The 288,358-nt window shown below is 49.1% G+C and overlaps 1 protein-coding gene and 1 long non-coding RNA gene across 7 annotated transcripts; one reads left to right on the top strand and one right to left on the bottom strand.

Moving 5' to 3' along the window:
* Window positions 1–106,647: 106,647 nt before the first annotated feature.
* On the bottom strand, window positions 106,648–222,274 carry Adgrd1 (adhesion G protein-coupled receptor D1). 4 transcript variants are annotated; one of them, XM_076922995.1, is made up of 26 exons: window positions 221,738–222,274; window positions 221,617–221,653; window positions 210,373–210,447; window positions 207,890–207,985; window positions 205,884–206,006; window positions 198,535–198,714; window positions 193,615–193,869; window positions 191,089–191,144; window positions 189,757–189,912; window positions 184,435–184,494; window positions 181,643–181,760; window positions 180,440–180,550; window positions 178,947–179,022; window positions 177,411–177,552; window positions 148,064–148,137; window positions 139,099–139,222; window positions 132,771–132,874; window positions 131,640–131,751; window positions 131,190–131,343; window positions 122,540–122,606; window positions 121,175–121,241; window positions 112,317–112,408; window positions 110,499–110,625; window positions 110,126–110,167; window positions 109,657–109,749; window positions 106,648–108,817 (listed from the first exon to the last, which is right to left on the bottom strand). In XM_076922995.1, exons 1-26 carry the CDS (start codon window positions 221,801–221,803, stop codon window positions 108,722–108,724), a joined length of 2,703 nt encoding a protein of 900 aa, XP_076779110.1. In that variant the 5' UTR covers window positions 221,804–222,274; the 3' UTR covers window positions 106,648–108,721. The 4 variants fall into 4 exon arrangements, with proteins under 4 accessions (XP_076779110.1, XP_076779111.1, XP_076779113.1 ...); XM_076922996.1 differs by lacking the exon at window positions 207,890–207,985 and having other exon boundaries at window positions 221,738–222,273; XM_076922998.1 differs by lacking the exons at window positions 221,617–221,653; window positions 221,738–222,274 and adding an exon at window positions 215,058–215,255.
* On the top strand, window positions 215,455–218,818 carry LOC143437831 (uncharacterized). Of its 3 annotated transcripts, XR_013107072.1 has the most exons (4): window positions 215,455–216,171; window positions 217,066–217,172; window positions 218,031–218,105; window positions 218,475–218,818. It is a non-coding gene; the product is annotated as an uncharacterized LOC143437831 (long non-coding RNA). The 3 variants fall into 3 exon arrangements; XR_013107071.1 differs by having other exon boundaries at window positions 217,070–218,105; XR_013107070.1 differs by having other exon boundaries at window positions 217,066–218,105.
* Window positions 222,275–288,358: the final 66,084 nt, after the last annotated feature.

Genomic DNA, 288,358 nt, shown 5'->3' with positions numbered 1-288,358 from the left:
CCACGGGTACCCACTTACACACACATCCGTGCCCCTCCCCCACAAAGTGCCAGGTTATTCTGAGTGATCAAACACAGCACTCTGGAGCAAATGGGAAATTTAACAACGTGCTCCATGGCAGGGAGGGGCATTGGTGGTTTAAAAAAAAAAAAGTCAGGTTGGAAGCCCCAGAGAGCAAATGCCCAAATTCCAGTGGTGGTCTGGGGTACTTCTGAGTATAGAGCTTCATGGCCAGAAGGAAGATGCATCACACGGTGAACTGTCAGTCATTTCTGCAATCCTCCTGACATTCATCAATGGGAACCCCTCTGTTCCTGGAGTCAGACACTCTTAGAAGATTCCAGATGTCCATTAGAGGCGTCTATGCACAGTACCTGCTCGTAGGTCACGTGTACATAACCCATGTTCCCTCACAGATATGCACACACGCCCTGCAGTAAAGTTCTCCGATGAGTGAGTCCTGCCTCCTCTCTCCTAACCCCTTGCTTTTCCCACTGCTGTGACAAAATGCCCGACAAACGCAATGTAAGGAGAGGATGGTTTATTGTGGCTCAAAATCCATCATGGCGGGGCAGGTATGGCAGCAGGAGCTCAAGGCGGCTGCTCACATGGTATCCACAGTCAGGAAGCAGAGAGAGATGAACGCTGATGCCTACCCTACATTCTCCTTTTTATTCAGTTCAGGATCCCAGGCCATGGGATGGCACTGCTCACATTCAAAGTGGGTCTTCCCCACTCAGTTAAAACACTCTAAGAACACCCTCATAGACACACCCAAAGACGTGTCACCTAGGTGATTTCAAATCCAGTCAAATTGACAATGAGGATAAGCCATTGTACTGCTTCCTCTTCTTTCTGTTCTCTCTCCACTGTTACAGCATATATTGTTCACTCCCAAATGTATAGAAGACAGCTCAATCTCATTCTTCTTAAAGGCCTCATAATAGTCTATCATAAGGACACTGCCCTATACATAGAATTCAGAATAGTCTTCATCTGGTCGAAACAGGGAACAACAAACATCTACACATCTGTCCTTCTCTGTAAATTTGAGTAGCTACATCACCAGGATAAACTACTTAAAGCAAACCACTATCTAGATGAGTTACATGCATGCTGTATTTTTAAGACATTACTATCTCTCTAGGAAAAGCTTTTTTGTAAATAATATTAGTTATGGATTCAACCAACCGTGAGTGGGAATTTTTCAGAGAGGAAAACATTGTGTTGTCGCTACAACGTGTGTAGGCATTTCTCCTGTCATTATTACCTAGACGGTACAACATAGTAAGTCATTACATACTTTGTGGTGTTTGTTATTTTAGACATCTGGAGATGATTAGGGTCTATCCAGGCTGTCTGCGAGGGACAATGCCAGGCTACGCAAGGAAGCTGAGAATCAATACATCTGCTGTCACAGGAGGCCTGGCAGCAATCCTCCATGGATACTGAGAGGCGATACTGCTTTTCTGCCTCCTCTGAAACCCTCCTGAATTTGAGTGGACCAATATTGTATGGACAAAATGTTCTTCAAATAGCTTATCAAAACCTTGGCAGGTTGTTTTTGCAAAACCTGACATGCTGACTTTAAAATGCACATGGCTGTGTGAACAGGCAAGAATAACCAGGACGGCCGACCAGCAGGGTTCAAGGACTTTAATGTCAGACTCGACACCTATAATTAAGTCTTGATCTCCTGAACATGGACCTTTAACATCAAGCTGTGCAGTAGTAAAACAGTCTAAAATCCAACCCACAGGGAGACCACACGTATACAAGCACATACACATCACACGTAAGCACACAAATATCACACACGCAAACAGGCACACACACCACGTGCAAACACATACACACACACACACACACACACACACACACACACATATATATATCACATACCAACAGACATACACAGCATGCAATCGCACACTGAACCGCCCTGCAGATTAGGTTCTCGGCTCCTTTCCATGTCTATAGGAGAAAGAACAAATATTTAAATATGTCTTATCTCCTCCCCCCAAATATTTTAAGGTAAAGTTTTGGTTTAAACATGAAAGAGACTTTAGGGGATGGTTAGTTGGGCGGGCGGGTAACTTCATGACTTTGGAGCAAGGGAAGACTTGAAACGAAACAAATCTAAAGCATAAAAATGGGTTTATAAAAATAGGTCATAGCAAGGGGCTCGATTGGAAATACTTGCACTGAAGAAACACTGATCATTTGAAACAACTCAGTGGGAAGAATTCTTCATAACACAACTCGGACAAAGTACGCATAACCCAGAGAGACACAGACAACGCAATGGGACGAGCCAAGAGTAGTGTAAGGGATCTCCTCAAATTCTTACATCAGCACTGAGTCACTTTGAACAATCTCTCTCTCTCTCTCTCTCTCTCTCTCTCTCTCTCTCTCTCTCTCTCTCTCTCTCTCTCTCCTCTACACACACACACTTCCTTCTTTACCTGACCCAAGGGACCAATACCTCTGGCAATTATCTGTTTGCATCCTGAGACACAATGCATACAGGTGTAATTTTGTGACATCAACCACTGAGAAAGGTTGGAGGTGGAGAGGGGTTGTGGAGCCGAGTTCTTATGTGTTATTAAAGTTGAGCTGGTCTAAATCCAAATTAGAGTGTAATAGCCCTAGGCCGATACATGCAATCCCCATGGTAACCACAAAGAAAAGAGCTATAGACTACACACAAAAGGGAATGAGATAGGAATTTTCACATTTTATGACAAAATAAAATCAACGAAACACAAAGGAAGATGCTAACTCAGAAAATGAGCAGCACTGGAAGGCAGAGCCGATACAGCTCCAAAAATGACAGTAGGGGATTTCTTCCTATTAGTGGGCTTACAAGGGAGAGGAAGTTCGCCTTCTACCGCCTGCATGGCCCTGAGAGACTTTATGCTTAAACAACTCAGGTGCAAACACCCCAGTTGCACTCCTGTAGTCCCCAACCCCAGCCAGGCAATCAGTGTACCCTGGTTCTCTGGGAAGTGCTCATGTGACTGAAGTCCTGGTCCAGACCCCTGCCTCCTCCATCCCACCCGAGGAAACAGGAATGGTGGGTGATGCTTGTCTTGTGCCGGGTACCAGCCATCACCTGGACTGCAGTATTTCCACGTCCCTGCACCAGGTTTCTCCATACAAACTGGCTTGAGTCAGATTCGACTTTCCAGTAGACAGAGACTGGAATTTATCTCTGGGAGTCTCACAGCTAAGCCTAGGGCTCCGGGGCTTATAGGAAAAAAAAATACAGACAAGAGTCTCTACTAGACCTTTCTCGGAAACCAGTGGGATATTCTCTACCTGTTAGTGATGTCTTATTTCACAAACCCAGGTGGGCTTTGTACCAATGTGACTTAGCAGCCAAGGACCATGGGGTCACCACGGTCCACCCACCAACCTTGATGAGATGCACAGTTGTTACTCACAATGTATCATGTTTATTGCTTAGGATCGCCCCGCCCCTTCCTTCCCTTGGGGAGCCCCATGTTCCTCACTTAGAACACTCTGAGAACCTGGTATCCAGTTTTGTCATACCATTGGAGGACAGGCCATGAGAGCACAAAGTCACTGTATGAGACTTTGTATGCGTGGGGGGTGGGGAGGGAGACCTGTGTGGAGTGGTATGTGACATGTGAGATGACATTTGGCTGCAGACTGAAGGGTGCAGGCACTCCAAAATGATTTCTAGGGTCAGCCTGAGGCCCTGCAAGTTGACGCCCACTGAAACACTTTACGGAGTGTGCAGATATAAACTTTCCCTGCAAGCCGAGTCCCCCACAGTACTTAGCTGTGTAGACAAGAACCTGGCCCAAGGTTGGGAAGGCAGCTGAGGACAGCATCCCCCCCCACCCCCATGCTGTGGGTCAGGCTGTGTTGGTATGGTCAGGGGCAGTGCTGATTGCTGGTCAGATTTCAGTCAGTGTGGGAGTCCACAGTTTCCCTCTAGGAGGGAAAGCCACAAAGCAGTTCTTTCAAAACACCTTGCTTTGAGAAAACCACTGCCTCTGGGCACCTCTGGGGCTCTGAGTAGGATTGGAGCCTCCGGGAAAGTGACCGGCAGCAAGCAGAACTCTGGCCGAGAGTTGGAGACGGAAATCAGAACGTGCATCAGCTCTGCACATCCACACGGGGCCTGGGGCAGCTGAAAAGGACTCACTAGCCTAAGCAAACACCCTTTCCTGAGCTGCGAATTCGCGTGCAGGCTGTGTGTGCAGCCCACCTATTGTTCTGGTATATGTGGCCCTAAACACCATAAGAGTACTAGTCTGTAGGGTGACCTGTGACAGCCACCTATCCAGTGATCACCTGTCCCAACCAGAACAGCACCCCGCCCTACCTGAGGATTGTAGGTAGGGGTTGTTGGCTTCTGAGAACTCTTGTGAAGGTGATTTGTCCAAGAGCTCTTGGTGTGATCCCTGTCCCCCTCCCTGTCTGTTTCTGGGACTCCCATATAGTTTTGGTTGGAGCTATTTCTATTGGGTGTCTCCCAGGACCACCCTGGGCCTGTGCTCTGCTTGACCTCAATAATTGACTTTCAATGAGGACTAGGGGTGTCCCCCAGACCCCAGCTCTGTCCTCTCACATCCTGGTGATCCCTGGTCCTCCTCCTCATTCCCACCCTTTCATATGGAGTCCAAGGTGCTCCCCACACAGTGTGTCTCTGAGGGGACATCTTCCTCCATTCACCCCAATAGCATTGTGCAGGACACTGGAAGTTTGGCTTCTTGTCAGTGTTTTGCCTGCTGTCTTCAGGGCATGTGCCTGTCACAGGGATGGGGACTAGGCGCAAGGCGTTTGTCAGTCCTCCAGCGGAACATTAGCTTCTGGAACTCCATCAACCGCAAGCAGTTACTAGGCAAATGGCCGAGGGCAGGATTGCCTGTGGCCTCCTCTTTGAGGTTTGCAGCACCCAGCTGGGCTGTTTCACCATCCCCGCTCCACAACTGCCCTTCCTGATATTTGCGCTTGGAGCCTGTGACTGGATCTGTTCCCACACTTAACCCTGGGTAGGCCCACAGAGAACACATCTGGCTACCTGCAGGCTGAGTGTTCAGTTTGGACTCCGCTTCCTGTCCAGGTGGGGGTTGGGCGTGGAGAAAGCCAGGCAGCCAAGAATCTCGCCAGTGCTCCCCTGCCCGTTCTGTGTGGGCAGAGAATGACTACGTGGCCTGTCGGTTGTGCTGTTTGGTTTGACCTAGAGGTTTGGATAATTGAAGAGGTTGGGGAAGCTCAGCAGACAACGCTGAGGACCAGATCCTGGATATACAGTAGAAAGAATTTTCAGAGAGAGTAGTGGGTGAGAGAGGGAGTCACTTCGGGTCCAGCCTGACCCCAGGGAGCAAATAGATGAAATCCAACCAACCGAGGAGTCCTGGGGACCCACAGAGAGTGATGGGTTGTTTATGGATCATAGGAGGCTTCTGTAAGCTTGTAAGAAATATCTATGATTTCCTTTGGAGGCCGGCCCCTCTCAAGAGTCAGGTGAGAGAAAAGATGGGTACTCACTATTCACCTGGAGATCTAGGGGGCGAGGAGGATAGGCACCTGTCCCACTTGCCTTCATTTTCACAGTGAATCCACTTGCTAGTCTTGGAAGGACTCTGCCCAGATGCAAAGGCCCTGGCAAAATGAACGGAGCAGGGCTGAGATCTGGGGGATGGGGTGGGGGGCTCACCCATGTGCTTTGGAATTCCTTGGTGCCACTGTCATCTGCATTCAGCTGAGAAAAAGACTGGGCGGGTCCTAGATGTGGGAGGGATAGGTATCACTCAGGTCCCATGGAGCAGATGGCCACTGTCCCCAATGTGTTTCAAGGCAGGTGGGGACTGTTGCACTAGTCACGAAGTCCTGTGAGGTGAGACTATCCGTTATTCCTGTCTTCTGAAGGTTCATGAGTTCCAGGTTTCCCTGGGCTCACTGCTGCTGTGGAGAACAGGAAGAGACTCTCCTGGGAATGCTTTGTGGCTACCCTGTGGCTCTATGGAGCCTGGTGATGCAGGACCTCACAGTCAACCTTCGTCCACTATGGTGCCAGTGTCCAGCCTCGTCCCTGCCAGACATAAGTTGGTGTTTGCATTTCCTGGGTGCAGCAGGTCAGCCAGTGGCAGGTAACACAGGGCCAACACTTGTCCTTGGCAGTAGTCCTGGAAACCACTGCTTATACTGTGTCTAGACCTTCCTGTCCTTGTACAAAGATCCTGTATTACCTATATATCCTCTCTGTGTGCCCTGGGAGGCCACTGAGTGTCAGGTACTAGGGACCAATACTCTTATCTTTCTTCCCAGAAGGCCCCTTTGCCAGTGATGACTTTCCATGGTCTCCTTATCCTCTGAGGAGGTGTGTGTGTGTGTGTGTGTGTGTGGTGTTCATAAGCATGTGTGTGCTCTTGTCCATGCACATCCACATGTGTAGGTCACGTGTGCCTGAGGAGGCCGGATAACAACCTTGCTTGTATGTTAGGTACCCCGCTTCTCATCTTCTCTCCCCTCCCCCCTCTTCTCCCTCCCTTCCTTCCTCTCCTCTCTTCTCCTCTCCTGTACCTCCACACTCCACTCATTTCTGAAAGATTCATTCATTCATTCATTCATTCATTCATGCAGATGCATGCCTGAGTGGGTTTATGAGAACCATGTGTGTGCAGGTGTCCACGGAAGCCAGAAGACAGCACTGGAGCTGGAGTTAGAGGCAGCTTTGAACTGTCATACAGCTTCTGGGAACTTAACCTGGATCCTCAGTCAACAGTGTGTTGACTGAGCCATCTCCTCAGCTCCCAGGAGGACTTGAGGATCCTCAAGGGTCTGAGGATCATTGTCCAGGTCTGTGAGGGTGAGGCCAGAGTGGACTGTCAGATGTTAGGAGACATGAGAAAATTCTGTGTTTGACGAGCTCTTCCTTAGGCTTTTCCCGAGGCTCTGAAGACAGTGACAAGATTTCTGACCTTGTTTTCACCAGGTGCAGTGTGTCTCTGATGGGCTGACCTCCCCTTGAGATGATGCTCAGGTTCTGGTCTTGAGAGCTGCCACCTTGGTAAATTAAATTCTTGCACCAGAAGTCTTCCATTCAGACCGGTGGCAGTATCTCCTAATTGCTCATTTTGGGGTCTGATCAGGTATTTTCTCGGCAAGAGGTTGTGGATATGATGTTAATGGAAAAAAAATTATATTTGGCATTTCCCTTCTCTTCCCACCAAAGGCCCCGGGTCTTGTTTCTTATTAGATTTCTGCTGGCAGATTTACTTTTGCATTTCCTCTTTATTACAGGGCTTAGGGGAGCCAGAGGTGCTGCAGGGGTAGATATTGTGCTATTTGGGATACAGGGCTCTCAACAGAGGGCAGGCTGGGGACTCCTGCAGGAGCTTGGGGGCGGGGGAGCTGAGTGTGAGAAGCCTGTGAACTGTCTAATGGGTCTTCACCCCGTGTCCCTGGCTGTGGGGACACTGCTGGGGCTGGGGCTTGCAGAGTCCAGCCTGGCTAAAATTTTGGGTCATTAAAGAGCATGTGGGCACCTGCATTTCCAGAAGAGGGCTGCTGAACGGATGCTGACCTTTCGGGCCCGTATTCTCCGAACCCACTGGCTTTGCTGTGTGTACTTGTTAAGGAGAAAACCAAACCAAACCACAGGAAGATGAGTCCTGTAAAAAAACAAAAAACAAACAAACAAACAAACCAGGAAGTTGACAAAGTAGCCGTCAGTGTGCCCTTCCCCCACCCAGTCTTCCATTTGCTTTTCATGTATTAACAGCCTACAGGTATCAAGAAACAAAATTGCTTTTCAAGTGTGAAAAGGCTTGCTTGCTTTCTTCCTTCCAGTCTTCCTTCCTGTCTTTCTTTCTTTCTTTCTTTCTTTCTTTCTTTCTTTCTTTCTTTCTTTCTTTCTTTTTCTTTTCTTTCCTTAAATTTTACATTATGCCCTGGGTGTTTTCTCAAGGGATTTGAGTCCCTGGCAGTTTTTCAGAAGGCAATATTAAAAAACAAACAAAACCCTTTAGTTATTCTTTGACAATTTCATACTTGATCATGCCCACCTTTGCCGCCCCTCCCCCTCTCTCCCTGGGTCCCCTCTAACACACCCCCCTCTCCTTTCACACCCTCTCCTTGTGTTTTTGTTGTTGTTGTTGTTGTTTTTTTCTTTAACCCACTGAGTCCAATTAGTGCTGCCTGCTGGAATATTGACAGATCTTGTTGACATGACCGTGTGCAGGTGACCGAAACTGGAGTTAATGAGTACAGAGGCCATGTCATGTCTAGCGGACAGCATGTCTGCCCACCTCCCCCTCCCTGCCAACCCCCCCCCCCGTGTTCTCTGAGACTTGGGGGGGTTGATGTAGGTTCCCCATGCAGGAATGGGGAATTCAACAGTCACTTACTCAGTCAGTTAGCCCATTAGTTATGAGTCTCCACATTAACTGCCCATCGTAGAAGAGAATTTCTCCGACCCAAGGCTGAAAGTGGCACTAATTTATGAGTCTAGACATAAATATTTAGAAGACAGCTTGACAACATGTTTAGTCAAACAGCAGCAGTAGACTCCCTGCTAGGGCCTATGATTTCCTCAGCTATGGGCCTCTGAGGAATTTCACAGCACCAAACATGAATTCCTCCTTCCTGGGGAGCGGGCTTTTCAGATCCTGTCAGAGAAAATAGCTGGTTACTCCCATAACCTCTACGCCACTATTGCCACACGGGGCAGATCTAGAACTTGGCAGTTTTCACAGAAGGAGCACACCCACCCCATGAACTCATTCTCTCTCTCTCTCTCTCTCTCTCTCTCTCTCTCTCTCTCTCTCTCTCTCTCTGTCTCTCTCTGGGCCAATAGTAATTTTCAGAGCATCATACTATAGCTGTAGCTGACTGAGGACTGACCTGTAGGGTTATGATAGGAAAGGAGGACCTTGGGAAGGAAGAACAACATCACAGAGGGTAGACAGGGAGGCCCGAGGTTGGAGTGCACAGAGCAGGACTCCCCTGGGGGATGAGTAGGGAATGAGAGGCGGGGGGTGGGGGGGTGGGGGTGGGGGGGTGGGGGGAGTGGGAATGGGGGGATGGGGGGTGGAGTATTCTCTCCTGTCTCCTGCTCAGCCACCTCCACACTTATTCCATTTCAGAGAGACTGCCATGGTTGAAATTGAGTTTGTAGCCTAAAGCACTGAACACATTGATCAAGCATGGTGTTAATAAAAGAAATAGTGTATGTGGATGTGTGCATATAGTCGTGTCTGTTCTCAGAACAGGAAACCATTCTAAAGGTACACAAAGGTAGAAGGCAGGGAAGACCTTTATATACCCACCACTTGACATCAACTACCACAGACTTTGTGCCCTGCCCCCCGGGGGGAGGATAGACTCTGGAAGGTGATCAGCAATGATTGTAAAGGCCAGAGGAAGGCTAGCTCAGGCATGGTTCAGCTCAGGCATGGTTCGGGGTACAGGGAGTAGAGGAGGCCAGTAGCTAGGGGAGCAAGTTAGCAAGTGCTCTCGGAGCTAGTCTGAATAGGGACTGTATCCTGAATAGGATGGTGTCACCCAGCTGGTGGATACATGGCTGTCTCCCTAATAAAACAGACTGAAGGAGCTGTGGCTAGCCAAGAGGCTAAAGGCCCAGTGGTAACCTGCAGCATCTGAGGAGCAAAGATTAAGCACTTTGGATGTGCCTCACCTCTTAAGGAAGCTAACACATCAAAGGAACTCAGCACTGAGGTCTCCCTCCGGTAGACGGAACCAAGGGTACCTGGAGGAGGGAAACAGGAAGTAGTGGGGGGACCCTGAAGCACACTGCACATCTTGTGCTGCAAGCTGACAGGTCCCCGTGTGTTTTAACAAGGAGCCTGGAGGTCCCTCCGCACCAGTTGTGTGTGCGTCAGTGGCTCTTCCATGTAGCTTGACACTGTAGCTGGTGGCACGGTGGAGTCCCTAAGGTTGGAAACTGATTGCCAAGGGGGAGATGACTTTGGGAAGTATCAAGACCATGAGGATGGAGCCTTATCTTTGGGATACATGCTGTTCCAAAGGGGCTAGAGAGTCACCTTGCCCTCCCACGCTGAAGAAGATTCAACCAGGAGGTCTGTGAGCCAGGGAGCCTCCTCCCGTTACCTCATGCCAGATCCACAGGCACCTTACGCTCGCTCGGACTTCAGCTTTCAGTAACTTGGGGCAACACAGAGCTAACGTTCGTGAGATTCCAGGTTGGTTGGGGCTTTTCTATGGCAGCCTAACAGGACTGAGCCAAAGCCACCATATTCAAGTCCTTGAATATTAGTAGCTGGGTCATGCTGTGTTAGTAAACATCCCCCAAGTGTCTTCATATCCAGTGTCATTCTCACACTTGAAATGAATGTTCTGTCTCCCAAAGCCTTCTGAGGAAGTCAATCAGATGTCCTGCCATAGAGAGGACGGTGTTCTGATTTCAGCTGAGGGCTCCTGCAGGGCTGGTTAACATGGTTAACATCTCCCAAACACTGCAGCCTGGACATTTCGTGATAAGAGCCGAGATTCGACGGTGTGGATGATTGACAGGCAGGATGTGGCTTCTGTGTGTTACCACACTCCAGGTACAGACAGATGACTGCTCAGCCAGATCAAGGGTTCTTGTAGGAGCCTTTGTTTCCTAGACTCTGGTTGGTTTGAGGCTGTGATGCCAGATCCCAGTGGCATAGGTTTCTACATTGGTTTCCCATTGATGGCTTAGCATCACTTATGAAAGTAACAGTTAATTTAAAAAAAAAATAAAGTATGGAAACCCCTAATTTTCCCATTCCTCTTGAAATTGTTTGCATAAGACCTGTTTGGAATAGTTATACCTTATCCACCAGGGATCCACAGGAAACACAATCTAAATACAGAAGGATAGGTGATTTGGTTATATTTCTATTGCTGTTATTTAAAAAACAAACAAACAAACAAAACCTGAGAGCTGGAGAGACAGCACTGTCTGCTCTTCCAGAGGTCCTGAATTCAATTCCCAGCAACCACATGATGGCTCACGACCATCTTTAATGGGATCTGATGCCTTCTTCTGGTGTGTCTGAAGACAGCTACAGAGAACTCCTATGATTATGGGGCTGGAGAAATGGCTCAGCTGTTAAGAGCACTGCCTGCTCTTCCAGAGGTCCTGAGTTCAATTCTCAGTATCCACATGGTGGCTCATAACTCATTTATAGTGAGTTCTGACACCCTTTTCTGGCATGCAGGCATACATGCAGACAGAGCACTCATATGCATAAAAATTAATTAATTAATTTAAAAAACTGACCCAAAGCGAATTAGGGGAGAAAGGCGTTTATTTCATCTTACAATTCCAGGTAACATCATCTAACAGGTTATTTCATCTTACAATTCCATAGCCAATCATTGTGGGGAAGTCAAGGCAGGAACCAAAAAAGCTAGACCTATCACATCTGCAGTCAGAGGCAGAGAAAAATGATGCATACAATCTCACTTAATTGTTCTCAGCTCCATCTATCCACTCTTATACAGTCTGGGATCCCTTGCCTAAGGAATGGGGCTGCCCACGGTGGACTGGGTCTTCCTGCATCAATTAACTTGACTAGATTATATCCACAGACATATCTACCGGGTGACTCAATATAGACAGTCCTTCAGTGAGACCTTTTTTCCCAGGTGATTCTAGATTGTGTCAAGTTAACAATTAAAGCTGACATCCCAGCAGGATAAATGATACTCTCCAGGGGCTGGAGAGATGGCTCAGAGGTTAAGAACACCGACTGCTCTCCCAGAGGTCCTGAATTCAATTCCCAGCAACCATAGAGTGGCTCACAACCATCTGTAATGAGATCTGATGCTGTCTTCTGGTGTGTCTGAAGCTACAGTGCACTCACATACATGAAATAAATAGATCTTTTTAAAAAATGATGATCTTCTTATGTGTTCCACTAGCAGTGGTGAGTCAATATTGTAGCCCCATTAGGGTGTGTGTGTGTGTGTGTGTGTGTGTGTGTGCGTGTGATAATCCAAAGAGCTTTGCTTTTGTTTATGGAGCTGAATCTCATATAATATAGGAGTAAATATTTGAAGCACAGGACTTAATGGCATTTAGTGTGTGCCTTTCCCAGCTGCGTCAACCTCACGGGTGGCATCAGTCCCTTGGTATCTGTTTCGATGTTCCCTGACAGAGCAATACTCCACACTTGGGTCCATCCACACTGTGACCCAAGTCGGTGCTTTCTCTCTGGTTTTAGATGCGAGCTATTCTGTTGAATGGATGGCCACCCTTCATCTATCACAGATCACTGGATCACTGGATATCTGTGTGACTTATGGCTTTTATTTTGTTGTTGTTACCATGCCTGGCACGGGGAACATTCGAGTTTAAATCGGCTGTCAATTTGAGGGGTTTTGGACTTAGCAGCAATAGTCCTAGACTCTCTGGTGATTTCGTAACTAGTCAGAGAACTGCCAACCTGTTTTCCATGGGAGCCACGCCCCTTTTCAGCCGCCTTGCCCATGCAGTCACAAATGAGGCCACGATTGCTCTGTGTTCTGCCAAGTGCTTCTTCTACTCCAATAGCATCATTACCGTGTCTGGGACTTCTCCAGCTGTTGGGTTTTCTGTTTCTTCCTGAGTCAGCTCTGGCTCCAGGATGTATTTGTTTCTCGCACCTTCTGGTTCTATCTAGGTCGCTTAGTCACTGGCATCAGCTCTTCACGGTGCTGAGTCACTGAGCCGTCTAAGGTGGTGGTGCTCCACATCCATCCCTGGCTCTTACAGCTCCTCATGTGGTCAGTGTCTTCCCCTCTACTGCGTTGTCACTGTCCTCTTTGTAGCTATATTATCCCCTCCCTGTTAAGTGACAGATACATTTCATGGCTTTTGGGACCCATCACGCTAACCGTATCAGCTTCTGTAGCATCCTGCCGTAGCGGGCATGAAAAAGACCCTGAGTAATCAGGTCCATTGAAGCAACTGTTCTAAGTGAGGATCTTGGCAGGAGGGATCTGGGGATCTGGAAGGACAAGAATCCAAAGAGGAAGAACAGCCAGGCCAGACAGCAGGTTCTGTCCCAGCAGGCTGAGTTCAAATCCTTCTCCACTGCCATTCGAGGAGCAGTCGATGGAGTCTTCCTCTCTGGGCCTCAGTTTTCCCATCTGAAAAGTGGGAAAGTAGTGGAGAGATCCTGATAGGCAGTATAGGAACAGTGATATTCCTCTGTGATTGGAATGTTGGCTACTCGCCATGCCAATAGCTCTCTGCACAATCCACTGGGTTCAACTCAAGTTTCTCTCTCAGAACTGGGATTAAGCCTCTGTCTCTTTCTCTGTCTCTCCCTGCGCCTCTCTCTCTCTCTCTCTCTCTCTCTCTCTCTCTCTCTCTCTCTCTCTCTCTCTCTCTTCTCCTGCCCCCAGGGTTGAAGTCCACCATGACCAGATAGCCTCTGAGCTTGGCACAATATTGAGGACTCCCTTCATTGGTTCATTGGCAGGGCTTCTCTGACTTTGTCTGGGGCATTCTAAACCCCTACCTATGCCTCTACCAGAGGAATGTCCAGTAGCCTTAGTTAGATCATGGATGGACTTCAGCTAGCACCCGAGAGTCCTGCAATGCTTCCTCATGCTAAAGAATCATTTCAGTGCCTTAAGTCCTCAGCCAATGACTTTTGTCCATCCTGGATGTTCCTATCTTCAGACCCCCAAAACTTTATAAGCCTTGACTCACCCCCAAATAAAGTCGATCTGCCTCCTTATAGCCGGTCCCGGTGTACTCACTCATCGTAAGTACTCACAGGGCTTCTAAAAGACCCTCATCCCATCCCAGCCCCCAGCCTCCAGCCCCCATTGCTGCTCCCACTGCCCACGGGCACAGTAGAAGGCAGAGCAACGCCATGGAAAGACGACAGTCCAGCCTGGTAGCCACGGGAGCCCTTGGCTGTTGAGCCACTCACGTTCTAAGTATGGAACCATAAGAAAACTATTTTTACTAGCAAGAACCTGGCTTCAGCCACTTGCAACTCAAAATTTTGGCTCATCAAATATTTCCAAACGTTTAGAATGTGTTCCTGCTACCCATTACTAAGGCAATACACATGGTATGATGAACTAGTGACGGCAGAGAGAGGTAGGGTCGGTCCCTGATGCTTTATCCCCCTCTAGGGAGAGCATGCTGGTTCAGTATTAAAGTCTCAGCCACTGGGGACTCTGGATTTCAGCATCCTGGTGGGCCAGATGCCCGCGTCTCAGGGCTATTTTAAACTCCATATGTACAGCGTGTGGGGGTGGGATAGGGAAGCAGACAGGAAGTAGGGAGAGTCACTCTGAGCAAGGTTTGGACAGGTCAAGAGGAGAGAATGCACCACAGATGCCTCCTCAAGCAGGCGAGTGGCTCGCCATCCTCGCTGATCAATTCCTTCTCTGATTTTGGTGACTCATCCCTGCCTACAGCAGGGGTTTGGATGGGAAAGAACATTACAAACAAACCCGTGATAGAGGCTGGCAATCCCTGTGCCCCCTCTTGCTTGTCCAGAGAAGGGGGAGCCGGGGTCAGAGGACAGACCGTCCCCACAGCTGGACCATCTATCTAGGGGGAGGACAGAGATGTGAACAGCCTTCAGAGAGAGAGACACAAGCCACTTTGTGTGGGGTACAGCCTCCCCCCTAGCTGAGGGTTCCACCCAGCAAGGTTTGGGGGAAAAGGTCAACCAGCTGCAGCGTGAAGCTCTTCAGGGGTCACTGAAGGTCTAGTTCTAGCCCCGCCCGCAGAGTGGGAGGGGTCTCAGGTCTCGGGGACAAGAGGCGGGGCAGGGGACTGGGGCCGAAGCTCCCCACTGGCCAAGAATCTCCCGCTAAGAAGCCTGGGGGGGAGAATGACTTGGGGTAGAGGTTGGGGTGGGGGTGGTACCTTATTGCTTACCAGTGCTGGAGGGGAGGGTGGGGTGGTGGTAGGGGCGGGGTAGGGGCTGGTTTCGCCCTTGTCCTAAACACCCTCTTTCTCCTCCTCCTCCCTCTTCCCCCTCCCTCCTCAGGCCACAGCCTCTGGCTGGAATGCTGCCCTCTGAATGCTGGTTCTCAGAAGGGAACTAGATAGCTTTCACACTCCATAAAGACACCCAGTGAGTGCACAGAGCGATTGTGGTGATGACTCAGACCTCTGTTGAGGTGCTGTCTGTGAGGGACAGCGTGGTAAGGATTAGTCAAGGGCCTGGATCCGAAGAAGGAGCACAGCCAGGCCAAGCATCAGGTTTTGTCCTAGCAACCTGAGTTCAAATCCTTCTCCACTGAGGTTGGGGAACAGCTGATCCAGTCTTCCTCTCTCAGTCTCAGTTTTCCCACCTGAAAAGTGGGAGAATAGTGAGGAGATCCTGATAAGCAGTTACTGGGATAAGTATGGGACTGAATGTGCAAATTCTGAGGCTAGCCCTCCACCCAGGCATGAGTGAGCACTCAAGATATCACCCAGCTTTCAGTCCTGGGCAGTTTAGGGGGTCTCCAGGGAAGGCCAAGACAGCAAGCAGAGTGCAAGGAGCCTTCACGGGTGGCCTCAGGGGAAGAGAGCCAGCTGGGTCTCCATGCCTCTGCTCGGCTGGGATTTCATCCCCTTGAGATGCTCTCCCCATGGGCTCTCCCAGTGTGCCAGCCTATTTTCATCACCCAAGCCTCATTTTCTGAGTGACTGCCCCTCCTGCTGTGAGGCTGAGACACAGCCACAGGCCTCTCACTAATTAATGAGAGGCAGCAATTAGCCATTTACAGCAGAGCAAGCGCTGGTAATGGGATTTCTAATTCTGGAGGGAAGCGAAGTTAAACTGTGTTCAGAGAAAACGAAAGCTTGAAATCCAAGATTTTTTTTGATTCTGGGTTTCGTCCTAGTAATTAATAGGATGGAAGTTGTTAAACTTCCTGCAAGGGACCAGAGATAAGGCCAGTGTCACACAACATGTGGGAGAAGGACAGACAGAAAACCCTGTGGATGCTGTCTCAGAGGACAGACTGGAGTGGTCTTGAAAGCTTGCTTCGCTGCCCGACTCCAGCAATAGTGACCCGAGCTGCCGAGACACTAAAACAGAAGTTCTCAACATATGGGTCATGACCCCCTGAAGGTTTCTAGCTCTAAAATATTTATATTATGATTTGATTCAAGAAAATACAGTTACAACGTAGCAACAAAATAATTTTATGGTTTGGGTAAGGGGGTCACTAAAAAATAAAAGGGGATTCATGTTTGTATTTAAGAGTCACAACATTCGGAAGGTTGAGAACCACTCTCTTAGGAGGGTTTTAGACTAACTGGCGGGGGTCCCAGCTCCGTGCTGATCATGTCCCGGTCAGCTCCAAGCCTTGGCTTTGGTGGCTTTTTTTTTTTTTGTTTTACTTTTTATTGATTCTTTGTGAATTTCCCATCATGCCCCCAATCCCACACATCTCTCTCCATATCCACCCTCCATCCTTGCAACCTTCCCCCCAAAGAAAATAAAGTAACAAATGTCTTTGCCATGGAAACTGCATTGTGTCACAGTGTGTCACACAGTAACCCTTTTGCCTTTCTTGTAAGTGTTCATTGCGGTGAGTCACTGGTCTGGTTCTAGGCTTCTGGCTTCTGCTACACTATCAGGACTAGATCCCCACTGGGACTCCCCTCAGACAGCTTGCAGCGTTGGTTCTGGAGGACCCGCCCCTTCACATGCTTCAATACTTCATAGATGGGATAGACTTTAGGGTGGGCCTACTCAAAGCCCTGGATCTGGGCCTGAGTGGTAGCTGTGTTGGCCAGCCTGCCAGCTCTCTGGCATCCACACACCACCAGAGCCAGCTCTTCTGCATTGTCCAGGAGAGGGTCAAGGCCAATTCACTGTAGTGCTACAGTTTGTGAAGGGTAGGGTCGGCTCTCCCAAGCTGCCTAGCTAGGGGTGGAGCTAGCTCTGTACAGCCCTCAGATATCAACCAGGCCCCAGGCCACAGCCCAGACCAGGGATATCAACGTGGCCCCAGGTTGAAGCACAGACCAGGGACTTCTGCATGGCCTTTGGTGGTAACAGACAGTCCCCCCTACCCACACCTACCCCGAACTGATGCAGGGCCATGGATCTAGACATGACCCTCCCTGACAGCACAGGCCAAGACCTCACCAGGGGCTCCGGTGATGTCATTGGCAACAAACATCATGCTGTTCCTCACCACCCTCGAGTCTCCAGTTCCGACTCCTTTCAATGAGTGCATGTGGCTCTGTTTCTCCTTCTCTCTCATCTCTCCATCACTTACTTGCTCATCTTAGCAGTACCTGGGACCTCTGGGTGTCTGGGATCATCTCTGGCTTGCTCTGCTCATCAGGGCCACATGGTGCCAAAGACTCAGCTCTGTTTGTGAGGTTGAGATAAGGACCCAATCTGTGGAGTTTTGTGAGAGAGAACAAGGACACCATGTATACAGGACACACTGACTGCCACCCCTGGTGGGTCAATGACATCCATGAAAATGACCATGCTGGCCCATCAACACTTACCTATTCCTATAATCTTCAGGGCTTAATACCATGCTCCTGAAAGGGACAGATATTAAAGTGTTGAAGGGTCCCTGAAATGTGGGTGAGGAAGGATTGGAAACAGACCCTCAGTGGGAGGGAGAAAAGATAACAGGGGTCATGTTTGTTCTTGTTCAGGGTTCTAAAGTTCATATTGCTTATAGGTTTGTTTGTTTGTTTGTTTGTTAAATGCGTATTGCTGTTTTGCCTGCATGGAATCTGTGTAGCACATGTATGCCTGGTGCCTTTAGAAGTCAGCAAAGGGCGTTGATCCCCTGGAACTGGACTCACTGATAGTTGTATGTCTCCCTGTGGGTGCTGGGAATCTAACTCAGGTCCTCTGGAAGGGTGACCAGTGCTTTTAACTGCTAAGCCAGGTCTCCAGCCTCAAGGTTCAGAGTTTCTGAATGGGGTGGGAAGGTGTGTGTGTGTGTGGGGGATGCTCAAGGGAAAGTCTCAGGGACACATGGCTTCTTTACCTAACTTAAGGGCATGGATGGTGTTCAGTTTCAATTATTCACCAGGATCCTTAACCTGGGCAGACTCACTCCCTGGAATCCTGAACCATTCTAGCTGATAGCATCAGACCTGGAAGATACCTGTGGTGTACACACCTGTGTGTTCCTCCATCTGTGTTCCCCCCCCCCCCCCCGCATCTGAGTCTGAGCCCCTCCCCCATCTGTAGCTACCTCCCCTACCTCTGGGTCTGGTCAGAAGAGAACTGTCCTGCCCTCCCACAGACCCACCCTCCCTCCTTTCCCTCATCCTTGCTCAGGCTCTGGGAATCCCATCAGCTTAGCTAGGAGGCATGCTGGCCCAGTCTAGACTAGCAGGCTCCACTTCTGCTCTACAGAACCTCTCCCAGCATGTTGAGAGGTATCTTCGCTCCGACTTTTGAGCTGACATTTAATATCCTTGTTTTAAATCCGGAGACTGATTGCACAGGACACAAGCCCTCCGATTTGTCAACACTGACATTTCACACTCTACCTGGTGTCTCCTTCCCAAGAAGCAGTGCGCCGCCCACACTGCTTTTCCTGTGGACTCAAGTCTCAGCCTCACCTGTCAGGAAATCCAGAGGGAAAGTTCACAGGCCCCGCCTCAGACTCTCATGCTTCCCCGTGTAGCCCAGGCGGTGCTGAGAAGCTGACAGATGTGATTCATCTGTACAGCTAACTCCCCCCAGAGCAGGAGTTTGGCCTCCCTGCTGCTTTCTTCTCCTCCCTCCACACCTGCAGGGTTAAAGTCTAAATACAAAATAGTTATTGTGTCTGAAAAGCTCCAAGGGTTAGCATGTTCTTCTGGATCAGGCTTCCCTGTGTTGTTGGCAGATGCGTTATCAACACAGAATCAGCACTCTGTGTTTATCTAATTACATGAATAACCCGCTTCCACCATGTGACATGTAATTTATAACACACCCTGCAGAGTGAGCATTGTAGGCTCATGTATTTAACACTGGTGACAAACATGCCTTCCTTTAGGGAAGAGATTGCAGACTTTTCTCACTTGTGGGAATTTCCTATCACTTTGGTGTGTTTGGACTTCGTGACCCAAGAGAGTTGGACCACATGACTTAGGATAGGAGACCTCATCTCTGTGCCACGCCATTGTCCCTGCAGGTCTGCTCCCTGCCTGTCCCCATGCGGTGGGAGGTGGGTTCCCTCTCCTCTTATTCATGGCCTGACCTGCACCTGGGGAGGGACCTGCATGTGGCATTCATGCTATTCCACAGTGAGCGTGTTCATGGAAGGACATGTTGTGGAAATGTTTCCTCTAGACACACAGAGGCCAGCATCTTCTCCGCTCTGTGACAGGATGCTGCAGCCTTGCATGCTGCCTCGCTGGTCTGTTTCACAGGTGCCCGAGTTTTGGATTAGACACCATCATACATGGGCACCCCAGAGGAATCGCTTCTTGGTCCAGCTGGTGGAAGACGAAGCCCACTCTCACCTCCTAGAGCCGAGTCTCCCACAGCTCCACATCCCTCTACCTGCCCTGTGTCCCACATCCCCGCAGCCCAGGTACCTGCACTCTGTTCACTGTTCCTAGCTGTCCAGGGCATCAGGACCTGGAATGGAGCCTTGTGGAGTCTGAGCTCTCCTTCTCTTGGCCGCCCTAACTCAATGCAGACTTGTCCACACTGTCCTGCCTCCGCCATCAGCCCCACTCAGCGCTCAGCCTTGACTACTGAGTGGACGGGCCATGAGTCCACATGTAGCCACAATGCAAGGGACATTCAGATTGATTCCAGGGCCCGTGGCCATACAAGAAGCCAGGAGCCATTTCTCCATGTGGAGGTCTGTGTAGTTTCCCATCTTTATCCCTTCTGAGTGGGGCCTGAGGCTATAACTCATGGGAGGTGTTTAACCCATCAGAAACTGCCGGGCCAGCACCAAGTGACCGGATGTCATCTTATACACTTCCTACTGACACACATGGCATTGGTATTTCCTCTTCCTCTTCCTTCTTATTTATTAATTATTTAGTGGGGTGTGTGTGTGTGTGTGTGTGTGTGTGTGTTTTGAGACAGTTTCTCTATGTACTTCTGACTGTCGTAGAACTTGTTATGTAGACCAGGCTGGCCTGAAACTCACAGAGATCCACCTGTCTCTGCCTCCCAAGTGCTGAGATTAAAGGTGTGCACCACGAAGCCCAGGTATTCCTCTCCTTTCTTAAACATACAAACAAAGAGCCATCCCAATGGGTGCGTGCCGCGCCGCTGGCAGCTCTACCGTCAGTTTCTTCCTAACCTATGAATCTGAGCGTTTCTTCCCATGTGCATTTGCTACTTATACCCTGCGGAGGAAAATGTCTGTGTGAAACACTTGCCAGTTAAAGAACACTGGGGTCTTTGTTTGGTTGCTATCGCGTCTGGGGTTATTTTTATGTTCTGCACACAAGTGCATTGTCACATATGAATTGCAGATGCTTCCTGCCCAGCTGTGGCTGGTCTGTCACTCTCTTAATAGAGTCTTCTGCAGAGCGAAGGATTTTAACTTTGATGAAATCGACCAATTTTCCTCTACGGCTGGAGCCCTCAGCCTCCCCTCTGCCAAGGTCGCAGAAATGGCTCCCTTTCTCCTCTGAGAAATTACAATCTTGCATTCCACACAATGCCCTTGATGCATTTGGAGGCGGTTTTCACAGAAGGTCTGAGGTCATTTTTGCTCAAGTGCTAAGATGATGCTGGGTGGTAAGTCTCTTTCCTCTGGCCAATGGCCTGACAGGCAGACTCGTGATCAGTAATAATAGTTGATACAGAAATCATCTCAGTTGCTTGCACTTGATGAAAGGATGAAGGGTGACTGATGTAGGGGAGACATGACTGTTGTCCTTGACGCTGATCAGAATGGGCAATGGACTCTCTCAGTCTCAGTGTGATGCTGGCATCTTTGTTTCTGGTCCTAAGAAGGACCCACCAGCCCCAACAGTTTCCCCTGGAGTCCTGGACACTCCCGTGACCACATCTCAGATGGCCTTCAGTTTCTAGCACTTTCCAGGATCCTAGGGTCCCAGAGTGTTTTGGGATTGGTCTGGGATTGGCTGACTGTGCTAAGGTCAGATCCAAGTCCTCTGTGTTGATGGCCCCAGCTCCTCGCTCTTAGGCTCAAGGGCCCAGTGCTGTTCCATGCTGATGCCAGCTCCTGCTGGGGCTCTGGGGTCTGTCATACTCTGAAGCTCTCTGAGGAGCCATAATTAGGCTTTTCAGGCAAGGGTGGGGGCATTAAGAATGACATTCTCACACTAATGAAGCCCAGCTCTCTCTCTGCAGAGCCACAGAGTCGGTCTGAGGAGCAAATTGAGGTCAATGGAGCTCACTGTTCTGGGGCTGGAGAGATGGATCAGAGCAAGCAATCACACACACACACACACACACACACACACACACACATACACACACACATACACACACACACACATACACACACACGTGCACACACACATACACACATACATACACACATAGACACACATAGACACACATACACACACATACACACACGTGCACACACATACACACATACACACACATACACACATACACACACATACACACACATACACACACATACACACACATACACACACACATACACACACATACACACACACGTGCACACACACATACACACACACGTGCACACACATACACACACGGGCACACACACATACACACATACACACACACATACACACACATACACACACACATACACACACATACACACACATACACACACACATACACACATACACACACATACACACACATACACACACATACACACACACATACACACACACATACACACACATACGCGCACACACACACACACACATACACACACACATACACACACACACTGTTCTGGTTATTATTGTGTCAACTTGATACAAGCTAGAGTCACCAGAGAGGAGGGAACTTCAACTGAGAAAACATACCCTGTAAGATTGGGCTGTACGTGAGCCTGCAAGGCATTTTCTTGAGTGGTGATTGATGAGGAAGGGCCCAGCCCATTATGGGTGGTGCCATCCCCGGCTGGTGGTCTCGCTTCTATAAGCATGTTTGTGCTGGAGGAAACACTGGCTGTTCCTCTGGGTGAAGACCTTAACCTCACCCCTGTCTACTCTTCAGCATCACCCACTGCAGGTGAGGGGTCGGGGGGTGGGAGGGGGGAGCACCTGCATAGGGCTGAGGGAGGAGCCAGAGGAGCACATGGGTCAGTGTCCAGCATCCTGAGTCATCCAGGTGCCTGAGACGTGACTGTCCGCTGCTGGGAAAGCGAAGGAGAGCTGACGATTCTGCTGAGGTCAGATCACATGTGAACTTTATGCCCCTGGGCCACACACACGTCAAAGTTAGTTCTCACACCATCATGAATACACTTGGCTGACTCTGTCCAGCTCGTCTGGGATCTGTTTCAAGTGGAAACTCCTAGTTTCTTTGGAAAGTTAGTTATGTCAAATGATGCTTTGCTGGGGCACACAGGTAAAGGATGTCTTGCCAAAGCAGACGCGTGAAAGACTGTTTTTCTGAAGCAGACACAGGTGGAAGGATGTTTGGATATAGCAAACGCATGAAAGGACCTGGGAGGCAGGAGTATACATAAGACCCCACAGACAGTGCGAGACAAGCATTGAGTATCAGTTTGGTTTGCTCTGCCTCGAGATTCTTCTTCGCTAACGACACGCATGTATTGGCTCAACTTAGCGTCGTTGAAAGAAACTCGCCAAGAACTGCTCGTGAGGTTCCTGAGGCAGCTAGCCACTTCTGCGGCCTCACCTCAGGCTAGTTGGCGAGACTTGCAGTTCTTCAGGATTGAACTACAGCTGCCGGTTCGGGCCTGGTGTCTGCCAGCCTAGAGGACTGAACTGTAGCTGCCTGGTGTCTGCTTGCTGAAAAGACTGGTCTACAGCTGCTGAATCGTATTTGGTGTTTGCTATGGGACCAAACTGCTGAGAAAGAAGATCAAGCTCGCCCCCAGAGAACTACTGCTGAACAGGCCCACTTCCCCCATATCCTAATAACTTTTATCCTCCACAACCTATGCTGGGTGTTGCGCTAGAGGAAAGGTTGAACCCTTATTAAAAGTAGGTTGTAAAAAACATGTATGCCTATGTATGCATTGATGCTGGGTTTCTGTATCTTGAAGAGAATTGTTTTTCCAGTGACTAAAGTGACACCAGGTGACAGAAGCCGGCTCATTGCTGGTGCCTGTTCCCTGGTCACTGGATTCTTTTTCTTTCTTATAAACTATTTGTCTATGTGAATTTTATATCACGAACCACAATTCCACTCATGTCCTTGTCCCCTTGTATTCATCCTCTGCCATGGCAACCACCCCCTAAAAGAAAATAAAAAATAGATGATGATGATGGTGGTGGTGGTGGTGGTGATGATGATGATAAAAGAAAAAATGAAAAAGAAGGAAAGAACATCTCACTGTGAAAGCTGCAGTGTGTCATGGTGTGTCACACAACATACCCTTTCATCGAAACATCTTTACTTGCTAATGTTTGTTGCAATGTGTCATTGCTTTGGTTTGAGGCCTCTGGCTTCTGATATGCTATCAATACTGGATCCTCTCCACGACTCCTCTCAGATATCATGTTGTTGCCCTGTGTCGTGGAGACCCTGCAGCTTTGCATCTGCAGGACCGACTCCTTCACCTGCTCCAGCAGCTCATAGATGGGGTAGACGTTATGGTGGGCCAGCTCAACGCCTTGAATCTGGACCTGGGTGATAGCTGAGTTGGTCAGCCTGCCAGCTCTTCTCCACCCACGCCATCTGTGCTAGCTCTCTAGCACTGCCCAGGCTAGCTCATGCAATGCCACAGCTGGCAAGGGGCAGAGCCAACTCCCCTGCTTTCATGTGCCCAGCGCCAGCTTACCCACGCCCATGCCACCAGGACCAGCTCTACTATTGGCACATGATTCTAATCACTCTCTACGTGAGTCCCAGGACTGAGATACCATGCTCCCCACAGCACAGACACCATCAGCAGCTGCCTGTGTTACAGATAATGGAACCAAGCACCTCTGATACTGCTGGATCATGAGCCTGGGCTGCCTGGGAATCCTCCATGGTCGGTTCTTCTCTCTAAATGCTCACCCAGAGAACAGCTGCTGCTTTGGCGTTTTAGGCACCGTATAGCCAAAGCACACACACACATGACCTGTGGTCTCCTGCCTACCTCAGGCCATCTGAACAGCTGGGGTCTGAGAGGCACCCTGGTTCTCAGGGGAGGTTCCAGGAGGCTCCACATGGACTGGAGGCGATGGGGGCGGGGGCATTTCTGAGCTTCAGAAGACAGTCAGAGAGCATGCCCATCTGACTTTTATATCTCAAGTTTGAGATAAGATTCCAGGACTGCACAGTCTGTCCCTGGATGGCAACAGGAAGGAGTCATTCCTGGAACATAGTCCTGCCCTCAATGAAGGAGATGGCAGGCCATAGGCAGGACTGTGTCAGTGAAGGGAGCTTCAGGTTAGAAGAGAACATGAACTTCCCTCTCCGATCCCAGCCTGATCATCAGGAGCCCTTTCTCCCTGGAGAGAGTCAAAGAGCTCCCATGGACTTAAGGATGCCAGACTCCTGCTTTGCCTAGAGTTGCTCCTCTGGAGATATGCTGCAAAGAGGTGAGGGGTGGGTGGATTCCCAACTCCTTCTAGGTCCTGTGGGACATGCTGATTGGAGTAATACTCCTCAGGATGCTGGATTGTCAAGATACAACACTGACCAATCAGAATATAAGGAATGGGCAAGCAGGATGAACCTGGGCCAATCAAGATGGGTCATAGAGTGTACAGAATGGAGTGTGAGCCAATCAGAATGGAGCATGGTGAGATTGTCAGATGAGAGTCCGCATGAAGTATGGAATACACAGGTAGCATGTGATCGCATTACAGAAGACATGCACGCATAGCCAAGGCCAAAGGAGCTGCACACCTATCCTGGGGCCACAGATACCCAAGGCAGGAGGAGCTGCACACCTATCTTGGAGCCACACATACCAAAGACAGGAGGAGCTGCACACCTATCCTGGGACCACATTATACTTTCTTGTCCCTGTGCTCCAGACAATGGGTCTGTGACAGAAACCTGGAAGATCCAACTTCCCCATTGCCTGTACAGGGTTCACTCCTCTGAGAGAAGAATGCACTGGACAGAGAGGCAGGAGCCCTGGAAAGTGCTGGTTTGTCTGTATTAAACTCAGGGACCTCAACTGTGAAGGACAAATCCACCCTGTGTGGATCAGGGTGGAGTCTGAGATTAGCAGATCCTTACGGTTCAAATGATTTAGATGTGTCCCCGGGAGCTGACTGTAACTTGGTGAATTAATTTTTAATAGTCAGTTGACACTTATTGTAAAGGATGAATGTCCTCACCGATCCTCATCCATCCCATCTTTGAGACCAAATGCAGGACATCACTTTAATTGCTTTACTGTGTGTGCTTCCTGCAGACTTTACAGCTGCGCATTTCAGTTTATCATCGGGGACACTTTTACAGCACTGTCTGCTGCTCCATGGAGATCCTTGGCTCCTGGCAGGCTCTGGTAAGAAGGAAAGGGCCCTGGCAAGCATCCTTCACACCCCAGGTGTCTCCTTCCTCAGCTGACTTGTGACCCAGAGACTGGCATCTTCAAGGACAATGGATCTAGTGGCTACAGTTCAGGCCAAATGCAGGATCCCTCTGTCTGCATGTCCCCATGTCCTATGCTGTGTAGTCTGGAGGTCTCTCCTCTGCTAGGTTGTGCTCCTCCACAGCACAGCAAAGCAGTCAGCTTTGGGGGTGAATTCCACCCAAAATTCTTTACCCCAGTGCCTATTCCACCACTTAGAAATGTACCCTTCCTAGAGTTTGAGATCCTTTCCAGTCCAGGGGCAGATCACAGGGCCACTTCTCAGACAATCAGCAGCCTCCAATCTGATAAGGGTGGGATTTCACCAGGACCAAACACATGCTGGGAGCCTAAGGACTGGCCTTTCTTACTGTATGTGACCAGAGGTAGGTGTGAACACCAATGGGAAAACAGAGAGGAGGTGCCTGAGGGATGAGACCACAGGTGTGAGTTTATAGTCACATCCTTGTTTTCCTTGGGAAAACCAAGCCATTGCCTTGAGGTTGTTGAGTTAGGGTGTGTTATTGTCATTAATAAGTGAGGATGACCTGGTCCCCACTTCAGAAGATTACTGGAGGATGGTGAGACGTTCTTGGGGACCACCAGACAACACCCAGAGTTCAGGAAAGGGTTTACTAAGAGATGAGGGCCTGGTTAGTGGTGGCCACGCCCCCTGCTCTGTTAACTCCATGTCTGCAGGATGGAACAGGTGGTGTTCAGCAATCTATCACCGAGTTTCTGTCAGGCTGTCATCCCTGTCTTCCTCTTGGAGCATAGGTGACAAGGGCAGCTGCCACCCCAGCATGAATGACAACTCACAGAGCTCCCAGCACACAGTGATGGAGCCCCTAGAGTCCCCTGTCTCCAGCTGCTGTTTCTGCTTATTTTGCACTGGGGACCTGCTGGTGAATCTTGTAACTTTCTAAGCTTCCGAGTCTTGTAAGTTGCATGTGTTTCTCTCTTGCCTCAAGGAGGGAGTGTTTCAATACAGAGGAAAAGGTTACAGGGTTCTTTGCCAGAATGAGCAGCCGCCACACTCCTGGGGACTGTCCAAGGTACTGAAAGTATCAGTGATTTCCAGGACAGTGATGAACAGTGCTAGGAATACCAAGTACAGTTTCTGTCCACTACAATTCCAACAGGTTAACAATAAGAGTTTGTACAAGGGCTGTAGAGATGGCTCAGCAGTTAAGAGCACTGTCTGATCTTCCAGAGGTGCTGAGTTTGAAGACCCCCATACTCAGGAGACTCTTCCTCAAGTCTCAGGAGATCACGACCACCCAAAGATCACAAGAAACCATACCTGGATGCAATCAGCAGAGGTTTATTAGGAAAGAAGCCTGGCAGCCAGCGGTCTCACCACGCACTCCCGCAGGAGTGGGGTTCAACCCCAACATCCAGTCCATGGATCGTTTTAAAGAGAAAAATCACAAACCAGGGGAGTGGGGCGGGGGTGAGGGGGTTGCCAAGGACACATAACATAAGAATAGTGAAACATTCCAGAGAAACCCACCCTGAATGGTTTACCATGTCACTGTGTCCCACCCTGTCATTTATCAACTATTTCAGATGAATTATCTTTACTTCTTCCTGCTATAGCCCCACCTAAGTGGCTTGCATCTTTTATCTGTGGTCAGGAATGCCTTTCTGCCTTGGGCCTCTTCCACCCGGAATGTGCCCCAGGGAAAGTGAAGGCCTGAAATCTTATTTTCAGTTCCGCGTTCTGGAATCTACACTTCTCTGCTCAGGTCTAAGGCAAAAAAAAATCTACACATATTTCATAAAATGGCCTTTATAATTTTTCACTCTACAAGTTCAATTCTCAGCAACCACATAGTGTCTCGTAACCATTGATCCTGAGACCTGATGCCATCTTTATATACATTAAATAAGTAAATCTTGAAAAAAATAAAATGAAAGGGTGTGTCCAATGTCCCATGCCCCACATAGAAGACAATTCTGAGCACAAGTGGGAAATGCAACTTCACTATGATTACTCTGAGTCTCCATAATGTCAGGCTCCTGGTGTGCTCAGGTCTGTGTCACCGGGGGCAGTAAGGAGAGAGCATGCATCATCTCAGCACATGTCTATCAAACCTGTGTGAACACAACCCAGAGGGCTGGGCTCTCACCTTGGCCTGGAGTGTTAAAGGAAGAAGCAGACCTAAGTGCGTGCTTCAGAGGATCAAGGAGTTGGCCATTGCCTGGAAACCACTTTCCCCGGTACCAGCTGTGAGTGTATTTTTACAGCATTCTTTTTCGATCACCAGGAGTTGAGTGCCTTTTAAAACTTTTCATGACAGTAAGTGTAAATGAAATCCAGGGCATCGTTAATGTGTGATGTTCACAGAATCATGAGAGACAGCCATTCACATAGGAGGTCATCAGAGGCACCGCTGAAGTCGGGGGCACAGAGAAGGTGCCCAGTGTGATGGTCAGGGACATTTGGTGAAAGTTCTGGAAACTGCATAAGACAAGAAGTGAATAACAGAAACCCAACTGGAAGAAACACAATCATCAGTGTTTGCAGGAGACGGGGCTATCTACATAGGATAGCTCAGTTAGTCACAAACAAATGGGGGCTTAACGGGAAATTCAAGATGCAGAAGTAAGAAAGTATCTCATTAGAAACAGCCAATTTGAAAACTAGGATTTGACACAAAGGAGCAGCAAGACATGCGCGTGACTGAGAAAGCCGCATTGCTCCATGAGGTGTACCTGAAGATGACTTGCATCAGTAGTGCTCACTAGTTCCTTCTTGCTGAAGAAAGTGGAAAATTGAGGTTTCACCTCATGCCCCACCAAATACTTTCAGATGGATCTGAGCACCAAACACAAGGCAAAACTATACAGCTTTGGATAAGAACATCTGAAAAACCTAACCCAGGGGCTGCGTAAGACTGACAAAGCCAAAAGCAGTAGAAGACCGACACACACACACACACACACACACACACACACACACCCCACAAACTGAAATTTCAAATTACTGTAGGATGAGAGATCTTGCTAAGAGATTAGACAAGGAGTCAGAGGAAACACTCACACAATAAATAACAGAGAATTCCATACAGAATCAGTAAACACTGCAGGACCACAAGCAAGGTAAGTAGCAGCACATCCAGAGAGAGTGCAAACAGCAAGCAGGGAGAATGCCCCCGCTCTCCCCGCCCACCTGCTCCCCCTTCCTCCCCCCCCCCCACCAGAGCAAGGAGAAAGCAGGTAAAACAGGGTGCAGAGGATTGCAGTGTCATTAACACAGCAGAGGGAAAACAATACAATCAAGGGTTGGCAAAGAGGCTGAGAGAACCGCTCTCCCATATGGATGGGAGGTGGCTTAGCGTAATAATCGTGAGAATTGTCCTCAGCTGTGAAGTAGGGACAAGGAAATTGTTGGTGATGATGATGGTGATGATGATGTTGGTGATGATGATGGTGGTGGTGATGATGATAGTGATGGTGATGATGCTGGTGATGCTGGTGATGGTGGTTGATGATGCTGGCACTCATGCTTCATCTAAGGAATGAGACTTGATAACACCATGACAGGGGTCCAAAGCTGGGCAGGGCTGTTTGAAATGTACATATTATTGTGACTCCTGTCTTCAGACGTCTCTTAGTACTCAGAGCTAGCTACGCTTCCCGCACCCTTCCACGCCCACCAAGCCATATATCCCCCATTCTTTAGTTCCCTCTGTTCAAGAAACCTTGGCCAGAAATGGTTAATTTGGCTGCTTGGGGCCCCGCTGGAGAAGGCTGGTGTGATGATTAATTGCCACTGTCAACTTTCTGGGATCTAAAGTCACCTGGGAGATGCCTGTGGGGGATTATCTTGATTAAGTTAATTGAGATGGGAAGACCTGACCACTGTCGGGTGGCACCAGTATTTTATCACAGCCGCTGAAGAAAGTAGCGAAGAGTCCACATCCTAGGAACCTATTTGCCCTTATCCCACCCAAATGTTCTAACCACTGTGACTCCTGGTCTCCCGAGGTCTCCTGAGCTTTGATAAAGCCTCTGACTTTCCCCGCCTCCCGCCCCCAAGCCCCTCAGCCCTCCACGCCACCTCCCAGCTGCGTCTAAGCCCCCTAACTCCATTGTGCATTTGCGTGTTTGCTTATTTCTGTGTCGCCCCTGTGTGCGTAGCGTGTAAAAAGAAAATAGATGTGTGCTTCTTGTCTTGTTTACCTGTATTTGTCGCTAGATTCACACGTCTCCAGGTACCGAACCTGAGAGGGAGGAATAAATACTTTTCTTCCCACAGTGCTTATAAATGAATTTTCTCACCTGTGTCTCCATCTGCCCACCCACAACCGGTGGAGATTTCCAGGCTAACTCAGTGAGGGTTTGTTAGGGCGGATGCAGAGAGGCGGTCTGAGTAAGCCATGGTCTTCGCAATTTCCATTTTAATGCCTTGACCCCCAGAGTGCTTTGAGCTGGGCTTGTTTTGAGCCTTGCTGATCTGAAGTGGAGACTAGCCTTCTGGCTGGGACCCTTGTATGGTGAGGTCACAGGCGGGAGGTAGGACACTCACAGCCTGCAAGGCACACAAGGCAGGGCCAGAGGATCTGAAGTATATAATTTACAGGGGCCCCAGCTACGGCTGACTCTGGTAGGAACTTACATGCATTCTGCTTTGTGGCGACCTCTGTATCTTCTGGGTCTCTGGCAGGCACTGACTGCCCCTCCTCCTCCATGGCTCCTGCAAACCTGAGAGTTGAGCCTCCCATATTCCCTAGCCTGGACCACTGTCTCCTCTGCCGGATTAACATTCTGGTGATGTGTGTGATGTGTGTGATCTGTGTTGGGAACTGGCTATCACCCAGTCATTAGCTTCTATTGAATGACACTTCACAGCCAGAGTCCCTGTGGTGCTGGGGACTTGAGAGGCCTGAGCTGGGCATCTTCTCAACTACTCTGATGATCTGTCCATAGTCTTTGGCCCTGTGAGCTCCTGTTTTGCGTCCGGGTTCCTCTGGCTACCTCCAGCCACGCTTGAGGTGAGCCGAGTGTCATTTGGGTAATTTATCACATGAGGGAAATATTTGCATTTAAACCATTTCTGTCAAATATAAAAAAAAAAAAAACCAATGCAGAGACTCCCGCTCATGATTAAGTTTCAGTTCGCTTTATGAGAGCCTAACACAGTGAAAAAGTCAGATGCCTGTGGCAGAACACAGAGGGCAGACAGCTCCTCCTGCCTCTCCCTCAGCCTTACTCCTAGTGCAGGGTAGGCACTGCTGCGGGGGGGGGGGGGGGGTCACCTTTTGTGGTCACACTGTGAAAGGCAGGATCCTGGGGCTGGGGCATCTCTGGCCTTCTCCTGGGCCAGAGGAAGAGCCTGTAGGAGGATGGAGAGCCCCCCCCCCCCCACCAGCCCTGTGTCCTCAACAGCCTGCCTTCACCCTGCAGAGAACACCTCTTCTCCATGGCCATAATAGCCAAGGGCAGTGCAGGGCCCAGGTCTGAAGACTCAGGTGATCAGAGACACTGGTCCACCCTCCCTGCTGGCTCTGTGTGCTGGGTAGGGCCTCCCACCTGAGCGACAGAAGCACAAGGACCCAGAAGAATCCCCAGTGTCATCTCAGAAATGTCATCCTCTTTGTTCCCTGCCAATCACACATGTTCTGGAAACAAGTTCATGAATTAAAACTCTCCGACAAGGAGAGGAAGGATGTACAGGACGCCTGATGAATCAGAGCAGCCCCGTGGAAATGCCGCAGCCGATTTCATCCAGGCACAAAATGAGTGAGCTTCTCAGGCTTGTGGCTTCCGAGGGAGGGAGGGTGGTTTTAAAGAGATCAAACGCTTCAGAAACATCCTGTCTCACACCTGAGAAACAAAACACACTCTCTGTAAACCAAGACAAGGCCAGCCCTGCCTCCCCAGACCCTCTTGTCATCCACTGGGCAGTGAAGCCCTTGCTCACAGTCATTTCAGAGGCACCGCTGACCCCACTGTTGTGTGTGGTGTTGTAAATGAGTGCCCTGTGCTGTCCTCCTGTCTGTCCCCACAGTTCCATTTGATAGCTGAGGTCATTGGCTCAGGGGGAGGTGGTGTGTATCAGTCAGGGTGGGCTGTGCTGTGCTGTAGTAACAATCAAGCCTGTGGACTCAGGCGTGTCTCCTAAGCAAGGTCTCACTGACCCTTGCATAGCGACTCAGAACCCCAGGCCAGACCCTCTGCTGTCTACTCACACGGGACCCTGACAACAGCACCAGGGGAGGAGAGAGCCTGGGGTGACTCTGACTCTAACCCTAAAGTCTAACTCTCACCCCAACTGCAATGTCCAATCTGAAGCTCTTGATAGGATGTAGATGGTGTCCTCTCAGCCCCCTCAGAGCTGGTTATGACCTTCAGGGGACATGTAGGAGTGAGGAATGGTGTACTAGCTAGTTTTGTGTGTCAACTTGACACAAGCTAGAGTCATCACAGAAGACAGAAGAGCCTCAGTTGAGAAAATGGCTCCATGAGATACAGCTGTAAAGGAGGACCCAGCCCATGATGGGTGGAGCCATCCCTGGGCTGGTGGTCCTGGGTTCTATAAGAAAGCAGGCTGTCCAAATCATGAGCAAGCCAGTAAGCAGCACCCTCCATGCCCTCTGCATCAGCTCCTGCCTCCAGGTTCCAGCCCTGACTAAGACAGATGGGTAGAAATGGCTAGTCCCTTGCAGTGAGGATCAGGGGTCCTGTGGAGCCATGCAGGGTTGGGCCAGTCCTGCTAAAGAGAGACACAGGGAGAAGCAGCAGCATCCTCTCCTCCTCTGCTGTGGGAAAAGGTCCTCTCCCAGATGGCAGACCCAAGAGAGCAGGGACAGCCTTGGGGGAACATGGAACAGAGGACTCTGGGCCCGACACCCCATGAAAGATTCATTCCAGAGCCCCAGGGCCTCTGTGCCAGCTGTGCAGCCTCCTTGTTTCAGGGACAAGGAATGGAGAGGAACATGGGTTTGTTTCTCCCACACTGTCTTCAGTCCTGCAGAAGCATTGTACCAGAGTCAAGTGGGGGCACCTGAATCTCATGGCTGTATCTGAGAAGCTCTGAGCTGTGTGGCTTTCTTTTTTTCTTCTTCACTGCAGACAAACCTACTCCATGAAATCAACATTTGGGGTTAGTATAACCTACCTCCTCAAGCCAGCCCGAGCCTGGGCCAGGCAAGGTACCCAGACCCCTGCTTCAGAGACTCAGGACAAAGATGGGGGTGGACATCAGAGGCAGCAGAGTGATCCACATGGGTACCAATGCTCAGCATGTAGGTGACCTTGGTGACATTGGTCCCCACCACAGGGGAGGAGGAGTCACATAGACATGGGTCTCTGAGAATGCATTCTGGATGTGGGGACCCAGGAAATCAGGGTATGGACACCACACTGGCTCTGACCTCCTAGGTCAGATTGGTCCAGATGCCTGACCTGCCTGTACCTAATATTCCTCAATTGTAAAACAGGAGGGACTGTCCCACCCTGAGACATGTTCCTGACTGACCACCAAGAATGAAAGGGCTCAATTGACGCTTGATCCTCCATGGTGGTCAGCTCAGAAGGCTCCACCTGGAGCCCATAAACATCATCCTCCAATTGCCTATGACCTGGAGCCCTTTACCATGGTACTAAATCAACTCTAGCTGTGAGTGAGCCCCTCGCCATGGTGCTAAGTCAAGTCTAGCTGTGAGCGAGCAGATAAATGAGAAGATGATTGAATGAGCAACTAAATGAATAAGTGAATGAGTGAGTGAATGAGTTAATGAGAGAATGAATGAGGGAGTAAATGAATAAGTGAATGAGTGAATTACTGAGTGAATGAATGAATGAGTAAATGAGAGAATGAATGAATGAATGAGGGAGTAAATGAATAAGTGAATGAGTGAATTACTGAGTGAATGAATGAGTAAATGAGTGAATGAATGAGTAAATGAGAGAATGAATGATGAGGCAAATGAAGAATTGAATGAGTGAATTACTGAGTGAATGAATGAGTAAATGAATTACTGGGTGAATGAATGAATGAGCAAATGAGAGAATGAATGAATGAATGAATGAGGGAGTAAATAAATAAGTGAATGAATTACTGAGTGAATGAATGAGCAAATGAGAGAATGAATGAATGAATGAGGGAGTAAATAAATAAGTGAATGAATTACTGAGTGAATGAATGAGTAAATGAGAGAATGAATGATGGAGCAAATGAAGGATTGAATGAGTGAATTACTGAATGAGTAAATGAATAAGTGAATGAATGAATTACTGGGTGAATGAATGAGCAAATGAGAGAATGAATGAGTGAGTGGGTAACCAATTTAGTGAATGAATGAAGTTTGAGTGACTGCTCCCTTTACATTCCTTCTGCACTGTCCTGTGTCACCAGTGAAACCTGTGTCGGTGTCCTGGGCTTTGATGTGTACAGGTGGAACCCCAGGCCTGACTTCTGTCCCCTCTGTTGTGAGGAGTCACCTTGGGCACAGGTCAGGGTAGAGTAAAGCATCCAGGCACAGAACAAGTGAGTGCAAGTGAGTGAGGAGTCACAGGAATATCTAAGCAGCCCACTGGTGTGAGAATATCAGCTGGACACAAGCATTCACAAATTTTGACTTCTATGAAGTAAAGCACTTGGCATGGTTGTCTGGCCTTTCGCAGCAAGGAGTTGGTGACATCTCCTAAGGAGACCACCTGCTCCCCTCCCATCTCATAGTTCCCCATCACTGGTTGCCCATGACCTGGGGACCCTGTGATACTCCGCAAGAACAGCCACTGGTCCTGCCTTTGAGAGGCCACTGTGCTTCTGCATTAACGGACATGAAGAACAAAGAGTTGTAGCCTATGATGAGCTGATATAAAGCCCAGGGGACAGAGAGGGCAGAGTGACTGAAGTCGGGCTGCTAACGGTTTAAGACAGGATGTTACAACTCTAAAGCATTTTATGAGGTTCCCACAGTAAGTGTGAGAGGTGCTACTGAAGACACAGGGAAGGGATGCCATAGGAGGTCCTGTGAAATCAACCAGACAGCTAGGAAGGATGCAAGGGACAAAGGGACAAGGCAGAAGGTTAAGCAGCCAGTGACAGTGCACAGCTGGTGTGTTTCTGGCTGAATTTCTTTTGAGACATAAAAGGACCAAACTCCTTAGCTAAAGGCAGAGCAGTTGGACAGAAATCAAATAAGACCCAGGCATAGGCTGTCTGGAAGATAACTTATTCATTCATTCATTCATTTTTTTGTTGTTGTTGTTGTTTTTCAAGACAGGCTTTCTCTGTGCAGCCCTGGCTGTCTTAGAACTTACTCTGTAGCCCAGGCTGTCCTCAAACTCAGAGATCCAGCTGCCTCTGCCTCCCAAGTGCTGGGATTAAAGGCATGAGCTACAGCTGCTACAGCTGCCTAGCTTATTTATGTTTTAATTTTTATTTGCATTTAAATTTACCTATAATTATTGTGTTTTGTGTGTGTCTTGTGTGTGTGTGTGTCGTGTGTGTGTGTGTCCCAGTGCATGTGTGGAGGTCAGAGAACAACAACCTTGGGTGTAAGTCCTCACTATCCACCTGTTTGATTTTGTCAGCGTCTATTATTTGTTGCTGTGTGCACCAGGGTAGCTGGTCCATGAACTTCCAGGGATTCTGATTCCCATCATGCTCTAGGAGCACTGGGAATGCAGGTGTCCTACCATGTCTGGCTTTTATATGGGTTATGTGGATTCGAACTCAGATCCTTGTGCTTGCACAGCAAACACTTTACATACTGAGCTATATCTCATCTCTTGTTTTGTCTTTTAGAAAAGCCTTTGTGTGTATGCATGTGTGAAGACAGTCACTTTAGATACAAGAACGCACACAGATTTAAAAGGGAAAGACAGAAAGATGTATTCCATACAGATGGCAACCAAGAGGAGAGCAGAGATGGGTGTCAGACAAAACAGGCACCCAGGGGAAAGCCTGCTACAGGACACAGGAAGGACCTAGTGTGAGAGGATTCAGTGAGAGATGAAGTGTGTGACTATGTTGGCACCTGCCAGGTAAGCCCTGATGGATGAAGCATTCTTGGCATGAGTGAAGGCATCTCATGGCTGCTTAGCCCAGCAGCAGATTGAAGCAGCCACCTCCAGGATCAGGTGGTCAGCCAGAGAAGCCACAGGAAACAGAAGAACCGGAAGAACATGTTGTCCAGATGGACACAGTGCCCCGCACAGCCCAGGGACACACCTTCCTGAGACAACAGACCTTCCCCAGGACACATTCCATAATAACCCCCAGAACAAAGCCTTGCACCAGGGAGAGGTTTTGCCATGTTCCTTCTGCTACCAAAGCAGAGGAGGCTGAAAGTAAGATGCATCTGCCTATGACATGATTTTCCACAGGGAAACCCCCAAGTACCACCATAAATGTCAGGATGGGTGAACGAGGTCAGCAATGTAGCAGAACAAACAGAACATAAAAACCAGCCTTGTTTTGTGACAGCAACATGACCAATCCCCAAAGGAAATTAAGCAACAATCCCACTTTCAATAGCAGTGAAGACAATGACACACCTAGGACAGGACTTGGCTAGAGAGACTAGGTATTCAACCCTGAAGGCTGCAAACACTGCTGAGAGCAAATATAAACACGGGGAAAGATGTCTGATGTTGGGAGATTGGTGCTGATGAATGTTTGTAACACACAGCATGATCCACCATAGTCAGTGCCATCCCTGCCGGCATCACAGAGACCTTTGTTTCTTGGCAGAACTAAAGAATAAAATGAAATTCATAGGAATCTCTAGGGACCCCCAAAGTGCCAAAAGAGTCTTGGGAAAGGAAAAGATGCAGCCCCTGATTTTTAGAAAGGCAGCAAGACTCAGGAATCGCCCCAGGAGGCTGTGGGCAGGAAGGCAGATGGACAGACAGGCAACAGACAGACAGACCAATTAGAACAGAGAGGAAAAAAAAAAAACAACAAACAAACAACAACCAAAAAAAAAAAACCACATTATGGAGATGGTAGAGTGACCTGGGGAAGGTATCAAAGTCAGACCACTTCAACTCATGGTTCTGGAAAACTCAAAGTCTTAGATAGTTATCTATTGTTGTGCTAAGATACCATGATGAAAATAACTTTCAATAATGCATTTAATTTGGGGCTCATTGGTTCTAAAGCAGTGGTTCTCAGCCTTCCTAATGCTGAGACCCTTTAATACAGTTCCTCATTTTGTAGTGATTCCCTAATCATAACATTATTTTGTTGCAGCCGGGTGGTGGTGGCGCACGCCTTTAATCCCAGCACTTGGGAGGCAGAGGCAGGCAGATTTCTGAGTTCAAGGCCAGCCTGGTCTACAGAGTGAGTTCTAGGACAGCCAGAGCTATACAGAGAAACCCTGTCTCGGAAAAAACAAACAAACAAACAAAAACATTATTTTGTTTCTACTTCATAATTATAAATGTACAGACTCAGGGAATATGAGGGGACAATCCTGTGAGATTATGTCCCGGACCTGATGCTGTAAAGACAGCAACAGTGACAGCTGAGGAATTAGGCAACAATCTCAAAGCTTCTGTGTGTGTAAAGGGGGGTTTATCTGAGGGAATGCCCTCCCTTCAAGGATGATAAAAAATGCCTCCCCACCCTAAAAGTGATCAAGGTTAATTCCAAAATTTGTAATCAGCCCCTGCCACTCAATAGGGAAAAAAAAATCACCCCAGTGAAAGTGGGTCAATGCCTTAAGTAGACGCATCCCTGAAGTTACATGAATGGCCAGCAGACCAACTGAGAGACACTCAAGATCACCAGTCACTAGGGAAGGGAAAATCAGAACCATAGTGAGACATTCACTGTCTCACCCCATTGGAGCAGCCATTGTGGAAAAGTGAAACCAGAAAGTAACAAAAGTTGGCAAGGACTTGGAGAAACTTTGTACACCAACAATAGAGATGTAAATGAGTTCTGCTGCCTGGAGAAACAGTGTAGCTGTTCCTCGGACCCCTGTAAACAGACCTGCCTGTGATCCAGTCATCCAGAATCAATGACAGGATCTGGAGATTTCTTCTAAAACGCAGCCCAATTATCTTGAGGTCTGAATACGTAAAGACAAAGTGGTACATCTATTCAATGGAATATTACTCAGTCTTAAAGGAGAAGGAACTGAGCAATTATGCTTACACGACATGTCTAAAGTATCCCAGACCCAGAGAAACAAGAAACAATGAAGAAGGTATTATTGCCAAGGACGGGGAGGGGGGTTGGAGGGTTGGGGGGTTGGGGGGTGGGGGGGTAATCAGTTGCTCCATAGAGACAGAGATTGTTGGTGAGAGGAACATGTCCCAGTTAGATCTCACACTCCAGTGTACATATGGTTTTAACACTACCCTGCCTCACAGTAACATTTAATATAATCTATAGGTCTCAGATAACATGCATAGAGAGAAAGGTTAGGGAGGGGTCATGACAGAGAGGCTTCAGCCAGTGGCCTGGAAGGTCTCCAGGGTCACAGGTCCTCCTTCTGCTGTGTGGCTTGTATGTCCCTTATTCCCACTTATGGGAATCATAAGAAGGGGTTCTAGGAAGGGGTTTCAATCCCTGCATATCACTATCTTGAAGATGCACTCTGGCCCTCCAGATATCTTAAACGGTGGGGGCATCCAGACCTTCTACAAAGATTGATGGTTTCCCACCATCCAGGGGCCTCCATCTTTTTAAGACTTGACTCACCCTGAGTGACACAAGGATCTAGTGTCTGAGGTGATCAAGAATCAAGGCAGCTAGGAGTGGAAGGAAGTGAGATGATGCTCCCCCTCCATCCCTCCATCCCTCCATCCCTCCATCCCTCCATCCCTCCATCCCTCCATCCCTCCATCCCTCCATCCTTCCATCCCTGTATCCCTCCAACCCTCCTCCCCTCCGTTCCTCCATTCTTCCCCCTCCCTCTCTCCATCCCTCCCTCTGCTATCACAGTTCCCCTCTCATTGCTAATCAAGGCTGTGATTGCTGAGAGAAGAGACACAGCCTGTGGGTGCGTGGCAGAGTTCCCCACTGCCCTGCAGTGATTAGACCAGATTCAACCAGATCAGGACCAAAATAGCTCCCTGACCAGCATCCACTGAAGAAGGGAGAGGCCACTGCTCCTGCAGAAGGAGGGATTCTTATGATGTCCCAGTGAATGCACCGGTTGGTTCGTGAAGGGATGGGAGGTAGAGTAATTCTAGGATTGCAGACATGCCCCCTCTATCCTCAAAGCTCTTAGTGACTCTGAACCCCCTCCCCCAAAGACAAAGTCCAGGTCAGAGCCTGGTACTTCAAGTCTGCAAAGGTCTCTATGCTGTGTCCCTCTGATGCTACCATACTCACTTTCTGTCTCTTCCATACTCACTTCCTGTCTCTTCCTCTCTACCAGATGTTTCGTGTCTTTCTAGAACATGCCAGCTCCTTCACCCTCTGGACCTTTGCACATGCTGTTCCCTCTGCTAGGAAAATTCTCCCTAAAACCTCTGCTCCCTTCATCTGGGTTTTCCTGCCATGTCCTACCCACATCCTTGCAAGGGGTCATTTCACGGAGGAGTCCCGGGAGCTGGACAGTGAGTGTTGGCTCCTGTCCTCAGCCTCCCCATCTCAGGTCACAGACTAGGATTCTTCTGGTCATAGTTCAATGTCAGACTTTTGGGTGCTATACTGACTTTGAGGCTCATATTGGGAGAGAAAATACTTTTGAACCTTGAGGTGGGGTGGTCCATAAGGATCTGTACATACCAGGAGCACATCTGTGGCCGTCATCATGCTTGGCTGGTCCAGGGCTGGGGCTATAGGTTTGGGGATCATAGGTGCTAAGTCTAAACTATGAGTACTGGTGCCATACATACTAAGTCTGAGCGGTGGGTGCTAAGTTCTAGGTGATACATATGAATGTGGGTGCTGGGAGTCATAGGTGCTGTGTCTGAATTGTGAGGGCTGGCTATGAGCCATAGCTTTGAGGCTTTAGGTGATGGGGTCACAGGTACTGAGTTTGATCTGTGAGTACTAGGCTGAGGTACTGGGCTCGTGTACTAGGTAGAGATTTGGGGTTCTGGGTCAGTGGATGCTGGGGATAGGTGTGGGGGCTATTGGGGGCTGAGATTGTGGGTGCTAGAGCTGTTGGTGTTGGGCCCAAATCACACAGGCTCCTGTGAGCTGACTGCTCAAGCATCAGAAATTACACATGGATTATTAAACCCAATCATGACCATACATTAATTACATAAACCTACAGTGAAATAAGTTATGTGGGAGCCGAAGGTATCTCTGTCCTTGCTTTCTGCTTCATTCCCTGACCTCCACACATCACACCGACGGCTGGAGTCACAGTCTCGGAACCATGGCAACTTCTCACAATGTGATCCGGAGGGCTGGCTTTCCAGACTCAAGAAAGTACATAGCCAGCACGTTGCAGTTAGCACGAAGAACCAGGGCCTTTTGTCCAGTGTTCAAGAACTGCATCCCAACCTGGCAAATGCTTCCACATAGTGATAAACGAGCAGGCTTCTGTGACTAGTTTCGGCAAACCTCTGCTTTGAGCCTAGCTTCAAGTGACTGAAATCACCCATGAGGTTTCAGCGTAGTCGGCACACCTGCCCATTCTTTGCCTCCACACCGAAGGGCTGACATGGTTAAATTGCCAGCTTGACCCAGCCTAGGATTACCTGGGAAGGAAGACTCAAACAAAGGCTGCCTGGATCAGGTTGGCCCAAGGGCACATCTCTGGGACTTATCTTGGTTGCTTTAATTGATGCGAGAGGACCTGTCTTGAAAGTGGGTAGTACTATCCCTGTGGTTTTGGCCCTGGATTGCAAATGTAGAGAAGCTAGCTCAGCACTAACTGTGCAAACATTCACCCTCTCTCTGCTCTTGGATACGTTATGACTTGCTGTCCCGAGTTCCTGTTTGACTGACTGCCCTGCAGTGATTGACTGCAAGCTGGAACTGTAAGCCAAATAAATCCTTGACTCCGCCCCCGCCCCCCGCACTCCGCACTCCCCCCCCCCCCCCGCCGCATGGCATTTGGTCGGGAAATTTTGTTATAGCAACAGAAATGAAACCAGGACCCGGGTGGGTTGTAGTCTGCTGGATTCTCAATGTCCAGTGTTAGCCAGGATGGATTCCACTGCAGAGAGAGGAGTCTCGCAGTTATGTCAGTAGGGAAAACTAATTATCACAGAGGCGTAGATAATGAGAGGTTCACTGTGAAGAGGAAAGAATTCATCACGGGTGGGAGAGGCTGGTACATAGGCCAGGCCCTAAAAGACACCAACTCTGCAGGGATAGCTCCAGTAGCCAGGCCCTGACCCCTCCCGCCACGGTCTTCCACAGCCTCCGTGGGGTCAAGTTAGCAGAGTGGGGAGGAGGAAGAGGAAGTGGTTGGCATCTTCCTCCCTTTCTACCACTTCAGAGAGAAGAAGAAAGAATAGAGTACCTACTAGAATTTGGGAAGGTCCCCGAAGTGTCCCTGAGGGAAGTGACCCTGTATGTTGGTTAGCAAGTATCACTCTCCTTAGCCTTGGAGCACCTGATATATACACCGTGCTTCTTTCTCTGGATTCCAGGATGGCTGTGCTGGCACAGGAGCCCTGGGCCCCACTTCTCTCTCCTCAATTCCTTCCCACTCTTCAACTCCTTCCCAGGCTCACTAACACCTGCTGCAGTGGGTTTTCCTGTCCTGTTGTACCTCACTCGGAAAGACTTTCCCATGGTCTTGCAGAAGCTCCGGTCACGACAGCCCCACCCTGCCCTTCGTCTCTCCTAATTATCTTTCACAGCTATACTGTGGCAGGCTGGATTAAGCCATGAAAGGCAGAGCTAGGTGAGACCGAGGCCTGGATATGCCTTTTGGTTAGCAGCTGGCTCCATCCAGCAGCTCAGGATGCTGTTGCTACAATTCAGAGAGATGCTGTTTGCCCGCGTTCTCCCCACCATCCCCACAAGATGCACCCTTCCTTGAAGGCTCTGGTGCCTGGGGCTATGACAACGGGTGCCATAGCAACCCATCGGGTAGAGTCCTGAGCTGGGGCTAATTTAGTGACACACTTGCCCTGGTGAATGGAGCTGTAAGTCACCTTGAACACAAAGCCAGCCTGTCCAGGATTAGAACTAAGAGGCCAGTCCCCAAGGAATGCAGAGAGGCAGAAGTACTGTGTTCAATCTCTCCGTGAGTGTCTGTGGTCACGACCATGCACTCAGTGAAGATAAAGGAATCCAGATGTAGAGGAAAACAGGTGGGCTTGGCTTGTAGATTGTGTGGCTAAGACACAGGGCACATTGGCACCCAGAACCTCTCCCAAGGTCTCAGACAGTCCCCACCACATGACTCAGCTCAGAAAGTGTGCGTGGTAGGAATTAGCTGTCCTCCTACAACATGAGACCCAGTTGCTGGGGCTTCTGGTAAGGATGGTTGACCAGATGGCCGGCGCTCTGAGGGTCTTCATCTTGATTTGGGTCAAGTCAAGGGAAGCTGGTACCAAGGGATGTGACCAAGAAGGAGGCTTTTTGCACAGACGTGAGGAAAGAGGGAGGGGCTGGTGGCAGGAGCTGGGGCCTCAAGCAGTTCCCTCAAGTGACAAGTTCCAGGGACATGAACAGCCCCATTGATTTAAGGGTGAAGGGTGAAACTGGACCGGTCTTGGTGTGGACAGGGAGGGAGCCTGGATGGATAGAGAGACCTGGAAGATGGGCTGAACCCCAAGCAAGGTAGGCCAGTGAGGTATAAGATAGCTACCCCAGAGAAGAAGAAAGAATAGTGGGAAAGGCAGAGCCTAGACTTTGTGGGGGACAGTGGATGAGAAAAAGGGAGAGAGATATGTGTTTTAGACACTGTCCCATCAAGCTGGCTAGCTACAGAGCCACCATGTCCCCTTCTCAGCCTCCTGTTGCTCCCAGCCTGACTCTGTGTCTCTGGATATAGGGTGCTGGAAGCTCTCAGTTGGCCGGCCCCAGATCAGTGACAGGAACAACCACACTATCATGTCCTTGCCATGTTTCTAAATGGGATGTGTCCGTGCTAAAAGACACCCTCGACTCATAATATGGCAGGATCCATCCACTTCAGCCACCAGAACAGGGCCACCACATCCCCCTCTGAGAGGCTACTGTGAAATCATGACAATTGTCCACCCTTCAGAAAAGAAACTGAGTCTGAGCCTCACAGTGAGGCCCCTCTGTCCCTCTGAGCCCCAAGCCTCCTGCTGCTCTGGAGGCAGACTTCCCCCATATGCAGAAGCCTAGTGTCCCACCAGTCCCAGCCCAGCCATAGGGCCAGGAGTCTTGCAAACGCCCCCGGTCACCGAGGCAGCTTTGCCAGCTGTAAATCACAGAAGGAAACAGCACAGCATCAATCAGGGTGATAATTGCTGCAAACCCTCTGCGGGGAGAAATGCAGGCTCAGCAGAGCCTCCTGGAGACTCAGCCTGAAGGATAAAAGCCTTATGTGAATGGGAGGCCCAAGCCAGTGCCACATGCCCGGAGTCACCACAGCCAGAAATTCCATCTATTACTCAGTGAAACGGCCCAGGGATCCGGACTTCGTCTTCTCAGCTACATTTAAAATAGCATTCAGATGCCAGCCCTATGGAATTGGAGCCGAAAGGCCTGGAGGCCTTGCAAGAATAATCACACAGTGGCTGTTAACCACGGAGGATCAAGGATGGCTGAGGCCACCTGGGAGTCCCCAGCCCAGCATTGCCAATGGGTGTCCTTCTGCTGCCATTTGAGGTTGACCATCATGTGGGCCAGGTGAGCTTCAGTGTTCTCCCTGGGTGTGACTTGGGTGACCTGGGATCACACAGTAAACACAGCCCCCTTCAACCTGCTGAAGGCATGAAGGCATGGAGCTCGCCTGGGCTGGCCCAGCCTCTTTTCTGTTGCTATAACAGAATACCAGAGGCTGGAAAGTGACAAAGAAACTGGAAGTGTGCTGCTCTAGTGATTACATATCTACAAGCCCAGCATGCTACAGCAGAAATAGTAGGAAGTTTGAGGCCAGCCTGGTCTATATAGTGAGTTCCAACCTAGCAGAGGCTATGAAGCTAGAATGTCTCAAAAAGCTAAGAAATAAAACAAGGAAGAAAGGAAGGGAAGGAAGAGAGGGAGGAGAGAGGGAGGTATCTCTCACAAGTCTGGAGTCTGAGCTGTCCAAATAGGTAGGTACCATTTTTTTCAGAGCCTCCCTGATGGGGATGAGCGGGCAAGAGAGGCAGAGAGGGTGATCCTGCGATCTCCATCTCGCCCTTGCATGGTTAACCCACCTCTGGGCTGGCAGCGTTAATCTACTCACAAAGACAGAACCCTTGAGGCCCAATTTTACCTCTTAAGTGCCCCCCCCATTACTGTCACTGTAGCAATTAAAGTGCAATATGGGCTCCCAGGGATATTCAGACCATAGTGTGAGCAATACCAGGAGCCAGGAAGAAGCCAATGGGGGAAGTCCTGCCTCTTTCTGGAGAACGGGGATTGGAGGCTCGGCAGCCCTGCCTGAGGTCACAGCTGGAGTGCCCTGGAGCTGCAGGGAACCTGCAGGGGACCCTGAGATGAGGGCAGCTTAGAAGATGGTTGGACCTCAGAGATGGGGTGCTAGGAATGTCCTAGCAATGTCTTCAAAGGCCCTGTGGCTTTCACTGTGTGACTGTCACATCTGGGACGATAGCTGTGGATAGGGAGAGTCTAAAGAGATATGGGACACCAGTAAATGTCTCTATTGGAAGAGCTGACCTCCCTTTCCCCTCTCCCTCCCCCTCCCCATCCTCCTCCCTTCTGGTTACAACACTGATACCCAGGCAGCACCTGGGGTCCCTCAGATGGTCAGACTGACACCATGATTTGGGAGCAGTCTCAGGAAGTCCTAGGGGCTGGTCCTTTCCACATCAGGCTGGGATCGGCCTCTGCTGTTTTTCATTTGGTCTCCTGGTTCCTCCTCCTTAGATCTCACCCTTGGGATCTGTCACCCAGGAGACAGATACGGTTGACCACTGTTGGGCCCGGCTGAGCCCTTTGGTGATGGGCTCCAGGGCCAGCAGTGTTCAATCCCTATGGGTGGAATCAAACCCAGATTCATCATTTTATGAGGGTCCCGGCAGGAGGGGTTTCTCCTCTCTGGAAAGAATTATGGCTTGTGAACAGCCATTGATCCCACTGTCATACGCTGACTAGAAGCTGGGAGCTGTGTTCCCTGACTGTGTGTCAATGAAGCTTTAAATGAGTCTAAATTAGGAAGTACTTGTTCATGATCAAGAGCCTGGCATGCACCATCACAAAAAAACAAAAAAAAACAAAAAAAAAAAAAACAAAAAAAACAAAACAAAACAAAAAAAAAAAAACACTGTTTGCTTTTAATCCCAGAGGAAGCCAGTGAGCTGGCCACAACTGGCTCTGCCTACAGGACTGTGGATACCTGGATGGTTCACGTTGGGCGGCTTCCTCAGCCTGTAGGATGCAGGCAGCTATGAGTCTGGAAACAGGTACTCCATATTCTCGAGTCTGCCACTCTGGGCCGTCCCCGAAGTGCGAATGCTGGCAATAACAGCAGATGCCGCTATCCAGTGAACACTTTGTAAGTGTTCCTTGGGCTTTGGAGCTAGGGCGGAAGACAGCCGTGCAGTGAGAGTTTGGGGTTCTTTAAAAGCCCATTTATGTTATGTAAACAGGGTTTTGTTTTAATCCCAGGTGTGAGATATGGGGCTGCTTCAGATTGTCCACAGCAGCCAACTGTTTGCCTCGTGGGTGCTCTGGCAGGGCTGTGATTTTGCCAGCTGCAGATAGTATAATTCTGAGGACTTCGGAAGGGGGTAAAAATGCCAGAGCCTGGAGAGGGACGAGGGAGTGCTGAAGAAGAGACAGAGGCGGCATGAAGAAGGAGAAGGAGAAGGAGGGGAAGGGGGAGGAGGAGGGGGAGGGGGAGGGGGGAGGGGGAGGGGTAGGGGGAAGGGGAGGGGGAAGGGGAGGGGAAGAGGGAGAGGGAGGGGGAGGGGGAAGGGGAGGGGGAGGGGGAGGGGGAGGGGGAGGGGGAAGAGGGAGAGGAAGAGGAGGAGAAAAGAAGGGACTAGGAGGCAGGGATGAAGAGGAGGAGGCATGGATGTTTTCTTCTTCTGGTTCCTGCTCCTGCTGCTGCCGTTGCTGATGGGTGAGAGAAAAGAGATGGGAAGATGGAGACATCCCGACTAGATGACGATTGGACTTGCCCCCAAGGAACCGATGCCCCCATTTAGCAGGAAATAGCCTATAGAGGTCCATGCCCCATTTCCCCTCTAACTTTCTGTCTCTCCTACCTAGTGTTGGGGGTTTGGAAGGGATTGGGGTGGAGAAAGGTAGTAGGTATAAGAACCCAAATAAAATAGACTAAAACAATATGCCAACAATATGCCAACGACACTCTTCATTCAATGCTCAGCTCTGAGGCAGGAGGCTGAAGACCCCAGATGTCCCATTAAGTAGCACCTACAATTGCTGAGCCAACATTGGGTGGCTGGGTGAGCTCAGCAGAGCCCGGCCACTTTGTATGAGCCCCACTGCCACCTGCTTCCTGAGAGCCTTACCCTCTGAGCCTTAGATTATGTGTGGATGTTGGTGCTGCCTTAGTAAGAGTCATATTGCCAGGTACCCACAGTCCCAGCATCACCCTCATTCTCATATCCCAAGGGAGAAAGCCTGGGGATGTGTGTCACGTGGGCCAGCAGTTACCCCTATGCTCACAAGGCTGTGATTGTGTGTTAGAATCTGCACTGATGTCCTGTAGTTCTTGATAATTTTGCTTTGTGAGTGAGATCTGGTGGTATCTATGCTGGAGGCTCATGTCTCATCCTCTGTCCCCCACCCCCACCCCCTGCTGCCTTCCTTCATCCTGGACTGTTCTTTCTCATCCCTGGATGCTGAGTCCTGGTGTCCCAGCCCTATTCAGCCTTCCCTGCGGTCCCACGATGGCTGCTACCTCCACGTATCTAGTGATCAGACCGTGTCAAGGAAACCATATCTTACCCTGCAATCTTTGGCAGCAGCTTGGGTGGCAGGCTCCAGGAGTGCATCTAGTGTCAGCACGGGACATTCTCCTTGTAAAGAGCCTGCCTACTGACAACTTCCATCACACAATAGCACTTGATTGGACACAGGTACATCAGGAAATACTAGAGACTCCCATCTCATCCTGATTTGCCTGGGTCTCAAGTCTGTGTTCTATACGATCATAGGGATAGTACCTGCAGCCGCCCCAGACCCTGAGGACCCAACACTTGAAACCCTATGAGCTGTTTAGTTACTGGTCCCCTTTCCACTGTTTACCCCGATGTCAGGAGCGGGCACGTACCCTAGGAACTTAGCTGGTACCCGAGTATCCCCTAACCAGTCTGGGTCCAGGAAGGGAACGGGCTAGCTTAGTCAGGATATCCTCTTTAAGGACATACCCACTCCCCATCACACTGAAGGGCATCTGTTCCAAACCTATTTTCCATTCCACAGCAGCTTACTTTCAGCGCATGCGCAAGTGCGGCACAGACGAGAACACGGTACAGGCGTGAGGGGAGCAGGGACTTAAGGGGAGTGATAGAGAAGGCCAGGAGTTGAGGGAGACAGAGGGCAGCGGAGGGAACACCAGAGTACCAGGGGCCTCATGCCTCTGCCTAGCAGCTCGTAGCAGCATGCCGGGTAAAGATCCCTGGTTTGTGTTGCTGACAGATCTGCATGCGAAGTCTCCGTCTCTATCTCTAGGCCTGTGTGGTTGGCCTCTCTCGTTGAGCAGGGCAGTCCCCATGACTTTGGGCTCATTCTACAGGCAAGGGGCAGCAGATGGCTCCTTGCATGTGGTCCTGGGCAGGGACAGCATGGCACCCTGCACACTGTGACATTCTGCACCCACACGGTGCATTCCCTAGAGGGCCTACAGACACCAGGCAGCCAGGCCTCCTGGTGCCCAGTGGGTAGTTGCCTGGTCTGCCCCAGAACCAGAACCTGTGAGCCGCAGCCAGCTTCCCCCTCTGGTTTTCAGTAGAAACTAGAGCGACACCTATTTCATTTTAGAAATGAATATTCATTAAAGTCGTATAATACAGATTTATGGCTACGTTTTGAGGAGCAAATTAAAGAAATAAATAACCCGTAAGTCTCTGTGTGTTGTGCTTAGGAAGAAATGTCTCTATCCCCCTGGCCCCACCCCAAGCCTTTATGGTAACCTATTAAATTTATTTAAATTAGTTAAACTTAAATATTAGTGAATAGTCAAAACAGTATCCAGTCTGGCATCCTTACATTTTATTAAGGACGAATGCTTATGCAATGAGCCTTGGATTTATTGTTCTGAGGTGGACTCATTTTTTTTTTTTCAAAACAACAACAACAACAAAAAAAAAAACAGAATTAAGTAATAGTCTGCACATGACTGAAGTCCCCAGGCTCTTGGGGCAGATAGCCAGCACTTTAGGTCTTCCCGGGGGAAGAGCTGTAGTAGGGTGGGAGTTCCATGGGATGGCACCCAGGCACCAGGCTGAAAGGCATAAAGCACAGGGATTCAATGGCTATGCCAGGAAATGGGCTGAAGGCTGAATCCTGAGCTGCTGGTGGGTCAGAGCAATGTCATGGAGGCAGACATTTGAAGGTGCAGCCGGCCCTCCACTTTGCTGGGGCTGAGACTCCTGGGGCAGCGCTAGGCAACAGGCAGATAGGAAATAGCTTATTCTGGGAGACTGGATCCCCCAGGCACAAAGCTCCAGTGCTCCTGGGGGTCTGAGGTCCCTGCCTGGCTCACCGGAGAGCCTCACACCAGATAGATTGGTTCTTTCTTTGATGGCATAATGCCAAGCAAGAAGGTGCTGTCCTAACCAACAGAGCTGAACACCTGCCTCTCTGCAGACTATTCTGGCTCTAGAGACGCACTGCAACCTGTTCCACGGCTGCAGAGACATCAGTTTCTGAGGTGCCCCAGGGCAAGTCTGAGGGCTGGCTTCCCACAGCCTCTGTGGAACTGGAATGCAGCTCTAGAAACTTCCCCCTTTTTAGGGTAAATCCCATGATTCCTCATTTCCGAAGGCCAGCCTGTCTGCAGAATCTTTACTTTGTCTCTGTATAGCTGCTCTGGGACTCAGTTGGCCTACAGCAGTGGTTCTCAGCCTTCCTCACACTGTGACCCTTTAATACAGTTCCTCACATTGTGGTGACCCCCAACCATAACATTATTTTCATTGCTACTTCATAACTGTAACTTTGCTACTGTTATGAATCATAGTGTAAATATCTGATATGCAACCCCTGTGAGAGTCATGACCCAACGGTTGAGAACCGGTAGCCCAGAGGGTGTCTGTGATTCCCGATTTGGCAGAAAGCTACAATCAATATCTTGATGTTATAAGGTCACATCCAGCCTGCTGCTTAAGGGGGACTTTGCTCACTGGGTGTGGTGGAAAACAGAGAACCAGAAACCACTGTGACAGCTGGACCCTGCTGCAGAGACTAGGTGGGATTTCTGGACCTATGGGGTACACTCGTGTGTCACCAGGGGGTCAGGACAAGGGAAGTGCCAGGGAATAGAGAACAAGAAGGGTTGGTGGGTAAGGACATCCACACCAGTATGGCTTCCTCAGGGGTCAAGGGTCTTAGAAGAAGCTGGAACATCGCTTAAGAACAGAGGACAACGAGAAAGAACACAGGGCTCACCAGATTAATGTCTGGTTCCAGCAAGACTCTCTGGTCTCTCTTGACTACCTCTCCATCACAATTAACCTGGACATGGCCACTCAGGAGAGGGGACCACGAGGCCCAGGGCTTGAGTAGTATTGAGGGGCAGGCTCTCTGGACCCCAGTTGCTGTACCATTCCAGATTCTCTACTTAAGGAAGGGGGACCAAGCATACCTTTTCTCTATCTCAGGCATCCACTCTTTCCATAGTTTAGAGGGACCATCCTAGAGTGAAGGACCCTGTGGCTGTGTACACACTGATCATGCAAGACAAGGGCTGAGGGGGCTACCCTTGCACTTTGGAATCAAAGGCTCTGGGGCTGGCTCTGATTAAGGCTTTGCTGTTCCACCCTCAGGGTAAGCTGAGGCCTGAGGCATCTCAGCATCTCCACAGGGATTCTCCAGTGCTCGAACTTGGGAAAGCTCCACCTGTAATCATGGCTGCTGGGCCCAGGAAAGGCCGGGTGACCTTGAACTGAACTGGAGACAGCCTGGCTCAGTGGGTGCTGAGAGGCAGGGACTTAAGTTACACAAGTGTGGTGCTGGAGAGCTGCTAATAGGACAGTGGGAGCAGACACAGGAGACAGCACCAGGACCAGTGTTGTTCTAGCTGGATGTATAGGAAAGTCCCTACTGGGATCTTTCCCTGGACAGAAGAATCCCTCCCTAGGTGGGCATAGCCAGGGAACCACAACTAGTGGACCTATGGAGGCCCTGGTTCATGACAGTGGAAATACGCTGCCATCTCCTTCCTGGCTGTGGCCTGGGAGGAGAAGTGGGACTTCAGGCAGGGATCTGACTGTGTCATATTTCCAAATTCAGGTTTGGATGGAGCCCTTCCTGTTGAGAGCTAACTTCTAGCAGAAAGCGGCTATCATCTTTGCAACCATCTCAGGCCATATACCCTGACAAGAGGCTTGTTTTTCAACAGCCTACAACAGCTGTGGACACTCTGATAAACATCTTGTTTTTCCCACATATCTTGTTTTGCTGTTTAGTGCCCCCAGCTGCAAGGCACAGGGTGCACGTGGTAGCCACACCTCCAAGGTACATGTGGTATTCATGCCTACAAGGCACGTGGCAAAACATATAAATACCCCAGATTTCCTTTCAATAAAGGAGACTAGAGACTTGATCAGACCCTCTGTCTTGTCTCCATTCTTAGCGTCTCTTCCCCTCCATCCCCACTCTCTCTCTTGCTAGACCCTGTTGTCTGATCCCCTCTGACCAGAGCACTTAGCCCTAAAGTGTGGGGCAGTGCGGTCCTCAACACCTCCCTGCTTAGGCCTTCTTACAATGGAAAGATGGAATCCGTGTTTGGCTTTTCCCCACAGAACAGCTCCCTGCAAGCTCCTGACTTGTCTATGTGGACACCGGTGTCCTTGTGTTTATGGAGCATGAGGCTCCCAGGGATGGAATAGGTAGTACATGCAAAGCTGAACATTTAAGTCCAAAAGCCCAGCCTCCAGCTAATGCCCAAAGAGCACAGGGAGGCTGGACTTAGTGGAGAGCAGCCTGTAGGCCTGGCCATGATTCTTTAGGTCTTAGGTCCTTCTTTGAAGGAATTCCACGTTGATGCTTGTTTCTTCTGTCCTTGAAGTCTGGACCTATCGTACAGATCTAACCTGCAGATCCTGCCTTGATTGACTTCCACACCTGTCAGGTAGAGACCTAGGCACAGAGCAGCCATGGCAGTGGACAGAGGAAGACATGTGACCATGGACTCAGGACACAGAAATAGCACCGAGTGCTAGAGCCAAGTTAGTTTGTCTACATTGACCCTCAAAGTTACCAGCATCAGAGGCAGATCTCTCTGTGTCTCTTTCTGCTTTCCAAGTGTTTGGTACTTGGGTCTCTGTGGACCTCCCCCGTGCCTCTTTATCTCTGCCCAGCACTTCCTGTGACCTTTCCTGCAGCGAATTTACAGGAAGTTGCCTTCCTGGGGCCAGCGTGTCTTGACCTTTCTTCCAATGAATTTACAGGAAGTCAGCTTCCTGGGGCCGGCATGTCTGCATTTAATAACTCCATCCTGGAATCGCTGTCCAGCCAGGTAATTTAGTGGCCTGAGGGAACGCAGGCTGCAGGCTCTCTGCTCTGACTTCCAAAGCGCACTGCAGGTGAGGGCGCCATCCTGCTAATGGTGGCTGTGACTTTTACAAGGCCATTGAATGCTCGCAGCTAATACAATGGTGCCAGAGAAATTACTTGTAATGACAGCTCACCCCCATCATTGATAAATTGGCCAGTGGTCACCACATTAATATTACCAAAGGACACTGGCCTTCTCCTCACAGGAACCTAGAGGCATGGCACTCTGTGGGCAACATCGCTCTGAGCCATCCTGCACAGCTTCCCCTGCCTGGAAGGAGACCCAGTGTAGCCAAGGACATGTCTTCTTTGGTGTGGGTCAAAGCTTCCTGCTCTGAGGCAGTGAAGTGCATGAAAGGGAGGGGCTGAGAGTGTATGTTTGTCCTCTGATTTGCGTCCTTGGCTCCTGTCCAGAGAGGGACACTGAACACGTTCTTAAGCACCACCACATTCCACAGGGGTCTGCCTGTGTCTTGCTGTTCTGAAGCCTCAGACCCAGGGAAGATGCCAGGGGAAGACCCAAAGAACCCAGACAACCCTGTCTTGCATATCTTCCCCGTGAGAGCTTCACTCTTCACTGCCCCCGAGTCTGAACATCAAGTGATTACGAGTCCACATCCAGAATAATAGAAGGAGATAAGAGGCTTTGAGTAGGCAGGAGGTGAAGACTGGGTGCAGGTGGGCCCCTGGCACTCATCCAGCTCTAAGGGGAAGGACGGTGTGTGCTGGTGGGTGTTATTTCTCATTTGCATCCGTCATCACTGAGAGCCATCCAAAGGATTCCCTCCCAATTCCCACCTCCACTCCCAGGGACTCACACATGGATTCCCATACCCCAGTACTGGGGTGGCTGCCACGGCAGCAGTCCCCTAGACAGAGAGCAGCACATCGGAGTAGTCAGCACATGGAAACCGATGTGGAGTGTTCTATCATCGCATACCCCCATGCAGATTGACTGTGACAACAGAGGCAGACAGCACATGCACACCGGCCACAAACCGTAAGTAACTGCACACGCAGAGTGACTAATACAGAGACGGGCTACACACAAAGTCCTGTACTGCCAGTTATAAAGCCCGCTGTCTTCTACCCACAAGTCAGAGGTCTGTGTGGATCAGTGTCAGAGGGTTGAGTGTGGGATGTGATTCTCACATAGAGGAGATTATGAAGTGTGAGGTCTGGATTTGGGGCAAGGTGAGTCTCTTCTGACACTCCATCTTTAAGGAGAGCTTCTGATCTGAGGCTCCTCTATGGTTTGTTTCCTGGGGTCACCCTGCAGGATCCCCTCTAGCCTTCTTCACTAGCTCACTCATCCCACTGTCTGGATGGCCAGTTTTATCTCATTTAAATTATCTGACCGATCCCGCCAAAACTTCTCATGTACCCTTCAACACGATGCCACAGGTCGGGGGGTGGGGGTGGGGAACCTTGGCTGCCATTATCCATAACAGTGGCCTTTCTCTCAGTCTGGATACCCACACTCATGGATGCAAAAGGCAAGGGTTAGAGGGAAGAAACTGCCCAAGGCTGGAGCAGATGCCTTTAAATGGGGTTATTTCTGGGCACGCCCATCAGGATGATTGACAGCAAGGCAAGGGGAGGAGATACCGGAATTTGAAGCTACTGGGAAACCTCAGACAAGCTCCTTCTCTCTCTATGCTTGGAATGTTTATTGAAGAGTAAAGGAGTGGTACACTCTCACCAGGTAGACAAAGAGTTAAAATATGAGGAAATCAGGGATAACTCCAGCTGTGCCTCCGGACATTCAGAATGCCGTTTTGTGGTTAAGTATCCTTAAGGCTGCAGTTAGGTTGTTCCTGCAATATCAGAAGCCAGGGGGCACCAGGACCTGTCATCTATGTGCATTCACAAAAGGTCTGTCTGCATCCTCAGCGGACTCAAACTTCACCACAGTATCATCTGCATTGAGCTGAGCGTTCGATCCCCTGTGAGCTTCTAAAGAATTAAGAAGTAAGTTCTACCCTGTGAGCTTTCCAAAGAATCATAGGAAGAAACATCCTAAGTAGGAGACTGGGTCCTCAGTGATTTGGGGAGAGAGAAAAAGAAAAGGGCCACTTAACCTCATGAATATGCTACCGCCCTCATAAATATGCATAGAGCTCTCAGGCTGCTCTCCATTTCCTCGACAATGTAGTCCGTCCAGTCTCTCTGTTTGCTTTGCCAAATAAACTTCTGCTTAAACCACCCATGTCCCCGAAGAGAATTCTTTCCTCCAGCAGACAAGAACCAAGAGATCCCTATAGCAAGGATATATATAAACTACTGAAGGACTTTGGAAGTCAGGGTTCAGTGCAATCCTGTTGAAGGCTAGAACAGACAGGTCCTAAGCTGTCATTGCTTTTGTATCCAATAATACCCCAGGGTGTAACAGCCCAGGCGGTTCGGCAGGAAAAAGATGGACGCATTCGTTCAGAAGCACCCAGAATTCAGGTTCCAGAAGAAATGCAGACGATTAGGCACAGTATTAAAAAGTAAGTATCTTGAACACATTTCTGTGTGCTATGTTCAAGTGTCGTGATCTCTTTGCAAGCAGGAGCTAGCCATGATAATTCTTTCACATTCTTGCACTGGGGTGCCACCTCAAGTCTCCACTCTGCCCTATGTAGTGGGGCAGCTGTAAAATACTCATTTCTTCTCTTTGCCAGACACTGTTCTGGCGGGCAGTGGTGGCGCACGCCTTTAATCCCAGCACTTGGGAGGCAGAGGCCGGCGGATTTCTGAGTTCGAGGCCAGCCTGGTCTACAGAGAGAGAGTTCCATGACAGCCAGGGCTACACAGAGAAACCCTGTCTCAAAAAAACAAAACAAAAAACCAAAACAGACACTGCCCCATGTCTATCCCATGGGACCATCCATGAGGCAGGGATCACAGACTTGTCTCCTTGGATGGGTGCCTCAGCATCCTCACTGGATGCTACCTACAGCCTCTGCCCCCAAGTACAGGCAGTCTTCCAGTCAGGCTCACTTACCTCAGAGTCCAGTGCAACTGAGGTCTCTTACCTTCCTGCTCATCCCCTCTGGTCCCAGCTAATGAAGCCTTCTCACGTATCCCTTTCACCGGGTCAATCCATCATTAGATATCTTTATTTTGAGAACTTCCTGTCCAGGTATGTCCCCAGAGCAGTGTGGATACTAAATCTATTACTTAGTGGGCCTGAGCATTTACTCAATGAGGCTGCGTGAAGCCTTGTGAAGGGCTCTAGGGAAAGAGACCAGGCAAGAAGAACATCTAGAGCGGGTGGAAGGTAGCTTATATCTGTGGTCCTGTGGCATCCGGGCTCTAGCAGTGATGTATTTTGAATGAGAATCTCCCCCAACCCCCGAATAGGTTCATATATTTGAATGCTTAGTACCCAGGTGATGGGCTATTTGAAGAATTGAGAGGTGTGGCCTTGTTGGAGGAGGCGTGGCCTTGTTGGGGGAGGCGTGGCCTTTGGAGGGGCGTGGCCTTGTTGGAGGCGGTATATCATTGGGGGTGGGCTTTGACATTTCAAAAGCCCACAGCAGGTCTGTTGTTTCCCTAACTTCCTGCTGCCCGTGGGTCAGGATGTAAAGCTGTGTGGCTACTGACTGCCCCACAGCCACAACTGCCTGCATGCCGCCGTGATGATAAAGGACACTAACCCTCTGAAACCATAAGAAAGCCTCTGATTATAAGAGTTGGCTTGGTCATGGTGCCTCTTTCTAGCAATAGAACAGAGTAACAAAGTAGTGAGCTGTATATCCCTCTAAAGGCTCTAAGGTTGGCATCGCAGAAGTTCACTGGGTGCCTCCATGAAGTCTCTCACCAACTGTCATATACATCCAGGAGACACATGGACTGTGCCAGTCATGGCCTGAGAGGCTAGGCAGGAGGGACAAGCATGCAAATCTTGACTCCTACTGAGCTTATAGTCCCGTGATGGAATGAGAGATGATGGTGATGATGGTGATTGTGTTGGTGATGATAATGATGGTGGTGATGGTAAGGATGGTGATGGTGATAGTTACAGTGATGATGTCGTTAGCCAACACAGTGTTGGGCATAATTCTCAGTGGTCCATGGGCTGATGCTTGGACTCATCTCCGGTCAACATCCTCTTTCCCACTATGTCTCCATGTCAAATGCAAGTGCCCACACAGACAGATCTTCACGGGGCAAAGCCTGCGGCTCTCTGAAACTATAGATCAACAAGAGACGTTGTAAGTGGCGAATTGCCGTAAAAATTAAGAGCATTTGCTCCTTCCACTCCAGATACTGCACTGTCAATGGAGTGAGAGATTTCCTCTTATGTCGGCAGGATGGAAGGATCCAGCACACCGCCCTCTGCGCCGCCACTTGGCCTTGGATCAGACCTCAGGGGTGTTTCCGAGGCCAGTTCTTTTCTTCTTTTTAATGTCCCCTAATGGACATTCTGAACTCTGCCATTATTTTGCAGTACTTCCTGCCAAGATAAACGCTGCTTCAAAGCCATCTGCCACGCTGGCCATCCCAGGCTTGGCTGATGGGGTGCCCTGGAGCTCAGAATTGATCACAGGCACCAGGAGCTCTGACTCAGAACAAGTGGCGACTGGATGCTCACGGAGACTAAACATGGCCATCATTCCCACCTGCGCTCGGGCTGGACTGATGCCTGTACAGTGCTGGCCTCAGTGTGGACTGCCATCTGCAGGCTGTGCTGTGGACAACACTGTCCCCACTTTAAGCAGAGGTGACATGTGGGCTGCCATTCTTAGCCCCATTAGAGCCAGGACTGTGTTGAGGCTTTGCAGGGGAGGACCTGTGTTCTCAGGTTCTGTCAGGGAAGCCCTGGCTCCTAGCTCTCAGCATCCAAGGCCACTCATCACCTACTGGTTCAGGCACAACTTCCTAGTCCCCTGGCTACTGGTGCTAGTTTCCTGTGGTGCCTATGTGTGTACCTGAAACCCTGCTGCCCCTTGGTCTATTTGTCCTCTCCTCATCTGCTGTGTTTAGGGACGACATAGCTCTCTTGCTGTCCCCAAGACAGCCCCAGATACAGACTTTAACAAAGGACACAGAAATGTCACCCACATTTTATTTTCTCATTATGTTAATTCATTGTTCGCTGCTTGAAAAAATAGATAAAATTATAGAGGAAATAAAAATTAAAAACCTGTGCATACTTATATATGTAAAACAAAACGGCAGTGCCATTGGCATAGAGATAATGCCAATTTGTTCCTTTTTAAAATAAGCTCTAATTATGGTGAAATACAGATACATAAAACGAGTTACCCTTACTGAATAAACTGAGGACATGACCGCTCCAAGGGATGGTGAAGGGGGAAGGTTTTTATTGGAGATATGAGGGAGAGAACAGCCAGAGGCGGGGAGAGAAAATAGCAGAGTAAACATGGCCAATGGATCAGATGGGGTCCTGGGTAGGGGACAAGAGAGAAAGACAGAAGGGAGAGGGGGCTCAGAGAGCCCATGGCTAAAATGGCAGCATTATTCAAGAAACAGAGGCTGGAGGAAGGGAGCCTGTGGGCTAGGGAAGTTTTAGGGTAGGGAGTGAGGTGAGAGAAGCTACAGGTAGTTGTAATATTGAGAAAGCCGGGAGACCAGCATGAACTGTGGTATGCTAATAGATCCCACCCCCAACCCCCATCCCCAAGTTTCTCCTGGACCTGATACTCTCCCCACCTTGGTTCTCTAAGACAAGGTTTCTCTGTGTAGCACACATATATAGAAGCCAGGCTGGTCTCTAACTCAGAGACCTACCTGCCTCTGTCTCCTAGGTGCTGGGATGAAAGGCGGGCATCACTACCTTCCAGTCGATGCTTAGCATTTTAAAGCACTTGAGAAAAGGTCTAAGATGTGAGTAGCTGTGCGTATTTATCATGTGAACTTAGTGGGTTTGGAGATAAGTACACATTGAAGAAACCACCACTGTGATCAGTCCTTCCAGTACCATTACCAGCGTCAGAAACACTCAGAGCCACCACCACACTCAGAACATTCACTACAGTCAGAACCATCGATATCGTTACCATCACTATCATTAGAACCATCGCTACAGTCGGAGTCATCGTTACAGTCAGAACACTAACTACAGTCAGAACCGTCACACAGTCAGAATCATCACTACAGCCAGAACCATCATCACACAGTCAGAGCTACCACTACAGTCAGAACCACTATAGTCAGAACCATCACTACAGTCAGAACCATTGCTACAGTCAGATAATTAACTACAGTCAGAACCATTATACAGTCAGAAGTCAGAATCATCACTACAGTCAGAACCATCATCACAGTCAGAACCACCCCAACAGTCAGAACCACCACTACAGTCAGAACCACTACAGTCAGAATCATCACCACAGTCAGAACCACCACTATAGTCAGAACCATCACCACAGTCAGAACCATCACTACAGTCAGAACCACCACTATAGTCAGAACCATCACCACAGTCAGAACCATCACTACAGTCAGAACCATTGCTACAGTCAGAACCATCACTATGGTAAGAACCATCACCACAGTCAGAACCACCACCACAGTCTGTACTACCCAGACATCATCGTCAGAATCACCCAAGGACTATCACTGTGGTGAGAACCACCAGAAACAGTACCACAGTCGGCACCACCAGAGGACCAGCTGCTCCACCCTCTCTGATGGCTCAAGGTCCTCAGAGCTGCACATCTGCTGAGAATCCCTCTCAGGTACTGAGACCTGCGAAGGATGAGTTAGCTTGGTGGGAACCTTGGTCTTATCTTGTGTCTGGAAAGAAACTAGGTCTGGTGGATCTTGGACCTTGTTCCTGAGTTGCTAGGGAGACCAAAGAGATAGCAACAGGGTAACTTATCCTCGTAGCCCAGTCCTGTAGGGAGACCGGGACACCATGGATGTGACATGACATGGCAGCTTATGCCCTGCCCCCAGTACCTGTGTGGCATGGCCTTCTCTGCCCTTCCCTGTAGAGTCTTGTAGTGTATGCCAGCTAGCACTGGCTTTCTACAATGGGTTTTTTGTTGGTTTGCTTTGGCTTTTCTTCTCTTGATTGTTAAGTTGTTTTCACATTTCCCAAAGTCCAGAAATTTATTAAAAATGGATGATATCTCCAAAACCAGATCCCTCTCCACCCCTTTAAGATGCTCTGAGGTGTCACTCCTCTGTAGGGTCCATAGACAGGCTGCAAAGGCACTGCCTAGAGCTTGTTAGAGATATGGACTCCCAGCCTGATTATAACCCCTAGAACCAGAACCTGCTTCCAACGAGTCTTCAAGGATACAGATGACTCCAGGCTGTGGAGACTCAGGGCAAATTCTGGCTATATACTGGACTTTCTAGAACACTTGTGTCCAACCTCCAGGGATTTTGGGTGACATCTATTTTCTTAGAGGTCTGCCAGTCCCAATTAGAGGCCCAAGATCTCAAGGTAATCCAGAGCAAGCATATGGAAGGTGAAAGGGAGCCAGACACAGTCACCCTGCCTGCCTCATGGTGTCCTTAAACTAAGAAGTCAAGGGGGAGGGTGTTTGAGACGACAAACCTCTAATAAACACAGGTAGACCCCTCCCTCCAGCATATCTGCTTCCCCTCCATTGCCTGGGTCCTTCTACAAGACTCAGAATAGGCAAGCAGCTCCCGGGAACTGTCAGCCTTGGGTCCTGAGGCATTATGTACAGGGGTGTGGGTGCTCCAAAGACCAAACTGAAAGACTTTACCCAGCAAGGAAGAGAGATGGCTTTCCCAATGACTACATGAATGAAGCTCTCTTCCCCCTAGTATCAGGCTTCCTCCCCCACCCCATACAGTCTGATTCCTTCCTGAGGTCACTCGCAATTAAGGCAGAGTCATATCCAGCGGGAGTGGCAGGGTTTAGCCACCAACGCTTGGAACAGAGTATTATAAAGACCAACTCTCAGTAGTAGTAGAAGCAACAGGAGCTAGCACCACAGCTCCCAGACAGTTCTGTGGTGACAATGACAGCCTAGAGTGTCAGAGACCCTTGGCTCTTAAAGTGTGGCAGTTCATGGCAGTGCTTCTGTGACCTGGGCCCCAGTGTCTGGTCTTCAGTTCTCCCTAGCTCCACTGTCTTTACCACCTCTGCTCCCCCCCTTTTTTTTTCTGCACTAACTCCTCTCTGGAGATCTCCAGCTACCCTGTCAACAGAACTGTCACCTCTTATCACCGCTGTTGGATTCTCCACTGTCATAATTCTGCTTGCCAGCAAACCGGAAGGCCGGTTACCAACTTAGCCCATTCTACTAACGGCTGAAAGTCAAAAAATAGTTGAGGAAAGAACATAGAAGCTTTGTGTTGGGCCCTACAACTGCAACACTAGGAGCAGTGAGGGGATATGGGCGTGGGGCGTGGCACACTGGAAAGTAAGCCAACCATCCTGCTCTTGCCACACCCGGGGGGTGGCAAGGGTGATTGAGCCAATCATAGCGAACCTTCATGTAAATGAAGACTCGTTCTTGCACCAATCACAGGTCTTCTGCTTGGCGGGGGGGGGGGGGGGTGGGGGGGGGAAGGGAGGGGGTGTTAGAGCGCCCCATCTGGCCCGATTGAGAATAGCTGTAGGGTAAGCAAGGTCGTCTAGAATTCAGGGACTTGTATAGGCAGAAAGATTCCATGCAGGCTGCTTAAACAAGTTGTGACTGCAAGAGTGTATTTTGCAGCCAGACGTATCCACGTTGGCAGCAAGTAGCTGTAGTTGTAGTGTAGTTTCCTAGAGGCATCTGTGGGGTATACAAAGGAAAATGTTTCCCGGGAGTTGGGAAGGGGAAGGGGAGGGGGAGGTAGAGGGATTGAAGTCCCACATTCAGCCTTGACTTCCATGAGCAGAGATGGGTGCTCCTGGCCCACTTGTTATAGATGATCTACTTAAATGCAAGGACTAGCTTGAACAGGCAAAGCTGATTTTCATGGGCTTGTATGTATGACCCAGTCACTGGAACCGCTGAGAAAAGCACACACAGCTCCCAGGAGACATATGCCATGCCTATGCGATAGGCCTTGTGATGGGGGATAAAAGAAGATGATCCACTGAGGCCAGCCTAGCATTGGTCAGACTGCTAACTACGGTTAGATCATGACCTTTGTGTCTTCTTTTCTTTGGTTAGATCTCTTGGCCGGCACCTAAATTTCCCTGGGAGATGGCCACGGACAGGAGGAGCAACAGACAGGGGACCCGATGATCCTGGAGCATAATCTTAGAGAAACACCCTGACATCAATCCCTAGCTAGTCACTTAAGTGTGAGCACAGGCCCTATGTGTTTGTGCTTCTTGGGGGCCTTCAGTGACTCTATCAGGACACACCCAGGTGAAGGGGACAGTTCAAGAACTAGAAGTCACCTGAGTGGGAATGCTGATTCCTTACCTGTATGTAAGATGGTGCCCCTGTGACACCAGCTAGGTGGACAGTTGTTCCTGGGATAGAAAGGTGGGCTGTCAACAGCTCTGGCAGAAAAACAATCCCTTGTTAAAAAGTGGTGTTCACAGCTGTGGCATTGACTGTGACACAGACTCAGCCGTGTGCATTTTAATGCCTCTGCTGGAATACAAGGCAGACCAGCTGACCCTTCCTTCTCCCTTCTGCTATCGACTCTCTACTGTGTCTGGCCTGGGGTGTAGACTGAGGAGCTGTCTCCAGCCTCTGGTCACATCTCTATGGGTAAATGGATGGAACACCCCAACCCCTGTGCTCCCCATGTGGTGCCAGAAATCAAGGTAGGAAGGGCCATGCTCGTAGCTTACGTGACAAACGGGGGGTGGGGGAGGGCAGTGTCATAGGAGATGTTGTGCCAAGGCCTGTCACACGGACACTGTTTAAGAAGCCCAGCAGTAGAAACAAAGCTAAAAATGGCCCCGAGTCGCAGTGTGCCCTCACGCTGGGGCATAAACACTTAAGTGATCATTTCCAGCTCCATCCGCATGCAGCCAGATGCTGTTTTTTTTTTTTTCCTTTTTGAATTTGTGACCTCTAATCATTTCTAGGAAAATGAGTGCTGTGAATTAAAATCCCAGCTTGTTCGAACTCCCCTCCTTGATTCCCCTTCCACAGCTTGTCCGTGACCATCTGTGCAGGCTGCCGTCCATCTCTTGAGTGTTCTCACCTGCCTGGAACTGCTTACAGTCACAGATGGAAGTCCCTCAATGCAGTAGACACACCCCCCAGTGCTCCGGGCAGTGATGCTGCCCTGGTGTGCAACCCACGGAGGTAGCTTACAGCCTCCTGGATTTAGAAGGACACGTAGTATCATCCCAGAATAGAGACACATTTCAGCATCCCTTGCAAGAAGGCGTGGCCACATCCCAGCATCCCTTGCGGCAAGGCGTGGTCACATGACTGTTCTGTTCCTTGGATGCGAAGGGAGATGGCAGGTAGCACTTCCTGGTCACTGTAATGCAAGCTTTCTTTACCTTTCTGTGGAGGGAGCTGGATGTCTCCATGTGAGCTCTGTTGGATCATGAGCAGAGACAACTGGTCATTGCTGGTAAGACAAAGCAATAGAGAACCCAGGGTCTCAACATGGGGCAGTTGTCACACAACACTGGCCAGCACGTGTCTGGCTCTTGATGACAGAAGTGATCCCTAATTCAGTTGAAGCTGCTCTTGCCAAGGTCTCCGTTCCTGCGGTGACTCCATCTCCCGATGCTGTCCCCAACCCTCCCCTTAACCCCACCCCAATGAAGCTACAAATTCACTGTACCTAAATCCCCCACCCTGTCCCTCAGCCTAGATTCTTGTCACCTCGCAGTATTCTATCAGGTACAAAGTACTTCAAAATACTTCGGGAGCATTCAGTCCAGTGCATTCCACTGCACGTGCTGGGCGCTAACTCTGCAGCAGGCTTTAGGTCTTGCCACAAGGTTGCAGCCAGGGACCCCAAGCTCTTCTGTGTGGACTGTGCAGAGCAACTCTGTGCTGCCCCATGGCAGCCTGGGGAGCGAATGTGCAGCGCCGTCTGGGGAGGAACTCTTCCAGGAAGTTTCTATCAACCCCTGAACACCCACCAGGTTGTAGAGCAGGAGTTGCACTCCCTAACTCCCTAACTCCTAACTCCCTTGCAGGGTGGCCTGGTCATGTGACCATATTCTGGCCAATGGGTGGAGAGGAAGGTCCCCTGAGCGGTTAGGATGGATTGATAGGCCAGAAGAGACTGTCAGGATGATGGAAATGCTGCAGAGCTACAAGCCTCCTGTGCATAGCTGAGGGAGCTGCTCCTGAGCCTCTGCCTTTGCCCCGGGGCTGAGACTGCAGCGTTAAGCAGTTTTTTCCATGCATTGGAGATATCTCTTTCAACCCGTTCTTAAATACTCCCTACTGACTCCTCCCCTTCAGCTAAGATGAGACAAGATGCTCCACCACCATTTGGCAGCGAGCCCCAGGTGAACTCTGAACACCCAGCTCAGAACAAGAGAGAGTGTTTGTCAGACGTCCATGGGGAGAGTCTGGAGGGAAGACGGAAGACGCTATTGACCGCAAACAGCCACGCCCTCACGGTCCGGCCCTCCATTTCCCAGACACCATCAGCGCCAGAGTTCTTTTTGTTGTTTGTTTCATTTTGTTTCATGTGTGTGTTCTAGTGTATGTGGGCACACATGTGTGCAGGCGCACCCGCACATTTATGAACATGTGAATGGAGGTCCCAGATTAATGGTGGAGGCCTTCTCTGCTGCGGTCCACTGCATCTATTGAAGCAAGGTCTCTCATTGAACCCGGAGCCCACTGATTCAGATACTGTAGCCAGCCCACCCCTGGGATCTCTTATCTTCACCCCCTACACCAGTACTGGAATTATAGGCAGCTTGTCACATCCCTCTGGCTTTTTCTGTGGGTGCCGGGCATCCAAACTCTGATCCTCCCACTTGTTCAGTAAGGGCTTTATCCACTGATCCATGCCCTTATCCCCTGGGAATTGTTTACTGACACTGTCACGTTTGTGTACAAAAAGGAGCCCTGCCCAGTGTCAATGTCCTTGGGCAGATGAGTTTTCACAACACAGGGCCTTGCTTGCCCATGCTGGACCCTGATGCTTTGATGTCAAGGGACTGAGCAAAGAGAGGGTACCTTTCTGCAGAGCAGTGTTTCTGGTGGGAAAACAGGAAGGCGGAGGGGTAATCCGAAGGCTGTGGGCGTGGTCAAGATCATCATACGTTGTCTGGAGAACCCCTCTCCCCAGCTTGCACACACTCTGCCTCTTGGGTGTTTAGAATGCAGATCCACATTTACTACCGTTCTCTTTAGCTATGTGTGACCAATTTTTGACCAATAGCCCATGAAAGAAGCAATGTTCTTAAAGAAGAAGGCCACGTGTGGTCTCCACCAGGGCTGCAGAATGCCGCAAAGAACATCATTTCCATGCTAACAAGCGGGAACCAGACACTCCTCAGGATCGTAACAGAGAGAGCTGAAGTTTCAGGGACACTGGCTCCTATGGAGGACATGTAGCTTCCAGGAGAGGTAGTTGGGACACTGGCTTGCTAGGACAGAGTGGGGACCATCCAGGGCTTCTAAGGATATTTGTGACAAGATGCTTAACAGGATCTAAGGCTCAATGTGCCCTAGCAGGGTAACAGCTATTACAGACCTGCAGGCAGAAGGGAGCAATTTCTCATTGTAGGGTGGCAGGAGTTAGGGAGATGGGACCACTTTCCTCTGTGGTATCATTGGGAGGGGGGTGTCACATGTGTTCACAGAGGTGAAAGGAAACCCTTCCGGGTCCCTTTACTCTGTTTCACTCATGGGCAAAGCTTTGACCAACCAAAGCATTGAGCAGCAATAAGCCTGCCTCCTCTGGGAAACAGGTGAATGGTGATAGGTGACAAGCCACAGTGGCTGGCAGCAGAGAAGATGCCCTCCAGGGAGCCAGCACAGGGCCCTAGGTCCTGCAAGCAGCTCTCTGCTGCTGGGAAGTCAGAAGCATTAGTAGTGGAATCTTTTACATGATGAGGAAGATTTGGGGAGGGGTCAGTGGGCTTGTTGCTGGGGAGGAGGATACCCAGTACACACACTGCCCAGGATAGCTGAGGAAGCATGGAGACTCTGAGGAGATTATCCTGCCCCAACTATGAGGCCCATGGCACTGCCTATCCCCTGCTGAGAATCCAAAAGAGGAGAGATGTGGGCAGAAATATCTATGGGACTTGTAAAAAATGTGTATGTGTGTGTGTGTGTGTGTGTGTGTGTGTGTGTGTGTTTTCTAGTGTATGTGGGTACACATGCATTTACACTTATATAAGAATTTTAATAGGACAATGTCAGCACATGCCTTTAATCCCAGTACTTAGGAGGCAGAGGCAGATAGATCTCTGAGACCAGCTTGGTCTACAGAGTGATTTCCAGGACAGCCAGGGCTACACAGAGAAACTCTGTCTCAAAAAAAAACCAAAAAAACAAAAAACAAAAAACAAAAAACAAAAAACAAAAAACAAAAAACAAAAAAAACCAACCCCCCAAAGTTCTAGGATCCACAAATGAAAGAGAATGTAATAGTTATCTTTTTATGTCTTTCGTGTTTCACTTAATGTGGTAAAGTCCAGTTGCATCCATTCCCTGGTGTAATTTCACTCTTTTCATGGCCAAAAAGTCTGCAGAGTCTCTGTACATCACTGTTTTTTACTCATTCTTCTGTTGATGGGTATACAGCAGAACCACATCACAAAGCCAGCACACCACAAAGGTGCCTGCACATCCATGTTTATTAAACCACTAATCTCAGTAGCCAAGTGATGGGATCAGCTGTGACTTCACTTGCAGTCAAAGATTACAGTGCAGTGGAAGAGGCAGGGGGAGAATCCAGACACAAAGCAACAAGCACAGCCAGACCGGGTGTGATGCAGAGAACACACCATGGGCATGGAGTAACCGATCAGCATGTTGAAGCCTGGAGTGAGAACAGAGCCCACGTGGACACCGCAGATGTCAGCAGAGATGGAGGCTGTGAGGATGGATCAAAGGTTCACACGGATAGAGTTCCATGGATGCCTCTGAAATGCAGCCCAGATGTAAGGAGGAAGAGATGCCATAGGGTAGGCTAAGCAAAAAGATGCAAAAGGTTAAATTCTTTTGATCCAAGGGCTTAGCCAATGCCAAGTGGCCAAGAAGATGCCATGCTTTGTGCAGCAAGCTCCAGAGAACAGAGGGCTGGGTCTGACATGATTAGGAGTTAGCAGGAAAGAAATATCAAATACATAGAGGGTAAAGATTGAGTGACAGTTTGCCTTAACACGGATGCTGGCCCAGACATGTACTGGCTGGGCACTGGGCAGGCGATCTGATGTCTAGGGGCCTCACTGCCTCAGTCTGTAAAACAGAGACTCAGATCTGTCTCTAGCTGAGATACTGCAAGAGTCAGGGATCACAGGCGTTTCCAACAGAGTTTGGCAGAGCAGGGGCCTGTGCTGAGGTAACAATTATGCTTCAGTAGAGCCCCCCATCTCTGTCTCTACTTCAGTGAGATACAATTTATAAATACCCAGGGTCCTCTGTGAAACCTTCCTTGAGTCAGTGACTACCTGGGCACAAGACCCATCCAGGGAAGAGAAGACCACTCAACAGCTACATGAAGAGGAGCAATGACGGACATTTCCTGCACACTTGCCATGGACAAACAGACTTGGGATTACACCTTGCACACCCACACTCATCCCAATGGCTCTGTGATTGTCATGTAGGGTTTCCACATTCACAGAGCAGGAAACTGAGGCAGGAGAGGAAGAGGCTTTACAAAGGCCACATACAAGGCAAAATGGGAGATGGGAGTTGAACCTGCCTAAAGCACAGGCTGGGCAGAGCTGTCCTTGAGGTCATGGTGTCTCCTAGAGAAGTTGAAGTTCATGGCTGGGATGCTGAGGAGGATCAACCTGGCAGAGCTGCAGTAGGGAAAACCTGGGTTCATACTGGGCAGAGCACAAGAGAACACAGAGAAGGTCCTTGGCCCTGAGTGGGGGGGGTGTGTGCATTCCCGTGCCAGCTTCCTAGAGAGGGGGGATTCCTACGGGAAACAATCAAAGCTGAGTGACAGGCAAGTTGGAGGAGCAGCTGCGTGGTGACATTTCTCAGGAGCAGAGCTGTTCTGGGCGGTGGGGGGGTGGGGGAGGGGTAGTGGAGATGTGACAAGCATGGCAAGGATGCCTGTGCTGAGCTGAGTTCTTGTCCAGGCAGGGGCTCACATCCAGTGAGCTGATCACACTGAGGAGACAGAACAGGCCTGAATTAAGGGCTGTGGAGCTGCTGAGGTAAGGAAGTGATTGGGAAATAGCTTTGCTCATTACACCCTTGGCACTTGACCTCCTCATTGGAAAAGGATTTGCTTGAAGACAACAGGCATCCTGCTTGGTGTGGCTCTGGGGACACCCCAGGCCATGTCCCCCCACCCCTTGCCTCCTGAAGTTGCCTCTGAGTAGAGCTGGTATGTAACAGAAGCATCGAATGCAGGCACTGGCTGAGGACCAGACATGAGAATCAGTCTTCTACCTTGGTGGAGGAGACTCTTGCCTGTGGCAGCCCTTTCCCCTCCTTCACCACCTCCCTTTATTTTCTATCCCCCACTCTTTCTTCTTTTCCTCCAGAGGACACACAACCTTTAAGCAGGGTGCAGATGAGGATTTTATTCTCTTATCAATTCTGAGGAAAGGAGAAGGTGGAATCCATCAGTCTCCCTGTTAAGTTACTACTGGGGCTCTGCTGGTATCTGCTGGGAGGCTCAAGGGCCACTGAGGATGCAAAGCACCTGCAGGAGTGTAAGAAGTATCCTGAAAGTCACTGACATCCAGTGCACAGGGTCATGCCCACCTCTGTCTACCTGTAATGGGTAATATTTAAAATACAGACCCCGTTCCAGTTTGTTCTTAAGCAGCCACCATGTTCCCGCTGGTTCTTGGCTCAGACTGCGGCTCTGGCTAGCTAGAAGCACTGGCCCTGGCACCCGTGAGACGCCAGTGTGGTGGCTGGCTCTGCCAATCCACCATGCTGTCCACAATGCTTGGCTGAGCCCAGACCATTCCTGTTATGACCATGGTACCCGGTAGAAATGAGTCTCTTAATGCGTAAAGATTATCCAATATTTATATATTTGGAAATGCTCAATTAACAAGATGCCCATGCAATTAGAGTTGTTACCCAATACCTAACCTTAGATACAAATTGTTACCCAGGACTGCTCTCAACTCATGCATAGTTCTCCATGGCTGGTTGTCTCCCACCTTCCTTGCTAGCTCCTCCCCTTCCTCTCCTTCTCTCTTCGCTCCTCCCACGTTAGCTCCTCCCACATTAGCTCCTCCCACGTTAGCTCCTCCCATATTAGCTCCTCCCCAATTACTGAGCTTTATTGCAAGTAATGTAGCAGTAGCAGGAAATTATCCTGCTATAGTCCACCCATCCATTTCTACAGGCTTCCTCCTAGAGGAGTGTGGGACCATGCTGTTAAGTGAGAACAAACATCGGGGTTAAGGTGAACACTAGGGTTAAAGGGGCCAGGTCAGAAACACTGAGCAAGGTAGATAAAAGGGATTGCAGCTGGGTATGGTGATAGACATGTATTGAGTCTCAGGGCATCTGCTCAAGCTTCCAAGTGATTGTGTCCCCAGACAGAGAATTGCACCAGAGACATACGGCTGCACACAGCAATTGAGACGTTTTATTAAGAGAAGGCGGTTTCTGCAGAGCTCAGAGAGAGCATCTGGCTCAGGTGAAAAGAGCCCTTGGCAAGCAGTTGCAGCTCTGAGCTGGTGACAGAAACCAGGAGGGGCCCTCAAGATGTGCTCTTTATAGCTAAGGGGAGAGGAAGCACCCTCGAGGGACAGTGACATCACCCTCCTGGGGAAGTTTACATGCTGGGTACCAGGTCTACCTAATTTACTTGATCTGTTCTCAATTGGACCAACATGCTTGTTTACCTGGGCAGGCTGCTCAGATCTCAGAAGCGCATGCTCCAAACCTCTCTGTGTCCCACTTTCCTTTGAGGGGGAGGCTATGGCTACGTAACCCCGTGAACAAGGCGGGGTGGTAGCCGGTGATTGGATGGGGACAGCCAAGCTGCCCAAAGCAATATCAGGATTTTAGTGCAAGACTTGGAAAGAGCAAGATGCCAGGCAGGCAAAATCGCGTGGCATCCACAACAGGTCACAATGAAAGTGATGTAGGTGACCCCGGGGATGTCCCTCCTGGCCTGGGGCAGTAGTGGCTTTCTTCTGTGACTTGTGCTAGGTCGCCCTTTCATTAATGAGTCCCCTGGAGGGCTGATGTCTGACATTTCTAGGCTGGGCCTGGAATGTCACCTGCTTGCTCTTGCTTATTGACACACATGCTGAACTGCTTTGACTGCAATTTACAATTCTAGGATTCTTCACATTCTGTGGCCAAGGCTTCTTTCTATGTGGCTATGGCCTAGCTTACTTCCTTACCTATTACTAGACCAGCAGGTTTCTGAGATGAACTGGAAGATCCTAGAAGTGTTTGTGTATAAGGTGCATGTGCGTGTGCGTGTGCGTGTACGTGTACGTGCATGTGTGTACGTGCGTGTGCGTATACGTGCGTGTGTGTACGTGCGTGTGTGTATGTGCATGTGTGTGTACACATACAGGTTCATGTGTACATGTATGTTCATGTACAAGTAGATCTCAGACAACACCTCACCTGTCATTCCTCAGGTGTCATCCACATTGTTTGTTTGAGGCACTGTCTCTCATTGAGACCCTGGAGTTCATCAAGTAGGCTAGGCTGGATGGCTAAAGAGCCCAGGAGTCCACGTTTCTCTCCTCTCCTGTGCCAGGAGAGCAAGCACACACGCCACCGCAGCTGGCATTTCACATGGGCTCTGAGGATCAAACTCAGGTCCTTCACATGCAAGGCAAGCAAGCTCTTTACTGGCTGCGTTACCTCCCCAGTTGGTTCGGGGAGATTTTGAAGCATCTTGCCCCAGTTGTTTTCAGCCGCCATTGAGGTCCTGGGAGTCTCGTGGGGGAACATTTTATTACTAGAGGAAGAATCAAGGTTGTGTCTTTCACAGGAACAGCAAGTCAGTCCTGACTCCCAGGCTGTTTAAAGCAAGCTCTGATGTGAGGCCCTGGCTGCTTGTCCTTGAAGCAGTAGCAACCGGCACCATGGGAAGGGTCTCTGTGAGCTTGAACTTGAGGTTTTAAATGAAGCACTCCTTTCTGCAGCTCCTCGACCTCCAAGGAAGAGGGGACTGGAGACCCTGTGAAGCATCCCCTTTGATTTGCTAATTCCTGGGAAAGGGAGCCAAGAAACTGTCCTTTGGGGCTTAGAACACAGAAGCAAAGGCTCCAGGTAACACGGACAACACAGTAGCATCTGAGTGGCAGGTGGTCAGTGTTGGAGGTACTGAGGTTCGAGGTCACTGCTAGGTGACATCACAAGATCTGCATCTCCAGGAGACTCCTGAGAAGATCTAACCCCAGAGGCCAACAGAAGCCCAGGAGTCCGGCAGAGTGAGAGCCCGGACCCATGCTCGCAGCTTATCGGAGAATTCGGAGAATAAGAAAGCTGCAAAGACTGGGCTTCATGCGCCCCAGGGTGCTGAAGTTTCACCCTGCAGGGTCTTCAGGCTTGTCATGTTTCAAACACCTGGAGTACTTTGGCGAAGCCACCATTTCTATATCCTGCTGTGGCTTCCTCTGCTTCCAGCCAAGAGCGGTTTTTCATGCTAATGAAAAGTTTAGCTGGATTAGAAGTGAGGTTTAAAAGAGAAATATTGAGGAGGCCATTCTGGGAGTACGGAAGGTGTTGGCCGGGACGCTGAGACTGGGAGATTTGAAATCAGGTCAATTTCTTCATCCTACAGAAGGGGAAACCGAGGCCTGGGGGAGCGGTGGACCTCGCCTGGGTCACAGAGCTAGAGGCTAGCACAGAAGTGTCTGTCCCCACTCCATGTGTTGGGGAGGCACTGCCAGCTGCTCACTGGCAGGAGGCATCTGAGACAGGATCATATCCTTGACTCAATGGGAGCGCAGGCCACTTCTCTTCTCTGCCTAGTGTGAGGTTTCCAGATCCAAATTCTCAGAAGAGCACTCAGTTTAGAGCATGGATATGTACCCAGAATGCTGGCCTGAGGATACAGGCTTTGTCCTCAGTCTGTGGTACTGTGGAGGGAGGTAAGCTTTCAAAAGGTGAGGCCAGCAGAAATATTCTCAAACATGTGCTCTCTGTCTTTCTGTCTCTGTCTGTTTCTGTCTGTCTCTCTGTCTCTCTCTTTCTGTGTCTCTGTCTCCCCCTCACTGCTAAGTGGCATTCTCCAGATGCACAAGAGATGGGAACATGGGGACACTTGTGCCCCAAAAAAAGGACAGCCATGGATCCCCATCCTGCCACCCCAGAGACATTCTGACCCAGGCTACAGGGACAAGAGTTTCAGATACAGCAAGAGTGTGATGTGCTGAGAGAGGACCCCTCTTAAATGGAGAACAGGGCTAGAGGGGGGTTGTGGGGTTCATGAGACCCACTTAGCCATGAGACCCCAAGGAGGTGGTATGTGCTTAGCAAAGAGTGGGTGATCACAACACTGGCACTTGTAAAAAGAAATGTGCGATAGACGGAAATGAATAACAATGCCGTGGGTGTTCCTGCCCAGAGGATTGTAAAAGCACCATGCAAGGGCTGATTCACAGAGAAATGGTACCAAGCCCCGCCTATGACCAAGTAGGAAGGGAATCTCAAGAAAGGCCCTGGGCAGAAACATCCATCACCAGATACAGGAACAGAGGGAACACAGCAGGTACCTGACATACTTCATAATCCTCCAGGGTCAGAAGGAGGGGGGTGAGGAGTAAAGAAAGTAGCCATTGAGACAAAGCGCAGGCTTCCAGAACGAAGGGCAGATAACGTCTGGCTTAACAAGAGAGTGACTTCAACCCATGGTCCGGATGAACTACCAGGAGATGAAGGAGGGAGGGGGCTCAAGGACATCCAAGGACCCACGGCGAAGGCTGAGGCTGTGTGTCCTTCCTTTCCTATTCGGGGTCCCTGTGGGCCCCAGGCATGTATGCAATCCTGTCCCTCAGAGGCCCGAGTTCTGTAGGGAGCTCCCAGGAGCATCCTGATAGACACATTCTTTACACAGCTCCTCTGTGGGAACAGTGAGGATGATGGATGGAGCTGAAGCCAGGTCCTTGAAGTCAACGATTTTTTTTTTTTTCTGCATTCCCTATTTTCAATTTTATCTCAACCAGACGCATTTTTTTTTTTTGGAGTTGGAAATAAAAAGAAAAACATGGGTGCCGTCCACAGAGGCGACCTTGGGAAGAGACTGATTTGGGAAGGAGGAGACATATTTCAGACCCTATACTGGAGGTGGCTCTCTCTCTCTCTGTCACCTGAGGCCATAACCCATCTGTGGTGTCTGCATGGGGATCGGTGGGCTCACAATTCCTGAGCTCTCAGTGTGTCTTTGTCTTGGTGGCAGGAACGTGGGACAGCATTGTGTATATGCCGTGGATTAGGAAGCAGAGAGTGATGGCCCCTCCTGAGTCATCGTGGGTTGGAGAGTTCTAGAAGGGTCCAGAGTCCACTGAAACCCAGAAAGGCTGGGACAACCAAGGTCTAGCCTCCTTTGGGCAGAGACCCTTGACCTGGCTCAATCTGATCTTGACCTGACAACCTCTACTCTGGGGACAATGTGTCTTGTCACCCCAGGCCTGGTGTCTCCTGGTGACTTTGGAACTTCATTTCCTAGCCAATCAGAACCCAGTGCAGCTTGGCTCCTGCAGGCCAGGCTGAGTTCTCCAGAGGCACAACATGGAACTCAGTAGACCAGGGTTCTGCAGCCCAGAAGGTGGGGTTTCCCTCTCCCTTCTCCAGGGTGAGCTGCTCACAGCCCTCACTGCCTCTCAGGGCCTCACCCCATCACAAAGCTGGAACCCCAGGCCTGGATACAAATGTCCTCTCAACAGAAATTGATACACTACAAGACAGCAAGTACCACCTTTCCACATGAGAAAGTTCAAGTTCAGAGTTTATGTTCACAAACACTTGGTCATGGAAGTTGGATGGTGTAGGCCAGACCCCTGTTAACACACATCCTTCATCTCCAAAAGCTGACAAATCCAGCCACGGGTGAGGAGCTCCTGAGCCACACTTGGTCACCTCTCTCCTCTCAGCCAATCTGGGAGCCTGGGAGGTTGACTGTGCACCCACAGCCAAGTCATCAGCCCCTTAAGACAGCCAGCGTTGCTTTGGGGATCTGGAGAGGTTAACCTGGTCTCTGAGTCTCCAAGGATGAATGACAGGCTGCTGGACTCAGCCATGGACAGTGTGGACTTCAGTCCCAGAAAAGCAAATCTGCTCTAGGGTTATGGTGATCAACCCAACTAACAACAAATCTCTACAACAAACACCCACTTGTCAGCACAAGAAACTAACTGCAAATCAATGCTACAACCTACCTGTGCGTGGTGTCTGATTGGGGCTTATTTTGGCTCACCGTTTCAGAGGGTCTCAGTGTGTCCGGCGGAGATGATGGCAGAGCATCCTCTTGGTGACAGGAGCATGGGGCAGCATTGTGCATGTGGTGGGGACTAGGAAGAGGAAACTGAGGCTGTATCCAGGGGTGAATTCAATCTTCAAAGGCCTGCCCTTGGGGACCTTCTACTAAAGTCAGGCGCCTTCCTCCTAAAGATTCCACGCCTTCAAAATAGTGCCACCAGCTGGGGATACAGCGTTCAAACAAGCCTCTGGGGACATCCTACTGTTAACAGGGGGATTTGAAACTCAGCTGAACAGCAGCAGGCAAGAGATAGTTCCTGGGCCAGGACAGCGACAGGGGCATGTCCAGAGTGACCAGCAGGGTCTGGCTAAGTCTGTCTGGTTTAAATGGTTTAGAACAATAGTCATGGGCAGAGCCCTCCAGGACTTTCTGGTGATTCCCTGAGACACCTGCCTTCCACCCTTATTCAGTCAGGTACCAGGGAGATGGAGGAGTGATATTCTTCAACGTGTCCTTCTCGTGGTGTCTCAGGGTGTGGTAACAACAGAGCATGCTCACCTACCTAACTCTGTTCCCTCCAGGTGGGTGAAACTACCCAGGCCATGTGGATACCTGTCAAAGACCCCACCTTCTCTAGGCTCTGTCCAACTAAGACACATAGGTGGGCTGCTCAAAGATTGTAGCTTTGGGGGAGGGACTAAAGCTCTGTGGTGATGTTTGAAAGATGCTGTTTTCATTAGTTTCCTTGTTCCTTTCTGGGTCAGAGTGAGGAGCCTGGGCAACCTCAGCTCACGTGCCTGCAGGATACATCGGTGGAGACTCTGTGGCATGCCCTAAACCTCCTAAAGACAGGCTTGTTCTCCAGTGTTCTGTTTAGAAACACATCCTCTGGTTGAGACACCCTCCTGATGAGCTACTGCCACAATACGTCTCAACCTTAATCATGATGGTGACTCTGAAGTCTCCTGTCCCCGTCGCCCAGCAGCAAGTAGGACTGTAGCTGTGGGTGAGGGGTCACATAGTATGCTATCACTATCAGTCATGTGTCAGGGACCCTGGGACTTTGCTTGAAGACTCAAAGCCACGAACATCGAGGTAGCTCTACCTTTGAGGTGAAGACATCTGGAAGGGCCCAGTGTGTGGGCAGAGGTGGGCTCTATGGAGTTTGTGCTGTAGCCAAGACATGGCGGGGGATATGTTGGGGTTTATACAGTACTGCCTCATCCTCTTCAACCTCCTGTGGGGAGCCACAGCCACCTTTCTTCTGCATCCTCTTATCCAGATGTACACATAGCTGGCCATCACCTGAGAGAAATTTGGGGTGTCCACACCCAGCTATGGAGCCTGTAGAGCAGTGGTTCTCAACCTGTGGGCCGTGACCCCTTTTGGGGGTGAAATGTCTCTTTATAGGCCTATACATTAGGCCACTGGAAAACACAGATATTTACATTATGAATCATAACGGTAGCAAAATTACAGTTATGAAGTAGCAATAAATAATTTTATGGTGTGGGGGGGTCACCACAGCATGAGGGACCGAGTTAAGGGTCACGGCGCCAGGGAGGTTAAGAACCTCTGCTGTAGAGTCACTTGCCTTCAGGAGTGGGGGAAAGCATGTCATAATGAGGTTTGGGGGTCCCATAGTGGGCTGCTATGCTCCCCTATTGCTGCTTTCCCCCAAAACACCCCTGAGAGAAGCCCACAGGCCACCCTGGACCTGGGCAAGAGTGCCCTCTCAGATCTATGCCTTGACTGTACTGGCTTTTCTCGGAAGTCATGTGATCTCAGAGGTCAAGCTTTAGAATTGGGCTTCTAGGATAGGACAACTGACCTCAGGTACAGTGCAAAGGGAGAGAGAGAGGACACTCTCCAGGGGGACCCATCTCCTACAGAAAGGCTAGAAGCCTCCCTGGCCCCACTGCCTAGAGGCCCCGCCCCTCCCGTCCCCAGCAGAAGGGAACACACATAGATATTCTTTGACTATGGTCAATTCCCTCCACTTTCTTTCCGCAAATGGGCTTCACCAGCACCTTCTACCACATTACACGGAACTTGAATGACTTTCCCTAGGATTGACCAAATTATGTTTCCCACGTAGCCAGAATATTGGCGCACGGAGCCGGGTTATGCGAGAGTGATTGCATCTGGCACCGCTGATTTATGAGTTTCAAAATGAAAGGCTGTGCGAGGCGGGGTGGGGGAGGGGGAGCAAGCTATCTCTAGCCAGCCAGCCCTCCCCAGTTCTCCATCTCAGGATAGCTATAGTCTATGCGTGGGTTAACGTCAAGGCTAGGCAGTAGAGAGCCGCTGACAAGGACCCATGTGAAGGGAGCACTTACTGTGTCCACAGCACAGGCCCAGAATTTTGGAGACCACAGTCCCAATTTGCAATATCTCCCTAGGTCTGAGGTTGATCTCCACCCCCCAACCCCAATCTGTGATGACAGCAGGTGTCACCAACCCAAGCCAACAGTGCAAGGGATGTAAGAAGGGGACAGAGGAAGGTAAGCAGCTGGGATAGGTCCCTCAGAGGAGGGTGGAGTCACAGATCTGGTGGCTTCTCCTTTAGGAGGGGACAGAGCTAACATCTGCAGGACATGCAAACCTACCAGTGAGGGTTACCATTGCTTTCCCAGAGCTATGAGGGGTCAGCTGCCAGCTACTTACTGCCTGCCACAGTCAGTGACCCTCCATGTCTCTCTTCTAGGCTTCCACTGCAAACTCTTGTGCAAATTTGCAGGGACACCTGGACACCAGGATTTGGTAACCTAATTGTGTTAGAATCGCAGCTCGCATCCACACCAGACCAATGCATATGAGCGAGGAAGGGGGGGAAAAGGGGGTGACGGAGACGAAGGGAGAAAAGAGAAAAAAGAGAGCGAAGGTTAAGAGGGTCTGCCTTTTATTTAGGCTGTGACGTAACTGCTCGCAGGTAAAGACAGGAGGTAAACCAGATGGACTCTGGGAATGCATGGCGATTGCCATGACAACAGATGCGTGGGTCCCTGTCACCTATGGGTGACATCACCATCATCTCTGGATTCAGAAGTGGACTTGGAACCTTAAAGCCAGTTCCTGATACCAACAATAATGGTAAAGAAAAAATGTGAGGCTCTCTCAGAAGCAGTCAAAGTGGGTTCAGGTCCACAGGAAGGCCCAGCCTTCTAAGTCCCTCAGACCCAGACTGGTAGCTGCACCAGCCATGGATGCTCCCTAGGGTCAGCTAAGGACCCAGTCAGCAGGGGAGTGGTAGCATAGCACTCTTCCTTCTGCCACAAACACCAGACACTCAGATCACATGACTACTTGCAAGGCAGGCTGGGAAATAAAATCATAAAGTCCGGTCCTGTACCCTGGAGGAAAGATAAACACGGGCAGCCCCAGGCCTCAACCCCATCTCTGTTCAAATTCTGCCATGTGTTTCTCCTCAGGGAGCTTTGGGCCTCCAAGGCCTGCTCGGCACTCTGCGGGAGGTTGTGCCCTGATTATTTATCCCATGTCTCCGAATGTCCACAGCAAGGCAGAAATTCATGGATCTGCTCAGACTCCAGAACCAGGAGCCCAGGCATGTCTGCTTGAGATCAGAGCGGGCTCTGTGCTGAGAAGCTGGCGGCATAAAGACTTTGTGGGTAGGGAACCTGGTCTCAGACAGTATGGACAGAAGTTTCCTTGCCTTCTTGGCATTAGAGTCTGCACTGCCGCACACCAGTGTGAGGGTCCCGTCACAGAGCAGAAAGCTCAGACTCCAATCTGATTAAAAGTAAACACTCTGGTAAGAGGATACTTCTTCTTAGACATGGATCAGTCAGAGGGGCTCCTTGAAACCAGGACCAGAAAGATATTGTCACTCACAGAATCAATTGCATCGCCTTTTTCATGTGCCTTGGTCAGGGTGGCCCTCAGCAGGGAAGGATGGTGGCCTGAGGAGAGACTACCTCTCAGAGCTGTGACCGAGACAGCTCACCACAGGATGGCAGCCTGTGTAGGCAGGTGAGACAAGCCTGGCATGTGACCACTGATGCTGAGACCCCCTGTGGTGACAGGTGGCATTTTGCCTGAGCTTTGCAGCTCATCTCAGCATCAGCTAACACTGAGCCCTGGAGCTCAGACCGCTCAGAGGTCAAGGGCATCCTCCCCCGAAGGAGCCAGCCATTCCCGGGCCTGAGCTTAAGCTGGAGTTGCCAATCTTCTGTTAGAAAGGCATCCTGGCAGTCGGGAGCCACAGGGTCACACCGCACAGCAAGCCTCACACAAGAGACTTACTGGGGAAGACACAAAAGGGAGGGTGGTCCCTCTGCTCAGGAAGAGAAGCAGCAGAGACGGAAGGGAGGCAGGCTTTATATAGGGTTTCTTGAGGGGGCGGGGCAGAACTTTCCAGGGGAGCCTGGGATTGGAGGAATTTTGTAGCCTGATCTTGAGGCAAGCTTAGGGATTGGTGGGATTTTGTGCCCTGATCTAAGACATTTTTTTTCCTTGCAAGGTGGGGCCTGGCCACCCTCCTGCCTCGAGGGGCATTATGGTCATTAGAGAAGTCTGGGGGTTGGTGGTGGGGTGAGGGAGTGGCTAGCTGCTCAGGCCTCAAGGGGCTGATATCTGGACAGGCCTTGGATATGTTTATGAAGCTCGTTGTGTCTGGCCATCAGAGCTGAGCTGATGCCAGTGCATAGGGTAAGTCTCAAGGACAGTCTCCCCACCTCCCACCCCCTTCGGAGTCTCCTAAGATGTATTTCCATACTGTAGCCCTGAGACACTCAAGCAGAACTGAGCTCACTGAATGTGAATCATCCAAGGAGAGCCCTGGAACCTGCAGCCCCCAGCAGGTACCGCCCCAGGATACAGTTGAGAACAGTGCCCTCGGGATCTTCCTCAGGGAGTCTGGAGGAGCCAAGGACACACATGGGGACACTCTAAGACTTAATGTTCCCAACCATGTTTTATCCAGAACCACCACAGGCTCCACCCAGAGCCACAGGGGTTACGATGAAACAGGAGCTGATTTACACAGCTCCCCCAGCCCCAACACCCGGGTCATAGTACACAAGAATCAGGCCAGCCTCCCTAGAGGCCCAGGAGGACACAGGTTCTGGTAGGTGTGAGCATAGATTGCTTCTGGGCACCTGCAGATAGCTGAATAGATGTAACAGAAATGGAAAATAAAAGTGGGTGAAGCTCCTAGGAATGGCAAGGAGGATTGGGATACCTGGAAATCTAAAGGGTTTGGGGAAGTTAAGTTCAGATACCCATATCCCCAAGACAGACACCAAGGGGCAAGCTGAGTGAAGCTTGACCTCCATTGATATCCAGATGTAGCAGGTAACCTTTAAAGGGATGGTGTCCGGGGGTAGTGCCACACACCCACTGCTGAATTCATAATATCAACAAATAAGATGGAGGGACAGGACCATGAGTTAGCACCCCATCAGCCCAGGCGAAGATCTGAATTCATCACCGTAATCTAGAAGGGCGGTGGAGACATTAATTCATTTAAAGCTCGATCAACTAAACGCATTCGTTAAAAGGGTTATCGAGAGATAACCCTTCGAGCAGAGAGAGACAGAAGGTCTATCTTGCAAACAAGTAGGGGAGGAGAAGGCTCGAGAATGTTCTGGATAAGATGGGAGCACAGTGTGCTGTTTAAAGGGCATGTGACAGAGTTTGGGGTGTTCTTACAGTCTACCCAGATAGTCACAGGATGTAGAGGGGGCTCAAAGCCCCTCCCTACTGGGGACAATGTCACTTACTACAAGTTACAGCAACTTCTGAGTGGAAAAAAAAAAAACTCAATAAAAAAATTGCAAGATGCTCAAATTGCATCTGTGAATTAAGAGGGGGGCGTGTCTCTTCCTACAGGGAAGAATTGGAGGAATGAGAGGGTGGGGTTGAGGCTGGGGAATAGAAAAAAGTGATGTTCGGGTGAGGGATGATTTCGATGGTGGAAGCAGGACACAGGACCAGCCTGGATGCTGGGGGCTGCTCGGGTCTCAGCGGGGTTGGGGGCGGGTGTATGCCTGCCATAGGAGGTTAGTGAGGCAAGACAAAGGTGTCCTAGGCTTTGGAGAGACAGACCTAGAAGGCGGATCAGATAGAGTAAGAGGTGATTGAGGAAAGCTCGTGCCAGGGACATGGACCTGGTAAGCCTAGACACATACCAGTCTGAAAAGGCACTGTCCTGGGCAGGAATAAAAAGAGACAGATCTGACACATCCATCATCCAGGACCTCAGGAGATCCTATAGAGATATCTGCTTTGCAGGTGCTGCCGGGTCACTCACTCCATCCTTCCTCAAGCTGGGTTTTTCATCTTGTTACCAATATCACCTTCCTCCTATGGTTGTCAAGGGCCCAAGTGGTCCAGGTGACATCAGCAGACACCTGAGCCCTCAGCCGCAGGAGCCCAGTTAGATGTGGAGGCTGTCATACCAGCTAACTGTCCAGGAGTGTTGTGTGACACCCAGCACAGTTATATTAGAAAATCCAGCAGACATGCATAGGACCAGATGGGACCGGAATGTGACAGGCATGATTTATGGCTCAGTTAATTTAAATAAACAGAGTCAACCCTCAAAGCGGACCAGCACATTCCCTTCAGCAACAGCCATCTTTCCAGTCATCAGTTTCAAACGAGGCTTTTCCCCACTACACACTGTGTCCACATTACCAGTGTGTCCACAGGGAGCTGGATAAAGCCTCCTTAGAGCTGCCTTCTCTTCCAGGATAATCTATAGGTACCAAGGGAACTGTGTTCACTTGGTTTGATGGGTCAGCAGTGATACCAGATGCTAGAAACAGACACTATTGCAACCAGAGCTGGTGGGATCTGGGGGCCTCTGGTGGCTGGAGGCAGGGACCAGGAAATGGGACTCAAAGGGGTGTATAGGGGTGTATGTCATAGCCCAGGACCTTCTGCGCAGGCCCAGCTGATAATCTACCATCCACCCGGTCCTCCTGGCCTGGAGTTTCAGAATCCAAAGGATGAGCTTAGACTGGTCAGGCCCCCTATCACTTCTCCAACACTGCCTGGACCTAGAGACAGATAGAATCTGGGCCCCAGAAAGTCCAATGATGGACTGCATAGGATGATGGGAAATGAGCATGGCCTGTATCAGTCAGTTGGCTGATGACAACTCAAACATCTTCTGAGAAGGACATTTCCCAGGGAGGATGGATGGTTTTGGCTCACAGCCTCGGTCTTCAGTAGGCAGTGGGCTGGCTCACAGCTCTGGGGCTGTGGTGAGGAAGCATCATGGCGGGAGCATGTGACAGGGGACGTTGCTCAATCTCACAGAAGCCAGGAAGCAGAGAAACAAGAACAGGCAAGCCAGGGACATAATGTCCCCTTTCAGAATGTACTCCAGCAACCACGTTCCCAAGCAGGATCCACCTCCTGGTTTCTTATCAGGTCTGAAAGGCTGATAGATTAGGAACCCACCTATGGATCAGTCCACTGATCAGGTCAGAGTTCCTGTGACCCTCTCAATGACTAGATCTACCATGGGGACCAAACCTTCAACAAAGAGTCTTTGTTTCATCTCTAAGTCATAACATATCCCTAAGCCATCATGATATGACTCTAAAGAACAGGACAAGTGTCCCATGCACAGTGAAAGCAAGAGATGGGACAGACTGTGGCTGGCTGACCCTGAGAGATGAAGATAGCACCTCTGGATGTCTGAGGCTTCTGCACCAGGACAAGAATCTATGGACAGACACAAAGGCCTGAATGTATTCCCTTTATGCCTCCTACCCGTGACTGTCACTCACAAGCCTATGATCTTTGGTTCCCTCCACAAAGTCTCAGGCCTTAGTAGGAGAAGAGCAGGTAGAGGGACTGGAGGGGAAATGGAGCCCCTCTACCCTCAGAACCTTGGGGCACTCACTTGGTGAGTCTTCCCTTCAGCTGTCAACATTTAAACCAGGTCAGGTGTCAGTGACTGGTAATGGAGTAGAGTCATTGTCCTGGAGTGTCTGGGACCACATGTCTGTGGCTGAACAGGACAGAACAAGAGGCCTAGACATTCTAACCAGGGAACAGTGCAGCAGCCAGAGCGTGAACATTCTGTCAATTGGAGGAAAAGTGAATCTGAACAACAGTCTAAGAGATCTGCTTTTTCCTCCTGGGCTGCCTCGGGCTGGCTCTTCTCTCTGTCTCCTTTGTATAAGGCAGATAGATTTCTTGCATCCCACACCAGCCCAGAGGCTGAAAGGACCCATCAGTTCAGGTTAATGTCCGTGGCTCAGGGCAGGCACAGCCTGTCACCAGTCCTAACCAGCTGATTGTGATCTCTGGGGACAGGTAGTCAGGGGATTTACAGGAAATGGAGCCACGAGGGCCCAGATGGGCAAGGCAAGGAAGGACTGCCGGGCAGAGTGAGGCCTGCAGGCCGTGGGAACCCTCAGCCAGCAGGTGTTGAGCTGTGGCTTCCAGTGGTCCTGAGACAGGAAAGAAGCCAGGAATGAATGTAACATCCAATCCAAGCAAATGATGCTGTGTGTGTGTGTGTGTGTGTGTGTGTGTGTGTGTGAGAGAGAGAGAGAGAGAGAGAGAGAGAGAGAGAGAGAGAGAGAGAGCGCTAGTGTGGGGCCCTGCTGTGTAACAAATGATCCTTAGGTCTTAGTTCCCTGATTCATAGCCTGTGCTTTCTGTTTTTGGTCAAATGGCTGGAATACTGTTTCTCTTTTTAAATCTATCTATCTATCTATCTATCTATCTATCTATCTATCTATCTATCTATCTATCCATCCATCCATCCATCTATTTCTATTTGTGCACATGTGTGTGCACGTAGAAGCAAAAGATTATGCACAGGAATCATCCCACAGAAATCATCTACCTTATCTTTTGAGTTAGGGTCTTCCATTGACTTGCTGAGTGTGAGAGACTGGCTCGACAGCAAGCCCCAGAGGCCTCTCTCTCCTTCCTCAGTGCTAGGGTTACAACTGGGTACCACCAGGCCTGGCTCTTTATGTGGGTGCTGGGAATCAAACTCAGATCTTCATGCGTTCATTCAAAGAACACTATCTCCTTGGAGGTAGAGTGTACCATCTCCTTGTGCTCACGGATAGCATCAAGGAAACCTGAACTGTTTCTGCCGAGAAAGCTGGGAATGGACTTATTACTTACCTGGTGATCTTTGGTATAGGTAGAGCCGGTTCCAGCCGAATCCCCCAGACTATTCCGTTTATCCCAGACTCCTGAGCATTGTGTCTTCATCCATAGAGCCCATTCTTATGGAAGAGGTCCCAGGTACTTTGCAAAAGACACGCACTTTGCAAAGGAGTTTCCATGTAGTCATGCCTCAAACTTTGTTGTGATAATTGTCCCAAGGAAACTTTTTTCCCAAGTTGTACTGTGCTTAAAGATGTGAAAAGTAAACTGCCTGGTGTGATAGTCTAGAAGTTTAAGCCAACACCAGCTAAGTCGTATTGAACCGGACTTCCTTTTCACCTTATGGGACATGGTGTTTTCAAGGACCTCCACACTTAGGGGACCCCCTGTCTTGTTACCTTTTAAAAATATTCATTTATTATTATTTTTTTTATGTACGCATGTGTATGAGCAAGTGGCTGACTGCCGAGACCAAAAGGAGGCATTTTGGAGCTGGGAGTGCTGGGATTTGAACTTGGGTCCTCTGGAGTTGCAGGCAGTACTCTTAACCCCTGAATCATCTCTCCAGAACCTCTCCATGTCTTCTTCATGCTGCTTTCTGTGGCAGAGAGAAAATAGAATTCAATAAGGGACATCCTGAGTCCTAAGGTGTCTCCTGACGGCGAAGGTTGGTACAAGGATGGACATATGATCCAATCATACCCAGTGTTGTGAGGACAATTATTGGGAATGCTTGGAGCAAGCCAGGCAGGTTTCCACCGTACCAGAAGCTGAGTAGACATGAAGTCGGGCATGCTACAGCCCCTTGCATACAAAGAGAAGGTTGGTTGAGAATAGACCCAAGGAGCCAACTTGAAAGAAGACTGAGACCACAGTATCGAGAGGAACACTGAGGCCTGAAGAGCCTGCTGGGACCCAATCCAGCCCAAAGACGCTGCTTGGGCCTAGACACAGAGTAATCAGAATCAGAAAGCCACTGTGATGTCTAAGGCTGGTCACAGGGGCCTTTCTCTATCACCTGCCAGTCTCCTTGGGGCACAGGCAGGGGCATTGTGCAGGGTCTTGTGATTCAGCATGGCTGCCTTGCAGCTCAGCTCTAGATCATACGCTGGGGTGAAGACTGGAACCTCCATGGGCCTGATGATCTGCTATTTCAGGTAATTTGTGCCTCAATGGGGAACTGGACACACAACACCTACGAGCTGTGTGAGAATCCAGGCTGCTGACGAACCCCTGATCCCTGTAACTACTTAAATAGGCAGCTAGGATATCCTGAGTCCCCAGTACTAGGTCTGGATTCTGCACAGTCCTCAGAATGTGTGTGACAGGGATGTGACCGAGGCCATTTGCAGACTGTGAACAAGCACCCACATGAGGAGTCAGATCCCAGAGACCCTGACCTCTTGATCAGCGGTTCTCAACCTTCCTAATGCTGTGGCCCCTTTAACACAGTTCCTCATGTTGTCGCAACCCTCAACCATAAAATTATTTTGTTGCTACTTCATGACTGTAATCTTGCTACTGTTATGAGTCATAATGTAAATATCTGATATGCAGGATGTCTGACATGTGACCCCAAAGGGTCACGACCCATAGGTTAAGAACCACTTGCTCTCAGTGCTGCAGACTGCGGGCTAATTGAATGGCCCCCGAAAGAGTGGGATTCTTTTTTTTTTTTTTTCTTGATTTTTTCGAGACAGGTTTTCTCTGTGTATCCCTAGCTGTCCTGGAACTCACTCTGTAGACCAGGCTGGCCTCGAACTCAGAAATCCGCCTGTCTCTGCCTCCCAAGTGCTGGGATTAAAGGCATGTGCCACCACACCCGGCAAGGAGTGGGATTCAGACGGAGACCAAGACACAGGTTTGTCCCCTGACCAGCACAGACTGTGAGCAGAGGCCTCTGTCTGGGTCACGGTTGAACACTCTATGCCATGTGGCACATTTGGCACAGAGCCACAGGCAAGCCACGTAGGAACATGTAAAGGTATCTGTGAGTACAGAAATCACACGTGACAGCACTGGTTAGGAATTCTTCTGTGCTAGACTAGCCTGTGTTTGGGGGAAAACAGAGACATGATTTTATACAAAAATAACACTACAGAGAGCTGTCAAAATATTACTAGTGGGACCAAATGACCAACCCTTTGTTCTTCTCAGCCGAGTAATGATTCCATTTTAATTCTACAGTAATGAAGAGCATTGTCTCTGTAAGTATCTGAATAGTGTGTGTCTTTTGTAATGGGGAAATAAGACAAGCGAACCACAAAGGGAAATTATCCCACTCTTTCAAAGCGATCCATGGCACAGAAAGGAAAAACACTCCTTTCTAAAGAAAGAGAAGGAGTTGGATGTGCTGCTGTTGCTGCTGCCTCTGCTGCTGGGGGTGATGGTGATGGTGTCTGGTGATGATGCGGATGGATGATGATGATGATGGTGATAATGGTGATGATGGTGATGGTGATGATAATGGTGACGACTATGGTGGAGATATTATTTAATGCAAAGATGGTGCTGGCACTGTTGCTCACTATGGTGATGACTATGCATGAGATATTAACACTGGTGAGGATGAAGTTAGTCCATTACCCACTGGCTTGTGTCCTTAAACAAGGGAATGTATCACTTCTGTGACTCAGTTTCTTCATCCCCCAGACTGAGCCAAGACAACCTGATTTGCGGGTAGGGACCAGTGGGCAGGTCCTTTAATCAGAGCTCCTGTGGGCATGGCCAGCACTGTGAACCTTGCTTCTTCACACTGGTCTGGGGAGACCCCATGTCGTCCTCCACCAGGGCTGGCCTGTCACTCAAGCCGGAATGCCCTGGACTGGGCCGGGACTCCCAGGAGAACGGCTTCTCTCTCTCTCTCTCTCTCAGCTGTCACTACAGAAGCCCAGGCCGACTATTAAACAAGCTGTTCTGATTCCGTGCCCTGCCTCCTGTCAGCGGGAAAACTGCAGCTTCAGAGGACAGATCGTCTATGAGGAAAGACAAAGTGTTGCCAGCGGAGATCAAATCAAGAGCAAGTCCTCTGGTAGCAGGTGTCAGGCAGGCCCCCGGGAGGATGAGCTCGCTTGCTCCAATTTGCTTCATTTAAAGCCGGTGTCCCTCAGGTGTGCACAAGGCCCGTGCTCACAATCAGTACTGGGACTCTAGGGAGGAGCAGCAGGATGACGTCATGATCACGAGGTCACCGCGCTGTGACGTGAGGGCAGGATGACGTCACAGTCACGCGGTCACTGCATGTGCTGTGGTACAACGTCATAATCATGAGGTTACTGCGGGCTGTGAAGGGAGGGCAGGATATCACAGTCACGAGGTCACTGGGCGGTGCGACATGACTGCAGGATGGTGACTCGGTTACCAGGTTATTCCATGCGCTGTGATGTGACGTCATGGTCACGAGGTCACTGCACACTGTGATGTGAGAATCTGAGGTGTTCGAGATGACACATACCCCTTGCCCTGCGCTGTCCTTGCGGTCCTCTTTTAGAACCACAGCCAATCTAACGACAGGCAGTGTTCAGATTTCCAGGAAGACATTTTGGGATTCAGAGTGGATCATCCACTCTGTGTGAGAGGGAGGAGGCTCCTGGGTCTGCCATGTGTAGAGTCAGTGGCGGTAAGGACATCAGTGCTGGGAGCTGAGTCCTTCAGGATAACATCAGTACTGGGAGCTGAGTCCTCCAGGATAACATCAGTGCTGGGAGCTGAGTCCTCCAGGATAACATCAGTACTGGGAGCTGAGTCCTCCAGGATAACATCAGTACTGGGAGCTGAGTCCTCCAGGATAACATCAGTGCTGGGAGCTGAGTCCTCTGATGGGAGCAGTGGTGCCAGGGGTGGGGATATCCCACAGATGAGGGCTTGGCACTTGCTGATCAGGGGTGGCATCCTGGGCCGATGAGCCTAAGGTGAAGTGCCAGTGTTGATGAGCAGAACCCGTCCAAGCTGACCAAGAAGCTGTGGGCAGGACCAGCAACTGAGCATGATGGGTTCAGACACTGGATCTGAAACCTGGGCACCGTGGAGAGTCACTGACCCTTCTGTGACTCAGTGTCCTTAGCATGCAAGGGCGGTGGTGGTGACGCCCACCCTATAGGTGTGTGGTGTCAACAGAGAAGCGATGGATGGAAAGAACAGAGCAGGTGCTGGTGAATGTCAGATACCACTTCAGTGACAGAAATGGTGATGATGGGGATGATGGTGGTGGTGGTGGTGATGGTGATGATGGTGATGGTGATGATGATGGCAGATGCAGCAGTGATGCTGCCAATTATGCTGATAGAGGATTCTAGGTCAAAGGGAGGAGTTTAGAGACCTTTGTTCCCTCTTCAACCTCATTCCTGTCTTCACTGAGGTGACTATAGTTTTCCAAGACAGTAAAGTATGGAGCGAAGACTCTCTGGCAGTCTGTGAACACAGCCTAACTGCTCAGACACCCTAACCACAGTGATACCCAGGCCGTGTGGGCGTCTTGGATACAGACATGGTTTCACCTCCATCTGTGCTAAGCTCAACATCCACCTTTATAGAGTGATGATGACCATCCTGCCTTGCCATGGGGTTGCCATGACAACAGCATCAACGAAGGGCAGACACTTGAGCAGCGTCCGGCTTATGGTGAGCAATAGATCCTGAAGCCCGCGGATCCTCTGCTCCCTGAGGTCCTACCACGACCAACACATAAACAGGGATCCAGTGCAGGTCCCTGATCAGAGTCTCTCCCTGGAGTGCGTTGTCTGTTCTTTCTTCTCTCTACCCTGGAGAGGATTGAGGAGCAGGGTGTGTCTGCCCTCCCAGGACAGGCAGCAGCAACACTGTATCCTGGATTTCCAGGAAGTGGCTGCCTTCTGAGGACAGCACTGCCCTTCTAAGCCAAGGACCTGGCCTTGCCAGACACGCCAAGGGTGTTCTCTGATCCAGGCAGGGAGAGGATCTATTTATAGACTAATCTGTGTGCTGATCGTGCTGGTCCAGATCATCAGTAAATCACTGTTGTTACCCAAGGCTGGAGAGGAATTAGGCTCCTGCTGGACTCTCGTCTCCGAAGAGCTATCGAGGGGGCAACTTAAAATTATACAGTGAATGTCACACTAGGTGAGAGGCCTCACCCTTCCAGAAAGGGGACAATTGCCTTAATCTCTTCTGCTTTTATTTGAGGAACTATCTTTACTTACACGGAGACAGATGTGGAGGCCTCCATCAATGTATCTCTGTAGCACATTTCCCTTACAAAGCTGAAGGGGACCAAGTTGCTGTGACATCCTCCCTTTCCAGACATACCTCGGGTGTCCCTGTCACATGAACCTATGCATGGCGTGTCCCCAGGGCCTCCAGATAATCTAGCCAAGGGCTGTGTGGCATAGAATCTGTGAGAGCTCAGAACTGGGGAGGGTAGAGTCTAGGGACAACCAGTTGGAGACAGGCGAACCTTACAGCGGCCAAGAGGGCAGAGCCTCTGAAGACCCATGCTCCCCCTGGAGACAAACAGAGCAGGCCAGGAAGGCAGACCCCGGGGTCTCCAGGTTCTACACAAGTAATGGGATTTCATGGAATTATAATTTCAAGTGCAATTGCATGTGCTTACAGAGATACATGGACACATGACCAAACTGGAGTCACAGTGCTGCCTGCCTGCCCTGCTCTTAGGGAGCACAGGTGTTCACGGCTGGGGACATACTGCCAAACTTGTCACTAACAGCCCAGCTAAAAATCCATCAGCAATTGATCCTTACTGTTGTGCTGCTTTTGAGCCCCGAGACATTCCCTGACCCGAAAGGGGCTGAGACATAGCAGTCCATCTGACCTGGGATGGTAAGCCATCTCAGAATCCATTTTCCACAAGACCCTGCTGGCTCATCTAATAAGTGGCTGGCCTCTTCCAGCAACCCTGGAGACCTGAGACAGAAAACCTCTAGGGTGAGGTCTCTTTGCCCTTGCTGTGTAGGTAGGGTGCTTCTGGGTTTCTCCATCTGTTGTGCAGGAATGCATATCTGGGGCTTTTTCTCAGGAATGAGTGTGTAATTTTGTGGATACATCTGGTCCTATTCTTCATTCTTTTGGGCCCAACGTGATCCAGCATCAGGGAACATGTTCTAAGATACCCGCTTTGGAAAGGGGACAAGTGGGACCTATGGGGACACTTGCATACTCTATATTTTAAAGGTACATCTGCATTCCATATTATATAAAGAGGAATCCTCACATGCATAGCGTCACTAGCTTAGCGCGTGCGCACTGTAGTCAGGGTTGGTTTGACTTCATTAGCCCCTCCCGCCCAGATACCTCTGGAGGACGAGAAGGTTGGCACCAGCGTCAGCTAAGCCAGACTCAACATTTCAAGAGGTTCCAGGGCTGAACAACCATGGCATGAGGGAAGTTATGTATGGGTAATAACCAGTGGAGCACAGATAGAGGTCTTGGATATGTTGTAGACCACGTGACCCGAGAGGCTCCGGAATGGCCGCCTGGCTTTGCTTTCCTTCTTGCTTGTTTTTCCCATAGCCTATTGTCTGGGACTGATACGTAAGGCAGAACTTAGGATATTAATTCCATCTTCTCAGGTCACCAGCCATCTGAATAAAACACAATTTCAACAGACAATCCCTGTCTCTGTTAACTGGCCTCTGCTGTCTCGGGTGGAGTGAGCTCCGCTATTCTGGTTACGGTTTTGCTCTTTGCCCCCATCCACGTGGCTTCTGTGTCACCAGGATCTTCATGTCATCAGTAGAACCCCGATGGATTCTGCGGGAGGGCAGAGAAAGGGCACACTCCAATCCCCTTCTTGTCGCCTATTTTAATGTTCACCCAGATCTGGCTCCAGAGCTGCTCAGACTAAGCAGGTCTAGGCTGGAGACTCAGACTGTTCACGTCTGGGGACTGGATCTTTGGCAGCCCAGGTGAGCACACTGAAGCTCCCAGATCCCCTATGAGGCAAAAGAAGTTCCTATCAGCCCTTCAGGGGGCTGATTCTAAAAAGCCACCCAGCTTGTCTTTTTAGCCTTGGGGATCCCTTATGCCCAGCACCCCTCCATCCATATCACCCATCCAGAGGGGTCTCACCCAGATCTATCTTCTTCCTGGGCTCCTTATCTGGGCATAGGCTCAAGGCTGGTGCATGAATTGGACAAGAGCTCAGTCATGTGATAGATGTGGCCGCAAGGGAAACTGGGAAGTGGAAACATGGCTTCCTCTTCTGAGCAGTGAGATGCAGAAGGAGGGAAAGGCCTCCATAGAGTTCAGAAGGGCTACAGGACTTGAGCACAGGAGACATAACTCATGGGTCTTATCCTTACCTGGCCATTTCTCCTGCTCTGCAGCCTGACCATGTCTCTGTCCCCTCCACCGCCCCCCCCAACAAGCTCCACCCACCTCTAGCCTAAACAGTCTCCTCCCACATTGTCTTAGTTAGGGTGTTACTGCTGTGAACAGACACCATGACCAAGGCAACTCTTATAAGGACAACATTTAATTGGGGCTGGCTTACAGGTTCAGAGGTTCAGTCCATTATCATCAAGGCAAGAGCATGGCAGCATCCAGGCAGGCATGGTGTAGGAGGAGCTGAGAGTTCTACATCTTTATCTGAAGGCCACTAAGAAAAGACTGGCTTCCAGGCAGCTAGGACAAAGGTCTTAAAGCCCATACCCACAGTACCACGCCTACTCCAATAAGGCACACCCACTCCAACAAGGCCACACCCACTCCAACAAGGCCACACCTCCTAATAGTGCCACTCCCTGGGCCAAGCATATTCAAACCAGCAAAATTCTCCATTCTTTCTGCTCAGCTTCCCAGAGACAGGCCACAGATCCCAGGCACTGGGGCCTACAGGGTTCATCAAGACAGATATAGCTCCAGAAGGCATGTCTCAGGGACGGGGCTGAAGCTGAGACATTGCTACACAGTTGTGCCCATGTGCATCTGTTAGCAGGCTGGATGAAGAGTCTCCCTCAGCCGGCATAGCCAGCATCCCCTCAGCCCACATCCCAGGCCCCTGCTGCCAGGAAACAGCACTAACTTTTATAGCTTTGGGTCCGGACAGATCTATACCTGTACCAGCATAGATGCTCTGGGGATGCCAGTGCCTGAACAGAAGGCCAGACAGGCGTTGGCCATGTGTCTATGTCTGTCTGCCTGAGATAAGCAACAAACACGCTATCCTGTATCCTCCCGACAAATCCTCACCCCCATAGATCTGCATACCTGGGAAGATGGAAGAGGCACAGCTGGGCATGGACCTCTGTGTCTGTCACAGCCATAGTCATATAAGCTGAACACATATCCTTATGATACTTCCCCCATGATGTGGGTGTAGTCAGGGCTTGGAGTCCTCCACTCTGCTCATGGGCAGATCAGAGAATGAAGGGTGTGGACAGTGGATGGAAGAGACACAGGGGCTCTAGGGTCATTGTGAACATCTCCCCACACCAGATCCTCTCTTGGGCTCCCCCACTCACAACCACTGGTTAGGGCTGATCAAGAAGGAACATTCAAGTGATTTAAAAAATGGATTTACATTACAGTTGTCTGTGTCACATTGTTTGATGTTACTTCTGTCCTTTCTTCTTATGCTTCCAAGCTCTGAGCCATGGCCCTGGTATTTCAGGTCTACCTTGGGAAGAATGCAATTCATGTGTGAACCCTGGATTCGGCGTTCCTGCACATGCGGCCATATCGGGGGAGGCCACTTCTTGGCGCCTCAATTTAGTCCTGCTACATTGCTGATATTGGTACCCAGAGAACTGAGTGAAGGTCAAATAGAAGCGTCCTTCAGTGGCCCGCAGTGCAGGCCCACAGAGCAGAGACATCGTAAGTATTGCTAATCCTGTCGTCCCGTGCTGACGGACAGTCAAGGGTGAAGAGTCGGGAGTCCACTGAATTGTTGGTGAGGTGCTAGGATGCAAGGCTTTAATCAGACAATGCCCCCTCCCTCAGAAATAAGAGTTCTGGCCTCAGTAATTACTTATGTGAATATTCACACCTCTTCCCAAACCACCATTCCTTATCATTTCAGACCCAATATTTAAACGTCCGTTTTTTAGGATAATCACAGGCGCCAGCGAGAGTTGTTATTTTTTTTAAACATGGAAATTGATATTCGGGTTTCATAAATCCTGCCTTTCACGTGTCGCCTGTGGGTTATTAGCGTTCAGTCGGCGCATTCACTTTGCCTCTCATATCTCATTTCTCCGACTCACCTTCCCGAGGAAGGAGACAGGCTCATGAGGCTGCAGTCGGCTCACTTTGGGCTCTTTTTAATTTACACCTGACAGAAAACTAAAATTGCTCTAACTTCAGCTTCCTATTTCCCTCTGTCAGCCACTATTGTCCCCATTTCTCCATTTTTTTTCCTAAGATAAAACCTCACAAACGTAAAGTGAGTGATTTGGAAGTGGGCAGTTCAGCAGCGTATTCAGGACGTTTTCCAGGGGTTTGTAGCCTTCCCGGTGTAAATCTTCCCATTGGTATACATTGGTGTACATTGGTATACATTTTTACCCCTTTAGCTTCTGCAACAAATAGGATTGGTTCATAATTGCTCTTTGGGTTGTCTCATGCTGATTGTACATAAACAGCCGGGTTTGTGTTGATCTTGTTCCTTGGAACTTTGCTGAGGAGGGTAGGTGAGAGAGAGAAAGGGAGGGAGGGAGAGAGGAAGAGAGGGGAGGAGGGAGGGTGACTTATCATATTTTTAAAAATAATATTTTTATTTGTGTGCTTTTGTGAGTGCAGCATGAGTGCAGGTACCCAAGGAGTCCAGAAGAGGGCAGCAGATCCCTTGAAGCTGGAGTGACATATGATTGGGAGGTACCAGACCCCCATGCTAAGAACCAATTCAAGAGCAGTATGTAGTCTTAGTCACTAAACCCTCTGTCCAGCCCCCAGTTGTCTGAAAGGTTGGTTTTTTTTTTTTTTTTTTCGGTTTTGTCTTTTTTCCTTTTTTTTTTCTTTTTTTTAAAGCTATTGGTTTTGCTGAGTTAGCTGATATTTTTGTTTTATCTCTGCTGTGCCCTCCAGTCCCTTTCTCTCACTAGTTTTAGCTTTTATTTCGCTCATTTTTAGAGTATGAAGTCAGATCATAGATTTGCCCTTTTCTCTTTTAATGTTGCTGCGCACAGCAGTATATTACCCTGACGGAGCGGCTTCCCCTGCGGCCCAAAAGTTTGGTATCTTTCTTTTTTCTTTATTTCATTCTAAAAGTCTTTCCCCCAGGACTTCTTCTTCTAACAGCTCTTGAAAGTGTGTGGCTCAGTGTGTTCCCGTATCTGGGCTCTCTGTCTCTCGTGTAACTCTTGTGTTGTTAATCATTTGAAAGAAAAAAACAAATAACAACAAAAAAAACCCAAAGGTCTGTCCTGGGCAGTGCTCCACATGGTCATGTGTCTGTGGGTGTTGTCGGTGTGTCCCTGATCTATTGGGTCCAGTTGGATTGTGGCGTCCAAAGCCTCAGTTCTGTTTTCAACCTTGTTAAACAGCACTGTTACAGACAGCATCTCCTTGCCTAAAGATTACTACAATGAACTTCAGTTCATTGGAGAGCCCTTACAGCTTTGCCTCGCCCCCCCCCCATGCCAGGCACCACCCCTTTGTCTCCTGCCCCTATAACTCTGCTCACTATTATCTCAGGCACTGGGTGGGGGGGGGGGGCGGACACTGTGGCTTCATCTCCCAGGCATGGAGTTGGGGGCTGTGGCTTCCCCTCTGAGATGCAAGAAGATGCCAGTGGTGGGGCTGGACACCAAGGGACACAGCTGAGATTTGACACACGGATGAGAAAGCATTAATTATCTGGAAATGGAATTCAAAATATTTTAGATGGAGTCAAATTAGCCTCCAGCTGGGACTCCGGCCGAGCAGATGTCACCCTGTCATATCTCACTGCCTCTGCCTCCCCTGAATCTCTGCCACCTGAGTTTAATTCACAGAACTTAGCCTGATTCTTATACTCAAACTCCACACCAGAGAGGTCGGGCCCTGGTGCAGTCATAGATGCCAATGGTGAGGGAGATCAGGGTCAAAGTCCAAGGTCCAGCCAGCTAAGGTCTTGTCCTGGACACAGGCTCTCATCATAAAATCCATATGGGCTCCAGAAAGAACAGTGCCTCTTCTCACAGGATGCAGACAGTGTTCCGGGACTCACGCCTGCATCCACGATGACAAAGAGGAATTCCCCCGCTGCTCTGTAAGTGATGGTGTGTGGCTCAGACCTGCCAGCGAGAGGATAAATGGCCCTCGGGAGCCTGTGAATGTGTGAAAGCCCAGATCATAAAGAGCAGTTTTCTTAACAAAATCAATCTTTAGATGTATGGTTTTCACAGTCGGGATAGGAAAGCACAAAACATGGTAACCGTAACAGAAAATAAAACGAAAACACTCTAGCAGATCCAAGAGCTTTCTGTGCCAGAAGGTGACTGCTGGGCCTCCACCAAGTTTGTTTAGAAATGGCAGCATCGGTCCTACAGGGTGGGGACTCAATCACAAGGCCCTTGCTCATCCGATGTACCTGTCAGGACTCTGCAGAATGCAAGAGGCAGTGCTGGTTCCTACTGGACACACCCTTCTCACACCTGACTCTTGTCAATCTCAAGGTCAGCCCTGCCCCTGACAATGAAGGATCCAGGTTAGGAGCAGTTTTCCTGTACATTCAGAAGCAGGGCCTCCCATATCGGCTGTCCATTGCCAACTTCAAAAATCGCCACTCACTTCAAGGCTCAGAGAACGAATATGTGGTTTCTTCCTCTTTTATAGGTCAGAAATCGGCCACAGAGGTCATAGCTTGAGTCCAAGTGTCAGTGGGTTGCTCGCCTCTCTGGAGACCTGAGGGGAAGCCCTCAGTGTGTTGGAGAATTCGGTGCCTGTGGTTTTAACACTGAGATCCCTCTTCCCCTATGGCTGCCAGCTGAGGCTTTACTGACTTGCTGGGTCCTGTGTTCACTGTGGCTTACATCTCTGTCCTCAAAGCTGTCTCTTCCTTCTGGTTCATTGGGGTGGTCCATCTGGGAATGATTATCCTTCCAGAAGGACTCATGTGGTGATGCTGTCCCACCCTGGGTCCTCCAAGATCCTTCTCATAACCAGTTCCACAGTATCTTTCCCCCAGACTGGTGACATCTAAAGGACTGTTACTCTGCCAACCACTGCATCATGAGTGGAGTTGACATAGAGGTTGTCCTGACTCCACTTCCCCACACAAAGCGTCCTATGACCCAATGAGAGCTTCTCTGTCTACCATATCCGACTAAAAGGTCAATCTTCCTAAGGTCAACAGCTTCCAAAGGTTCACCACTGAACTTGAGTCTGTGAACAGTGAGCGCCTCAGGATGCCCTCAGATGTGGGGTCCTGGGGTGCAGTGAACAGATGTTGATGGAGCTGGTTCCCTTTGAAATGTGGAAGGGTCTTTTTTTCTATACCTCCCAATGATGGCCAGTGAGAGCAGGGCCCGACGTCCAAGAAAATTAGGAATAGGAATTCTAGGCCAAGACTCAGCTTTCAAGCACTGGAGATGACTTTAGCTTTCTAAGCACAGACAGACGAGGTTAAATGAACACCTGAGGCCCATTCTGGCATGTAACCTTGTGTGCAATCTATGTCCAGAAAAATGCCTTTGGAAAAAAAAAAGAAAAGAAAAGAAATCAAACAGCCAGAGTCTCTTTCATAGACCTCTCAATAAAACCTGATATTATCTTTATTCCATCTCCACAAAGGCTATCTCCTGGCAACACTGCTGCCCACCCCCATCTCCTACCCCTTTCCCTGCAGCAGCTCCACCCCCTCCCCCGTGTTCCCACCCTGAGCCTTGATTTCCTGATTTCTTCTCCTGGGATCTTCTCCCCTCCCGCATCACCATCCTGGAGCATCTCCCTTGGTGGAGAGCCAAGCACCACTGCAGAGCTTTGTCAATTTCTCCAGGGGTCTTCAAAGCAAGAATGAAATATACATGAAATTTTTCAAAGAATGATTGGTAAGGATCAGGAACGAACACAGTAGAACTAATGAATCGGGCACACCAGATGCAAATGGTAGATAAACTCTAATCCCCATGCAGAAGACGTCCAGCACTGAGCCCTGGGATGTTAGGATTCTGAGTGGCAGCTGAACCTGGCAACAGCAGTGCCAAAGGCACACAGGAGGACACATGTCACTTTCTCAATGGCCATGCTTCTTTTCCATCACAAGATATGCCTTCTTTGGTAACTGATACTAAAAAAGATAATGACCATAATGACTTCCAAATATCTATCCTTAAAAAGCAGTGTCCATCTCTGTCCTCATTAGCTTTGACAACTTGATACAACCTAGAATCATCAGAGAAAACCTCTATTGAAGAATTGCCTAGATCAGATTGGCCTGTAGGAATGTCTACGGAGGGTGTGTGTGTTCCTGATTATTAACTGATATAGAAGGGCCAGTCCACAGTGGGTAGTGGGTGGCGTCATTCCTCAGCCAGCCCACTGTAGGTAGTGTCATTTCCCCAGGCAGCCCACTGTGGGTGGTGTTATTCCTTGGCCAGCCCACAGTGGGGTGGTGTCATTCCCCAGGCAGCCCACTGTGGGTGGTGTCATTCCCCAGGCAGGAGGTCCTAGGTTGTACAAGAAGGCTAGATCAATATGAGTGAGTGATTGAGCCAATAAGCAGTGTTCCTTAATAGTTTCTGTTTAAGTTCCTGTTTAAGTTCCTGCTCCAACTTCCTTCAGTGATGGACTGTGACCTGGAAGTACAAGGCAAATAAACTCTTTTCCTTCCCTAAGTTGCTCTAGGGCACGGTGTTTTATCACAGCCACAGAAAAGAACTGAGAACAGCCTCCTTAGCCATGCCACCTGCTCATCTCCACCGATGAGAGGTTCTGTGTTCTGTGGTCAATGCAGGACGAGACCATCACAATCTCCGTTGCCAATAAGTGGAGCACACCCTGAAAGTTACCTGTAACCTCAAGTAGTACCAAAGTAGCTTCCATGAAGCCACCCCTTATTTCATGAGGGGTAGACTAACTGCAATATGAGATAAAAGAAAGTCTCCAATGTTGATACCCACTACTAAGGGGTTCAGAGATGGAAGCAGCTGCAGCAGATATCGGGGTGGGGAGCTTGGGGTTGCATATGGAGGAAGGTTGACACCTGGATGTTCTCAAAGCCTCACAGAGTCACTTACCCTTGCTTTTCAGTTGGACATGTTCTGGTCCTGCTGGCTAGCTGCTGGCGTGGTGGGCTAAGGGCCGCAGGGTCTGGGCTTTCTCCTTCTAAGGCCTCAGATATCTCCATGAAGCTTTCGTCCCCCTCCTCCCGGTAGGACTCTAGCTGCTTCAATCCCATTGGCTTCCTGGAGACTCCACTAAAAGACCACAGCTTTCAGCGAGTGTCTCAAAGCTTCCGATGTCATTAGGCTGTGTTTCTGGTTCCCGAGTGAAGCGGAAAATCCCGGGACTAGGGTTTCACACCAGTGCGCACGTACACAGTCTGCAGCTCTCTGATATCCTGGCTCAGTGGTGGATGATCTATGAGCTTCCGGAGCTGAATGCTAAGCATTTAGGATACAAACTCAAAATCCACTCAGGGCCTGGGGACCCACCAAAGCACAGCTTATTCCACGCGTAGTGGGTATGGGAAGCAAGATGAGGTACTTGGGACTCAGCACTCCCCCACAGAGGCATGACCCAGGTGGGTCCTGAGAGGATCGTGCCATCGATGGTCCTGAGGAAAACCAAAATCTCTGTAGAAGCAGGCAAGGGCCGGGTATGTGTGGATGACCTGAAGGCAAGTATCCCGGCTCTGATAAAATGGAGCTCGCTGAAAGTGAGCAGCAGGTGCCCAGGCTCTGTTTCCTCTTGATGCCCAGGATTCTGCCAACAGAACACACTGTCATTTTGTGAAGGGCCTCATTCTTTTCTAAGAAAATCTTTATTCTGGGTCCCTGGGAACCTAAGAGCCTGATGGGCATTTCTGTTGAAGAGAAGGGCCGGGACCCATGCCTGTACTTTGGCTCTGATTGGTGCGGGGATAGTCACATGGTTCCGGTCAGTCCAATCCCAGTAAACATCACGATTTGCACTAGGATTGGTGGGAAAGGCTCTCCCGCTTCCACCCGGTGTGCCCTGGCTCTAAAGATTGACTCACTGCCAGTCAGAGAGAGATTCAGACCTTCCCCAGGACTGACAGGAGATGGGTCTGGGAGGAAGCAAGGGTGGCCAGTGCCATCCTGACGCGGTGACCAAAGCCTGAGAAGCTACAGCAACAGTTGGAAGGTCTGAGATGGAAGGGTCTGATGATGTCACGATGCCCCCAGCCTAGTGGGAGCCAGGCTGGTGGAGTTTTGAAACTGGGAGCGAGCCGTTCTCCTCCTCCTTTGTTCCCTAAACAAACCTGAGGGATCCTCTTCTGTTTCTGCCACTCAGCTGTACTCAGCCGCACTGAGTCCCAGCTCTCAAGCCTCAGTTTCCCCTCTGGTGAGAGGAGACAAAGTGCCCCCAAATGAAGCTGTCATTGACAAGAGGATAAAGGGCAGTGGGTGTCCAGAAAGAACATTTTTTTTACCTCTGCATTTCTATGCCCACCCTGGGAATGAGACAGAGAAACACTGGCTATCCAGAAACCCCGATGTCCCCAAAGGATGTTGTTCTCTGAACCAGGAGCCAAGACTTCATAGCCTGCCTGTCCACTGTGCACCAATCCTGGTCAGACAGAGGAAAGGGAGCTGACTGGAGAGGGTCTTCCCAGTGGGCTGAAGTCCATGGAGGGTTCTGACAAAGAGGACTTTACTGCCCAGAACCTGTCCTCAGAGTGTCCCGCCACATTCAAGCAAGCTTCCAGCCTTTCCCCGTGGGAGGAGAGCAAGCTTAGAGCTTCAGAGCCCAGCTCCTGAAAGCTGAAGAGAGAACAGTCTAGATAATCAGGAGATGGGAAGTCAGCCATGGTAATGCTGTTAGCTTCCACGAGTTCACCAGAGATCTGAGGGAAGGCGTCGGAGAACCTGGGGTCCCCTGAAGCCTTCACCTCCGCTCACCCTACAGTGCATGGAGAAAGTGGGGTACTTTAAGGGAACCACTTATGGGCAGCATTCATGGGGCAGAGCGGGGGGGGGCTACATCTGAGTCACACCAAGAGAATATAAATGTGGTCATTGTAATTGACACGCTAGTCACCATGGGTGAGCTGCAGGGAACACACATGCTGGAGACATGGAGCATACACACACAGTGCGTGTAAGTGACCCACAGAGTCACTCCTGCCTGAGACAGTGAGAGAAAAACGTGCTGCAGCAGACACAGGGACCCCATAGTGGAGAGCAGACACAGGGAATGCACAAAAATCTTCCATCCCAGCCTCGTACTCAGCCAGGTGACACACAGGACCAGACAGAGAGAAACGGCATCCAAGACAAGGACCAACACATTGTCATGTGCAAGGGACCCAAGACACTCTGACAATGAGGCAGCTTAGACACAAGCAATGCGGACAACATGCACAAGGTGCTCACACCTCAACGTAACACGCGTGGGAAGTCCACCTGTCACCCAGGTGAGTGGGCACAGGCTCCACAAAGCCTGTGGTTAGTGGGCATGTATAATACATGGGAGTTGACTTATTTGCCAGCGTCAATAACTCAGTAAATGCTTTGCAGCGAAGCCTTCATTTCCTAGATTTAAAAATACGCTTATGCAGACAGTCCTGGTTGACGCCTACATAAATCTTTCTGTCGCGTTCTGTCGCCCAGGCTCGCCCCAGCTCCCCAGCTCTTCCTGGAAGGGTGACACAACTGGGGTGCGCAACTGCTGAGCCCAGATGTGAGAGAGCACAGGTCCCAGGAAGCTTCTGGGAGCTTCAACTTGGTTGGCACTGTGTGCGAAAACACCTGCTTCCTGCATTATTAAAAGACCCTCAGGATGCCTGTTGCTGAACCATGGGGGTGAGCCTCCTCCTGGCTGTCCATCTTGGTACTTTCCCAGTAAAGTGACACAGTTGTGCAATCTCCCAGCTCACACAGGGAGGCCAGGGAGGCCAAGGGCCATGGATAGTGAAGGACCCTGAGGGGAGGGAGCACTGGAAAGGGAGGATGTTGTGGATCAGACACTTCAATGTGGAGCTGTTTGATCTGAACCCGTACCATGTGGCATGTACGGGGGGGTATAGGAAGGCAGTTGACCTTGGTGGCTTTGACGTGTGTGTGTGTGTGTGTGTGTGTGTGTGTGTGTGTGTGTGTGTGTGATGCAAGTGGATTTGGACTCCTTAGCTTCCTAGGTGTATAACTAGCCAATTAATTTCCTTGTCTATGAAGCGGGATATAAAGGACAAATGAGCAGACGGGATCTAGTCATCAGGATTGTCCAGCATCCGCAGCCATCTGCAGCGTGAGACCCAGGAACCAGGAGCCAGTCTTAGCAGAAATGGTGCCCTGTGCCCACGGCACAGCCTAGGTTTTAGGCTCCCTGGCTGCAAACCCTAATGGCCAGTCTTTGGCATCCGGCTCTCGGCCTATGGATTCCAGACACCCCAATGGCCATGTTCTGTGGGACAGGCTTGGGAGCTGGACCATGCCTTATAATGACTCTGCCCACGCCATCCCTGGGCTCTCCTCCCAGTGTATCACCTGTCCCTGATGGGCTCTTTCTCTCTCTGAGGATGAGCACGGAGAGCTAAGGGGGTGGGTGGGTAGGAGGGTTCTGTGTGAATTAAAAATGCATTAAAGCTCTCAGAGGACATCAAAGTCAATTTTGGTTCTCTAGAACAATGAGCGTGTGTCAGAGCTGCACTGCAGTCCCCTCCCCAGCATTGAGTGTCTCCCTCCGGCGCCACCTCCAGCGCCCACCTCCTTGAGGTCTGTGCAGTGACGTTCGCCCATAAGTTTAATTACAAGCCCATAATGCACAAATGTAGTTAGGAGGGAAAGGGACACGGGGCCCCTGGACGGTAATTATGTGCTTGTTACAGCTCATTGGCTGTATAACTCATAGTGTGTGTAACTCAACATAGGAGCCCAGCAAGGACCTGGGTGGAGCAGTGCCCTGCGCCACTCAGCACATGTTCCTGTTTCTCCCTTAGACATGGGCTCTGTCCTTGTAAACACTGCAGGACAGAGCCACCCTGGCCTTTGGGGACTCTCCTGTCTACAAGGGATTTTGAAGGAGGCCTGAGACTTCCCATCTATGCAAAAGTCACACCAGTAGACAACAAAAAAAGAGCTTGGCAGGCTCTGAAGAGGAGGCACAGAGGTTCAGGGAAGACGTCCCCAAGAAGTGACATTTGAGAGGAGAACTTTGAGCCAGGTAGGTAAGATACTAGGAAAAATAGGAAAAATAAAATAAAACAACAACAACAACAACAAAACAACAATAACAAAACCAAACAACCACAGAGCCTCAAGTTCAAGAAGTTCAAGTTCAAGGACACAGAGTCCTGAATATTTAAAGCTGTGTCCCTATCCAGCTTCCTGCACCTGCTCCCAACTTCCCTGCAGCCCAGTCACTCTGCCTCCAGTCACTTTGCCTCCCAGCCTCTCAGCCTCCCTACCTCTCAGCCTCCCAGCCTCCCAGCCTCCCAGCCTCACTGCCTTCCTGCCTCTCAGCCTCCCAGCCTCTCAGCCTCCCTGCCTCCCAGCCTCCCAGCCTCCCTGCCTCTCAGCCTCCCAGCCTCCCAGCCTCCCTGCCTCTCAGCCTCCCAGCCTCCCTGCCTCTCAGCCTCCCAGCCTCTCAGCCTCCCAGCCTCCCAGCCTCTCAGCCTCCCAGCCTCCCAGCCTCCTAGCCTCTCAGCCTCCCTGCCTCCCAGCCTCCCTGCCTCTCAGCCTCCCAGCCTCCCAGCCTCCCTGCCTCTCAGCCTCCCAGCCTCCCTGCCTCTCAGCCTCACTGCCTCTCAGCCTCTCAGCCTCCCAGCCTCTCAGCCTCCCTACCTCTCAGCGTCCCAGCCTCACTGCCTTCCTGCCTCTCAGCCTCTCAGCCTCCCAGCCTCCCAGCCTCCCTGCCTCTCAGCCTCCCAGCCTCTCAGCCTCCCAGCCTCTCAGCCTCTCAGCCTCCCTGCCTCTCAGCCTCCCAGCCTCCCAGCCTCCCAGCCTCCTAGCCTCCCTGCCTCCCAGCCTCCCTGCCTCCTAGCCTCCCAGCCTCCCTGCCTCCCAGCCTCCCAGCCTCTCAGCCTCCCAGCCTCCCAGCCTCCCAGCCTCTCAGCCTCCCAGCCTCCCAGCCTCTCAGCCTCCAAGCCTTTCAGCCTCCCAGCCTCCCAGCCTCCAGCCTCTCAGCGTCCCAGCCTCCCAGCCTCTCAGCCTCCCAGCCTCCCAGCCTCCCAGCCTCTCAGCCTCCCAGCCTCTCAGCCTCCCAGCCTCCCAGCCTCTCAGCCTCCCAGCCTCCTAGCCTCTCAGCCTCTCAGCCTCCCAGCCTCCCAGCCTCTCAGCCTCCCTGCCTCTCAGCCTCCCAGCCTCCCAGCCTCCCAGCCTCCCAGCCTCCCAGCCTCCCAGCCTTCCAGCCTCCCAGCCTCCCAGCCTCCCAGCCTCCCAGCCTCCCTGCCTTCCAGCCTCCCAGCCTCCCAGCCTCCCAGCCTCCCAGCCTCCCTGCCTTCCAGCCTCCTAGCCTCCCAGCCTCTCAGCCTCCCAGCTTCCCAGCCTTTGCTTTGTTTTGTACCCCTTGCCATGAGGCCCAGTTTGGAAGCCTGCAGAGAATAGAACCAGAAATGGTTGGAAAAAGCCACGAAGGACCATGGCTCAGCAGGAAACCAGAACTGTGTCTCTGGGGACACTGGCGTGACACTTTTGTCACCAAGCTTTGGCGGAAGTGGACCACACCACCTCAAGTCAGCACCTTGACAGGTGGGCGAGGAAGAGCACAGGCAGACTTGCTGGCGGGCCTGCTGGCACATTCTGCCATCATCCACTGTGGGCTAACTGCCTCTGTCAGGCAGATACGCCCTGGGAGAAAGCTTCTGGGGCAGACAGATGACAGTAGGGGACTTGCTAACTCTCCCTTGAGGCTGAAGAGGGCTGGAGAAGCCCTTGTTCCCTAGAGGTTCTGATATCTACAACCCAGTGGCTAAGGGATGGATGGATGTTCTGGGTAAGCCTTCAACATACCTAATAGTTCCAGAGACAGGGGTACTCTGAGCCTTGCTACCCAAGAGTTGGGGCTATGGACCCTGGCGTACCCCACAGCCTTCAGAATTATAGAGGCCAAAGATGAGCGTGTGGCACTGGGACCCAGTGGGAACCACAGGAGAGTATGGGTGTACTGCATTATGAAGGGGTGGACACATGGGACCCTGGGTCCAGGCACACTGCACACTGAGGGGTGCAGCCCAACTGCAGGGAGCTACCCTCCGCAGTCTGCCTCCATAGGACCAGAAATCACTCAAGTGACAGGTGAATCGGAGTGAGAGCGAGCCTGCTGGGAGTGGCCTAAGAACTGCATGCCATAGGAGCTGAGACGGGGCAAAGGCTTGCTTCCCTAATCAAAACAAAGAGGACAGTCCATGGCTAGCCTTGTGTTTACCACTGCGGAGGAAGGGCCTGCTCTGTCCTGTCTCCAGGGTACCCTCGATGTTTGACTTCCCGGAAGTTCTACCACAGTTGCTGGAACTCACCTCTGTGCCAATATTCCAGCCTGAGACAGAAAGGCCATCATCCCATCTGACTCTAGTCTGACTGCCCCAGTCCCCTCCCAGCATGGACAACCAGCTTCACACCGAGTCACAGTAGCCATGGCTTGTACGCTGCGGTGCACTCCGAGAGAGGCAAAGATTTTCCCCCACTGTGGTCAGAGGAAAGGAAGGATATTGTGTGCACCAGCCCCGAGCCCACGTGGAAGGAGCCTGGTCAATGTCCATCTATGGCACACAGCAGGGCCATCCCCTTAGAATTAACCCAAGGAAGAATGCAGAGCCACAGAAGTGGGTGGAGGGCACACACAGCATAGTTGAGCTCATTGCTGCAAACCCAGGATGCGAAAGAGGCTCTGGAGCCAATTACAGAGCAGCTGAGCCGGGGCCCAAGGCACCAGGATCCTAATTCCCTGGACAGATTCCATTAAGCCCATCCTTCCTTCCTGATTAAATCGCCTCTAAGTGTAACCTTCCAGAGAGAGAGAGAGAGAGAGAGAGAGAGAGAGAGAGAGAGAGAGAGAGAGAGAGGATGCATCCTTACAGCTTGGAAGAGCCACAGGTAGCATCCCAGGAACCCTGCCTCAGCTCCAAGTCAGAGATTCCTGGTGCAGTCTTTCCTGCCATAGTGCTATCCTGGGGTTCCTGCAGTAACCGACCATGGGCCCTGTTCTCTCCTCCCAGTGGTACCCCCAACAGGGCTCCATGATACATCCAAGAGGAGCTGTGCCCTAGTCAGGAACCTGGTTTCTCTCTGCCATCTTGACCCACTACCTGTAGCTAGAAACTTCTCTGGACCACCCATGGATTCTGGCATTGACAACATGGTGTCCCTAGAAAGTAGAGACAGCCACCTTTGTAGGTCATAGGGACAGCTGAGGGGCTGCCATGCCGGTCCCTAGAAAGGATGAGATGACCAAAGACATTTTGTTTTTATTACTGTCATTTGTGTGAGAACACGGATACACACATGGTCAGAGATGTCTTTTAGAAATCAGTTCTCTTCTTCACCCTGGGTTCTTGGGAGGTCAAACTCAGGTCATCGAGGTTGCATGACAAATGAATTAACCAGGGATCCATCTCACCAAACAGACAAAGGACATTTTAGGCTAACCGGGATATTCTCCCAAACTTTGCCAGGTCTCCTGTCCTGAGTCCCATGGCAAGGGGGGAGGGACAGGTGTCATCCAGGGAAGCTCAGTGCTATCTGAGAGCTCCACAGTGTGACACTGGGGATGCAGTCGGCCGTGACCACTGTAGTGAGAATCCTGGAGTTTGGGTCTCTTTATAAAACATGGAAAAATTCTAAGACTGTGCTTCTGTCTTAATCCCAGGTGTAGCGATGTGGGGCTGCTTCAGACTCTCTGTAGAGGCGAACCATGGTTTGCCTCATGTACTTACAGATGCGTGGTTTTGCCAGCTGCTGATAGTCTCCGTGATTGTGACTGATGTGATTGTGACATCTGAAATTCTGGAAGCTTTTCAGAAGGTACATAAAGATGAGGGCCCTGAGAGGCGGGGTTGGTGCTTACAGGTCGTTTAGGGGGATTGGCTGCAGTTTGCAGTAGTCACGGTCAAAGAAGAAACAGAAGGAAAGAAATTAGATTCAGGGATTTTCCTAATCCCCCCTCCCTCTCTCCTTGTTTCTCTCCTATCTAGTGTTAGGGAGTGAGACAAGGGGTGCGGGGAAGATAAAGGGTGGAAAATAGGAGAACCCACCAAGTAGCAAAGACTGGCTCCAGACCACGGCTAACTCTCATTTATGAAATAAACCTTGGCAGAAGTTCAATTCGTGTTGATAGGAACCGGAAGCATTTCTGTGCCACTTGGGGAAACAAAATGTGGGGAGTTTGACTGCGTTTATCCCATGCTCCTCCCATCGGGTGTTGGCCTTCAGGGAAGCACTGAGACACCTGTTCCGGGGATGGGGGCGAAGTTGGGGTTCCCTGACTTCCAGGCCTCTAGTCGCCACTGAAGAACTACACACAGAAGTTGAGAACAAAGTGTTGGGGGTCCACAGGCCTGCAATGAGTCTGGGGCGGGGAGCTCCCAAACTTCTGGACAGCTAGGCTTCGCTGAGTGGAGTCAGGGGCACTTCAGGCTGATGCGTCTAGTCCAGGGCTGGAGGGGTGTCGGAGAGCAGGGGTGGCGAGGGTGGCAGGGGTGGGAGGGAATGGGAGCTCCGGTGAGCTCAGTGAGCTCCAATGTCAGCTGGTTCTATGTCTCTATCTCTGTCTCTCTCAGTGTAATTTTAAAAATAAAAATAGAAGCTAGACAGATGGCTCGGTGCTTAAGAGCACTTTCTGCTCTTGCAGAGAGGCCTGGGGTTGATTTCCCAGCATCCACATGGCTGCCCAAAACCATCTGTAATTCTAGTTCCAGGAGATTGGTGCCCTCTTCTGGCCTCCTTTGGCACTACACGCATATGGTGCATACAAACCAGCCAAAGACTCACATACATAAAGATTTTTAAATAATATAATGTTTTAAATTTAAATGAACAAAATAAATGATAATGACTGAGAACTTCCCAACACACCAACCACAGATGCAGGAAACTTGAATAAAGCAATTCACGCATGCGCAAGTGTACACACACACACATGCACGCACGCACATGCAAATGCACTCATGCACAAAAAGTCAAACAAGACATATCAGTAAAATTGTGCAAACCCCAAGTAAACTTTCCTTAAGTCATAGGGCAGGGGGAAGGGGAGAGCCCAGCTTACTCATAATGCATTAAGACTAGAGTCACCAGGGGCTTCCTTTCAACTCTGTTCAGAAAGATGGGGGAGGGTAATATTTGAGCACTTCAAAGAAATCACACCATTGTTGAATTGCAGGATTCTAGCAAAGTTGTCCTATGAAGAAAAGGAGAATAAAGTCTATCTCAGACAAGCTGACTGGGGAACCTGTATTCAGCATGCCCTCCTTGCAGGAAATGGTGAGTTTCTTCAGACAGAGGAAAACCATTAGATCTGATATAAACTCTAATTAACATGAGGAACAGAATCCCAGTAGTGGGATACCCAAGAAGAAACGAGGGAAGGTGAGATAAAGCATTGTTTGCTTCCTAATTGAAACAAAACAAACAAACAAACAAACAAACAAAAACCCACCGGGCATTGGTGGCGCACGCCTTTAATCCCAGCACTTGGGAGGCAGAGACAGGTGGATTTCTGAGTTCAAGGCCAGCCTGGTCTACAGAGTGAGTTCCAGGACAACCAGGGCTACACAGAGAAACCCTATCTCAAAAAACAAACAAACAAACAAACAAACAAACAAACACACAAACACAAACAAAAAAGAAAAAAAAAAAAAAAAGAAACCCAAAACCTAACCATTCAACCACAGCAACATTGTAGCATCTTACCTTATCCAGTTTTGTCTTACAGTTTCCCCTGCTTCTGGTCTACCACAGTTTAAAACTATGTAACAAACAAACAAAGGAACAAATCCCAGATAAATAATTGATTTTGTAAAACTGCATGCCGCTTGGAGGGATGGCCTAGACTCTCCCTCCATGATGTCCTATCTACCTAGAGTGTGAATTTCCTCTCTGTCCATGTCTTATATGTCTCCTGCCTGTTAGTCTGAAGCACCTGCATCCCATAGGCTTCCTGTCTATCAATCTAACACAGGCCCCTCTATATCTGCGGCAGACCCATTAGTGTATGGCATCCAGGCTGTTTGTATATGCTTCCTGCTCGTTACTCTTGCATCCACACTGTATAAGTCCCCTGCTTGCTGGTCTACCATATCCATGCTATAAATGCTTCCACCTGCCAATCACTTAGCAACCTTGGTCATGAGATTAACAATGATTGGTTCTAATAATGGTGGGATGAAACATCTGCTAGACTGCATGCACATCAGCCAAACTTTCAAGTATTAGCCCAAACCCTGCTCTACCACCAACAGCTAATTTTAGCGGCATAAAGAAGCAGTGTGTTGTAGCCAATGAAGAAATGCATTTAGAAGGACTGTCTATATCTTGTGCACCAATCAGCTTAGGAGGACCCAAGCCAGACAGTCCCCTGTGTTATCCCCTTCCTCCCCAAGCCTGTGTTTTGCCCTGGGGTGCTCACCCTGATCCCTGGGATACAGCCCCCCTGGGCTGGAATATACTGCACGTAGCGTAAGTGCTGAAACTCTGGAGATGCTATCCTGCTCGGGTACCACTAATCACAGATTGTGGAGCTCAAGACTCTAGTTAAGGACATTAAGAGTTTATTTCATCAAAATCACAACATGTCTTCAGTATAGCAGCGACTCATCATCGTCCCTCTGCTGTAAACGGCACGCACACACCATTCTTCCTAATTTATGTGGGGCCAAATTATACACAGATAACAAATGATTGCAGAAGCCAGAGTCGGGAGCCTATAAATAAACCACACGCTTTCACTCACTGGAGATGGGAAGCCGAGACACGTTTTGCTCTTGATTTCCCTTGATGTATCAGCTACATAAGAGCGAGTATTACAAAAAGCCAGAAACTGAGACTCCCACTGGGAATAGAGGACAGTCCTGGCCTGCCTTGCCTTAGTGGGAGCCCAGCGTGCATGGGGGGTGGGGGGTGGGGAATACAGTGTTCTCACTACTAGGAGCTCAGCAGGGCAGGTCGCGGACCCTGGGTCACCGGTGTTTGGTTTGAGGAGGGATGAGATGCTGAGCAGAGACCACACACATTCTATAGACAGGACTTGTCACCAGATAGAGTCTCAGCATGGCCTCAGTATACACTGGCCAAAGGGGCTGCAGGAGGGTAGGTCACAGGGGCCCATTTGGCCGATAGATTTAAGTCCTGGCTTAGCCAGAACAAAGTCTGGTCCTTCTAGCTTCTGGATGCCTATTAGGAGGTTGTCCCTCAGGGGCTGGGGTGTGGCTCAGTGTGGAGCACTTTCCTGGCTATGCCAGGCCTTGACTCTACTTCATTACAGTGGAGCAAAGAAAAGAGAAACTTTAAAGCTGAAAAGATCCATAGAACTGAGTGGAAACATATTCTAAAGCCAAGTAAGGTGTGGGTGTAAGAAGGGGGTCGGGGATGTCAGGGACGTCATGGGAAGTGAGAGTTTTCCAGTATTGGGGCCAGACTGGCTGTCTGAACTGTGCATGTCACAGACACTTAGGTTCCTGTCACACTGGTTGGCTCTTCACAGCCTGCTCCACAATTCTCTGGGATCCCCACCCCCATGAGGACCTTGTTCACAAGCCGTTGTCACAGTGACTGTACTTCCCAGGGCTGAGTCTGATTCTGTCCACTCACACCAATCCAAAAGCCTACGGTGGCCACCCTGGCCAGCAGTGGAGACTCGGTGTGGCCCCCTACTGGGAAGAAAGCAGCCTCTGCAGCGTGGCCGGTCTGGTGTGTCACATGAGGGACATCCAATGTCTAAGCTGTCTTAGGAAGATGCCTGTTGGCTCTTCCATGGAGGGGGGGGCATGTCTAAGGAATGAGAAAGCAGACCCTAGGGGTAGCTACACTCCCAGAAAGCCAGCAGATGCGGATGCAGGGGGAAACCCAGCAGCAGAGCTCAGCCCGGGTGGAGGTCGTGGAGAGTAAAGAGGCTCGTGTTTGAAATGGACGTTCTAAGGCTGACTTTGGGTCCACTGAGGAGCCACTTGCAGAGAACAGACTACATTGGTTCCCATGGAGTGGCTCCTTTAGACTGTCTTCACAAAGCTCCATACAAGGGACAGCGGGTGACTCCAAACAGGCAAAGGCGGAGAGCCCAGAACTGGCTGTACAGCTAGGGTGGGTGGCGGCTCAGTTAGTGTCCCCTTACGTGAAGATGTACATTCCAATTGGTGCTGGCCTCATTCCCCAACATGGCTTGGCTACCACCTCTGCCGACCCTCTGGAGAGCCATACGACGTTGAGTACCCGCTCAGGACTCTCAGTCTCCTTCAAGGCTGAGGCTATGTTCTCTTGTAGCCCCATCTTTACATGTCATTTAATGCAGCCTTGCTGGTACAATGCTCTGTGCGCACGGTAACAAGTGTGGTCTGGACATGGTGGTCACCACGGGCTACTCTGCGTTCTGGGGTCCCCAGAGGACAGAAGTGTCTACCACAGCAGGGGAGGAGGGCCACATCATCGCTGGCCACACACCCCCCTGAGTCCACTTGCAGTGCCAGGCAGGACATTCTGCTCAGTCATAGGTAGGGGCTGTTATCCCAGGCCAAGGCATCAAGGAGGAGAGGGACCCATGATGGCAGCAGGGTACACATTTTTTTTTCTCTGCTTCGGGAAAGGCACTTCTTTTGAATGGCGGCTGCCCTGTTCACACAGCAGATAGATCAACACGTTGGGCAGAATGGCTGCTCTTGTCCCAAGGGCTTAGCTTTGTAGATGCTGTACCTGTCCGTGTCCCGTTAACCTACAAATCACAGAAAGAGATGTGAAGATGGTTTTGAGAGGTAGAACTCACTCTGTGGAGTGCAAACAGGTTTGGGTCTGAGGTCGTGTGAGGATGAGGGGTTGAGGGGCGGCTCCTGAGACACAAGGCTCTGAATACCCAATGAGTCCAGACCAGAACACCCTGTGAAGGTTCCCGCCCCACCAAGACCACATTCTTGGCTCCCCACCAGTCAGGCAAGTTCTCATTGTGGAAGATGCCATGCACCATGAAGGGTCAGACATTGGCCATTAGGCAAATGACCAAGGTGGGAGCTTGGCCACGAGTCAGTGACATTTTGGCCTAGTGCCATTTGGGAAGGAAACAACACTAGACCGGTGGTTCTCAACCTGTGGGTCGCGACCCCTTGGGGGCTGCATATTAGATATCCTGTATATCAGATGCTTGCATTACGATTCATAACAGTAGCAAAATCACAGTTATGAAGTAGCAATGAAAATAATTTTATGGTTGGGGAGGGTCACCACAGCGTGAGGGTCGCAGCATCAGGAAGGTTGGGAACCACTGTTCTAGAGCAAGGTGTTAGTAGACTGTATGGAAGGCGAGGCCCTTCCAAGGGCCTAGAGAAGAGGGAATTGTGGGCAGCGCGCTGTATTTAAACACAGCTTGCAGACGCATGCATCCTCCATTATGCGGAGGCTGAGTCTACCTGCAAAGCAGGCTTGTCGACAGGTTGATGGCCAGCAGGGCTGGTCCTGGTAACAGGCACACTAACCAGAGCCCTGAAGATGCTGAGGGGAAGGAGGAAGGCATTTGGAAGAGGTTTAGTGAAGCAAAGGGAAGGGTCTGCTTTTACTCACAGTGTCTGAACTGAAAGGCTTCGTGTTCGCGGTACGGGCAGAGCTGCTCGTGAGGGACCAGACCTTGGTCTTGTGTTTAAAGGCAGCTCTCACCTTCAAAGGCAGAAGGGGAAGCCTTAGAGGGAACTCCAGAAGTTGACATAGCAAACTCTGATGGGTCATTGGCAATGGCCTCTGGAGGCTTGCTGTGACAGGAGCCCCAAGCAACCCCATGTCAGGGCAGGGCCATCAAAGTTGGTACCAATGTCAATATCAGAGCTGGTGATTCCTACGCAGAGCCTGACAAGGGTTATATTACCCTAGACAATGTCGCCCTTCTCTCTGTGCCCTTATGGAAGAGAAAACTACTTGGAGCTGTCAGAGGGGTAGGGGTTTACTTGGAGCTGTCAGAGGGGTAGGGGTTTACTTGGAGCTGTCAGTGGGGTAGGGGTTTACTTAGAGCTGTCAGTGGGGTAGAGGATGGACATACCTCTGAGTTCAGGAGACAGTGAAAGAGAAAGATGAAGAGGCCCTGGGAAGGAAAGGGAGAGGTAGCATCAGAACCGCACATGGACACAAGGTCCCTCCATCACAGAAGCCTGGGGGCCACAGCTCACCAGAAGGCGTGCTTGGTGTGATCTGGAGCCTGAGGTCAGCATCCCCAGGGAAGGGGAAGGGGAATTTCCAGATGACTCCATGTGGGGAAGGACAAAGAGCCTAATCACCTCCCCAGCTTCCAAGCAGAGGGCACCGGACTCCCTCTTAACCAGGCCTTGGTGTTCAAACCCAGCTGGGATGATGGGAGCCAACAGTGTCCCATGTCTACCTTGTCCCATGCCTGCTGGCCTGCAGGCTTTTCTTACCTGTAAAGAGTTGAGGATAGCAAACATGTATTGGAAGACCAGGGCCCGGTCACTGACGGCAAGCACCCCAAACACCCATGAGGTCCCCAGGATGGGTAGCAGCACAGCCACAGCCTTGGCTGTCAACCTGGAACAGACAGTGACCTTCATGTAGGCAGTAGGTAGGCAAACCAGGTCAGGAGGACCTAAGGGTACCAGGTCTGCTGTGAGATGAAATGGCTCAATGGGAAATGAGACTAGCTTGTCTGGGGACACCTGGGGGCACAGTGGGTAGTGACTTCCTCGGTGGATCTGCTGACACCAGCCTGCTATCCCAGGGTATGCTTATCTCTGAAGCCCCACAGAGCCCAAACAGGGCCAGCACTTGGTGGCTCTTCTGCAGAGGGAGCTAGGTGATGGAGACACCTCCCAGCTGGGCTCTGGGAGAGGTGGTGGGTAGAAGAGTGTGATAGAAGTATAAGTGTCCTGGGCATAGTAGCAACCTTGGTAGTGTAGCTACCAGGCTAAGGTAGGGACAAAGGCCCGGGCTGGGTATGAGAGCAGGTGACAGGCTGGCAACCCTGACTCTCCAAAGGCCGTAGGTCTGGGGACAGAGTGAAGAGGAACAGGCCCCATCCTGGTCAGGCTACAGTGGGCAGAGGACAAACCCAGGCTCTCCCACCCCTCAGACAGAAGATGAACAGAAATGCCTTTGGCCCTCAGGAGCTTACACTCTCATCCAGGCATATCCCAGAAGGCTCCAGGGGCAGAAAAAGCCTAAGAGAGCTGAGTCCATTTGTCAAGTTAATTTACGGTGTGTAGAATAATTATTTCATCGATTTGTTGTGGCTTGTGCATATATTTTTGCTCCATTTTTAAAGTCGCAGGATGCCAGCAGCCTGACATCCTAGCTGTCTCTCTAAGAGCTCCCAAGTCACCTGTGAGGGGGTCCTCGGCCTTGATCCTTAAGGTTCAGGGTGCTTGCTTACAGTTCTCTATGGTCAAGGAGGGCTATGAACCTTGGGTCTCATAAATGAATCCCATTTGCTTAGGCACAAGGCCTGGCCACTGTCACCACAGTCCCAAGCCCCACCCTCTAGAAGAAGGAAGACACTCTGGCCACTGCTGGTCTGCCTCTCGGAGGGCAGTGTGGATTTGGCCATGAAGCCCATACAGAAGAGGAGAAGCTCAAAATGGGAACAGAGCCTAGGAGACAGTATCTCTATGAATGGGGTCTCTACCTGGATGAGGACTTCATGGTTACCGTCGTCTCCTGCCACACCCAACTGGTGTAGGCTTTTCTGACGTTTGCCATTGGCAGGTCCCAGTGAATAAACACCAGGAACCCAGGCAGCCTAGAGTGGCGTGTCAGTCCCGTGGGGTATGGGGTACTTCCAAAGATCCTTCCTCCCTTCGTGGCAGCCCAGCGTGCATGGAATACTGCTTGCTGGGATTTTTCCTTACAAGGCATCTCTTGGGGGAGGGTCTTGTTACTCCCTTTCCACTGTGAAGGAAGCGAAGGGCAGAGGGACCCATTGCTGTAGGAGCTAGGAGTCAGATCTTCCTATCTGGAGTCTTCATCTCACCTCCTTCCAGCTGTCTCTGACTCTGGCTGAAGATGTCCCAGGAGGGCATCTATATATGGCCCTCACGGCTGCCCTGAGACCTTGCATCGCCAAGTAATAAAATGAGGACCCGAACCAAAGGCTGTCCATGTAGGCCTCAAGGATGCAGAGCCAGCTGAAGACTCAGGTGCTAGCCCTGGGGAGCAACATTGTCTGTCCCTCTTGAAGCCTTCAGTAGCCCCTCATGGTATATGAACAGTTGGAGTCAACTCACTTGAAGGCACTGGGGTCCCCGTGTATCTTGTAGCTGTCGGTGCTGATGTGGGAGATGACCCTTGTCACAGCAACCAGGATAACAATGTTGACCTGCAAGGGAGGAAATAGGGAGGCAGTAAGGAGTCAGACCTACCCACAGGATGCTGGAACCTGCCCCCACAGTAGCCGGTCCTTAGCCAGTAGGGATCACTGAGGGAACAAATTTTAGGCAAGCTTTGAGTAGGAAGGATAACTACATAAGCCTGCCCCTCTGTACGCTCCTGAGCAAAGACAGACAAGACAGGGACTCAGTTCTCATCCCACCAGCATCGGAACAAGGAGAATGACTGTGACTTCTGGGGTCAGATAAGTCAGCTCAAAGCTCATCTCATGCTTGCTCGCTCCCTTTGACCCTGGACACCTCTGGGAATCCTGGGAATCTCTGCTTCCCACTAAGTAAGAAAGACCAGCTGCTGCAAACCAACCAGACAAAGAGGAGATGCCCCGTTTGTCTGGTCCATATAAGGCAGCTGGCTCTCATCGCCCACACATGTGATGCTGTATTGGGTATTATCTATGCCCAGCCCTGCCCCTGCTCCTGGGTAGGGAGCTGCTGGGTGTTCCCCCATGCTAAATCGGCACTCCAGAGACTCAGGCTCTCACCCAGCTCCTCCCTCACCTAGCAGCTCTCCTGGATCCTAAATATTAAGGAACAAAGTGGGACTAGCAAGGGGAATGACTCCTCCCCCAAGTCTCTCTCTGCTGGAGGGGACCTGCGGCGGGATGGGGGGGGGGGAGGGGGGTAAGGGAGGTTTGTGAGAGCCATGTGTGGCCAGAGCCTATTCTCTTAAGTGTTAAAATCATCCTGATTCTCATGAAGCCAAGCTACAGACAGGCTCATGACCTTAGAACCGACAGAGTCTTCACCATCTGGCCTTCCAGAGAGGCTGTGGCCTGTCCAGCCTTGTAAACAGCAGGACCCGGTAATCCTAGAGAAGCTGACACTCAAGACCTCTAACCCCACAGCCCTGCAGCCAAAGTGCCTGCATTAGTAACCCAGGTGGATAAGTCCGGGGCCATTCTGAGGACCCCACCCCCACTCCAGCATAGAATGCCTGATTTAAGGGGAACGTGAGTTGCTATCCCCTCTCTGGTTCCAGCTGGTACTTTTCCACTCCAGCCCTTTCCCTCTGCCTCCTCCCAGCTTCCATCAGTCATCCAGAGCCTTTTGTTAAAGGTTTTCAGATGAGACAATTCTGGGTCTGTGTTATGCTGTTCCGGGGGTGGGGGGAGAAAAAAAAAAAAGAAAGAATTAAAAAAAAAAAAAAAAAAAAAAAAACCACGAGGCGCTGAGGCGCTGTGGGTACCTCGCCTGTCCTGTCTAGACTAGACTCTTGCTTATACTACCATCAGACATGAACAAAAGCTTAACCATCACCTTCCCTCTGTGCCTGTTGCCCTGGGTAACGACAGAGTCTCCCAAGGTCGGAGAAGATGGGAGAGGTTAATGCATAGCCAGCACAGTGTCACGCAGTGTCCAGTAATTCAGCTGCCCTCCAGCCTTCCTACAACACATGACAGTGACCAGAAAACTGCATTTGACAGGAGCAAGGAGAGACTGTGGGGGTGATGGGCCACTGACTTTTAGACTTAGTTATATTCTTACTTGGACAAGCTATTCTAGTGACTGATTTCAGGAGTGGGGGTAACACCCCCAGACCCCACAGTCTTCAGTCATGGTCCCCCAGGCTGTGTGCCCCATATCCCACAGAGCACCTGTGTCATCGAGGGAGAGTGGAGACCAGGCAGCTCCAGGTGACAATGTCACGGACCCTTCCCGCCCACCTGCCATTCAGAAGATTTTCATGCCTCTTTATTTGCATACTTTCGGTTGGTTTCCAGAGCGCTGGAGTTTTAACAGCACAATTCTTCTTGCTTTTCCCCTGATTTGGGGGAGGGGGCAGAGTGAGCCATTTTCCCGCTGGCATGCTGCCAGCCTGCCCCTTTCACTTAGCTACCTCACACACCTGCAAAGCCTGCTGGCTGATGGTTACAGACAATTGGTTATGCACCAGTGGATTACAGATATGGACTCTGGGGCTCTTGTAGGTCATGCTTATGAGACAGCTATGGTCATTCTGCCTGCCTAAAGCCTTGAGGTCCTGCTTCCCCAGGAGGAGACACTATTGGGGTGAACATACAGTTGGAGGTGCCCGATCTGAAGAAAAATCACGGTGATCGAAAAGCTAGTATCGGCCGGGCGGTGGTGGCACACGCCTTTAATCCCAGCACTTGGGAGGCAGAGGCAGGCGGATTTCTGAGTTCGAGGCCAGCCTGGTCTACAAAGTGAGTTCCAGGACAGCCAGGGCTACACAGAGAAACCCTGTCTCAAAAGAAAGAAAAGAAAAGCTAGTATCAAGCATCAAGCCTGCTGCTCCCTTGGGGAGAGTTCACACTGGAGGACAGAGTAGTAGACATGGAAAAATATTGTTCACATATTCTGATTTTTTTCATATATTCTTAAGATTTCTTCTCAACCATGTCTGTTAACAAATTTAAAAAATCAAATTGCCTAACTGCTTTTTAATTTGGAGCAATTATAAATTAAAAGGAAAATTACCTGAAACTTACTCTTTTTTTTTTTTTTTTTTTTTTTTTTTTTTGGTGAACATGTCAACAGTATCCCTGGGGGTCACAAAGCTAGGTTCTATTGACTCAGGGACAGTGATGGGCCTCGGAGAGAGCCAGTGGGAGTCTGCCTTTGAGGGAGAGAGTCTGAGAACCTTGTTTGAGGTCAGAGGTCACACTACCCAGCTCCTCGTGTGAGCTTACAAGTTACAGCATGATGAGCAAGCCACAGGAGCTCAAGGTCATAGCACCTCCTGTGGACACTGTAGAGGTGATTCCATCTCAGACCTCCTCAGATCAAAGATCAGAGACTCTGCTCCACATTTTCACACTTCCTGCACCAGGCTGCCAACAGGGCTAGCGACTCAAGATGGAGTATTTCACAGACATGTAAATGTGCCAGGCGATCACTTGGGATTTGGGGGACTGATTTCGTCAAGAACTGATTTAGGGATTTGGGGGACTGATCTCGTCAAGAACCACACAGTGTCCCAACAGCAGCACAGCTGCTCATACTGCTGTCTGTCCCATCTTGTCACCATTTCCTTTTTTAATAGGGTTTACTGGGTTTTGTTTCTGCCCTCAACAGAGCCAGGGTGTCTGGTTTCATCCGGAGACCTAGGACCTGCTCCATCATATCTGTAGCGACTTATCTACATGTCTGTGGTTTTACATCTGTTGCTGTGCCGAGACCATCCTGCAGGCAGTGGCATCGGGAGAGGGCGGTCTTGAACCTGTGTAGTGAGACAGGAGCCAGTGGCTTTTGAACCACATAAGCTAAAATACAAAGGAGAGTGGGCCTGGTCCCTTGGCTGCACTCTACTCACTCTGGCCCACATTCTAAATGAACTAGAAAGGCCTGGCTTGGTTGTGAGGTGACTGTCAGGGACTTGGTATTGATTTACAGGACCTGTCAGGATGAGGACACGCTACTAAGGGCAGACACCAGAGAGACAATTCCAAGCTGTTTCAGAAGAGACGAATAGAACTGCACACCAGACACTCAAACTAGAGCCCACAGGCCAGGATGACCCAGGAAAAGATCATGGTGACTTCTGGGGAGGAAGGAGGAACAGTAGGTGAGGCCTCTGGGATTGAGCCAGGCTCTGCAGCTCTATCAACTCAGGGTCATCAAAGAGATTATGGAGGTTGGGGGGAGAGGGACCCAGAATGTTCACAAGCATTTTACATGGAAACACGATCATCTATACCTGCCTACATACACAGACATTATATGTATATGGTCCCCAGTAGTATGTATCTATGTCCCACCATCCCTGCATCTGCCTGGGAACTCTATGTATAGCCTTGCATTTATTTAGCTGTTGACTTATGTGCCTGTAACTCTGTGTAGCTGTGAATCTATAAGTCTATAGCTCTATATAGCATTGACCTATGGGCCTATAGCTCTGGCTATAACATGTCTATGTGCCCAAAGCTCTGTGTAGCCACGGATCTATGTACTCATAGCTCTTTATATCTGTGGATCTATGGGCCTGTAGTTCTGGGTCTGAATTTGTGGGCCTATGCCTGTAATTCTGTATATCAACATATGTATAGACCTACAGCTCTGTGAATCTGATCTATGGGCCTATAGTTCTGTGTAGCATAGACCTATGCACCTATAGTTCTGTGTATGGCCTTGTGGATCTAGGGGCCTGTAGCTCTGCCTCTGCACCTACATATTTATGTGTCTCTACTTGGATTCTCAGGGAAGACAAGGACTTTAAGAACCCTCTCTTCTCGTTCTCAGACCTCCTGGAGCCATTGTCTTTCTTCTCTGGTTGGGACAGGCACAGACCAGACTACTGTAGGGCACTGGCTAGAATACCCTGTAGGGCAACTAGGCCATGCCACCAGACAAAGGAACTGGTAAGGTTGAAAGTTCAGACCGGGAAATCTCAGAGACTTGAGAACAGCAGGAGTCGAGCCACTTCCTGTCCATTTTTGTACCTGATTGGAAACAGGTAACCATGGCATCCCTCTGAGAGGACCATGGCTTCAGTCACATAGCATAAACACCTACAGTTTCCCATGCTAATGAGGTATCTAGATAGGCCCTGATCAGGCAGCCAATGAGCTTCCCTTCCTGGGCATTCCTTTCCCGCAAAAGGTATTTAACCCCTGGTTCATCCCAAATAAAGTATATGCATTCACATCCACCATCAAATAAACCAGTCTGAACAAGCAAGGACCATCTATCTCCTAGTGAAGGATCATCATGGAGAAGAAGCTCGTCTTAAAGACTTATGTCTAAATCTCCCTGGGAAGGCCTTCTCCTGCAGCCTCTCAGCACTTCGTAATCAGACCAGATCCACCTAGTCCAGATCCACCTTGCCTTTGCCTCCCCACCCCCAACCCCGCTGCATGCACACACCCAGAGAGAAAGGTGGACCCGAAGACCCGGGGTCTACCTATGGCACTCAGGTACCCAGAGAGGAGACTGGAAACCACTGTGGACTCCCCAAATCAGACTTTGCGCTGCCTTCTCCTGGCGGGGTGCAGGTGGCACTCTGAGCTCCCCCAGAGGAGAAGCAGGGTGCTGTGTGACAATACCTACTCTCTTCCTGAAGTCTCTTGTCACCGTGGGGGCGGGGGGGGCAGGGGGGGCGGGCATCAGGGACCAGGCTCTGTAGGCTGACTTGCATTCCTTTGTGACCAAGCTTCTATCCCATAATGTTATAATCTCACTGCATGTTGAGGTGAGGACCTTTAGAGAAGTGATGTATGAAACTAAGGCCATTTGTATGGGTTGTAATCAAAGAGCTATGGCCCCACACAGGCCAATGGCCAGGGAGAGAGGAAACCAGGGGGCCAACCTGCTGAGCCTTTGATTTCAGATATCTGGCCTCTGTGACAGTAAGAGAATAATGGTCTTCATTCAAGCCCCTGCTCTGTGATACTTTCTTGCAAGAGTTTGAGCAGTTAAACCCCTGGAAAACTGTTAGCGGACAGGGCTACACTTAGCATCATCAATTTGGATGGGGGTGGGTCCTGATGCGGAAGGACTTGGTTCTGCTTTTCTCTTTAGCATAAAGCCTAGGAAGCCCACAGGGGCCCATTACTGCCCACAACCTCCTGAGCCTTCAGGCCAGTCCTCACTAGCACAGGTGAAGCCAGTATTCTGACAGAAGCACCCCCACTTTCTAAAACGGCTTTACTCGAAAAGTTTGCAAGCCAGCTGGGGCACAGTGGTGCATGCCTTTAATCTCAGCACTCAGGAGGCAGAGGCAGGTGGATCTCTGAGTTCAAGGCCAGCCTGGTCTATAGAGCGAGTTTCAGGACAGCCAGAGCTGCACAGAAGAAACTCTGTCTGGACTTGAGAGGTGGTTGCAAAGAACCTGAGACTGTTCCCAGCATCTGGATTGGGTACCTCAAAACTGCCTATAATCCAGAGAAGCCAATCGCCTTTAGCTTCCCTGGGCACACATACACAAAATAAATAAAATAAAATAAAAGTAAATCTTTAAAACTGTGCTAGCCTTGTGGAGTGTTTCTAGACGCAGACAAAAATCGAAGTGTGGGGCGGCCATGCCCCACCACGGCTCCCCAGGGAGCCGCCATTCAGGAGTATTCGCCCCACATTTTCTCTGCCATTTCCCTCTTGCCTGAGAAAAAGCGCCCACCGAGAGCTTTTACACAAATGGGGTCAGGCCGCGCTTGACATCCAAAACTTGCTTCCTTCATTTGGAAGTAAGGCAGAGCACTCCCAGGTGAATGAGGGCACGGCTCAGGAGGGTACAAACCCCACCATCTTCTGAGGTGGGGGGCACAAAATACCATCCCGTCTCTACACTAGGACCCAGCAGGAGGCCTGGCAGGCAGTCAGCAGAACCAGCTACAACATTCCACCCCCCACCCCCACCCTCGTATTTGAAATTAGCCAACTCTTTTCTTTTTTTCCTTACTTTCTCTTCTTTCTTTTTTTTTTTCTTTTGCCAAGGGCTGGGTAGTAAACACTTTCAGCTCTGAAGGCCACAGTGTCTGCCACAGAATGTCTCAGCACTGCTGAGCAGCTGCAAACACACTGTAAATCAGTGGGCATGGCTGTGGACCAAAACCCAACCTCAAAGTAGGCATGGTCATGCTGCCTGCCCTTTACTGTGGATCCCTTAGAACGGCGTTCTCAACCTTCCTAATTCCTAACGTTTCTAACCTTTAATACAGTTCCTTGTGTAAATATCTGTTTTCTGACAGTCTTAGGGGACCCCTGCGAAAAGGTTGTTGGACACTGGACGCCCCATCACCACCAAAGGCTTTGCAACCTACAGGTTGAGAACCACTGCCTTGGAGGCATCCCACACCTCCCTCTCAGCTTCTGCCATGCCCCCACCGTACAGGAAGGCACCGATGACCCAACATTAGCCGTCACTAGAGCAACCAGGAAGGGTTTACAAGCTATGATCTCTAAGCCTCTGCAGATGATGTTAACATGCAGTGCCTAAGGGCACTGGACACAGATCCTTGTCATCCTAGCATCAGAAACTCAGTACCCGTGTGTGTCCCAGGCTTGTGCAGCCCTGGCTGGGACTCCCAAGAGTCGTGTTACCTAAAGCACATTGCTCGCTTCCCTGATCATTCTTAACCTCAGGACCCCAGCCACACCACGTGATGCTTAAAGCTTCCCCTATTAGCTAGCCTGGCTCTACCTCATCCCTAGTTTAGACCTTACCACCCTCCTCAAAGGTGATTCCTGCCGTGCTGAATGGGACAGTCTCTCTAGACCCCGTGATCCTCCCTGCTGGGTTACAGCTTCCAGTTCCTTGAGGTTCCTTTTCCCAAGAGGTTATACAAGTTTGCCCATTATAGCAACCAAACCCTGGGAGCCACAGATCACCTCAGGGGACTGACCTATAAACATGGTTCCTGGGCCAAGCAAGCCTCAGCCAGGACTCAGACCAGCTAGTAACCTCAAAATTAGCATGGTTGCCCACTCCACCCCACACCCCACCAAGAACAGAGATTACTTCCAGAGCCCTGGGGCCTATAGACCCCACAGAACAGAGTTTCTAGTGGGAAAAAATTACAGCAAGCTCAATAGACTGTAGCTGGGACCACAATGGTCATGTGTATAGCAGGAGCCACATACATAGTGACAGCGCCTGGCCTCCCCACCCCGAAGGGCACTGAGATGACAGTTCACTCTTTGCCCTCTCAGCCAAGAAGACGCCATTATGCCCATTAGTATGAGAGCATCAGAGGAGTTTCCGTGAAGATGTTCAGCATGTCCCTTTGTTTCTTTTATAATTAACCACCAGGGTCCTGCCCCAACAAGTGCTACTGAATGGGGTGGGGGGGCGTGGGGGGCTGGCCACATGGATTCACAGTCAGGAAAAGGAGAGGGGGTTGGGGCCTTTTGGAATGTGTATGTAGATGCAGGGAGAGGGTGACCCTCAGGTGAAGTCACTCCATCCTTTATCTAGTAAGACATGAAGTCTGGCGTCACTTGAGATGCAAGGATAATTTTCCTATCAGGGTGGGGCTTGGACACTCCATCTTAGGGATAGCCTACAAGGAGTATCTTTTGGGATTGGTCAGCAATGCCCCCTTGGGACCTATGAAGGACAGAACACCCTGCAAAGATAGCAGGGTAAAGGGCAGGATCTCTGAAACTTCAATTATGACCAATTATGACTCAGACTAGGCAAGAAGCCCTACCCAGGGTGTGGGTGTGTGGGATGTCTTGGCCCCTATGACTACACCAAGCAGTCTGTGAACTCCCACATCCTCAGACATGAGCATCAGCACACGGGCGCCAAGGTCAGCCGGAGGAGGTAGCCATGGTTACAAGAATGCTGTGTGGGTCTGGCTCCTCGCTAACCCTCTGTGGCACTGCCACAGAGAGTAGACACAGGGAAGACAGAGAGTTCCTCAGCCACGGGCAGGTGTCCCAAGTGGAGTTGTGTGGTTGATATCTGGCTCTATGTCCCTGACCATCCTCACTGTCTCTTGTCTCTTGCTTTGGAGTGCTGGGACTCTCTGAGAGTCCTCTAGGTCTGAGCTCAGAGGAGGTACACTGAGGGCTAGTTGGGGCTGCTCCAAATTCAGGGCCTTCCTGAGGCTATGGGTAACCAAAGTTCAGAGTCACTCATCCCCTGGGGGTGGGGGGGAACGGCAAGCATAAACAAGTAAGCAGCAGTATGAGGTTGTATCTTGGGATGTGTCTTCAGGGAGCCTGCCACCGTCCAAATGGCCCTGCCCCCTGACCTGTCTGGCTCCGCCCATGAAGTGGTGGTGGTGGGGACTTACCACAATGACCAGCAGAGCTGGGCCCACAAAGGCCCAGATGGCACCACTCTCCAGAGACAGCCAGCAGCTGTGGAGAGAAAAGAAGTACCTGAGCATCCTTGTCTACGGAGGTACCTCTACCCCTGCAATGGCAGGGTAACAATGGCAGGGTAACAATGGCAGGGTAACAATGGCAGGGTAACAATGGCAGGGTAACAATGGCAGGGTAACAATGGCAGGGCCCCAGCACAGAGAAAGGATTTCATCAGCTCTAGGTACTGACTCTGACTCCCACTCTTCTTCACTTCTGAGCCATGGTGTTCTCATGAGTCTCTTTCTCGGAGAGGATTTCTCAGAATTGATGCCCTGGGTCAGCCACCTCTGATGAGTTCAGCCAAAGCCCAGAGTAGACTTCTGTTTCACTACCACAAGAAACAAAAAGCTACAGCAGGAACTGCCTTTGGGTCTTTGCAGAGCAAGATAAATTTTGGCTAGGAAGGTGCCTTCAGTGGGGCTCAGACTGGTTGACCACCTGCTCATCTGCCCTGCTGGACCTGTGGTCCAGACCTCCCAGCCAAGCAAGGACTCTAAGATCCATCTGTCTGTATACCCCAGGCCATGTTCATTTGCATAATCTCATATTTCTTCAACTGGATGCTGCACAGTTTTACTGATCATCCAAGAAAGCCCTGAAGGCCACAATGTGGGCTTCCTGGGTGATCAGAGCCATGCCTCTGGGAGAAGCATGTGGATTAAAAAATTCCCATCGGAAGGATCAGCGGGTAAAAGCACTTGCTGCCAGGCCTCTTGATGACCTGAGTTAACACCCCAGAACCTGTGATAAATAGAAAGAACTGACTTCTGACTTCCACACAGATGCCATGGTATGTGTGCACACACACACATAGGCATGTGCATACAAGCACATGTACACACACACACACACACACACACACACACACACACACACTGAATAACTAGATGTAAAAAAGAAAAAAAATCTTGAAATATAGTAATACCCACCCTATGGTTCCTTTTTCATTTGGTTGGTTTTGTTGTTTATGTTTTTCCAGACAAGGCTTCTCTGTATAGCCCTGCCTGTCCTAGAACTCAGTATGTGGACCAGGTTGGCCTCAAACTCAGAGATCCGCCTGCCTCTGGCTCCCACGGGAGCCACCACTGCCTACTTTACATTACTGGTCCTAAGAGCACACCGGGATTGTTCTTGCTCCCACTGCCCAGCCCTGGGGGAGCCAGCTGGTACCCACTCTGCATCCGGGTGAATGTGGGCATCTGAGATCAGCACTGTGAAGCCCTTTCCAGAACCTTCTCTACAGGAGACCTGTCAATCACAAAGGCATGCTCAGAGCACACAGGGTCACTTACCTGTCACTTGTCCCATAGCTGTCCATAGAGGATGATATGGAGATGATGCAGATGACCAGAGGACATCCTGTGGAGGGACAGAGATGTCACACGACCTGCTCCCGTCCCCTTCTGTCCACAAATGTGTGTGTTCAGCTCCTGGTGGCCAGTGCGCTGGGGACTATGGCTGAGCACTGAGCATGGAGTATTTAATGCTAGGCACAAGGGCCTTGAGGACTAAGCCAGAGGCTGGCTCTCTCTCTCTCTCTCTCTCTCTCTCTCTCTCTCTCTCTCTCTCTCTCTCACACACACACACACACACACACACACACACACACACAGAGCGCCTTCTTTTGGTTCTACATAGGAGCCTGGGGTATGTGATAGCACAGGACTTAGGGCAGGGTGACCCATGTGACAAGAAAGGAAAGTTAGTGTCCTGTTTAGGCTATGATTCCTAGCTAAGTCAACTGGCCCACAAGACGCATGTGCAAGTGGTTAAGGACATTTTGTGAGTGTTAACAGGGATGTGTGTCCTAAACATTCAACAGGCAGAGGCCCAGGTCTCTGTTGAACACCCAGGCTGCCTCCCTAAGAGAGCGTCAGCTGAGAAACCACTCCACAGCCGAGGGGAAGGGGGACAATCTTGGGTCAGCTTCACTAGACTGTCAAATGCGCAGTTCCAAGCTGCCAGTATTTGAGTCCACAATTCTCTAGCCAGGCATGCTGTTCCACATCTATAGGGCCAAGAGGCTGGCTCCTACCTAGCTCTCAGGCACGTGACCCATGACTGGCTCAATGGACCATCAATCCCCGGTGGCTACAGCAATTGATTGAAAAATGAACATATGACCCAGATGAACCAAGAAGATTCCAGCAGGGACTGCCCTGAGACTGGGAAGAAAAAAAGAACTCTGGAGACATTGGTGGGACAGACAGGGCTTGTGCAGCCACCTTAGTACCATGGGGAAAGCTTAGGGCTCTGCCAATGAAGACATCAAGAAAGACAAATTTTTGCCGTGGAAGCCCATAGATCAAGACCTAAACTCTACCACCACTGGCCTAAGTTCCCTTTGTGCCTAAGCCAGTTTGAGCTGAATTTGTTTTTTGCAAAGCCTCGTCAGACTTCTGGAGAGGGAGTGTAAGCGAGGGCTAAGAACAAACTAGCAAAACATTTAGACCAGCAATTCCCACAGCATTCCGTCTCCCTGCCAAGAAAGGACTCCGGGTCAAACTGCTCTTAGAGCCAGCCAGCCCAGAGCGGGCTGACCGCTCCCTGCACTTTCAAAGTTCAGCATATATATATATATATATATATATATATATATATATATATATATATTCAGACATGAGTCTCCACAAGGAGGAAGCTGATCGGTGATCTGCTCAGCTGTGGCATGGGTTTTTCACTCTGGAAAACACACCTGAATATTCAGGCGGATCGCTTTCAAATTCTGCAAAGGCTTTCAAACACTCAGCATCTTCTACGGGCTCACGATCTGGTACCTTCTCCCGACAGGGGGTAAAGACCCAAAAGAAGTGACTCCATACCCCACCGCAAGATCCCTCCAAGGAGAGAAAGGCTGTAGAACAGTGGTTCTCAACCTGGGAGCTGAGCTCCCTTTCAGGAGTCAAATGGCTCCTTCACAGAGGTCCCACATCACAATTCCTAACAGTAATAAAATTACACATGTGAAGCAGCAACAAAATAATTTATGGTTGAGGCTCACCACAGCATGAGGAACTGATTAAAGGCTCAAGGCATTAGGAAGGTTGAGGACCACTGCTCTAAGGAAAACTAGTTCTCAGCTTCAACCAGATTGTGTGAGAGCAGCCTAGTGTCTCCACCCATCCCACCCCCAGCTCTCTAGTGCCCCCTGTAGATGGCTGGTTTCATGCCTCCATTCTCTATACCAAGAGGGTGGTTTGGGGCCTTGCTGCTGCTGCTGCTGCTGCTGCTGCTTCTCCCACCAATGTCACATATGAAGCTGTCTTCCCCAAACCTCAGCAAATGGTGTCACTTGTCTGGAGTCCTTCTGGCCCTGTCACCACAGACATATCTTCTCTGGGTCAAGATGCACTCCTCTCAGGACATGGTAGCCTTTCAGAGGCGCCAGCCTATTGCTGTCCTATAGATAGCCTTGGCCTCCTGAGACCCTGATGGAGGTTGGCAGACATATTTGGGGGAACTACTGCAGGGGAGTGCTGGCCAGAAACAAGAGAGGAGTTGGAGATCTCCCATGGAAACCACTGACACCAGCTTCCCGTGTTTGCTGTTGTTCCACCCGTGGAAAGTGGGTACTGTGAGACTCTTGGGACTTTGTTCTGAGTGGCAGGCTGCAGGAGTGTGTGCTTCTTATGTGCTCAGTACTGAATTCCCACAGACTGGCTCCGGGTGGTGACTGTAGCGGGATAACCCCCCCCCCCACATTTGCAATAAAGCTTGGTGATTGGACAGTAAAAGAGGAGGTGGAGCTGGGAGAGGGAGAGAAGGAGAGGAAGGGAAGGAGGAAAAAAGAGGGCTAGCGACCATGGAGGAAGACAGATGGGTCGAAAGCAGTCCTGGGTAGCAATTTCTATCAAAAGGTTAGATATTGGGTAACAATTCTAATTGTGTGGGCATCTTGTTAATTGAGCATTTCCAAATATATAAATATTGGATAATCTTTAAGCATGAGAGTCTTTATTCTACCGGGTACCTCGAATATGGAAGATATTATCAGGGGCTCAGCTGAGCTTTGTGGGGACAGTGTGGTAGATTGGTAGAGCCAGCCGCCACGCTGGTGTCTCGTGGGTCTAGTTGTGGCACACTTGGCTTCTGGACACTTCTAGCTGTGGCACACATGGCTTTTGGTGGCTTCTAGTGCGGAACATGGCAGCAAAAGCTAAGCAGAGCCGCCCTGCCTATTAGATAGCTGGTCCACGCCGCGGCATTTCAAAATATTAGCCGTTACAGGTGACCTCTCCACTCTGGGCTCTGGGATCCTGGCTCCCTTCTGACACTGTTCCATGATTAGACAGGTCTCACAAACATGAAATCAGTGCTTGACATTTGTACTGGCTGGTTTTAGGTCAACTTGACACAACTTGACATCAGAGAGGAGGGAACCTCAAATGAGAAAAATGCCTCTATAAGATCCAGCTGTAAGCCGGGCGGTGGTGGCACATGCCTTTAATCCCAGCACTTGGGAAGCAGAGACAGGCGGATTTCTGAGTTTGAGGCCAGCCTGGTCTACAGAATGAGTTCCTGGACAGCCAGGACTAAACAGAGAAACCCTGTCTCGAAAAACCAAAAAAAAAAAAAAAAAAATCCAGCTGTAGGACATTTTCTTAATTAGTGATTGATGGGGAAAGGCCCAGCCCATTGTGGGTGGTGCTATCCCTGGGCTGGTGGTCCTGAGTTCTATAAGAAAGCAAACTGACCAAGCCATGTAAACAGCACCCCTCCACGGCCTCTGGATGAGCTCCTGCCTCCAGATTCCTGCCCTGCTTGGGTTCCTTCCCTTCTTGCTTTTGATGACAAAGTGTTCTATGGAACTATGAGAGAAATAAACCATTTCCTCCCCAAGTTGCCTTTTGGTCCTGGTGTTTCATCGCAGCCATAGGAACTATAGCTGGGACAGCATTTAAACCTGACCAGAGGTAGGAAGCACTGCCTGGCTCACCCTAACTAAACCCCACCACCACCCAGAGTCTGAGCTGGCTTCCTAAATCAAAACGAAGAGGAAAGCGGGCCTGGAACAGATTTACTTCATTGGGGTCTCACCCTAGATGGCAGGGATGTCACAGAAGACATGGAGTTCAATCGAGAGCAATAAACCTCGTGCCTTCTCTCCACACTGACCTGGTAATCAAATTCCAGTTGGCTGCATCAAAATGCAGGCGCCACCGTCCCCAGGGGCACAACCTGTTCCCCTTGATTTCACAAACCCCTGTCCCCAGCTCAGGTCATGGCTGCCGCCAAACCTGTAACTGACTCCATGCCTCCTCCCCACCTCAGCTTCAAAACAGCATTACATTTCTAAAAGTTTCAATTCTGTGCAGGCTGAAGCACTGGTGGGGAGAGACCTGAGGGGAAACGGCTATTTTTCCTGTGGTCTCTGCCCACAGCGGGGTCTCCTGTGTCAGTTCCAGCTCCTTCTTCATTAAGGGGCTGGGACGTTAAAAACCTGCTGCCTGCAGACGGACTGTACTTAGGCCAGAAGCCAACCCTGCCCAGAAAAGATGAAGGACACAGTTCACGGACTCCTGACGCAATTAATTATGGACAGGATGATGGGAAGATGGATGGAGGCTGCTGGGGTCAGAGCTGCCTGGTGTTCTATTTGTAGAGAGCTTGTATCCAGGCTGCAGACTGAGTTCTGTGAGGACCACATATGTGGACATCAGAAAATGCCAGAGCCTACCACATTAGGAAGCAGGCTGCCCGCCTCCTTGCTTTTTCCAAAAGGAGTTTGCCATTGGAGGGAATGTCCTTCATGTTTTAATATAGGCAAATAGTTCATTTTTCTTCAACATTGGCGGATCAAGTAAAATATTCCTCTAGGTTGGAGACAGCAGACTCACACACCCACTCACACACACTTACACACTCACACACTCACCACACTCAACCCACACCCATTCACATACGTACATGCATACACACACTCACTCACACGTCCACTTACATGCCCACTTACACACTCATCCCACACCCATTCACACACACACACACACACACACACATACACTCACACACTCACTCCCACTCCCACTCATATGCCCATTCACACACACACACATACACTCACTTACATGCCCATTCACACCCACACACTTACACACTCACACCCATTCACACATATACTCACTCACATGCCTACTCACATACTCATCCCACACCCATTCACACACACATACACACACTTACTCACATGTCCACTCACACACACATACACACACTTACACACTCACACCCCTACTCACACCCATTCACACACTCACATGCCCACTCATACATCCATTCACACACACATACACACTCATACACTCACTTACACACCCACTCACACCCATCACATTCCTCCCTCTAACTGCCCTGATCACCTGCTCCTCGCCCCTCTCCATCGGAATAACTTGTTTTCCATGAAGAAACGAGCAAGCGGCCGGTAGCCACCCATGTCAGTGTCTAGATCTTTCCTCACAGAAGTCAGGAGTCACAGGGAGAGTCACCTCCTACTTGGGTCAGACTGAAGAAGCAGGTCACACTTGAATCAGCCCCACTGAAGGGCTGGAGATCAGTGGAGGCCAGCCTTGTGTCTGTCATACAGACGCAAAAGCACCAGAGTGATCACCCAGGCTGAGCGCTGAAGAGGAACAGGGACCATGGGGACAGTGGGTACCAGCTGCATGGCCTGCAGCAGTTGGAAGTAGCTGCCCACCCACATCCTCTGCTCCAGTCTCTCCAGGGAATCCCTGGGAAAGTGTCAAGTGTCACCGCCTCCACTTCAGCCTCAAATAAATGGCATTTGCCAACTCAAAGCGCACACACAGTAAACATAGTTAATCTGCTGTTTGCATAATGAGGGCTGAGAAAATTAAACCTATTTGAAGGAAGGCAGGAAAAAAAAGCAGCAGGTCTTTGATGCCTGGCTCATGGTTTACAACGGCTACAAAAATGGTGGGTGCCCATCTTCGGCGAGACACTTGGAGGAAGTGGCTCCACTGTGCTGGCAGGGACTCCTTCTGATGAGCGAGAGTCAACACAGCTGACAAGCCAAGGCTAGGACATCGCATCGATCATGACCCAGGGAGATTGTGAATGATAGACAGTAAGGGTCTAATCTTTAAAACTTTCGGAGTCCCTGTAAACTTTCCTAAGTGTAAGCAACTGAAGGAGATAATGAAAGTCAGGACCACCCAGGAAGTCACTATAAGAGTAGGGAGGCCGGCAGGGCAGTGGTGGTGCACGCCTTTAATCCCAGCACTTGGGAGGCAGAGGCAGGTGGATATCTGATTTCGAGGCCAGCCTGGTCTACAGAGTGAGTTCCAGGACAGCCAGGGCTACACAGAGAGAAACCCTGTCTCAAAAAACCAAACCAAACCAAACCAAACCACCACCACCACCACCAACAACAACAACAACAACAACAACAACAACAACAAAAGAATAGGGAGGCCTGGTGAACTTGAGTGACTTCCTTGCTTCCTGGCTGGTGACCTGAATGTGGCTCTGCCCCTTCCCAAGCTCCCCAGCCCAGGCCTGCAGCTATTCCTGGGGGTAGAGCTAAAATCCCTAGCCCTCACCTCTGCATTGGAAACTCTATTCTAAGGAAACTCTATTCTAAGGAAACTCTATTCTAAGGACACCTCTGCTGCCCTCCCTCCTCTCTAACCCCAGGCTACAGTATGTTAATACAGTGTGTTATATGTGTGACAGCCCTCTGTGCCCTACCTCAGCTGACTCTCAGGGTAGGGAGGAACTCTGCAGGTCATAGGCCACTGTCCCTTCCCAGAACAGGTGACACCGCCTGGGTTCAGTCCTCACTGTTCTTCCACTCTGATAGGAAATTCCAGCCCAGGGCCTGCTTCAAACAGTCCAAGTAACAGAGTTAGTGAGCTGGGTGGAAAGGTAGCCACAGGAGGAGGCTCAGAGCCCTGAACTATATCATTCAAACGGTCCTAAGTCACACAAGATCACAGAAAGTATGGCCCACACAAAAGAAATGTATCCCAGAAACTGCCTGGGAGGGACCAGCAGCATTGAAGACATAGAAAGAAGTAACGAAAGCCATCAATCAGCAGAGTGTATCAGGTAGAAGATGCATTTTTTTTTTCTTTTAAAGGAGAAATGTGGATCAAATGGACACTCTGGAACGGAGATGTATAATCATCGAAACGAAAACTTCACTACAAGAGGCAGCAGGAGCCAAGCAGCCAGAGAAAGCGTCAGAGAGGACTCTAAGACCACGCAGACTATGCTACATGGAAGTCAGAGGAAACAGGAGCCAACAGGGTCCCCCAGAGAAACTCAGACACCATGGCACTTCTGGCGGGCACTGGAGGCTGTCAGAGAGGAGAGCAGAGAAAAGCAGGTGTCCAAAGACAGTTGATAAGGACCAGGAAGACTGCCAGGAAGCCGGGGAGGGAGGCAGCCTGGTCACGACTGATTGCAAAGACTGAAAGGGAATGGAAAGCCTCAATAAGATAGGAGGAAAGCAGCCCTCCAGCTCCAGGACCTGAGAGAATGAGTAGACTTCAGGGCCAGCCATGGAGACAGAGGCAATGAGGGAACACGAGGTGTCCCTAGGAAAAACATCGGCGTCCAGCACAGCCACCTCGTAAAATAAGGGCAAGATGGATATTGTAGGATAAACAACCATCAGAGCGTGTGGTTAGAAAGCCTGCTTCACCAGATCCAGAAAGAGAAGGGAGTGCTCAAGGAAGAGAGTTAGGGGCACCCACAGCAACAGCATGCAGGCACAAAGATACACACAGAGAGAGAGAGAAAGAGAGAGAGAGAGAGAGAGAGAGAGAGAGAGAGAGACAGACGCACACACAGAGACACGCTCACACGCACTCGGACCCAGATATGCACACAGATGCAGGGACACACGTAGGAACACAGACCTACATACACGACACCGATCGCTTATGAAATTATAAGCGACGGTAGAGTTGGGTGCCCTCCTCTCTTCTTTTCTCTCAATTGAGTTAAAAAGCAATAATATCAAATGACATTTATAGAGCTGCATTATTAGGTCCATAACAAATAGAAATGTAATAAGCTTCTGAGGCACACAGGGGAGGGAGAGAGGGAAAGCTGTGTGGGAGCGCAGTGACGAGGCCAGACTCGCAGGGACATCCGCAGAGGACCAGACAGTGGTCCTTCTGATGGATAACAGGACACACCCTGCAGAGACACACCCCGTCTCCTCTCTCGGCTTCTATTAGAGAGGGGAGGTTGATAAAGCGATCCCATAGCCCGTGGCCCCCCACGCAGTTGTGATATGTGTAGCAATAACCTCAGAAAAGGGGATAAAGTAATAGATCCACTTAAAAGCAACACTTCCGCATCGCACTGTAATTTAGTGAGAACATAAAATAGATTTTAATATGCTAAAATGCATACAGTAAGCACAGGGGCAACCGCTAAAGAAAACAACCCGGAATATACAGGGAGAGCTCATTAAGGGCATTAAAGCGTTGCACAGGAAAATACCCACTTAACTCAAAGGAAGGCAGAGAGGGAGACGAAACAGGAACAGGCCAAGTGACCTCAACGCCTCACTTTGGAACAGTGGGCGGGGCAAATGGAGGAAAGACCTAAGCCAGAATGGAGAACTCGAATGAATGTTGCCTTGAACTAGCTAAGCCTGACAGGAATCCAGCACACCGTCCAATAGCAGAGCACAGAGTCTGCCCGTGACATTGCAACATTAATCCACCATGAGTCACGCTGACCAATCCCATCTCTGGCAATGTCTCTCCACATCTGATTCCCCCTTCCCACCCCATCTCCACCTAAACCCATCCCATCTCTATCAAACCCTGCCCCACACTGCTGTGCCTCGTTGTCATCAGAACCCATTCCATTACCTCTGCCCCACCCCCACCCAGCCCACCTCATCCCTCCCAACCTACGTTAATAGGTCCCACCCCGGCCATCTGCCCCACCCCCACTACATACCCCAGCCTATCCCATAGTAGTACAGATGCTTGCTGTCCTCTGACCCGAAGACCTTTATCACCATGCTGTAGAGATGCAGTCCTTCCACCAGCATCCAGGCAAAGGCCGCAAGGAAGAAGTAATGAAGGAGGACAGCCAGCACCTGGCACGGGACCTGGGAGCCAAGCAAAGGTGCAGGGTGAGACCACGGGTGCACAGTGGCCGTGCTGAGGTGTTGCTTCCTTGTATTTATTCCTGGGACACCTCTAGTCACATGACCTCATTTTCATCACGGGGAGCCAAGGCTCAGTTGCTCAGTCCAGAGTTCTTCTACAACCCGTGATGCTGCTACTCCCCAGCCGTGCCCACTCAAGAAGAGACTCGAACAAATCCCCTCCCCTGGGTCTCCTGAGGAGACACGCACCTGGGTGCAAAGGGACAGCAGTAGGTTGAGCATTGGCACCTACTCACCGTGCCAGGCTCCATACGGAAGCTGATCAGCAGCAAGACCTGGGCCACCAGGACGGCGAAGGACAGGTTGGCGTGGATGTGGTAACGCTGGTTCCGGATGGTGCTGACAGAACTGAAGACAGAGAGGTCGGTGTGAGCCCTGGAGCTCAGCCTTGACATCCTATCCCCACTCAGGTCCCCGATCTACTTCTCCTTGAGAAACCATGGGTATCTTTCTAGATCCTACCCCTGCCCCGCTTCATAGCTCCCTGCTTGGACCCCGATTGTTCTTGGCTAGAATCCCAGTTCCTTTCATAGCCCCAGCCACGATGCATAGCCTGAGCCCTTTCTGGAATTCCAGTGGCTCAACTCACTTCCCTGGGCCCTCTTCTGTTTCACCCCCTCCACTGTGGGGGATGGGGTGGGGGAGACAGAGGGTACTGACTGAGATTCTGAATTAGAATCTTCAGAAGATACACCCCATGACATCATGGGTGTCATTGAGGCAGCAGGGAGAGAGGGAGCCTCTTGGATACAGGAAGATGGTTGCAGGGTCTGCTGTTCTTTTATAATCATTCCTGGCAGGCCTCTGCCTAGAGACCTGGATGGCAACCAACAGAGAGAGCTTCCTGGTCTCCCACCCCAAGATGCTCACCTCTGCACCATCTCCTTGTGCATGGCAGACTGCTCAAGAAGGCATTTATTTATTCTTTGGCTTTCTTGGTTATTGATGGGCCCCGTCCAAAGCCATTTATGCATAACTTGGCCTCAAAACCAAGCGCCATTGCTTGCTGAAGAGGGTGCAGTCAAGGATGCCTGTGCTAGTTCTTGCCTGGCTCAGATCCCACCGGAACTCAAGTGCCAAGGTGGGACTTTCCAGATCTTTCTGGCATGTCTGAAACCTAGTTACCCTACCCTACAGACCCTGCTATTTCCATCTTTCCTTCACCTCAGATATGAAAGTCACCTGAGAACAGTCAAATAGTCACATCTGTACCCCTATCAGCAAGGCTGGGATGCACACACACACACACACACACACACCGCCAGGGTCTTCAAAGACAGACAGAGAAATAGCCCAAGTGACAGAATACACTGATATTTCCAGTAAGTTCCTAGACTTCCTGGGGACACAAGGAGAGGGTGACTCACGAAAGTACTGCAAAGGTGACCAGTGTGGCAGCCAGGCAGAGAACTGACAGAGAGCAGCCAACGTAACTGATGGACGACAGCGCCACCTGGTGTCCGCGTGTGAGCTGCAGGAACAGAAGGAGATGTCGGAGGCTGGCCTTCCATTCCATCCCTTGGCTGGGATGGTGCCATGGCAGATGCACCCACAGTGCTAACCTTGTGATGCCAACCTCCAAGACTTGCCTCACAGTCAGAGGGCTCCACCACACTGGACTTCAGGGTTGGCATTTCCCGTGCTCCAGGTTGCTACACCGTATCCCCTGGCTTCCCCACTTAAGCTACCTGACCTGTATTACCATCATACTCCCAGCCAAGTCTGAATGGGTGACCTAGGATGATCAGAGACATGTGCCTCCTCTGGCTATGAAATTCAGGCGGCAACAGTGAGGGGCTTGAGGTGAGTACCAGTGGATTCACAGACGTAAAGCTAGGAAGACTTCACACAGCATGCTGGGCGAGAGAATACGGTGACCAACTAAGGATCACTTCCGTCTCTTGTCCTCAGTATCGCTAACCCCCAAACTGACAGACACCATGTGCTTGCCTTCACTGCCAGGCACACACGAGCCCTTGGGACCTTCTCTTAAATGGACACCCATGTGGTCACCTAGACTGGCATCTGTTGTGACAGACCATCTTTCATGCAACAAAAGACATAAACAGATTATGCCTCCCACTGGAGCCCAGCAGCCTGTATTTGATGGTCCCATCCATACCCCAGCATCTGGTACCCATTCCTGTTCTGTTGAGAATGGGTTTTGGGGGCTCTACGGGATGGTGTCCCAGCTCTGATGGAGGTTGAGGTTTCCTCGTACAGCTCTCTGGCCCTGGACAGAGCCCAGATACGTCCAGGCCTTGAGAGATGCCATGATTCACTGGGCAGCTTGAGCTTGGCAACTCTCCCTCACCTTACTCAGCTATGTCATTTGCTGACCACAAGCAGGAGCCTTACTGGGGCTGAGCCCAGGCTGTCAACAGTCTGCATCCTATGGAGATGGATACATGTTGCAGGCATTCCAGCTGCCGTGGAAGGATGGAGATCGTGGGGTTAATTAGACATCGGGCCTAGACCTTCTGCAGCTCAGGTCAACCCCACAGGAGAGTCTGCTAAGGAGTCTGGGTCTTGGACACTTCCTACCAGAACCGAGGAGTCTCTCTGTTTCCCATCAGCTACCTGGCTTACCAGGGAAATGAGGCACACCTGCCCTTCACAGTGAACAAAATTCAGGACTTTCTTCAAAAGCTAGGAGGCTCCTCAAGGTCAATAGATTGACTAAGCTGTCAATCACAACAGGGAGCTACCTTCCTGGCTTGAGGGGAGAGCCCAGGACCTGGAGTCCTGATGGGAACTGCTGCCACATCAGGATGCAGTCACTCTCCCAAGAGATACCTGTAGCCCACAGAGAAAAAGAAATTAGGCTCCTTCCCCGTCGTCTGTACTGGCTGCCGGGAACTAAGATCAACCTATGGTACAAAGCCAGGCAAGGATGGAGATAGAATATCCAAGGACCAGAGACCCAGGGCCAGGTGTGGCATAGGTTCTCAGGACTTCGTCCTTTGCAAACACCAGACACCAGGAAATAAAGACCCTCTCCCTCTCCCTTCATGGCAGGTCCTGACCCCAAAGTTGCTGGTGAGTAGTCATAACTGCTGGCAAAGGCCCCCCTTGTTCCCCAGCTCACCATGGCCAGGCTGCTTGAAAACAGCTGGGTGGGTTTTAACCTTGAACTTTCTGGGTCTCAGGTCCAGCAGGCAGATTTAACCTATAGCACTTGAAAGGGGAAGCATAGGGGTGTGTGGCATCACACCCTTTGTCTGAAATGGCTGGAGAGACAACTACCACTGAAGCAGGTCCCCCACGGAGGTCAGAATCCTGGGGAGACACATGGTCTGTGTGCACCTAGTTGGAGCAATCTCCCAAGATGCACCGATTCATTGGTAAGAAAGGAGCAATCTTCACCCTTTGTTCGGAGAACAAAGAGGTGCTTGCTGCAGGCTGGGAAGGCTTGTCGGTGGTGATGGAAACCAGGGATGGAGAGGGAGGTGGATGGGGGTGGGGGATTGGTTTGCTGTCTGCCCTGTGTGTGTATAATCTACAAAAATCCACAAAGAATTCCTCCACTTCCTTATGCCTCTTCCATCTGGTCCTTGGACTCCTATGGGACTCCTTGCCCAGAAAGAGACCAAAACTCAGCCTATGGTACACTTCTTCCTTCGAGCCTGAGCTGCCCATTCAGGCCATCCTCGGTTCTTTGCTTCATTTTTGGGGAGACTTCCTTCTGCCTCATCTAATCTTTCCTGTACCCAGTCACCAAGCCTACCCCTTACCCCATGGGGCAAGACCCCCATTCTGAAGGCAGCCTCCTCCAGAACTAGGATCCCAGAAGAAACAGACAGCCCCTGCTCTGTGAAGAGCTCCTGCCCCCCTCCCCCCACAGCTTCAGAGCAGCTGATTCTTAATGCCGATTCTAGAATAAGACAGGCACGGTAAGTGTCTTTGTTCCATCAGCTGCATCCTGGGTCTGGCTGGAGGAGCTGATGTCAGGGAGTCAGAAGATGGATCCCAAAGTAAGGACCTAGGGTGGGGCTCCCCAGAGGTTACCTGGCAGCTTTTTATCTGCTCTGTCCCCGAGTCCCTCCTCTCTCCTTCCCTCCCTGACCTTCCAGAAGCAGTTTGCACAGTCCTCTCTGATGTGACCACCTAGGCTCACATCCATGGTCCAGATGGCCCAGGAGCCTCCCTAGAGCCTGAAGGAAAAGATGTCTAATGGGAAGTAACCAACAGGGAGGGTACCACAGGAGACAATGGGAGACAAGAAGGGAGACAGGAATGAACTTGAAGCAGGAGGCAACAGGGGAGAGAACAGGATAGGGATTAGGAGAGATGATGAGGAAGAGACTCTGCCCTGAGGCCCCTAGCAATGGCATCCAGTATCTCCCTGATCCACTCTTCCGTTTATTACTGAGGTAACGTCTCTTGCTGCAACCAGAGCCAATTGGGTTAGCCTAGTTAGCCAGCATGAACCAGGAATCCCCCAAGCCCATTCAGTTTTTCTATGAGTAGCTAGAGACCCAAACTCTAGCCCCCACTTGCATGGTAAATGCTTTATTAGCTGAGCCACCTCCAATGCTAACTACTGTAGGAGGTCCACACTCCCAAAGGGCGTGGCTAGGCCTGTCCCTCATCTTCCTCTCTCCATCCCCATCTGACAAGAGCCCTCACAACCAGGACATCCCTAAGGTCCTCATGCTCAAAGCTCATTCTGTGCCAGGCATGGGGTTCAAAGGGGTTAGGGGATGAAGGAGAGTTGAGAAGCAGAGCCCTCAGCTGAGGGCTTGGAGTTCGGGACTCCAGGTAGGATGCTGAGGCTGGGTTCTAAGACTGAATGGTACCCACTCCATCTCCTATGGGCCTCCAGGAGCTAGCAGCCCCGACCTGGGCTGCAGATGGGAGAGCTGAGGCTCAGCAGAGCCGCATAACACATAGCAGGGAGGAACCCTGAGTGTCCCAACAGCTGACACAGTTGGATAGAAGGGGTGAGCACCGCAGACCCACAGCCCAGGACAGGGACACAAATATCTCCTGGAGGTTGCCTGGCATGCATAGGCTGAATGTCCTGTAGAAGGAGCTTACCTGTGCCCCATCCTCATAGACTTCTCTATCCCCAGGAAACGCCCATGTGGCCCTGGCTATGCCAGGCTCCTGGGACCACAAAAGCAGCTCACACAGTGGGTCCACCAGCCTCATCACCTCTTGCTCTCATGACTACACACAGGCCCCCTTCAGGGCCACATCCGACTGTCACTAGCTTTGATCCAGACTAGAGATGGTGTAATGTCCCTGAGTGGAAAGGGGTTCCAAGACAGAACCACCCCACACACACACACACACACACACAACACCAGCTTCAGAACAGTACTGTGTACGCAGGCTGTGCTGGGCCATTTCTTTCCCATCATGGACAGATTTAGAAATGAAAAAAAAAAAAAAAAAAACCAAAACCAAACCAAAACAAAAAAACTGGTGCTGGCTTCAGGACTGCATCCCTCTGAGTCAGTGACCACAAACTCAATGCCCTTGAAGTGCCTGGAAAGACCGCAGGAGGCCAGTTGAGGTTCCCATCTGAAGAGCATGTGGGACCACTCTGCCCAAAGACCACTCATCCCTCCTTCATCTGAGCCCATTGGAACGCTCAGCCCATCCTTCCTCCATAGACAAGAATGAAAAGCACGAACTGAAGGTAAACATCTACCAATCTTGATACAGGGAAGATGACAGAAACAGGAATGAGCTGGGCTTATGACCCGTCTTCCTGCAGGGGCCGGGTCGTCTCCATACCCCACCCCAATACTGTTCCTGGCCAAATTCAGCTCAGTGTGGCTGGGTCCTTTGCTTTTTAATTAAATTTAATTAACTTAATTGTACATGGGTGTGTACACATACATGTTGGGTGCACATCTTTTGCACATGTGTGCACATGCATGTGGAGGCATGAGAACGATGTCAGAAATCTTCCTCCATCCCCCTACCACCTTATTCATTGAGGCAGGACCTGTCAGTCAAGCCCGGAGCTCTTCCATATGGCTAGTCTAGCTAGCCAGCTTGCTCTGGGGATTCCTATCTCCACCTTCCAAGGCTGGAACAGCAGGTGGGCCACCACGCCCACACAACATTTATGTGTGTTTCCCAGGGACCGAACTCTGGTCCTTATCCATGCAAGGCAAGCGACATAATCACTAAGTTGTATCCCTAGCCCTATTAGACTTTTTTTTTTTTTTTTTAAAGCCAGAAATTGAGACTTTCAGACAAGGTATCTGAGCATGAAATTCTGATTAGATCCCCAGGTCTTCCACATTTAAAATTCATGGACTTGAATGGGACCTGCTGAGTGGCCAAGGCCAGCCTCAGACCACATTCCTAGGGTCTCCTAAGACATCATCCTGGAGTCCCCTAGAGCATCATCCTGACATCTCCTGGGACACCATTCTGGGGTCTCCTGGGACATCATCCTGGGGTCTCCTGGGAGAGTCTCTCCTAGTAATTGCTCTAGTAACTTAAGTTACTATTCAGGTGTGCCTCACTGTCTATAGAAACACAGAAAGACCCCATTCACTCAACCAGAAAGACAGAAGCCTCCAGCAGTGAACCCCAAGAAAGAAACCAGGAGTGGAGAAGGCCAGCAGAGTTCTCAGAGAGTAAAAGAGATGGGAACACAATGGGGTAAGACTTGAATCACAAACTCAAAGACCACGAGGGAGAACTTAGGTCCCAGGAAGAAGCTGGCTTGGTGTCCAGGAGATACAGTCATTTGTATCACCTTATGAATTCTGTAAGTGTGCCCCCGGGGCTCAGCCTCACTTGTGAGATCTGCTTTAATTTCGTTAATGTTCATGAGACTGTTCCTTTTAAACAGGGATAATTTTAAACCATTTTCAAATCAACCTTTCCTAGCAATGAATAGATGTGATTTTTCTCCCACGAAGACACCCACAGGCTGTCTAAATTTGGTGGCACCAATACTGACTGGTGACAGATTTATGATATAAATGAGTCTGGATTTCCTTCTTCTTCTGATTTTTCCCCTTTTTGACTTTGTCAATTAGACCCCTCTTGAGACAGATGCCAGGCATGAGTGGCCACTCTCTAGAGAGTATGCGCCCCTTTACAGTGCTCAGCAGTCCTTCCCAGGTAGACCAAAGAAAGGTACAGCATCTCTCAGTTCAGTGGTCCAGCATGTGGAGGACCCAGAGAAAGATGCTCTACCTTGGTGTCATTTGAAACATTCCCAATGGCATGAGAACTCCTGTCTCCCACAGCGAGATTGGGGATGCACCTGTGCCTTTCCTCTGAGTGGTCTTTGTGACACTCGGGTTCCCAGCCGGCACCCTGGATGCACTTGCTCAACCACCCACTAAGAAAGAAGTTACCTTCAAGGGCAACACCACTGGCCAAGGTACCTTCTCTGCTGGCTCTTGGTGTGCTTGTCAGAAGCCATTGGTTCATTTCCTGCAACTTTAGAACATCTTCCCAGGACAGCTCACAGCTTCCCGCTGATGGTCCTAGGCTTGTGAACTGGGTCCCATGTCCCCGTTATGCTCCCTTAACCAATGTAGGTTTCTTTGTGAACCAACTAGTGTCAGACTCTCCCAGCTTGACCTTCAAAGACGTTAACAATGTATCCAGCCATCTCCCAGATATGAGATAACTTTGTAGCTAGTCTGGATCTGTGCCAAGGGTAGTGGCGGCTGCTGTGATCTGAGGACCGTGTGGGGTCTATGTGGTACTCACCTTCAGTGGGACCACTTGCATGAGGATGGCGAAGTTGGTGAGGTGCGTGCAGCGGCATACTGAGTAGGTGAGGTTTCCTTCTGTGAGTGCACAGCCCTGGCTGGACCAGATGCCTTCCCCGGAGCTGAGGGCACAATAGACTGGTATGATCAGTAGGATCAATGGCACCCCTCAGCCTCACAAGCACAACAACTCACTGGCTAACTCTGATGGCAGGGTGCAAATCATCCTCAGGTGTTAAAACTGGGAAGTGGGTGGTATGCTGCTGAGGCCACAGAAAGCTCTCTGGGACAGAGAGAGGCAGAGTCACTACCTTAGCTTGGTTCCCTTGGAACCCTCCCAGTCTGGGAAGCAATGTTTATGGTCCAGAGTCCAGCTTGGGGGCGGGGTGAATACTCAGGGAATCCTAAGTATCCTGAGAAAATGCATTATAGTGCTTCAGTACATGTCTAGGGGACAGATATGCAAAATATAAAGTGTATAAATAAATAAGATAAAAAGAACTAAAAGGCAGTGCGTACAAATATGATAGAATATGGTACGTATAAATATAAAACTCCTGCATAGCACTAATAAAACCTTTGGGGATTGGAAAGGTGACTCAGTGGTTAAGGTTATTTGCTATACAACTCTGAGGCTCCACATTAGATTTCCAGACCTCATGTAAGAAGCTGGGTGTGGTCCTATATGATCCCACAACTGCACTATGGGCAAGTAGAGGCAAGAGGATTGATTGCGTGGGGTTGCTGGGGATTGCGTGGGGTTGTTGGGGATTGTGTGGGGTTGCTGGGGATTGCATGGGGTTGCTGGGGATTGCTGAGGGTTGCTGGGGATTGCTGGGATTCGCTGGGGGATTGCCTGGGATTGCTGGGGGTTGCTGGGGTTCGCTGGGGGATTGCCTGGGATTGCTGGGGGTTGCTGGGGATTGCTGGGGGTTGCTGAGGGTTGCTGGGGATTGCTGAGGATTGCTGGGGATTGCATGGGGTTGCTGGAGATTGCTGAGGGTTGCTGGGGATTGCTGAGGGTTGCTGGGGATTGCTGGGGGATTGCCTGGGATTGCTGGGAGTTGCTGGGATTTGCTGGAGATTGCTGGTTGCCAGTCCAGCCGAAAAGAATGCAAGCTCAAGATTCAAGGAGAGACCTTGACTCAAAAAGAGAAAGGCAGAGAAGAGAAGGATAGAAGGCATACAGGATGCCTCTTCTGACTATGGCCTGTGTGAGTGTTCATGTGCACACACACACACATGTATACTATACACATGTGCATGGTATTGCCACTTCAATTTTTATTTTACAGATTTTGGTGTATGTCTGTGTTGGGGGATGAGGATATCTGAATGTGCACGCATGTGCCTGAAGATGCAAGAAGAGAGCATCAGTGCTCCTGGAGCTGTACCTACAGATGGTTGTGAGCTGCCATATGGGTGCTGGGAATTGAACACAGGTCCTCTGCAAAATCTACATGTTGCTCTTTACCTCTAAGCCATCTCTCCAGTACCACCCCCCCCCCCCCGATTTATATTAAAAAGAATCCTCGGCCCATGTGTAGCATTACACATAAGACACACAAAAAGCAACACCACACACAGCATCCTAACGGTATGTGGGAGGTAGCGTCTACCTTGTTTCTGTGAATACACAGAATACAGAAATGAATGCAAATTACTAAGGAAACTGACAGCTTCCTCACAGTGGCCTCCAAAACCCTGAAGGAGGAGGTCAGGGGAGGAGGCTGGGGTCAAATGGAATGTTTGCTTTTCTGTAATGTTCTTGTCTCTAATTGCTGTTATAGCTGAGATTTTTTTTTTTTTTCTGGTTTTTCGAGACAGGGTTTCTCTGTGTAGCCCTGGCTGTCCTGGAACTCACTCTGTAGACCAGGCTGGCCTCAAACTCAGAAATCCACCTGCCTCTGCCTCCCAAGTGCTGGGATTAAAGGCGTGAGCCACCACCACCCGGCATAGCTGAGATTTCTTACAGTGACACCCAGGCCAATACGCTCTGATGCCAGCTGGTTAATCTCTGCAGTGAGTGCGTTGGCCACTGTCATTTTCTTGTGCATACTTCTCTGTCCTCTCAAATGCCAGAAAGGTATCTTTGTCAGCAAAGACAAACTTGTGCCTCAGCCTGAGGCAGGAGCCCCAGTCTACAGAGCTGTCTCTGATTTGTATTCTGCTGTAACTCCTGTTTCTACCCTGTGTGGCTGGGGGAGCGGGGTACTCTCCTGGAAGGAAGTAACCCAGACCCCCCATCTTGCATCCCTGACAATATCCATGCTAGAGCAGTATTTTGTTCTGTAGCCATTGCAGTAGTAAGCCTGCAGTGGGGGAGGGGGCTGAGACTGTGGGAAAAGGGCCATGACTAGGCACTGCACCTGGTAACTGAGATGCAGGCACCAGCGGCTTTCTGGGTGGTTTTCATGATGAATGAGCCACCTCCTGGGGAGGTCAGAGGTACCCAGCAGAAAGCAAAGCCTGGGCCAATGGAATCACGTGTAGAGAAGCCAGACTCCATCAATAACTACAGAATGCAAAGAAGTTTGGGCCCCTCCCCCACCCATTATTTGGCTCTAACTTTCCCAGGACCTGAGGAGGGACCGCACAGTCAGACGATTGTGTTTTACACAGCTACTTTGTATGCCCACCTATTACAAAGATGTGCCACATTTCCATTTGAGGTGACCCTGAGAATGTAGACACAGGAGAGTGGACATGGCCCTCAGCTGTAGAATGGGGTATGCAGACAAACCGAGAAAGTCATGTCTCAAGAGGACCCTGAAGGTGTGACTCTGCCCTCATCAGCCAGGGAAGCTAATCTGGGTGGTGTCACCTCTGTATGGGATGGAAGTCCGTTCCCAAGGGAGGCGGTGGGGACAAAAAGGCAGCTTCCCAGCTGGACACAATAAATCTGCCCAGCAGACAGCTGAAGAGTTTCAGATAGCATCAAAAATATGCACAACCTGGGACCTGGGACATCCACGTCAAGGCAGAAATATGGTCGCTTGGGTACATAAATACAATGTGATATGTATAAATACAGGAGAGGAGACAGGACTCAACAGAGGCAGAACACAAAGGAGATGGTGCAGAACAATGCCGGAAATGTCAGACGAAACACTTCCGTATATTTTCTACGAATGTAAGAATGTAAGTGTATATGATACATAAAACATATCAAACCACACGCATAAACTCAGGGTGAGTTGTAAAAAAAAAAAAAAAAAAAAAAACCAAAACCAGAGGTATTTGCTTTTTAAAAATGTTTCACCTTGAGAAATAAAGGGAATAATATTTTGAAGCTGTGACGTGGTGGTGCATGCCTCTAACTTTTAACACTTGGAAGGCTGAGACGGGAGGCTTGCTGTGAGTTCAAAGCCAGCCTGGGTAACACAGTGAATTTTAAGCTAGCCTGTAAAGTGAGACCCGTGTCAAACATAAAAGAGAGATGTGAATATATTAGGGGACAGGGTGGGGATATAGTTCAGTGGTAGAGCATGTGCCTACCATGAACAGCTCTGGGTCCTGTCCTCAGTCCCACAGAAGTCAATAGATGAATACACATATACATAAGTATTAAGTATATATCAAGGGAGTAACCATATAATTTCTTAGCATATTAATCTTTTCCAAAAAGTGACCAATGTAGCTCAGCAAGACGGTTCCTCAGCCAGTAAAGGCAGTTGCTGTTAGGCCTGAGGACCTGAGTTCAGTGGATCTTGGGGGACACATAGGATGGAAGGTAAGAGATGACTTGAGCTGCAGGTGGCCCCTGGTGGCCCTGCCTACTCTCTGCGGCACCTGCGAGCATGCACAGAAGAAATAAATATTTTAAGATATTTAAATAATAAAAATGGAGTTAAAAAAAAGTGGTCTGGAATTCTAAGACCAGTGAAAATATCTTTTAAAAATGAAAGAGATGGAGTCAGAGGCAGGTGGGTGTCTGTGAGTTTGAGGCCAGCCTGGTCTACAGAAAGAGTTCAAGGACAGCCAGAGCTACACAGAGAAACCCTCTCAAAAACAAAAAGGAAAGAAGGAAGGAAGGAAAGAAGGAAGGAAGGAAGGAATAAAAGGAAAAAGAAGAAGCAGAGAGGAAGGGAGGGAGGGAGGAGGGGGAGAGAGAGACAGCTTGTTCTCAGATGAAGAATAACTGGATTTACTTCCACCACAACGAAGGTTACAGGGCAAAAAGAAAGACATAAAAATAGTTGTAGTTGGGACAAGTGTAGGCGTGCATGGCATGGCCCAGGTCTTCTCTACAAAACAGTCTGGGCCAGAAACACAAAACCTGTAGAGAGCTACTGGAGACCGTGACTACCTTACAAGCAATGGGCAGGAGAAACTATGGATGCATTGGGTCTTAGAATACTTTTAAAGTGATGTGCTATCCATTGCAGAGAGGCATGGCTTGGGAATTAAGAGTATTTCCTGCTCTTCTGGAACTCTGCAGTTCTGTTCCCAGCACCCACACTGGAAGGTTTACCACCATCACCAAACAACTCCAGCTCCTGGAGATTCTAATATCTCTGGCTTCTATGTGCACATGCCCACACCTGCAGACACGCATACACATGCAGACACACACATCCTAATTAAAATAATAAAAACTAATTTTTAAAGGTCAGCGGAGTTGCATCTAAATGTGTGGACCTAAGAATAGCATTCACCTTCCACGGTAAACACGGCTGCAGCACAGACGAGAGAGCAAATAGCCAAGGCCTCCAACGCGGTGGAGAATCCACACATATCCTCTCATTTCCCACCCTACTTTTAAAGTCTTCTTTGCTCTAGCTCTCAGACTGAACTGGGGGGCCTCCTGCACACTAAGCAAGTGCTCTACCACAAAGCCACATCCCTAAGTCTCCTTACACCTTTTTATTTTGAGACCGGGTCTCACTGAGCTGCCTGGGCTAGCCTTGAACTCACTCTGTAGCCCAGGCTGACTTTGATCTTGCTATCTTCCTATCTTATTGGCCTGTGACTTTGAGCCCCTGCTTCTCCTCACTCTCAAAAATGGTTCCAGGACCCCTCATGAATACTAATATCCAAAGAAACTTAAATATTTAAAGTGGTCCAACATTCGCACCGAGCCCTCTTACAAACTCTTACATTCATCTCCAGATGATGTATAATGTGGAACGCAGTGTGAGTGGCGTGTGGACAGTTAGACTGCAGTAGGAATAATGACCGGAAAGAAGTCTGCGCATGCTCATTACAGGTGTTAATTCTCCCCAACCCAAACGTTTCAGGTTCGTAGCTGGTCAAATATCTACCACGAACCCCATGGGTACTGAGGGCCCAGTGTGATTGGCAGTGCAAGCTGACAGAATAGCAGCAGAGTTGCAGAAGACAGGTGCATAATGGTCTCTTAAGGTGGCCTTGTTGACATTTATAGAATTCCTCACCACGAATGCATCGTTCCCCAAGAGCACTGCATTCTGGGTTGTATAAACAACCTTAAGCACATTTTAAAAACTGGAGCTGTTAGAAAGTACCTTTTCAGGTCATAAAATATTTAATTGTAAATCAACAACAGCAGGAAAGTCTTTAGAAAAATCCCCGACTGTTCGGAAATTAAGCAGCTCCCTTCAAAATGAACTGAGGGGGTGGTGAGATGGCTCAGCAGGCAGAAGCACTTGCTGTCAAGCTGGAAGTCCTGAGTCCCATCCCTGGGACCCACATGGCGGAAGGAGAGCTGACTCCCCAGAGTTGTACTCTGACCTCCAGATGCAGACGGTGGCGGTGGCAGTGGCGGTGGCGGTGCCTTGGAAGTTGATGGCATTGTCCTAGATCTCAGTCCTTTGATTGCACAGCTGTGCTCACTTATCAACATGAAGGGAAATGCGCTATCAAACTGAATTTTCCTGAATATATAATAAGTAATAATTTGAAAAGTGGTCTGGCTGGATGCTTTGTGGCGTGGCTGTCTCTGGGAGCTGGGGCTGAGGAGAATTCCACTGGGCATGCATATCAATGCAGGTCGTTACCATATCTTGGCTATTGTGTGCAACGCTGCGTGTATATACTCTCTCTGACACGCTGACCTCACTTCCTTTGGATGTATACCAGCAGTGGGTCTGGTTTCTCTTCCTCAGGAATCTCCTTATCGGTTTCCACAATGGCTGTGCTAACTCACACTCCCTCTCTTCTCCACACTCTGACCAGCATTGCCGTCTGTTCTGTGATAGTTACTTTCAGCTGTCAACATGACACAACTCAGAGGCATCTGGGAAGAGGGGGGGGGCTCAGCTGAAGAGCTGCCTCCATCAGACTGGCCTGTGGCTACATTTGTGAGGCATTTCCTTAATTGATAATTGATGTGGGTGGGTCCTTCCCACTGTAGGTGGCGCCATCCTCTACTCAGGTGAGCCTGGGCAGTAGATATGAAAGGTAGCTGAGCAAGTCATGGGGCGTGAGCAGTGTTCCTCCATGGTCTCTGTTTCAGTCCCTACCCTTGGTTTCCCTCCATGATGAACTCTGACATGTAAGCCAAATTAATCCTGTATCTTGGTCAGCATTTTATCACAGCAACAGGAATTTAACTAGAATGCTGTCTTTTATCTTGAGTCAAATAGCTCATTTGGTAATAAGGAGTGAAAATAAGTCCCTGTGTGCATATGTGCATGTATGTGTGTGTGTGTGTGTGTGTGTATGTGTGTGTGTGAGTGTGTGTATGAGTGTGTGTGTGCATGTGAGTGTGTATGTGCATATGAGTGTGTATGTGCATATGAGTGTGTATGTGCATGTGTGTGAGAATGTGAGACTGTGAGTTTGTGTATGTATGCATGTGTGTGCAAGAGTATGTATGAGTGTGTATGCGCACACGTGTGTGTGTGTATGTGTGTGCACGTGTGCATGTGTGTATGTGCATGTGAGTGTGTATGTGCATGTGTGTGAGAATGTGAGACTGTGTGAGTTTGTGTGTGTATGTATGCATGTGTGTGTAAGAGTATGTATGAGTGTGTGTGCGCACGTGTGTGTGTGTGTGTGTGTGTGTGTGTGTGTGTATACATGTTGTGTGTAGAGGACAGAAGTCAGCCTTGGGTGCCATTCCTTAGCCACTTTTATTTTTTTGAAAGGGTCTTTTACTAGCCCGGAGCTCACCAATTAGGCTAGACTGGATGCCAGCCAGTCCCAACATCCTCCTGCCTCTGACCCCCAGAACTAGTGCAACAAGCACATTTCCCCACAGCTAGCTTTTTACGTGGGTTCCAGGGGATCAAACTCAGATCCTCCTGCTTAGGAAAGGCAAATATTTAACTGACAGAGCCTTCTCTCCTGCGCCAAAAAGAAACTCATAAATCTTCTCTCTTCCTGTGGCTGACTGAACGGTGGTGGTCAAAAAAGGTCAGCGGCACAAGAATTCCCTCACAGGCTTGATCTTTTGCAGAGTTGAGAAGAGGCCAGAGTTACCCGACTCGCAATTATCCTCCAGATAAGAGTCCCGACTGCTGGGCACCCAGTGTCTCAATAGCTGCTACAATCTCCTTCACGTGTTATTGGAGTCTGTGGGAAGTTTCACTAATGTGTTCAATGCCCGTGCCCCAGCCAGCTGTTGGGAGCAGCCTGCATCCCAAGGCTGTGAACACAACCTCCTCAACACTGGTTCATCTTTCTGGTTTTCCCAGGATTCCCTTGAACGCTACTGACATCTCTCCATGGCAGTTTGCTAGAAATCCAAACAATTTCTTCTACTTCAAATTTGTAATTTCTAGAGTCAGCCCTGCTTGTCGCTTGACCCTTTCTCCTTGAAGGTTATGCAAAATGAGCCTGGTTCCCAGAAGCTCCCTCGGCATTCGTTCTCCATGTTGGTTTAGGGTGTCAATGAGGGGTTCCCCCAAACTACAGGTGACTGTGTTCTTGGCTGAAGTGAATGAGGTATGTCTACAGGGAATTCATGTGGGCACACTTTCCCTTTGGTGACTTTGACCTGGTGACTTTCATTATGGCTTCTGGAAGAGACTTGGGTCTGGTCTCTCCGCAGCCACTCCCTTGTCACTAACCTGGCTCTTTCTGTCCAGCCTCTCTTGCTGTCACCTTCTCCTCAGCGCTTAGGCGTTGCTGTAACTCATTCTTGTTCAGTTTGAGCTCATCACCTACTCTGAGCTCAGCTTCTTGTGCTGTGCCCATCTACCCTGAGATTACCTACCCAGAAATTTCATCTTGGTTATAACAACCAACCGTCCATTCCTACTGCCATGGGGATCCGGCTCACTGTGATCTCGTTTGCATTTATTTCCCCGAGGATTGGGATATTGGTTTGCTTTGCTTTGTTTTCTGTATCTGCCAGCCATTTTTATTTCTTTTTTTTTTTTTTTTTTTTTTTTTTTTTTTTTTGCAAATGTAAATTTAGGGACTGCCACCTCATGACTTAATCGGGGGTGTTTGGGTCTCTGACTATTGGGTTTTTTGCATTTCTTGAAAACTGTTTCTGGACACTAACTCCAATGCTAACCATCAGATAGAGAGATGTTTTTATTACATTTATTTATTTGGGAACAAGGTATGTGTGCATGCTAGAGTGTGCATGTGATGGTCAGAAGAGTTTGTTCTTTCCTTCCATTGTGTGGGGGTTATTGTGTTATGCGACTTGGCTGCAGACACACTTACCCACTGAGCCATCTTGCTGGCCCCAACAGTAAGATTTTAATATGCAAGCCTCTGAATGCTGTTTCCCAAAGTCCCAACTCCTAGCCCTCCCTCGAGCCCCTCATGTGGCCTCATGGTACCCCTGATGAACCCAGTCTAAGGACTTGAAAAGACTTAAATCCACACAACCTCCAGTCATAGCCAATCAGATCTTGCCTCCTGCATGGTCGTGCAAACACGTTGGCTTCGTAAGCAGGTGACTAACACCCTGCCTTGTGTTATGTGAGTCTGGCCTGGGGTGGACACCGTAAGTCACTGGACACCTTGCTATCTTCCCCCACTTCCTGCTTTTATCCAATTAGTAGCCCCTACACGGACAGTACCTGAAGTTAAGGAAGGCGCAATACAGGAAGAGACGGTTGCTCTCATTGGTGGCATCATAGTACTGCTTCTGAGTCTGAAATAAAAGGAAATGGAATTACATCCCTGTCACGGCAGGAAAAGCCAAGCATAGGTCGGGAAAGGAAACAGCAGCCCCGCCTCTGTCCTGCCCCTATTCCCGCCCCCGCCCCGCCCCCAGCCCACCTGCACGCCCAGGGGCTGGGTCCAGGGCTCAACTGGTAAAAGCACTTGCAGGACCTGGCCGCCTGAGTTCAATCCCTAAACTCAAATAAAACCAGATGGGGTGATGCACATCTGTAATCCAGGGCCCCTATGGCAAGATGCGTGATGAGGACACTTGGACGATGGTGTGAGCCAGATAGCCTGGGCGTGCTGTATAGCTCTAAAATAAGAGAGGGTCTGATGCAACAAGGTAGAGGGCAAAAACTGACTACTGAAAGCTGTCTCTGACCTCCTCTAAGGCGCCATGGCACACGCCTAAGCCTGCATCCATGCTCATAAATTTTAAAGAGTTTTTAACTAATGAATTTCTAAAAGATTTTTAAACTTTAAAATATGTGCGCATGCTGCACGATCCTCTGTATGCATGCATGGGAGTGCAATGCCCGTGGAGGTCAGAAGTGGGCGCTAGATCCCCCTGGAGCTAATTATAGGAGGCTGTGAGCCACCTGAAATGGGTGCTGGGAACCGAACTTGGGTCTGCTGCAGGAACAGCACACCCTCTAAAGCGTGGAGCCATCCCTCCAGCGCCCTTAAGGAAAAAAAAAATCCTCAAAGACCTCTCACATCCTGGACATCCACGGTACCTGGGACAAAGCTGGAGAAGCCAAGTGACCGGCAAGAGCTAATTCTAAGCCACACCTCTCCAGGGCTCCCCAAGATCAGCACCTGCAGACTTCCAGGTCCCTTATCAGCTCATAAACAGCCTGCATGGATGAGCAGAGCAATTCCATGCTGCTTTTGAGTTTCTGAATATAAAGAAGGAAAAACTCTGTGGAGAGGCATGGGAATCTGGACTTCAAACCACTTGCCTCAGAATGGAACAGGGTTTCAGATCATCCCTCTGCTCAGGTACCACACAGCTACAAGGCACTCAGGGGGAAGGTCTAACACAAAAACCAAGAATACTCCATGCTTGGAGCCACACATGTCATTAAACAGCTGCTGTTTACCCAGTGATGGAGATGTAGGGGAGGCAGGGCATGCTCAGGAGCCCGTGAAGGGTGGGTGAGATGACACTGAGTGGGAGTTAGGAGGGACAACCCAGGTGACAGCTAGGCCAGGTGCATGGATCTCTACTGAAAAAAAAAAAAGCCCTGTGTCGGATGTCTCCTTTGGCACCAAATTGCACAAAAATGTCTCTTATCTTACCCATGTCCCTTAGAAGTATTTAAAGCAAGAAGGTGACCAAAGAAAGTCAGTTCCAGCCCTCCATGCCACAAGAGACATGGGTTCCAGGGAGGTCAGAAGATCGTTCTTCTCCTGGGTGGCTAACTTCTGCCCCTTCCGGCCCCTGGGACCAGAGTTATATCATCCTTCAAAGAAAAAGTGCAGCTGGCCAGTGTGCAGAAAGGCCAAGTGTGTGTGGTCCGTAAGGGGTGGATAGACTGGATGCCTTGGGTCTGAAGCCAAGGTCACAGGCCCGCCCAGGAATTCCCTGCCCAGTTGGTCCTCCGGCTCTGTCCCAGGCTCAGCTCTTTGGCTGGGAAAACAGAATTTTGGGGGGGGGGGGGGGAAGCCTTAAAAATTCCAGAGAGATTTTAACATATGGGAATGCGGCTGTGCCAATGAAAAGGTGAGTCACCCCGCACAGCCCACGTTCCACTTGCCGAGGACTGTGGGAGGCCGATAGTTCATCTAACTCCCTGTTTCCTGGGCTGGAGAGAAAAACCATTTCCGAAGGTCAGCAGGGTGCCGGGCATTCAGAAGGGCCTGGCGGGGTCTCCAGGAAGGTACTAGCTGAGAAACCCCAGTACCCATCCCACACAAGCCTGATTATTCCCCCAGACGCCTGCTGTGGTGTCCAGAGCTTCGGGGACTGCAGAATAGCTCCCATAATTCCTCAGGCTCCCTCCACCTCTGGAATGAGCTTCCAGATGGGATTAACTAGCCAATTACTCGGCACCTGCTGTTTCTAGCAAAGTGTAAGCTTCTGAACATGAAAGAGGGACGGGCTATATCTGAGAAGATCCCTTGACACCCCTTGTTCAGATACGTGTTTGCTTTGTGTCTTAATGTGCGACTTTCCTGATAAAGAAATTGAGAGCCACTTCTTCATCACTGTCCCCAAGCAGAAGGCAGATGGCACCATGGTCCTTAATTCTGACCCTCAGCAAGGCAGCATCACAGGGCAGAACAACCACATCCCCAGCATAGAGCCAGACACAGACAGAGCCTGGTTTCGGCCCCAAGCCACTCCTGTATCTTTCCCTCCCATCAGCCTCTTCCCAGCATCCCAGGACCAACTCTGAATGGTGAAGGGGCAGAGGCCTGATGTTCTCTGGTTTCAGAGAATCTTCAAATAACCCTTCGTAGCTCTGGAAAACCCTAGCATGGAAGATCGGTAGACCCTCTGGGTCAGCATCAGGAAGGAACAGTTGGGTTGATTCCCATCACAGAATTTGAGGACAGGCCAGTGGGGTGGGCCATCCTGAGGGTAGAAGGGCAAGAGGCCAAACCAGGCGACACCCTGCCTGGGCCACAATTTTCCAAACCCACCATCTATGTGTTTGTGGCCTGACTTTTGGATCTCTTGTCCTGCTAGTTTCAACCAGAGGAGTAGGAAGAGTCCCCCTCCCCCAAGGAGCCAAGGACCCCATAGACCATGCACTCTGGGACATCAATTCTGTCTAGCCTCGGACTAGCCAGGGTGCATGTATGACCCCATACATTTTGAGCTGGCATTCATTTCTCCTTGGCAACAGGTTATGGGTGGGCCTCAGTCTTACAGAAGGGCCACCCTCATCTCTTAATGAATATCTTTTCTTCAGATGCAGCGTCCCATGGCTCTAAAACATCATCACTGCCATGGAGCCACGGCCACAGGGAAGGCGCACGAGTCGGAGAGACACACCACCTCCCACCTGTGGTCCAGAGGTCCTAAAAATGATGACTATATAATGCAGAATGCAGGTTTCAATCGTTCATGGCCAGTGTGGACCTTTGGGATCTGCAGACAGACCCATGCCTTCAGCGTGAGCTAAATTCTAAATCATGTCCCTCCAGGGCTTCCGAAGATCAGCACCTCCAGACTTCCAGGTCTCTTATCAGCTCATAAACAGCCTGCATGGGTGAGCAAGGCAATCCCATGCTGCTTTTGAGTTTCTGGAAAAGGAGGAAGAGGAGGAAGATGAGGAAGGAAGAAGGAGGAGGAGGAAGAGGAGGAGGAAGAGGAAGATGAAAAGGAGGAGGAGGAAGAGGAGGAGGGGAGGAGGAGGAGAGCACTCTAGAGAGGCATGGGAATCTGGACTTCAAACCACTTGCCTCAGAATGGAACAGGGTTTCAGATCATCCCTCTGCCCAGGTACCACACAGCTACAAGGCACTCAGGGGGAAGATCTAACACAAAACCCCAGAATACTCCATGCCTGGAGCCACACTTGGCATTAAACAGCTGTTGTTTACCCAGTGATGGAGATGTAGGGGAGGCAGGGCATGCTCAGGAGCCTGTGGAGGGTGGGTGAGATGATATTGAACTGGAAGTTAGGAGGGACACACCTCTAGGCTAGGTGAGGATGTGTCTCAAATGGACCAGGAGCCCTGTCCCTCCACTCTGGACCCCAACTGACCTTAATCTGAGCAGTCCAGACCTGCAGTCTGGTTTGGGACACAGGGAAGGGTCCTGCCACTGATAGAGACCTCTGAAAATGCCTCTGGTGACAGGAAGCATTCTCTATCCCCATCTCTCTTAGACCTGCCTCCTTCCATATCCACCCCTCCCATTTTACAGTAGCCCCACCTCCTTTCATACTGACCACGCCCATTCTCATTGATCTACAGGAGTGGCACCTGAAGAAGACCAGTCTATGTAGATGCTTCCTGTGGTCATGCACACTGTGCTGCAGCTGCCACATGGCCACCCTGGTCCAGCAGTTCAGGCCGCTGCCCACTGACCTCCACAGCCACGCATCCCCCTCCTTTCTCTTTACAGCACCAATCCAGTCCTATCTTGCACCTTAGACCCTCATGGGAAAGATGGAACATCAATTCCTGAGGAAGGAAAGACACCCAACCTTTGCAGCACCGCCCTCTACTTTAGCTAAACCTACCTTGTCTACCTGTCCCATCTACATACCTGTGCATCCATCCATCCATCCATCCATCCATCCATCCATCCATCCATCTGACCTGCCCATCCGCCCACCCATTCTCCTGCTCATCAACAGTCCCTCCCAGTCCCCATCTACCCATCTCCTACCACCCCCACCTGAAAATCCACCCACCTATCCACTTGCCTGTCCACTCCACCTTTCCACCTAACCCCTTCCACTCATGTGCTTGTCTATCCATCCATCTACCCAGCCCACCCATTCACATTCCCACCGCCTCATTCTCACATCCCCTACCAGCTAACGCACCTACCCATCGTCCACACCGCAAACACACACACACACACACACACACACACACACACACACACCTTCCGAGCTTCCCCACTCTTCTATAGCTGCCTGGGAGGTCTAAGCCTTCTGACCCTCCTTCAGAACTCATCCTCCCAGAAGTCCCAGGCTCTCCAGGGGTGTCATCCACTGCTGTATTTCCCCTCCCTCTTATTTCTACACACTCTCGTGTCCACTAGATCCTACCCCCTTTTCCCAAGGTTTCAAAGCCCCAGAGAAGGCCCCACCCTTACAACCACCCTGTTCTGTAGTGGGTTGACCTGATGCTGCTTGAATTCTAATAATGATTTGGGGGCCCCAAGACTGGTTGGCCTAGAGACAAGAGAGTCCCCATGTTGACTCTAGCTCAGAGAGCCTGCCCCTAGTTAACTGGGATTGGTAAGTAAAGATGCCAAAAAGACAGCCAATAGCTGGGCAGAAGAGATGTAGGTGAGATTTTGGGTTTCCTGGGCTTAGAGTCTGAGAAAAGGGAGAGAAGGAGAGGAGGAAGGAGAAGCCACCATGGGTTAAGGGTCAAGAAGATGGGTCCCAAGGGCTACCCAACTGGAGTTAAGAGCATCCCAGATGGAACACGGTAAATAATAAATAATAACTTGGGGTTACCAATGGGAAAGTAGATTCTAACAGCATGGAGGGTAGGCAGCTGCCCAGCTACTGTGCTGGTTAGGGCTTACTGTAAATACAAAGGCTTTGCATGTGTCTTTCATGTGAGAACTTAAGAACCAAAGGCAGGGTAGAAAGCCCTGGGCTGGGATTTTAAATATTTTCTACAGCCCTATTCCATACAGCACCTATTACCAGATCCATACGTTGTATACAGAGCTCCTCCTGAGAGCTGAACAGTCACCCTGCTCTCCGTGGTCTCCCAGGGGGAACCCAGCCATGCACTGTGATCTGTCCCTAACACATCTACAGAGCTGTATGCAGAAGGACAGGAAGGTGACTTAGGTACACATTGGGAGGTGGAATGAGGAGGGGGTCCCAGGGGATCATATGCCTCCTCGGGTGACTTGAATAGACCCTAGGGACATCTGGCCAGAATTCATTTCCCAGTTCTCACTGATGGAGCCAGTTTTGCCCAGAGTGACAGTGTGGCCCTAAGTCTCTCTACCTAGCACTTGCCACTTCATCCTATATTGCTGGGGCAGGGGGACAGTCTTCCCCAATTCACCCCACTCACTCATAAACGCATACTATGTCCACACCTGGCTTTGCTGGTACTTCTGCACACTCTGACCTACTCCTTCAGCCTCACAGTCTCCTAAGGGACAGAGTCCGGTGTAGGTCAGACACATAGGATGGGACTGCACACAGCTGCACCCCAAAAAAACCCAGTATCCTGACAGACAAACAGCCCATTCACACAAAGGCTGCCTGCTGGCTGTCTGGACTCTTTTCCTTCTCAGAGGCCTTTGTTCAAGAACTATGCATATTGGTGGTTATTGTTCTCAAGATACCTAGTAAGAATTTCCCAAGATGCATACAATCCTCTCTCTGGCATCACTCTGCTGCAATACAAAGTGAGATGAAGAGGAGCTTGGACCACACACCTCACCTCGCCCTGCCCTGCCCTGCCCTGCCCTGCCCTGCCCTGCCCTGCCCTGCCCTGCCCTGCCCTGCCCTGCCTTGCCCAGCCTCTCCACCTTGGTCTCCTCATCCTTCCCGTTCCTGGATTCTGCTGTGTTGATCATCACGAAGATGCTCTTCATTAGAGCTGAGCCTGTCACTCGAACTGTGTTGGATTCTCCCTCCCTCCTCCCTACCCCCCATCTTTGCGTATGTGCACATATGTGCATACATGCATGCATGCATGTGGAAGTCTGAAGTCAATCTCAAGCGTCATTTCTCAAGAGCTATCCATCTGCCTATGCTCTTTCCCTGCCCTAGGGCTCATCAATTCAGTTCAGCTGCCTGGCTAATAAGCTTCAGGGACTTGACTGGTCCCTCCTGTCCATGGAAATGGTGGTGCTGGCTTACAAGGCTGGGAAATCCTTGCCTCCCTACAGCTGATTCTGTGAGTGTTGATGGTGGATCACAGTGACTGAGCACCCTAGAATACTCCACATGGAAATGCTGCTTACCACTAAAAAGTAGATGGTATATTTAGAAAAGAAATCAATATTCAGTGGGCTGTAGTGGTACCTGTTTCTGTGGAGTGTGTATGTATGTATGTGCACTTGGGTGTTTGTATAAGTGCACCTGTGTGGATACATAGAGAGAGAGAGCCGGGGCTAACCTTGGGTGCCATTCCTCGGCTGCTGTCTGCCTTGTTTCTTTGCGATAAGGACTGTCGTTAGCCTGGAGCTCAACTAAGAAGGGTAGGCTGTCTGGGCAGAGTGCAGCAGGGACCTGCCTGTTTCTGATGAAGTGACAGGTAGCTGCCACCAAGCCTGGCTTTTTAAAGTGGGTGCTGGGAATTGAACTCCTTCTCCTCCTTGCTCGGCAAGCTCTTTCCCCACTGAGCTACCTCCCAGCTTTGTCCTTCTTTCTTATTTCCACATGTGCTACTCTGTTTTATAAGCTTGTAAACATTACAGCTCAATCCCAGTTTCCCAGGGCCCCAAGTACGTATGTACACACACACACACACACACACACACACACACACACACACACACACACACTGTTTAAGAAAATAGACAACTTGCCTCTGAGATCTTCTCCCTGGTGAAGGCTTAACAGTTAAAAAGGTGTGTGGAGACTTCCTTACAGACACAGAGAAAGGCAGAATGTCACTCACTAATTAATAAGGGACTAGCAGATAGGACTAGTCCTTCCAGGGACATGTCTCACATAGGTGAGGCTTCCATAACTACTGAAACAAATTTGCCTAATAGCCACAAAACATTCAGAAGTAGCCGATATCCACAGGGAGGGAATCAGGGAGTCCATGCCAGACAGCATTTACACTTCAGTGGGAAGAATGAGGTCTGGAAGCCTCGTCAGTATTCAAGCTGTAGCTCTGTGCAGGAGCGCAGGGACTTGGGGAACAGAGCCAGGACGAGCCAGACAAGCCCAGGTAAGGCCCAGATGAACATGTCCTGCATCCTTCCGCTTCTAAGGTTCCACAGTTATTTCCTCCACAAGTTAATCACACACACACACATACACTCACACACTCATATACACACACTCACACACACTCATACATACTCATACACACTCACACACACATTTATATACATACACATACACACGCTTACACACACTCATATATAACACACAAACTCACATTCACCCACCCACATTCATACAGACACACATACTCATATACACATACATACACACTCATACACACATATATACACACTTGCACATACACTCATATACACACAAACATACTCACACACATACATACTCAAACACGCACATATACACACTTACACACACTCATATACACACTCACACATACTCATATATACACACATATGCACTCACACACTCATACACATACACTCACACACATATACACACACTCACACATACTCATATACACACATACTCATATACACACATACACACACTCATATATGCACATACATACACACTCACAAATATACACTCATATTCATGTATACTCACACACTCATACACACACACACACATACACACACACACACCTCTCCAGAAATCAATGAAATCTTGGCAAGTCAGAAAATGGGCTAGGAACCAGTGAAGAGACTATTTATAATGGGGTCTGAGTGGACGTGTCAGAGAGCAGTTGCCCAACTTATCCGGGCAGTTTGAGAATCTTGCTCCCAGAAGTCCAAACATTAGGATGGTAGATAGAGCAGGTGGAAAAGGGGGGTTGCTGAGGAGCGTTCTCACTGACTCTCCGCTTATAGCAGAGACGTCACGTGGTATAGACAGAGGGACAACATGGGCAGACTCCAGCTGAGTCCCTGGTGCAGAGAATCAGAAGAGTAGCTGCCCAGAGGCAAGGCCCGGAAACCCCACAGTGATGACCAAGTGCGTGCTTAGCAGTTCAGGAAGCAAGCCACAGTGGACTGGGAAAGAACTACCCACCAGGCAGCACAGCCTGAGGAATACCAACTGGAGAACCATAGACTTACAGTGGGGTTGCTGGAGTCTTCCAGAGACTCTGGTCTCACCTGGTGGGCAGATGACTAAACTGGCAGCAGGTAGCTTAACAAAACAATGCTTGCTGGAGCACAGCCGTCCAATCCCAGAATGCTCTCAGAATTTGATTGCTGCAGCAGTGCAGAGGCTGTGGGCCACTTTAGGATGAATGGGGGCGGACTGGAGGTGGGGATGGTTGAAAATGGGACTAGGGGATTCTGGGTAAGAGGCACATTCCTCGTCTTCTGAGCTATCGTCTCCAGTCTGATACAACAGGCTTTAAAGATGTGTGGTTTCTGGTTCCCGTGCCTCAGTAATTCTGTCTGTCTGGGTTTATGTTCACATGCTTTGGGGGTGCTTTTGAATGGAGATCCATGGGCAAAAACACCAAGCTCGTAGGAAACTGAAGCGGCACACACCAGCACAAACTGGTACATCTGATGGTGTCGGTGAGCAAGCACAGATGCTCTGCAGACCATCATGACACTTTCAAGCAAAACTAAACCGAAGTATAGCTGTATGGCTCCAGACCTGGATCCCTGGATGGCGGGGGATGCAGAGACTCATGGCTGTTCACAGAGTAAATGAAGCCGAGGGACCAGTGCTTCATAAGAGATTTACATCACCGTCCTTGGATGTGGGGCTCAGGTAACATTGCGCAGGACAGGTAGAACGAATTGAAGAGCCAAAAGATAGTGTGCAGCTGTGAACCACTTCCCCCCTCCCCCAAGCTTTGGCAGTCATTGTGGGATCATGAATTCCCAACTACCGTCATCTGAGGAGGGCCAGCATAGAGCAGCCCTGGTCTACAGTCAGTCAGGGACAGGAGGGGAGCTCAGGGGATCTCGCCTGTTACTGTTGAACTTACTGGCTATTGACAGACTCTGGAAATGGGGGTGGGGGAGGAATCACCAAGCCCACTAAGCTTGTAGATACCTACAAACCAGTGGTCACAATTTAAACTCGGTGGCTCACAAAACAAATAGGTCTAATAGTGAGGAAGATGTGTAGGTAACAGTGCAGGCAGCCTGGGACAGACGCGATCTGGGAGTAGGTTAAGGGGATCAGAGCGGTCAGTATGCATCATATACGTGTGCAAAACTGTCAAATGACAGATTAATAGAAAAAGAAATACGTTAAGAACTGAACCCATTCCTACTTGTGACCTGTACCTCACTCCCCAAAACCAAGGGCCATGCATGCATCAGCAAGACCGCCTCTAGACTGCAGACAGACGCTCGCCTCCCACTGTGGGGTGGATCTGGGTTCTGTGTTCCCTGGGGAAAAGGTGAGGTTCTATTTATTCACCTAATGATTCCTAAAATTTGGAAAAACAGCCCTATTTACGGGGTTGCCAAGGGGTTATGGCTGATTGCTTCTGGGACATCACCTGTCACTCCCGGGGGCAGAACAAAACCTCTCCACATCCTTTCTGAACCACTACGGTGCTTCGTGAGAGGGCTTTTAGAGGCACATATCCCTTGCTCAGCAGAGCACTTTAGCCGAATTAAACAGCCCGAACAAAGAAACACATCCAAGGAAAACACTTACCGCTGGCAATGGCCCAGACAGTGAAAAGCCCAAATCGGCTCAGGCAAGTGAAGGGGGCAAGACCCTTGGGGTTCCATGGCTTCTATCATCATCAGCCACTTACCTAGCTCTCTGACAGAGCAGGCGCAATCCCACAGAAAGCAGCCGGAAATGGGGAAATGACCTAGGGGCTATCACCCAGATCTAATAGAACATAGCCATGGCATTATCCACGGGGAAATAACCATTGGGTGGGCAACACGAACCTCCAGCCTCCTGCATGATACGGCAGGGTGCTGACGGTATGATGTAGCCGGTGTCCTGGACCGACCTCAGAGGCAGGTGTCTCCGGGCCCTACCCTGCTGCATGAAGCAATTCTGCCCCACCCCCACCACTTAGACATCAGAGAGCTTCCTGTCCAGACACACAAATGGAAATGAGGGAAAAGATGTCACTATGGCCAAGAAGTGAAGAACAACAAGCCTGGAAACTCCCAAGGACACAGGCTAATGGTTCCTCCTAGCTACAGCTGCCATGGATGGGGGTCGGGGTGGGGGATGTCTTGATGAAGCCCGGGCAGATGATAATGGTGATTTTCATTGAGAAGATGGAGACACGTGTTCTCCAAGAGCCACCAGTGGGCAGCAAGCCCATTGTTCTGGCTGGGACATGCCAAATCCCTGGCTTCCTGTACACAATTCCGGAACCTCGTGTCTCCAACCCATTTCCTGGCACTCTATAAATGGAACACTTTTCCTCAGTTCCACAGGGACAAAGTCATCTGAGGTAGAGCGGAGGCCATTTCCTTGACCACCTAGGGTGACACTCAGGAGCTCCAAGCAGTCACCCTATTATTCAGGCTGAGGGCCTGGGTCTGTGCCTGGTAACAGCCTCCACCTCTCCTCCAGACTCTAATCGCACACCTTGCTGTAGGTGCCTCTGGGATTCCCCCACTAATGCTACTACAGGATGGCCAGTTGCGCCAGGTGGCTTGATTCTTTGACCTGCTCCCACCCAAGCAAGGAAATCCCCATGAAGTTGGTCCTTAGATCAGCATCTCTATTCCATCCGTATAGCCATCTTAAACACCCTTCTGTCACAGCTAGGCAAACAGCACCCAGTCTGGTGCCGGATAGCCAGAGACTCTCGAAGCCTTGTAACTGCTCTCACTGGGGGACCACTTCTGGTCATTTGGTGTAGGCTTGGTACACAGCAGAACACTATATATACTATGAGCACATTGTTCCGGGAATGTTGGGCTGACCGTGCTAAAACCAGAAGAAAGCAGGCATTTGGGGAGACAAGTTTATCAATGTGAGGAAAACTTGGGCACTGCACACCTCCTGAAGGAAGAGAGACAGGTGCCGGAGAGACAAGACCAAGAGAGGAGGAGCTCAGAGCAGGCATTAAGGTCACATCTAGTGTCTGGACCACCATGACCTACTCCCTCTAGGAAGCCATCCACACAGCCTGCATCCTGTTGCTGGTAATTGCTGTGACCATCCCACAGCACTGTGCTCAAATAGCACCAAAGGCCCCACCCAATGAGGGAAACTGAGGCCAGAGACCAAGGGATTTGACCACTGACAATAGATCTAACTAAGGCACCGTGGCTCCCCTTGGTAAGCTCCTGGGTTCCCTCCTCATCCCTCACTTATCCCTTATGGCTGGTCTGTCATCTTCTTCCCTTCCTTCTCCCTTCTTCTCCATCTTTCACCCTGAGCATGAGGAAGAGCCAGACCTGTCGTAAATGCTGACACCTGGGACCACTGAGGTAGAAGACAAAGAGAGGGCTGGCCCTGCCCTCAAACAAGGGACAGTTTCTCAGCAGACACATCTTTTAGCGGAACTATAAAAAGCAGCAGTCTCCACAACCTATGATCATGTGGGACAAACTGCAGATCTGAGTGTTGGCTGAGACGGAATCTAGCGGGACCCCGCCCTGTCCATCTGAGGAACCTCAAGGCACAGCCAGGCCTGCTTAACACAGGCCCATCCAACTCTCCCCAGAGGCCAGGTGTTCATAGCAGAGAGCAGCCCGTCTCCACATCTGCAGCCTGAGTGTCTAGGACTTACAGAGAGAACAACCAGCATGCCCACCAGCTAGAGAATGGGCTGGGCAGAAATGAATTCTGGGAGAGGGGAAGGAGGACTCAGGACTGCCAGCCACCGCCCCTTCAGAGATACTGCTCCTCACTGAGCCCACATCCTTCCCCAGGAACCCACACCAAATAAGCAGGCTTTGTAGGTAACAGGTCAATGTCTGTCCTCTCATGACCCAAACTAAGCGCCTTTGCTGACATGTGATCTCACCCCAACTGGATATATCGGTCTATATGACCCATTATGTAGGAGGCCCAGGGACCTTATTCAGCAAAGCTGCAGGGAGGCCCATGGGAGCCTAATCACCAGTCCCATCATGCTCTGCTTTCTCAAAAAATAAATAAATAAATAAATAAATAAATAAATAAATAAATAAAAACTGGTCCCAGGGGTCAAGCCCATGTAAGCTTTAATTCTGTAGTTAAACAAACAAGCCAACCCTGTCTGGAGGAGAGCAGACAGCACACAGAGCTGATCTATCTAACCCTCACAGGCCATTCAAACACTTCATTGTTGAATAAAGTTCCCAGCTCGTTCCCCTGCCTGTCCCAGCAGCCCTTTCTGCTCACTTTGTCTTGAGTGCACCCCTGGGTCCACGTAACAGCAATGTTCTCCTGTAGGATGGAGCCAGTGTGACCAAAGTTCCACACATAGCTGACCTTAGCCACTCAGTGTCAAAGCCCAGCCCTCGGGGCAAGATTCTTTCTCTCCCTCGGGGTGATAGAGGCCAGCAGACCGTCATCTCTGCAGTGTGCAAGGCAGAAGGATGCTCACACTATGTACAGAAACTTGCCACATGCAGCTGAGCAGTGGGTGCATGGTCAGAGGCGGCACCGTGCCCACATGCTGCTGGCCAGCAGGTTTCCACTTTCCCCAGGGGCTTCAAGCCTGGCTTCGACTCCCAGTTCTGAATTTCTTGGCCAAGACAGAGTCCCAGCAAACTTTATCTCTCATCTCCCAAGTGGCTCTCACAGACTTCCCTATGCTCCTGGTGGGGCTGCAGGAGGGGCCCATGGGACCACTAAGGATGCATACCACCTTGTACCTAAAGCATCCTTCCCTACCTCACATTCTCCCTTTGCCCCACCAGGACAGCTGAGGCTCCAACTAAGAGAATAGCCCTGAATAAGAGGGCTCCTATACAGATGGGGTCTGGGCAGTAGAAAAGGGGAGACCATGCTCTGGTCAGATACTCAAGGGAATAGAGGGTTGAACACAGTGTCTGACTTGTGGGGAGCCGACAGAAGGCGGATATCATCCTTGTAGCCATCTTGAGCCATATACACTGATAAGAGACTTGATTACATTAGCCTGCAACAGCTGAGCACACTCTGATAACATCTTGCTTTAGATACCCAGGATCTTCCCTTGGGTGAGTGAGACTTAAAGGTGTGTGACTTAAGGGCGTGACTTAGAGATCAGATTTAGAGACAAGACCTAAGGGCATGATTAAAGGCGTGACTTAGAGGCGTGGCTTAGAAATGAGACATATAAAAGGCAAGAGGCAGACAGGAGAGTTCAGAACAATTTGGAGTATCTGAGAATCAGACACTTCAGAGAGTACAACTTGGAACTAGGAATTAGGTTAGAGAGAACAACTTGGAGTTAGTTATTAGACATTAGGCACTTGGCATTTGGAAGAAGAAACTTGGAGGCATTAGAGACTAGGAACTAGGGAATAGGAACTCAAGACTTGGGACTTGGAGAGAAGAAGAGAGACTGAAGAATAAACGGGATTGAATCACACTCTGTCTGGTCTCCATTCCTCACGTCCGTCCTCAGTCTCTCTCTTGCTGAACCCTGACCCGCAGACCGGAGCTGCTTGGGGCAGTGTGGGCTAACAAGTTAGTCCCCAAGGCTTTTCGCAGTGTGGGTTCAAACATTGACAGAGCGGTTCGAGACATTTTGGCCCCCAAATGTGGGCTAGAGTGGCTCTCAACATTTTTGGCACCCAATATGGGGCAGCTCGGGCCGCAACACTGACTCTTCCCAGGTGAAGCTGTGTATGAATTAACATAGCTTCAGCTGTCACCAGTGGAATGGATTGAGGATCTGGCCCCTTAAATTCTGGCTTGACGAGCAGAAGAACAAAAGGCTTTTCCCAAGCATGTACACCAGGGTGACCACTCCAGTTGTGCGGATACACACAACCTGGCTCACATGGATATCTGGGAAAACCCATGGAAGACGCTAGGAGACATCATGTGGTGGGGTGTGCCTGCCAGAACAGATCAGGAAAATTGCAAAGTGTTTGAATGGCCTTGAGGGTTGGTAGGCCAGCCCTGAATGCTGTCTGTTCTCTCCTTCCTGGTCCTTAGAGATACCAACAGGCAGCCTCAGATCCCCGCTGCCACAGACCTAAGCCACTCCCACAACCTATGGCGGACCGTATCCCCTGAACCGTGAGGCAAAATAAAACCTGCTTCTTAAGTTGCTTCTGCCAGGTGTCTGTTTACAGCGATGAAATAAACTGACTAATAAGAAGGTAGAAATTCTCTCACTGAATACAGCAATGCCTTCTGAGCCAGCGGCGGGATCCCCGTGGAATTGAGTGTCTTTTCTCTCTATATAACCCCATGACACTAGACTCTAATTGTCACTGCCCTGTTTGGTGGCCACATGGCCTATGATGGGGGCAGAATCTAGTCCAAACTGAAGAACTGATCCAGGTATGCATTTGGGGGGATTTGTATGGATTACATCACGACATAGCTGCCAACAGCAGGCTTCCACCAGAACGGTCACCGTGTTGTCTCAGGTCCCCACAAATATAAGAATCATCAGAGTGGAGCCATCTCTTCAATGGTCTGAATGATATACACTGAGCTGCTGGCACATGGGGACTTCTGGCCTGTACTCTACCCTTCATCTTACGTGTGACCTAAGATCCACACATCAAAGGTGTGACTCCAAATCATGTTTTTGTTTGGAAGGGAGGGAGGGATGGGGGGGAGACAGAGAAGGCTGGCGAATCAGGAGAAAGAAGACAGAAAAAAGGAGGACACTTAAAAGAGGAGGAGGAGGGAGAAAATGAGAAAGGGAAGCTGGAGACAGGGGAGGAAGAAGGGGGAGATAGTATCAGAGTAGCAGAGGGGAGGCAGATGCACTGAGCGGCTCCACAAGCCTGTCCTAATGACCCACCCCACCTACCTATTCTAGACAGCAGGGAGAGCACAGCTGAGGGGATTCAGCCACCTCTGAAGGAGCAAAAGTCTGTGCATCTCCTCACACAAGCACCAACCTGCTGGACGTGCAGGGTAAGCAAGCCCTTCAATTATGTCTCCAGGTAGATATTGGAGCCCAACACAGCAGATCAGTGACATGTGCATGCACACATGCATGCAAGCACACACACACACACACACACACACACACACACACACACACACACACACTCAATGAGATACGTAGATCCCGATTTGTCTCTGGTGTCTCGAAACTCTAAGCTATGCGCAACTGTAATCCCAGTACTCAGAAAGCAGAGGCAGGAGGATTGCTATGAGTTTAAGATTAGCCTGGGCTACGTAGCAAGTATGGGATTTCAGATCAGCCTGGGCTCTAAAGTGAGACCAAATATCAAAACCAACCAACCAAAGACATAAGATGGACACCTGCTCACAATTCACTATTTTAAAACAGAAAGGAAGAGAGGAAATCAGGGCCTCTGGAGCCTCAGAATCACCAGGCTGGTGGCTTTTCCTCACCATCACCGAGAGAGGAGCAACCTGCATCCAGGAAATGCTCCTGCCTGCCAGTTCCAGTTGCCTATCCTTGGGGACTTAATCAGAGAAGATGGGTCTGGCCCAATGGTCTGCGGGCACAGAACATCTTGAGGAATCCACCCTGGCCGTTTCTGCAATTTCCCAGTGTCTTGAATTCTTGCACGGTGTTCTTTCGAGTCTTGAAGAGGCAAACAAACACAAATCCCCAGGATTCCTCACCTTGAGGCCAGTGCTTGCCCCTGGGTGTCAGCCTAAGTAAGCCCCGTTCCTGTGTATATGAGTGCGCATGCGCTGAGCTGTTATACGGCAACCAGTGTTATCTGCACAGTCAGCAATCAGAAGATGGGGCGGGTGCTCCCTGAGCTGTGAGGTGGAACTCAGACTTGTTTTCTTCTAATCCCACCATCAAGGCCTGCTCACCTGTCACTGTCGGATGTATTCTCAACTTAGGAAAGTGGGTCCTCCATCACCTCTGTTTTGTTATGGGTGCAAATGCTAAGGGGGGTTCACATGTACTGGGCCACTTGGTGACTGACCCTGGGCACTGCACCTGCCTCATCTGCTCCAGAAAGCAAATATTCAATTTCAGCCCCTGGCCTTGGCCTCTGTGCAGGATGAAAGGGAACGTGAATGCAGGATAGACCTGTGTTGCCAGCTGCCTTGTTCCTCTCTGGGGAAAAGAGTGGCCCTGGGCTACCAGATGCAAGAGTAGGCACCCAGCAATGTGACAGACCAGTGATAAACAAGGCTGGGTGATTGGAGGAATCCCAACATCATGTCTGGCTAAACCTACCCAGTACCCGTGGGTGGCTTTTCGTTGTGACAGTGAAGTCAGGTCATCTACAGTGCTAGTCACTGGAACCACTGGCAAACTCGGTGACATATCTCTGCATCTGCATAAGTTCTAAAAGCTGGGACAGAAGCCACCGTGTGTGGCACAGGCAAAGTGATGGAGGTTCCATCCCCTTAGTTACAAGACTCAGCTTCAGGATGGCCTGTTGTAGGAATCTGGCAAAAAGAGAGAACACCGAAGCAGAGTCACACTCCACTGATACCAAGCTATCTTTAAAACTCAAGTGCATGTGGGGCTGGAGAGATGGCTCAGCTGGTAAAGGCGCTTGCTGCTCAGCCTGACAATTTGAGTTCGATCCCCGGGACCCACTTGGTGGAAACAAAGAAACAACTCCCCGAAAGTTGTCATCTGCCCTCCACAGGAGAGCCAGGGACACATGTGACCCCCCAGCCCCCAAACAAATAAAAACAGGATCTATTTTGCAAAGAAGCCAGATACATAAGGAGCGCACCAGATCGTTGACAGCACTCCACTCCTCTCTGCAGTGATTTCTGTGCGAATAAATCTCCCAGAGACCAGTTTGCTTTTGCAGAGACAGTGAAAATAATTAGCCAAGGAAACGGATCTCGGCTACATTGTAATTCCCGCCACGTAACCCTCTGTGTGCATTAGACATCTGTGAAGCTAGACCCAGACCTAGGGAAGTGGGCGGATTTTTCTCCTTTTTTGTTTTGACCCCCATTAGCATTGTTATAATGTAGCTTCCCTGGGACTTAACAATAGCCTGTCTCAGCCTCTGCCTCCTACAGTTTCTCCCATTGTCCAGTCTTCGAACAAGTAAGTGAGGCGTCCTCTGCAGGGCTGGTGACTGCCCCTGAGCCATCATCTATGAACAGCAGAGAGACTTTTGCTTGGTGGGGAAGCGGTGGGGGCTTTAGCCTAGGCTGAGTGCGGAGAAACAGGGCTCAGCTTGAGCCCAAAGGCAGAGACCAGAGCGGCTGCGTTTTCCAGCTCAGTGCTGTGAGTCCTGCAGGCTGAGTGAACTACGAGCCTTGAGCCTGATATCCCCCAGCTGACTGGGTATCAGGAATAGAGTGTTTCCTCTGCAAGTAGAAGCTCCTACTGTGTGCCACATGTTACACCTGGCACCACACACACACACACACACACACACCACACACACACACACACACACACACCACACACACACACACACACACACACACACGTATAAAAAAAATATACAGATTGGGCCTCACGGGAATGTCATTGTCCAGACTCATGGAGGACATCGGTGCCCTGCCGGAGGGTTATGGAGGGCAAGCCTCACCAGCTCCATGCGTGTGATGAGAATCAAAGGAACCTGGACTGTGGAGAGCAGGAAGGAACCTCAGGTGTCAAAGCACCATGGCGAGGGAGGTGGGGTGGGGTATAGGGACTGGATAGGAGCTGTTTATACTGTGAGTAGTTCCCCCCCCCCCATTCCCCCCCACACACACACAAAGGTTTGTCCTCACCCCACCTGGGTATCAGGGAAGCTGGGGAGGGTTCACAGCGGATAGAGAGGCGACTGAATCTACCTCTTCCAGAACCTTGTTCTAGCCTGGGAGGGAGGATGGCAAGACTGTTGTAGCTTCTCGGGGCCAATGAGGAGGCTCCAGAGCAAATGGACAAAGAACACCCCCGTGCTTAGTCAGGGTGAGGGCCAGAAGTGGAAACGTGGGGGCCTCAGGCACAGTTTAGGGTTGTCAAGGCCAGTTAGTGAAGGAAGAGGCTCAGGTAAGAATCACCATCCTCAGAGCTCAGGTGGCATGGCTTAGTGGCGTGGCTTAGCTCACCTTGACCAGTTGCGTGCCCGTGTGGCTCAGGATCGGCAAGCTGTGTGTAAAGCCTTCTTTCATTCATTTATTCAGTCAACAAACACTAGTAGAGCCCTAAAGGTTGTATTCTTCCTCTTTTTTTTTTTTCTGTCCTTACCCCTCCCCCACCCCACCCTCACCTGTCTCTTTGTACCAGAGAAGACAATAACAACAAAAAAGCCACACAGATAGGATTGTGTCCACCCCTACGAAGGGAATAAAGGTAGTGGGCATGACAGGGTGTGGTTGGGTTGTATGGTTGGCTCTTGGAAGATGATTGGGCTGTGGGACAGAATGTGGGGCGGTGGTAACCATGCAGGGGCCTGGAGGAGAGCATTCCATTCTGGAGGAAGAATGGAAGTGAAGGTCCTGACTCGTGTGGGGAAGAGCCAGAAGGAGGCTGTGGTGACTGAAGGCTGGGGCTGTAGAGGACGCAGGGAAAGGTTTTAAGCAGACAGGTGACTGTTTTAAAGCACTTTGAAGATTTGTTAATGTCTAGTTTTTATATGCATGTGGCGTTTGCTGTATGGGTGTAGCATGCTTGCAGTGCCTACAGAGTCCAGAAGAGGGCGACAGAGCCCCCTGGAACTCGATGGTTGGTAAATGCCTTGTGCGTGGTGGGAATTGAACCCTGGTCCTGTGCAAGAGCGACCCATGTTCTTAATCACTGAGCCATCTCTCCAGGCACATTTTGAATAGTCCTCTGGGTACTAAGTTACAAGAAGGGGCAAGTCTGGAAGAGAGGGCAGCCAGGAGGCTGTGGCTATCTTATATGGGTGATGGTAGAGGCCAAGTTAAGACTGGAAGATGGGGGACATAGGACTCAGATGCAGACGGAAGTTGGACCTTTTTCTCTTATGCAGCAGCATTGGCAGAGGGTAGGGTTGCCCCACCTGAGAGGCACAGCAAGCCACACACACTGATGCCCAGATATACCTTGTATCCGCTTTCTTACCTCACACAGCAACTGTGGAAACGGGCCCAGGGAAGTTGGTGTTAAATGGCTCTGGCTGAACTCTCCCTGTTCATAGTCCCAGAGACCATACTGTGTGGCCCGGGGAGTCATCTCTGTCGTCACCTGTCAACTCTGGCTGAAGAGATGTGTGTTCCTTCGGCACCAAGAGCTGCTTGTCCAGATACCCATCAGAGATGAGAAGTCAGTGAGCCCTGACTAACAACGGAAGAACAACCCCACGTTGCACCTCACCACACCCTCCATCTGTATAAAAGTGGGAAGCCACGTGTTCACGAGTCTACCTAGCATATTCTAGGGCACACTCAAGCCACACAAGACAGAAAAGCAATCCATGGAGTGATGCCTTCTAACAGCTTACCCACAAGAGGTCCCAGACATCTGCTCAGGCAGACATGAGCCTTGGAACTTCTGCATAGCGCTCTGACCCTACAGAGGCTTGGAGACCTATGCTGGTAATAATGTCTTGGTTTAACAGAGGTGACCACTGGGCAGATATGAGTTGCTAAAATAAGAAACTTTGGTGATTTCATGACCTCTCTGCTGGTGTCAGAGTTGGGAGGTCCCGGAACCTCCCCAGGCTATGTCCTCAGGCTGTGTGCTCAATTTGCGTTACTACAACTCTTGTGAAAACAAGCAAGGGGCTGTTTTGAGTTCCTAGTTTTCTTTTCTGCATTCCTCCTCTTCACTAATGGGCAAGTACCCATTGCTTTTGGGCCTCTCTTGAGGTACCAGATGGCAATAGCAAAAAAAAAAAAAAAAAAAAAAAAAAAAAAAAAAAAAAAAAAAAAAAAAAAAGCATGGCTAAGCAAACCTGTTCACCTCAACTCATGGCCTGAAATAAAAAAGAGGGAAAGAGGAGGAGAACAGAGTCCCATTATCCCCTTCAGGGACAATACTCCCAATGACCTAAAGACCCTAGTCCCAGCATCCCCCACCATCTCCCCACATGCAGGACCTACAATGGACCTCTGAGAGCAAAAGAGTCACACGATAGCCAGGTGCCGTGTCAACTCCCTGTTTGGAGACCACAAGCCACCTCAAATGAGAAAGGGCCCTGCCGAGGCACACAGGTCTGCCTTCCCCATAAAAGGTGACATACCGAAGCTGGGGGCTTTGCACAAGAACACCAGAGTGAGCTACAAACCCAGCATGTAGAATTTTCAAAGTTAGTGTCAGAACTGACACACACAGGAGACTTGGAAGAACACACTGCATTGCCTGGGGAGGGTGAAACTGGATTTCTCTGCAAAGTTGCACCAAGGATTCCAAAGCCTGGATGGCAATGGAGGGTCTGCTCCTACCATGTGGGGGCTTCAGCAGGGCCCTGAGTATCTGTGCCTGGCCCGGTTGTGTCTGAGTCTGCAGGGAGCTTCAAAGGGCGCTTATGTGGGGTGGGGGGGACCCCTTTCTGTGAGTCACTACTGCCAGAGTCCTGGAACCAAACACTGAGAGACGCTCAGGCCGCTCACAGGCCCTCAGCAGCTTTTCACAGGGGTGGCTGGTCGGCTGCCTGTTTCCACACAGGCAGGGCTGGAAGTAGAAGGGGATAACTGTGCCTTTTGAGACATTTCAAGGGTTGCCCCGCTCTGCAGTCCCCAGAGCTGATCCTTAGAAGGAGGCCAAGTGGCTTTTACTCCTTCAGTTATTATCCAGTGTCCCTCGGTGCACTGATACACACTAAGGGAAACTCTACACTGGTCTTCTCTATCGGACATGGGAGTGACACCATGACACTTCTCTGACACTTTGAGTCACCAAGAGAAGAAAGGTTTGAACACACACACACACACACACACACACACACACACGATCTTAGCCACCAAGTAGATGAGGAAGGAAGAAAAGGCTCTGACAGCCCTTTTCTCTGGTAAGGACGATGACTGTTTGCCTATGGGACCTGCACCCCAGTCCTAAGAAGGAGGGAGGGGCTGTCTCCATACGGCAAAGGCTCTGTGCCAACGCCCTTCAACCAAATGTCACTCAGGTGGTCCAAAGTCATCATGCAGTCCTTGCGAGAGGGAGGTAGCAGGGTGGGAACTGAAGAGGGGGAGACAGAGAGACGGCAATGGAATGGCTGGTCTATAAATGGTTTAAAGGAAGCATTAAAGCTGAGATTGTCTGTAGAAGCTAGGAAGGCAAGAAAGGAGCTGCCCTCCTGGGCCTCTGACACCTGGAGTTTAGCACAGGGAGACTGCCTTTGCCCACCAGGCCTCCAGGATTCTCAGATAATAAAGCAATGTTGTTCCAAGCCACTGGGTTTATGTGGATTTGTCACAGCGGTCGTGGGGAGCTGGGATGTCTTTCTGGAGGAAACGGTTGACAGCCTTGACAATATAGAACGTTTTAACTTGCACGAGGCAAAAAGCGTCAAAAAAAAAAAAAAAAAAAAAAAAAAAAAAAAAAAAAAACCCAGAAAACCAACCTACAACCATGGTACATTGCAGCAGGCAACAAGCTATCTGTAAGACGAGGAGGGCTCTTAGAAGTCAGTAATGAAGCACACAGCACATCTCCCCCCACCCACCCACCCACCCCAAAAAAAACCCTAAAGCAAGAGTACATGATCTGAAAGAAGAATGCAGATGGCAGAGCCACTCAGGGAAGGACGCTCCGAGTTGCCAGCAATCAAAGGAACTCAAACAGAAACAAGCAGATGTAAGTTTTTGCCCATCACAGTTTAGAGCTAAGTGGGAAGCAGGCTAACGAGCCCCGGTGGTGACAGTGCCGGATCTTAGGATGTGTCTGAAGGCACCGTCCGCAGTGAACATCGGTGGTTAAAATGTAGATTCTGCCATCAACAGCCCAGGCGAGGCGTGAGGAGTTAGCGCGGCTTTAGCATAAAGCCACTGAAGTTAGGGAGGTACGAACAGCCAGTTTGATGGATGGGAAAAGGATCGAGCCCAACAGCCTAAGGCGGAGGTTTATCCCGCCAACAGGTGGAGCCCCTTAATTGGGCACGAGTGTAGGGGAAATCAATCTTGGCCCTGCCTCGTCACACACAGACACAATTAGACAACCACTGCAGAACTTAATGGAAGCGAGCTCAGAATGCTTCAAGCAATCCCAGAGTTTCTCTATGACCTCCATCTGACAGATGAGATTTCTTGACCAGGACACCAAAGGGCACGAAGCTCCAGTCAGGAGCTTGATAAATGGGGCTTGTATGAAAATTTTAAAGCCAGCCACTCATCAACAGACACCCTGAGAGCAAAAAGGCCAGGCACAGCGGAAGAAGGAGCTGGCGGTACCGATGCCTCACATCCGAGGAGGGCCGAGAACTGAAAATCGATAAGGAAACAGAAGCAGTGACTGGATGAGGAGATAGGGTAGAATATATATATGGATGCCCAATAAACATTATAAAGAGGTCACCAGTGTCATGGAGGAAAAAAAAATAAATGGAAACCAGAACAAAGTAACAAAGTAGCACAAGCCCCATGGGTGCCCAGCCCGGAGAAGACTGACAATCCCCAACATGACTGACAGGTTCACATGCTCTCCAGGATGTGGGATGGTTAGGGAAAAGGGATCAGTCCCTGGTGCTGTTTATCAATGACATACATAGACACATCTGTCCCAGGACCAGCGACTACACTCCCAGGCTCACAACCAACAGAAATGAACACAGGCCAGGTAGGTCTGGAATTTTCTAGTGTGTTCCCTGCACAGCCCACAGTGGGATGGTGCTGTGTATGGGATGGGCATTCAGACACTGGCTGTGTTCTGCCACTTGGCTTGGGGTGATCTCCTGGGCTTGCGTCTACTCTGTGGAGAATGTGGCACTCATACAGAGAGGTGACTTCCTGGGAGGGTGTTCCCTCCCCTGACACATGCTCTTCAGACAGGAGTGAGGGAGTTTGTTCTGAATTACCCTGACCCCCCAGAGTTCACATCAGGAGCCCAAGCTCCAGAGTCTGCTGTCTCCCTCTGAACATGAACATGTAGTTGGCTTAAACACCAGAAGCAAATTAGAAATGACAAAAATCCATGGCCGTTTAACCAAGCAATTCTATTTCTAAGACGTTGTCATAGAGAGAGACCTGAGTGGGCACGTGGCAGTTCATCATAGCAGTGTCTGTACGGCTTAAGACTGGGAAAAGCCAGATGCAACAGTGGAAGGCAGGGTGTGGGCTCTGACACAGCCAGAGAAATGGCCAGGGAGTTTATGGCCATTGGCCTGGACATTCAAACAGATTGGACCAAAAACTGGGAAACATGGACTGGCTGGCCTCGCCACATTAACACAAGTCTGTGTGTTTGCCCTGATGTCCACAGAGGGTGGTTGGGAGCCCATCAGAGCTCAACATTCACTGTAGATGGATTTTTTAAAAAGTTTTTATTGATGCTCTGTGAGTTTCACACCACGCATCCCAATCCTACTCATCTTTTCTGCCGTCTGCCCTTGCAACCTCCTCACCAAAAGAAAATTTTAAAAAAAAATTAAAGCAAAGCTTAGACAGATAGCATGACTCATTGCAATGAACATTTATAGATTTAAAAATAATAATAATAATAATCTCATCATAGCACAGTTTGCAGAGAGGGGCTACCAGGTTTTCCAGAGTACCAAGCACAGGAAGAAAATGTTCTGTACACATATCAGGACTTTTCTTCTCATGGGGCCAATTAGACGGTTTAGTGGGTAAAGGCACTTGCCCAAAACCTGTTGACCTAAGTTCGAGACTCACATGGTAGAAAAAAAAAAAAAGATCTGACTCCCAGAAGTTGTCCTCTGGCCTCTTTACACATGGCACGACACAGGAATACATACATATACACAAATAAATAAAGTAAATTTAAATTTTTTTAAAAAAGACCCTTTTTTCGCGTTCACAACAGACCATAAAGAATAGCTATAAACTATCGGTTTTGAAATGTTATCCTTTAAAGGAACAGAAAAGTGATGGAGCTTAAAGATCTAAAGTGGAAAACAACCCAAGCATATCCCAGGCGATAAGAGATAGGATGTCCACACAATCGGATGCTGTAAAACAATGGCAACAATGTAGCTGTTTCTACAGCGGCAGATGGAATTCTCAACTGGGAATCTCCGTGGGCATTCCTGGCAATGTCTGTCGATGTATTTGGTTTTCCCAGCTGGGGACTCTGCCCCAGGAGTTCAGTGAACTGAGGCTACAGATGTGTTGGGATGCCCGATAGCTTCCCAACAGTGTCCACAACCCCACATCTTGACAGCATCTTGCTGAATCAGGAGGCCACAGCTGTTTCTACAGAGAGGTCAGATGCTGCAGAAAAATCCAGCATCTGGATTCCCATGCCTGTGTGTGCCATGCAGACCTATCTTCCAGCTCCATGGAGACACCAGACTGGAGAACTGTCACATTTCTCACACACTATCATTCCCAGAGTCCTAGAAGGCTGGGTAGATATGTGCCACGTTCCGTAGAAATGGACTCCCAGGAGCAAACTAGCACTCCAAGAGAAGGCTTAGCTTCTGGTACACTTAGAGCGGACCAGGGACTAAAACAGCCAGCCTTCGGGATGGAGTCAAGAATGTTGGTACCTGAGATCTAGCATAGTAGATATCCCTGTGGTCTAACTAATCCATAGATACACCAAGCCTGAGCAGTCAATCTGTCTGCAGAGGGGCAGCTCCAAACACTGGCCTGACCCAGAGCCTCCTTGGTTCATTCGTCCTCTGTAGCCTGAGCATCGAGGGTGGTGGACAGGACCCCGTACATTCAGAATGATACAGCCTTAGGTCCCAGGGTCCTTTAGCAGATTTCCATAATACGGACTGGGGCCTTTACTATACCTACCCCTGGAATTCACCAGGTACCTGCTCAGTGTTCTATGCAGGAGGAAACCCCAACTGAGAAAACGTCCCCATCGGATTGGCCTGAAGGCAAGTGTGTATGACATTTTCTCCACTCGTGATTGATGTGTGAGGACCAAGGCATTGTGGGTGGCGCCACCACTGGGCAGGTGGTCCAGGGAGAGAAAAGAAAGCAGAACACATGAGTTTGAGCATCCAGCTAGGCAGCGCTGATCCTGCATGGCCTCTGCTTCAATTCCTGCCTGACTTCAGGATCCATACACCAAGTAAACCTTTCTTCCCCAGCTTGCTTATAGCCTCGGTGTTTATCACAGCAATTAAAAGCAAACCTGCACAGGTACCTATTGTCTCAAGACCCTGGGGAGCCCACACCAACCATTTACCATGACAAGAAGAGAAATTGAGGCTCCTCAGCCTGGAGCCCCAATCCTAGCCATATGTGCTTTGACACACTGGAAGACAGTACTGTGATCCTTGTTCTATGCTTTACAGACATGGATGGAGGAGATAAGTGCCAAAACCTCCTCCATCTTCCAACTCTGTCTGTTCTTTCCCATCAGCCCCAGGGAGGATGCCACAGCTGCACCCAGAGCAGCAGTCCTCCTATGCATCCTCGGGAGGACAGCGTGAACCTTCAACCAACCAAGCAAAAGCAGACAAACAAGCAAGCACACGGACGTGTGCATGCATACACACACACACCAAAGTGGGGAGAAAAAGAAATCTTTCAACTGTCTTTAATTACTACTCTCTTCTGGTAGGATAAAAATTCCCTCTTGTCCCTCTTTAAGGCACAATCTCTCATTCAAGCTCTTTGTTAAAAATAACTCAAGCAACCGACCATTAAGCTGGGAATGTGTCTTAGCCTACGCTTCCTTTCCCCCCCGCCCCTCTGGTTGGCAAACTGGCACCTTCCCAGAACTTCACAGAAAACAGAAGTGGAGTCTTCCACAAGATGACCAACAGCACTGGGAGGGTGGGACCTGCAATCCCACTGCACTGGAAGGTCATCCCTTCCTCTCAGGCTGGCTCCCCTGGCTGTAGCCTGCAAGCTTTCAGACAAACAGGAAGCTAGGAGATGGGGAGGGCAATGCCAGGGAGTCCACCTTTGGCTTCTTTTTTAAATTACATTTTTATTTGTGTGTGTGTGTGTGCGTGTGCACATGTGTGTGCGATTGTGCATGTGTGCATGCATGCGTCAATGTGTGTGTGCACACATGTATGTGTGTTTATGTGCACGTGTGTGTACACGTGTGCATGTGTGTGTTTGTGTGTGTGTGTGCGCGCGCGCGCACACGCATGAGTGCATGCATAGGTTAGAGGATAACTTGTAGGAGCCAGCTCTGTCCTTCTACCATGTGAGTCCCCGGCATCAAATTCAGATCATTCTGGTGGCAGATGCCCCTATCTGCTGAGGTGTCTCACTGACCCCACCACTGCCTTCTTAAGTAGATTCAGCACTCAAGACAGTCCAGTCTTCTCCCGCCTTTGAGAGGGAAGCTATGTACCTTCCCAGAACAGACGGCCCCATTCACATCAGTCTGCAGTGCTTCACGAACAGCTCCTTGGAAGCCTTGGTTGTCTGAGTCCCCGCCCCCCAACATAAGCCATCATTTCCTTTCCAACAGAACCAGTCAGTGCACATGCATGACGTGCAGGCGGGCAGGCGTCCCAGCCTCCTGCTGCCTCCCCATGAACATTCCAGTGAGTGGGGGAGCCCCCTACACTTGCTTCATACACCTACACTCCAGTCAGGGTATGCTGGGCAGAGCGCACATCTGGGCGGTGAACTCTGTTTCACTGCTGCTGAGGAGGAGCCTTGTAAGACCTTAGTGAGATAATTGGTCTTTAAGACTCTGTGTTAGTCTGTCCTGGACCACTTATAAAACACCATCTCCAGAAGCGAGCCACACACACAGAAACAGATGACTCCAAGAGAGAGGGAGTGGAGGGGGGGACTGGAATCTTTCACTGTCACCCACCAGGACGACAGCCCAAAAGACATCTCCTGCCCCTCCTCTTTCCCTTCCTCCCTCCCTCCCTCCCTCCTTCTTTCCCTCCCTCCCTCCACACCCCATGGCATGACCAGGGGACACCAGAAGAGGAAAGCAAGATGAAGGAAGGTTTCTTAGAAGGGAGGAGTCTCTTTGCAGGTAGAAGTGAACTCTCCAGAGGACCAGCTGCTGTGCTATGCACGCCAAACCCAAAATTCCAAGAAGAGGCTGCTTAATACTGAGAGCCCTGTAAACCAAGGTTAGGGGGCGGGGCCAAGCAGGTCGGTGCAGCTGACAAAGCCAGGGTTTCTGGCAACCGCCTGGAGACACTTTCAAGGCAAACAGCGGAGAGAAAAGCAGGAACCTCTCCCTTTGAAGAGTGTGGAAACAAACTTGTGTCTAACATCTTGGATTTCTTCGTTTCCAGCCAGTCTGAGCGTATGCACACCCACGCGCACACATCAACACATGCACACAAACAGGTGTGCACTCCTCGGTGTACGGACGCCATAAAGCCCTGGTTCTGAGCCAGCTTGTCTGCCCTCTGCCCTCAGTGGTTTTGCCCCGCCTTCCTGTTCCGCCTTTTCCTGCCTCCAGAGAGCGATCCCTGACTGTTTTTCAATATGCCACCTCCTGGCTTCCTGATATCTGCTATCACCCATGCATTCCCACTGCATAAACTTCACCTGAAACAGTGAGGTTCCCGAGGTCTCTGGGACCCCCTGCTGTGTGTGCTCAGCACCACCCTCAAAGGCTAGGTGCCAGCTACAAGCCTTTGACAGATGCACAGGAAGATGTTGCGTGCAAGTATACACACATAGAAACAACAGCATATCAGATCCCATCTCTGCCATTCTCACTTGTGGTTCCAGGGACTGAGAGGAGCCAGCCTGGAGCAAGAGTGGGGTCAAAGCACGTCTCATCCTGAGATAGACAAGAGTAGGATCATTCCCTACCCTGCCCCGGGTCTGCATTTCCTGGTCCCTGGTCTCTGTCCCTCAACACAGGAGATCAAGTAGCCAGTAGCCAGGTTAAACTTCCTGTCTCCTTATAAGGTCATATCCAGCAGCTCCTGGAATTTCTCTTCATGCAAATGAGGTATCCCCAGTACCTCGCCCCTCCCCCAGTCAATGATGAATGATGTACATCACCCAGATAGCCCCCACTCACCCTCCCAAAGGTTTAAATAGCCTTTGTTCCCCCCAATAAATGGAACCCATTCTCCAAAGCTGTTCCTGGGTGTGTTCATGGCCTGTACATTCACTGCCAACCAAGATCCTGCCTGCATCCACCAGAACCTGGCTAGGCTTCTCTCCTTCCAATCCAGCCTGGTGCACAGCGGGCCTGGCTACCCAACGGGGGAGAAGCAGCCACAGTATGGTGCTTCCCTACAGGCAGAGCTACCCAAAAATGACAGAACCTCAGTGTGAATGAATGTATCAGGACAAACAGCTCATCCCTTTGATGACACCAAAGCAGAGGTGTCACTCTCAGGCTCCGAAGCAATGCATGACAGATCTCAGGTTACCCTGCCATGCCTGCTAAGTGACCCTGGGACAGCTATCCCTCTACTCCAAACAAAATATTGCCACAGGCAGGGGCATACCCATAAGGGCTGCACTCGCCTAGGAGAGCCACAGGGGGTGGGAGGGTAGAAGCCTCTTCACTCAATGTCAGCCCATGTCCATTGGTGAGGCTCAGCCATGGGCTTCAAGGACTAAATTGGAAGGAAATGGACCCTTGAGAGCAAAATGTACTGTTTACTCAGCACTAGGTCCACGGATGGCTCTTCATTCCACGCCACAGTCATGACGACCATACTGAGAGCCTGCGAGGGAAGCGTCTTTCACTCACCAGTTTGTGTTTGAGATGGACAGTGATCAGAGGAGAGCCGGATAGGTTCTGGGACAGAGTGGGAGGTGGGGACACCTCCAGGGAGATCAGGTGGCTGGCGACAGACAGCAGGCAGTCTTTGCAGTTCCCGGCTTCGGGAATCCTGAGAAATCAGTGGAAATGGGTTATAAACGTAGTAGCTAGACTGTGACATTGAAGCCAGGTCTTCTGAGACTGACACTTGATCTTATGTCTGGATGTGGCCTCTGCAGCTGCACATCTAATCTCTGTCCCTCCATTCTATCCTCTTGGAAGTGTGACATGATTGGGAGGTGAGATGGGACAGGACCTTAAAATATACCAGGGAATGTAGAAGAACAGGTCTTTGACCCTAGGCTTGAAATTTCAACGCATTGACCTGCCTGTCTTTGTTACCTCAGGCACCGGTTCGCCCTGTCTGAACCTTACATTGTCCAATTACACAAGCATGTGATTAGTACTTGTGTGGTGGCATCCTCCATCACATCGCCTCCTGCCCATCCGTTTCCTCATGAAGGTGCCTCAGTTCCCGTGGGTCACACAGCTGACCACTCTTCCTCCACTCAGCTATGCACAGAGAGCTGGGTCCATGGCTGGGAGCAAGTCCTGCCATCTAGAGCTGCACTGGCCAACACAGCACATTACCCAACCACACCAGAGCTCAGGAGTAAAATCATGACCCAGACCTTCCCACAGAAGAGAATCCAGGAGGGAGTCCTGGGACACAGTCTCTGCTGGATGTCAGCCCTGAAGGACAAGGTCTCCCTGACTTAAAACTGTAAGGAGACTGCCCGACAGAGAAGGAGACCACCCTGGGAAGAGCTTAGAGATGGGACCTGGTAATATTACCTGGACAGCTGGACCACGCTGCCCCTGAAGCCAGATGCTCACAGGATACTCAGAGTTTACACTATCCAACAAGTTCCTCATTTGCTTAAAACCATTCCGACTAGATTTCCCCACCTCACTCCGATCTGCAACAGCCCACCGACATCCCCCTGACTCTGTTTTGGAGTCCTGAGGTTGAAATGCCAAGGTCAGGTATTCAGTGAGATACCTGGTATGTAGATGTTTCAATTGGGATCTGGTGAGTTTGACCTGTGAATGACCCCTGACCCCTGGGTGAGTTTAATTATGTACGTGAGCTCCCTAATCTTTTCATACCAACTGTAGAAGAAGAAAATGTGAGGGGAGGACATCTTCTCAAGGGAGACAATCATAAAGGCAGGCCTGCTGTCTTCCCATTCTGTAGATGTGGAAACTGAGGCTCAGAGAGCCCAGGGAGTGCCTCTGAGCATAGCTGACCTGTCTGCCCCAGAGCCTGCTGGATCCCACCTGCTGGTCGCAAATCATCTCCAAAGGGCTAGAAGCCCAACCTGGCTTGAACAGCAAGTAGCCAGAGTCAATTAACAAAAAGCCATGCATATGCGTGGAAGTGTAGGATCTTGGAGGTCGGCCATCCCGGAAAGGAGCGCATACACCCCCCACCCCACCCCCACACCACTGTACCACACTCACTCTGTGCTGGCTGGGGGGATGTTGTTCAGGTAATAGTGCATGGTGTGGTAGAGAAGGCCGACAATCGTGGTCCAGGCTGAGGACAAAGCAGAGGATGCTTATCAACACTCCCGTCATAAGCAAGAGATGTGCAGAACCAGGTGCACAGTGAAGCCGAAGGGGGTGACTCGGGGTCGGGGCGGGGAGGAGGAAGAGCCACAAAACTATGAATTTACAACAGCACAGAAGCCGCGGCTAGTCCGAGAGTACTCAGCTGGGACAGTGACCTCCTGCCCCGTCCCTTATGCCCACTCCAGACCCAAGACAACATAGAGAGCTCAGGGAGAGGGAACACTTCATGGGCTGCCAGTTGCCCAGCAGTGAGTGTGTGGCAGTCCGTCTGCAGGAGAGGTATGCCGATGCTCAAATGAAGGTCTGTAGCTGACAGCCAGATGGCTACAATGTATCCCTTGCCCCTTGTTACAGTGAGACCCACATACTCAGCGTTTCTTTCTCTCCGCAATTGTGAGAACGCTCAGCCCTCATTGGCTGATTTTGTGAGCTCTCCTGCTGTCAACTTGGGGCTCATTACATGCCACGCATAGTGATTTGTGCACACTTTGCCTTGTAAGATCTGCAACAATGCCATGAAATGGGTATCGTTGTTGGCCTGGCACAGATATGGTCAGAAACCTGCCCAGGGCCACACAGCCATCAGTGGGCTGAACTGGGGTTTTAATCGGAGTCGGGCTTGCTTTCCAGTAAGTGTTGAGAACATGGCTTCTGTCCATTCTTGAAGACTGGGTTATTTCTAATCTGTCCTGCATCAGAGCCTGGGAGGTAAGATGCTATGCAAATCTGCTAGGTGGTACCTCTCTCCTGAGAGCAGGGAATGCTGAGTCTTTGCCAGGAGGAGATTAAAGTCATGGGTACCTGTCCTTCAGACCAAAAGATGAATCCTTGAAGAGAAAAGGGCTGAGTGACAGGGCTGGGCCTCTGTCCAGGCATCTAGAGTGAGGAACCACAATAACTCTCAACTGTGAGTAGACCCAAGAGGGAAGGATCCACATAGAAGATGTCAGCCAGATACAGCCAGAGCTGCCTGGGCTCCGGAGTGTGACTGTATAAGCAGGCACCCTCAGTCACTTGCTCATAATGAGACTTGATTTGAGCCTGTCCTGGGATAATTTCTGGCTTTTCTATACAGACGTACCTATCCATAACTACCTTGAACAGGAGGAGAGGTGCCACATCTACTCATATTCAACTAACCAGGAGCTGAGCAGATTTGGGGACACACAGTATCCTATGTGGCGGGCCAAACTCAGAGCAATGTAGATTTTTTTTTCCCAAGTCCCAGCTAGGTCCACAGTCTACCGTGTGTTGTGGAATGAGGTGGCAAGGCATGCTTTGCCACCGAGCCTTCTCTGGGAGCACCCAACGCCCACACTCCCACAGAGGGACAGCCACCCAGGCTGCAGCACCCAAGGGCCTAAAGAACCACATCCACTCACCTTGTCTGTGAAGGGCCTCTCTCGGAATCTCAATGTAGCTGTGCCCGTGGGCTGGGAATCTATAGTGGAGGGCACTCAGCGCTGGTGGAAGGACCTTGGCCACAGAGAATTCTGAAAGAGAAAAAGACACCGTGAATGGAGTCGGCAGGCTCACCGGCTGTGGGAAACAGACTGAAGACCCTGTGTGTCACCATCCTTCATTTCTTATGCCTAACCAGCACCTAGGAGAGAGGAATTGCCTCTAGAGAGGGTGACCTAGAACACACATGTGCATGAACACACACATGTGCACACACATGCACATATACACATGTGTATGTCCACACACATGCGCACACACACACACACATGCACATACACATATGTGCATGTCCACACGAATGTGAGTTAGGATGGGAATTTCTGCAGAGGTCAAGTCCTCCAGCCACGCCCTAAGAGAACTCCTAGGTGGAGGGACCCCACCTCACTGCACCCTTCTAGCTCTAAGCATCCAGCTTCATGGTAGCAATGATGCCAGACCCCATGGGGGTTAGGGGGACCGTGGCTATCTAAGCTCTAGGGGACCCCATCAGAAAAGGGACAATGAAACCACGTGGGAGGAGGGGAAGTGGCTTGGCAGACAGGCTGCCCCAAAAGCTGCCTCTGGGTGCAGATAAGCTCCTGAGCCATGAAGGAAGCTGTGTAATGCCACTGTACTGAAGTATCCTGAGACAGAAATACAGAGCCAAGAACACATGTCTATCTGTGGGACCTCTGGCACATCCTGGGAGAGCCAGGCTGCTTCCTCCGGTATCCTGTTCTAGCATTCACCCAGACTCGAATTCTGGACTCCTTGACTCCTCCTCCCATGGCTCTCTTCATCCATTCCACATCTCCAAGCAGAGAACATCCCACTGGATACTCAAGGAACTCGAATTCCCATTCTGTTTCAGCCCAGATGACTGTCACGAGACGCCCACCCACCCACACTGTGGTGACTGCTTACCCAGTCACGTGTGCATGCCGTGCCCCAGCACTTCTAACCTAACTCTAACACAGTTTCCTTCCAAACTGGGATTTTGCACAAGGTGCTGGAGCTAGGAAAATGATGCTTTAATCTCAGCTGCTGTGTGAGCCTCGGGCAGTGTGAAGGCCAGTGGCCAGCAAATCCAACACTCTTTTCTCCCACAACCCCCCACTGCTTCCCAATCTGATAATGGCTACCTGCCATGGAGGAAGAGCCTGTGAGGGAGACATAGGGTTCTCTGGACTGTAGGTTGGATGATATGTGGCCCATGACGGTATCGATGGTGTCAACCAGGCCCAGTGTTACGGCGTTGTCCTGTAAGCAAAACAGACATGAAACTCTGAGGACCACCACCCTCAGCATCGCATGTGATGAACACATAAAGAACTCAGAGCTTCGCTTTCCCCCATGATGGCTATGAGAGAGAGAAAATCACCCAGCTGCCTCACTTCGACCCGATGACCGTTCGCCCAGCTGACTGTTCACCCAATGAGGTCATGGAGCACAGGACACACAAGTCAAAGCTCACCCAATGTCATAGCGTCAACTCCTGAGTGACCAGAGAGCTCAGACACCTGTTCGTAGCTCTGCTATGAAGCCTCTAAGGACCTGGGCAAATCTTACGTTTGCCTATACCTCCATCTTACAGATAGTGGCCCAGAGTCCCCTGAGGCATGAGAACACCAGAGATTCTTTCAACCTTTAATGAAGTGGCAGCCTCTTTAGAGGGTACCAGTTCCCCAATTCCCTCTGAACTCTTTGACTCTGCATCCAATAGTTCTCTTTACTTACTCAGCATCTTTAAGGCAGAAAGGACACCACTGGATTCTGCTCACAGGAAGGCAGGGCCCTCCTAGTTTCACAGACCTCTGCTGCCTGTTGAGGACCTGTATTCATGCCAGGGTTTATGTCCAGCTCGGCTTGACTCTCTTGAACCTCAGACACCACAGCAAGGTAGACATGCTCTCTCAGGCCCTTTGCCCAGTTCTGTCTCCCTCTCCCATTCCCGTCCATCTTTTCTTAGACAGCATCTGTTGCTGCTAAGCTCTCGGCAACCTCTCCCAAACACTCCAGGAGGACCCACTGAGGCGGAACCAGACGCGTGGGCCAATTTTAGACACTGTCTCTTAGGCCCGTGTGGTCTGATTCCAATCAGAACGTCTGTGTCTTTGGCACCCAGCTCTATGAGGAGCAGCGATTCGTATGCTCCCTTCCCTTCAGTGCTCAGAAGCTTGCCTAAGCCGGGATTGTTTCATAATTATTCATATTTTGTAGCAGATTTGCATATTTTACATTCAAAGAAAGTTCATTTAAATCAATGAAGAAAATCTGTTGGTCTGAGGCCCCCACTGGCTGCCGTCCCTCTGTTGGCTGTCCCTAACTGGCTCTCCTCCCTGCATTTCAGACTGCAGCTTGTACACAAAGTCCCTTAGAAACCTGTCTCTGGAGGTCTATGCTTCTTGGAAAAGAATGTGTTTCTATGTGAGATTGTCACTTTATCATTCTTGATCCCTCTCCTCTTCCCATTTGCCAATGTTATACGGTCTAATTTCACATGAGGCTGTTCAATAAAGAGCTCGCGGCACGGCAAGCCCTCGCGCCATCTTATTAATTAGGTGAGAACTGGCTGTCTTTTCTGCCTCTGAACCTGGCAGAGAAGCTTTAAATGTTTGAAATGAGAAGGGTTTCAGGAGAAGGAGCCCTTGAGAATGTTGGTGCATCAGGGCCCTCTCGGGCACTTGGAGCCTTCATACTCTCTCTGAATGCACCCCTGGAGCCATGTGTGGCATGAAATCTGGGCAGAGCGTGAGACCTCTGGATCACTGAATATTGGAGAGGGGAATACCCACTATGCTAGGTCACTGTGAGGTGGGGTCTGTTGTCACTGTAGCATGGCTTATACTTGACAAAGACAGTGCTCAGAATAAAGAGTACCTTGGCAAATGTTCTTTTTCCCACCACTTCCCCCTATTTTGTGTGGGTGTGTGGATATGCTTGTATGTGCATGTTTTTGCATGTGTGGGTATATATGCACACACGTGCATGCGTACATGTGGGGCCTGAGGCTCGTGTTGAGAATCGGCTTAAACCATTCTTCCATCTTACTCATGGAGGCAGGGTCTCTCAGTCAGATCTAGAGCACACCTATATGGCTAGCCATCTTGCTCTGGGGATTCCTTGTCCCTGCCTTCCCAGGTTGGAGTTATAGGGACGGTAGCATGTCTGCCCAGCATTTGTGTGGATGCCTGGAATCTAAACTCCAGTGTGCTTTCTTGTGAGCTCTCTCTTCAACCCCATCTTGGCAAAAGTTCTCGGTAAAATTTAGGAAAATCAGGTTCCAGCAGATGTCTGTAGAATGTATGTGTGTGAGCGGGCTGTGGACCAGACTGTGGGGTTATACAAGGCGGCTCACCGTCACGCTCCGCCTGAAAGTCCCGGGTGATTCTTATCTTAGGTATTTTTAGCGCCACAACTATTCATTGACTCTTCTCATGTTTTAAAGAAGCAATATCAATAAGACGGTTGGAAATCAAGGGGAAGCACTCTGCTCCGCTTCTCGAATTTTGAGTGCAGAGGGACAAAAGCCTTTCATTTTCTCTTTAATCATGAAGCACACTTTCGGGCTCTGCCGACTCGCACTCAATCCGCTGATCTCGAAATGCCAAATATGGCTCTTACTATTCAAGAATGCAGAATAAGGGAAAAAATACACTGAGTGAAATGACAGGCAAAGGTCAGCCTTCTGAAAGAGCTGCTCCCTCTCCCAGAGCCAGAGGCAATGACACAGGACTGAGGGTCCCAGGCTTCCCCCACCCCCACCCTGGGGTGCATTTCATGTCCAAGGGAAATGAACTTCAGTGTCTCAGACATCAGGACTGAGAAAGGCTTCATTCTTCTTAGCAACAGTTAGGGCTATGGGATGCCACTGCAGAAAGACAGCCATAATACAGTACACTCACACTAAAGGTCAAAGCATCCTCTTCCTTACCTCTGATACATGGGTCCAGCTGGGCAGTAGAAGCACCTCACCCACCGTTCTTAAGAAGGTCTAAAGATAAACAGAACAACACTGCTTAGCATAGAACCTCGAGCCTCACGTCTGAACCTATCGGTCTCCTCCTCAGTCTTCCCATGTCTCCTCGGCTGGCCGTTGGTGTGGTGCACAGTGGCAGGCAATGATGGCTTGTCCTTGTGGTGTGTGTGCACATCTGTGTATGTATGTTTACATGAGCACACTTTCACATCGGTGCACATGGGTGCTTGTGAAGCCCAAGGCTGATGATGTCAGTGATCATGCTCAAGTGCTCAGCCACCTTATCCACTGAGATCTCTCAACTAACCTCAGAGCTGGCCATTATGGCTAAATCTCACTAGAAGGCGCCTGTCTCTCCTTCTGAGACTGGAATTGTAGGCAGGTTTCCATGTCCACTCAGGATTATATGGATTCTGGGGATCTGACCTCAGATCTTCAGGGTTGTGGGTCAAATGCTTTAATCACTGAGCTATCTCTCTGGCCTCCGGCTATAGCTTACAAATGCTGTCTTATTTGTTTCCTGTGGAAACCTTGTATAGTCAGTGATCAGGATGTGAACATCACGAGTGACAGGCCCCATCATGCCCCATCAAAGAGTGGATAGATGGATGGATGGATAAATGGATGGATGGATAAATGGATGGATGGATAAATGGATTCATGAGTGAATAGATGGATGGATGAGTGGATGGATGAGTAGATGGATGAGTGGATGGATGAGTGGATGGATGAGTGGATGGATGAGTAGATGGATGGGTGGGTAGATGGATGGATGGATGATGGATGGATGAGTAGATGGGTAAATGGAAGGATGAGTGGCTGGCTGGCTGTATGACTGGGTGAATTAATGGGTGGATAGCTGGATATATAAATGGATAGATGAATGAATGATGGAATGAGTGAATGATCACATTCATGAAACCTGACACTAAGCCACTTATGCCAGCTGGAAATCACCTCTACAGTGCAGAAGTTACTTATGCCCCTCAGTCAGCCACCTGAAAAAAAGGTTGGTTTGACTCATTCTTCTTCCAAAACAATAAAATTAAATTTTATCATTTTCAAATAGGGAGAGATAAGTGAAAATTGGTCTTCCCGTGTGCTTTGAAAAAAAAGCATTAATTAGCACACCACATAACATGACAGCATCCCGTGGAACCACTGAGCAAACCTGAGCAGAGTAGCTGCTTCAGTGAAGTTTGCCTCAATCCCCTCCCCTCCCTACTGCACAATGTCTCATGTGTCTCAATCTTTACAGACACCAGACTCAAACTTAAAGGCAGACTCCCTCTCCTCTGTTTCTTCTACCCAGTGGTTCTCAACCTTTCTAATGTTTCAATCCTTTAATAACAAACCATAACCACCATAATCCTTTAACAACCCCAACCATAACATTATTTTCATCGCTACTTTATAATTGTAATTTTGCCACTGTTGTGAATTGTAATGGAAGCATTGCTTTTTGGAAATAGAGGTTTGCCAGGGGGGTCGCGACCCACAGGTTGAGAACCATGAGGCAGCCAGGCCCGACAAAATCCTATCCCTCCTTGACAAAGACACTAAGTATGCGCAGAATGCATTATCAAAGCTCATTTCTCCCATTCATCTTCAGCCCACAGCTGTTTATTAATACTCTAAAGTGCGAGGGCTTAACTAATGACTGCAAAATGCTCCTGCTTTCTCTCCCTGAGCAGACTGGCAAGCATTTTCTTTTATTCCTCATTCCTTATGCCTTTTCCTCTCCCTCCTCCTCCCTCTCCTCCACCTACTCCTCCCTCTCCCTCTTCTTTTTCTCCTCCTCCCATTCCCCCTCCTCCCCCCACCTCTTTCTCCTTCCTTTCTTCTTCCTCCTCCTCTTCCATTAAGGTCTCATGTAGCCCAGGCTGGCCTCAAACTCACTGTACGTAGAATGACTGAGGCCAAGGATGGCCTTGAACTTCTGATCCTCCTCCCTCTGCCTCCCAAGTAGTGGGGCTACAGGTGTGCACCACCACCCTTGGTTTGTGTGTTGCTGAGGATCAAACCCAGGACTTCATGCCTGTTGGGTAAGTACTCTTCCAGATGGGCCACATCCACAGACCCCAAGATGTTATTTAAAATCCACAAAATTAGGACTTCAGGTTGTCAGGCTAGACCTTCAACTCTACCACAGTATACAGAAGTAGGCTAGACTGTGAATAAGTGAGTGGCCACATGTCCCTAAAATTTTAGTCCATGCATGAATCATATTTGAGACAGACACAGATCAGTTCTGAGACCAGAAATGAATGAACCACAATAGTCAATTCTGATTCTTTTTCTGTTTGTTTGTTTGGTTGGTTGGTTGGTTGGTTGGTTTTTGGACAGGACCTAAACTCAAAATCCTACTGCCTCAGTTTCCCAGGATTATAGGTGTGTGCCACCACGCATACCTTTATATTTCCAATCAGCTACTTATATGGGGGTGGGGGGGCTAAATCAATTAAATAGTATATTTTATTTACTTAATCCAACTTATAAAAATATTATTTCAATATGCAGACCACATAGATTGTTGTTGTTGTGAATTATTAACATATTTTACAGTTCTTGTGTTTGGGGCTAGGGACTCCAGTGTGAATCTTGTATGTGGGTCACTAGTCTCTACATGAACTACAGACCTGACACTTGGGAGCAGTCATGACTGACAGCTATCACCTGCACAGTCTAGGAAGCCGCCTCTGGCCATTGTACTGTGTCATCACCATAGTTAAGAGCCAGGACACTACAGACAGCTGGACAATAACTGCCTAGAAATTTTGTTTCCTGTTGAATCAGGATTGAGAAGTGCTGGGATCCATTCTGTATGATTTTTCCCCAAAGCACCAGGGTCAATACAGGTTGTGTAGGGGCCTCAAATCGATGACAATTGGGCTCACTCAGTCTTGAGTTGACTTTCATTTGATCTGTACGCATTTTCTATTAAAGTTCCAGCCATGCTTTCAAGGCTTAGGGCTCCCCTTGCTAAATCAGAAAAGATGGAGCTGAAGGTTGAAATGGAGAAGCTTTGAGTAGCTGGCTGCTACTCCCCACAGGTCAGCTGCCTGCCTGCTGGTCCTGCCCATTGGATCCATTACTTGGGTTATTGACCCTCAGAGGCATCTGGGTTTGCAATCGCTGACTCTGTGAGGTTTAGCCGAGAGATAAAGAGGAAGTAACAGGCAAAGAGCAACACCACCAAGCTTAGGAAATGTTTCCCATGTGATCTCCATTGAAACCTGTGTTCCCATACGCCATCTTATGAAGGGCATGGAACTACCTGGGCCATCAATGCCTCTCTCTCTCTCTTCATCCCTATCCACCGTCTTGTAGCTCCACACTGGACCCATTGACCTCACCTAGACCAATCATTGGCCAAGGAGGGCAGAATTGACATGGCAGACCAGCCAATCATAAAACAGAACTTGGTTGGGTAGAATTGCCTATGTGGTACACTTCCCATTTCCACAGGAGGAAGGGCTGGGATTGGATGGAAAATCCCTAAGTTTGGACAAATTTGTAGGTCACCAGTGGGGGGGATGGTATGTTATATAATGAATCAGGGCTCAGCCTACAGTAAGTGCTACATCAAATCTCTCTTCTGCTCCTGTGACAGCCACCCACCCTCCCCATCCCCAAAACATCCAGATGCACAGGCAAAGGTCTAGGTGTGACTGTATAGATGTAGACACTGGGTCCTTTGGACACTATGGTCCCAGAACACAGTGACCTCAACATTCATAGATCAGTGGTCAGCGTGCATAAAGTAGGGTCAAATAGCAGACCCATCCAGTCACTATCAATGCCAAGGACTTGGACTCCATGGTCCACACTTGCTCTGGGTCTTATTATCGCCATGTGGGTACCAGCTAAGAACCCTGGCAGTATGTTTTCTCTACATCTCCAGGGAAAGTTAGGCCTGTATCTTCCAAAGCACTAAAAGCACAGGGCAAGGGTCATACCCGGGGTCAGCCTAGAACCTGAGCTCAGTTACCCAGGCCTATCCTTCTATAGCACTTTCCAGAATCTGAATCCATGTTAGCCCCTCAACTGCTTGAAAGACATGGTAGTTCCTGGTGCTGTAGAATTCTAGAACCTATGTGTCCCAAGAGATAATTAGATCTCAGATGTTCAACTTGCTTCTCTTACCCTGATCAAGAAAACTACTAGCTACCTTTAGCTACTTCAGGGAGCATCTGACCACTATACCCCAGGTTTATGTCCCTTCTCTGGGTATGCCTTCAGCACTAGAACCCCAAGAAATGTGAACCTTTGGGAAGAAATGACCCTGCACCAGACACCAAAGTATTCAGGGATCCACTTAAGTCCCCTGAGATATGGACACTATGACAATTGCCTCCAGATCTCAGAAGAGCCAGGAAGCCACCAACATTCATTCCCGGGAATACAGAGTTGTAACCTGCAGCACAAAGGTGGTCCTAACAGCCAGACTCTACTCTCTGATCACAGCCTTGGGCTACCTCAAACATCCCTTCTCCCTTCATACCAGTCAAGAACCCTGGCTCAAGAAGACCACATAGCCATGGGATACCTTGAGCTTTCTCCTCTACCTGGGAACTATTGGGAGGAATGAAGGAAGGGGGAATCTTGATGTTAATATCCTAAGTACCACACACACAGGGTGCTCTGGGTAACTTTAGGACGTCACACTGTGCATAGCCATCTCTGACTACAGCTGTCAACATCCCCCACTCCATCTCTTCCTTCTTGCTGAGGAGACATCAGACTTGAGCCCGTGACTTGCAAGCCCAATTGGCTCTGGAGGCCAGGTAGGTGGACCAGAAAGGTGAGATGCTTGGCAAGTGAAATGCAGATCCAGTTTCCAGCTCAAGAAGGCGTCACTGAGCAGCAAGCACAGAGCTGGCTGGGACAGCTCTAAATGTCTGTTTACAAGAAGCCTAAATTCTGTAAGGCAAGGTTCTTGGTCTTGCTTTTTCTTTTTTAAGATTTGTGTGTGTGTGTGTGTGTGTGTGTGTGTGTGTGTGTGTGTGTGTGTATGTGTGTGTATGATAGATGTGTGTAGGTGCCCTTAGAAGCCAAAAGAGACTGTTTTATCCCATGGATCTGGATCTATTTATGGCTGTGGGCCACCTAACATGGATGCTAGAAACTTAATTCAAGTCTTGTGTGAGGGCAGCAAGTGTTCTTAACTGCTGAGTCATCTCACCAGCCATGAATCTAGATCTTTCTAACTCTTTAATCTATGGTCCAGCCATGCATCAGCCCTAACCCTCTAGCCAAAGGCACCAGGAGATTTACCTCTGTGAGGTTCCGCGCAGTTTCCTCTGAGAGAGATTTATTGGGCAAGCTGAGGGACACATTTTGAAGGTATCTCAGCACAGTTCCAGGTATCTGGAAGTGTTTTCTCTCCTCGGTCAGGTTGGTGATGATAGGATGGTAGGCATCTGTGGGCATCTGAAAGACAGTGGCCACATGGTTTCCTGCTAGGAACTAAAACCCAGACATTCTATAGAAACTCAGGGTGACCCCTGGTTCTGGGACAGTAAGGACAATGCCAAGACTGGTCCCACACATGGACAATTCTTCTGTGAAGAATCTGCACAGGACAGTACAACATCCTCACAGCACGCTTGTGAAACAAGGACTGTTTGAAAGATGAAATCCTGAATCGGAGTGAATGAGAGTCCAGACACTCACTGTCAAAGTCCCTGAGGAAGGGACATTCAAGGCACAAAAGCTATGGTGAAGCAGGCACATTCTGTACAAATCAACCCATTTCTCTGACATCAGAAGAAAAAGGCACCAAAGGAAGTGGAGAAGAGATGGGCCTCAGGAAAGAGGAAACCATTTCAGGGGTCACTGGCACCCAAGAATCTTCTTTCCTCCTAGCATTCCAAGAGGATCCTACTTCCAACCAGTCTGGGCACCAAGAATTACCCTGAAATGGACTCCCCTCCCTTTATGAGTTCGTTCTGGATAGAACGCTGGGCCTGCTGGCCCACATCAGAAGCCTACGCTACAGCGAGAGGGTGGAGTTGTGGTTTGAACCTGAAGTACCATTCACAGAGTCTCCTGTGTTATAAAGCTTTGGCCTCCGGCCCGTGGTGCTATTAAGAGGTGATTGGGTCATGGCAAGGCGCTAACTCATCAATGGATTAAACCCATTGATGAGTTTGTATGTTGTAATACGATCAGTAGACAGTGGGTTTAGGTGGTGAAGAGGATGTGCCATTGAGGGATGCTTTACCCTCAGCATCCTTCCTCTCCTCTCCTCCCACCCTTCTCTTCACCCCCACCCCTACTTCCTGGCTGCTACAGAGCATGGGAGCAAGCACCCTTCCTCCACTTGGCTTTCTACCGTGGTTCTGCCTTGTCTCGGGCCCTCAGCAACGCACCCAGCTGTAGTTGTAGCATCTAGCTAGCCGGAGCCCCAGTCAGAGCCAAGGAGTATCGAGAACACTGCGGCTGCCCGGGAACAAGCCGGACTGAGTGCCATTTTCTAAATATTACCCGCTACACCCAGCACACAATGGACTGAATGCCCCTCTCCCTTGGGTTGTCTTCTCAGATATTTTGTCCCAGCTATGAAAAGTGATTCACCCACAGGGAAAGGGAAAAGGCCCTGCTTACCATGGTGTGTGCTGTGAGCATCGCCGGTGGCGTTGAAGAATACAGAGCTTGTTTACCTGAAAAATAACAACAAAACAATGCTTCAATGAAGGCTAAGTCACCCTTTGTCACGCCCAGGGAGATCTGTCCTTATTCAGAATTTACCAGCTTGAGACGCCCTACAGAGGCACGGGAGGTTTTGAGTGTGGAGGTAGCTGGGAAGATAGAGGGCTCATAAATCAGCCTAAAATGTAGATTATATGGATTTTCCCAGCAGAAATTATTTTTCCATTTATATTGTAAATTGCTTCTGAACACCGTTCATGCAAGCCATCACATAAAGGGGTTATTTTATGCAAGGTCTCACGAATTTCAAACAAAGCAAGAATGAGAAATAGCCTTCACTGGCACGCAGACTCATTACAGATAAAACACGGGACTCTTAATCACTAGGTGTTACAGTTTGAATCAGAAGCATCACCCACACTGGAACACTGGGTCCCCAGCTGGTGACACTATTTTTGGAAGGGCTCCAGAATCTCTGGAGGCAGAGCCTAGATAAAGAAGCTGGTGCTGCTAGGGACAGGTCCCTGAGGGTTTATTTATCCCTGCCCGATTCCTGTGGTGTGAACAGATGTCCTTTTCGGCTGTGATGTCCCATTCAAATGTATGGAGTCCATTGGCCACCAGCTGAACCCTCTGAAATCATGAGCCAATATAAATCAATCCTACTTAAGAAAGTAGCATCTGCCTGGTCTTTTGTTGTGACATAAAAACTGGATACATTAGGCTCAGGTAGACTGGACACCACCCAAAAAGTAGTGGAGGAAACAGAACTCTGACTGTGAGGAATCTCGTTACACTCTCTACGCATGGCTCTGGTTAATTATGAGCCATTCCCCACAAGATGTTCAAGGTCAAAGATGAAGCCTCCACCTGCCTCTCCCTGTCTATGCTTCACTGGCTCTTTCTAATTCTTTTGTCTGATGATGAGAACACAGACTTCTTTGATACTTGACCTCATTTTCGGGAAACGTCTCGAGGTTGCTTTGGGTGACCTGAGGAAGTGACATCATCACCCTGGCTGGCTCAAGAGTGATGGTTCCCGGTTCCCTTGGGACTGGGTGGGGGTGAGCTGGCTGGTGACGTAAAGCTGGACCCCAAAAGCACTTTGTTCTCCAAGATCCAGTGACATTTGTCGCTTGGGGACCAAGCACTGACAGGGCAGCCATTCCATGTGTTTGTGTCATGTCTGGCAATGGGAATGGAGCTTTCCCTTCATACTGTGACCATGGAGTAGTCATGTGAGACACAGATGAGAAGCGGAACTCTGCCGTGCCTTGGCCCATCCCAGTTCTCGTATGATTCCTGCTTTGGGGTCATATGGCAGATGACAATGTTGCTACATTTCACAGATGTATGGACTGAGATCTCAGGATCTGGCCCTGGCCCTCTCCTCTCTCTGCCTCTGCAGAGGCCCTGCTCCCCACTTGAGTGACACGGCCTGGGATTGCTGGAGGAACATCCTGCCTTTCTAGGCGTCAATGAGTGATAGCGTTTGTGCGGAATATCTACATCAGGTGACCCTCAGAGACAAGAAATAAGTTGCTGGCAGAAGTCGGGAGAGGCAGCCACATAGCCATCTCTTAAGGATGCTGAACTATTTGAAAATGGTATAGAGACTGTGGTTGCACACCTGTGAATTTCCTCACTACCATCAAACTGCTTACCTCTTTATTTTTATTTTTTGTGTGCACATATAAAAGCAGAGGTCAACCTCAGGGTCATCCCCAAGGAGCTGCCTGTCTATGTTTTTTTTTAAAAAACTAGGGCCTGGGAGTCACTGATAAGGGAGGCTGGCTTGACAGTGAGTCCGAGAGCTTCTCCTATGTCTACCTCCCATGTTCTGGGATTCCAAGCACATATCACCATACCCTGATTTTTAAATACAGGCATTGGGATTTGAACTCAGGTCCTTGTGCTTGAGAAGCAAGCACTTTACTTACTGAACTATCATCCTTGCCCTATTTTTTTTTAAATTGCTCACTTTAAATGGTTACACATAGATGTCCTATGAATGAATTTATCAAAGCTTTTTTTTAAAAAAAAAAATCCCATAGCAAAATGAAGAATTAAACCATTTCCCCCTGCCTATAGGTCCCCATTCTGCACGAGCACGTGTAACTGAGCAACGAGAAGGCACTTTGTGGTCTGAAGCCCAGCAGAGAGAATGTACATGAGACATGTACACGGGAGACATTTGTTAAAGACCTGAATATCTGCCACCAAAACATCTGTCATCAGCCTTTTCATGCCCCGTGGAGCCTACAAGGATCTGGGAATATTAATCTCCGTGTGTCTCCGGTGAACTGTTTGCTCATTTATCTTGGGGAACAGGTGTTCAGAAACATGACTATACTTATAAGGTTCATTAAGACACAGCTCACAGATGCCATGACAAGAGCTGAAGGGTTGGTGAGGGGCACTGTGCTGAGCCATCTCTAGGTACAGACCCCAGATCCACACACAGTCATCCCATGCACTGACCAATGGCAGCTGTAAAGTACATCTTGATCTCATCGGGGGTCAGGGCCCGTTCCCAGATGATGAACTCATCAAAAGCTCCGTTCTCATAACGCTTGGTCGGGTCCTGTTCTGACCCTATAACCGTGTGGACGTGGGGATCCCCGTAGGTGTGAGACACTTTCCCGCTCGGGTCGGAGGTGCTCAGAGTCCCGTTGACGTAGACCTTCAGGCCCTCCTTGGATTTCCATGTGAACAGAACATGAGTCCAGTAAGGACCTGGAGGAGAGTGAAGATGCATCCTGAGCAGAGCCAATAAGTTCTACATAAGCTTCCCAAGTCCCTAAGCACATCCCCCCTTCACGGGATAATTGATCGTCCTTGACCTTAGTGAATCCACCTATATTTTATAGCATAAGCTGATTCCCCTTAGTCCTTTGGAGTACGTGATCTTTGCTTCCACCCCCAAATTCCAAAGGCAATTTGAGAAGCCCCTTTATTACTTTAACACAATGGTCAGAAATGTCGACACCTACAATCAAAGGTAATAAGAGACTTGTTTAAAAAGCCTGACCCAAACATCCACCAATCAGACCTCAATCCTAGTTGAAAAATCTCAGTATGGTCCGGAACAAGGTGCGGACATCCCCCATCACAACCCCTGGCAGTCCCCACTGTTACAGTAGTCAGGGAAAGAGTCACAGGAGCGGAGATGGACAGAATAAAATTATCCTTGATTCATCCTAAAAGCAGCTCCTGAAATGCACACGTGATAGTCACATGATTGTTAGGTAAAAGGCTAAGGGACAAACATCAAAGTTGTCTTCCAGCTTGACAGCAATGACCATATGGAGTGTGTGTATAGATAGACATACCCACACGGTCACGAGCATCATAAATGCACACACACACACACACATATGACTGAGAAAAACTACAAAAATGAGGAAAGAATCCAATGTCTAGAGAGATATCCCATGTTCATAGACAGGAAAACTCTGTTTTCCTGTTAAGGGGCCAGCCTATCCCAAGTCTGACCTGTAGACTCAATGCAATTCAAATTAACCCAAACCCCAGCACGTTATCTTTTGGACAGCCACCATTTGAGTCTAAAGTCTACATAGAGAGACAAAAACCAAGAAAAGTCACATAGTATAGGAGAAAAACAGTTGGAGGACCCACATAGTTTCCCTTTGAGGCTAAAAATGACCTGCCCCACTGAGGCCTGTGGGTGTGTGCAGCCACTTGTTGCTAAGAACAGCCATGAATGGGGAGCCATGCAAAAACTGTAAACCTACTGTAAACCTACTTAAGAGATCCTTTTTGCATTTCAATAGCACAATTCTCAAGCGTGAACTTTGTTGGGAGTGATGCTGTTTTACAGCAACCAGAGGTTGAACAGGCTTGGATCAGTAAGTAAAGCCATGTGGTGTTGGGGCTACAAACAGATAGATCAGAGGGACACAACAGACAGCCTAAAGATAGAGCAACATAGACACCATCTGCTGATATCTGACAGGAGCAGAGCCAGCTTAGTGGAACAAATTCAGTCTCTGTAACCCAGGAGGCTGGGAAAACCCAGAGGCCCGGATGCAAAAATACCAAGAAATGAATCAGAACCCCATGCTTATCCCCAACACTAATTGAAAGTAGATGGTAGATATAAGTACCAGATGCATAGCTGCAAAGTTTCTGGATTATAAAAGGAGAAATCTAGAATGACCCCGAGGTTGAGTCTGACTTATAAAAAAAATTGTTTGTTTGTTTGTTTTACTCTATGTGTTTGGGTGTTGTCTTGGAGGCAGGAACTGATGCAGAGGCCATGGAAGGATGCTACTTACTGGCTTGCTCCCCATGCCTTGCTCAGCCTGCTTTCTAATAGAAGCCAGGACCACCAGCCTACAAATAGCATCATCCATAATGGGCTGGGCCCTCCTAATCAATCACTAATTAAGAAAATGCCCTACAGGCTTGCCTACAGCCTCACTTTATAGAGCGATTTTCTCAGTTGAGGCTCCCTCCTCTCTGATGACTCTAGCTTGGGTCAAGTTGAAATAAAACTGTCTTGCCTGTGTACGTCTGTGCACCATAGGCATGCAGTGCCCGTGGAAGGCAGAGAGATCATCAGAACCCCTAGAGCTGAACTTGGAGACAGTCCTGGACTGCCATGAAGGTGCTGGCAATTGAACTCAGATGCTCTGAGAAAGCAGTAAGTGCTCTTAAAAACCGAGTCATCTCTCCAGCCCCTTGATGCTACACGTGAGCGCACACACGCGCGCGCGCACACACACACACACAGACACACACGTCTCTGTATATGTATTGGGGGGATATCTGTAGTGAATACTGTTACACAAAATGCACACACACACACACACACAGAGGTCTCTGTATGTGTATTGGGGGGGGGATATCTGTAGTGAATACTGTTACACAAAATGGTCAAAGTGCTCTCAGAACCCACAGTAAGCGAGTAAACATCCCACTTAAAAATAGGTAAAAGGTCAAAGCTCAAAACAGACTCCTCTCCAACAGACAAAATGTATGACATCAGGAATGGACGCTGACATCCCCCAAAATAAGCACACATTAGTCTGGTACATCCCTGAAGCATAGTGCAGAGTGGGGTGCTAGCCAGGAAAGGGTTGGTCATTCGCAGAGGTAGGAGGCCCCTGGGAGCCCTCTGTCCCTTGGACTCAATTTTACTATGGGATTTTAATGCTTTAAAACATGGAAGCTGACCAGGACAATAGTACCGTCATGCCAGGCTAGCATCCACGCACTGGATTTCAATGAACAGAGTTTCATTGGCTCTGGTCTGCAGAGCCAATGAAGAGGCGGAGTAGGGACCTGGTTTCACTGAGGACAGGCCATTGTGCTGACTAGGCTGTATAGGAAGGTGGGTGCTCCACCTAGGAGGCAGTTCCCCTCCCCCATCCTGCCACTAAAAGATGCAGCTAGGGTGGCCATTCTCTTTTGTTTCCAATTTTAACTTGGAAGATCTGACTTTTGACATGAAATCGCAACTCACTCAAAAGGTCATTGACAATCTAAGAACTCACGGGGCAGGAGCCACCAAACCATCCAAAGGCCTGGCCTAACATAGCATATATGACATTAACCAACATGGAGTGGCACAATGACTATAGCCAGCCTCCTGACTCCATCAGAAACCTCATAGGACAACTGGCCCCCAAAGGATCTCATCTGTTTTGAAAGCCTTGGTGTAAGATATCCTTTCAGGGTTGACAAAGATGACATGGGGCAGCCCCCTCTGAAGGACACACAGTGCCCCTGCCCGTGGGTCACTGTGGACTGCCAGTGATTACGTCAGATCTTCCTGCTGGGGATTGTGTAACACTTTAGTAATTTTGACGCGCTGAAGAACACTTGGATCCTAAGCAGGGCCAAAGCGTTATTGTGCTCGACTTTGAAAGTGAGAATAACAAAGCCCTCCAGTGAACAAATGAGGAGCAGATGAGGAGAGGATGTTTACAAGTCTCTCTCGGCATCCCTGGGTTGGAAAACAGCACGTGTTCGGTTTCAAAGAACCTGCTAGATGCCTGATGCTTGCCACAGACCCAAGGCCCATTGGGGAGGAGGGGGGGGAATGAGCTGTTACCTAGGAAACCTTGACCGCAAGCGGTCCTCACTGAGAGCCATTGCTGAGACTCAGATGGAGCCTCCATAAGCAGGAAGGCAAAGTGTTTCCAGCCTTGGGAGTAGGAAAGAATCCAGAAATTTGATATCTTCCCTAGCTGTGTTTCCCCACCTTGCAGAGGAGGAGCCATGAGTTCAGCTGAAGCAAGTCTGACACCCACAGAGCAAACCCAAGTCTCCCAGGATTCCACAGCCCATTGCTCAAGACTCCTTTAATCTATCAGCCAGCTGTCTCCCAGTGAAATAGAAACTGTTACTCTTCTCGTGTCACAAATGAAGAAATGGACGAAAAGTGGTTGAATATGATACCAGGTCTCTAAAGCTACAAAGTACAGAGTTAGGACCTGGCCTGACATCTTAACGGTTAGGTTGTGTCACCTCCTTCAAATGGGCCAGAAAAGGACGCTGAGCTGCTTCAAAGACATTGTTCTCAACTTGAATCAATGCTTCAGCCCTTTAATACAGTTCCTCATGTTATGATGACCCGTCCTGCTCCCATAAAATCATTTTCAGTGCTACTTCATAACTGTAATCTTGCTACTGTTATGAATTGTAGCATAAACATCTGATATGCAGGCTATCTGATATGTGACCCTAGTGGGGGGTCTCAACCCATAAATTGAGAACCATTGTTCTAGAGGCTTATTATGGAGGACCCCAGCCTCTACCCTGGCTGGTTTCTGTCCAGGTCCCCTGCATGCCACATGAAATCCCTCTGTGGACCTGGTCACCTTCCTCCTCTGATATCTTACACTCTCCTCAGGGCCTCCTTGGTTCAGGTGTCCTGTCTCCATCTCAAGCTAATATCATACCGCTTCTCCACTTACTCTGAAACTCAGGCCCTTGGCACCCCGGTCCCTTCCCACTGGTTCTAAAGGTTAACAAGACCACACAATACTGCAACCTCTCCTCTTGACTTACTGCCTGATCCCTGGTTGGCAGCCTGTCTTCCCCAGAACTTTTTGCACTGTGCTGAGAACAGCTTCAAGGCCATACCATCTAAAGGTGCGGAGACAAGGGGATTTAAGCACACAGTCTGTCTTCGGCACACAGTTTCCACCTTGGTCTCAGACCTATCATGTCACCTCCATTATGCAGAAAACCAACCTCACACAGCCACTGGGGCAGCAGCAATCACGCAGCGAGAGCTCATAGTCAGGGCTTTCACCCTGGCATGAGATCACCTTGTGACAACTATCCTCCTGGCACCTTCTTAAGCTGCTGGAGAAAAGGAGCCCTGTGTCACACTAATGGGACAGGAGCTCCAGTTGGTGCTACACTCACCAGGAGGGTTGAAGGTGGCCTTCCACGTCATGGAATTATCACGTGTGTACAGCTCCACGGAGCCCTTTCCACCGCTAGAGCATACTTTGAACCCGTCAGAGACCACCTGTCCCCCATATGCATAGGGGGCTGGTTGGCTCTGCTCTCCTTGGGTCTTCCAGAAGAATGAAAATGTCACTCCTAAAGAGAAAAGTAGGCATTTATCAGTTCATATTTCAGAGACATGAGACACCACAGCACTATCCAGTCAGTGAAGGCCAGGTACTGTCCCAAGAGTGTGACTTGAGCCATCACCTCCTTCCAAATAGTGCAAAGCCTCACTCCCATTCCCAGGGCACAGAAGAGGAAACTGAGACCACTCAGTTAGTGACTGACTCAAAGTCAGATACAGATTCAAGCTGACTGCCTCTGGGTGTGCAAACATGAACCCTTTCGTGATGGTCTCCACCCCACCTGCTCACCCTGATCCTGACAACGATTTCACACAGGAAGGAACTGTTTCACTCACTCTGCTTACACACAGCACCTTTTTAAAGATTTAGAGCCTCCGGGATGTCCTCCCACATCCGTAAATAGACTTTTCCACTGTCATTTTTATGTCTGCCCGGCATCACATCCTCAACAACCCCCTGTTTCTGAGTCATATGGTTTGCTTCAAAGTTTTGAAGGAAGGTTCCAAACAGAACTCGAAGCTAATTTTTTTTGACATATCTTAAATTGTATATATTTCAGAATATGTTCCCCAGGGAGTGTTCTCGTGAAAAAGGAAAGCTGATTTTTTTTTCAAGGTTTGTAATGCCTTGGCTGCTAACTGCCTATGGGTGAAGGTGGGAGGTAGGCAGAGAAAAGAGCAACTACCATGTTTCGCAGATGCCCAGCCTGGGTATGTGTGATGTCTAGCTTTAATCATCAAGCTGACACAACCTAAAACCACCTGGGGAAAAAGAGTCTCAATACAGAGTTGTCTAGATCGAGTTGGTCTGTGGGCATGCCTACAATGAATTGTCTTGCTTGCTTTAATTGATATAAGAAGACCCAGACTGCCCACAGTGGGCAACACCATTCCCTAGGCTTGGGTTCTGAGCTGTATAGGAGTAGAGAAAACTAGCTGAGAACAACATGCATTCATTCATTCTCTCTCTCTGCTCTTGACTGTGGATATGATCTGCAGGACAGTTTTATAAGTTCCTTCTGTTTTGACTTCCCGACAATGGTGGATTACATCCTGGAGTTTTAACTTAAATAAATAAATACTTTCTCCCTAAGTTGCATTTTGTCAGCATAGTTTATTGTAGTAAATTTGAAACCCAGACTCCATGATGGGGTAAAAGTGTTATGTTACCTCATGTAGATTATATGGCCTCCCCTATGAACATCACTGTGAATGAGTCAGTCATAGATACAAAGAGAATATAACTGACCAGCTAGGCTCTGGATGGCCAAGAATATCTGAAATGCATACAGGCAGGTCTGGGCCTACCTTTCATACAGTCCCATCAAGGGACAGACCTGGCAGGAGGCCTCCATAGGTAACAGGCCTCCCTGAAGTTACACTGTAGCTTTTCTGCTTCAAATAACCTGTGCCTTGCTTCCAAGTCATGTACACTGTATATGTGTGTTTGTATGTGCATGTGTAGCTAGCTACCTGCTGAACTCTGTGTATAAAAGACAGAAATAAAACAATTATTGGCTCCTTGCACCTGGCCAGGGATGTTAACATGTCAAGCTGTTCTCCCCAGGGCCAATCATCACAAGACACCATGGGTCAAGGTACAAGAAGGAGGAGGGAGAGAGGTACAGGGACATTTGCCCTGGCCTTATTTATATAAATGGCACCAAATTGACTTCATTGTTATTGCCAAATGTGGTCATGTACAGAGGCTTAGAAGATTCCTGTCACTGGTGTGGAAATTGGTGTCTCATTGTCAGTCATCTTTGCTGCCAGGCCTTATGGGTTGGTCTGTTAGAGTCTTTTGATGGCCTTGTGACAATCATGCTGCCTCATGCCTTCTGGTATTGAACTCCCCACATGACTAACTCAAGCCTGGGGAATCTGGCACAAATGTCAAGCTTGGAATTCCTCCATTTTTTTTCTATCCAAGAGGAATCTCAAGATTTTGAATGCTCCTGAGAAAATAATGAGTGATTGACAGATGTTTGGAATGACAGATTTCGAATTGTCCTGCTCTGGTTAGTCCTCAGCATATACGTGTCGATGTGACATGTAGCACCCGTAAGAACACATAGTTGCTCTGGGTGGATCAAAACTGAAAGTCGGGATCCAGGAGATGGCTCAGCGGTTCAAGCATTGGCCAGGCAAGTGTGACTTCTGGAATCAGCATCTCTATAAATCCATGTAAATGCCTGGCCATGACAGCCTGCTTATAATTCCATCCTCAGAGTGCTGAGACAGAGAGTTCCCAGAGCAGGCTGGCTAGCAAGACAAACTATATCCATAAGCTCTGGGTTTGATTGAGAGTCCCTGCCTCAAGAAATAAAGTTGAAGAGCAATGGATGAAGGTTCCCGATACCAACCTTGGGCCTCCACACAACATCCCTTCCCACCCCCCACCCCCCGCCCACACACACAGATGTAAACATGCACACACACACATGCACATGAAAAAATGGAAAAATAAATAAAGGCAGTCAAGCATGACGGTGCAGGTCTATCAACTCAAGTACTTGGGAGGCTGAGGCAGGAAGATCGTAAGCTCAAGGCTAGCCTGAGCTACATAGTGAGTTCAAGACAATCCTAGGCAACTTAATGAGATCCTGTCTCTCAAGAAAACATAAGAAGACCGTGGATGAAGATAATCGGAGATAGACCACTTGCCCAGGGTGCTGGCCATGGGATTAATCCCAGAGCCGAAAATTGAAAAACAAAATTAAATCATCTATCTATCTATCTATCTATCCATAGTTATATAGATCTAGAGCTCTATCTATAACCTATCTATCTAATATATTTATATATCTAATGTCTATAGATACAGATAGACCTCAGCCAGTTATGGTAAATCTATATATGTATAATCTATTTTTCTATCTAATATACTTATATATCTAATATATCTATAGACACAGATAGACTTCAGCCGCTGGGATAGGGCTCCATCAGTCTCAGGTGGTACCCTGCCCCTGCCCCATCCACCTCACTGCACTCAGAAACAAGCAGTTTTGTATGGAAATGAACGAGGCACATTGTGAAATTTTTGTTGTGAAATGTATCCCCAGCAGGATTCATGGAAGTCATTCCTCCCTGCTCCCCGCCCCTCAAAGGGGGGAAAAAAATGTGGCTGCTTACAAAAAAAAAAAAAATTCCTTTCACTCAACTCAAAATGATGCTGTCTCTGCCAAATGTGCCTCTGCCCAGGAAGAGAAATGAAAATGAAAAATTCAATACGGTGTTAGGTAATAAGAATAAAAATTAAAAATTCAGGATAGTGTTGAACCGGGATGAGGAGAAAGTGGGCCATGAACTCTGCCAGTGAAGCCACTCACTTAGTTTAGCTCAGCCAACCTGCAAAGTAACGACTCCTGTCTGCGGAAGCCCTCACTGAAATATCAGTCTGCGTCTCTGCGGTGTGGAAAGATTCACAATGTGCTCACAAGAGCACCTGTCAAAAGCTTAGATCATCAACACAGAGAAGGAAGTCTGAAGGGGGAAGAAATAAGCATAACACAGCACATTGATTCCATAGTTTGCTCCTGTTAGCGTCTGTAAATCCTAATCTTTCTACGGCCCCTTGTCGGGGATGCACTGAGTTAGACAGAAGCATCCACGAGACAGCCAGACCAGCTGCGTCTGCTCACTAAATGCACCATGAGAGCTGCCTTGTGTTGAACACTGTGAAAGGTCTCAGAGAGCCAGGGATGGTCCAGACAGGGTCCCCCACAGTGCCAGAGGCTAGAAAGGAGATGTGACAATATTCCACCATCGATCACCAAGTCCTGTGGAGGAGCTGCCACACAGGGACCAAAGGTCTGAGTCAGAGACACTTGGCAAGTAAATCAAGCTTAGAACAAAGGTCCAGGTCTTCAGGTAGATGCCCAGATCCCCAGAGAGTCCCTTTCCACTCTGAACATCCCCACGTGGGTGCTCTATGTAGTGAAGAAGACAGTAACTGGAAGAACACCGACCTCTCCCTGATTCTGACGCTCTGGGTCCCATATGTGCCTCAGTTGGTCTAGCATGCATGAAGCCCTGAGTTTGATCTTCTTAGCACTGCATAAAATCAGGTGTGGGGTGAATTCTTGTAATTCTTGTCTTGAAAGAAAGCAAAGTGGAAGGAGACAGACAGAGACAGAGAGACAGAGAGAGAGAGAGACAGACACACACACACAGAGAGAAAGAGAGAGAGAGAGAGAGAGAGAGAGAGAGAGAGAGAGAGAGAGAGAGAGAGAGAAACACCCTGCCTGATGTGTTTTGATAGTCATTTGAACTGGGGACCAGCTCAAATTGTAGGTTAGCAAACACCATGACCTTAAGCTAAAAATAAAACTATCCTGCCACCCAATCATATCACCCATGGGTATATATATATATATATATATATATATATATATATGCTCATAGGACTCTACAGCCTATCAAAGAGACACTTGTACATCCACGTTCACGGATCCTCTACACAATAGCCAGAAAATGGAACCACCCTGGCTGTCTCTCAACTGCTGAAGGAATAATGAGAAGGTGGTACCTTTACACAACTGAATCTTATTCCGCTTTAGAAGAGAATGAAATCATGAAATTTGCATGAGAATGGGGGAAGTGGAAAACATTATACTAAGTGAGGTCACCCCCGTGTAGAAAGATACAATGTCTTGTGTTCTCTCTCATATGCAGAGCCTCACTTTGAAGTCTTAGATTTGTGTGTTTAATTTGGAGTCTCTATAGAGAAGCCAGAAAGGGCCCGTGAGAAGGGGAGGGGAAGAGGCCTGAAGGTACAAGATGATTGGAGAATATATGGTCTATGAAAGCGGACTGATGCATTCTGGGAAAGCAGACTGAGGCATGCTGGGGGTTAAAGGGTTAAGCAGGAATGGGGGTGGGGCAGGAGGGGGAGGGGGGCACTTGGGGGAGGAAGGAAGGATGAGATGGGGTGCTGAGCTAACCAAAGCTAGAGACGTGTGAAAAATACTTCTGGAAGTTACTACTTTGAAAGCTAATTAAAATATATATGTAATTTTAAAGAGGAATTTGAACGGAAGTTGCCGGTATAGGTGAACAATGAGGCTCTCTCGGAAGATACGAGTTCTTAAACGATTATCTCAGTGTCACTCTCAGGCACCCTCCTACGAGGTCAGGGAGGCCTCAGAGACCACTGAGGCAACACAGGTTCTTGCCCTTGCTCTTGGTTGCCCACCAAAACTAGACGGTAAGACCCTATTGACGAAGACGCCGCATACTTTGGTGGCAGTGCAGAGAGAGATCAAGCTAGGACTGACTTGGAAACCTCTCTCCTGGCTAGCTTTCACAGTGCCGGAGAGGGTTGTGGATGGCACTGAGGGAAGAAAAGCAATTATTGATTTTATTCATTGCTGGACCCTATGTGATACAATACTGCCCTGCCAAGGAAGATGTACCCGGTGGGGGGAGGGGGTGGGAATAATGGTGTGAGTGTTGTGACGCAACAAACTAGCTTCTAATTGGATGTGAGGCCTGCCCTCCTCCCAGGAATTCATACCTGGTCCTGTAAACTTGGTCCACAGCCTGTGGCGGGGGAAGTCATAGACTGCTTTGATAAATAGACATGTGATCAAACAGCCTTCTGAATACGTATCTTTATATCCATAGTTCGGTGCTACTGCCAACCCTGGGCAGAGAGGCTTCCCTTTGCAGTGGGCAGTGGTTAACACAGAGATCCGTTGAGTGTTCAATATACCGGGAATCTGTGACTATTGAGAGTGTTCATCCCTAAATAAGACATCTGGTCAACCCTTCCGAGCCATGGGGAACATCACAGAAGAGGGGGCAGGAAGAATATAAGAGCGGGGAGACAGAGAGGGGAGCTGTGAAATGCTGTCTTCTGAATCCGGTTGTCCAACCAAGGTCAAGTCAGTCAACGGTTCAACACAAATTGGGGAGGGGATCATCAGGTCCCACCCCTAGCTGAGGTGCTATTGGCAGTTGATGACTACTGGGGGAGGAGTCAGTCTTCAGGGGTGTGGCCACTTCAGGTTGGCCCTGCTCTGGGGGATGGTCCCTCTCCCATGCGCTTGCAGACAGAACAAACTAGATGAGTAGGTTATGAAAAGAAAAAGAGAAAGAGGACATGATACTGGATTGGATGGTAGAGGATAATGTCCCTGCAGGATTCAAATGTGGCCCAGATATGTCTCCATGAAGTCCCGACTTTAAGGGGAGAGGTGGGATCCACCTTCTTTTTGACACATCTGTCTTGACTGCAGGTCACAGGCTGGAGCAGGTCCATCCACCATCCAGCCACCCTCAATGAACACATAAGAAGTGAACCCAGTTTGAGGGTTAACAGGCACACCCTGCTCTGCCAGGCCTGACCCATTACCCGAATCCCAGAACCAGAAATAACGCTGGGAGAGCCACCCCATCAATTTCCTTCCCACAAAGGCTGGGCTCCATCCCAACCGGAGTGACATATAACTCAGTGGCTCTGTTTTAAACAGGGAGGTTCCCCATTCTTCTACAAGGTTAAATATTTTGATCTCCTGGCTCTGTAACGCAATGTCCTAACTTTTGCTCTGCAGGACAGGCCTACATTCGAGTGGCTGTAACACTTCCCTCCTCCCTCTCTCTAACTTCTAACTTGTATCTAACCTTTTCACACATACTGCAGCTGATAAGAACTCTGTTCTCTTAGGCTGGGGACGTGATCCAGCAGGTAACAGTCCTCACTGCACAAGCGTGAGGACCCACCCCAGTTTAGATGTCTGGAATTCACATTTAAAAGAAAAAAAAAGGCAGGAATAGTAATGTGCACATGGAACCCCAATGCTATGGTGGGGGACTTCAAGAGGATTGTTAGGGCTGTCAGCCAAGCTCCAGGGTGAGTGACAGATTCCTTCTCAGGGGATAAGGCAGAGAGTGATAGAACAGGACCCCCAGATGTCTTCTCCGGAGTATGGACACATTTACTGAGCACACACACACATGGGGCTGGGGGGAGGAGAGGGAGAGAGATGCACCACTCGGTTCACATGTGCCACTAGCAGGGTGGCATGTACACCAATCCCAACTCACGTTCAGATCCACACAGGACACACACACAAACACACATGCACATACGCACACATGCACCACTCTGTTCACATGTGCCACTAGCAACATGTGTTAGCATGTGTTAGCGTGTACCCGAGTCCCAACTCACCCTCTGGTCCACACTGGGCGGGGTTGCTGATACAGGATGATTTGTAGCTGCCGTAGTAGAGAAATGTCACCCCCTTCTCCTCCTTGAGGTAAATACCTTTGTTCACCTTTCCTTCCATGATATCTAAGAGAGAGAAAGGACATGTCAGCTACGCTCTTGCCACTGGAAGACTAAAGACACATAGCAGACTTACAAGCAACTTACAAATGAGTGCCCAGCGTTAGCGCCCCTCATAACGCATTCATAATGCCATGCTATTCCCTGATAGCAATCGCTTTCACTAATATTTAATTATTGATAGTGAGAATGTGAATGATTCATAGGTTTAAGTGGTGGGGAATAAATTATTACCTTCTATTAACATCAGGTCCGCATGACCTACATTTTCGTGTAACAATATTGTAACAGACATATTTGCTAACTGTGGAACCCTAAACGCCACTCACACTCCTCCTATTAGAGTCCCGCCCACTCGGCCTCACTCTGGGCTTTTTGAGTGGAGCACTCTCACTGGAAAAGTGTGAGGGGGCCATTGTTGCATCCTAGCCTTCCCAGGTACTCACTGAAGCATCCCGGGGTCTCCATGTATACAGCCTCAGCTGTAGAGCCATGTCCAGACCCAAGAGGAGCCACAGTGCCATTTAGAAAGTCCTAGAAGGACCTGCCAACAGCAATCCTGGAGAGCCTCAAACCCAGGTCTCCCACACAGCTCATTCATGTGTTTTGTCATGTGGCAAAAGTCAGTTGTGTGCTTTACAGACAGATAAGTGAAGATTGTGTGTGTGTGTGTGTGTGTGTGTGTGTGTGTGTGTGTGTGTTGCTATGTACCAGAATGAGTAGGCACAGACATTGCCACAACCTGTGTAGGTAGGATCGGGGAGGCAATGGTGCCTGTCCTTCTGGATCCTGGCCAAGTTCACACTCAGGATCTGGAGACTCTGCTCACACATAGCACTGGCTAGATGCAATACTCTTTGGTATGTGACTCTTCCTCCCAAGGGCCCCAGCATTTAAACTTTCTGGTTCTACTTATCCCATCGGTTGCCATGAGAGAGCTATATCTCACTTTGCTAAATGGATAACTAGCCACAAGATAATTGAATCAGACTGCCCAGGCCCCAAAAACAGACTGCTAGCTTAGTAAAAATCATTTACAAATGCCAAACAGCCCACAGTGGAGAGAGAAATCAGGTGACGGGCTAAGAAAAGATAGAGAGAGGCGGGCACAATCTGAACAGGCTTTCTACGCCCATCCCATCGGAGGCTCGCCTCCCTTCAGCTCTGAGCTCAAGGGAATCACAGGCTCTGGGTGTCTAACTGACAATCATGTGACTCGAGTGGGCGTGTCTTCTAAAACAGCTCCTAATGAGTTTTCAGAACGCAGCTATAGAAATGCTGAAAGGGTATTTGTGAGACCAGTTTTTGAATACCTTTTAAAACAAACTTCCGGTTTTCATGAGCTGGGCAGGGTTACCGGGCCCCCCCCCCGCCCACCTCCACCGCCCCACCCAGCTCTACTCCACAAACACAATGTGTTCAGAAATTTCTGCCAAGCGTGGTGGTGTGCACCTGGAATCCCAGCACTGGGGAGGCAGGAGGAATGGGTTTGTAAGTTCATCCTTAGCTACACAGAGAATTTGAGGCAAGCCTGGGCTTACTTATACCTTGTCTCCAAAAAGGAAAAAAAATCCATTTTCAATGTTTAGAAAAGATCTGGGCTGTGTTTGTTTTTGCTTCTGAGATCAAGCGACTGATTCAAAAAGAGCCTGGCAACATGGAAGAGCCCCCACCCATTCCAGACACCGCTATCAGGAAGGCTTCCTAAGCCAGAAGCCTGCTCGGCTTTTCTCAACGCCCTGCCTCTCTCTCTCTCTGGATTTCCACCGCTTGTACCTGGCCACCCACTCCTTTACCAACCAAGAGAGTCGGTCCTACCGAATCAGATTAGACCAGCTCTTATACATCTCTGGGATCCAAATGTGACGGGACCAAGCCCCGGTGCTCACCTACGGTCGCAGACAAGTTGGAGTAGGCAGAGTCATTGGTAAAGACAAAGGTAGCATTGTGGGAGAGAGGCACAGTGAGGTTGAGGGTTCGCAGCGCTGGGTGAAAGGGCAAAAGAGGACAACACATGAGTGACAACGTGAGACACATGAGCGGAAACAGCACATCTCTCACCCGGCCTCCTCCTGGTCCTCCTCTCCTCCCCACGCTCCCCATACGTTTCTCCAGCAGAATCAATAGCCAGTTCCAATGCCCCCCCCCCCCCCCCCCCCGAGCTGGGTCACAGCCGACCATGGCCAGAGTCTAGTAGATAACATTCTCACTTGGCCGACTCCCACTCCCAGATGGATGCTTCGTTGAGAGATGTAAAAGTGAAGTCAGCCATGTATGAAGCATGGAGACACAGCGGAGAATGTGGTTATGATGTGAAGGACCAATGAGACAGAAACACTGTGGAAAACGGCTGCGTGAGATGGCAGTGGACGAGACAATAGAGGGTTCGGCCACGGACAAAAGGGCTGTGCATCCAGGAGGTGGCATCCAGAGACATCCAGCTGTCCCCAGCCTTGAGAGGTGATGAGGGACACCCCAACCTGTCTCTGCATCCTGGGGAGCTGCTCTCATGATGACACACACAGACCGGCAACACAGACGGAAGAGGGGTCTCTGACAGGAAGCCGCAGTGCCAGGACCACATTGCACAGTGTGGGGACAGACGTAGAGGCATTGACAATTTCAACACAAGTCAACACATTCGGTTCCTGCCGCATGTCGTGGGACTTCAGAACACCCGAAGCTACTAACTTAATCAGCAGCAGTGAGATCATAGGGGGAAAGGGGTGAAACACCTGGAACTGAGGTCCTGGGGTTCAGAACAACGCTCTTCCACTTAATCAAGTGATCGCCTCTCAGGGACTTCAGAATAAAGACTTCCGGAGAAAAACGTTCAGATTTTGACAAAGAACGATGCTCTGTTTTCCCTAGAGCCAACGCACCAGCTGGCATGGGGTACTGCCACCCTTACTAAAATAGAGTGGAGAAAATTCTTGGCTGCAGTACAGGCTGCAGGGGCCACTGGAATCCTACCACACGGGAGGGCCCACGAAGGATGGAGACAGAACCCTTCGCAGTGGCCCCGCCCACCACCAGCTCCAAGCCCTCAGCTGGTGCTCTAGAATCAAGGTTTTTGCTTTGATTTACTTTTAATTATATATATATATAATTATATATATATATAATTATATATATATATATATATAATTTTGTTCTTTAAATAAAATTTAAAATAAACACTTATCTATTGCACGCGTGCACATGTACGCACGTTCATATGACACAGCATGTATATAGGGGTCAATGTATAACTTGAAGAGAATGTATCTTTCCCCTCCATCTCGTGCATCCTGGAGATTGGATTCTGGTTGTCATGCTTGATAACAAGTACCTTTCTCCACTGAACCGTAGTGCCAGCTTTTTTTTTTTTTTTTTTTTTTTAAAAATGGGGCTTGGGTATGCCTTGGGGACCCATGTTACCATAAGAAGATAATCTTCAGGATTCATTTCTTTTAACACGTAGGTCCCCAGGATTGAAGTTATGAAACTTGTCAAGTTATGAAACTTGACAGCAAGCACCTTTGTTCACTGAACTATCTCCCTAGGCTCTAGGCTTCAAAGTTTTGGGGAGACGCCTTTAGAACCTCCTGTGGAGGCTTCCCACCGCACTTAAGTCGCATCAGTGAGGAAGAAGACAGGGAGCTGAGGTGGGCCACATGGCCACCAGCAGTGTTTTGAATGTATTGCATGGGAAGCTGTGTATCTATAGAACAATGACAGTGTGTATCTGTGTGTCTGTGTGTCCACATTTGACCATTTTAAGAGCAACACCTACATAAAAAAAAAAAAAAAAAAAAGTAAAAACCTCCAAAAATCATTCTGAATCAATACTCTTTTAAAGGGAGTTCTCCATGGAATGGATATGCCCATAACTGTCCCTGGTTTCTCCAGTATCATTGTTTAAGTTCGAGACCCTGATGCCTCCTGTGGACCTGGCACCAGGAAGATCGTCTTAGGAGATGCTGGCTGGGTGTGTAGGTTAGATGGTTGGTAGACAGAGGACATCTTGCTCTGTGACCTTAAAGCATGAAAGTGTGTCAAAGTTCATCCTGATCCATAGCACCTGCCTCCCACCAGCTTGTTGTGGCAAGTCGTGCACCCACAGACACACACCCAGACCCACACCATTAATTAAGGTTTAGGAAACCCTGCCCTTCTGTCATAATGTAGAGATGGTCCCATAAAATATTTGGCAGTGACCATCAGTGAACCACAAAGTGCTTGCCCATCTTGATCACCCCAGCTCCAATGTGTCCTGGAGCCCCTCTCTTCAGCATAGGGGCTGTCCTTGTACCTGGAGACATTACCGTCTTCCCTAAGCCCCTGTGAGGCCCTATCCCCATGCCTGTAGGCATTCTCATCTCCCGTCTACCTCCAGTTGTGTCCAAGATCCCATCCACGTTTTCCAATGGCCAGTAATGAGAAGCAGAAGCCAAGACCGCAAACCCTGCAGAGGAAGGATGACGGAAAAGTTTAAATCACAATTAGGGAGGCAGGGACTGAAGATTGAAGCTGTCACCTGAGCACCTGAAAACTGAAGAACAGTGAAATTGTCATGGTGCCCACGGACCTGGCCGAAAGGCGTTGGGAAAAATTCAATACACATTCCCCGTTAAACAAAAACCAGCACTTTAAATTAGAAATCAATGGCTAGTTTCTTAATTGCATAGGACAGGCCAAATAGGGAGGGACGTCTCCTAACTCAGGAAAACAAAAGCCCCAAGTCTGTCTGTACAGGGCAGCTGCCCATTAGAGAAGGGGAAAGATAGAAACACCTATTATCTGGATGTTTCCTGGAGTGGCTTTAGAGGCAACATCTGATATAATTGGACCACAGAGTGAAACAAGGTTTCAAATGACTTTACAAGAGGTAGCTGCTAACCCTAATGTCTCTCCAGGCATCACAGAGGTGCTTGACAAACACTCCCCTGTGTCTTCTAACAGTAACCTGCAAGATAGCACGTCCTTCCCTTATTTGTAAAGGGGAGAAGAGAAATTCCTGCTGGAGGGATGGGGGTGTGGCTCAGTTGGCAAATTGACTGCCTGTGGGGGTTATAACTGAGTAGTTATTCTATTCCCCAGACCCACCGGAAACCAGGTGTGGTAGTTAATGCTTGGTAAATTAGGGTGGTAATCCCACTGTTGGGAAGACAGAGAAGGGATCCTGGGAGCTCACAGACTAGCTAGTTAGCCAAAAGGTGAGAGAATAAAGAAGACACGCAAAGTCCTCCATGAGAGTACACACACACAAACACACACGCGTCCCACACTGCCCAGTACATAAACATAAAAATAAAAAATAAACAAGAATAGAAATAGCCAAGAATAAATAAGAGGACCTGGAAGAGGGTAAGGGCGGGGGACCAGGGATGCTGCTCAGATGCACAGCTGAGGATGGCAGAGGTCTTGAGTGGAGCTTTGGACAAGCAGGGAGGTTGCAGTGAGAAGTGTTGGGTACCACGAATATGGGCAGATGGTCAGTGGGGGGGGGGCACAGGTGGCTCCACTGCATATAGAAAATTGGCTTATGCTAAAAGCGGCATTTTGAATCAAAGATTTATTCACCACAGGTATTGAAGTCATTGGGCGCCTGGGAAGAAATGATTTCCTACCTCACGGGTAGGTTCCGATGGTTCAAAATGAGTGTAACACAAAGGCTGTGCTGGAAGTGAGTGGGATGGTGTTGGGAACTGGTTCTAATGCTTTGTCTTAATTCGGCTCCCAAAAGTCACGCTTCCAGACCTGAGGGTCCATGCCCCCAGCTGGCTTCGACCGGTAATAAAGAATTGCCGTACAACCAATGGCTGGGCAGGGAGACAAAGGTAAGACTTTTAGATTGCATGGCCAAGGGATGGAAGGGAAAGAAGAAGAAGAAGAAGAGGAGAATCACCAGAGGGATCAGATTTAAGGGCTGCAGGAGAGAAATCATCCAGCAATGTAGGTAGAAGAAGAATTCAGCTCTATGAGAGGCTCTCCAGAAGGTAACAGGGCAGCAAAGATAAAATATACGTTTAGAAGGTGTTAAGCCAGGAATACTGGAAGGGACTGTTTGCTAGCCCCGGGGGAGGTTAAAAAGTACCTAGTCATTGAGCTAGTCAAGGCATATCAAAATTAGCTGGTGTGCGTGTTTGTTTCATTTGAGAATCCGGAGAGCTCTTGGGCTGGCGTAGCGCAAGCGTGACCCGCCAGGAGCCAAAGCAGTTTAACCGATTCCCAGAAACAGGATTCCCAGATACACACAGCTTTCATCTCAGTTTGGGAGGCAGAGGCAGGTGGATCTCTGTAAAGTCCAGGCCAGCCTGGTCTACGGAGAGAGTTCCAGGGATACACACAGAGAAATCCTGTCTCAAAAATTAACAAGGATGGGCCAGGTGCAGTGGCCTGTGCCTTGTGCCTGCACATAATGAAGGTTTAGGGACCACTCTCTGCCCTTCTGCAATAACATTTTAAAGTATCCAGTGCTCCTTCACCTCCATCGCCCCGACCCGTCCTTCCCTCCCTTTTGGGAGATAGAAGGATTAGAAGTTCAGAGCCAGCTGCCAGGACATAATGAGTTCTAGATCAACCTGGGCTGCACAAGGCCCTGATTCAAATAAATAGATAAATAAATAGAAGCTCTCTGAGGTTTTTACATTTAACTAATTTTGTAAATTTCTATACAGGAAACAAATAGAACCAAACTGTGAGGCAACATCCGCACAGTACATATATGACAGAAACACATCGATATCTTTGTTTAGATGTATTCAATTTTCTACATTAATAAACTTCTTATGGGATGGGCATATGGGTCAGTGGGAGAGTGTTCACATGATATGCATGAGGACCTGGATTCAATGCTTAGGCATCAGAGGAAGGGGGGAAGGACAGAAGGAAGAAAGGAGGGGAGGAAGAAAGGAGGGGAGGAAGAAAGAACAGAAGAAGGAAGGGAGAAAGGGAAGGAGGGAAGGGGAAGGGAGAGGAAAGAGGAGGCAGGTGGGGGGAGGGAAGAAGGGAGGGAGCCAAAGGAAAAAGAGAAGGAAGAGAGGAAGTGAGGAAAGAAGGAGGGAGGAAAGAAGGGAGGGAGCCAAAGGAAAAAAGAAGGAAGGAAGAGAGGAAGAAAAAGAGGGAGGGAGGGAGGAAGGAAGAAGGGAGGGGAAGGGAGGGGAAGGGAGGGAAGGAGGGGTCCAAAGGAAAAACAGAGGGAAGGGAGGGAATGGGGAGGGAGGGAAGAAGGAGGGAGGAAAGGGAGGGAGCCAAAGGAAAAAAGAAGAAAGGAAGAGAGGAAGGAAGGGTGGGAGGAAAGGAGGAAGGGATGGAATGGAGTGAGTGGGGCGTGGCTAAAGAATGGTGGGCGTGGCTTGACAGAGAGGCGTTTGAAAGAGCTGCCTTGGAAACTTGCTGGTGGACTGCTTGCCTAGGATACACAAGGCCTTGGTCTCAATGCCCAGCAAAACACACACACACATACACACACACATGCACGCACACACGCACACACGCACACACGCATACACACTTGTGGATTTGTTTGTTGACAGTGGGTGGGCTTACTTATTAGCCCAAGCTGGCCTCAAATCTATCATCCTCCTGTCCCTACCTCTGATGTACTAGAATTAGGGATGTGTGAGGCTATGAAATGCCTTCAGTGTTCTTTAACTGGTATCATTAGGAGAAAACAGCAACAATAAAAAACACACCAGGTTGACGAGATAAGATGGCCGGTAAAAGCTTTCTAGGCAAGCCTGATCTAAGTTCAATCCCCAGATCCCACAGAGGAAGGAGAAAATTGTCTCTAAACACACACACACACACACACAATTACTTAACCACGTCTATCACCTTGTGTGTTCTGTTTGCACCAGTGACTGACTACAGAGAGCAGCCATGCATCTCAAAAGCTAGCAGGGAGCCCATCTCATTCTCAGGAAGCTGAGGCAGGAGGATCATGATTTTGAGGCCAGCCTGGGCGGCATAGCAAAACCTTGTCTTGGAAAAAACAAAACAATCGGAAGGAACGGAGTTTGACTATTTTTTTTTTACCATGAAGAGTGATGTATGGCAATGGCAGTCTAACCTGATCTTATGATGTGTGCCCACACCAAGAGAAGGTCATCATTAACATTACACGCATGTGTACATGCACATGTACACCCACACACATGCGCTGGCATGCGCCTTTAATCTTAACCTTGGGAGGCAGAGGCAGGTGAATTTGAGACCAGCTTGATCTAAACAGTGAGTTCCAGGACAACCAGGGCTATGTTCTTGTGAACCAATTAAAAGTAAATCGAATCAGTGAGATGGCTCCCTGAGTAACTGTGGACCACCTCCGAGTCTGACAACCTGAGTTTGCTTGCTGGTTCCACAGGATAGAGGGAGAGAACCAAGCCCCGTGAGCTGTCCTCTGACCTCCACAGATGCACTATGGCATGCTCGTGCGCACACACAGATAAAGCAATGTGAAAGAGAAGCAAGCAATGAATAATGGTTTTACATTAGTTTAGCCAGGTAAGGTCGTACAGATGGTCCATCCCAGCAGTGGAGAAGATGAGGCAGCAGACAGTGGGTTGGAGGCCAGCTCGGTCCACAGAGAAAGAGTCTGTCTCAAAAGACTAAAATAAATACATTTTTAAAAATCAAAGTGAGATAATCAGAGGTGGCAGCACACGCGCGCACACGCACATGCACATGTACACGCACATACATGCGCTGGCATGCGCCTTTAATCTTAACCTCGGGAGGCAGAGGCAGGTGAATTTGAGGCCAGCTTGATCTAAACAGTGAGTTCCAGGACAACCAGGGGTATGTAGAGAGACCCTGTCTCAGAAAAAGGAGGAGGAGGAGAAAGGAAAAATGGATGGAAGGAAGAAAGAGAAGAGAAAAGAGAAGAGGTCATATTACTCATATTACTGTTACATTCTGTTCTCTAACTCTATGACATGCCTTCCTTGACAAAACACTGTGAAGTCCCAGCTTCAAAAAATCACAGTGGCCTCAGGCATAGTCTTGGGTCAGTGTTCACATTACACTCATGGATGACAGCTAGAGTACTCCACCTTAATGGGTACCAAATACCTCATCTCTTGAAGCGCAGATGGCTAGCTCCGTTTGCCAGGTTGTGTCTTAATTACTTTACACACTGCTGGGATAAAAATGCCTGGACAGGAGCAATTCCAGAAAGGGTTTCTCCTGGCTCACTTTGAGGCTGCGGTGCATCGTGGTGGCGTCTGAGGCAGCTGCTCACAATTTGTCGGGAGTCAGAAAGCAACAGGAAGTAAAGGCTGCTTCTCAGCTCACTTTCCACCTTTGCAGTGAGGCCATAGGATGGTGCTGCCCACACTTAGTGTTCCAGTTACCTCTATCGACTTGACACAGCCTATCATGTGAGAAAAAAGCCTCAATGGGCTGATTTGTCTAGATCTGATTGGGCGTGTCTGTGGGGGAGTGTCTTAACTGCTAACTGATATGGGAGAGGCTGGCTCACTGCGGGCCACACCGTGCACTATAGAAGCTTAGCTGAGCAATGCCAAAGAACAAGCTAAATGCTGGTGCTCTCCTCAGTTTCTGCTTGACTTCCGGCTGACTTCCCTCAGTGATGGACTGTGACCTGGAGGTGTAAGCCAGATAAACTCTTTCTTCCCATATATTGCTTTTGGTCGGGGTGCTTTGTTAGAACCATGGAGATCCAACTGCCATGCTGAGTTTCCTAACCTCAGTTAACCTAATCTAGAGATCTCTCTTCACTCATGCCCAGAGGCGAGCCTCCTGACGGATTCTGAATCCTATCAAGTTGATGATATTAACCTTCACAGTTTCCTCCTATCCTTTTCCTGTCCCGACACAAGTCTCAGATGCAAGTGAAGTACAGGAAAAAGTCTTCCACCTCAGCCTGAAGGAACTAACCAAGGCCTAACGGCCACTTGCAGCCAGGAAGCAGTGCTGGGTAGTCTCTGGCTGTGAGATGCCAGAACTGAGAATATTCAGCTTTAAAAAAAAAAACCCTCCCGGGCTTCTTATCCTATTCATGTCAGAAAAAAATTGGGAAGCAGCAAGAACATTTATTACACAAAGAGCAGCTGTTGGGACTTCAGAATCCACTCTGCATGGCGAGCCATGTGGACACGGTGGCCCTCCTACCATCTCTAATGAAGGTTACAGCCACTTCTGGGCAGAAAGGCTGGCCAGTAAGGTATGGAGTTCCCCCCAAATAAAACAAGCCCATTTGAAAGAGATGGGACAAGAGGTTTGAGCTATGTAGAGTCACCATAATGTAGGCATGAACCTCACGACAGGACAGAGTCTCTGCACTCTTCTTAGTATCCTCTGACTACACAAATCTGTCTGCATACAGAAATCAGAGTCAAGGCTACTACATGGAGAAGTAGTGTGGGCGCAGGCGAGTCGGGAAAAGGATGACATTCCAGGTGCTTAACAAGCCAGGCGCCTGGACACAAGAGCCAGGACAGAGACCAGATCAGTTTACACCAAGTGATGCTCAGCTCAGCATTGGAGCAGGAGGTACAAGCAAGCAGTGGCAGCCAGCCTCTCGGGCCCCAGAACAGACTAGTGTCACACTGTGTGGAGATTCTCCGGGAATCGCCAGGTCTCCCATTTTCCTATTTGATAAAGTGAAGCTTTTAGCATCTTTAAAGAAACGTCTTTTTGCATCAGATTGAGATCATTACAAACAACCACATCTAACCCAAATGCATAGAACAAGTGGCCCTTGGGGTGCTGGTCCCGGTTGATATCACTATGATATCTTCTACACTTAGGGCTCAGGGAACATCTTAGAAGAGAAATAGAAAATTTCCTACGGCCAGAGCACCGGGAAATCTCCTGTGAGGTTGCGTCTCCTAGAAATGACCAGGAAGCTTCAGCCGTGATTTCTCAACAGCATGGCTGTACAAACCAGACCTGAACCAGCACAACAGCAATAGACATTGCCAACATAGAAGGGGAAATCTCACAGGGCCCCCAACCCTAGACACAGGACCACAGGCATCTAAGGAATGCTGAGAATTGGGTAATTATTCCTTCCCAGAGAGGAGCTTCCCTAATTCGTTTTTTTGTTCTGTTAAAGCAAGGCCTCTCTTAGTGGACCAGGGTGACTATGAGCTCACAATCTCCTTCCTCCGACTCTGCCTCCGAGTGCTGATACGATATCAGTTCGACATTCTGCTGATTCAGGTGTCCCACTTTTGAAAGATAAGTCAGAAATACAGATGTTTTCGATTTGATTTGGAAATTTCCCCAAATGCTAATATTGCCAGGGTTTGGGTTTTTTTTTTTTTTTTTTTTTTTTAATTAAATGTGTGCAGTGTTAATAAGATTCAGCCCGCAGGTCTCTAAACACCCTACAGGGCGGGATAACCCATGGCGCTCAAAATTTCGTAAGAGCGAGACAGCCTCATTCTTTTGTGGGGAAAAAAAATCTATGGCTGTTTTCAAATCACAAAGGTGACAAACCCATCACAGATAGTCACAGGGCTGTCTCAGACTCCCACAGGGATGGCAATAACATGACTTCAGGGACCGGAAATAATGGCGTGGGGCAGGCAGAGAGAAGAGAAGGGAAGAGGAGAGAGGACAGAAGAGATGGAAGGGGGGGGGCAACAGAACAAAACAAAAAGGAGGAGTGGAGGAAAGGTTTTAGTCTACATCACAATTATAAGCCAGTTCTTCAGGATTCATTTTTCATGTGTATTTAATGTTCCTGTCAAGTCAGTTTGAGGAGAGAAACAGAAGGGAGAGAGACGAACACCAGCTCTCAAGGACTCCATGTCTCTAATCAATCTCTCCCCTTTCCAGCCTGGCTCCTATGTGGTCAGCGGCCTCCCTTAGGGAATGCCCCTTTGGACTCTGCTATGGGGACACCAAAGCCTCTCTGCAGGGGAACAGTTGATCTCTCCCTGCCGGCTAACGCTGGCCTCTGGAACACAAAGCTTGTCTCCCTGAAGGATGTTGCTATCCCTGCTGTCTGGAATAGTTTGCCATGTTTTTCGTAGTAGCCTCTTTCTAATCCAGTTCTCTGTTCCCCTCATGAAGTGTCCTGGCTCCAAGTCCTCCTCCTGTTTTCCCATCTCAGTGATCTGCCAGGATGTGTCAACCTGATCTTTGGAGGTAGTAGGGGGAGGAGGGTCCATCTCTTCTGTGTCCTGTTTCTGCTGGATCAAATTACAACGTGTGTGTGTGTGTGTGTGTGTGTGTGTGTGTGTGAAATTCGGGTTTTTGCATTTGCAGACTCCTGTTTTAAATGTCAGTCATTAAAAACATAACTATTTAGGTAGACTGAATGATAGAGTGTAAGAAGAACTAAACAAGATATAATTAAACATAAACATAGAATGACCACAGAATGTAATTATACACATGAAGTATATTTATAAATCTAGCATCCCCCAGAAAAATCTCTACTTGCTATATTTCCATGTGTTTGATACGGAATAAACATTGGGATTTTTTTTTCTTCACATTTTTTTATCCATTAAGGTGGCTGAAGAGATGGCTCAGTGGCTAGAGCAACCTGCTCTTGCAAAAGGACATGGGTTTGAGTCCCAGCACCCACATGGCAGCTCACAACCATCTACAACTCCAGTCCCAGGGGATCGGATGCCCTCTTCTGACCTCCACAGGATCCAGGCGTACGTGCGACACACGGACACACATATAGGCGAATCATCCACACACATGAAGTTTTCTTTTAAAAACTTCACTGTGAACACATATTATATTTGACTGGCCCTCAAAAGATGGAGAATGGCCTTCCTGGTGTGACCCAGTGGGTTGCAGAAGTCCTTCATAAGCCACCATGTAAATACATGGAATTACAATGACTGTCATTGCTTGTTTTGCATGCCGGGTAGAACCCTGAAGCCTGCTGGACTGGAGACAGCAGTCCCGATGGCCTGGAACGAAGCTAGGTAACAACACAGCTTGCTATTTTTCTCAAGTTTCCAGTCCCTCATTACAAACATCATCTATAAAAGGGCATGTTTATAAACTTTTACCAAGTGGCCTGCAATCTTGGTGAATGCCATTTATGGATCTGGTTCCACCAACCTCAGAGCTTCCTAGGTCGTCCTGGGGAGCAGAAGGCTGTGAGTGAGTCTCTGAGCTGTGAGGGGGTCTCAGATAAGTGTGGGGGTCAGTGTCCTCTCTGGATGCCCCTCAATAGCTTCCACTCCTGGCTTCCCTATCAAGTGGAAACTTGGTAGATGATCTCTAAGATCCCTTGCAACTACTGCTACTATAATTCTGCTGCAGTGACAGCCCACAGTCACAGTCACAGTCACAGGGAGATTCGGAAGGTGTCAGCAGGCCAAAGAGCCTTACACCATTTTGAGGCTTCTAAAACTGAGAGTGCGCTCAATGTAATAAATGCAAGAATCCAGAAGCCATCCAGTGACCCTGGTCAGAGTAGACACCTAAACATAGAAAGAAGAAAAATGCAGGCGGCCTCGGCCAGGACTCTGTTTGCAGGATGGCAATCCTATCTTTTCACAGACAGGGCATGGAAGATGGTTGGTGACTTTTTTGAGCCCTACCTCGTGCAGAACGCACAGGGTTAGAACCAGGATGAGGCAATATAGGCGCATAACAACTCTATCAGGGCCTCCCACACCCCTGTCCATGTGCTTGCTGGTGACCCCTAGGTGTCAGTTCCCCTAAATCCCTCCAGATGGTGTCATCTCATTCCCGTGAGCTTGCACTAACTGCTCCAGCTAAGGGCTTGTTGCTGCCTGGCAGGTGCCGCAGGTGAGAGTGGGCAGATGACACTGGGGAGGAGAACCAGGGGGCTGGCTCTATGTCCTTCTTTAAGCAACCCAAGGCCACTCACTTCCTTGGCAAGTGACAACCCGCCCTGACTGCCGCTCTCCATGTCTGGACAGTCCCTTGGTTCGTATGTCAAGTCTGTGCCCATCTGAGGCTCTCATGGTGGAGGTAGGGGTGAGAGAGGAGGCTGGCAGAGACCAGGTTTTCCTAAAATCTCCATCGGGGTTTCTCCTCCATAAGACAAGAACTCCAATGTGGCCTTGCAGAGAAGGCTGAATATTATAGAAAACAAACGTAGCCAAAACCCAAAGCGTAAAGAAGATGGGGGCGGGGGAGGCGGGGAGGAAGCAGAGCGGGGAGGATAAAATAAACAAGGAACAGAAATAGAAGGGAGGAAGGAAGGAGGGAAATGAAAAGAAAAGGTGAGGGGGAGGCAGGAGGGGAAGAGGGAGGGGGGAGGACAAAGGAAGTACTAGGGATGAGGGTAAGGATGGGATCTGACGGAAGCCCTCTCTGGATGGCCATTCTGGATAACAGGATGCTGAGAGGCACCTAGGCTCCCTGACCTGAGTTTTGGACATCCTTAGGCTACGTCTTCTTTGCCTTCTTTTTCTGTGGTGTACATGAGCTGGCCCAGCCGAATGGCTGCTACTGTTCTACGAAGAATGCTCAACCAGAAGAGTGTTGGTTCCACCCGACATCAGGTTAGATGTGAGGCGTCCATACAGAAAGAGCCTGAAGCCACATCACTGACATTTATAGAGTCCAGAGAGCTAGCTGGTGTGCGTGTGGAGTGTGGGTGTGTACACATGTAAGTATGTGCAGACATGTATGGTTCTGTGCATGTGTGCAGAAAATAAGTCAGAGGTCACGTTCTAGAGAAAACTCTTGAAGCTTGCTTTTCTCACACCAGCGATACGCATAGTTCTAGATCTGACAGGTTGATGGTGCCTATTGGGAGGGGCAGCCTTCAGTCTCAGCAGGGAGAGAGAGCTTTCCCTAATACACTTTCACGTCTGGTCTCCAGATTCCTACCTTCTCTGCCATCCTTCACCATGTTTGCCATGTTGGCTTGTGTAAGCACCGATAGGGCAGGACTCCCATTTAGAGGTAGGCTGGCCTAACTGATCAGTTCTGCTGGAAATCCCAGTCTCCCTGAGCTCTGAGTCACTGGCTTCTTTACTCTGACCCACCAGGCTTTTCCAGAAATGGGCTAGACGTTCTTGTCATTTGCCTCTGAACCATCAACAAGAACCTCTGCCCCGGAGAACCTGCCACGAGCAGGCGGCAAGCCCCTTCCCATCCATCCCCACTGTAGATGTGGCAACCCTCTAATCTATAACAGGGCTGTGATCCATCCTTCCAACAAGCATCATCCTCCTGCTTTTAAAAAGGGAGTCACAACAGCCAAAGACAATTGTCCCAATGGTGTCCTGCCCCTCCACCCTCTCTGCATGTTCAGCACAAGTGGCAAGTACTACTTGGTGGTGTCCAGGACATTCAGGAGGGCAGCTCGCAGCATCATGATACTGGAGGCACCAGGGAGGGTGCCCATGGTGGTGGCCCTGAGTAGGCACAAGGGTGACGTTGAAAGAGCAAAAGCCACTCTATTCTGAAAGACATGTCTCCTTAATTAGATGACAACACCTGACCTGGAGCAAGAGGCAGCTGGGACAGAGACCAGCCTCCTCATTCTCAGCCTGAAGACACTGGTCACACCTGTCTCAAAGGACAGGATGTATTTTCTAGGGATGAGGATCTCAACAAGGGGTTAAACAAATAATTTCTGGTATACCCCCAAAGGCAAGGAGAAAAGCAGACAGCCATCAGAGCCGGGGCTTGGGGAGGGAAGGCTTACCTGGATGTTCCTGGGCTCTGGGTTGAGTGCTACACACCTGCAAGGAAAGATCACAGGATAAGTGCTGGGACAGTCTCCTGAAGATGTGCACCCCAGCTGCCTTGGTGGCCTAGGGCGTTACCTGGAAGCTGCAGAAGGACCAGAATAGCCAGACCCAGTAGCAAGGGAATGCTGGAAGATCCTTCATGGTGGGAGCCAGGCAATGGGATACCCCACAGCCCGAGGGGAACTTCTCTACCTCTTGCTTCCTGGGGACAAGGACATCTTCATCACAAGTTTCTGGCCACAAAGTCTGTCCCCTAAGTTTGTGATGTATAGTGCCTGAAACAAGCTGGGACGATTCTCCTCTCCGAACTGGAGTCTTCGGGGACCCGAAGGCTAGACGCAGTGCTGAGTTGGATAAGCACTCCTTCTCGGCTCCACCAGAGTCCCCAAGCCTCTGGCTGCTGCTGGGCAAGCCAGGACCTCTGGGTGCCTACAGGCTCAGGAGTCTGTGTCCTGGGCCTGGGGCTGGTGGGCAATCAGTTGCCTCCTGTCTCAAGTCGGAGCTCAGAGCTCAGCCCGTAGCTTGGAGCTTAGTGATGTGTGTGCTGCCTCCCTCTGCAGCTGAACTCCGCCACACCTCGTTGGCCCAGAGTCCAGCCCGTGGCTTTGGGTGGAGAGCCAGAGTGATGTCAGCGGGCCTCAAACTTTGTTCTCCTCTATTTATATCCGTCCCACTCTGGCCTTTTCTGGGTCCTAACACCAGTCTGTTAGAAACAGTTGTGTCCTTTCCAGGACTTTCCCATCAAAAGGTGACCAAACTGGCCTGGGGCTTTATGCTTGTGCAAGAAAGTGTGTGTGTGTGTGTGTGTGTGTGTGTGTGTGTGTGTGTGTGTGTGTTAAGTGTGGGAGAGGTTGTGAGGGTGAGACTGTGAGTGCAATGATGAGAGTGTAAATGGGTGGGGTGAGAAAGTGTGTGTGTGAGTGTGTGCGCACGTGTGCGCGCATGCGCACATGCATAAGTATATGTGTGATAGTATTGGGGTGTAAACAGGTATAGGTATTGAAGGATAGTGAGCATTGGGGGGAGGTGTAGGAAGTAAGAATAGGTATAAATGAAGGATGGGGAGCAAGTGTGTGAGGGGGTGAGCAAGCATGTGAGGGGGTGAGTGAGGGTGTGAGCAAGCGTGTGAGGGAGTGAGTGAGGGTGTGAGTACGTGCGTGAGGATGCGAGTGTGGAGAGATTTGGGTATCAGGAGTGCGGATGGGGTGTGGGTCTACAAATGTTAAGACATCTGCTCTGTGCTTTCATAGTCACCATACGCTTGTGAGTGTGAATGTGCACAAGTGTGTGTGTATGTGTGAATGGTATTGTAGAAATGGGGGGTGAAGGTCTGTATGCATGTGATGTGTATGTGTGTGACATATGTATGTGTGTGATGTGTGTATGCATGTGATATGTGTATGCACGTGATATGTGTGAGCACACGATGTGTGTATGTGTGTGATTTGTGTATGCGTGTGATGTGTGCGTATTCTTTGGATGTGTATGAGTGTGTCCATGTAGGCATGTAAGGCATGCGTGGGTGAGAGTGGACAGGGATGGGTGTGAGCGAGGAGGGTGAGTGTGGTTTGTGAGCAGGTTTGAGGGCATACATAATACATGTCTATTCTCATTAGCACCCTCGAAGTCTCATAAGAGCAAGGGGGTCTGTGAGTTAAGAAGCATGTACTGCCCTTATGAGACTTTTCCCAATACTCACATCACACAGCTCACAACCGTCTGTAACTCCGATTCCAAGAGATCCAACACCCTCCCTGGCCTACTCGGGCACCTATACACATAAACCCATGCAGCCTCACACACCTACACGTAAATAAAAAGGAGACATCTGCCGGGCGATGGTGGCGCACACCTTTAATCCCAGCACTTGGGAGGCAGAGGCAGGTGGATTTCTGAGTTCGAGGCCAGCCTGGTCTACAGAGTGAGTTCCAGGATAGCCAGAGCTACACAGAGAAACCCTGTCTCAAAAAACAAAACAAAACAAAAACAAAAAACCCAAACAAACAAACAAACAAAAAAGGAGACATCTTTAAGGCAAAATATTAATAAGCACAAGGGTAGGTGTGGATGGGTGTGTGTGATCGGGTGTGACTTGGTGCACATGTATGTATTGCGGGCTCATTCCCACCAGCACCTTCAAAATCTCTATCGATATTAGTAAGCACAGGTGTGGATCGCACTTGGAGCTCCGCTAAGATCTGGGTCTTGTTCAAGCATTGGGAAAACACAGGAAAGAAGTCACCTATGCCTGCCCATCCAGAGCTGACCATGCTGTCTCTTCAACCCGCCTTGCAGAATTCGAGGGCACCCCCTGATGTTTGACGCCATCCTTAATCAGACCACACACACACACACACACACACACACACACACACACACACACACGCTTAGCACCAAGTCAGACTTCCTTTTAGCTGTGCCTCAGTTTAGCAGAAGCCAAGACTTGATCCACCTTGCTCCAAACATTCCAACACTCAGGCACGCACGTGTGCATGCACCCAAAGAAGCACCCGTACAATTGCCTTCCCCACAAAGTGTGTCCAGTAGCACAGCCACAAGGCACAAAGCTCCCTCACCCCAAGTCTCCCCACTTGTGTGCTCTTGGGCAGGGCTGTCTCCCGACTGAATTTCTCCTCTGCAGACTGGAAGGCAGCACCAAGTGTCCAGGAGATGGAGACTAACATATAAGGCCCTTAATTCGGGGCTTGGAAGAGAGGTAACACGTTCAATAAATGTTCTGATTACTACGATAAAGTAGAAAATAACACCCAATAAACTTGAGCTATCATTATCCATCTCAATGGCCCTGACTTTAAATGGGAATTAAGAGTCCTGAGTCCAGCTTGCTTCCTAAAGAGGACGGGAAAAGGCTTTCCAGCTCCTGGATGGGGGAGGGAAAAGGGACGTCAAAACGCAAGGTGACTGCAGTAACTCCTGCCCTCTCTGACAACTTCTCTTATTATCTGGTCACCTCACTACAGAAGGTTCCAGATGGTTCTGTGGATAGCCCTCCTCCCAGAGCCAGAGAAACTGGACTTTGACCTCCAGGCTGTTTGTAATAATGACCTTTAGCTCGGTGCCTAGGTGCCGTTCAGGGAAAAGGGGATTTATAACTTTCTTCTCATTTCAGTCCTCTCGTCCCTACCCTAGAAGGACATCAGGGAGGGGCCTCAGCCCCATCTGAACCCAAAAGATTAAACAGATTGCTGAGTACAGGGCTTTTTTTGTTTCCAAAGCTGAGAATAAAACCAGGAGTTTTCTTTTAGTATCAATTTGTCCTTGGATAAAGGGAGAATTTATCCCCTTCAGATTCAGTGACAACTGCAAAAACTGGAGAGAAAAACCATTTAACAGAACCATCTGCCAGGTGCGAGAGCCTAGCCACAAGGTCCCAGGCCACAGGGTGCCCACGGTACTTCCGCACCCTCACCAGCTGGGGTAGCGAGCCGCCGCCATCCTCCATGCTGGCTTTGAACATCTCAACTGTAGAGAGACTATAAAGGCAATGTGGCAAATAAAAAGTGGGCAGTTGCCTGCGGTGGTAGCACACCCCTTTATTCCCAGCATTCCCAGCACCCATGAGGCAGAAACAGGCTGATCTCCAGGAAGCCAGCCCAGTCTATATAATAGAGTTCTAGGTGAACCAGGACAACGTAGTAACATTTGATCTCCAAGGTCGGGGAGGGGGTGTGGAGTGGGTGTTACCAGCTGCAGGTTTCCCTGGGGACAGCTCTATCCCTACTGACTAGTCCACGAACTTCAGTCCAGACTGTTGGGTGATGTTTCAACATCACTGTATACACCATAGAAAGATTTAATTACGTTAATTCATTCATCCATCACTAGATCATTTTTCATCATGATTCTATGATGAAAATTTGGAAGGCCTTGTCATGTTATTTCTATTACATTTGTCGGGTTGGGGGTGGGGGGTAGTAGATGACAACCTATAAGAATCAGTTCTCTCCTTCTACCACGTGGATCCCAGAGATGAAACTCAGGTCATCAGACTGAGCAGCAAGCACCTTTACCCACTGAGCTGTCTCTCTGGCCTGCATGTTATTTACTACGGTCAGAGTACAGTCCCTAGATATCAAAAGGATCCTCCCACGGCCTCCTAAGACTTTGTACCCAGGACTAGTAATGTCCCTTCCCAGACTTGCCACCTCTGGTCTCTGCTCACTGTGTTATTTCTATGGAACTGCCTTCCTGGGACATCATATACAAGCAATCACCCCCTGTCTGTCTGTGATTTGCTTTATTCACTTAACATAATTTTGGATATGGATCTGGGGTGACGTGTGGGCCTGCCATCCACTAACCAAGTCCTTTTGTGAGCCTCACTCCGTCACTCCCTCGGGTGGCTCCCAAGTGTCACACCGACAGGTGACTCTCAGCTCTTGCCTGCTGTTTTTCTCTCGTGGACATTAATCACCACCTGACACACATTTTTATCTCCAGCATTCATTTCTGTAACCGTCATGCTCTTCTGACTGAAATGAGCACACAGCAGATACTTGGGACAGGGCCAAGTATCTGACATCCAATATTCAAACAGTACCTTTTGAATGAATGCATGCCCAGTTAACTTAAGGGATGTGTGGGGAAATGTTGCGGTTTAGTTAAAAAAAAAAAAAAAAAAAAAAAGCCATCAGATTTTATTGAGTGGATGCTAATTAAATATTCAAAATGGGCCTTAAGCTTTGATGAGGTTCCACCCTGTAAATGTTTACAGGATTGGTGCAAATGGGGGCTTGCTGGTGACAGGGGGTGAGTGAATCACTCAGGGATCTGCCTGAGCAGGACAGAGTGCATCCTGCAGGGGTCAGTCTGGGATGGTCAAGGAACTGAGCAGAGAAGTTTCTTTACTGAGCTCCGTATCCCCAAAGTGTACCACCTGTCAAGTGTCTTCCACCAGCTGTCCCAGGTGGGTGGGACAGCTAGTTGGTGTGTTTCCTCACACACACTCCCTGCAGATGGACAGATAGAACAACAACACACAGTGGCTGCATGCCACACACAGGCAGGAACAGAATAGCCAGACCTAGAAGGATTGGAGGGTGGAGTCTAGGAAGATTGAGGGGTGAAGTCTACAAGTATTGAGGGGTGGAGTCTAGGAAGATTGAGGGGTGGAGTCTAGGAAGACTGAGAGGTGGAGTCTAGGAGGACTTGAGGGGTGGAGTCTAGGAGGACTTGAGGGGTGGAGTCTAGAAGGGTTGAGGGGTGGAGTCTAGGAGGTTTGAGGGGTGGAGTCTAGGAGGACTGAGAGGTGGAGTCTAGGAGGATTGAGGGGTGGAGTCTAGGAAGATTGAGAGGTGGAGTCATAAGGGAAATGTTGTGAAGGAGTGAGGGGAGTGTATCTCCTGATGGCTAAGGGAGGGAGAAATATTATATATATATTCTTCTATGGAATATATATGGCTATGGAAAAATTATGGAATACACTAAGTTCAGGACAAACATACAATCATACAAACCTGAGAAATGCTGGGCGGTGGTGGCACATGCCTTTAATCTCAGCACTAGGGAGGCAGAGACAGGTGGATTTCTGAGTTCGAGGCCAGCCTGGTCTACAGAGTGAGTTCCAGGACAGCCAGGACTACACAGGGAACCCTGTCTCGAAAAACCAAAAAGAAAAACAAACAAACAAACAAAAAAACCTGAGAAACAACACTTGAATTGTATGTATATGCTGTGGGGGGGCTGGGTGGTAAGGAGGGGGGGAGGGAGGGAGGGAGGGAGGAAGGAAGGGAGGGAGGGAGATACAGAGACAGCTGTTTCCAGGGCCAGGATGTATGTGGAGCTCAGCTGTAGACTGACTGTGTTACATGCACAGTTAGTGTCATCCCGCAGCAACCTCCCCAAAGGGAATAAAGGTCACTCTACCTGTAATGATTAGTTGCCATTGTCAACTTGATTGGGTTTTGGGTCACCTAGGAGACACACCTTTGAATGTGACTGTGGGTGGCATTCAGAGAGGTGTAGCTGTGAAGAGTCACCCTGAACGTGGGCAGCCCTATCCCATGGGCTGGGCTTCTGGACCAAATAAAAGAAAGGGGGCTAAGAAGCCAGCTGTGTGCCAGAATCTATTGCTCTCTGCCTCTTGACTACAGCTAGAGTGTGACCAGCTGCTCTGTTTCCCTGATGCCACAGCTTGACCCCATTCCTTCACTGCCATGAACTTTTTCAAGCTCTGTGAGCCAAAACCCTTTGTTTCTTAAATTGCTTGTGTCAAGTATTTTGTCTTGGCCATGAGAAAGATAACTAATACACTCTCAGAAAGTAGTGGCCACTGGTCTGTGGATAATAAGATATGGGCAGAAGTTTCTGAGGACAGGGCCACCAAGGGTACACTCTGGCTCAAAGGTGGAGGCTGCGAGTGGATACAGAACAGCGTTCTGCAGGTTTGATGATGACAGAGGCTCTCCCTCTCAGGATGGAGGAAACCATAAAGATCCCAGCAAGAGAGGCCCAACCCATGTCCAAAGTCTTTTTTGCTCTTCTTGAGCCTACTAAGAGAGGAGAGGGGTGGGAACACCCAACCTGTCAGTCAAAGTCAGTCAGATAGACCATGACAGGACAGATGGGACTTGAGCAGTGGCTTGGAGACAGCTGAGCATGAGAGGAGAAAAGGAAAGAGACAGCAAACTCGGCAGAGATCCCTAAGAGCTTGACAAAGAACACAGATTGCCCCTCCCCAAAGCTATACAGGAGGTATTTGTCCACTTGAGATCTTTTCTGAGGATTTCAGTAGATGCCCACGAGGAAGATTGACTATGGGCAAGTGACAGAAAAAAAACGACAGGAGAGCTTTGCAGGAGTCCAAGAAAGGCAGGAAACATCGGAGCATCTGGGCTTTCTTTCTGCCAAAGATAGGCAGAGTTGCTGAACAACTGTACCAATGACACGGGAGCACAGGGGCACTGAGGCAGAGCTCACACTGTATCCACTACCAGCCCCGTGGGAGGCAGCATTCTGGGGCTAGAAGAATTCAGGGAGATGATGGTGCATAGGGGGTCTGGGTACTGGAAGTGCAGCAAGACACGGAGAGGAGCTGGAGGTCCAGCCAGTCCTACTCCAGGCCCAAGGAGTATGTAACTGAGGAATGTGGGCCCTGCAGTGTTAGGGGGGGTCTCCAAAGCAATGGAGCCAGACTCAGAACAATACCCATTTAGCTAGACGGACTTAATGTGCTTGTGAACGCATGCTTGGGTGCACACAGATACACATGTGCAGACTCTAATGGTCCAGCAGAAACCAGACCCATGTCTGGTACAAGCACTGCTTATCAGGCTTGCATTCTGCCCAGCTGCCCAGAACCATTCTAATATTATGACACAAAGGCAAGAAAAAAATGAAAAAGAAAAAAAAAAAAAAACCTGCTGTCAAGAAACAAGACAATCAAAACCAAGAGATTAAAAACTGTGAGTGATAGACATGGAGACACTAAACACTGACAATAGTCACCGCCTAGCCGGAGTCTGCAGATGTGGAGATGGTGCCAAGGACCACGTGAAGTGCCGGCCCTCAAACTGGATAACTTGCAGAGCTCATGAGGGACATAGCTCCAGCAAGGGTAGGGTCACGACCTTGACAGAGGTCCCTTAAAATCAACCAAAGTAGAGCAGGAAATGGGAGCCTCTTAAAACAGCATGAAAGAGCAGAAGTGCAATTCCAATCCTCTAATGGGGACAGAATTGAAATTCTAGAACTGAGAAAAAGAGACCAAAGGACGCTGGGAGACATGAGGAGAGAGAATAAAGGAAGGAAATGAAAGATGGTCAGCCAGGCTCAGGGAGATCCAGACAAGGTAAATATGAGAGAGAGAGCGAGACAGAGAAAGAGACAGAGAGAGCGAGAGAGAGAGAGAGAGAGAGAGAGAGAGAGAGAGAGGAAGATGCAGAGACAGAGATAGAAAGACTGATATAGAGAGAGACACATACAGGGAGAGACAGAAACAGAGACAGAGAGATGTCAGGGAGGCAGCAAGAAGAAGAAATGTGCACATAGTATACAGAAGAAGGACACAGAGAAACATTGCCAAAAATCATAGCAATCAAAGGAAAGCTTAGTGAAATAACTAATACCTAGGTCTGAGAGTGTAGCACAGTGGTCGAGCCTTTACCTAGTACACACAAGTCCCTGGATTCCTTATCCATGCCGAAAAAGGAGAAGAAGAGGAGGAGGGGAGAGAGGAAGGAAGCAGGGAGGGAAAGGAGGAAGAAAGGAAGGGAAGAGAGAAGGGAAGGAAACAGAAGGGGAAATAGATGTATATCTTAAAAGAAAATGAGTGAGGTAAACGCCTTTCAGAATGGAGGTGCCTGGGATGGGGGAGGAGGGGAGCCTGAGGTGCGCACTGGATTTCTTTGGGTGAGGAATTGCTCTGAAGGTAGAGGGATGCTGATGACAGCTTAATATTGGGACTAGCCTGCAAGCAATGGATTTTACGCCTTAAAATAGTGGATTTTATTGTATGTGAATTATGCCTCCATAAAGCAGAAAGAGAAATAAACACCTCAAACAGAAACGGAAAGAATTCAGTAGCAGGAGACCAGAACAGGAACAAATGTGGCCGACCCGTTCTCTTTATTGGAACCATGGGTTACCAGACAGAAACTCTATCCATGCCAAGGAAGGAAATTGTTTAAACCCAAATAAGTGGGAAAGAGTCCCTTTCCACTGTGTTTTACTCTTAGTGGGATGGTGTTTTGTTTTGTTTTGTTTTTCAAGACAGGATTTCTCTGTATAGCTCTGGCTGCCCTGGACTCTCTATGTAGACCAGGCTGGCCTCAAACTCAGAGGCTGGCCTCAAACATCTGCCTCTGCCTTCCAAGTGCTGGGATTAAAGGTATGCACCATCACTACCCAGCTTTTAAGTGAGGTGTTGTTGTTTACTTTTGATTATCTTCAGCTACAGTCTCATGTAGTCCAGGCTGGTAACCCTTTATGCAGCCAAAGATGGCCTTGAACTTCTCATCCTCCTGCCTCCACCTCCCGAGTACTGGGACTGAAAGGACGTGCCAACCACACACCCAGGTTATTCCATCCTGGGGCTTGAATTCAGGGCTTTGTGCATTCTAGACAAGCACTCTACCAACTGAGCTATGCTCTCAGCCCTTGTTTGACTGTCGTGGAAAGACAATGACTTGGTGAAAAAGGAAGGGTAGATTACCGTGGGCTGGTGCACATATAGAAAGACCCAGGAAACAATGTCTAATGTAAGACAGTGGGGGAAGAGGCGTGGACAGCGGTGAGGGGTTAATCTGCATCCTGTCTTTGGAAAGTGACTTGGGAATCATTAGAGAGATGCCTTCGGTGACTGAGAGAAGCATATGACAGGTCTTAGGACCGCCACTGGAGGGACATACAGTTAGAAATAATAAGTCAATAATGGCAAGTCAAAAATTCTGAATTAATCCAAGAACAGATGGAGAAAAGGCTGAAGGAGGAAAGAACAAAAGACAGATGGAACGGAAGATAAATGGCAAAGGGCAGGTTTTTATCCCAGTCATAGCAGGAGAGAGAATGAAAGCAGATTCTCCTGGTGGGGAAGACCGGAAGTGCTGACTGCGAAGCGGCTGGGAGAAATATGTAGGTATAAGCCTGGAGTAAGGTTACAGGAGGAGGGTGAGAAAGGACACACCACACAACACTAAACAGGAGGACTGGCAGAGGAGTGGGGTCTGCTGAAGAGATGGCTCAGAGGTTAAAAACTGCACCCATAGAGGATTAGAGTTTGGTTCGCAGCACCCAGATCAGGAGGTGTAGAGAGAGTTGCCTGTAACTTCAGCTCTAGGGACACACACGGACACACACACACACTCCATAGATAGATAGATAGATAGATAGATAGATAGATAGATAGATAGATAGATAGATAGATAGATAGATAGATAGATAGACAGACATATACACATACACACTCCCATGATAGATAGGTAGAGAGACAGAGAGAAAGAGAGAGATACACACAAATACACACACAAACACACTCCCTAAATGGATGGATGGATGGATAGATAAATAGATAGATAGTCCTGTGATAGATAGATAAATACATACACACATACACACTTACACACAGACACACACTCCAATGATAGATAGGTAGAGATACAGAGAGAGAGAGACACACACACACACACAAACACACTCCCTAAATGGATAGATGGATGGACATACATACATACACACTTACACACACACACACAGAGTCACAGGACTGTACCAATAGGAGACACAGTGATGACAGTGCATAGTTGTAGAATGAACAGGTGAGTTCAGCAAGGTCACAATAACAAGGTCAACAGGGGGAAAAAACAGTGCTCGAAATTCAGGACTGGGAATTAAAATTTATTCATTTATTTTTGTATTTATTTATTTATACAAGGTCTCGTGTAAGCCAGGTTAGCTTTCAACTCATTAGATAGCCCAGGATGACCTTGAACTTCTGATTCTCCTGCCTCCACCTCCTAAGTGCTGAGATGGCAGGCGTGTACCACCATGCTAGGGTTATGTGGTGCTGAGGATGGAACCCAGGGCTTTGTCCTTGCCAGGCAAGTGCTCTACAAACTGAGCCCCAAATGCAAATATTTCTTAAGATACCATTTATAAGCAAACCAAAGAAATGCAACTATTTATTTTTATTTTATATGAATGTGCATGCGTGCGTGCGTACGTGTGTGTGTGTGTGTGTGTGTGTGTGTGTGTGTGTGTGTGTGTGTGTGTGATGCCTGGTGTCCATGGAGGTCAGAAGAGGGCATCAGTTCCTCTAGAACTGGAGTTAGGAATGATTGTGAATCACCATGTAAGTGCTGGAAATTGAACCCCGATCCTCCGAAAGAGTAGCAATGACCTTAACCACTGAGCCACCTCCCCATGCCTCTTTTTAGGAATATATCTGGAGTATTGAGCCAACTTTGTACCTTGCAATATATACATAATATATGGCGGCTCCATGGAGTCTCATAGCTGCTTCCCAGAGTACAGGGATATTTATGTGATTGTTTGTTTTGGTTTGGTTTGGTTTGGTTTGGTTTTGCTTTGTTTTATTGAGACAGCGTCTTACCATGTAGCCCACGTTGAATCCAGGCTAGGCTAGTACTTGAAATTCTCCTGCATCGCCTCCTGAAGGGCCAGGATCACAGACGGGTGTGCACTACCACCCTAAGTGCAAGGGTGATTGTTTTTTTTATTGTCTTATGCCTGAATAGCATGTATGTAAAACAAAAAAATCCCATAAGCTAAGAATGGCCAGGCAAAGGTGAAGGGAGCGTGGGTATTTGGTGATTCTGGACAACAAGTCTGCCTGTCCCTCCAAGTGACAAAGCCTGTGGTGTGAGTCTGCCAGATGTATTTGGAAATGATCTCCAACTGAGCAGAACAGGTGGGCCAGCCCTTCATGGATGAAGCCATCTCACTCTTGATGAGTCCTCCCTCCCTCTGCAGAGACTGGGCATCCAGTTTGGTTTACAGCAAGCTGTGGCATCTCCCCGTGGGTCCATCTTGATTTTCACCTGCCTATGACTGGGAACTAAAAACTCAAGATGCTGAAAGATGGGACCCTGGGGTACCAAGCACCCAGCACCTCGGTCTCAGGAGTCGCAGCACTTCAGTCATGAACCATGTGCACGGCATTTGGATTAAGGGGAAAGATAATCAATTATCTTGCACCTTTGGAAAACCATGCCTGTGCAGAGAGCGCTGATTAATTAACACCTTGGAGGTATCTCTGACTGACAAGGCTGGGCTAGGTGCAAACCTTCAAAGACAGAAAGACACATCAGGGGGTTTATTCAGCAGAGAGCCTACGCCAGCCTGAGCTCTAACACGGAACCTCATGAAGCCTGCAGCTAGAAATAAAAGAAAGATATCAGCTTTGAAAATCAATCTCACCATGCTATGATGCATGAGCTATCATCACTTAAAATGGTGACAGCGAAAGAATCTTTTACAGTTGTTTTTTCCAGCCCCCCGCCCCCAACTTCCTTCAAGACTGACAGCCAGGCTCAAGGGAGATGGCTCAGCAGTTAGAGGTACCCACTGCCAAGCTTGATGGGCAGCATCTGATACCAGGATCCACATGCACATAGTAGCTGGAGAGAAGCAACTCCCACAAGTTGTCCTCTGTCTTCAGTATTTGGCATCGGGGTGCACACACTAAATAAATGTCATTTTTTAAAACTAAAGATAGAAAATAATTCTAAAACAAGCCTGTTTCTCCAAAAGGGAACAAAATATATGTTTTTTTCAGTCAAAGGGAGTCCCAAGGACAAAATGGCCCCATCAATGGCATCGTGAATTAATTCTTTCTTTCTATCTATCTATCTATCTATCTATCTATCTATCTATCTATCTATCTATCTGTGGTGCTTTGAATATGCTTGGCCCAGGGAGTGGCACTATTAGGAAGCATGGCCTAATTGGAGTAGGTGTGGCCTTGTTGGAGGAAGTGTATCACTACTGTGGGTGTGGGTGTGGGCGTGGGCGTGGGCATGGCCTTTAAGACCCTATTGCTAGCTTCTTAGAAGCTAGTCTTCCCCTAGCTGCCTTTGGAACAGTCTTACCTCCTCCAGCCCCAAGTCTGCCTAGATGCTGCCATGGTCCCGCCTTGATGATAATGGACTGAACCTCTGAACTTATAAGAAAGCTCCAATTAAATGTAGCCCTTTATAAGAGTTGCCTTGGTCATGGTGTCTGTTCACAGTAGTAAAACCCTAAGGAGCAATGTATCTACCTATGCATCTATTTATGTATCTACGTGTCTATCTACATATGTATTTATCTATGTATCTATGTGTATATCTATCTGTCTGTCTGTCTGTCTGTCTGACTGTCTACCTCTCCTTATTTCCTGATGGTTCCGTTCTCTATTGACCTAGTGCCTCGTTGTCATAATAAGACTGCAGAAGCACCTTCCCCCACCATTACATCAGCAGCAAGCATCCACTGCCTGTCATTGGGTCACGCACCCATCTCTGAACCCTCCTCTATGCTTGCAGGCTGTGATGAGCTGACTGATGGAAGGACTGAGTTGGACTCTGTGTTCAAGTCCTGGGCTAGAGCAACAGGTAGGCTTTGGAAGCTCAAAAAAGCTATGGTCATCATTGGTGATATCTTAGTGTTTCGAGTTGAAGTCCCATCTCTCACCCATCTGGAATTTGTGGCATGGAGCTCCTGGGCTCCAACTAGTGAAAGGTGAGCAGACATGATATGACACTTCCATGCAGAGGCACATATTGAAGACTCGGGTTAAAGCTGTCATGTCACCTTTTGCCACCTCAGCCCATGAAGAACTGAGAAGGTAAAACCTTCCTTGGAATGACTGCAGGGAGCCAGACTCCTCTGGATCCTGAGTCATGCAGGAAATGTGACTCCGAAGCAAAGATAACATGTAACTGCCACTCAGAGGAGGGGCTGTGCTGTCTTGGTAGGTTGGCTTGTGAGTTAGAATGGAAATCAAAGCCTGGATCCACAGAATTAGGGACCAGTCGGACTCTGGTCTTAGACGCTAAGCTATGGCTTCTACTTCTCAGCTTAGCCATCCATACCTCTGTTCTTCTGGGCTTGAGACACTGGGATCGCTCATACAGACTAATCTCCCTGAGAACATCCAGCAGAGCCAATCCCTCTCTCATCTTCTCGCTCCCGTTCCTCCTACTCCCATACCCCATGATGCAGAAGCCATACTGCTACCTACCTCTTCTACCTGTGTAGGAGACGTGATGTTCCTGCAAACAAACAGAAAGTAGGGCTTGGGATCTTGTTCTGCCTCTATAGATACCTGAGGCCTTTGGTAAGAACTTCACTCCCCAGGCAGGTCTCAGTGTCTCCATTAACAACACAAGGATGAGAGCCATACCTGTCTCATTCAGCAGGAAAAAAAATGTTAATACTGCGCCAACTCTATACCGAGAGAGTCTAGCACACAGTAAGTACTGCACAGTCTCAGTGGTGGTCATGATGGTGGTGGCGGCTGTGATGGTGATAATGACTCTGATGACAGTGATGATGATGATGAAGAGGGGGCCTGGAGATGTGGCTCCATGCTTAGGAGCACTGGGAGCTGTAGAAGTTATGGTGAGTTCTCCTCCCAGCCCTGTGCTCCCAGAAATAAGACTCAGACTGAAAATATATTTACTAATACCTTGGCCACAGTTCATAGCTAGGCTCTTCTCTGATTGGAATCTTCTCTGGTTAGAATCATAATTTAAGATAGCCCATTTATTTTAACCTATATTCTGCCATGTGGCTGGCTACCTGTGCTCAGGTACCATGCATCCGTCTTCCTGGGCGGATCTTCCGGTGCCTGGCTCTATCCCAGAATCCTTTCTGCCTCCCGGATGTCCCACCTTCTATTTCCTGCCTAAGCCACAGGCCATAGGCTTTTTAATTGACAGGTGATGCGTCCATGCAATCCAGAAGCTATTCTCTCTCCAGGGTGCTCTTCCAGAAGACCTCAGTTTAATTCCCAGCCCCCACGTGGTGGCTCAAAACCATTCTCCAGCCCTGGGGAGTCTAGTGCCCTCTTCTGGGTTCTTTGGGCAGCAGATGCTCATGTGATACATAAACATACCTGCAGGTAAGACACTCCACACACACACACACAATAAAAATAAGTTTTAAGAAGAGAAGAAAGCTGATGATGGTAGTGATCATGGTGATGGTGGCGATGATGGTGATGATGGTGATGATGGTGATGATGGTGGTGGTACTGGTGATGACGGTGGTAGTACTGGTGATGATGACATTGATGATGATAATGGCACTGATGGTGGTAATGTTGATGATGTTGATACTAATTATGGTGGCATTCATGGTGATGATAGTCATGATGGTGTCCGGGGTGCTGATGAACCCAAGACTGGCTAAGCATTTGTTTTCCTTCCTATCACAAACAGAACCTTGTTTTAAACAACTCCTGCCCCGCCTTTATTCTTAGCCTTTCAGAAAATACTTACCAAGTGTCTTCCACATAGCAGATAATGACCTCCCTGCCTCTTGTCACGTTCATAACAGGAAAAGACTTCTGTCTTTAGAAGCTCGGACTCCACTTGGGAGGCAGAGGCAGGCGGATTTCTGAGTTCGAGGCCAGCCTGGTCTATAGAGTGAGTTCCAGGACAGCCAGGACTACACAGAGAAACCCTGTCTCAAAAAACAAAAATAAATAAATAAATAAATAAATAAATAAATATAAAAAGTTAAAAAAAAAAAAGAAGCTCGGACTCGTGATCATTACAAGTCAACAAGGAGCTGGGCCTAGAGGCTCACTCCTTTAATCCCAGCACTTAAGAGGCAAAAGCAGACAGATCTCTGTGAGTTCAAGGCCAGCCTGGTCTCCAAAGAGAGTTCGAGGACAGCCAGGGCTGCACAGAGAAATCCTATCTCAAAAAAAGGCAACTAGGAAGCTAAACAAATCACCAAGCAGTGTCTCTATGACAATGGAAACCGAGCAGTCTTGTTGCAAGAAAGAAAAAGTAACATGCTCTGGAGAGAGGGGGAGGCCTGGTGCTCTCAGAGCATGTCACAGGCCCTGATGGGGCTAGCCTCCTCCTAGTCTATTCACGTCACAGGATGCATGAGGAGCCAGGGGCAGTGCTGGCATCCTCCTCAGACATCTCTCATTAGGAGGGGATAGTCTCTTGGCCTGCTCGTCTTGCCAACCTGGAAGGCTGTACCACTCACCCGGCTGTGGTCCCCTGAACCTGTGATGAGAAGACACTGATTCTAAGCCATGCCTGCAGGCCCAAACATGGTGAGAACTGCACTGAGAAAACATGGATGACCCTGCTTGCATACCCTGGGCCAGATCACACCAAAACCCACTATCTCTACGCCACCGGTCAATAAGTTTCCTTTTCAAAGTCCATTTGGAATTCATTGTTTTTGAAATTACTTACTCTACCTTCAAGGAAGATGCCTTGAATCAACCAGGGCTAGCAGGCCCTATACCCTCAGGCTTTTGCTTTTGGCTGCTCCTTCATACACAGAACTACCCACCTGCCCCCCCCCCATGACCATTCACACAATCTCTCCAAACAGCACTCACCCTTCCAAACCCTGGTTTCTGTGTCCTCCTCTGTGCAGAGATTTTAAGGCTAGGCACTTACACTGGACCCAGTGACTTCCAACACTCTACGTAGGTCTGATGGTTCAGCCTACTCCCCTCTGTGTTGAAAAGCACCGGCCAGCTAAGCTTGCCTTATATAGCGGTGCTCGGGGCAGCATGTATAAATATAACTACAAATTAGACCTTTCATGTTAATAATTGCCTGTTTCCATCCCCCACCAACATCTACACGCCAGAGTCCACGAGCAAACTGCTCTGCACTTCCACTGGGCAGCCTCCCAGCCCTGTCTTGCCCCATTGCTCACCCTCCAGACACCAGTCTGGGGGTCTGGCAGAATCTACGTCATATCTCATCACTTTTCCCATTACACATTTCCCATTATGTCAAGTATGTCCCCTTCCTATGACCCAAGGAGTCCTCATCTTACCTGCTCCAACTCATGGCTATGGACTGAACGCTTGTGTGGACCCACCGTTCTGATTGCTAAGTGAAAGTCTTAGTCTTTGGTGTGATGACCTTGAGGGATGGACTATGTCCTAAGGATAAGACCCTTGTAAAAAGGGCATCTGTGTCCTCTTGAGAAGAGGCAGGAGGAAGATGACACTTCTCTCATAGTGGGAAGGGTCCAGGATGTTGTATGTCCACCAGGGCAAAAGATACTCCCTCCCCTAGTCCTCCATATTCCCCAAGCCAGCCATCAGTACCTCAACTTCAGGCTCCTGGTTTCTAGAACCCTCTACTGTCTGAGCCTCCAGGTCACAGCAGCCCAGCCTGACAGAGCCATGTGCCCAGCTCTAAAGACCCTGTGCTCTGAATCCCTTCCCACCCTGGTTCCCACCTGAGGGACCCTGAGCTCTGGTCCCAAAGCAGCTTCCTCTGAGGGAACCATCCCCTGCTAAGAAACCTCATTAAGAACAGAATACAGCTGTGACTGGGTGGCTGCCCTCGGAGCAGCCCACGGTGAGGGCGTGTGCAGGTGAGCAGCGTGGGTCTCCCAGAGGGCTGAGGATGAACGTGGAAGACACAGAAGGATCTCTGAGAGCACAGGGGGAAAGCAAAGGCCTCTGGGATCGGGGTCCATTCGGCTTGCTTCGCTACGTTTCCACAGCACCGTCCTCAGAATCGGAACAAACAGCATTTCTCACTCTCTGCTTGGAACGCCGACAAGAAAAAGGACTGAGAGCCCGATTATAAAGTCAGAACTAAAAAAAGAGAGAAAAAAAAAAAAAAGCTACGAGAGAAACTTTGAAGAAATGTCTGTTGTGTTTGAGTATATACAGACGGTGGCGAAGCAATCTGAACCGCAGAGAGAACACCAGAAAGAGCTTCTCAGACCTGCAGACTGGCTGGACCAGTGTAAGGTTGACGTCATCACGCTCCCGGAATAGGAGAGCTTCTCAGATCCCCTCGAATGTAAGGTTGACCTCATCACTGACCTGGATTAAGGGAAGAGCGATGCAGTAAACAGCATCTTTGAAGAAATGATGGCTGTCCCATTTACATGTGAGAGAGATGATCCGTTTTTGAATCTGTAGACCCAGTTGAAAAGAGCCGCCTTTCAGGGCAAGCCCATCAGCCTAGGAAGGCAAGCAGAGCAGGCTTTATTTCTTCTGTCTTTGTTTATTTGATTTTTGGTTTGCTTTGCTTTTTGGTTTAGGACAGGGTTCCTCTGTGTAGCCCTGGCAGTCTTGAAACTCAATCTATAGACCAGGCTGGCCTCAGAGATGCCCCTGTTTCTGCCTCCTGAGTGTTGGGACTAGGGATGTGAGCCATTACGTCTGGGAATTTCTTCTGTTACTATCTGTTGCTTCTCTCTTTATTCTTTCCCTCCCCTCTCCTTTCCCCCCTCCCTCTCCCTCTGCTCTTCTCTGCTTCTTTACCCCTTCCTCCCTCCCTCCTTCCCCCTTTCCTTCCACACTCCCCCTCTCTCTCCTCCATCGCTCCTGCCACCTTCTTTCCCGTCATCCCTACCTTCTCCCTCTCCCTCTCCCTCTCCCTCTCCCTCTCCCTCTCTCTCCTTTGCCTTCCCTTTCTCCCAACCCCTATCTTCTGCCCCCTCCCCGACTCCCACTCCTGAGCTGAGATTTCTTCATCTTCTCCTGTCCTTGAATATCAGGGCTCTTGGGTTCCCAGCTTGCGGGCAACAAGGACAGCTCAGACTCAGCACACAAGGAGCCTGTCCCCATGTCATTCTCTGGAGGAAGGGAGATGACAGATGACCATGGGAGGTGGATAATCTACTGGCTCTGTTCCTCTGCAGCAGTGCTGACTAATACAGCCTCAGATAGGACCAGGAGGCAGAAAATTAACCGGGGACTTAGCAGAAAGCAAGAACGCAAGCAGCCATCTGGATCTAATTGACATTTATGGAGCGCCTCACCCAACGACATCATGATCCACGTCCTTCTCAAACTCGTAGGAAACAGCCACCAAGATAGAGCGTTATCTCTCTCACACCATAAAATAAGATTTAGTCGATATTAAAGAAGCGAACCCAAATCAAATATGCCCTCTAGATGCTAAGCTTGAGCCATAAATCTAACCAGGAAAAAAATAACAGGTAAGTCCCCACTCTCTAGGCAATTAAAACAAGCACTGTTACGTGGCCCGTGAGCTCAGAAGTAACCCTGGAGAGAAACCAGAACATATTTTGGACTGAACGAAATGGAAACATATTATGTCACATCGGGAGGGGTGTAGCCAAAGCTGTGAGCAGAGGAAAAAATATAACAGTTGATGCTTATTGTTAGAAAAGAAGAAACCTCCTATATCAGTCATCTAGACTCCTATGAGAAACTAGAAAAAAAGAAAAAAATATGCTTATTAGATAGATATCTTTCAGGCCAGAAGTGTTGTATAAATTAGCATCTCTCCTCCAGCTTCTCTGTTTAGAAATCTCCCAGAGACACGTAATTATTCACAGATAAGATGGTTGTTGACTTTTTCCCTTCCTGTTCTAGGCCCAATCACTTCCAAATTTCACCATCTTCATATTTTCCCTCCAAATGGAATTACCTCAGTTCCCCACCTCCCACCTCCACTCCACCCCCACGTATACCTGCACCTCACACGTGAGCACCAAGCACCTTCCTCCCAAAGCTCTAGTTGGGGGTTTCCTAATCGACTTCCCCTTCTTCAATCTGGTGGTTGAGATAGTCTCTCACGTAGCCCAGGGTGACCTCGAAGCCACTGTGAATTTGAGGCTGGCCTTGAACTGCCGATCTTCCCACTTCTGCCTCCCAAGTGCTCGGGTAACAAGCAGGGGTCCCCAAGTCCAGCTCAGCTTTCTGGTAAAGTCACACTCTAACCAATGTTAGACTAGAATGCCTCTTTTCTAAATAGAGACTAATACCTAATACTAATACTATCTTAGTTAGGGCTTCTAGTACTATGACGCAATACCGTGACCAAAAAGCAAGTTGTGGAGGAACGGGTTTATAATGGTTCTTCTTCACTCTTCATATTCTCCAAGCTCCTACAGAACAACCCACTGAGCTCTCAGTACTTAATGGCCTTTCTAGACCAAAGTTCCAAAATCGAGACAGGAAGAACTCAAGCACGGCAGGAACCTGGAGGCAGGAGCTGATGCAGAGGCCACGGAGGGCGCTGCTTACTGGCTTGCTTCCCCTGGCTTGCTCAACCTGCTTTCTTAAAGAACCCAGGACCACCAGCCCAGGGATGGTACCACCCACAAAGGTCTGGGTCCTCTCGCATTGATCACTAATTGAGAAAATGCCCTATACTTGGATCTCATGGAGGCATTTCCTCGACTGAGGCTCCTTCCTCTCTGGTGATTCTAGCTCGTGTTGACACACAAAACCAGCCAGTACAACAGCACACTGTTTCCTGTGTCTCCTGGGCATCGCTTTACCCTGAGGACTCCAAGGCAGAGACAGATGTCTCATAGTGCAGCCCATTCTGTTTCCCATGGTTCCTGAGAATGCATAGGTAGCTCAGCAAGGCCCCTTCAGAATCCTCTTCAGAGTAAAATTGACTTCTGGGCTGGAGAGACAGCTCTGTGGTTAAGAGCACTGGCTGCTCTTCCAGATAGACCCAGGTTCGATTCCCAGCAACCACATAGCAGCCCAGCACTGCCGTAAGTCTGTCAGTGTCTTGAGGATGTCTCGTGGAACAGGCACCTCAAACTGGTCTGTAGTGGGATGGATTGGCAGAGCTGCAGCCCACTTCATTGGTCTTGGGCTTGCTTTGGAGGCTGCAAGGACAGGGGGTGCTTCTGGAATTTCAATTCCTTCCTCCCTTGTCCCTCCTCATCGATTGGTGGCAGGTGACCTTGCTGAGGAGATTAACCATGGGTTGGAAGACCCTGTTGCTAGGGTTTGTCTCAGGGTATGGTTTGAGGTCCAGCATCCCACATACAATAACACTAGATTTAGGGGAGGAGGAGAGGCCATAGCTCCTGAGAGCGTGAACAATGCTCACTGCTGCTATGGAAACATGGCATGGAGTCTGGAGGGACACATGGGAACATGGACATAAAGAGCAAGGGACATCGAGGATGAGTTTTTCAGTATCTCCCCAGACTGAGGTCGTGTCTAACCAGACCCCCGGGGGTCTGTGCTATGCCTCCCTCTGACCCTGACATTTGGATGACTGGAACCACACTTCAGGAAGATCTCACTGAGTGAGGAATGTAGGAAAGGCTAGGCTGCTGCACACTGAACTCATCCTCTGGCCTGAACAGCAATGCCAGAGGGTTCCACGTCACCCAGGAAAAATATACTACTTCTGCAGTGACGGAGGACCATACCTCCTGAGCCTAGGTATCAGAGTAAGCTAGTTAATCGCTGTCAACCGTGTTAAGAGGTGGCATCTGGGCACCCTGTTGCTGGATTAGTCCTATGGTGTAGCAAAGGATCCTTTGTTTCCCTTGTACATATGCTTGGAGATTATTATTGGTCAAGGAGGATGCCGAGTGGAAATTATCAATGTGGAAAACAGAAGTCTACAATCTGTCTCAGTTTGTGCATTAAACTGGGGACAACATTGCCTTCAGAGGGCATTTGTTTTCTGCTCTAAATTGTATCTTATATATGGAGTAGGGAGACCAGCGAAAGCCGCTGTGAGCATCACGGATCCCCATCTATGTGCCTGCAATTCCTGAAGAGCTTTCTAAATCAAGAACAGAATAAAAAATGATTCAGAGAAGTAGATAACATTGTAATGGATGGATGGATGGATGATGTGTGTGTGTGTGTGTCTGTCTGTCTGTCTGTCTGTGTCTGTGAATGGGGGCAGTGTCTGTGTGCATGTGGTATGGCAGGTGTGTCTGTGTGTATGTGTGATGTATACATGGAAGGGTATGTTTATGTCTATGTGCATGTGGTGTGTGTGTGTCATTCTGTCTGTGAATAGGAGCAGTGTCTGTGTCTATGCACATGTGTGCCTGTTGTCTGTGCCTGTGGGATGTGCATGTCTGTGTGTGTGTGTGTGTGTGTGTGTGTGTGTGTGTGTGTGTGTGTGTAAGAGAGAGAGAGAGCAATAAACTATTGATTACAAACTAGCAAAGCAGATTGGCAGGTACTATACTGAGGAACATGCATTTCATACAGACCTGCAGAAATAGCCAATGGATAAATTGGAGAAATTGACTTTCCTGTGGCCCTTACTCCAGAATTATTGCTGTGCCCATAACCAATCTCGCTTTCCCTTCAGTGGGAAAATAGCCTTGAAGCCACATGACAGCCAAGCATAAGTGCCAGCAGGAGGCAAGGGAGTGAAGAAGCCCCAGCTCACTCTGAAAAATAAGGCAGGGGACTCAAAAATGGGAACCCTTTGGAGAACTTGAGTGGTCAGCCTGCTTCAGGTGGCTCTGGGATGCTTCGGCTGTAGAGTCACGAGTAGATGCCCGAGCGTAAACACGGCACTGTCAAGAAGAGCCTCGACAAGAGAGAAGGAGCCTGGCACCCCTCCCGTGTAGCCATAACATCTTACGCACAGCGCATGCCTCTCCGTTCCCACAGCCTTCCCAGACCTTACCTCTGTCTCCCTTGCCAAGGCCAAAGATCACGTGACTGGGCGTGTACGGTTGTCACACCTTTTCCGGACTGGAGACTGAGCCCAGACAGGTAAAGAAATACAGGTAGCTAATGAGGACAGAAACAAATTCTAGCTCAGTCTGACTCTGAAGGTTTCCCCCCCAACGCCCGGGGGGGGGTTGGTATGTTGGCTTAGCTTGGGGCGTGGCCTTCTTACTTTTTTATTTTTAGATAAGGTATTGTAGAGCCCCATCCTCTTGGCAAAACACCCAACATATTCATGAGATCAGCTGCGCCTTCTTGCATGACACCATCACAGTGGGTCTTGTTGATAATCTTCTTCTCTCAGAGAAGGAGAAGGTTTGAGGCTCACTGGAACATCCTAAAGCCGCTGGTCTCCCTAGCCATTTGAGTAATCCTTCCCTAATTGCATGTAGCCTAAGGGTCTCAGGAGGGGTAGAGGACCCAGGCTGGAAAAGGCAATAGAAGGGGGGGTCTCCATCTCTGCAGCTATGAGAAAGCTATTATCCATGCTGGATGAAGACTTCCCAGTGTGGCAGTATGGGGGGTCACCCACAGTCTCACTAGTAACCCTTTACCCCTGTTCTGTAAGCCCAATAAACCCAATAGTTTCCCCAGGGTGAGCTTTGATGGAGTCACATTTGGGATTGTTGTTGGGACCTTTTTGTTTTTGACCCACACACACACACTCCCACCTCAGGAAGGAATTCTTTTGTTGTTGTTCTTTTGTTTTGTTTTTCCGAGACAGGGTTTCTCTGTGTAGCCCTGGCTGTCCTGGAACTCACTCTGTAGACCAGGCTGGCCTCGAACTCAGAAATCTGCCTGCCTCTGCCTCCCAAGTGCTGGGATTAAAGGCTTGTGCCACCACTGCCTGGCCAGGAAGGAATTCTTAAAACAGGGGTTCACTAAGTGGCCCAGACAGGCCTTGAACTTAAAATCTTCCTACCTCAGCCACCACCCACACAAACAAATGTAGCTGGGATTACCGACCAGTGTCCGCAGTGTCCAGCTTCCGTGTCAAGAACTTGAAAATAGTAGAATACACTTCGCATATTCAAACATTCCAGGAAAAAAATTTACAAAAAAAGAAGTATGCATTGCAAAGCTTTCTGTTACCTTGGTGCTGGAACTTAGCATGCCAAACACACAAAGCCACACAGAGCCTGGGCTTCCTTTCCACTCTGTTCCCACAGACGTGTCTCAAAGAGACACACTTGGGCCACAGTCTCGTGTTTTGGGTTTGTTTGTTTGTTTGTTTGTTTTATTGTTATTATTTTGTGACATATTCTCATGTGCAACCATTCAAAGTCATTGGAAACCTTCCCAGGCTCAGACGGAGCATCCTCCTCTAAAGAGAATGCTCAGTTCTTTAACCCCACAAAAGAAACCCCCTTATCCCACCCTGCCTGGGCCCCCTCTACCATACATATCCCTGCTCCTTGGCCACGATCACAAGGCATGGAAATCTGTGGCTGATGCGCCCAGCAGTGTGTTCATTAAGTGGGAAAGAGCGTGGCTCCACTTGCTTCCCTGATAAAAGTCGAAGGTGCTTTTCAAAGAATTTGAAAATGACAGTCTGGATGGAATGGGGAAAACAGAATCGACGCTCCGTGGGCGTTTGAAGGGTTTGCAGGATTTTTCGCCCTCTTCTCTCTCTGACAAGAGAGTATGATGAGGTAGGGCGGCAGGCTGCAAGCTCCTGGCAGGTGTTCAAGGGCGATGAACACAGACCAGGAAACATAGACGCTTTGAGGGGGCCGCCAAACGTCTCCATATGTCACTTTTCCAGTACATTTGGCTTAAAATGGCTGTGGAGTATGTGGCCAAGTAGGTTATACCAGGGCTGCACAGGAAAGACGAGGGTTGTTTTCTTGCATGTGACCAAAGCCAGATGTAGACCAATACATGAGTGCAGGTAAGTGGCATGGTACACATGTTGAGTGAGACTGGTCTGGACGTTATGCAAGGCTGGAAGAAATCGTGACAGAGATGGGTAAAGAGGAGAAAAAGAGGATAGTGACCAGAGAAAGAGGGTGGCAGCAGCTGACACTGAGACCCTGTTGCTGTGACCCTGCAGAACGGCGGTTCTCAACCTGTGGGTCTCGGTCAAACGACCCTCTCACTGGATTCACCGAGGGTCGTCGGAAAACACAGATACTTACATTATGATTCGTAACGGAAAAATTACAGTTATGAAGTAGCAATGAAAATAATTTTATGATGGGGGGGTGGCCCATGACACGAGGGACCGTACTAAAGGGTCGCGGTGTTAGGAAGGTTAAAACCCATTGCTGTCGGAGCAGAGGGAGATGGTAGATCTCTGGGAGGGAAGAACCAGTGATAACCAGCTGCAGGTTTACAGGTTCCAGAGACTTGCTTGCTATTCCGGTTGCTCGGCTCAGCCTTGTTGAAGAAGTGGTGCCTGAAGCCTCGGGTTCAGCCGTCTTCTCAGACTGCCTACCAGGAGGTTATTAGGACACTGTTCTGATAACTAACACCACAGAGAAGATGAGATCATTTTTATTTCTCTTATCAAGAAACGGGACAGAGAATGATAACAATTGATGAGTTCAGGCAAATGAAGATGCAGGAAAGAGAGCCAGCCATGCAGGGCAGAGGCACCGTTCTCCTGGAAGGGAGCCCTGACTTGTCACAGAGAGGCAAGAAGTAAGACTTCGGGACCTCGGGGACTTTGCCAGTCCGGAGAAACTCAAGATGCTCCAGGTACTAATGAGGAAAGATCTCCCAGATGTGAGACCCGAGAAACAAAGAGCCACTATCATGGACGGCAGAGCGCTGTTTAGACAAAGCGCACACACACATTATTCTTGTTCATTTTTCCTATGTGGAAAGTGTGTAGAGGAGATTCCAAACAGACGGAATCCGAGAAGACATTATTCTGGAGAACAGAGAGAGAGAGAGACATCTGTGACCTGCAGCCCCATGTGTAGATGTATGACTTGCAGCTGACCCCACCGTGCTTGAGTTGCAAAGAGCGTACCTTGTCGCTCCCCGCTTGTCCAGCAAGGAAGACGCGACAAACCGGATTCTTCTCAACAGCCTTTATTGGAAGCGCTCTTTTAGGTTTCTGGGAGAGACTAACTGGAATGCTCAGAATGGGCTGCTTATATACCCCCAGCCCTGGGCGTGGCAAAGCACATGGAGGTGTCCGATTGGTCAATTTGCAATGACTCATTAGCATACTCATTAGCATACCCCGCCCGGGCGGGGTGATTGGCCAGGTTCGTGGTACCCTAGTTGTACCTCATTTGCATGCCCCGTTTGGGAGGGGCTGGAGTCAAATTCCTAAGTGCATGCGCAGTGCACTGATAGTTCTACCTGAAAGCCTTGAGTAGCCGCCATCTTGGATTGTTGCCTCAGCAGCTGACGGGCGAATGTCAGCCTGTCAGCCGCTTTTGAGGCTGGGGTGCTGCTTCTCTCGGCTGGCAGCCACAGCCGCTTTTAGTCAGTGGCGCCGAGAGCAGAAACGGGCAGCCACCTTGAGTCGGCGGCTGCGCAGTAAGAAAAAACGGGTAGCAGCTTTGAAGCGGTGTCGGTGCCGCCGCTTTTCAAGCTGACAGACCTGCGGTGCCTTCCAGCCGTCAGGTCTGTCAGGTCAGCTTCCTACAATACCTGACACATTCGTGAAAACTTCTGGCTTCCAGGGTAGTGGTTTGTGCTGGTGAATGTTTGTTTATTTGTTTGTTTGTTTGTTTGTTTGTTTCCAGCCAGGGTTTCTGTGTGGAGCCTTGGCTATCCTGGAACTCACTTTGTAGACCAGGTTGGCCTCAAACTCACAGAGATATCTGTCTGTCTCTGCTTCCTGAGTGCTGGGATTAAAGGCATGGACCACTACCACCCTGCCCCAGGGTATTTTTTACTATATGATCATAATTTGGTTTTCAAACCAAATTGTGTGTGTGTGTGTGTGTGTGTGTGTGTGTGTGTGTGTGTTGGGGGTAGGGAGTGCCTGCCCATTGTGTACCTCCACAAGAGCCACGTCGCCTCGATGTTGGCAAGAAAGACTCTGGTTCTTCCTGATCAGTTTAGAGATGGGAAGACAGCAGCTAAGGAACCTTGAGCTTGCCTGTTGAGCTCCACTCTCCTGTGTTTGGTTTGAGGTCTCTGGCTCCTGTAATTGTCTCCTGCCTGGGAGCAAGGCTGCCCTCCAGAAGTATCTATCACCCCACTGAAGAAGAAATTAGTGAGGCTAGAGAGATGGCTCAGTGGTTAGGAATCAGCCTGCTATTCCAGATGACCTGGATTTGAGTCCCAGTACCCACATGGTGATTCACAATTGTCTGTAATTCTAGTTCCAGAGGGCTGAATGTCTCTTCTGGCTTCCAATGGTACTGCATGCATGGACAGACAGACAGACGTGCAGGCAAAGTAATTATGTGCATAAAGATAAATAGATCGCTTTTGTTGTTGTTGTTTTAAAGAAATGAGCCCAGTAGCCATGCATTTTGCACGACACACCAGTCCCCTAGTTAGAATCGGCTGCTAGTATCCATGGAGCATCATGGGATGGGTTCTGGGAGATGGTACAAGGGGCATGGGTGAGAGTGATGCTCTTATGCCCAGAGACTTCACAGCCTTTCAAGAGATGTGGAATGATGAACAGGAACAGAGGAAAGGACACAGAGGCGTGTGAGCCATAGCCTAGGACCCCAGCAGGGACCTGCGCTCAGCCCAGCTGTGAGAGGAAGACGACAGCAATGGCAGAGGGGACTCTAGACCATTCTGTGGAGACACTGGGCATCCCTGTGGGGACTCCATGCATATATTCCTTTCCTCTCTCTCCTTCCCTCCTTCCCCACCTCCTTCCTCTTCCCTTTCACCTCTCTCTCTCTCTCTGTCTCTCTGTCTCTCTGTCTCTCTGTCTCCCTCTCTGTCTGTCTGTCTCTTTCCCTCTTTCTCTCCCTCACTCTCTCAGACTCTGTCTCTCTCTTCCCCTCCTTCCCTACCTTCCTCCTCTCCCTTTTTGCCTCTCTCTCCTTCTCTCTCTCCCTACTTCCCTCTCTCTAACTCACTCACTCTCTCTCCCTCTCTGGTTCTCACTGACTTTGTCTCTCTCCTTGCCTCCCTTCCTTTCTGTCTTCCTATCTCTCTCCTTCAGCCTTCTGCCCAGGAGAAACCAGGGACTCTATTTCACAAGATTTCTGAGTTTTGTAGGGAGGCTAAGAGATTCTAATCTTGTTGTGTAAAAACCTTTGGTTTTTACTGCACTGCAAATTTAGATGTTCAAAAGACATGTAAGCAGGGGAAAAAAAAAAAAAAAAAAAAAAAAAAAAAAAGCAAGGCCCCAGAGTCCAGTTTTTAATTCCTGTGAATATGCTGGTATCAGGAGGGTTACAGAGACAGTTTGAAAACACAATAACAAATGGGGTTTGGTTAAAAATTGTCTGAGTCCATTTAGGATGTGATCTCAAAATATCACGGGCTGGCTAGCTTATGAACTGTAGAGAGTTGCTGCTCACAGTCCTGGGGCTGGAAGTTCGAGAGCAAGGAGAGTTATCTCCCACAGGCTCGGGCTCCTCTATTGAAGGTATGGCTTTGGAAGGCTGGGAAAATTTTGGGACTCAGGGTCTAGTTGGCAGATATGGAGTGCTGGGTCCCCTGGAGGATTAGAACTCGGCCCTGTTTCCCGATCCACCAACATCTGAACAGGCTTGGCCGCAAGCTCCAGCCGCCCGCCATGCTTTCTCCACCGGATCAGACTAAACCCAGAAAACGGTGAGCCAGCCTAGGCAGCACCTCCCTCGAGTTGTTTCTGTCAGGTCTTTTGCCATGGCAACGAGGAGAGTCACTAACACAGCAGTTCATGGATGGTGAGATGTGCATGGGTCCTCCAGTGAGGAGGTGCAGGCTGCTCCCTTTTAAACTGCAGTGATCCCAATCATGAGGGCTCCACCCTCTTGACCATATCACCTCCTGATGGCAGCGTCCTGGGAGCAAGGATTTCAACATAAATTAAGGGGAAGGACATTCAGACCCCAGCAAAGATCCCCATCAATGTTAATTCATACAGCAAACAGTGGGGCGGCTGCACTCCTTCCTCTCTCAGGTAGGTAATTCTTGTCTATGGTGAGTGTGGCTGGGCATCCCTGCTGACCAACAGAAGAGTCACCACCCCACAGGAATCTGAGGGCCCTTGTCACCTGCATCCCACAGTCTCGCTAAGCGAAACAAAATGGTGTTCTGTTAGCAGGTGAACACACCTCCCTCCAAAACACTTGTTTTCGACAAGAAAAACAAAACGTAGCCAAAGAGCCTTTTCCCCATTTAGCGTCCCTGATAATTCCGCATTCCTGGGCGGTGTTAAATGTTGCTTAGATTTATAATAGGAAGCAATTACCAGTCAAATTCACCATCTTCAGCTAATACAACTCCCTCCAAAATGTGATGTTTCTGAAGAAACTGATAAAAAGCCGGGCTGAAGTGATCGCATTGGGGAGAGGCAATTCCTTTTATATCTCTGTAAAAGTGATTACGGACAAATTTCCTTTGCCAAAAAAGCCAACGCCTAGTGCATATGCACTTTATTTTCTTGGCGTCCCTCGGCCCCTTAATTTTTTTCGCAATTAGGGAAAATATTTGATGATAATAACATCTCTCAACTTGAGTCAGATAAATGCTCTTCCGTCCTCCCTCAGGGCTCCTCTCACCCAGCCAGCATTCTCCTCCGCCCCCAACCCCCACCCCCAAACCCGTTCTGCACAGAAGAAACATAGCTCGATTCTCCTGCTCTTGGGTTGACCTCCACCAAACGGCATAGCTCCCCCAACGCACCCACGCACCCACGCTTTGACCACGCTTTGACCACGCTTTGACCACGCACAGCAGTGTGTTTCCGTTCCAGGCCAGAGTCCAGTGGTCCTTATCCTGGGTGCTAAATGGAATGTGTACATATGCTTTGGGATAGACAAGATTGATGGGCTGGGGCATGGTTCAGGAGCAATGTTCTGCTAGGGTGTGTGAGGAGGGAGGCCCTGCGCTCCAACCTGGCCCTGCATGGAAAGTGGGGGGGGGGGGGGGGGGGAGAAAAGTTGAAGAAAAAGGAAGGGGAGGAAGGAGGAGGGAAGCCAAGCAGTTTTCTGAAGCCCGCTGATGAAGCCTGGTCCTTGGTGAAGTGGAAAGAGGCGAACTTACTAATCAGGGCGTTGTTGCGATTCCGTGAGATGCTTTTTAAAAGGGTCTGACACGGGACAGCTGCTCACCCTCCTCCCCTCCACACTTAGGGGAGAACCAGACTTCCAAGTCCCACCCATCTGTGTCAGCCCTCAGAGCAGATACTGAAGACTTTTTACCTTCTTCTTCATCATTATCATCCCCACCACCATCATCATCATCACCACCACCATCATCATCACCCCCTTCCTCCCATGAGTCTCCTATACCAAGCACTCATCAGTTCCTCCTGCTTCTCACTCCTCCCAGCATCCCTCAAGGTGACAGTGTTTCTGGGAATGTGAATAAACGTGATGTGGCTCACCCACCCCACCCGATGCCGTCGGAGCCAGGGATTTTACAGCCCCTAAGGCCATTTTGTCCCTTCCCCTGTATCTGAAGGCAGAGGACTCAGGTTCACTGATTGAGTGGTCCTGAGTCCCAAAATAACCACACATAGAAGACAGTTCACTCTCTGGGAACACCTGGCCCTTAGTTGAAAAAGAGCATAAAATCGTACATGGCTCCCCTCACATTTGGCTTCTTGAGGTTTTGTCACTTTGTTAGGTGTGCTGAGAGACAAATGGAGCAGAGCCTCACTTCCCACCCTCAGTGTCGAGCATGAACCCTTCCTTGAACATGGATGGCTTCTTTAGCGTCTGCCCTCTTCCTTGGGACTGAGTCCCATAGGATCAGCAGACAGTCTGTCTTCACAAGGAGCGGGATCTCCGTGGTCTAGCCTGTCCCTGCTCCTCAGTTAGCTCCGGTGCCCAAGCCTGACCCTCCAGCCCTCTCGATTCTGCAGACCCCAACGTCTTTCTGGATGCTCTCTTGTGGCCTGAGCGAGCCAGGCTCCGTCTTACACCCGCAGCCTAGAACCCTGAGTAATACAGCTGATATCAGGACAAAAAAATGTTTCCACATGCTTGGGTGTTCTCAGCCAAGCAGGCCACCCCCATCTCCCCAGCTAGATCTGATGCAACGGCCAGGCAGCCACACCCTTGGCTTCAGCTCCGGGGACACGTCTCATGAACTTACAATGCTCAAACCATCGGTCCCGGTCATCCTCTGGATACTGAGAGCTGAGGGCGAACTCCAAAAGCAGCCTCAGGTCCCCAAGCTATGTGATAAAACATGACTCTTCCCAGAATCTGGGTGGGTGACTTTCAGCAAAGACTAAAGGGGCGTGCCTTTGCTACCCGTCCTTAGCCCTGCTGTGATGTTACCCGGTGTCTGGGATGCATTCCATCCTAAGTCTGTTATGTCTGTGGATCCCAGGGACTCCAGCTCTGCATAGTACGGAGGACAGGGCCACCTTCTGTGAATCGTAACACACACACACACACACACACACACACACACACACACACACTGAGATCTGTGTTTATCTATCACATGCAGGAATTCAAGGGTCCCCAAGCGGCCACAGGGCTCCTCACGTGTGATTCAGAACAAGTTCCTCCCTTCTGTGTCTTATCACATAGCCTGATACGGTGCACCAAACCAGAAGGAGAAAATGGAGGCCGAGGTGGGTCAGTCGGTAAAGTACTTGCTGCGCATGCGTGAGGTCCAAGTTTGGTTCCCTCCGCACCGGTGTACGAGGCTGAGTGTGACATCCCAGCACTAGGAAGGCAGAGGCAAGGGAAATCCCTGGAGCTTACTGATTAGCAGGGCCAACCAACCAGCGTGAACCAGGTTCAACAAGAGAACCTATCTCACAAAGGAAAGCGGACAAGCGGAAGACATGGCTCAGTTGGGGGCCGGGGAGACATACTGCTCTCCCAAAAGATCTGAGTTTGAGTCCCAGCGCCCATGTTAGGAGGCACACAGCTGCCTGTAACTCCAGCTCCGAGAGGGTCTAACACGTCTGGCCTCTGCAGACACGCCTTCACTCATGTAAGCACACGGACCCACCTACATGCCCGTAATTAAAAATAATAAAATAAGGGCCTGGAGAGATGGCTCCGCAGTTAAGAGCACTGGCTGCTCTCCCAGAGAACCCGGGTTCAATTCCCAGCACCCACTTGACAGCTCACCACTGTCTGTAACTCCAGCTCCAAGTGATCTGATGGTTTCAGGCAGAGAAAACACCAATACACATTTTTTTAAAGTTTTCAAAATAAATAAGATAAAATAAAAGATTAAAATGTTTTGAAAGTCATAGTAGTAATAAATAATAATAATAATTTTAAAAATGTAGAGAGCAATAAAGACAGCCCACATTGATGTCTGGCTTACACACACACACACACACATACACACACACACTAAGGCAAGGAGAGCGTGTGTAATCAATCATGCGAAGGAAGTATTTACAGATCAGCACACAAGTTCTCAATACCTCCTATTGACATCATCCTACTGGGCCACATGGTCACACCTGGGCTCAAAATGAAAAGAAAATCAGGGGGAAAAATGGCTGCGTGTCAGCCACCAAGAGCCTTACACACAGGCCACAGGGGCAACGACAAGCAGCCCCTCCGGCAGGAACATCGATCATGGGCCTGTTGAAAGAGCAGGCATCCTGAAGGGCTGGCATTTCTGGTGGCTCCTGGGCTGCTCCTGGGAGCCGGAAGTCCGTGACAGGAGAGAGAGATGTGACCTCCACTGGTCCCTGCAGTTGCTACACAAGGTCATATAAGATGCGTTTCCAGGTGCCGAGATCCTGCGTGGCATGTGTAGCTGGACTTGCGTGGACACCGGCTGATGTTCGGTGCATCGCGGGATGCTGGAGTCTCCGCTCCTTTTCCCCCCATCATCTCTCCATCTAAACAAACGTGGGGAGGGAGGGTGGTGGTGGCCAAGGAAGGGAAGAGCTTTTGCTCCATCCTAATTCACACGTAATGATTGCAAACCCGACAGCTGGAGCAGCCTTTCCACACCTGAGCACGGCCCCCTGCCCGCTCCACCATGAGGCCTCTTCTCCAAACGCCAAGAGGGTGGGAAACCCGCAGAAGAACCTGCAGGCTGATCATGCCTACGAGGTAGGACCCACCCCGGGACACCGAATGCGGCTGTCCACCTGTCCTCCAGACCACTCCACCACCCCTCCTCGCAGATCATGCAGGGTTTAATCGCCCCTGCCATCTGGAAAACCTCCTGTGCATCTGGCGGGGCCCCTCAACAGTTCATGACGGGCATGGCTACCTGGAACTGCTAGGCAGAGATGCCAAGTATGAGGATGGGTGAGCATCAATCTTAGGACCACAACGTCTTGGGAAGAGTACCAGAGGACAGTTGAGGTTTTATTTTTAAAAAAGACAATTGTGGAGTGCCTGCTAGGGTCCCGTGTCGTGGTTCCCACCCCCATCCTCCGCGAGTCCCGTCCCTGAACACCAAACCCCACCCCACCCCCGTCACCCTCACGCCCCCTCCCAGGTTCTAGAATTCTGTGGCAGAACCTCGGATCCTTCTACTCTGCTGCCCCCTAGTGGACGTTCTCTGTAGATTCGCACTCATTAGCTGGCTCCCCAGGTACAGGCTGTTTTCTGTAGCACAGCGGGGAGGGGGGGGCACCCCTCGTTCTTCCTCAGATTCTCCTCCTTATTTTTCTTCCTCCTTAGTGATCCAGCCCCTCAGCCCTGCAGCCTTTCTTCGCCGAAGGTCCCCCTCCCCACCAGCTGACCCCATACATTCTTTCTGCAAGCCTCTTCCACCCAGAATTTCAGTCCTAACTTCGAGAGCTGACTGGCATCCAGCCCCGTGCTGGGCTTCATGTCCACAGAGCGTTTAGCATCAGACTGGCAGGCTGTGTGATTACCAAGCAAACTACAGTGACAGACTGTGACAACACAGGGACGTGCTGTTTTCTTATTCTCTTCCCCTCAGCCAATAGCGGAGGTCACTCAGTGGGTCGTGTGGTTTGTGACTTGGGGGAATATGTAAGCTACCATCTTGGGGACATTTGGTTTCCTGGACTAATGATGGAGAGAAGCCCAAAGGGAGAACAGGGTTTGCAGTGACCGTCCCTCAGAGGCTTGGTACCCAATCTTCATATCCACTATGGCAGCACTGCGAAACCTCCGTCCTCCACTTGAGCCCCGTTTTGCCCTTTTTCTAATGGAGCCTCTGTAGAATCCATTCGCCGAAGCTTTGAATATCATTTCAGGACGTAGCTTTGAGCAGACATTCCAGTGTTCCCAACCGCATGGATGGTAAGTGAATGGCGTGGTCTAATGTGACCCACCCCTACCCAGCCCACATGATGTCATTTTAGCTTCATCCTCAACAGCTGGTACCTACATATCTGGGGCTTCCGATGCCTATCTTTTGGGTAGAAATCTGGGAAAGTACACTGCAAATGTGTCTCCAGTTTTCCCTCCCCTCGGTGACACCAAGAGACACCTCAGACCCCTTTTCCCGAGGTAAAATGCTCCGAAGAATGTGAGGATTTCAAGAACAGTACCTCTACAAAAGCTAAAATGCATGGAACTTGTCTCTGGCCCAGCATATAGCCCTGTCCAAGCCAAGGCTAAGGGAGTAACCTTCTTGTTCTTCAAGACCGTTCTCAAGCCTGCTTGCGTTGCGGGCATCGTTAAGGAGCGTCTGTCATGAGACACACCTTTGGGGTGCGGAGGTGTCCAAATTTTTATACATGTTTATTTGCATTATGTATAAAAATATGTGAATATGTAATCTATTTATGAGATGAATGTGAACGACACATGCGGACCTTTGGAACAAATCCCTTGTAGGCTTGTGGCCACAGTATGGAGCATGAGCGCCCCCAAGTGGCTTATAGGGGAAATGTTCATAGACGCTGGCATCCCAATGTCAGCAGTTCAAACGCTTCCTTCCGGAACACTAGGGACCTTTAGGTGAGAAGAAAATGACAAATGGGCCCTTTCCCTGTGTTCTAACAGGATAGAGCATGTCTGCAGTTTCCAGAAGGCACACTTCACTCACACAGTCGAGGACCAAGCCTCTCCTCTGTTGGTCTGTCATCACTAAGCATCCGGGAAGGAAGTAGGTGTCTGGCTAGGCTGTGGTGTGGGTCAGACGGATAGAAGCACAATACCAAACTGAGGTTGAGGACTCGGAACCATCTGAAAGATTTCCGTAGGCGCGCAGAGCGTCAGCCTGTTCCTCCTGCGGGTGCGCAGAGCGTCAGCCTGCTCCTCTGTCCACACCTGTATCCTCATCTTCTTTTTCTCTCCATCCATCTCTACATCTCTATCATCCTACCTCTATCTCTCTCCGATGCTGACTGAATCAAGGAATGGGGAACAACAGCCAAGCCCAGAGATGGAGGGGGGTGCTCTACCCAGACAGAGGCGCTCTGTCATCAGCTCCGGACACATAAAGCAGGTCTGTGGAACTCCAGGCTATGACTGTTGAGAAAGAGTCCAGTAAGTCACTGAACAGGGTGTGAGAGCCTGCGGACGGTATGCTTAGGGAGCCTGAAATGGGAGGTCTTTTTGAGTATCGCGGCTATGGTGTAACCACCAGACATGTAACAGGCCATCCGAGGTCCGAGGGAGGAGGGAGAGATGATGTGGGATGAAGGATGGAGAGGAGAGGGACAAACTAATGTGTGAAAGGCTCATCTTAGCAGGATCGTGGTGCCTCCCACAACTGGAAAAGACAGGAAAAATTCTCCCAGAAGCTTCTGGAAGTCAGCCCTGGAAACACCCTGACTTTTCCATTCTGGCTTCTAGAACCACAAGAGAATAAATTTAAATCATAAAAAAGGAGAAAAGTGGGGAATTGGGGGAGGAAGGGATGAGCTAAGGGGGAAAGCCCTCAGACTACAGGAGGCTAGCATCTCCCAGAGCAGGTCAGGGCAAGGAGGACCATGGGAATGTCTGGCTGCTTGGGCTATGGTGATTGGGTACCATCCTCAGGGGGCTTTAAATATGTCCTTTGATGAATAATTTGGGCTTTTAGATGATCATCTGCCAAGCCTTGTTTTCTGCACCTAGGCAACACTGGTGATGACAAGCAAAACCATATTCCACACAGAGAGTCCCCTGGAGTTGCCGAATTTAGAGACACATCTCTGTGGGTTTCTTACCTGAACTCGTAGTCAGGCTGCCTGTCCTATGACTGGACAGAATATGCATCCTGACACATCCATGGGGAACCCCTGAATAAGGGACCCCTTAAGCGGGGTCTGTGAGTCTCCATGTTTTGGTGCCTTGAGTCAGACAATTGCTTCAGGTATCCCGCTCTGCTCAGCGTAGAAAGCCCAAAGAGACCCCAAGACTCAATAACGGTAACTTCCCAGAATAAAACAAGGCTGCAAGGACACAGAGACTGTAACTGACCATGAACAGACAGCTGCTGTGGGGACCATCTGATCCAGAGTCAGCGCTTGACCTGTGTCCTGTATATAGAGAGGAAGTAAGGGTGTTCAAAGCACACCACAAACAAAGGCTGTTTAACAATAACCACCGAGTACACACCGAATGCTTGGCAGCAATAAGTGAAAATGCAAATGTGGTCCACACTCAGCTACAAAGAGAAATGATATTCTGCCACACGCTACAACGCGGGTCGCTCTTCAAACACGATCCGAGTGAGAAGCTAGGCAGAAGGCCACCTTTAAATGACCAGAAGAATCCATGCGAACAGAAAGCAGATCTGTGCTTGCAGAAGCTGGTGTTCTTTCTGGCTTGCTTTTCAATTTTTTGAGATACACAGAATGACCAAAAAACAACTTGGGGAAGAAGGGGTTTATTTGGCTTATGCTTCCAGATCATACTCCATCAGGGAAGGAAGTCAGGGCAGGAACTCAAGCAGGTGCTAAGACAGAAACTGGAAGCAATTTGCCTACTGTATTGTTCTGCCTACTTTCTTATACAGCCCAGATGCATTTAGGCCTAGGATTGGTGCCACCCACCCTGGACTGGGCAGATTTTTTTTTTTTTAATTCCCAGCAGACATGCCCTCAGGTCAATCAGATGAAGGCAATTCCTCAATTGAGGTTCCTTCTTCCAGGGTGACCAGGTTTGTGTTAAGTTGACACAGCTGGAGGGCAAAGTGTGAGCAGGTGGTAATAGGGGTACAGGTTTCTGCTTAGGGTTGCGTGTCCCAAAGGATTGCTGGTGCCTATGGTGCTATGGGAAGCTAGTGGAAGTGTGGTAGGAGAAAGTTAGGCCATCGGAAGCGTGCCCTCGAAGGAGACAGCAGGACCTCTGCTTCCTGTCTCTGCTTCTCGGAGGTATGAGGCGACTCACAACCTTCTGGTAACTCCAGCTCCAGAGGGCACATCGCCCTCTGCTGGACTCTGCTGGCATGTGCAGACACTGAAAATCAGGCCCAAGCAATGGTGAACCAGAACTATGAGCTGAAAGCAAACATTTTTCCTTTTAAACTGCTTCCCTCGGGATTTTGTTACAGCAATGAACAGCCAACTCGGGGTGATGAGGCTGAGGAAGCTGTGGCCGCCGCCGCCGCCGCAGCCGCCGCAGCCGCCGCAGCCGCCGCCGCCGACGACGACGACGATGATGGCGGCTACCCTACATCATGATTGCTCTAAGACCACCAAATTCCATGTTGCAAGTGGTTAAGAGAGGAACTTTATGTTATGTGTCCTTTACTATTAAAGAAAGGGCAGCGTCTGAGCCGGGGGGCCGAGGGGTGGGCTTCTAGGAAAGCTGCTGACTCACCTAAAGTTTCTGGGCCTATGTTAAAAAAAACAAAGTTTGAGATGCTCCAAGCACATTCCAGTCATCCCCATGGCCATGATCTTGCCCATCAGACTCCAGCTTCCCCCAGCCCCAGAGACTGCTGTGCAAATGGTACCAAGACAGTCAAGGCAGAGAGACATCATAGGAGCCTCTTCCTCAAATGCTACGCGACAGGCTTCTGCTGGGCTGGGCTGAATCACCAGGGTATACATTTGTAGGCATCTTGCTCTTCATGGCGTTCCTTAGGCTCTGGTGATTTTCCTCAAGCTTGCCTCAACGCTTCTGTGTCTTTTGCATTTCTACATTATTTTTTTAAATACCTCACTACTTTCTTTACAATCTGCTGTGAACTTTTTCTGGAATCATTGAATTCATAGATCAGGTTGAACAGACTTGACAGTGTGGTTAACACCAAAACCAGCAATCCTATGAGCATCAACCTGGATGCAACCTCTAGGCTGTGGCCTGGAGCTCTGTGCCCATCCCCAACTCATATTGAAATAGCCACCCCCGGTGGGAAGGATCAGAAAGTGAGGTCTTTGGGTGGACACTAGTCATATGGATAGTGCTAGTGCTTTCTGACAGAGACTTTGGGATGCTCCCTTGCCTCATCCTGTTATTGGAGAACCTGGAAGGGGACCACGCCAGACATCGATGACTTTACATCCTCTGAGAGCTATGGGGAAAAAAAAATCATCTTTAACACACTACCCAGGTCATAGAATGTTTGCTTCGAACGCCCAAAGGACTAAGAAGCGCCACTTAACAGCTCAGCTCATCCCAAGACTGGAAATTACAGATGCTTTGTTGGGATGCTGTTCCAGGAGTTTCTAAAACTCTTTTTAATTACGTGCCCTTGCCTGTGGGCATGCACATGAATGCAGGTGCCAGCAGAGCCCCGAAGAGAGGGTGCCCGATTCCTTGGAGCTGCAGTTTCGGGCAGTTAGGAGTTGTTCAGTGTGAGCCCTGGGAACCCAACTCCAGTCCACGGTAAGAGCAGTACTCAACTTAACCCCTGAGCGGTATCTTCAGTTCCTGTTCTCAGCATTTCGCAATGATCTGGCTGCCATATGCTAGAACACCATGGTCCCCTGGCAGTTGGAGCTTGGCTGATATGTGCCAACTATCCTGTGAATTATGAATGTGTTCCACTGTCACCCTTCCATTAGGGAAAAGCCATTGCCAGAAAGAATTCTCAGGGAGGCGATGGTGGCAAGGCTGAAGGCGGGGTTGGGGTGGGGAGGTAGGAAAAGACCAGGATGTTAAGAAGGATCAGCCGCTCAGAAGCAGAAGGAGTCGGGAGATGTGAGAGTGTGGCTTAGCCAAACACTAAGCAGAAAGGCATGGCGGGAGCAACATGGAGTCATACAGGATAAGAAGACAAGGAAATGAGGGGGTAAGATGGTTTGCATTGGGTCCCAGGAGCCATCAACTGCCCCGGAGACTGATCAGTGAGGTGGATTGTCCTGCTGTAGAGTCTAAAGCTGTCACCTGCTTGGCCAGATATTCACAGGCACACAGGAACGTCACTCTTGGCTTGCAGTCCCCCACTTACACCTGACCTTTCTGTTGAGACTGTCGCCCTGAGACTTCACTTACAGAAGCCCATGTCTATTCCTGCATTGGAGAGCACTCAGCATTTGAAAAGCATTTGTCTGGCTGGTGTCTATTGTCCCTTAAAGGCCTTCTGAAGAAAGGTCCAACATCGGGTTCCACTCACTGAGAAGCCTAGAGAACATTCAGCGTATTTAGAGCCTCAGAGCTCTGCCAGAAGAGAGAGTGGCTGAGCCTCAGTGAGTGCAGTTGAGCTGCGTGCTCTTCCTGTTGTCTCTCTGGAAGACACAGCCTGAGTGTGGCATCTGAATTTCAGAGCCAGGAGAACTTCCGGCTCAGTTTGAAAAGGTCACAGAGCAGCCAGCCAATTCTCTTCTCTAAAAAAATAAAATTAAATTAAATTGAAAAAATTTTTAAGAAAATACTTTCAATTCACATCCTTGCTTCTGACTTTGGTGTACACGGTATTTCGTAGACCTTTTGGAGCAAGGTTCAAACTGAAGTCAAGATGTAAATTTGTTATAGCGCCACACAGAAAATACAGACTGGGACTGAGGGTAAAGTACGCACATTGCATGAATGAGCTTTGGGGTTCAACGGTCCCAGGAAGGCTGGGGAGATGAGGGAAGGAGGGGATAAGAGAGGAAGTGGAAAAAGAAAGCCCCCCATTTAGTTTTTTAAGATTTATTTTTTTTATTTTATGCTTATGAGTATTCTACCTGCATGCATGTATACCAGAGGATGCCAGAAGAGAGTACCAGATCTCCTAGAACAAGAGTTACAGATGGTGGTGGGCTGCCATATGGATGCTAGGAATCGGACTCAGGTTCTCTACAAGTACAGCCAATGTTCTTAACCAATGGGCTATCTTTACCATCTCTCCTCCCTTGCTTTTAAAGCTGTTTCCCTGTGTGGGAACTCTCTCAACTCTGAATCTCCACACTCTGAGGAAGCACCTCTGACCACCAGACTCATTGTACAAGCAGGGAAGTGAAAGAAAGCAAGAAGTGCTATCAACAGGAGCAAGGCCTTTGCAACGTAGGGGATGGGTCCTCCCAACAGTGGCTCCTATCTGGACTCTGGTTAGTGCTGTCCTTGACACCGAGCCTGAGGACCATCTGAAAGCAGACCGTAGTCCACAACATCCCACTGGAACACAGGTGCAAGTACTAGCAGAGAGGACCCAGCAATGGATCACACAAGTACCGCAACGAGCATTAATCCAAGCAGGCTTCACTGCGGAAGTGCTAGGGTGACTGATGCTCAGAAGTCTGTCAACATTAAAATGTCACCTCAAGTCAGACGTGGTGGCCGGTGCACATCTTAAACCTTAGATGCACAGAGGCAAGCAGACCTCTGTGAGTTCCAGGCAAGCTTTGTCTATACATGTGCATGTGTGTGCATGTGTGTATGTATGTATATATGTATGTATAAATGTGTGTGTATATGCGTGTATATGTGTGTGTATATATGTGTGTAGTATGTATGGATATATATGTGTATGTGTGTATATGTATGTATATGTGTATGTATATGTATGTGTACACATATGTTTATATGTACATATGTGTGTATGTATATATATGTGTGTATGTGTGTTTGTGTGTATGCATATGTATATGCACATATATGTGTGTGTCAACCAACTAAAAGAACAACACAAACATACTAAAAAGACAGTTGATAAAAATTTGGTGACCACTGTGAGCCTATCTTTCTAAATAAGTGGGGTTAGAAATCACTTAACAGAAAGGAAGAATAAAGGTCCTGGAGGCAAGAAACACGAATTGCTTTTTTCATTAAAGCCGGCGAGGAGACATTGCATCACGATAGCATTATCGCTCGCTGTGGATCAGCAGTCTCCATAGATTTATAAGTAAACGCATCAGTATAAACATCTGGGCTGGGCGAGTGTGGCTTCTTCTTGCTGAATATGACTGCATACCCTCCAAAAATAAAAACCAGTAAAAACAAATTAATGACACAAGTAAATAAGGAAGTGTATTAAGTCAGACAGATTGGCGGTAAATCTCTTAGGTTATTTCCTATGTATTAGCCCTACACAGCTAGTATAAAGGGAAGAAGATATCCCATTTGTCAAAAGCGATAGGATCCAAATGGTATTTAAATAAAGGATACGGCGAAGTTTAATAGTGTCTTATTGGAAGCCATAAAAGAAGATCTACGCAGATGAGGGAATCCAGACAGAGACAGAAGGAGGCATGCTAAAGCCACGGCCATTAAAGCCTGTGGCACTGATAGATAAGTCACCCTGGTGAGCACAAAATAATCCTGTTAAAATCCAGCTATGAGAGAGGTGTAGGGGTTAACACTGGTTGTCGGCAGAGTCACCTAGGAGACAGGCTTCCAGGTGCAGCTACTGGGATTATCTTGATCAGGTTAATTGAAATTGGAAGATACTTCCCATCAATGGGCCACCCCATCCCGTGGGCTGGGAACCCGGACTGAGTAAAAAGGAGAAAGTGAGCTGAGCACCAACATATCCATATCTCTCTCTCTCTCTCTCTCTCTCTCTCTCTCTCTCTCTCCCTCTCTCCCCTACCCCTACCCCTCCCCTTCTCTTTCTCCCCTCCTCCCCTTCCCCTTCTTTCTCTCCCGCTTCCCCCCTCTCTCTCTCCCTCCCCCTCCCCCTCTTTTTCCCTCCCTCCCCTTCCTCCTCCCTCCTTCCCCCTCCCCCTCACCTCCCCTTCTCCCCTTCTCCCCCTCCCCCCTCTCCTTCCCATGTGGATGCCATGTGACCAGTCTCACACTCCTGCTGCCATGCCTTCCACTATGATGGACTGTGTGTCCTCAAACCATGAGCCAGAATAAACTCTTTTATTAGCATAAACATCTTTAGCTAGGATGTTCACCACAGCAACAGAAAAAGGAACGGAGAGAAGAGCCAAGGGGGCGTCTCAGACCGTGGAGCACCTTCAGTGCCAGTACGATTTATGTACCGCAAAGGTAATAAACCCACACAGAAGGAGGCCTCAGATACTCGCATGGGGATTGTCGCGGTGACAAAAAAAAAAAAAAAAAAAAAAATCTAAGTACTAAAAACCGTAATTGGCAAACCAGTAGACAAATGTCATTATCACCATGACAAGGGAAAACATCTCAGTCACTACTTCTAGCTCATAATCCAGAAAGTTTTAAAACATTTTAAGTTTGATATCAATATCAGTTTTTTAAATTGATAAATTCAGGGACTAAAGAGACGGTTCGAGGTTAGACGGCACTCTTACTGCGTTACCCAAGTTCCAAAGAATCCAGTTCCCTCTTCTGGCCTCTGTGGGCACTGGACAAGTGTGGTACACACAGATGCCTGCAAACACTCACACACATAGAAATACGTAAATCACATTTTAATTTATTAAAAAAGTAAAAATTGATCAATTTGGCTCTATTGTAGAATACAAAGACCAAGGTGAACGTGATGGCTCAAGTCTTTTTTGTTTTGTTTTGGTTTGGTTTGGTTTGGTTTGGTTTTTTTGGTTTGGTTTTGGTTTGGTTTGGTTTGGTTTGGTTTTTCGAGACAGGATTTCTCTGTGTAGCCCTGGCTGTCCTGGAACTCACTCTGTAGACCAGGCTGGCCTCGAACTCAGAAATCCACCTGCCTCTGCCTCCCAAGTGCTGGGATTAAAGGCTGTGCCACCACTGCCCTGCTGGCTCAAGTCTTTAATGGCAGCATTTGGGAGGCAGAGGAAGGTAGATCTCTATGAGTTCAATATTAGCCTAGTCTAGTTAGAATTTCAGGCCAGCCAGGACTACATAGTGAGAAAGGAGAAGGTGTAGGAATATTTCCAATCCTCTAGACTAGCCTGGTCTAGTTAAGCCACCCAGAGCTATATAATGAGAAAGGGGAGGGGGTAGGAATGTTTCCAATCCTCTAGACTAGCCTGGTCTACCTAGAGTTCTAGGCCAGCCAGTGCTACAAAATGTGAATATGGGATATGGAAATATCTCCAACCCTTTGTCAACAATATTTTCGACAATAAAGCTCTCCTAAAAATTATTGGAAAATGAAATGGAGCTTCCAGCAAAAGCAGTAGGGGATAAAAAGCGGGTAGCCACAAAGAAAGGCCTAGCGCCCAGCATGGAAGAAGTGTCAACTCACATTGGAAAGAGATGCAAAAATTCAAATCATGCTGAATTACCAAGGCACTGATCAGAACAGCAAGATCCGGAAAGCTCAGTTCTTCCAGAACTTCAGGAAGGGTCCGGAGCTTGGAAAGGCCATTAGTTAACAAAGAGCCGGCAAAACAGATCAGGGGCTCCCTCCTGGGAACGTCTGTGCTGATGAGAAGTCTGCACACACACGGCAAACGACCAGCCTGCATGGGTTATGTTTGCAGCTGTGTTCTTAATAACAAAACATTATCACCAACCCAGGGAGAGCCAGTTCAATATACACAATGTGGAGCCTTCTCCCAGAGACTCTGCTGTGTGGGGGAAAAAAAAAAAGATACCAGACATCAATGGCTTCTTTGAGTAGAGAGAAAATAAGGGCCTATAGCCTAATTGTTTGTTTCTGCATATTCAAATCATGGAAGGACACGGGAGAAATAAAAACAGACTCGGAGCTGCAGCAGGGAGAGATATTGCCCAGCCAGGTGCCCCCAGTTCTCCCGCTTTGGGTCATGTGAGTGTCTAAGCATCGCTTGTTCAAATAACTCTAAGTATTAAAACCTCACAAACTGCGGGCACACACAGCACGACAAAGGACCACAACCGAGCAGCCTGTTGCCAATGGTTACATCGATGGGCAGAGGATTGGGATAGGGGAGGGTGTACTTTCAAAAAGTGCTTGAGAATTACATTTACCTGTGAGGAGCAGCCGCTGTGTATGTGAGGTCCCTGTCCCAGAGTATCTACAGCTTGTATAATTACCATCTACTCTTGTCTAATGAAAACCAGTCCTTTTTTTTTTTTTTTATTGTTCCAATAAAGGGCCAGGGAGATGGCTCTGTGGGTAACGGGGCTTGCCACCAATCCTGACAACTTGTCTTTTGTCCCTGGGCTCAACATGGTTGGCAAAGAGAGCCAGCATAACAAATAATTCATGATATTATACATAAACAAATAAGCATAATTTTAAAACCCCAATAGATAAAAGTATTCTTTTTTTTTTTTTTTTCAAAAGAAAACCCAAGTGAGCAGGCTTTTACATTGTAGAAGGAAAACATTCAACCCTCTCTTAGCAGAGAAAAATCAAAACCAGAGAAGAATGCTTATCATGTGTAAGAAAGAGGTTTTTTTCTTACTGAAAGCATTTTAATGTTTCAGTTATAATAGAAACATGGAGTTCCAAATTCAGCTGCATTTTTACGTTAGCCTGTATTTTCATTTATTTATTCATTTAATTTATTTTACCGTCTTAAGTCCACTCTAGAGCCTGTAAGTCCATCACTCTGAGGACAGAAGCAAGAAGGCCTCAGGTTTCAGGCCAGGTTTAGTGACACAGTGCGAACCAGTGTTAGAAAACCAAACACAGGCTGAGCCTTTAATGCCAGTTCTCCAGAGACAGAGGCAGGAGGATTTCTGTGAATTTGAGGACAGCCTGGTCTACATAGTGAGTTCTAGAACAACCAGCACTACATAGAGAGACCCTGTCTCAAAAAAGGAAAGAAGGAAAAAAGGAAGGAAGGAAGGAAGGAAGGAAGGAAGAAGAAAGGAAAGAACTAAGCATGGGCCAACAAGATGGCTCAGGGATAAAGATGCCTGCTGCCAAGCTTGACAGCCTGAGTTCGATCCCCAGGACCTCAGCATCAAGCTCCCTCCTTACCCACAGAGAACCAACTTCCACAAGCTGTCCTCAGACCTCCACACCTGTGCTGTGGCTCACATGCCTGCACACATGCACACAAAAACAAATTAAATAAATACATAAAATCTAATAAGAATCTGCTAGGTGGTGGTGTCGCACACCTTTGGTCCCAGCACTTGGGAGGCAGAAGCAGGCAGATATTCTATACGTCTGAAGACACCCTTATCTATAGGGTGAGTTCAGAACAGCCAAGGGCTGCAAAATAAAAGAAATAATAAATAAATAAAAGTAATGAAATCTGAAAACAAACCAAGGAAACAACCTAACTCCCAGACTCCCTAACTCTTCAGGGAAGAAGACATCTTTATTCCTGAGGTATAGTCTCAAGGTGTATGCACTGCTTTGAGGCGATGATAGTCCAATTAGATAACCCTCTGTAAAAACGAGAGCTTTATCAATACATTTGCAGTTGCCAGGACAAAACGGTTCCCATAGATATGGCGTTATCTCTCACTTTTCTGTTTTTAAAAAAAAAAAAAGCATAACAAAAGCATTTTTTAAAAAATGACCCCATAAAGCAAGGTTAGCTGGGTTCATGGGAACTCACAGAGACCGAGTCACCAACCAGAGAGCCTGAGTGGGACTGACCTAGGCCCTCTGCACATACTTGTAGCTGTGTAACTTGGTCTTCTTGTGGGCTCCTAACAATGGAAGCGGGGCTGTCTCTAACTCTGTTGCCTGCTTTTGGGACCCTTTCCTCCTTCTGGGTTGCCTCATGCAGCTTTAATAGGAGAGGAGATACCTAGTCTTACTGCAACTTGATATGTCATGGCTGGTTGATATCTGTGGGCAGCCTGCCCTTTTCTGAAGAGACATGTAGGAGGCACGGATGGGGAGAGGGGACTGGGAGGAGCGGAGGGAGGAGAAACTGCAGATGTAAAAAATAAACAATGTTAGTGGGGTGTGGTGGCCAGAAGACAGTGGCAGGTGGAGTTCGATGCTAGCCTGGTCAGCACAGCAAGTTCCAAGCCAGCCAGGGTCGCAAAGTTAGACAACTTCTTTAAGTAACAAATGAAACAAACAAAAGAATAAAACAAAAAAAGCAGGTAGTAATCTTAATATACCTGGAAGAAAGAAGCAAACAGATCTCTGTGAGTTCGAGACCAGCCTGGTCTACAGAGCAAGTTCAGGACCAGCCAGGGCTATACAGAGAAACCCTGTGTCAACAACAACAACAACAACAACAACAACAAAAAAAAAAAAAAAAAAAAAAAAAAAACACCAAAAAAAAAAACATTTGTCAACCAAATGACCCAGCAGAGAAGCTTTTTCTGTTAGATGTGGGAATACGGAACACCGTTTATCATTCCTAGCAGCATGGTTGTTTTTCTTAATATGAGTTCTGACATTCCTTCAAGAAATCTAAAAAATTGGCATCATGGTGCCCAGGGCTCAGCATTCCAACAGGAAAGGGTGATGAGTTACAGCATCACTCTTTATCCAGATGGCTGCCTTACGGTAACCATGGCAACAGGATGCTTGGTGACTACTGAAGAAACAGACATTCACAGATGGAAGGATTTGGGATGAGGAATTTCACGTGGTTTTCAACCTACCTCCCTGTATCTGAAATACTGAGTCCCCAGTTCACCTTTGTAACAGGATCACTGAGTGCAAACTGAGCAGAGACCCTAGGGAAGTCAAGATGATGGTCATGCAGTGTAAAAGCCAGCAGACATCTCGGTTAATATTTGATGCCCAGGAGTCTGTGCTGAGAGCAGGCAAGGAGCTCAGAATCTACTGGCTAAAACTCTAAAATTGGGGAAATGGGAAACAGAGGCAGGCAGATCTCTGTGAGTTTGGGATCAACCTGGTCTACAGAGCAAGTTCAAGGAAGCCAGGGAAACGTTGAGAAACCCTGTCTCGAAAGAAAAAGAAGGAAGAAAGAAAGAAAGAAGAGAAAGAGGGAAGGAAGGAGGGAGGGAGTTAGGGGGAGGGGAGGGAAGGGGGTAGGGAGGGAGAGGGAAGAAGGGGAACAGAGGGGGGAGGGAGGGGAAGAGAAGAAGGGGGACAGAGGGGGAGGGATGGGAAGGGAGGGGAAAGGAGGGGAAGGGAGGAGGCAGGGGATGGGGAGGGAGGGGAATGGATGGGGAGGGAGAAAGGGAGAGAGGAAGGGAGGAAGGGGAGGGAGGGAGGAAGGGAGGGAGGGAGGGAGGGAGGGAGGGAGGGAGGGAGGGAGGGAGGGAGAAAGGAAGGGAGGGAGGGAGGGAGGGAGGAAAAAAGGGAAGGAGGGAGGGAGGGATCAAACCTCTTTGTTGTTTTTCTACCCAGTACACCAGGGGAGCTGGTCCATGCACTTCCAGAAATTGTACTGTCTCTACCACCCATCTTACTGTAAAGGGGGAATTACAGACCAGCCTGTCTTGTCTGCTTTTTTTTACATGGTTTTGGGGGGTTTGAACTCTGGCCTTCCTGACTGTGTAGCCAAGTGCTTTCTTTACCCGCTGAGGCATCCCCCCAGCCCCTACCCCATTGTAAAAGGTCGGGGTTTTATGTCCACCGTGCTCCAGTGAATCCCACGTCCTGGTCCGATCCGCCTTTGTGTTGTTTGCTTGAGTTTTATGGAAGGAAACAAAATAAAACTCTAAACAGAACTTGGGCTGTGGCTCGGTGATTGTATGCGTGACTGGCATGACTGAAGCCCTAGGTTCAGTCCCCAGAAGTACAAAAAAAAAAGGAAGAGAAGAGAAAAGGAGTGGAGAAGAAGGGACAGGAAAAAGGAGGGGGAAGAAGGAAGGAAACCCCTAACAGTACATAACAGATACTTTAATTCTAAACAAACAAACAAACAAAAAAGAGAGTGGGCAATCAGGTCACAGGGTTTGAGTATGATCAACAGACTATGTTCCCGTGTGAGAGTGCCATGAAACCTATTATTTTATGCAATTAACTTAAGTATGCTAATAAGACAAAGGGGGAGGAATAAGAGCCCTTTAAAATAGACCACACTCTACAGACTGTACTTTGTGCATGTGTGTGTTTTATATACACCTGTGTGTTATATATGCATGTGTGTGTAGCCAATCTTTGTGGGCTCTTCCTTCTCCCACCCTTCTCCACCCTTTTTCTTCCACCCTTTCAACCCCCTAACACCTGTTAGGAGAGAGAAAAGGATAAAAATTAAACAGGTGACATTGTCCTTAGACCACTTCCTGCTGATTAGGGGCATCCAGTTCCTTGGGGCAAGTTTGATCTTTGTCGTCGGAATATCTAACTTCTTGTTGTTTCTTCTTTTGCTCATGACGACTTAACCAACTGCAACCAACATCCACCAACCAACAGCAACAACGCCTGGTGTTTAATAAACCCTCTCGGAGGTCCCCAGAATTCTCAACATCACACAATCACAGTAACTAGCTGCCACTGGCAAAATCACTCCCCTGCTAAAGCACGAGGCAAATCATAGTCAGCTGCTGTGGCCAATCTGAAATAGGCCCATATCCCACAACTGGATTAAAACGAGAACACATTCCCATAATATTTCTGTGTTTTTTAAAGAAACCAAAATTCTCACTACACGTGTATATGTACATATGTGTGTTATATGTACATGTGTGTATGTGTTCTCTGTAGGAGTGTGTGTGTGTGTGTGTGCATGCCTGTGCACCAGAGAACACTGAGTGTCCTGCTCTATCACCCTCTACCCTATTCTCTTGCAACAAGGAAGCTCAAGGAACCTGGAGCTAGGCTGCCAACCAGTAAGCCCAGTTATCCTGTGTCTCTGGTCTGCACAATGTTGGAATTACAGACTCACAACTGTACTCAGCTTCTTATGTGGATTCAGGGTATTCAAACTTGAACCCTAATGCCTATACAGTAAGTGTCTTACCCACTGAGCCACACCTCCAGCGTCACACTGGAGACTCTTTAAGTGTGTGTGTCCGTTAGCATTGCTGGCTGATTGGAGCTGGGTCTTTCACACACTGTGCAAGGTGCTACATCTCAGTGCAAGAGAGAGTCGAGGGGACAGATGATGACCCAGAGTGTCCCAGTTCAGAGTCTATGACTGACTCACATGACCAGTGTGCCTCTAATTTCTCTCTCTCTCTCTCTCTCTCTCTCTCTCTCTCTCTCTCTCTCTCTCTCTCTCTCTCTCTCGTGTGTGTGTGTGTGTGTGTGTGTGTGTGTGTGTGTGTGTGTTGTTCTTTCTTTTTTTTTTTAAGACAAGGTCTCACTATGTAGCTCTAGGTGTCCTGGAATTCTCTTTCTCTGTAGACCAGGCTGGCCTCGAACTTACGGGATCCACTGCCTCTGCCTTCTGGAGTCCTGGGATTAAAAGTGTGCGCCCAGTTCCCCCCTCCTCCTCCATTTTTTTCATTCATTCATTCATTCTTTTTTTCTTTCATGGTTCTGAGGATACAAACCCAGGATCTCATAGGCTAGACATGTACACTGGAACTGATCTATATCCTCAGACCAAGAACCAAAACACAAGAACAGACGCCGAGAGTGTAGCTCAGTGTCGATGTGCTTATTACCAAGCAAGGCCAAGGCCCCCAGCAACATGGGGGTAGGGGGTGTGAATGTTCCTTATTGGAGCTACAACAGGAGGCAAAAGTCATAAGAGTCAGTGAAAAGATTGGTGACATTCCTCCAAGTCCCCCCACCCACCCACTCGTTATGCCTGTCCCACCCAAACCATAGCTGGGCATCTCAGGGCTAACTCCTCCTGGCCTCCTGAATGGAGCTATAAAGCACAGGGACATTGTAAATCTCAGGAAAGCAGCAATAGTTGATAACTGGGGTAGTAAGCTATCCCCAGAGAACTATCCCAGACCCACAGAACCATTGAGAAGCAGAGCTCCCTATAACTAGACCAGCTGGAGATAGGAACCATCCCTCCTACTCGGTGAACAGACTAATTTGAGCACTTGAGACAGAGGAAGGCCCTCAGGGAGACTGATGAGGCTTGCAAATATTTCTACTCTAATCTCTTTTGATGATTATGCTGTGAAGATCAAGTGTGTATTGAAGAATAAGCTGTAGTTCTTTCTGAACAAGGGACGAGCCTCCCGGATCCGTACGGTTTGCGTTGGGCTGGTTCCAGGAATCCGCACAGTATTTCAGTTAGCGGCTGTGTGGCATTCAATATAAATCTTGTCTCATCTCCTCTCGGAAATGCCAGCCCTTGTACAATAGATTTGAGTGACTGTTCCTAGTCCCAATTATCCTCGCATAACAAGGCGTTCCTATAACTCGCTGAAGTGCTTCTCACCCCGGAACTCTGTTAGCCTTGCATATTGCCAAATATTGGCTGATTTCCTGTTAAAAGGATGATGAGCAGAAACATGTCTGCATCTCACACAAACCAGCAGGGCTAGGATTGCTGCTGCAACCTCCTACTAAGTCTGCCCTGCCCTCATCCGGCAGAGAGGAAAATTTAAACGCACACTCTCAGAGGACACCTTTCCTCCCTGCGCCCCGTGAATGAGGTTAAGATCAAGGCTCTCCTGAGGTACAGCTGTCACGGCACTGCAGAAATCTGCAAAAGAGAAGAGAGATGGCTCAGTGGTTAGGAACACTAGCTAACCTGGAATGGTGGCATTCAGGAGATGGGCCAGCCTGGCCTACATAGTATGACCATATTCAGGCCAGCCTGGGGTTACAGAGTATAATCTTGTCTTTTCTTTTTTGTTGTTGTTTTTTGTTTTGTTTTGTTTTGTTTTGTGACAGGGTTTCTCTGTGTAGCCCTGGCTGTCCTGGAACTCACTCTGTAGACCAGGCTGGCCTCGAACTCAGAAATCCGCCTGCCTCTGCCTCCCAAGTGCTGGGATTAAAGGCGTGTGCCACCACCGCCCAGCTTGTCTTTTCTTTAAAAAGGCGCTCGCACTGGCTATTCTTCCAGAGGACCCAGTTCTGCTCTCAGTGCCTATACAGGAGTTTATATCTGTAACTCTAGTCCTAGGAGGCTCTGTTACAGTTTTCTGAGTACTGTATACACATGTAGACATACATTCAGATGCATATACATGCACATAAAATAAATACTTTGAAAACGATAATAAATATAAAAGTCCTGGAGGGTTGCACAGGAAACAGGAGGTTGGTTTCCATATTATGGAAGGATCTTGTAAGCCATGCCGAGCCCTTGGCATGCACACATGCACGCTCGCACACTGGCTCGCACCCGCAAGCAAAGCGAGAACTTCACTTTCTTTAAAAGTCCAGTTATGTCGTGTGAATATGTTTTTATTTTAATCCCAGGTGTGGGATATGGGGTCGTCCCATATGCTTCAGACTGTCCACAGCAGCTAGCTGTGATTGCCTCATACTCTAGGAGGGGCTTAATTTTTGCCAGCTGCAGATAATTTATGTTTGGAATTCTGGGGACTCTGGAGAAGGTATAAATGCGAGTGAGCCAGGAGAGGGCCTGTGGCAGCTGCTGCTGCTGCTCCCCTGCTTCCCCCCCCCGCCCCGCCCCGCCCCGCCCCGCCCCGCCCCGCCCTGCTGCTGCTCCCCACCCCCACCCCCCTTGCTGTTGCTGCTACAGCTGCATTTGCTATTGCTGGATTCCTGGTTTGCTGTTTTGCTAGATTGTTGGTTGGAGATAAACTGACAACGGAAATTTAGTCAGGCAGTGGTGGCGCACACCTTTAATCCCAGCACTTGGGAGGCAGAGGCAGGCGGATTTCTGAGTTCGAGGCCAGCCTGGTCTACAGAGTGAGTTTCCGGACAACCAGTGCTACACAGAGAAACCCTGTCTAGAAAAAAAAGAAACAAAAAACCAAACAAACAAACAAAGAAAATTGACTTGCCCCAAGGAACTCGGTGGCTCTAATCAGCAGGAAGTAATCTATGCCCCCTTTCCTCCCTAATTTTCTTTCCACTTAGTGTTGGAGAGATTGGAAAAGATTTGGGGCAGAGTTGAAAGGGTGATAGATAATAGAACGCAACAAAACAGCCCCCCCCCCAAAGAAAGTACACCAACAAATACTCTGGCCCTCTCACGAACACAAGCACACTTGGAGCAGAGCCTGCCCCGTCTGTCACTGGTAGCACGGTCTGAAAGTACAGTGTACAACTTCAGGCGGATTCCAGACAACCCGTGCCTGGGATGAGTCAAAGCCTGGCCCAGTGCGCATGAGCAGCAGCCATCACATCCCAGAAGCGGAAGTAAAGCTGCCCAGAGAACTGTTCTGTCACAGAGTGGAGGATGGTTGGGAGAGTGGAGGATGGGTGGGAGAGTGGAGGATGGGTGGGAGAGTGGAGGATGGGTGGGAGAGTGGAGGATGGTTGGGAGAGTGGAGGATGGGTGGGAGAGTGGAGGGGCACAGAGGGGGAGGATGGGGGGAGCATATTGTCATAGCTTCACATTCTTGTTTGTTTGTTTGTTTGTTTTTGTTTGGTTGGTTTTTTGAGACAGGGTTTCTCTGTGTAGCCCTGGCTGTCCTGGAACTCACTCTGTAGACCAGGCTGGCCTCCAATTCAGAAATCCACCTGCCTCTGCCTCCCAAGTGCTGGGATTAAAGGCGTGTGCCACCACTGCCCGGCTATAGCTTCACATTCTTAAAGAAAGTCTAAGTTTTGTGGGAAATGTTTAAATGTGTGTGCATATGCACGTGCCCGCGTGTGTGTTGCGTTGTTGAAACAGTCTCTCTCTCTCTCTCTCTCTCTCTCTCTCTCTCTCTCTCTCTCTCTCTCTCTCTCTCATTCTGTAGCCCCGCTAACCTAAAGCTGGCTATGTAGCTCGTTCTGACCTCAAACTCACAACAGTCCTTCTGCCTCAGCCTCTCAATCTTCTCAGTCTTCTGCCTCTCAGTCACTGAGATTAAAGCCATACATTCTTTAAAAATGTGTACAGAATGTATTGCTGGGGAGAATGGAAGTTGACAAAACCCTAAATGGAGGAATCAGGAAGTAATTATCAAACCCAATTAGGCCTTAGCCCTTTAGTGAGATTGGACCCATTCAGGTAATATGGCCTTTGAATTCTCACCCCAACATATACTCATATACTTGGGGTTTTTAATCAAAGAGAGGTTAGATCAATAGGTAGAAATGCCACATACACATACACTAGACCCTCTCCACCAAATCCTGGAAACAGGCCCATTTATGTAGGGTCCTGCAGTGTTCCATATAAAATGTTCTTCCCAGTGAGGGGGAGGGGCAGGCTATGCAAATGAGTTTGAAGGTCCTCAGATGGTCATGTGTTTCAAAGATGGGAGAGATCATTAAATGTACAGGGTGATGTCTACCTCATAAGAAAAGGGAACTATGCCTATGTTCTCTAGATGCAGGTGCACAACAAATAAGTTTGAATTTTCTTTTTTCTACTCTTCTTTTCTTCCTCTGAACTCAATCCTCAGAACCAACATGGGGAAGGAAAGACCTGACTCTCACAAATTGTGTCCCTCACATATGCACGCACACACACAGAGACACACACACACTCATACAAACGTGCACACATGCACAGAGGCATGCACACACACATGCATACACACACACATGCATACACACACACACGCGTGCACACACAACACGTACAAATACACCATTGTTTTTCAACCCATGGGTCATGACCCCGTTAGGGGTGGAATGACCCTTTCCCAGGGGTTAACCACGGCCACTGAGAAACACAGATATTTACATTGTAATTCATAACAGTAGCAAAATGACTTATGATGTAGCAAAATTAGTTATAATGTAGCAAAAATTAATAATTTTATGGTTGAGGGTCACCACAACATGAGGAACTGTATTAAAGGGTGTCAGTGTGAGGAAGGCTGGCTGAGAACCACCGCTCTACACACAAAGCAACAACTGAATGTAAAAAGTTGTATAACGTGAATATAACCGGGAAAACATGAAGTAGGACCTGCACGTTCTTCATTTTTAGCTGGCAATTGAAGATGAATTTTCCCTTTTGGAAAAGAATACCTACTGTTTATCTCTGTCAATCAAGCAGGCTGGTAGCGATACACAGCCTGGAACAAATACCCCGAGCACCAGAAGCTTCCTTCTCCATCTAAGCTGACACCAACTGTAGAAGCCTCTAACGAGGTCTGCAGCCAGAGACGAAGATGATGATCTGCCATGCCTGGAAGCAAAAAAAATATATTAAAGGGGAAAAGAAACAGAACAAAATGGCAAAGGAACCAATTCGATGGGTCCTCCGTGGCCCAGGATAGAGCATTTGGCCATAGAAGAAAAAAATAATGGCTTTGCTATATTGGAACACAACTGGCATGTAAGACTCTATGCATCTCTAAGGATACCACGGTGGGACAGTGCTCACTGGTCATCCTGGAAACTGAGTACCAAGTGATGCTTCTCAAAGTTGATATATTAGTGACTTCTTGCCGTGGTGACAAAATACATCACAAAGGCAACTTAAGGAGGGAGGTGGGGTTTATTCTGGTCATGGTCTGAGTCTACAGTCCATCATGGCGGGGAAGGCACAGTGGTGGACACATGAGGTGCCTGGGCACATTGTATCCACAGTCAGGAAGCAGAGAGATGGATGCTGGTACTCCTCAGCTTGATGTCTCCTTTTCATTCAGTCCAATCTATAGGATGACAACAACTACACCCTAGGTGTTCTTCCCTCCTTGGGTAAACCTCTCTGGAGCCACCCTCACAGACACACTCAGAGGTGTGTCTCCTAGGTGACTCCCAACCCAGTCAAGCTGACGGTGAAGAAGAGACAGGTATTAACTACGCCTGTACCATATGGGTTTGTGTCAGGGCTGCCAAGTGGTTAATGAGGAAAGCCGTTCTTTAGAAGAGTCATAGTTAACAAGCTCAAGAACCATAGAATCAGGAAATGACCACTGTGCCGCTGGAATTGAAGTGTTGGACCTGTCAATCATCTATGACCGTGAAAGCTGCCAGGAAAGACGGATGTGGGAATGAACAGAGTTCTTACTGCACTGTTCATACTTAAGAAAAGTAGACTTTGAAAATCTATCACACAGAAAAGTGCAAATCCTGAAACTCATTAGTCAAGTGTTCAAAAACAAAACAAAACAAAAAAAAAAACCCTATGCAGCAAATATTTCCCTTAGCGTGTTAAAACCAAGATGTTCTGCATGGCTTCCACGTGTATAAGCTCTAAGGTCCCCCTTGTCCTTTCTTGTTTGGCTCCAGGCTATCCTGCTGTGCTTCCTGAATTCCAGGCTTGGCTGATGCAATTCAGTGAGCCCTTTGACCCTGTGTATCTATGACATGGGAGTTAAATGTGGAGATAGCTTAGAATCCGATTCTACTTGCTGGCCAACATCAGAAGAACCACTGAACAATATCACGCGTTACCCAGAAGGGTGTGGTCGGGGGACGTGGAGGAGACAAAACTGGGGTGCTGGTACCTTGTGGACACAGGGAGCAACAAGCTGTGAAAGATTGACTGTCCAGACCCACCCACCCCCTCACCACCACCACCCCGCCACGTCTATATGCTGAAGTCCCAGCACACAGTGAGGCTATGTTTGGAGCAAGGGGGTCACTAAGGTTAAGTAAAGGCGGCCATAAGGACAGGACCTGAAACTGGAATGTTTAGCTTCTCCACTTGATCTTAGCCAAAAGGCCGAGAAGCAATAATGTTTAGCTTCTCAAACACCAAGGAGTAAGTCACATAAATTGGAGGCACGGGGGTGTCAGTGTCAGGTCACCTGGAGAGCCTCATCACAGAGCAGATGAATCCAACAGTGACCTGCGCATATTTGCCAGTGGGTTTTTGACAAGATGTCAAGACACTACACTGCATAGTAGAAATTAATTTCAAAAAAATCAACTGACTGGCTATCTACATGGGGGGAAAAAGACTAGTGCGATCGACCCTGTGTAAGTTTAATCCAAAATACATCACAGACGGGCTGTATAAAATCAAAAGTCCTCTAGAACAACTTGGGTAGCAGGGGAAGCCCACTGGAAGGCTTGGACCCTAAAAGACAAAAACTTAGCTGGACTTCAAATGAAAATAATTTCTCCTCACTGTGATGATTCACCTTCACCGTTCCCTTGATGGGAATTGAAACCACCTAGGAGACACAGCTCTGGGCAGGTCTATGAGGGAGGCAGAGAGGTTTCACTGATGAAGAAGGAAGACCCACCCTGAATGTAGGCAACACCATCCATCCTGTGGGCTGGGGTCCTGGACTGAATACAAAGGAGACGGTGAGCAGAGTACCAGCTTCCATCTCTCTGCTTCCTCACTGTGAATGCGATGTGACCAGCTCGCCTCATGCTCCTGCTGCCATGCCTTCACTACCATGATGGGTCGCACTCTCAGAGCATGAGGCAAGACGAATCATTTCTTCACGGGGCTGGAAAGATGGCTTAGCAGTTATGAGCACTTGTTGCTCTTCCAGAGAACCCAGGTTCAGCTCCCAACAACTATTCATAACTCCGGTTCTAATAATAGCCTCTTCTGACCTCCACTGACACCAGGCACACACATGGCACACAGACATATTTGAAGATAAAATCTTCATCTGCATAAGATAAACATAAATAAACCGTTAGTAATAATAGGTGAGAAAAGAAAAGGGCCAACAATATGGGTCAGCAAGTTGAGGAGCTTGCTGCTAAGCCTGACAACTTCAGTTTGATCCCCAAAATTCACATGGTAGAAGGTGGGAACGGACTACTGAAACTTGTCCTCTGACCTTCATATACATGCATTCACAAATACAGATAAACACACACATACAAACACATATACATACAGACACACACATACAAACACATATACACACATATACACACACAGGCACACATATACACACAAATACACACAGAGAGACACATACACACATATACACACACACATATACACAGACACACACACATATACACACAAACACACACATACATACACATATGTACACACACAGACACACAGACACACACATATAAACACATATACATACACAGACACACACAGATACACATACAAACACACAGACACACATACATACACACACATACAAACACATACATACACATATGTACACACACAGACACACAGACACACACATATAAACACATATACATACACAGACACACACAGATACACATACAAACACACAGACACACATACATACACACACATACAAACACACATACACACAGAGAGACACACACATATACATAGACACACAGACGCACACACAGACACACACAGACACACTCACACTCACTCTCTCATACATACAAATATAATTTTTGATGAAATAAGATAACAGTACATTGTATGGAATTCCCATAAGAAACAACCATCCCATCCCTAGACAAACACCATTTTGTTTTGTTTTTTGAGACAAGGCTTCTCTGTGTAGCCCTGGCTGTCCTGGGACTCACTCTGTAGACCAGGTTAGCCTCAAACTCAGAGATCCACCTGCCTCTGCCTCCCAAGATCTGGGATTAAAGGTGTGCACCTCCTCCCAACATACTATCCGAATGTCTCAAAGATTTTTAAACATTTTTTTAAAAACAGACAAACAAAAAAATACGAATGTTTACAAATCCATCAGTTCACAGTCCAAAATGTCCACCAGGTGAGAAACGGACAAGCACTAAACACCATCTATCTATGAAATGGGATAGTATTCAGCCCTAAAAAGAAAGGAAAAAATAACAGGAGCCTTGGGAATGTGACTGGTGAAAGGCAGCAGACTCAAGGACACCCACTGGGTGGCTCTATGGTGACGAAACACCCAGAACAGGAAGGTCCCAAACCTAAGAGGCGTTTGGAGGAGGGAGACAAGGAGTGGTGACTCATGAAGCTTCCTTCAGGTGGAGGGACATGAGTTCTGGCATGGGCAGTTTGCTTGCATACTGAGAATTTGCCACAGGCCACTTCAGGACGCACTCTTTATATTGGCTTATTTCTAAAAGTATGCAGTGAATTTTATTGACCCAAGTGTGTGTGACAGGCAGCTAGTCCCGAGGTGTTTGCCGTGTGTGTGTGTGTGTGTGTGTGTGTGTGTGTGTGTGTGCGCGTGTGTGTAGACTAGAAGACAGCCTCAGGCATCAGTCCTCAGGAGCTGTCAACCGTATTTCTTTTATTTGTTTTAACTGCATTTATTTATTTATTTATTTATTTATTCATTCATTCATCTATTTACGGGGGGGAGCTGGTGGGGAGGGCACTGTACCATGGTCAGAGGACGACTGACCAGATCCAGCTCTCTCTTTCCCTCACATGGGTCCTAGGGATCCAACTCAGACCATCAGTCTCTGCAGCAAGTACCTTCATCTTCTGAGCTATCTTTTGGGGCCTACTTTGTTTTTAAAGATTTTTTTTTTTAAGATTTATTTATTTGGAGTTGGAGAGATGGCTCAGTGGTTAAGAGCACTGAATCTTCCAGAGGTCCTGAGTTCAATTCCCAGCAACCACATGGTGGCTCACAACCATCTGTAAAGGGATCTGATACACTCTTCTAGTGAATCTGAAGAGAGTGACAGTGTAGTCACACACATAAAATAAATAAATAAATCTTTAAAAAAATAAAAGTTAAAAAAAAAATTCACATATTTATTTGAGCACACTGTCACTGTGTTCAGACACACCAGAAGAGGGAGGGCATCAGATCGCATTACAGATGGTTGTGAGCCACCATGTGGTTGCTGAGAATTGAACTCAGGACCTCCGAAAGAGCAGTCTTAACCACTGAGCCATCTCTCCAGCCCTAAAGACTTATTTTTATTTTCATTTAGGTGTATGTGTCTGTGCGTGTGCAGTGCCTCTACAGGCCAGAAGAGGGAGTCAGAGTCCTTGAGTTGGAGTACAGGCAGTTGGGAGACCCTGATATGGGTGCTAAGGATGAGAGCTCTAGTCTTTTGGAAGTACAAGAAGTGCTCTTAGATGCTGAGATGGTTTGCAAGCCCTATCATCATCACCATCACCACCATCATCATCACCACCTTCATCACCATCATCACCATCACCATCATCTATTATTTAATTTATTCTTTGCATTTATTTGTTTGATATAATACATGTCATATATATTATTATATTATTGTTACATCTCATGTAGTTCAGGTTGCTTTTGAACTGCTAACCCCCCTGCCTTTCCCGCTGAGTGCTGGAATTACAGATATGCACCTGCACACATGGCTTATATACAGCACCAGGGATCAATCTATGCATGCTAACAAGAACTCTTACTGACTGAGCTATATTCCCCAGACCCTACACACATACTTTGTGCTTTAAGACAAGGTCTCTCCTTGGCTGGGAGCCTACTAATTAGTCTGACTAGCTGGCTGGTGAGCCTCAGAGATCCTCTAATATCCACCTTCCCACAACCAGGATTACAAATGCGTACGAATTTATACCTGGCTGTTTTACATGGGTTCTGGGGATTAAACTCGGGCCTTCATACTGGTATGGCAAGAGCTTTGTCAACTAAACCATCTCCCCAGCCAGGTTTCTTTTCTTCCAAGTGAGCAAACCAACAGTTCAGCTCTCTCTCTTAATGGTTCAGATATACATCCTCTCCTGTCAACTAATCTGCCAGGCATGTCTCCCTGTCAATCCTCTGCTATAAATAGAGTTTCTTCTAAACTCAGAAAAAAGTCATGGACACCACTATCTTCGTTTCTTTGTTTCTTTGTTTCTTTGTTTGTTTGTTTCTTTCTTTTTTTCTTTCCCTGGAATGCTCTCTGTAGACCAGGCTAGCCTCAAACTCAGAGATCCACCTGCCTTTGACTCCCAAGTGCTGGGGTTAAAGGCATGTGCCACCATTGTCCGGCATTAGAAGTATTCTTTTTGTTTCTTTTTTTAAAACTTTTTATTTTTACTTATTTCTGTATAAGGGTGTTGGATTCCCCTGGAGTCACAGACAGCTAGGAGCGGCCATATGGTCTCAGATGGTTTAACAGTGCAGTCTAGCAGCCCAGGTAATTGCTTCTGAGATAACCTGAACAAGTATCAAAGGACAAATTCTGCAAGTCGATTTTACTAACAAATTATCCAGCAAAGGACACTCAACTTTTCCCATGGACAGTCGTCTCTGGAATAGGTTAAAATGCATTTAAAACTTATTTATTAACTGAAATAGACTTTAGTTTTAGAGCAGTCTTGGGGTCCCACTCCTGTGTGCCCTGGCTTCCTCCTAATGTGCACATTCGTCAGCACCCCTTTCTCACGGCGCATTTGTTATGTTGGATGGCCCTCCATGGACATTATCTTCAGGTGTCCATCAGTAACATTAGGGGTTAACCTGACCCTGTGTGTTCTGTGGTATGAGGGGACACGTCTACCACTGCATGAAAAGCTCACCCCCAGGCAGCAGCTCCCATTGATGACTAGACAAATATCTTTTCAGAACATCATTGTTCTGGGTAGAATGTGGCAGACTTGGACTCACAGATTCTTCGAACTGTTAACTTTCACTTAGTGGTGCCTACTCGTGATCCCTTCCTGTTTTTCATGGCTTGTTGAGTGGTTTTTGTTTTGTGTGTGCGTATGTGAGTGTCATGCATATGTATGTCCCTGCAAACATCAGAGGTCAGAGGAGGACATCTCGTGTCCCTCTGGATCCCTCTCTGCTTTGCTCTAGCTAGAGACAGACCCACTGAACCTGGAGTTCATCAGTTTTCCACTGGAGACCTGTGAGCATCAGAAATCCTATCTTAGGCCGGGCAGTGGTGGCGCATGCCTTTAATCCCAGTACTTGGGAGGCAGAGGCAGGTGGATTTCTGAGTTCGAGGCCAGCCTGGTCTACAGAGTGAGTTCCAGGACAGCCAGGGCTACACAGAGAAACCCTGTCTCGAAAAACCAAAAAAAAAAAAAAAAAAGAAAGAAAGAAAGAAATCCTATCTCTGCCTCACTGATTCCAGCACAGAGCTTACAAGTCTGTGCAGCTGTGCCCAGCTTTCTCTGTGGGTGCTGGGGATTTGAACCCATGTCATCGCGTTCGCATAGCAAATGCTCTTACCCATAAGCTGTCTCCTCCAGCCCCGTTACTTAGTCCTTTTCATTGCTTGATAATATTCTATTTCCTAGGCGTACCACAGCCCATCAATCCATTCATGTCCTGAAGGACAGCTTGGTTGCTTCTACATTTGGACAGTTATGTAAAAGCTCCTTCAAATATCCACGTGGAAGATTTTTTTTTTAGAAGTCATTCCAGTTCATTGGGAGTAAATACAAAAAAACATGACTACTAAATCATACAGTAAAGATATGCCTGGTTTAATGAGAGACCGCTTAACTCTATTCCACATGATGAAGGAGAATTTCTGTTACCTGAATCCTCTTTGATAGTTGATGTTGTCAGTGTTCTGGGCTTGAAAGTACAGTACCTATAGAGTCCAGAAGAGGGCATCAGACCCATTGGTGCTGGCGTTACAGGTGAGTTACATCATTGGAGGGCTGGAAACCAAACCTGGGTCTTCTGCAAGAGCAGCAAGCGCTCTTAACCACTTAGCTGTCTCTCCGGCCCCGTCACAGTCCCGTGTGCAGAGTGTTAACAGGAGTAGAACATTCTCTGGCCTAAATGTGGGTAAAGGGCAAAGATAGACATCTGAATTTGAAATGACTTCCTGTGCTGGGCGGTGGTGGCACACGCCTTTAATTCCAGCACTTGGGAGGCAGAGGCAGGCGGATTTCTGAGTTCGAGGTCTACAAAGTGAGTTCCAGGACAGCCAAGGCTACACAGAGAAACCCTGTCTCGAAAAACCAAAAAAAAAAAAAAAAAAAAAAAAAGACTTCCTGCCTCAAACCTGCCCCAAGTTAGCAAGTGGCCTCCGAAGACAGTTTCTGAAAGTTTAATTACCTGATTCAGTTTTTAAAAATTTTTTAGACAGGGCCTGGAGAGGTGGCTCAGCACTTACTAACACTTGCTGCCAACCGCAGAGGACCTGGGTTGGGTTCCCAGTACATACACGGTGACTTATAAGCACACGTAACTCCTGCTCCAGGGGATCCAATACCCTCTTCTGGCTCCTTTGGGCACTGAATATACAGATCATACATGTAAAATAAATCTTAAAAACAAATGAATAAAAAACAGACACACCCAAGGGTTAGGGAACACAGGTATGTATACACACACACACACACACACACACACGCACACACACGCACACATCTTTGTCAGACACCATCTCATGAAGTTCACCAAGTATCCTAGCTAGCCATTCACCTCTATGGGTGTGTGTTTCTATCCAAAAGGGATCCTGGCCCAGGCACAAGGCATTACAGGACAATAATGTCGGTAGTGAGACACTTGTGGAGACTTTCTGGTTACTGGCAGGGATTGCTGTGAGCTGACCCAAATCCCTACAAGGCATGCTTGGCCCTAACCCATTTAATCTCAGAATATACGACTTATTTAGAAATGGGAACCATTTGTTGCGGTCATATTGAGGCAGTCAGTGTGATACCTGTTCTTTATTAAGAAAGCAGAGGCAGAGACAGAGGGAGGGAACCTTATGAGGTAGGAGGGGCATGTATCTCCAAGCCTGGGGTCATCGTGGTGGTTTGAATGAAAATGGTCCCCATAGATTCCTATATCTGTATACTTAGTCCCCAGTTAATGAATTATTTGTAAGGATTAGAAAGTGTAGCCTTGTCAGAGTAGGTGTGGGCTTGAGGAGGAGGTGTGTCATTAGGGTGGGCTTTTTGATTGTTTAGGGTTTTTTTGTTTTGTTTTGTTTTGTTTTTCCAAGACAGGGTTTCTCTGTATAGCCCTGGCTGTCTTGGAACTCACTCTGTAGACCAGGCTGGCCTCGAACTCAGAAATCTGCCTGCCTCTGCCTCCTAAGTGCTAGGATTAAAGGCATGCGCCACCACTGCCCAGTTTAGGGCAGGCTTTGAGATTTGAAAAGCCAACACTAGGTCCAGGGTCTCTTTCTTTGCCTCCTGCCTGTGGCTTGGGATATAACGCTCTTAGCTACAGCCACAGCGACATGTCTGTTTGCTTCCCACCATGATGATAATGGACTAACCATCTGAAACAGTAAGCAAGCCCCCACCCCACCCCCGCACCTCCAAATTGAGTACTTTTTTTTTTTTTTTTATAAAACTTGCCTTAATCACAGTGTCTCTTCACAGCAAGAGAACAGTTACTAAGACAGTCACCAAGGAGTGTGGAGAGGAGCCGCCAGAACCTCAGAGGACAAGCATGGGAGTTTTTCCTTGGATCTCAACTGCCGGGCTTCCAGAATGGGGAGAGTATCTGTGTGATGTTTTGGGGTGACTGCTTCTGTAGCAAACCCATCATGGCAGGAAGCTGCAGGAAACCAACACGGACTAAGCACTGTCACACTTGTGCGCTGGTGCACCAGGGAGACAAACAAGATGGATGACTCCCAGCGGCACACATCTACGAATAGCCTGGGCAATGTCACCGAGGAGGCCCTTGATTTCCTTTTGGGTGCTGGTTTCCTGGCACCGGTCACCTTATTAAACACTAGTGTATTATAACTGGGTCATTGTTATGAGACCAGTTCAGGTTCCAAAAGCATCATTTGACAATGTCTTTTAAGATATGGTGATTTTCCCAAGTCCTAACCAAACAGTCTCACTGCTACTGGTTAGCCTGGGTGCAGCTGAAGACAGAGTATATGTTCACTGTGCAAGACACTCTGGATGCCACCTCTACCAGAAAGGAGGGGAAAAAAAAAACCCATATAAACCATATATACAAAAATGCTCACTGAAGTTACATAAAATATTAGTTATTACTTTGAAAAATCTGTAATTCTTCCACAATATGTGACAGCAAACGACCACCCCACAGTCATTCTCTACCTCTGTACACCATCAGACCCCAAACTGTGTTTGGGGTAGCAGTATGCCCAGACATAAGGTCACATCCCTCCCTCCTGGGTAAGGGCTGTTCTAATCACATCAGTCGTTAAGGGAAGACATTAGAGCTTCCAGTGGGGGAACTGGGAGACGCCAGTGACAGAGGGTTTAGCGGCCCCATGCACACAAAAGGAAGTCATGTTAGAGACTAAGTTACTAAGCAAGCAATTAACAACTTTATGTTCTGGCAAAGTTGACCCAGTTCTAGTAACGACAGGGAATCAAAATTACAGGGACTTGGTAACAAGGCTGCTTGGAGGAACGATCAGGTCGTTTTAGGAAGGCCTTGGTATTCTTATTAAATAGCTGCCAACCATCGCCAGAATAGAAGGCAAAGCACACAGCGGACACCAGCCAACCGAAGCAGTCATAGAGCTCCTTGCGGGAACCCCTCCACATGTGAGCTCCTGACATCTGCCCAGCAATGTGCTCTCTTTGCAACTAAGCATTCAGTTAACTTCCTGCTCATATTTTGAGCCACCTTCTCTTTTTCCCTTGAAACCTGTGCCTCCAATCCACTGCCAGTATCGCCAGTCAGTTTTCCAAATGAATGTGTGATGATAGAAACTTAGAGCACTTGGACTTTGTCTTGTGCAGGTCTGAGAACACAAACAGGAATTGGAACATGACCAATTGTGACAGCCTGCCCAAAACTGGGCACACAAAGCTGGTGGCGACGTAGGGACTTCACACACATGAACTTTTAGCTGGGTGTGGTGCTACACGTTTTTAATCCCTGCACTCGGGACTCAGGAGGATCATGAGTTTGAGGCTAGCTTGGGCTACATGGTGAGACTGGTAGGGTGGGGGGATGGGAAGCATGGGCCATCGAGGTGACTCATCTGAGAAAGGCAGTTGGCATGCAAGTCACAACCTGAGTTTCATCCCCAGGACACACACGGTGGAAGGAGAGAGCCTACTCTCAAGTTGTCACCTGACCTCAACACATGGACCACCACGTCGTTTGCACTCACACACAATTACAATGAAGATTTAAAAAAACAAACAAAAGGACAATTAAGAAGTATCTCAGCTGGAAATATAGCTGAATATTGGAACATTTGCCTTGCATGAGTTCCATCCCCGCTACTGATTTTTTTTTTTTTTTTTTTTTTTTTTTTTTTTTAGTTTGCTGGCTATAGTAGTGCACACCTGTAAACCCAGCTCTTGGGAGGTAGAGGCAGGAAAGTTAGTTCAAGTTATCCTTTGACTATACAGCAAGTTCGAGGCCAGACTGGGCTATGTGAAAACTTTACCTCCAAATAGTAGTTTTATGTTTGTATTTCATTAAGCAATATGAACATTTAGAAACTGAGACTGTTGACAGTTTGAGTATTCCACAAAAGAAGAAGATTGGAAATATCCAACACTTGGAGATCACACCCAGTTAAACCAGGACTGGCTGGGTTGGGTATAGTCTGGTGGGAGAGAGGATCTGCCTAGCCCAGTGGTTCTCAACCTTGTGGTGATCCCAACCATAAAATTATTTTTGTTGCTAATTTATTAACTGTTAATTTTGCTACTGTTATGAATCATAATGTAAGTATCTGTATTTACTGATGGGTGGTCTTAAGGCCACCCCCTGTGAAAGAGTTGTTTGATCCTAAGGGGGTTGTGACCCACAGGTTGAGAACTATTGGCCTAACCCAACCAAGATTCATTAGAAGAGGTGAGCTACCCTGAAAGCAGAGTTCAACCGGGCAGTGGTGGCGCACGCCTTTAATCCCAGTACTTGGGAGGCAGAGGCAGGCAGAACTCTAAGTTCGAGGCCAGTATGATCTACAGAGTGAGTTCCAGGACAGCTAGGGCTATACAAAGAAACCCTGTCTCAAGGAAAAAACAAAAAGCAGAGCTCAAAGGGAGCCTGACGCTAAGGTGAAGAGACTCAGATTAATTGCATTGACAAAGGAAGTCTCAAAAAAAGCCCAGCAGAGACTTTGTTCTCTGGTTAAGTCTCGTGAAGAGCATTTTGGACAAGTGTAGCAAGCTTAGAAAGAAAAAGTACAAAATATATGGTTTAAGTATTAAAGAGGCACCAGGAAGTAAAATGGAGCTGAATCCTGTGATCAAGGATGTTAAATTAACGGAGGAATGACCTTGGGGCAAGATCCCACCTAGCTAAGTTTAGGTCCAGGCAGGGTAGTACAAGCCTTTCATCCCAGGAGGCAAAGACAAGCAGATCTCTGAGTTCAAGGCCAGCCTAGAACAGAGCAAGTTCTAGGTGAAGAAAACCTTAAATCCAGGCTTGGTGGACCACACCTTTAACCCCAGTGTTTAGGACACAGGCATGCAGATCTCTGAGTTCAAAGTCAGTCTGCAGAGCAAGTTTTAGGACAGCCAAGCTTAGGCAGTGAGGGAGTCGGAAAACAGAAAGCTGGTGATGACGTAATAGAACAAGGAGCCCATGTTCCAGCCCCAGCAAGCAGCAGAACTCTGTAGCTTTGGCCATGTGGCTTTAGAGTCCAGAATAGAAGGGACTACTGGGACAATTGATGCTGGTTAGCTGGAGCTAAGAAATTAGTGGTTAAGAGACCAGCATCACCGAGGTGAAGAGTTTTCTGGGAGCACAAAGAAACTGTGTTCTAGAGATAGCCAAGGTTGTACCTTGTGCTGCAGCTGGACTTGGTAACGTGTAAGAGTCACCCAAGTGGTACTGGTTTTGAAGGCTTGAAGGGGTCATGAAGAGCCCTGAGGCTTGGCACTGTGAGATGCCATGGAAGGTCACTGGTGAAGAACGTACAACCCCAGTTGCAGTTGACAGCCCAGGACTGAAGGGGTCATGCAAAGGAGTTGAGGCTTGGGACCATGAAGAGAGCCTATGAGACTATTGGTGAAGCCTAGTTGCAGTGGAAGACCCCAGTGTATTTGAGATGCCAGTACCATGGGATGACCACCAAGAACAGCAGCAGCAATGGAGTGGATCAACCAGAGCTTAGAGTGCTACAAAGGGCAGAGCTGGAGAAGTGACACCAGCTCTTTGGAGGAGGATCATGTGTAGATCCCAGACACTGGAACAAGAAGCTGTAAAGTTGAAGTTGCCTTGGAGACTCCAAGATGTTTGAGATGCCAGAGCCATGGGATACCTGCTGAGGAAAGCTGTTAACAGGGAGTGGAACCAGCCCAGGAGAAAGAAGTTTGTTGTAGTCAACAAAGATGAAAAAGGAGTTGGAGATCTGAAGACCACTTTGACATCAGACATGAAGGTGCAGAGTTTGTGGAGTTCGCCCAGCTAGTTTCCTGTCCTGCTTTGGGGATTACAGTTAAGTGATTGGATGAAGGTCAGAAGAGACTTTGAATTTTGGACTTTTAACATTGTTGAAACTGTTAAAGAGTATGGGAACTTCTGAAGTTGGACTAAATATATTTTGCATTATGTTATATTTAGGTATGGCTAAATAGACTCCTATGTTTGAACAAGCCTGTGGGGACCAGAGAGTGAAATGTGGTTTGTATATGCTCAGCCCAGGGAGTGGCACTATTAGAAGGTATGTCCTTGTTGGAGTAGGTGGTTCGATGTGGGTGTGGTCTTGAAGACCCTCATCCTAGCTGCCTGGAAGCCAGTATTCTGCTAGAAATCTTCAGATGAAGATGCAGAACTCTCATCTCTGCCTGCATCATGCCTGCCTGGATGCTGCCATGCTCCCACCTTGATGATAAT

The sequence above is a fragment of the Arvicanthis niloticus genome, chromosome 24 (assembly GCF_011762505.2).
Source record: "Arvicanthis niloticus isolate mArvNil1 chromosome 24, mArvNil1.pat.X, whole genome shotgun sequence".
Taxonomy (NCBI): Eukaryota; Metazoa; Chordata; class Mammalia; order Rodentia; family Muridae; genus Arvicanthis; species Arvicanthis niloticus.
The sequence above is the reverse complement of the archived record's forward strand: the minus strand, read 5'-3'. Positions and strand labels throughout refer to the sequence as shown.

Coding starts and splice junctions, on each gene's coding strand:
- Adgrd1 (XM_076922995.1), bottom strand. CDS start 221,803: ATGAAGGATCTTCCAGCATTCCCTTGCTACTGGGTCTGGCTATTCTGG. Junction 221,654..221,737: donor GGTCCTTCTGCAGCTTCCAG/GTAACGCCCTAG, acceptor CTTTCCTTGCAG/GTGTGTAGCACTCAACCCAG. Junction 193,870..198,534: donor GGCCACCTTCAACCCTCCTG/GTGAGTGTAGCA, acceptor ACTCTCCTCCAG/GTCCTTACTGGACTCATGTT.